The following is a 276810-nucleotide window of genomic DNA, read 5'->3' as shown; positions in this document are numbered from 1 at the left end:
AAACCTTCCAAAATTTGTGAAAATCCAGTTTTCTTTTCAATTTCGCCACACAAATAGTATTTTTTTGGATACGCCATACATTTTATGGTAAAATGTGTGATGTCATTACAAAAGACAACTGGTCTCGCAAAAGACAAGCCCTCATACTCGTCTGTAGATGAAAATATAAAAGAGTTATGATTTTATGCAAAAATAAAATTGATTTGGTCCTTAAGGCCAAAATGGGCTTGGTCTTTAAGCTCTTAACGATGAAGGACGTATATTTACGTCCCCCGCCGGCTCCCGCGATATGCCGCGAGGTCACACGGTGTCCCCGCGTCAAATCGGGTCGGTCCCGGCGGCTATCAACGGCCGGGACCCGCGGCTAATACAGGACATCTCCGATCGCGATGATGCCCTGTATTAACCCTTCAGATGCGGTGATCAAAGCTGACCGTCGCGTCTGAAGTGAAAGTGAAAGTAACCCGGCTGCTCAGTTGGGCTGTTCGGGACCGCCGGGGTGAAATCTTGGTGTCCCGAACAGCTTACGGGAGGGCCCTTACCTGCCTCCTCGGTGTCCGATCGACGAATGACTGCTCCGTGCCTGAGATCTAGGCAGGAGCAGTCAAGCGCCAATAACACTGATCACAGGCGTGTTAATACATGGCAGTGATCAGCATGAGAGATCAGTGTGTGCAGTGTTATAGGTCCCTATGGGACCTATAACACTGCAAAAAAAAAAGTGTTAATAAAGGTCATTAAACCCCTTCCCTAATAAAAGTTTGAATCACCCCCTTTTCCCATAAAAAAAATAACAGTGTAAATAAAAATAAACATATGTGGTGTCGCCGCATGCGTAAATGTCCAAACTATAAAAAAAATATCGTTAATTAAACCGCACGGTCAATGGCGTACGCGCCAAAAAATTACAAAGTCCAAAAAAGCATATTTTTGGTCACTTTTTATACCATTAACCCCTTAAGGACGCAGGACGTAAATGTACGTCCTGGTGAGGTGGTACTTAACGCACCAGGACGTACATTTACGTCCTAAGCATAACCGCGGGCATCGGAGCGATGCCCGTGTCATGCGCGGCTGATCCCGGCTGCTGATCGCAGCCAGGGACCCGCCGGCAATGGCCGACGCCCGCGATCTCGCGGGCGTCCGCCATTAACCCCTCAGGTGCCGGGATCAATACAGATCCCGGCATCTGCGGCAGTTCGCGATTTGAATGAATGATCGGATCGCCCGCAGCGCTGCTGCGGGGATCCGATCATTCATAACGCCGCACGGAGGTCCCCTCTCCTTCCTCCGTCCGGCTCCCGGCGTCTCCTGCTCTGGTCTGAGATCGAGCAGACCAGAGCAGGAGATGACCGATAATACTGATCTGTTCTATGTCCTATACATAGAACAGATCAGTATTAGCAATCATGGTATTGCTATGAATAGTCCCCTATGGGGACTATTCAAGTGTAAAAAAAAATGTAAAAGTAAAAGTAAAAAAAAAGTGAAAAATCCCCTCCCCCAATAAAAAAGTAAAACGTCAGTTTTTTCCTATTTTACCCCCAAAAAGCGTAAATTTTTTTTTTTACAGACATATTTGGTATCGCCGCGTGCGTAAATGTCCGAACTATTAAAATAAAATGTTAATGATCCCGTACGGTGAACGGCGTGAACGAAAAAAAAAAAAAAAGTCCAAAATTCCTACTTTTGTAATACATTTTATAAAAAAAAAATTATAAAAAATTAATTAAAAGTTTTTCATATGCAAATGTGGTATCAAAAAAAAGTACAGATCATGGCGCAAAAAATGAGCCCCCATACCGCTGCTTATACGGAAAAATAAAAAAGTTAGAGGTCATCAAAATAAAGGGATTATAAACGTACTAATTTGGTTAAAAAGTTTGTGATTTTTTTTAAGCGCAACAATAATATAAAAGTATATAATAATGGGTATCATTTTAATCGTATTGACCCTCAGAATAAAGAACACACATCATTTTTACCATAAATTGTACGGCGTGAAAACGAAACCTTTCAAACTTAGCAAAATTGCGTTTTTCGTTTTAATTTCCCCACAAAAATAGTGTTTTTTGGTTGCGCCATACATTTTATGATATAATGAGTGATGTCATTACAAAGGACAACTGGTCGCGCAAAAAACAAGCCCTCATACTAGTCTGTGGATGAAAATATAAAAGAGTTATGATTTTTAGAAGGCGAGGAGGAAAAATTAAAACGTAAAAATTAAATTGTCTGAGTCCTTAAGGCCAAAATGGGCTGAGTCCTTAAGGGGTTAAAAAATTAATAAAAAGTGATCAAAAAGTCTGATCAAAACATGGTACCGATAAAAACTTCAGATCACGGCGCAATAAATGAGTCATCATACCGCCCTGTACGTGGAAAAATAAAAAAGTTATAGGGGTCAGAAGATGACATTTTTAAACGTATAAATTTTCCTGCATGTAGTTATGATTTTTTCCAGAAGTACGACAAAATCAAACCTATATAAGTAGGGTATCATTTTAATCGTATGGACCTACAGAATAATGATAAGGTGTAATTTTTACCGAAATATGCACTGCGTAGAAACGGAAGCCCCCAAAAGTTACAAAATGGTGTTTTTTCTTCGATTTTGTCACACAATGATTTTTTTTTCTGTTTCGCCGTGAATTTTTGGGTAAAATGACTAATGTCACTGCAAAGTAGAATTGGTCATGCAAAAAATAAGCCATAATATGGATTTTTAGGTGGAAAATTTAAAGGGTTATGATTTTTAAAAGGTAAGGAGGAAAAAACGAAAGTGCAAAAACTGAAAAACCCTGCGTCCTTAAGGGGTTAAGGACCAGGCCATTTTTCATTTTTGCACTTTAGTTTTTTCCTCCTCACCTTCTAAAAATCATAACGCTTTAAATTTTCCACCTACAGACCCATATGAGGGCTTGTTTTTTGCACCACCAATTTTACTTTGTAATGACATCAATCATTTCACCACAAAATCTACAGCGAAACCAGAACATTATGTGGGACATAATTGAAAAATAAAAATGCAATTTTGTAAGTTTTGGGGGCTTACATTTCTGCACAGTGCACTTGTCGCTAAAAAATGACACCATATCTTTATTCTGTAGGTCCATACGGTTACAAGGATACCTAATTTATATAGGTTTTATTTTATGTCACTACTTTAAAAAAATTATAACTACATGCACTAAAATTTGTATGTTTAAAATTGTCATCTTCTGACCCCTATAACTTTTATTTTTATTTTGTATGAGGGCTAATTTTTTGCGCCGTGATCTGAAGTTTTTATCGGTACCATTTTTGTTTTGATGGGACTTTTTTTTTATTGCTTTTTATACATTGTTTTTTAGGGTATACAAAATGACCAAAAGTAAGCAATTTTGGACTTTGGATTTTTTTTTACGTATACACCATTGACTGTGCAGTTTAATTAACATTATAGTTTTTAGTTCGGACGTTCGGCGATACCACATATGTTTATGGAGAAAGGGGGGTGATTCAAACTTTTGTTAGGGAAGGGATTAAGTCAAATTTATTGATAGCCGTCGGGACCACCCAGCTATGAGGCGCCCTTGGTCTTTAAGGTGTTAAAAATGTTGAATTATTTGTATCCACAGTCCTATAAAGAACAATGCAGTCACCATGGTAACATAATAAAACAGAAATGACCAAAGTTTTAATTTTAGTTATCACAAAGTTTGCTGCTTTAGTATTTTTCGATCTTTTATTCAGGTGTTTCTATGGTATACTCAGGACTGTATGTACTTAGCTTGGGCTGCCCCAGGAATGGCAGCAGGCAGGTGTCAGTGCATTTGCAGGCACAGTGAGATGAAGGCTTTTGGAGGCGCCTGGTGTCAAGAAGGGCAGCAGAAAAGCCACTTCTCTTCAAGAACATCAAGGAAAGACTGACAATCTGCAGGAATTACATGGATTAGACTGCAGAGGACTGCGATAAAGTTGCCTTTTCTGACTGGGACATCTGGAATAATGATTGTCCTGAGAAGAAAAGTTGAGTACTACCATGTGTCATGCCAATAATAAAGCATCCTGAGACCATGTGTGAGGTTGCTTTTCATCCAAGGGAATGGGCTCACTCACAATTATGGCTAAGAACACTGCCATAAACAAAGAATGGTGTCTAAACATCCTACAATAGCAACTTCTCCCAAAGATCCAGGAGCAATTTGGTGACAAACAATAGTTATTTTTCAGGATGCTGGATTTCACAAGACAAAATTTATAACATTGACATTTTGGGTCCATGGTCAGGAAACTGCCCAGATTTCAATCCCTTTGAGAACCTGTGGTTAAAGTGGTACTCCGCTGCCCCAGCCTTCAGCGAGCGGTGGGGGCCGTGACATGGCTGCCACGCCCCCTCCCATAGGCTTACATTGAGGGGGCGTAACATGATGTCACGAGGGGCGTGGCCATAACGTCAAGACCGCCCGCACCCAGCATTCTAAACAAACACCAGGTGCTGTACAGAGATCGCGGGGAGTCCCGGCGGCAGGACCCCCGCGATCAGACCTCTTATCCCTTTCCTTTGGATAGGGGATAAGATATCTAGGGGCGGAGTACCCCTTTAATCCTAAAAAAGCAGATGGAAAAAACAAAAACACAGATATTGTGATAAACTCCAAGCAATGATTAGGTAAGAATGGGTTACCATCAGTCATGGTTTGGTCTGACTCATCCAACCTGGCAGGGGGAATTGCAGTTGTCAACACTGTAAATATTGAGTCTTTGCCTAAACTTGATGTATTTATTATTAATGGCTTGAAAACTTATAAAATGCTTTTGATTGTTCCATACAACATGACCCTTAGCGGTAATTGATGGAAAAAAAACCTGGTTTCTTATGGTGCCAACCACCTGTAATAAAAACAATAGAATCCATTGTTTCTACTACAGGTGGTTGATGCCATAAGAAACCTGGTTTTTTGGACCATTCTCCGCAGGGGACCATGCTCCGAGGATCCCGGTTTACCGACGCCCCTAACGCAGTACCACCACTACCTTATACATACAAGCCATCATAAATTGTTGTGTCTTATATGCAACAACGAAAGGTGAGCGATTTTCATTTATCTCTCACTGCGTTGACCAGTTTATACGTTATGGAAGCTCTGCTCTTTTTTTCCGGTATCTAGTTCTAACTGAACCATAGAAACATCTAACAATGAAGCAGCAAACTTTGTCAAAACCAAAGTTAGCAAGAAGTAGAGAACACATAAAAGAGATGATGTACACACCGGCCTGACAAAGCACTTCGGCACGAGAACGGTCCGTCGCCATATTGTATACCCCCGCATGTATTTCACCTCGCTCCCCTGTCTGTAAGCCCGTTTTCACTATTCCAGTGAATTAAAGAAGTCCCTGTTTCAAGAACCTGGTGAGTGCTCCGCTTTTGTTCTTTCTACTATATTTGACTGCACTATACCACACAGCGTGTACAGCACCAGACAGGCTACAGGTGTAACTCCAAGGGATAGCGTCTTAACCTCCGGTCAAGTGTCAAGGTTTGAACAGTAGCAGGTAGTTAGGGCCGGGACCACTCCTCTTTCTACATATCTGAGACTACAACGTTTGTTACCCATTCCTGATGAAGAATTGTGTGCACATGCACTCAGAATATGAGGTTGCTCACCTATACCAATGACAAAAAGTTACAGTCTCTGACAGCAGATCTTGATGATGACTATGGCTAAAAGTATACAGGTGTTTATTTACACCGGGTGCAACCTTGTACAGTGATCCCTCAACATACGATGGTAATCCGTTCCAAACGGACCATCGTTTGTTGAAACCATCGCATGTTGAGGGATCATTGCAATGTAAAGTATAGGACAGTGGTCTACAACCTGCGGACCTCCAGATGTTGCAAAACTACAACACCCAGCATGCCCGGACAGCCGTTGGCTGTCCGGGCATGCTGGGTGTTGTAGTTTTGCAACATCTAGAGGTCCGCACCGCTCGTCACCGCTGCCCGGGATGTCACCGTCCATCGCTGTCGCCGCGTCCCCGAGGTGTCCCCGACCCTCCGGTAAGGCCTCTGCTTCCCCGACATCCGCGCGCTCCGTCGCCGCCATCACGTCGCTACGCACGCCGCTCCTATTGGATGACGGGACAGCGTGCGCAGCGACGTGATGACGTCGATGGAGAGCGCCGACGATGCAGAGGATCCCGAAGAGGACACGCCGGAGCCCCAAGGACAGGTAAGTGATCGTCAGCGGACCACACGGGGCACCGTAAACGGCTATCCGGTGGCAGCTGAAGCAGTCTGCGCTGCCGGATAGCCGTTTATGTGATGGCCCCGACATACAAAAGCATCGTATGTTGATGCAACCTTCAACAAGCGATGGTCTCTGAGAGTGATCGTATGCTGAAATTATCGTATGTCGGGGCCATCGTAGGTCGGGGGGTCACTGTATGACATAAGTCTTCATAGTTCTATACTACACAATGGATGCACAACATGGACATAAAGTGACATCTGAAACAATAATGAGATAGCATGGTTATCATACAGTTTATTATAATCATTATCATCCAGAGAAATCAGTTAATGAAATGTAACATGACTACTATCAACTGAATTCTCTGCTCTTCTCAAATGTAAATGAAAAAACGTATCTAAACATGGGTGTCTATCATAGACAATTCATTACAGACATCCCTTTACCACAACCAAGCAGACTCAGACATGTTTCTTAGAAATTAGTATTTTCATCTCAGACTCATAAAAAACATAACATTTACAGCACTGGAATATGTTACATCCAGAGAAACCACAAGACAGGATGGACTTCTATAAACTGAAGGATGGGGAAAAGCCAAAGACCAAACCTAAGGTTACAGACAGGACATTCATAGAAAACCATGAAAATATGTTATAAATAAAAATACTTTTGGTTAGATGTTAGGAATGATTTGCTTGTTTTGCTCTTAGTTCCTTTGATACATATAAATTCTATGATTTTTATGTTTTCTATACAGATATATACTATTGTATGTAAATATATGTACTGTGATCAGCCAAACATTAAAACCAGCCCTGACTGGTTGAGGTCTGCACTCCACAAGATCTTTGAAAGTATCCTGTGGTATCCGGAAGCAAAACGCAGGGGCGGCCATACCATATGTGCAGCCGGTTCAGCCGCACAGGGGCCCTAGCGTGTGAGGGGGCCCGCTGCCCTTTGAAAGGGCAGAGGGCCCCCTCACACAACACACACTGAGCAGCAGCGCTGGGGGAGATGTGCAAGTGGGTCACAAGCTTGTCACCTGCCTCCACTGCATGACTACAACTCCCAGCATGCCTTCACAGTAAGGACATGCTGGGAGTTTTAGTCATGCGGCACGGGCAGGTGATAAGCTTGTCATCCGCCCACCCATCTCCTACCCGCTCGTCCCATCGTGCCTGTGAAAATGAAAGTAAAAAAAGTCACATAAAAATTCTTACCTGCAAATTTTTGGGCGACTTTTTGCACAGCTTCGCTCCCCGACCACATCAACCACCCACCCGCTAGCTATTGCAGGGCTAAAACTCCCAGCATGCCCTTACAGTGAGGACATGCTGAGAGTTGTAGTCCCAACACTTTGCAGGCAGGTGGTAGAGGTGAGTGTTTGCCGGGGAGCGGAGCTGTGCAAAAAGTTGCACAAAAAGTTGCACAAAAAGTTGCACAAAAAGTTGCACAAAAAGTTGCACAAAAAGTCTCACTTGTGACTTTTTGAAAATGCCGACCCCCCTCGTGTGCTTGTGTATATACATATATATTTAGTTAACATATGTATGACAGTTTTTTTTAGGACCATTACTCCACAAAGCAACTAGTGACTGGATAATTCCACTATACTGTTATTAAATAAAATCCACTATATACAAACCAAGATTACCCAACTCCCCCCCCCCCCCTCCCCAATACAGTCACCATATAGAGGTATATACCAGCTGTATACAGATCTGTATACCACATAAGTGACTATATACAGGACTATATAGAGGTATATACAATCTGTATACAAATCTGTATACCATATAAGTGATTACAGTTACATTTAGGGACAATCTTTTCTGATCAGCGGCTCAGACCGCCATGATGTCTTCTTCCAGCCAAAACTTCATCTCTTTAGCATCTGCAGGACAAACATTAGACTCCAGTGCTCTCCATTGCCGATCCCCCTTTGCCATTTCAATTCCCCCTTCTATACCATTCACAATCCCCCACCCCTGTGCCATTTGAATTATCCCCCTCTGATCCCCTTGTACTGTGCCATTTGAATTACCTCACCAATCCCCCTGTGCCATTTCATTAACCCCCCTCCCCTCAGCCATGTCATTAGCCCCCCCCCTCCTCCCCCTGGGCCCATTCGTTTATCCCCTCCTCCCCCCTGTGCCAATTCATTAACAACCCCCTATCTCCCCTCTGTGCCAATTCATTACCCCCCATCTCCCCTCCTCCACTCTGTGCCAATTCATTAACCCCCCCCCCCTCCGCTGCTGCCTTACCTGATCCGGCCTGGTCCCGGCACAGATTGCAGACTTGTCTCAGGCAGTGGTGTTACTAGGGCTGGTGTCACCCCCAACATAACACCGTCCCCGGCGCAGTATTTTTTTTTAGCCATATAAAGAACCCCCACTGCTGTGCCTTGGCCTCCTTATCATTTATCACCCTCCAACTGCTGTGCCTCATCATTCATCAACCCCCCCAGTGCTGCCTCCTCATCATTCATCCCCCCCCCAGTGCTGCCTCCTCATCATTCATCATCCCCCCATTGCTGTGCCTCCTCACCATTTAAACCCCCTCCCCCTGCTGTGCCTCCCTATAATTCCTCTTCCTCCCACTGCTGTGCCTCCTCTTCATTCATCAAATCCCACCCAATGCTGTACCCCCTCATCATTCATCACACCTCAACCTCCCCCTTCTGTGCCTCCTCATCATCCCCCCCTGCTGTGCCTCCTTAACACATTTATCACCCCCCACCATACACTGCTGTACCCTTCATCATACCCCAATCCCCCCGTGCCTCCTCATCATTCATCCAAGCACCCCCTCAACCTTCCCAGCTGCGCCGGCACCCATCCTCCCCCCCCCCCCCCCGATGCAGAACTGTCGGTATGGTCTTCAATTTTCCACCCCCTCTGCTGTGTAGTCTGTGCGCCGATTGGTTCGTCATATTACAGCGTTGGGCCTGGGTTTCCCGCTGTGGAAATCCTGCTTCGAGTTACGCTACCATTGATTTAAATGGGTCCGCAGACAGTCCGCAATAGTTTCAGATTTGTGGACTGTCTGCGGACCCATTCAAATGAATGGTAGCGTAACTCGCAGCTGGTTTCCCGCTGCTAGTAATAGCGTGTGAACGCACCCTAAATCCCTTTATAAATCTCCCTTAATGTGGCAGCCCAGAGGGAACCATAGGAGAGAGGCTTGTGGACTTGCTAAGGCATGTAGTTGGTCATGGTAACAGTGGGCAGAGGGCTTTCCTTCAACAGTGTTTTTTATTAAGATATAAAGATATTACTATGGCAGAGTAAATAACAACATTTTAAAATTTTACAAACAATAAGGCAAGACCTGTCTGACAGATCATTGCGAATGATGCCTAGAAGTTGGAGATGATTAAATGCAATCCAATAGTGTTCCAAGTAAACAGTCGTGTGTATAAAGTGGTCCGAAACTCCTCACATTGTCATGTGCAGTAAGGGAGCCAGACACAAGTGTAACTTTCAAACATCTCAGTTTACCTTGCATGTGATCAGTAGAAGTTATCAAAAATGGAGGCAGAGTACTTATATTTAAGCTGTGGCTGAAGCAGGGTTACCCAGGGTCTATGTCCTTCTAAGGTCCTAGAAGTTTATGCTTCTTTACCCTAGCCCTTTTCACTAGTCCTATGACACTGTATTTGTGCCAGGCTGCAAATTCTTGACTCAGGGTTCATATCGTAGCTAGAGAAAGCTCATAGGTGGGAAAACACATCCACTTGTCTCTTCGGTACTGCAATTCCCATCAGCAGGGTGCAGATCTTGAATGTTCTTGACTTGGAAAACATGATGCACTAGGACTGCCTGAAAGCCCACTCAAAGGGGTATTCCCATCTCATTATTCATGTGTCTATGTGTAGAAAATGGCAGCATAAACAAGTTTGCAATGGACTTCAGACAAGAAAACTTGTCTGGTTCTGTAGAGATCTCTTCTTATCTCCCCTTCTGTTGACAGCTGGTGGTCATGGTTCCTTTCCACCAGCTCTCCATTAGAAACAGCAGTAATGTCCCTCTCTGGCCCTAAAAGCACACTCTGGAGCTTTTAGGGTGGACAGTTGCAGGCATCCTTCAACAGTGTTTGGGAGCAGAAGCAGATGACCTGTTTCTGACCCCAGTCCCACCCACCAGGGAGTGAGAGGTGACAGGAGTAGCACAGAGAGAGGTAATGAGCCAGATAATAAATACCCCTTTAAGTCCTTGTATGTATATGGGGCCCTTGCTTAGTTTCTAACCAAAGGCGGGAACTTTTCTTCCGTCTCTCATGCAATTAGTTTAGGATTAGGTTACAATAGCATCCTTAGCAGAAGCTGACATTGCTGACTACTCCTCTCACATGGAGTGAGGCTGAGGCTAGAAGCTGCTCTCCAACTGCTCACTTTACCCCAAACTGAACTTCCTCCTCCCAATAGAGAGACTATACCAGAGCAAGCTCTTCCCTCCTACCTGGAAAGTTCCTAGCAGTGTGTTTATGTTAACTCTTAGGCCAGGTTCATGTTACAGAATTTCCAACTAGAATTCCACTTCTGAATTTCGGTTGGAAATTCCGCTGCATGATGGTAAAATGCAAGTGAGTAGGCTTTCCGTTAACCTATTCACACTGCTGAATTTTCTGGGTCGAATCTCCATCAGAAAACGATGATCAAATAATTCCAACAGAACATTGAACCTGCCAAATGTTCTGGTGGAATCCACTCCGCAGACATCGCCCTCTATCAAGACGACAATGTCTGTACGGTCCTAGCGCTGACTGATTCAATTGGTGCTGGCCGTACTTAGAATCTCTAGCCAGGACATTTTCCGGCTGTGGATTCTGTAGTGTGCACCTGGCCTTAGTGCGGTCACTTTTGCCTGGTACCATACACTTACTAGTCTACAGCCCAAGTAATTTAGGGCACATGACAAAGAAATGCAGGTGAAATTCAGTTAATTTTATTAGTCACATGTTGACTACTTTCCCTTGCAATTCTTCCTTATGCACTATAGTTTATTGGAAACTACTGATGGACTGGCAGCAGGTGAAATAAGTATTGAACACAGCACCATTTTTTTCTACTAAATAGATTTCCAAAGGTGCTATTGACATGAAATTTTAACCATATGATGGTAACAACCCAAGTAGTCCAAACATACCAAGAAACTAAAACAAATACGCTCAAAAATTAAGCTATGTGTAATAATGTTAAATGACACAGGTTTACACGGCAGTATTTCTGTGGAATTCAGTGTGAGTGGCATTCAGCATTAAAATTTTGTTGCAGGGGGCGTGGCTTGTCACGCTGGCGGCAGGACGTGACAGGCGGCAGGACGAAACAGCATAAAAATGCAGGGGAAACCTCCAGCAGACCCCCAGGCCACCCTGCAACCGATCACCGGCTTCTTTTACCCGGTGCAGGCCTCCTCGGAGAGCGGGGCCTCTGAACTGCCGTGCAATCTTCCCCTGCCTGCGCTGATCTCGCGTGCGCAGCACCGACTGCTCAGGCTGCGCACGCTTCTCCGGCTCCTACGCTTCATACCGGAGCTCCGAGGGACGTGCCCGCCGGGTCTCCGGCTCCCGGCTCGTCACCTCTGCACCACCAATTCAAGATAAGTGCCCCACTTACCTCTGTCAAGGGCAAGCTGCCCACGCTCTCTGTGCCTGGCGCTCCCGCTCAGATGCCATGCTCCCTGGCTGCCCCTGCCCTATACAGCCAGGTGGCCCAGCGCTCAGTCTCCTCGGGCAACTCTCCCTCCACTACAGTACCCGCTCCTGCAGGGCAGATCCCGGTCAGTGCCCTCACTGAAGGGCACGCTCTGCCACCTCCAGCGCAGTGTGCTCCTGAGCCCTCTTATGCTGTAAGGCCGGTGCTGCCTCAGAACATCTTCCCTGCCCAGGACATTGGCAGCCCCTCATACAACCCTGTTGCTGCTGCTGCAGCTGCCACCTCTCCCCCTATACGCTCCCCAGTGACTGACTGGGCCACCCACTCTGCTGACAGTGACCATCCTGACTTTTGGGGTGAGAGCCTGCCCGCCAAGAAAAAGCTGTTCAGAACTCTGCACAAACGGTCGCTGCATATGCGCCAACGGTCCGGCTGCTCTTCCTCTGATGACGCGCAGCTCTCCGCTGATAGCGTTGTGCGACAATCTGCTCATCCACGCACCCCGCTACGCGGGACCCCGAACCCTGAACAGATGGCCTCGCCGGTGCCCCCTTCCCTCCCAACGACGGAGGTGGCAATCAACGTGCTTAAAGACCATCCGGAACTGCAAGCGCTGCTCACATTGCTCCCAACTAAATCTGACCTGCTTGCCCTATCTTCGGACTTGAAAAAGGCCTGGCAGCAGGACCTGCGTCCAGTCCAAAAAGAGGTCCAGTCGCTCCAAAAGAAAGTTGAGGGACTTGAGCGCTTCCGTGATGATGTGGCGGCGCAGGTCCGTGACTTACAAATCTCGGCTGATACCCTCCGGACGCAGCACTTGTCCACCATAGAACACCTGGACGATATTGACAACAGGAACAGACGTAATAACGTCCGCATCAAGGGATTGCCTGAATCAGTGACACCTAATGACATTCCTGGTACCCTGCAGCGTATCTTCAATGAGATCCTTCAGCGCCCACAGGATTCGCCACTGGAGCTCGACAGGGCCCATAGAGCTCTTAAAGCAAAGAACCCCGACCCTTTGAAACCCCGTGACATCATATGCCGGGTTCATCATTACCTCATCAAGGATGAACTTATGCGCAAAGTACGCTCCCTTCCGAATTTGTCATTCAATGGTTCCCCTATCCAGCTGTTCCCAGACCTATCTCTGCGCACCCTGAAATTGCGTGCCGGCCTCAAGCCGCTGCTCCTAGTGCTGCAGAATGCTCAAATTGTTTATCGATGGGGGTGCCCCTTCTCCCTTACGGCTCGACATGGCACAACATCAGCAACCATCCGGCGCCCACAGGATCTGCGAGCCTTTCTTCAAACATTCAAACTGCCTCCTGTTGCTCTGCCACTGTGGGAACAGCTGTTCCAGACACCGTATATGGGCTCTTCTACTTCTTCGAACAGAGTACAGGCACCGCTCCCGCCCCACCTCCACACCGCCGGCTCGCCTTCACCTTATGTTGCATAGTCTTGGTCCTGTTTTTTCCTGCCCGTGTTATGTTCTACATGATAGTATATTTCGTGTTTTGCTTCTGGTTGGCCTGCCACGTGGCCCCCCACTAGGCGTGACGTCGGACTGGCTCCGATGTCCTTTATGGCCCTTATGGCCTTGCCCCATAGACCCCTTGCAGCTGCCGCCCCACAGCTGCTATTCTATTGTTGTCTCCCTACCTTCTGTCCCTCTGACCTTCCTTCTTCTTCTCTCTTCCCTTGCAGGTCTGTCTCGCTTGTCCATCCTACACATTGCGGACCCTCTGGATCTCCTTACCTTCGAGACTGTGGTAAGTCGGATACATACACACATGCCATCTATAGCGACTGACATCTCCCTAGTGACCCTTAATGTTAAGGGTTTTAACATCCCCGAAAAAAGGGCCCAACTGCTTTACTCCCTTCATAAACAACATGCCCAGATTCTCTGTCTCCAGGAGACCCATTTTAAGAGTAATTCCCTCCCAGTCCTACATAAACGCTATTATCCCACATGGATTCATAGCACCAATCCCGAGGCCAAGACGAAGGGGGTTTCCATCACTTTTCATAAGTCCCTGCCAATTACGGTTATAAACTCTGTGACGGACCCCATGGGACGCTTCATCTTTGCGAACTGTGAGATTGTGAACCAAAAACTTACTCTGGCAATGCTATATGCTCCGAATCACGGTCAGGTCCCGTTCCTCCTCAGAACTCTGGATTCGCTTGCTTCCTTCGCCACGGGACCCATCTTCCTATGTGGGGACTTTAATTTGGCACTTGCTCCACTGCTGGACACCTCCACTGGTGCTTCCTCCCTCTCATACAACAAGCTCCGGGTTCTGAGGAGGAAGTTGCACTCCCTACAGCTATGTGATGCCTAGCATGCCTTGCACCCAGACCATAGGGATTATACCTTCTACTCCCACCCGCGCCAAACTTACTCCCGTATCGACTATGTTTTCTGCCCACATTTCCTCCGGCCCTCGGTGAAGAAAGCGGGCATTGGTGTAGTCACCCATTCTGACCACGCACCTGTCAAATTGATCTTTGCCATTCCCTCACTGGCCAAGCCCCATTCCTCTTGGAAGATGAACGATTATCTGCTGTTAGACGGGCTGTGCCACCAGGAGGTTAAAACAGAGATTGCCAACTTCCAACAGGTTCACTTGGGTGATGCCTCTAAGCCCATGGTTAAATGGGAGGCCCTGAAGTGTAAGCATGGAGCTCGGCTGAAGAGGGAATCAGCTGCGAAACACTCTGCCCTCATGTCCCGCCTGCAGTCTTTAGAAACACTTCACAAACGGTCCTTGCTTGAGGCCACCTTGAGGGAGCTGATCCAGGTTCGACACGAACTCTTGGCCCATATTAATGCCAAACATCGCCAATACAAACAAATAACCGGCAGAATCTTTTACAAATGGGGCAACAAGTCTGGAAGGCTCCTAGCTAACGGCCTTCGTGAAAAAAAGGGCCTCCCTCTTCATCCTGGCCATTAAAACTCCGTCGAACACCCTCACTCATCTTACCTCTGAGATATTATTGGCGTTCCGCTCGTATTACTCGGACCTGTATAATCTCCCCCCCCCCCCAAGTCCCGTTCTTCCCCTGCGGGGTCCATTCCCTCGCTGCCTGATTACATCTCCGCTACAGCCCTCCCTACTCTCTCACAGGAGGCCGTTCAGTCTATGGAAGCTCCTTTCACGCGCAAGGAACTGGACCTGGTGATATCATCTCTGCCTGGAGGTAAAAGTCCAGGCCCTGATGGATATACCGCTAAGTTTTACAAAGTGCTCCGCTCAGAGTTGAGTGATCCCCTCCTTGTGGTCCTTAATTCTAACTCACCCTCCAATCCTCCACCCCCGTCATTTCTGTGAGCCTTCATTGCAGTCATCCCAAAAGAGGGCAAGGACCCAGCCTTGTGCCCAAGCTGCCGCCCCATCTCGCTACTCAATCTAGACATGAAGATGTTCGCCAAGCTTATCGCTAACAGACTCTCCACTTATATGGAGGATCTTATCCACCCCGACAAGGTGGGCTTTGTCCGCGGGAGGGAGGCGAGGGACAATACGTTGAGGACTTTCTCGGTGGTCCACTCAGTGCACAAGCGTGGTGTCCCTCTGTTCCTCCTCTCCCTCGACGCGGAGAAGGCCTTCGACAGGATTGACTGGGGTTTCTTGAAGGCTACCCTCGCCCAGATCGGTTTGGGGTCTGCCATGAAGGATCGCATTATGACATTGTACACGAACCCCCAGGCACAGCTCCGCATTAACGGTCACCTGTCCGATCCCTTTCACATCCGTAACAGTACGCGACAGGGCTGCCCGTTGTCCCCCTTGCTATACGTCCTCTGTATGGAGCACCTGCTCAGGGACATCCGACAGAACCCCGACATTAAGGGTCTGGACGCCCATCCGTACCACTACAAATGTGCTGCCTACGTGGATGACCTGCTGCTTTACCTCTCTTCCCCTCTGACCTCTCTACCCTCACTGCTGTTTCACGGCACATAGCAATTACAAATTAAACCCTTCCGAGTGCGAGGCCCTTAATGTCACTTTACCTACGTCACTGGCTCAACACCTCCAAGCCACGTACCCGTTTAAGTGGCAGTCGAAATCCCTGCAGTATCTTGGTATCCAGGTCCCGACCCAACTATCCGACACTTACCGCCTCAACTTTCCCCCCATTCTTCAGACGCTTAAATCAGATCTGGCCAGGTGGGAGAGACGCAATTTCTCTTGGCTGGGCAACATCAACGTTCTCAAGATGAACGTTCTCCCCCGCCACCTGTATCTCTTCTCCACAATCCCTCTGCACGTTCCCAGCTCCCTTTTTCTGTGACACCACTAGACTGTTCACCGGCTTCGTTTGGTCCCACAAACACCCTAGACAAGCCAGACATATCCTGATCTGTAGGAAGCCAGAGGGCGGACTCGCCCTGCCAGATTGCCTCTCGTACTACCTAGCCGCGGTTCTTACGCGTGTGCTGGATGGCTTCCATCACTGGCAGTCCAAACAATGGATACATCTCGAGACCTCTTCCGCTGGTTTGGATCCGAAGTCCCTCCTCTGGCTTCCTGCCCAAGATCTCCCCAAGACTACTGTCTCTGACCTGCCCCCGGTCTTACACTCTATCGTTACTGCCCATAACTCCTACCTGAGAAAGTCCGCCCTGACCCTGCAGCAGATTTTCAGCAGTGAAATTTCCGCTGTGGAAAAACCACCACACACCCCATTCATGTGAGCAGATTTTGGCCAGATTTTCTGCAGCAAATACAATTGACTTTAAAGGGTCTGCAGAATATCTACAAATCGGCCATTATTGCAGATTTTCTGCTGACCCATTGAAGTCAATGGTAGCAAAATCTACTTGAAATCCGCTCGTGTGAACGGACCCTAAGGGTATTTTATATAATTGTAGAATTCAGGAGAGTAACTGGGGAAAGTATATGTTTACGACTTTATACTGATAAAGTAAAGGATACAATGCTGCCATCTGTCAGTGCACCAGGATATAACATCACTAGTGACATGGCTTATAGACACACGGCCAGTGAAAGCAACATCTATTACATTTCTGGAATGTAGTGTACAATACCATATATGTGCAGATCTGTAGCACACAGTAATAAGTAATGTCCAATAGTTTTAAGCAGGTATGGGAAAATGTGCTGCAAAGTTAAGAATTCTTTCAAAAGCAGAAGTGTAAATAGTTTATTTGTATCATATAACAAAAGGCAAAGTGACTGAACAGAAGAGAAAACTAAATTGAATCAATATTTCGTGTGACCTCCCTTTGCCTTCAAAACAGCATTGTTCTTCTAGATACACTTACACAGAGATTTTGTACGCATATTGTCAGGTGTATAATTAAATAGGCACTAAACATGATTTTTAATATATGATTCCTTATGCCAAATAAATAACTTTTGTAATTGGCTTCCCTTAGAAAAAAAATAAATAAAAATGTTTTATGTTAGTTTTTCTGCTGTATACTTCTGAGCACCAGGGGTCTCCCTTCTTGGCCAGAACACATTCCATCTGGTCAAAATCTCAGATTTTGGTCTCCAGCTTGTAATGGAAAGAGGCCAAACTCTGGAAGTGTTTATTTGCACTGAGCTTGATTGACAGCTGCAAAGAGCCTCACTGAAAGCAACTGCACAGACTAAAAGCTGAACAGAGCCTCACTGAAAGATACACAGAGTGGAAGCTGCTGCACCAAACTTAAGATCTATTCATCACCGCGTTGCAACAATGTGAGGGTGGAAGTGATCCCCCAGCTGGCTTCAGTAATGTCATACCTGCTGTGAAACGCCCACTTTCTTCCTGCTGGGAGATTTCACTTTCTCCTGCTGGGAGATTGGGAGATCTTGATGTGAGCAAGAATAAAGGTATGATACACAGCTTTTTACATTTTTTCTAAGGGTGGGAGGGGTGTTAGGAGTAGTTAGGGAACATAGCCTGAGTTAGTTTAGAAAAGTTTATTTAGTGACAGGTACTCTTTAACCAATAACAGGTGAACATGATAATTATTTTCATGCATGTAAAAACACAATCATTAACAGAAACAGCTGTGTTGGGGACTTAAATTGACACTGTCAAGCAGGCGTATCTCAGGGCCCCTGTGCAAATAATGTGCTGTCCCCCCCCCCATACGTCAATTGTTCAGGAACCCCCCCCCTTCATATGTCACTTACTCAGGTGGACCCCCATATGTCACTTGCTTAGGGGGACCCCCACCAATATCAGTTGCTCAGGAGGACACCCATAATATCAGCTGTCAATTATTTATTAAGCCCCCCCCCATATGCCACAGCTCATTCAGGACCCCCACATTAGGTAGCAGTTTCCCCACATTAGGTAGCATAGTTTCCCCTCATTAAGTAGCATAGTTTCCCCACATTAGGTAGCATAGTTTCTTCATATGTCACTTATCAGTTTCCCCACATTAGGTATCACAGATTTCCCACATTAGGTAGCAGTTTCCCCCACATTAGGTAGCATAGTTTCCCCACATTAGGTAGCATAGATTCCCTACATTAAGTAGCATAGTTTCCCCACATTAAGTAGCATAGTTTCCCTACATTAAGTAGCATAGTTTCCCCACATTAGGCAGCATAGATTCCCCACATTAGGTAGCATAGTTTCCCCACATTAGGTAGTAGGTTCCCCACATTAGGTAGCATAGATTCTCCACATTAAATATCAGTTTCCCCACCTTAGGTAGCATAGATTTTCTACATTAGGTAGCAGTTTCCTCACATTAGGTAGCATAGATTCTCACATTAGGTACCATAGTTTCCCCACTTTAGGTAGCATAGATTCCCCACTTTAGGTAGCATAGATTCCCCACATTAGGTAGCAGTTTCCCCACATTAGGTAGCATAGATTCCCCACATTTGGTAGCATAGATTCCCCACATTAGGTAGCATAGCACCCCCAACACACACACACACACACACATAGACACACACAGACACACACATAGACACAGTTACCTGGCCTGCACAGCGCTTCTCCTCTCCGGTGGCAGCTTGACAAGTGACGTCATTGAGGTCCTCCTGCGCGGGTCTGCAGAGGTATGTCACTTGCACGACGTTCCTCGTCAGACCCGGGTCGGCTGGCTGTGTCTAAAGTGGCTGACGCGCTATTATGCGCCACGGCCACTTTAGAACAGTTAGCAGCGCAGTGGTGCTACTCACGCGTATGTCGTGTGAGGGGGCCCACCGCCCTTTCAAAGGAAGTTGGGCCCCTTCACACACTGGGCCCCTGTGCAGCTGAACTGGCTGTACAGGCAATATGTCCGCCCCTGTCTCAGCATATCATGTGTGATACAATTCTCATGTTTGATACTGTTTGCCTGTGCTAATGCATCAAGTCTCATGACAATTAATAGTTCGGAGCTCTAATCCCATGTTGATTCTGATAGACTTAGATATAACAGATATTTATCAGTATCTAATTTATCATGGGATTAGATACCAAAGCACAGCAGCATGCTATCACAGAGGGTAGGCATATATATGCTGGCTTAGCAGCCCACTGTCGATTATCATGAGATTAGATGCATGGCCACATCAGCATTGTATCAAACATGACAGGCTTAGCTACACCATCTAAATAGAAAGTATCACATATGATAGGCTTAGATACACCTTCTTAGCAAACTGTATCACACAACAAGAAATTATACATATACAAGAAATTATACATTCCAAAAATATCATGAGCTTAGATATACTGACTCACTAAGACAGCATCAAACACAACAGTGTGACTTATGCATTATATCATGTTTGATACTCTATTACTGAGCCCATGTATCTAAGCTCATCATTTTCGGTTTTGTTTAGCATGCTCTTCTTCCAACTTTTCTAGCTATCGCTCACGGTCTGAACACTAATGTCTGAACATGTAATTATTATTTTTTTTAAGTGACTGTGCCCATTTAACTTTTTTACACCCAAGAAGGGAACAACTTGATGGGCTCAGTACACATTAGACTCAGTTTGCTGTCTATAGAGGGTGTTATACAGGCGAAAATTGTATTTCATTAATGCAACTTCAAAAGAAAGGAAGCATGAAGTGCTCCAAAATTTCCTGGTAGACGGATGCGTTGACCCTGGACTTAATGAAGCACAGTGGACCAACACCAGCAGATGACATGGATCCCCAAATCATAGTAATTGGGGGGGGGGATTTTGGGTTTTCATGAGCTGTAAGCCATAATCATCACAATTATGACAAATCACATCATGAACTATCTTGCTTTGCATCTAAGGGTGCATTCACACCACGTTTTGTACATACGGGTGCCGGATCCAGTGGGGGAGGGGCAAACCGGGCGCTCCCGTACCCTGGCCGGATCAGCCTGTGACTCCATTTACTTTAACGGGTCGGCTCAGTTTTGACCCGTTTGCGGTTTTGAATCGGACCTAAAACCGTAGTAAACCGTGGATTTAGGTCCGGTCAGGAAACCGCATACGGGTCAAAACTGAGCCGACCGGAGTCACCGTTTGACTCTGGTTGGGTCATTAAAGTAAATGGAGTCACGGGCTGATCCGGCCGGGGTATGGGAGCGCCCGGTTTTCCCCTCCCCCCGCCGGATCCGGCACCCGTATGTACAAGCAGTAGCTGACTTAATCCTGCATAAATTAGTTCAGCTTTCAGGTGCTCTGGTGGGCTGGAAAAGGTGGATACAGTCCTAGGAGAGTCTGAACTAATTTATGCAGGCTAAAGTAAGTAACCACCAAGCTGCGAGGTTCATGACGAATCGAATTTCTGTAACTTCGCTCATCTCTATTATTTGGGATAGATTCACAAATTAAAGCTTTTCTATACCTCAGCACCCGTTTATGTCAGCCCTGGTGGGGTGGTGGTTCCTAGTGGCTTGAGCGATGTACGAGTAAACCACCACCCTCCACCACCAACAGCCATACACCCCATAGGAGTCAGGTCAGGGGTGCTTCAGCCACCACCAGGCTTCTGCCCCATATAAGTTAGCTCAGATGGGGGGCCCTCTGCCACCACCACCAGAAATCTTCCCTCAGCCGAGAGGTCCCTCCACCAACACCAGCCGTGTATGCCATATGAGTCCCTTGGTCGCCACCAGCCGTCTAAACTCATAGGGGGCCCCTCCTTCAACATCAGGTGTCCTCGTCCACCACCAGGCTTGTGTGCCCTTTGAGTCAGCCAGCATTCTCTGGCACCACCAGCCTTCTACCCTCTACTTGGCAGCCCAGGGGTCCTTCCACCACCATTAGATGTCCACTCCGTACTAGTCAGCCTTGAGGTCTCTTCACCAGCCTAAGAGAATTGGTTCATTGGCCACCACCAGCCGTCTAGCCCATACTAGCCCAGAAGGGGGGCCCTCCACTACTAGGAAACTGCCCTGTTTGAGTCAGCTGAGCAGTCTTTCTGACACCAAGCTTGTGAGCCATACGAGTCATCCACCACCCCACCGCCACCACCAGCCGCCCAACCATGTACGAGACAGCTCAGAGGTCCCTCCTCCATCATCAGGTATCCACCCCATATTAGTCAGCCTGGGGGAGGGGAGTCCCTCGGCCACCACCAGGCTTGTGCGCCGTCTGAGTCAGCCACCACCCTTAACCACCACCACGCATCCAGCCTGGGTTCCTTTCTGCCACCACCAGGTGTCTGCCCTATTTGAGTTAGCCCCGGGATGGGGGGCCCTCTGCTGTCACCAGGAACCTGCCATATACAAGTCAGCTGAGGGGTCCCATGCTGTATGAATCAGCCACCTTCTTCTGTCCTCACTGTACCAGTAAGCCATGGAAGGGCCTCTCTGCCAGCACTAGGCATCCACTCAATACTTCCGCCAGAAATCTGCCCCGTACTAGTCAGCCGAGTGGTCTCTCTTCCACTATTAGGCTTGCACACCTAATGAGTTAGTCACCACCCACTCCCACCACCATGTCCTTCAGGTACCACCAGCTGTCCAGCTGACTCAGCCTGGGAGGAGGGTCATTCCTTCACCAGGAATCTGCTCGGTATGAGTCAGTGGAGGGTTCCCAGGGGAAGGGGTGGGATCCCCCGACCACCGCCAGCCGCCCTTTCCATGGGAGTCAGCTGCCCTTTGCTGCCATCGGGAAACTGCCCCTTATGAATCAGTCAAGTGCTCTCTCTACCACCACCAGGCTTGTGAGCCATATGAGTCATCCACAACCCATCCACCAGCCATCCAACCTGTACAAGTCAGTCTGGTGATCCATCAGCAACCTGAAGGCGACCACCCTGTATTTCCTGTTCGAGTCAGCCTAGAGAGAGGGGCCCTCTTCTGCCACCACCAGGGTTCCTTCCTCCACTACCAGGCATCCGCCTCTTACCAGATAGCCTTGGGGCGGAGGATGATGAGGTGGTGGGGGATGACCCTAGGCAACCACCAGATATTCACCCGTCTAAATCAGCCTGAGCAGAGGGTCCCTCCACCACCACCACCAGGCATCCACCCGATAACTAGTCAGCATGGACATTTTTCTTTGGCTACCAACAGCCGTCCTCTCCACCAAGCTTGCGCGCTGTAAGGGGGTTTCTCTGTCACCACTAGACGTCCATCCTGTACTACCAGTATGAGTAGGCCCGGGAAAGGGTTCCTCTGCCGCCACCAGGCGTTCACCCAGTACATTCCGTATGAATTAGCCTGAAGGTTGGGACCAGAATCCCTGTAGGGGTCAGCCAAGAGATCCCTCTGCCACCACCAGGCTTGTGCATCATATGAGTCATCCCCCACCCTCCCCGACACCAGCCTGAAGTTTCCTACGCCTGGGGGGTGGAGAAAGTCCTTGGACACCACCAGCCATCAAACAAGTCAGCCTGGAGCGGGGGGGGGGGGGGGGGGGGGGGCAGGGGTCCTCTGCCACCAGCAGGATATTGGCCTATATGTGTCAGCCAAGGTGTCTCTCCTCCACCACTATGCTTGTCCGCCCTGTACAAGTCAGCCCGTGGGGAGAGTTGGAGGGTTACCCTGCCACCACAGGCATCCACCCCATACTTCCTATATATGTAAGTTTAAACTTAAACTAAAGCAAGTGGTAATTCTTTACCTGTAGTCATCAACACAGATCCTTACCTTTCCACCCTCCACTGTGAATGTAAATAAAAGACATGAACAGTAAAAACTTTTGTGTTTTGTTAGTTTAGTGAGGACAGTTTCATACAAAAGGTAAGACAGGTACATTTCTGTGTCACTATTACAGTCACCGGACTCAAAATGGACAAAAAATTTAGCCCATAATGCTTGTATAAAGCCAGCTTTATAATGTCTACAATTGGGGTTTAGTTAACAATTATACCACATTTTATTTGTAGTCATTGCAGACAGGGCCGGCATTAGGGCATGACAAACTGAGCATTTGCCCAGGACGCCCGTCCTCCAGAGGGCCCCCTGCAGCTGCTATTGTGTTTGTAGCTCTGCAGCCAGCAGCATCCAGGATTTTTTTTTATATCATGTGATATACAGTGGTGTATCTGTCACTATCTGTCACATGGCGCTTACATTTGATATATATATATTTTTTTTTCTTCAAGAAAATGAAGTATTTCTCACAGAAAAGAATTGCAGCAACACATGTTTTGCTATACACATGTTTATTCCCTTTGTGTGTATTGGAACTAAACCAAAAAAGGGAGATAAAAAAGCATATTGGACAAAATGTCACATCAAACTCCAAAAATGGGCTGGACAAAATTATTGGCACCCTTTCAAAATTGTGGAAAAATAAGATTGTTTCAAGCATGTGATGCTCCTTTAAACTCACCTGGGGCAAGTAATAGGTGTGGGAAATATAAAAATCACACCTGAAAACAGATAAAAAGGAGAGAAGTTCACTTAGTCTTTGCATTGTGTGTCTGTGTGTGCCACACTAAGCATGGACAACAGAGAGGAGAAGAGAACTGTCTGAGGACTTTAGAACCAAAATTGTGGAAAAATATCAACAATCTCAAGGTTACAAATCCATCTCCAGAGATTTAGATTTGCCTTTGTCCTCAAAGTGCAACATTATCAAGAAGTTTGCAACCCATGGCACTGTAGCTAATCTCCCTGGGCATGGACAGAAGAGAAAAATTGATGAAAGGTGTCAATGCAGGATAGTCCAGATGGCGGATAAGCAGCCTCAAACAAGTTCCAAAGATATTCAAGCTGTCCTGCAGGCTCAGGGAGCATCAGTGTCAGCGCAAACTATCCGTCGACATTTAAATGAAATGAAATGCTATAGCAGGAGAACCAGGAGGACCCCACTGCTGACACAGATATAAAAAAAAGCAAGACTAAATTTTGCCAAAATGAACTTGAGTAAGCCAAAATCTTTCTGGGAAAACGTCTTGTGGACAGATGAGACCAAGATAGAGCTTTTTGGTAAAGCACATCATTCTACTGTTTACCAAAAATGGAATGAGGTCTACAAAGAAAAGAACACAGTACTTACAGGGAAATATGGTGGAGGTTCAATGATGCTTTGGGGTTGTCTTGCTGCATCTGGCACTGGGTGCCTTGAATGTGTGCAAGGCATCATGAAAGCTGAGGATTATCAATGGATTTTGGGTCGATCTGTACAGCCCAGCCTGGGTTTGCGTCCGAGATCTTGGGTCTTCCAGCAGGACAATGACCCCCAAGCATACGTCAAAAAGCACCCAGAAATGGATGGCAACAAAGCACTGGAGAGTTCTGAAGTGGCCAGCAATGAGTCCAGATCTAAATCCCGTTGAACACCTGTGGAGAGATCTTAAGATTGCTGTTATTGGCGCCCTTCAAATAAGAGAGACCTGGAGCAGTTCGAAAAGGAAGAGTGGTCCAACATTCCGGCTGAGAGGTGTAAGAAGCTTATTGATGGTTATAGGAAGCAACTGATTTCAGTACTTTTTTCCAAAGGGTGTGCAACCAAATATAAAGTTAAAGGGGTGAAAAACTTTTCTTTTTTCTTTTTATTTTTTTTAAATCAACTGGTGCCAGAAATTTAAAAAGATTTGTAAATTACTTCTATTAAAAAATCTTAATCCTTCCAGTATGTATTAGCTGTTGAATACTATGGAGGAAATTATTTTCTTTTTGGAACACAGTGCTCTCTGCTGACATCACAAGCACAGTGCTCTCTGCTGACATCTCTGTACATTTTAGGAACTGTCCAGAGCAGCATATGTTTGCTATGGGGAATTTCTCCTACTCTGGACAGTTCTTAAAAGGGACAGAGATGTCAGCAGAGAGCACTGTGCTTGTGATTAAGCAGAGAGCTCTGTGTTCCAAAAAGAAAATAATTTCCTCTGTAGTATTCAGCAGCTAATAAGTACTTGGAAGATTAAGATTTTTCAATAAAAGTAATTTACAAATCTGTTTAACTTTCTGGCACCAGTTGATTAAATTTTTTTTTTTTTCCACCGGAGTACCCCTTTAACTCCTTGGGGACGGAGCCCATTATGACCCTATAGATGGGAGAATTTTTTGCACATCTGACCACTGTCACTTTAAGCATTAATAACTCGGGGATGCTTTTACTTATAAATTTGATTCCAAGATTGTTTTTTCGTGACATATTCTACTTTATGTTAGTGGTAAATTTTTGTCGATACCTGCATCATTTCTTGCATTTGCATTTTTCTAACTTTGAAGCTCTCTGACTATAAGAAAATAGACACTCCAAATAAATTATATATTGATTCACATATACAATATGTCTACTTTGTTTGCATCATAAAATTTACATGTTTTTACTTTTGGAAGACACCAGAGGGCTTCAAAGTTCAGCAGCAATTTTCCAATTTTTCGCAAAATGTTCTAAATCGGAATTTTTCAGGGACCAGTTCAGGTTTGAAGTGGATTTGAAGGGTCTTCTGGTTAGAAATACTCCATAAATGACCCCATTATGAAAACTGCACCTCTCAAAGTATCCAAAATGACATTCAGTAAGTGTGTTAACCCTTTAGGTGTTTCACAGGAATAGCAGCAAAGTGAAAGAGAAAATTCAAAATCTTCATTTTTTACACTCGCATGTTCTTGTAGACTCAGTTTTTGAATTTTTACAATGGGTAAAAGGAGAAAAATCCTCTCAAAATTTGTAACCCAATTTCGAGTAAGAAAATACCTCATATGTGTATGTAAAGTGTTCGGCGGGCGCAGTAGAGGTCTCAGAAGGTAAGGAACAACAATGGGATTTTGGAGAGTGAGTTTTTCTGAAATGGTTTTTGGGGGGCATGTCACATTTAGGAAGCCCCTATGGTGCCAGGACAGCAACCCCCCCCCCCCAACATCGAACACTATTATGGAAACTACACCCCTCAAGAAACGTAACAAGGGGTACAGTGAGCCTTAACACCCCACAGGTGTTTGACAACTTTTTGTTAAAGTTGGAGGTGTAAATGAAAAAAAAATTTTTTCACTAAAATGCTGGTTTTTCCCCAAATTTTACTTTTTTACTGAGTATGGAAATACCCCATGTTTGGACTTCAAGTGCACTGCGAGTGAACTACAATGCTCAGAAGAGAAGGAGCGCCATTGAGCTTTTAGAGAGATAATTTGTTTGGAATGGAAGTCGGGGGCCATGTGCATTTACAAAGCCCCCCGTGGTGCCAGAACAGTGGACCCCCCACATGTGACCCCATTTTGGAAACTAAACACCTCACGGAATGTAATAAGGGGTGCAGTGAGTATTTACACCCCACTGGCATTTGACAGATCTTTGGAACAGTGGGCTGTGCAAACAAAAACATTACATTTTTCATTTTCACGGACCACTGTTCCAAAAATCTGTCAGACACTTGTGGGGCGTAAATGCTCACTGTCCCCCTTATCACATTACGAGAGGGGTGTAGTTTTCAAAATGGGGTCACATGTGGGTATTTATTTTTTGGGGTTTATGTCAGAACCGCTGTAAAATCAGCCACCCCTGTGCAAATCACCAATTTAGGCCTCAAATGTACATAGTGCGCTCTCACTCCTGAGCCTTGTTGGGCGCCCGCAGAGCATTTTACGCCCCACATATGGGGTATTTCCGTACTCAGGAGAAATTGCGTTACAAATTTTGAGGGTCTTTTTTTCCTTTTACCTCTTGAGAAAATAAAAAGTAAAAGGCAACACCAGCATGTTAGTGTAAAACATTTTTTTTCACACTAACAGGCTGGTGTAGACCCCAACTTTTCCTTTTCATAAGGGGTAAAAGGAGAAAAAGCCCCCAAAATTTGTAGTGTAATTTCTCCCGAGTACGGAGATACCCCATATGTGGCCCTAAACTGTTTCCTTGAAATATGACAGGGCTCCAAAGTGAGAGAGCACATGCGCATTTGAGGACTAAATTAGGGATTGCATAGGGGTGGACATAGGGGTATTATATGCCAGTGATTCCCAAACAGGGTGCCTTTAGCTGTTGCTAAACTCCCAGCATACCTGGACAGTCAGTGGCTGTCCAGAAATGCATGGAGTTGTTGTTTTGCAACAGCTGGAGGCACCGTTTTTGGAAACACTGCCGTACAATACGTTTTTCATTTTTATTGGGGGGGGGGGGGGGGCAGTGTAAGGGGGTGTATATGTAGTATTTTACTCTTTATTATGTGTTAGTGTAGTGTAGTGTTTTAGGGTACATTCGCGCTGGCAGGTTACGGTGAGTTTCCCTCTAGGAATTTGCGCTGCGGTGAAAAATTTGCCGCAGCTCATACTTGAAGCAGGAAACTTACTTTAAACCTGCCTGTGTGAATGTACCCTGCTACAACTCCCAGCATGTACTGACAGACCGTGCATGCTGGGCGTTGTAGTTTTGCAACAGCTGGAGGCACACTGGTTGGAAAACCTTCAGTTAGGTTCTGTTACCTAACTCAGTATTTTCCAACCAGTGTGCCTCCAGCTGTTGCAAAACTACAATTCCCAGCATGTACTGATCACAGAAGGGCATGCTGGGAGATGTAGTTATGCAACAGCTGGAGGTACGCAACTACAACTCCCAGCATGCCGAGACAGCTTTTTGCTGTTTGCGCGTGCTGGGATTTGCAGTTTTGCAACATCTGGAGTGCTACAATTTAGAGACCACTGAACAGTGATCTCCAAACTGTGGACCTCCAGATGTTGCAAAACTACAACTCCCAGCATGCCCAGACAGCAAACAGCTGTCTGGGCATGCTGGGAGTTGTAGTTTTGCAACATCTGGAGGGCTACAGTCTAGAGACCACTATAGTGGTCTCAGACTGTAGCCCTCTAGATGTTGCTAGGCAACTTACCGGCTTCCGTCGCATCCAGGGAGCCATCCTCTTCTGCCGCACACCGCCCGCAGATCTCCGTGGCGGCCACCGATCACCATCGCTCTGCTGCCTCCGGACAGGTAAGTGGACGTCGGCACCCGGTCCTCTTCGTTTTCCCTGTTCTGGCCCGCCTATTGTGGGTGGGCAGGATGGGGAAAACGAAAGTAAAGCCCCCCTGCCCCCGATCTGCTATTGGTGGTCGTGTCTAGACCACCAATAGCAGGGATAGGAGGGGTGGCACCCCTGCCACCTCACTCCTATCGCTTCAGGGGGATCGTGGGCGTCTTAGACAATCGCAATCCCACTCATATTAAGGGTCACCGGGCACCATAGACCCGTATGACCCTGAATCGGCGCAAATCGCAAGTGTGAATTCACTTGCGATTTGCTCCTGTCACCGAAATGGGGGGGTCTAATGACCCCCCTGGGCATTTGCACGGGGTGCCTGCTGATAGATATCAGCAGTCATCCCGGTCCCCACTGGGCGCGCGGCATGGACCGAAAATCCCACAGGCGTATGGATACGCCCTTCATCCTTAACCCCTTAAGGACCAAGGACGTACCGGTACGTCCTTGGTCCTGCTCCCGTGATATAACGCAGGGTTACACGGTAACCCAGCATCATATCACGGTGGGCCCGGCGTCATAGTGAAGCCGGGACCCGCCGCTAATAGCGCGCAGCGCCGATCGTGGCGCCACGCGCTATTGACCCTTTAGCCGCGCGCTCAGAGCTGAGCCACGCGGCTAAAAGTGAAAGTAAAAACTGCCGGTTAGCTCAGTGGGCTGTTCGGGATAGCCGCGGCGAAATCGCGGCATCCCGAACAGCTTACAGGACAGCGGGAGGGTCCCTACCTGCCTCCTCGCTGTCTGATCGCCATATGACTGCTCAGTGCCTGAGATCCAGGCATGAGCAGTCAAGCGGCAGAATTATCGATCACTGGTTTCCTATGAGAAACCAGTGATCAATGATAAAGATCAGTGTGTGCACAAAAATTTGTCGCACAATGATTTTGTTTTCTGTTTCACCGTAGATTTTTGGGCAAAATGACTGACGTCATTACAAAGTAGAATTGGTGGCGCTAAAAATAAGCCATCATATGGATTTTTAGGTGCAAAATTGAAAGAGTTATGATTTTTTAAAGGCAAGGAGCAAAAAACGAAAATGCAAAAACAGAAAAAACCCCGGTCCTTAAGGGGTTAAGTACCAGGACGCAAGTGTGTATGCATACGCCCTTCGTCCCCAACAGGTTAAGGGTGCCAATAATTTTGTCCTGCCCATTTTTGGAGTTTGGTGTGACATTTTGTCCAATTAGCTTTTCTTCCTCCCTTCTTTGGTTTAGTTCCAATACACACAAAGGGAATAAACATGTGTATAGCAAAACGTGTGTTACTGCAATCCTTTTCTGTGAGAAATACATATATACGGTATATATAGCAAAAACAAAAAGAAACATAGTCAGCACAACTACCTAATACACAGGTGCACGCTGCTGTGGCAAATACAGAGTATACAAAAAAGAAGGTTGCAGCAGCACTCTTGGTCAAAAAATGGAGGCTCTTAGCGCACTTAGATAGATAGATATAGACAGTCATGGCCATAAATATTGGCACCCCTGAATTTTTTCTAGAAAATGAAGTATTTCTCACAGAAAAGGATTGCAGTAACACATGTTTTGCTATACACATGCTTATTCCCTTTGTGTATATTGGAACTAAACTAAAAAAGGGAGGAAAAAAAGCAAATTGGACATAATATCACACCAAACTCCAAAAATGGGCTGGACAAAATTATTGGCACCCTTAAAAAATTGTGGAAAAATAAGATTTTTTCAAGCATGTGATGCTCCTGTAAACTCACCTGGGGCAAGTAACAGGAGTGGACAATATAAAAATCACACCTGAAAGAAGATAAAAAGGAGAGAAGTTCACTTAGTCTTGGAGCAGTCCTGGAGCAGTCTGCAAAGGAAGAGTGGCCAAACATTCTGGCTGAGAGGTGTAAGAATCTTATTGATGGTTATAGGAAGCCACTGATTTCAGTTATTTTTTCCAAAGGGTGTACAACCAAATATTAATTTAAAGGGGTACTCCGGTGGAAAACCTTTTTTTTTTTTTTTTTGAAATCAACTGGTGCCAGAAAGTTAAACAGATTTGTAAGTTACTTCTATTAAAGAATCTTAATCCTTCCAGTACTTATTAGCTGCTAAATACTAAAGAGGAAATTATTCTCTTTTTGGAACACAGAGCTCTCTGCTGAATCACGAGCACAGTGCTCTCTGCTGAAATCTCTGTCCATTTTAAGAACTGTACAGAGTAGGAGAAAATCCCCATAGCAAACATATGCTGCTCTGGACAGTTTCTAAAATGGACAGAAATGTCAGAAGAGAGCACTGTGCTTGTGATGACAGCAGAGAGCACTATGTTCCAAAAAGAAAATAATTTCCTCTGTAGTATTCAGCAGATAATACGTACTGGAAGGATTAAGATTTTTTAATAGAAGTAATTTGCAATTCTGTTTAACTTTCTGGCACCAGTTGATTTAAAAAAAAATAAAAAATAAAAAGGTTTTCCGCTGGAGTACCCCTTTAAGGGTGCCAATAATTTTTTCCAGACCATTTTTGGAGTTTGGTGTGACATTATGTCCAATTTGCTTTTTTCCTCCCTTTTTTGGTTTAGTTCCAATACACACAAAGGGTATAAACATGTGTATAGCAAAACACGTGTTACTGCAATCCTTTTCTGTGAGAAATACTTAATTTTCTAGAAAAATTTCAGGGGTGCCAACATTTATGGCCATGACTATATATATCGTTAGCAGTGTTTCCCAATCAGGGTGCCTCTAGCTTTATAGGCTGTTCGGTAATGCTGGGATTTCTAGTTTTGCAATAGCTGGGGGCATCCTGATTTATGCATGTGTGTATATCTATGTTTCACAACCAGGATGCCTCCAGCTGTTGGAATACTACAAATCCCAGCATGCTGAGAGTTTTAGTTTTGCAACAGCTGGATAAACTCTGGTTGGGAAATATAACGTGGGGATCAAAAGTTTGGGCACCCCAGGTAAAAAGTTGTATTAATGTGCATAAAGAAGCCAAGGAAAGATGGAAAAATCTCCAAAAGGCATCAAATTACAGATTAGACATTCTTATAATATGTCTACAAAGGTTAGATTTTATTTCCATCATTTACACTTTCAAAATAACAGAAAACAAAAAAATGGCGTCTGCAAAAGTTTGGGCACCCTGCAGAATTTATAGCATGCACTGCCCCCTTTGCAAAGCTGAGACCTGCCAGTGTCATGGATTGTTCTCATTCATCATCTGGGAACACCAGGTGATGTCAATCTCAAAGGTTTTAAATGCCCAGACTCATCTGACCTTGCCCCAACAATCAGCACCATGGGTTCTTCTAAGCAGTTGTCTAGAAATCTGAAACTGAAAATAGTTGACGCTCACAAAGTGGGAGAAGGCTATAAGAAGAAAGCTAAATATTTTCAGATGTCAATATCCTGTTGGGAATGTAATTAAGAAATGGCAGTCATTGGGAACAGTGGAAGTTAAAGCAAGATCTGGAAGACCAAAAAAAATATCAGACAGAACAGCTCACAGGATTGTGAGAAAAACAATTCAAAACCCACGTTTGACTGCACCATCCCTCCAGAAAGATCTGGCAGACACTGGAGTTGTGGTACACTATTCCACTATAAAGAGATACTTGTACAAATATGGTCTTCATAGAAGAGTCATCAGAAGAAAACCTCTTCTACGTCCTCACCACTATAATCAGCGTTTGAACTTTGCAAGTGAACATATAGAGAACCCTGATGCATTTTGGAAACAAGTTCTGTGGACCGATGAGGTTAAAATTTAACTTTTTGGCCGTAATGAGTAAAGGTACGAAGAAGGGGAAAAGAAATTAATGAAATGAACATCTGTCCAACTGTTAAGCATGGGGGTGGATCAATCATGCTTTGGGGTTGTATTGCAGCCAGTGGCACAGGGAACATCTCACGATGTAGAAGGAAAAATGGATTCAATAAAATTTCAGCAAATTTTGGATGCTAACTGGATGCCATCTGTGAAAAAGCTGAAGTTAAATAGAGAATGGCTTTTACAAATGGATAATGATCCTAAACACACCTCGAAATCCACGGGGGATTACATCAAGAGGCATAAACTGAAGGTTTTGCCATGGCTTTCACAATCTCCTGACCTCAACATAATTGAAAATCTATGGATAGACCTTAAAAGAGCAGTGCGTGACAGACAGCCCAGAAATCTCAAAGAACTGGAAGACTTTTGTAAGGAAGAGTGGGCAAAGATACCTCAAACAAGAATTGAAAGACTCTTGGCTGGCTACAAAAAGTGCTTACAAGCTGTGATACTTGCCAAAGGGGGCAATACACAGGCCCATCACTACAGGGCAGGCAAACCAAGCAATTATTTGGGGCCCCGAGCTGGCCCGGGGTCCCTAGCAGAGCCAGTGCTTGCCCGTCCTGTGGCGATGGGGCAATTCCCCCCATCACTATTAAGGACATCCCTGTGTCCAGAAAGATGTTTTAGGGACACAGGGATGTGGCCCAGCGTTAAGTTTAAAAATGCATGGGCCACCAGGAGATAGCTCACGCCGGGAAGTCACTGACGTCCTGTGCGCGCACCCATAGCAACAGAGGCGCAGAAGCAACAGAGGCGCAGAAGACCGGAGCATCGAGGAGGAGGAAGACGTGCGCTGGACGTCATCTTCGGTGTTTCGACCACCGCTTCTCCGGTCTTGGGAACTAATGCTATGGCCGGCCCGGAGGAGCGGTGGTCGGAGCACTGAAGTGAGGCAGTACACAGGCATACAGCCTCCAGCCATACACTGTGTATGGCTGGAGGCTGTATGTCTGTGGGGAACACTGCCTATCTAATGTGGGGGAACACTGCCAGCCTAATGTGGGGGAACACTGCCAACCTAATGTGGGGGAACACTGCCAGCCTAATGTGGGGGAACACTGCCTACCTAATGTGGGGGGAACACTGCCAACCTAATGTGGGGGGGGTACACTACCAATCTAATGTGGTGGGAACTCTGCTGCACCTAATGTGGGGGGAACTCTGCTGCACCTAATGTGGGGGCCTCGTATCGTTGTTCGCTCACGCCGCACTCCCAGAATTCAAGGGCCGGCGTTACTACATCCTGACGCCTACCCTAGAGCGTGACGTGCGTGAACATCAAGGGGGGGGGGGGGGGGTTCCATGTCCATTTTGCTTGGGGCCCCCTAAATTCCTTCAAACGGCCCTGGCAGTACAAGATATTAACTCTGCAGGGTGCCCAAACTTTTGCATACACCATTTTTATGTTTTCTGTTATTTTGGTCTGACATGTGACCACACCATGTGACCTCTGAAAGGTCCTAAAGCATAACCCAAAGGAATTAACATAGTCGCATGACCGAAGGTCCCTGATGCTATAAAAGTAATTATATTAATATACATTATTAAATATATACACATAAACACGGGAGGAGGAGAGATGAGCTGGGGGGAATGAGCTGGGGGGGGTGGGGAGAGATGAGCTGGTGGGCGGGGGTGCCTCCAGCTGTTGAAAAACTACAACTCCCATCATGGGAGTTGTAGTTTAGAAACAGCAAGACTCCAGCTGTTGCTAAACTGGAGGCTTGCTAAATTACAAATGATGGGGTTTGTAGTTTAGCAACAGCTAGAGGCCCCTTGTTTGGAAACACTGGTTTATGGATGTTTTTCCAAAGGAAGGGGCCCATAAACGTACAAACCAATTCCCGTGTTTTTTTCTTATCATTTCAGATTTCAGATCCGTGTATGCAGAGGACTTCTTCGGATTCGGTGCATTACGTTGATAATTTAAATATTAATAAAAGGGGCTAACGAGGGCTCGTGGGGGAGTGCTTTTTGGAATAAATTTTTTTTTAAAGTGTTGTTGTTATTTTTTATTTCCTTTGCAGGCTTAGTAGTGGAACTCGTCTTATAGACGGAATCCATTACTAAGCCGGGGCTTAGCGTTAGCCACAAAAACACCCCAATTATTACCCCAGTACCCACCGACACAGGGGTGCCGAGGAAGAGCCGGTACCAACAGACTCATAGCGTCAAAAATGGCGCTCCTGTGCCTAGGCGGTAACAGGCTGGTGTTATTTAGGCTTGGGAGGGCCAGTAACAATTGTCCTCGCCCACCCTGGTAACGTCAGGCTGTTGTTGCTTGGTTGGTATCTGGCTGATACTGAATATACAGGGAACCCTATGCTTTCTTTTCTTTTTTTTTTTAAATTAAATAATTTAAAAAAAAACACGTATAGGGTTCCCTCTATTTTCAGTATCAGCCAGATACCAAACAAGCAGCAACAGCCTGACATTACCAGGGTGGGCTAGGACCATTGTTACTGGCCCTCCCCAGCCTAAATAATGCCAGTCTGTTACCACCTAGGCCCAGGAGCGCCATTTTTGATGCTCTGGGCCTGTTGGTACCGGCTCTTCCCGCCAACGCTGTGGCAGTGGGAATCGGGGTAATATTTGGGGGTTAGCGATGTTTTTGGAGCTAATGCTAAGCCCCGGCTTAGTGATGGATTACGTCTATAAGACGGATTCCACTACTAAGCCTGTAAAGTAAATAAACTAAAAAAAAACACAACACGTTCAAAAAACTTTTATTCCAAAAACACTCCCCCACAGCCCTCATTAAACATTTTATTAATATTAAACCCCCAAAAAGTCCACAAGATACATGGATCTGAAATTAGAAGAAAAAACAAACAAAAAAAATGGGTTAGTACATTCAGGGGGAAAAAAGTTGTAAAAAAATAAATATATATTTATAAGTAATTCCACTGGCGCAGCACTCCAATAAAAAGGTGTATTTATTCACACATGCCTCAATACAGCAACGTTTCTGCTCCTATGGAGCCATTTTCAAGCCTGGGCTTGAAAATGGCTCCATAGGAGCAGAAACGTTGCTGTATTGAGACGTGTGAATAAATGCACCTATTTATTGGAGTGCTGCGCCAGTGGAATTACTTATCTAAATGGAACCCTGATCAGGCACCCTTCTTATTCTTGGACAGAGCTGTGCTGCAATTTTTTCTACATATATATATATATATATATATATATATATACATATCTCCCATTTTTTTCACAGCTGCAACTTGAGGTGGGGTGACAAAGTGCTGTTCTGAAGTCATTTATTGGTTTTTGCTTATCTGTGCTAAAAAAATGGTATTCAAAAGTGATTTATTGTTTTTTCTCATGTAAGCCAAATGTTTCAACCTCCTTTGATAGTATGATAAATATGTCACACATAAGCAAAACCAAAAGCAAGAAAAAAGATGACTACAGAACTCGCTTACCAAAGCAAAGATGAAAAATGTCCCCGAAAGTGTTCAATTACTTTTTCTTCCAAGTGCAATGATTTGTACTGTAGTATTGTCTGCTCTCGCTAGATGTCACTATTGTAGAAGATCCAGTGCATTAGGAATGCTTCAGACCCATTCACTTTTTACACATTTTGTTATGTTGTGGTCTTGTTCAAGTTTCAGGTTTCTCCCCATCATTCTGCACTCAATATCCCATAATGACAAAGGGAAAACTGAATGCTATAAATATTTGCTAATTTATTGAAAATAAAAAAACTAAAATGTTGCATTGACATAAGTATTCATACCCTTTACTCTGGACTTAGTTGAAGCACCTTTGGCAGCAATTACAGCCTCCATTCTTCTTGGGGCCATAAGGTTTGCACACCTAGATTTGGGGATTCTTTGCCATTCTTCTCTACAGATTCTCTCAAGCTCTGTCAGGTTGGATGGGGACCATCGGGGACAGCCATTTTAAGTTATCTTCAGAGATGTCTGATTGGGTTTAAGCAGGGCTCTTGCTGGGCTACTCAAGGACATTCACAGAGTTGTTTCTAAGTCGTTCCTGTGTTGTCTTGGCTGTGTGCCTAGAGTCAGGGGCATAGCTAGAAACCACAGGGCCTGATGCAGAATCCCATTGAAAACAACAGGACTCTGCTATAAGCAGATTTCCACAGTGGAATTCCACCAGCAGAATGTTGGAAGGTGAATGTTGGAAGATATACCTTTGGCCCATTCTGAGGTCTGGAGCACTCTGGATCAGGTTTTCATTAAAGGAGTAGTGCGGCGAAAATAGGATAGGGAATAGGATAGGGAATAAGTTATAAATCGCAGGGGGGACGACCGCTGGGACCCCCACGATCTCCTGATTGTGGCCCCTGCAGTTTGCCGGAAGCAGCCATTCTGACCCCTGCAAGAAGACACAGATGACACACCCCCTCCATGTATGTCTATGGGATACATGGAGGGGGGGTGTTGGCCAGCGCTCTGTGCGAGCGTCGGCACTCTCCCTTCAGCAGACTGCCGGGGCCCCGTTCGGGAGATCATGGGGGGGGGGACTTTCGGGAGATAATGGGGGGACCCAGCACTTAGACCCCACGCGATCTATAACTTATCCCCTATCTTTTTGAAAGGGGACACATTATTTTTCACTACAGAAATCCAGGGGTACTCTGTTTTAAACATCTTATCCCCTGTCCAAATGATAGCAGGGGTCCCATAGCCGTCACAACTCCTCTTATAGGCATGGCAGCCCGCATCGCCAGTCATCGGGAACAGGGTGGAGTTCGCTCCGTGCACCGAATGACAGGGGGACCGCAACGGAGATAGGGGATTAGATATTAGATAAGATATTAGATTGCGGGGATCCCGCCGCTGGGGACCCCGGCGATCTAACATCTTATCCCCTATCCATTTTAGGGATAAGATGTTTACTGCGGAGTACCCCTTTAAGAATCTCTTTGTTCTTTGCTCCTTTTAACTTCACCACATCCATTTCTCAGCCACTGAACCCCCCCCCCACATGCTTCCCCCACCATGCTTCACTGTAGGGATGGTATTGGAAGGGTGATTAGCAGTGCCTGGTTTGAGGGAATTAAGGCAAAACATGCAATTTTGGTTTCATCAGACCAGAGAATCGTGTTTTTTTTTTCAAACTCCAGGTGGGCTTTCACGTCTTTTACTGAAGAAACTACAGTGATAGATGGAAATTTTTTGGATAAACTACCATTACCAGACATATTTCTGAATGCAGGCATAAGGTGTTTCATATAAGATGAATGATCTTGGAGGAGGTTTAGACCCATTTACAACAAAGAAAACTATTGGATCAGTGGATTGAAATGAATCCAAAAGGCCTCAATGAGAGTTGATATTTCAATGTTTACCTATAGGTGGTGCTCTAGGACTGTTCCTTGGTAGTTTACTTGGCGTGCAATAAATGTACTCTCCTGTACAAAAAAAAGGAGGCAGCCTAGTCTAAGGACAGCATAACATATTGTGCAGTGAAAAAAGGAAAAAAAAATATTTTCTCTTTGCACTGCCTGCTTTGCAAGGACAGCCAAAGGCAACAGCTGGAGACGCACTGTTTGGAAAACACTGCCCTAGATGAATGCCTTGGTATAATCTCCTAAATGGAAACCGAAAACCATTCTTGCAAAATCTGTGTTCCAAATGCAAATAATGTATGGTGAGTATTCCTAATATTGTAGGGTGTTTTTTTCTCCTGATTTCCTTGTAGATTTTTTACTGGACAATACTAAAGCCAAGCAGGGCTCTGTACACTGAGGACAAGCAGGGCTCTGTGCACTGAGGACAAGCAGGGATTTGCACACTGAGGACAAGCAGGGCTCTGTACACTGAGGACAAGCAGGGCTCTGTACACTGAGGACAAGCAGGGCTCTGTGCACTGAAAACAAGCAGGGATCTGTACATTGAGGACAAGCAGGGCTCTCTGTACACTGAGAACAAGCAGGGCTCTGTTCACAGAGGACAAGTAGGGCTATGTGCACTGAGGACAAGCAGGGCTCTGTACACTGAGGACAGGCAGGGCTCTGTACACTGAGGACAAGCAGGGTTCTGTACACTGAGGACAAGCAGGGCTCTGTACACTGAGGACAAGCAGGGCTCTGTGCAGTGAGGACAAGCACGGATTTACACAGAGGACAAGCAGGGCTCTTTACACTGAGGACAAGCAGGGCTCTGTGCACTGAGGATAAGCAGGGATTTGCACACTGAGGACAAGCAGGGCTCTGTACACTGAGGACCAGCAGGGCTCTGTGCACGGAGGACCAGCAGGGCTCTGTACACTGAGGACAAGCAAGGCTCTGTACTTTGAGGACAAGCAGGGCTCTATACACCGAGGACAAGCAGGGTTCTGTACACTAAGGACAAGCATGGCTCTGTACACTGAGGAGAAGCAGGGTTCTGTACACTGAGGACAAGCAGGGCTCTGTACACTGATGACAAGCAGGGCTCTGTGCACTGAGGAGAAGCAGGGCTCTGTGCACTGAGGACAAGCAGGGCTCTGTGCACTGAGGACAAGAAGGGATTTGCACACTGAGGAAAAGCAGGGCTCTGTACACTTAGAACAAGCAGGGCTCTGTACACTGTGGACAAGCAGGGCTCTGTGCACTGAGAACAAGCAGGGCTCTGAACAATGAGGACAAGCAGGGCTCTGTACATTGAGAACAAGCAGGGCTCTGTACACTGAGGACAAGCAGGGCTCTGTACACTGAGGACAAGCAGGGCTCTGTGCACTGAGAACAAGTAGGGATCTGTACATTGAGGACAAGCAGGGCTCTGTACAATGAGGACGAGCAGGGTTCTGTACACTGAGGACAAGCAGGGCTCTGTGCATTGAGAACAAGAAGGGATCTGTACATTGAGGACAAGCAGGTCTCTGTACACTGAGGACAAGCAGGGCTCTCTGTACACTGAGGGCAAGAAGGGCTCTGTACACAGAGGACAAGCAGGGCTTTGTGCACTGAGGACAAGCAGGGCTCTGTACACTGAGGACAAGCAGGGCTCTGTACACTGAGGACAAGCAGGGCTCTGTGCACTGAAAACAAGCAGGGATCTGTACATTGAGGACAAGCAGGGCTCTCTGTACACTGAGAACAAGCAGGGCTCTGTTCACAGAGGACAAGTAGGGCTATGTGCACTGAGGACAAGCAGGGCTCTGTACACTGAGGACAGGCAGGGCTCTGTACACTGAGGACAAGCAGGGTTCTGTACACTGAGGACAAGCGGGGCTCTGTACACTGAGGACAAGCAGGGCTCTGTGCAGTGAGGACAAGCACGGATTTACACAGAGGACAAGCAGGGCTCTTTACACTGAGGACAAGCAGGGCTCTGTGCACTGAGGATAAGCAGGGATTTGCACACTGAGGACAAGCAGGGCTCTGTACACTGAGGACCAGCAGGGCTCTGTGCACGGAGGACCAGCAGGGCTCTGTACACTGAGGACAAGCAAGGCTCTGTACATTGAGGACAAGCAGGGCTCTATACACCGAGGACAAGCAGGGTTCTGTACACTAAGGACAAGCAGGGCTCTGTACACTGAGGAGAAGCAGGGTTCTGTACACTGAGGACAAGCAGGGCTCTGTACACTGATGACAAGCAGGGCTCTGTGCACTGAGGAGAAGCAGGGCTCTGTGCACTGAGGACAAGCAGGGCTCTGTGCACTGAGGACAAGAAGGGATTTGCACACTGAGGAAAAGCAGGGCTCTGTACACTTAGAACAAGCAGGGCTCTGTACACTGTGGACAAGCAGGGCTCTGTGCACTGAGAACAAGCAGGGCTCTGAACAATGAGGACAAGCAGGGCTCTGTACATTGAGAACAAGCAGGGCTCTGTACACTGAGGACAAGCAGGGCTCTGTACACTGAGGACAAGCAGGGCTCTGTGCACTGAGAACAAGTAGGGATCTGTACATTGAGGACAAGCAGGGCTCTGTACAATGAGGACAAGCAGGGTTCTGTACACTGAGGACAAGCAGGGCTCTGTGCATTGAGAACAAGAAGGGATCTGTACATTGAGGACAAGCAGGTCTCTGTACACTGAGGACAAGCAGGGCTCTCTGTACACTGAGGGCAAGAAGGGCTCTGTACACAGAGGACAAGCAGGGCTTTGTGCACTGAGGACAAGCAGGGCTCTGTACACTGAGGACAAGCAGGGCTCTGTACACTGAGGACAAGCGGGGCTTTGTAAACTGAGGACAAGCGGGGCTCTGTGCAGTGAGGACAAGCACGGATTTGCACACTGAGGACAAGCAGCGCTCTTTATACTGAGGACAAGCAGGGCTCTGTACACTGAGGACAAGCAGGGATTTGCACACTGAGAACAAGCAGGGCTCTGTACACTGAGGACAAGCAGGGCTCTGTGCACTGAGGACAAGCAGGGCTCTGTACACTGAGGACAAGCAGGGCTCTGTACCCTGAGGGCAAGCAGGGCTCTGTACACTGAGGACAAGCAGGGCTCTGTGCACTGAGAACAAGTAGGGATCTGTACATTGAGGACAAGCAGGGCTCTGTACAATGAGGACAAGCAGGGTTCTGTACACTGAGGACAAGCAGGGCTCTGTGCATTGAGAACAAGCAGGGATCTGTACATTGAGGACAAGCAGGACTCTGTACACTGAGCACAAGCAGGGCTCTCTGTACACTGAGGAAAAGAAGGGCTCTGTACACAGAGGACAAGCAGGGCTCTGTGCACTGAGGACAAGCAGGGCTCTGTACACTGAGGACAAGCGGGGCTCTGTACACTGAGGACAAGCAGGGATTTGCACACTGAGGACAAGCAGGGCTCTGTACACTGAGGGCAAGCAGGGCTCTGTGCACTGAGGACAAGCAGGGCTCTGTACACTGAGGACAAGCAGGGCTCTGTACCCTGAGGGCAAGCAGGGCTCTGTACCCTGAGGGCAAGCAGGGCTCTGTAAACTGAGGACAATCAGGGCTCTGTACACTGAGGACAAGCAGGGCTCTGTACACTGAGGACAAGCAGGGCTCTGAACATTGAGGACAAGCAGGGCTCTGTGCACTGAGGACAAGCAGGGCTCTGTGCACTGAGGACAAGCAGGGCTCTGTGCACTGAGGACAAGCAGGGCTCTGTGCACTGAGGACAAGCAGGGCTCTATGCACTGAGGACAAGCAGGGCACTGTGCACTGAGAACAAGCAGGGATTTGAACACTGAGGACAAGCAGGGCTCTGTACACTGAGGACAAGCAGGGCTCTGTACACTGAGGACAAGCAGGGATCTGTACACTGAGGACAAGCAGGGCTCTGTGCACTGAGGACAAGCAGGGCTCTGTACACTTAGAACAAGCAGGGCTCTGTACACTGAGGACAAACAGGCTCTGTGCACTGAGAACAAGCAGGGCTCTGAGCAATGAGGACAAGCAGGGCTCTGTACATTGAGGACAAGCAGGGCTCTGTACAATGAGGACAAGCAGGGATCTGTACACTGAGGACAAGCAGGGCTCTGTACACTGATAACAAGTAGGGATCTGTACAACGTGGACAAGCAGGGCTCTGTACAATGAGGACAAGCAGGGTTCTGTACACTGAGGACAACAGGGCTCTGTGCATTGAGAACAAGCAGGGATCTGTACATTGAGGACAAGCAGGACTCTGTACACTGAGGAGAAGCAGGGCTCTCTGTACACTGAGGACAAGAAGGGCTCTGCACACAGAGGACAAGCAGGGCTATGTGCACTGAGGACAAGCAGGGCTCTGTACACTGAGGACAAGCAGGGCTCTGTACACTGAGGACAAGCGGGGCTTTGTACACTGAGGACAAGCGGGGCTCTGTGCAGTGAGGACAAGCACAGATTTGCACACTGAGGACAAGCAGTGCTCTTTACACTGAGGACAAGCAGGGCTCTGTACACTGAGGACAAGCAGGGATTTGCACACTGAGGACAAGCAGGGCTCTGTACACTAAGGACAAGCAGTGCTCTGTGCACTGAGGACAAGCAGGGCTCTGTTCACAGAGGACAAGCAGGGCTCTGTACACTGAGGACAAGCAGGGCTCTGTACCCTGAGGGCAAGCAGGGCTCTGTACACTGAGGACAATCAGGGCTCTGTACACTGAGGACAATCAGGGCTCTGTACACTGAGGACAAGCAGGGCTCTGTACACTGAGGACAAGCAGGGCTCTGAACATTGAGGACAAGCAGGGCTCTGTGCACTGAGGACAAGCAGGGCTCTGTGCACTTAGAACAAGCAGGGTTCTGTAATCTGAGGACAAGCAGGGCTCTGTGCACTGAGAACAAGCAGGGCTCTGTACAATGAGGACAAGCAGGGCTCTGTAAACTGAGGACAAGCAGGGCTCTGTACACTGAGGACAAGCAGGGCTCTGTACACCGAGGACAAGCAGGGCTCTGTACACAGAGTACAAGCAGGGCTCTGTACACTGAGGACAAGCAAGGATCTGTACACTGAGGACAAGCAGGGCTCTGTACACTGAGGACATGCAGGGTTCTGTACACTGAGGAAAAGTGGGGCTCTGTGAAGTGAGGACAAGCGGGGCTCTGTGCAGTGAGGACAAGCACGAATTTGCACACTGAGGACAAGCAGGGCTCTTAACACTGAGGACAAGCAGGGCTCTGTACACTGAGGACAAGCTGGAATTTGCACACTCAGTACAAGCAGGGCTCTGTACACTGAGGACAAGCAGGGCTCTGTACACTGAGGACAAGCAGGGCTCTGTGCACTGAGGACAAGCAGTGCTCTGTACACTGAGGACAAGCAGGGCTCTGTACTCTGAGGACAAGCAGGGCTCTGTACACTGAGGACAAGCAGGGTTCTGTACACTGAGGACCAGCAGAGCTCTGTACAGTGAGGACAAGCACGGATTTGTACACTGAGGACAAGCAGGGCTCTGTACACTGAGGACAAGCAGGGCTCTTTACACTGAGGACAAGCAGGGCTCTGTACACTGAGGACAAGCAGGAATTTGCCCACTGAGGACAAGCAGGGCTCTGTGCACTGAGGACAAGCAGGGATTTGCACACAGGACAAGCAGGGCTCTGTACACTGAGGACAAGCAGGGCTCTGTACACTTAGAACAAGCAGGGTTCTGTAAACTGAGGACAAGCAGGGCTCTGTACACTTAGAACAAGCAGGGCTCTGTACACTGAGGACAAGCAGGGCTCTGTGCACTGAGAACAAGCAGGGCTCTGTACAATGAGGACAAGCAGGGCTCTGTACACTGAGGACAAGCAGGGCTCTGTACACTGAGGACAAGCAGGGCTCTCTGTACACCGAGGACAAGCAGGGCTCTGTACAGAGAGTACAAGCAAGGCTCTGTACACTGAGGACAAGCAAGGCTCTGTACACTGAGGACAAGCAGGGCTCTGTACACTGAGGACATGCAGGGTTCTGTACACTGAGGAAAAGTGGGGCTCTGTGCAGTGAGGACAAGCGGGACTCTGTGCAGTGAGGACAAGCACGGATTTGCACACTGAGGACAAGCAGGGCTCTTAACACTGAGGACAAGCAGGGCTCTGTACACTGAGGACAAGCAGGAATTTGCACACTCAGGACAAGCAGGGCTCTGTACACTGAGGACAAGCAGGGCTCTGTACACTGAGGACAAGCAGGGCTCTGTGCACTGAGGACAAGCAGGGCTTTGTACACTGAGGACAAGCAGGGCTCTGTACTCTGAGGACAAGCAGGGCTCTGTACACTGAGGACAAGCAGGGCTCTGTACACTGAGGACATGCAGGGCTCTATACACTGAGGACAAGCAGGGTTCTGTACACTGAGGACAAGCAGAGCTCTGTACAGTGAGGACAAGCTCGGATTTGTACACTGAGGACAAGCAGGGCTCTGTACACTGAGGACAAGCAGGGCTCTGTACACTTAGAACAAGCAGGGCTCTGTACACTGAGGACAAGCAGGGCTCTGTGCACTGAGAACAAGCAGGGCTCTGTGCACTGAGGACAAGCAGGGATTTGCACACAGGACAAGCAGGGCTCTGTACACTGAGGACAAGCAGGGCTCTGTACACTTACAACAAGCAGGGTTCTGTAAACTGAGGACAAGCAGGGCTCTGTGCACTGAGAACAAGTGGGGCTCTGTACAATGAGGACAAGCAGGGCTCTGTAAACTGAGGACAAGCAGGGCTCTGTACACTGAGGACAAGCAGGGCTCTGTACACCGAGGACAAGCAGGGCTCTGTACACAGAGTACAAGCAGGGCTCTGTACACTGAGGACAAGCAAGGCTCTGTACACTGAGGACAAGCAGGGCTCTGTACACTGAGGACATGCAGGGTTCTGTACACTGGGGAAAAGTGGGGCTCTGTGCAGTGAGGACAGGCGGGGCTCTGTGCAGTGAGGACAAGCACGAATTTGCACACTGAGGACAAGCAGGGCTCTTAACACTGAGGACAAGCAGGACTCTTAACACTGAGGACAAGCAGGACTCTGTACACTGAGGACAAGCAGGAATTTGCACACTCAGTACAAGCAGGGCTCTGTACACTGAGGACAAGCAGGGCTCTGTACACTGAGGACAAGCAGGGCTCTGTGCACTGAGGACAAGCAGGGCTCTGTACACTGAGGACAAGCAGGGCTCTGTACTCTGAGGACAAGCAGGGCTCTGTACACTGAGGACAAGCAGGGCTCTGTACACTGAGGACAAGCAGGGCTCTTTACACTGAGGACAAGCAGGGCTCTGTACACTGAGAACAAGCAGAGCTCTGTACAGTGAGGACAAGCACGGATTTGTGCACTGAGGACAAGCAGGGCTCTTTACACTGAGGACAAGCAGGGCTCTGTACACTGAGGACAAGCAGGGCTCTGTACTCTGAGGACAAGCAGGGCTCTGTACACTGAGGACAAGCAGAGCTCTGTACAGTGAGGACAAGCAGGGCTCTTTACACTGAGGACAAGCAGGGCTCTTTACACTGAGGACAAGCAGGGCTCTGTACACTGAGGACAAGCAGGAATTTGTACACTGAGGACAAGCAGGGCTCTGTGCACTGAGGACAAGCAGGGCTCTGTGCACTGAGGACAAGCAGGGATTTGCACACAGGACAAGCAGGGCTCTGTACACTGAGGACAAGCAGGGCTCTGTACACTTAGAACAAGCAGGGTTCTGTAAACTGAGGACAAGCAGGGCTCTGTGCACTGAGAACAAGCAAGGCTCTGTACAAACAGGACAAGCAAGGCTCTGTACACAGAGGACAAGCAGGGCTCTCTACACTGAGTACAAGCAGGGCTCTGTACACTGAGGGCAAGCAGGGCTCTGTACAGTGAGAACAAGCAGGGCTCTGTACACTGAGAACAAGCAGAGCTCTGTACACTGAGGACAAGCAGGGCTCTATGCACTGAGGACAAGCAGGGCTCTGTACACTGAGGACAAGCAGGGCTCTGTACACTGACGATACTGTGACATCACTGTGTATTATCCCTGTATTGTGACATCACTGTGTATATTATCCCTGTACTGTTACTTGACTGTGTATTATCCCTGTACTGTGACATCACTGTGTATATTATCCCTGCACTGTGACATTACTGTGTATTATTCCTGTACTGTGACATTACTGTGTACTATTCCTGTACTGTGACATCACTGTGTATATTATCCCTGTACTGTGACATTACTGTGTGTATTATCCCTGTACTGTGACATCACTGTGTATTATACCTGTACTGTGACATTACTGTGTATGATCACTGTACTGTGACATCACTGTGTATTATACCTGTACTGTGATATTACTGTGTATTATCCCTGTATTGTGACATCACTGTGTATATTATCCCTGTACTGTGACATCACTGTGTATTATCCCTGTACTGTGACATCACTGTGTATTATCCCTGTACTATGACAGCTCTGTGTATATTATCCCTGTGCTGTGACATCACTGTGTATATTATCCCTGTACTGTAACATCACTGTGTATTATCCCTGTACTGTGACATCACTGTGTATATTATCCCTGTACTGTGACATTACTGTGTATATTATCACTGTACTGTGACATTACTGTGTATTATCACTGTACTGTGACATCACTGTGTATATTATCCCTGTACTGTGACATCACTGTGTGTATTATCCCTGTGCTGTGACATCACTGTGTGTATTATCCCTGTACTGTGACATCACTGTGTATGTTATCCCTGTACTGTGACATTACTGTGTATATTATCCGTGTACTGTGACATCAATGTGTATCATCCCTGTACTGTGACATCACTGTGTATTATCCCTGTACTGTGACATCACTGTGTATATTATCTCTGTACTGTGACATCACTGTGTATTATCCCTGTACTGTAACATCACTGTGTATTATACCTGTACTGTGACATTACTGTGTATTATCACTGTACTGTGACATCACTGTGTATATTATCCCTGTACTGTGACATTACTGTGTATTATCCCTGCCTTGTGACATCACAGTGTATATTATCCCTGAACTGTGTCATCACTGTGTGTATTATCCCTATACTGTGACATCACTGTGTATTATCCCTGTACTGTGACATTACTGTGTATTATCTCTGTACTGTGACATCACTGTGTATTATCCCTGTACTGTAACATCACTGTGTATTATACCTGTACTGTGACATTACTGTATATTATCCCTGTACTGTGACATCACTGTGTGTATTATCCCTGTGCTGTGACATCACTGTGTGTATTATCCCTGTACTGTGACATCACTGTGTATGTTATCCCTGTACTGTGACATTACTGTGTATATTATCCGTGTACTGTGACATCAATGTGTATCATCCCTGTACTGTGACATCACTGTGTATTATCCCTGTACTGTGACATCACTGTGTATATTATCTCTGTACTGTGACATCACTGTGTATTATCCCTGTACTGTAACATCACTGTGTATTATACCTGTACTGTGACATTACTGTGTATTATCACTGTACTGTGACATCACTGTGTATATTATCCCTGTACTGTGACATTACTGTGTATTATCCCTGCATTGTGACATCACAGTGTATATTATCCCTGAACTGTGTCATCACTGTGTGTATTATCCCTATACTGTGACATCACTGTGTATTATCCCTGTACTGTGACATTACTGTGTATTATCCCAGTACTGTGACATCACTGTGTATATTATCCCTGTACTGTGACATTGCTGTGTATTATCCCTGTACTGTGACATCACTGTGTATATTATCCCTGTACTGTGACATCACTGTGTATTATCCCTGTACTGTGACATTACTGTGCATTATCCCTGTACTGTGACATCACTGTGTATATTATCCCTGTACTGTTTCATCACTGTGTGCATTATCCCTGTGCTGTGACATCCCTGTGTGTTTTATCCCTGTGTTGTGACATTACTGTGTGTATTATCCCTGTACTGGGATATTACTGTGTATTATCCCTTTACTGTGACATCACTGTGTATTATCACTGTACTGTGACATCACTGTTTGTATTATCTCTGTACTGTGACATTACTGTGTGTATTATCCCTGTGCTGTGACATCCCTGTGTGTATTATCCCTGTACTGTGACATCACTGTGTGTATTATCACTGTACTGTGACATCACTGTGTGTATTATCTCTGTACTGTGACATCACTGTGTGTATTATCCCTGTACTGTGACATTACTGTGTATTATCCCTGTACTGTGACATCACTGTGTGTATTATCCCTGTACTGTTACATCACTGTGTATATTATCCCTGTACTGTGACATCACGGTGTATATTATCCCTGTACTGTTACATCACTGAGTGTATTTTCCTTGTACTGTGACATCACTGTGTATTATCCCTGTACTGTGACATTACTGTGTATTATCCCTGTACGGTGACATCACTGTTTATATTATCCCTGTACTGTTTAATCACTGTGTGTATTATCCATGTGCTGTGACATCACTGTGTGTTTTATCCCTGTGCTGTGACATTACTGTGCTTATTATCCCTGTACTGTGACATTACTGTGTTTATTATCCCTGTACTGTGATATTACTGTGTTTATTATCCCTGTACTGTGATATTACTGTTTATTATCCCTGTACTGTGACATCACTGTGTATCATCACTGTACTGTGACATCACTGTTTGTATTATCTCTGTACTAAGATATCACTGTGTATATTATCCCTGCGCTGTGACATCACTGTGTGTATTATCCCTGTACTGTGACATCACTGTGTGTATTATCCCTGTGCTGTGACATCCCTGTGCGTATTATCCCTGTACTGTGACATCAATGTGTATATTTTCCCTGTACTGTGACATCACTGTGTATATTACCCCTGTACTGTGACATCACTGTGTGTATTATCCCTGTACTGTGACATCACTGTGTGTATTATCCCTATACTGTGACATCACTGTGTATATTATCCCTATACTGTGACATCACTGTGTATTATCACTGTACTGTGACATCACTGTGTGTATTATCTCTGTACTGTTACATCACTGAGTGTATTTTCCTTGTACTGTGACATCACTGTGTGTATTATCCCTGTACTGTGACATTACTGTGTATTATCCCTGTACTGTGACATCACTGTGTATATTATCCCTGTACTGTGACATTACTGTGTATTATCCCTGTACTGTGACATCACTGTGTATATTATCCCTGTACTGTTTCATCACTCTGTGTATTATCCCTATACTGTGACATCACTGTGTGCATTTTCCCTGTGCTGTGACATCCCTGTGTGTTTTATCCCTGTGCTGTGACATTACTGTGTGTATTATCCCTGTACTGGGATATTACTGTGTATTATCCCTGTACTGTGACATCACCGTGTATTATCACTGTACTGTGACATCACTGTTTGTATTATCTCTGTACTGTGACATTACTGTGTGTATTATCCCTGTGCTGTGACATCCCTGTGTGTATTATCCCTGTACTGTGACATCACTGTGTGTATTTTCACTGTACTGTGACATCACTGTGTGTATTATCTCTGCACTGTGACATCACTGTGTGTATTATCCCTGTACTATGACATTACTGTGTATTATCCCTGTACTGTGACATCACTGTGTGTATTATCCCTGTACTGTTACATCACTGTGTATATTATCCCTGTACTGTGACATCACTGTGTATATTATCCCTGTACTGTTACATCACTGAGTGTATTTTCCTTGTACTGTGACATCACTGTGTGTATTATCCCTGTACTGTGACATCACTGTGTATTATCCCTGTACTGTGACATTACTGTGTATTATCCCTGTACTGTGACATCACTGTTTATATTATCCCTGTACTGTTTCATCACTGTGTGTATTATCCCTGTGCTGTGACATCACTGTGTGTTTTATCCCTGTGCTGTGACATTACTGTGTTTATTATCCCTGTACTGTGATATTACTGTTTATTATCCCTGTACTGTGACATCACTGTGTATTATCACTGTACTGTGACATCACTGTTTGTATTATCTCTGTACTGTGACATCACTGTGTGTATTATCCCTTTGCTGTGACATCACTGTGCGTATTATCCCTGTACTGTGACATCACTGTGTATATTATCCCTGTACTGTGACATCACTGTGTATATTATCCCTGTACTGTGACATCACTGTGTATATTATCCCTGTACTGTGACATCACTGTGTATATTATCCCTGTACTGTTACATCACTGAGTGTATTTTCCTTGTACTGTGACATCACTGTGTGTATTATCCCTGAACTGTGACATCACTGTGTATATTCTACTGTGACATCGCTGTGTAGATTATCCCTGTGCTGTGACATTACTGTGTATATTATCCCTGTACTGTGACATTACTGTGTGTATTATCCCTGTACTGGGATATTACTGTGTATTATCCCTGTACTGTGACATCACTGTGTATTATCACTGTACTGTGACATCACTGTTTGTATTATCTCTGTACTGTGACATCACTGTGTGTATTATCCCTGTGCTGTGACATCCCTGTGTGTATTATCCCTGTACTGTGACATCACTGTGTGTATTATCACTGTACTGTGACATCACTGTGTGTATTATCTCTGTACTGTGACATCACTGTGTGTATTATCCCTGTACTGTGACATTACTGTGTGTATTATCCCTGTGCTGTGACATCACTGTGTGTATTATCCCTGTACTGTTACATCACTGTGTATATTATCCCTGTGCTGTGACATCACTGTATATATTATCCCTGTGCTGTTACATCACTGAGTGTATTTTCCTTGTACTGTGACATCACTGTGTGTATTATCCCTGTACTGTGACATCACTGTGTATTATCCCTGTACTGTGACATTACTGTGTATTATCCCTGTACTGTAACATCACTGTGTATATTATCCCTGTACTGTTTCATCACTGTGTGTATTATCCCTGTGCTGTGACATCACTGTGTATTTTATCCCTGTGCTGTGACATTACTGTGCTTATTATCCCTGTACTGTGATATTACTGTTTATTATCCCTGTACTGTGACATCACTGTGTATTATCACTGTACTGTGACATCACTGTTTGTATTATCTCTGTACTGTGATATGACTGTGTATATTATCCCTGTGCTGTGACATCCCTCTGTGTATTATCCCTCTACTGTGACATCACTGTGTGTATTATCCCTGTGCTGTGACATCACTGTGAGTATTATCACTGTACTGTGACATCACTGTGCATATTATCCCTGTACTGTGACATCACTGTGTATATTATCCCTGTACTGTGACATCACTGTGTATTATCTCTGTACTGTGACATAGCTGTGCATATTATCCCTGTGCTTTGACATCACTGTGCGTATTATCCCTGTACTGTGACATCACTGTGTGTATTATCTCTGTACTGTGACATCGCTGTGTGTATTATCCCTGTACTTTGACATCACTGTGCGTATTATCCCTGTACTGTGACATCACTGTGTATATTATCCCTGTACTGTGACATCACTGTGTATATCATCCCTGTACTGTTACATCACTAAGTGTATTTTCCTTGTACTGTGACATCACTGTGTGTAATATCCCTGAACTGTGACATCACTGTGTATATTCTACTGTGACATCACTGTGTGGATTATCAAAGTGCTGTGACATTACTGTGTATATTATCCCTGTACTGTGACATTACTGTGTATTATCCCTGTACTGTGACATCACTGTGTGTTTTATCCCTATACTGTGACATCACTGTGTATATTATCCCTGTTCTGTGACATCACTGTGTGTGTTATCTCTGTACTGTGACATCACTATGTGTATTATATCTGTACTGTGACATCACTGTGTACATTATCCTTGTACTGTGACATCACTGTGTGTTTTATCCCTGTACTGTGACATCACTGTGTATATTATCCCTGTACTGTGACATCACTGTGTGTTATCTCTGTACTGTGACATCACTGTGTGTATTATCTCTGTACTGTGACATCACTGTGTATTATCTCTGTACTGTGACATCACTGTGTATATTATCCCTGTACTGTGACATCACTGTGTGTATTATCCCTGTACTGTGACATCACTGTGTGTATTATCCCTATACTGTGAAATCACTGTGTATATTATCCCTATATTGTGACATCACTGTGTATTATCACTGTACTGTGACATCACTGTGTGTATTATCTCTGTACTGTGACATCACTGTGTGTATTATCCCTGTGCTGTGACATCACTGTGCGTATTATCCCTGTACTGTGACATCACTGTGTTAATTATCCCTGTACTGTGACATTACTGTGTATTATCCCTATACTGTGACATCACTGTGTATATTATCCCTGTACAGTTAACACTGACGCCGGATGTAGCTGCTCACAGGAAGATGTTGTGAGGTGACGTCGGCTGGTCTTCTTGGTCCCCTGCGCTGCTCTCTCGTGACAGTGAGCAGCCGGGGGCGGGGCCTGGCAGAGACATAACAGATGTGCTGTGCGCAGAACATGGCCAGCCACAGCAGCCACTTTTTGGAAGTCCCAAAGAGGTTGCAGGGGCTGGACGGATGCAGCGTCCGTCTGGGTGCGGTGGTTGGGGCCAGAGCGAGGCCCCATCAGCTCGAGGCCTTAGGCAGCAGCCTATGTGGTCTGATGCTGGAGCCACCACTGTATCTATCCTAATATACAGCAATGTCTGCATAGCAGATTCTGGCAGAACATTGAGCAGGTTTAATGTTCTGGTGGAATTTTTTTAATCAAAATTTGCTGTCAGAAATTTCAACCAGAAAATTCTGCAGTGTGAATGGGAGAGCACATGGCAAACAATAGTTCAATAGCAAGCCTAATCCACTGTAAATTAGGTTTTTTCTAAGCTAAGGAGAGGGACTTTACTGTTTCCTCCCCTTTCTTCATCCCTTACTATTCCATACGATATTTGCTTCTTTGTTTGGAGGGTGGAGGCCAGCCATGTAGTGCTATATACAGCCACAGCAGTTTATGGTAGTTGCCAATTCATATTACATTGCTATCTATTACTCATTTCTGTATGGAATATATCTCTGTGGTTGTAGGATTCATTTTCTGGTAGTGTAATTAATAATGGTTGTGTCTTACTTTCCTAGAAACTCCATTGTTACTTTCCCTGTACCAATGGGAAAGTGGTACCTTTGTGTGCATATATGACAGTGTGGTGGCCCAGGATGGGAGATGTTGTCCCATACCCTTGCTGCCCTGTCAGGCAGCCTCCTTCAGTGTCCCCAGGGCCCCTTGCACCTGTTTCTCTCCCTGTACATATGTTCTGCAGTGTATTATATTATAAAATGTGTTGTATCTTTAAGAGTTATGTCATGTGATTGTTACCCAGGAGCTACCAGTGACCAGGTGATCCCAAGAGTGACCTATGGGCTCCCTGCTAGTCTCCCCCATACAAGCCCTGGGTGGAGTTAGCTTCTCTCTCTCTCTTGGAGCTTAGAGCTCTTGCTTCCTGCTGAGATCCAGTGCAGTTGTGTGTGTCCAGAGTGTTGGAGACCTCAAAGTCAAGTCCTGCAGTCACCATCAATTCAAGTAAGCTAAAGTCACAGCTTTATGAGTCAAGTCAAGTAAGTCCCTGTCATCTGTCATGTCAGCGTGGTCTGCATTCAATTATCCAGTCCTACTACAAGTCCCAGTAAGCCCTCAAGGTCTCTGCGTCACTGGTCACCTCCCTGGGCCCTGCCTGAACTGTATAGACTTTACCAACTGTCTACCCTCAGTAAAGCTACCGTTGTCTGTAACTTGGCGTTGGAGTCTTTATTGCCCCAGTGCCTAGCCCATGATCCAGCGGTATACCATCAGGTGGTTTTAGGCTAAACCACACCCTGGCATCACGAATACAAGGGGTTAATGCCATGTGCCCCTAGGGTAACATCATCTGCCCTCTTCACACCCTGCTACCATAACACACTTGAATGTATATTTATAGTATTTATATATAACTAGCTGAGTACCCAGCATTGCCCGATTTTTCCTTCCTAATCCTTGTTGTGGAGGATAATCTTTTGACTTCATATCCCGTCCTCATATATTGTTATCATATCCTGTCCTCACATCCCGTCCTCTTATCCCGTCCTCATATCCCGACCTCATATCCCGACCTCCTATCCCGTCCTCCTATCTCAACCTCCTATCTTGACCTCCTATCTCGCCCTCCTATCCCGACCTCATATCCCGATCTCCTATCCCGTCCTCCTATCCCGTCCTCCTATCCCGATCTCCTATCCCGACCTCCTATCCCGACCTCATATCCCGACCCGTAATATGTGTACCAGGTCTTGAAATATCTCCAGCGTACGGAAGTTAAGTGGGAACATACATTTCCCATTGATTTGCTAGGGACTTTAAACATAAACCCCGACCCTAACAAATGGGGGTAGTTAAGGGTTAAATTAACTATCCTATATTTTAAGTGGACATATAAGTAACATCTGACCAAGTATTATCAAAATATCTCCAGCCGTTTGGAAGTTATCCAGTAACATATATTTCCCATAGACTTGTATGGAACTTTAAACAAAAACCCTGACCCTGGCAAATGGGGGTGAGTAAGGGTTAAATCACCTATCCTATGTTTGTTGTTGACATATAAGTAACATGTGTGCCAAGTTTCATGTTAATATCTTTAGCCGTTTGGACGTGATGCTGGAACATACAGATACACATACACAAATACATACATACATACACACACATACACACACACACACACACACACACATACATACACACATTGAGTTTTATATATAGAGATTTTTCTATTTAACCCCTTAAGGACACAGGCCACAGCCAATTTTCCTTTTTACGTTTTAGATTTTTACTCCAAGCCTTTTAGGAGTCATAAATCTTTTATTTTTTCATCTACAGAGGGCTTGTTTTTTGTGCAACCAATTGTACTTTGTAATGACACCTTGACACCTTTCATTTTACCATAAAATGTATGGCAAAATCCCAAAATTATGAATTGTGAAGGAAATTTTAAAAAAGCCACAAATTTGCTACTTTTAGGGTTTTTTGTTTTTACACAGTGCACTTTATAGTAAAAATGATATGTTCTCTTTATTATGTAGATAAGTACAAAAAAAACCAATATCTAATTTATTATGGAATGGGTTTTTATATAGTTGTAAAAATATTTTAGCTCATTGGAACCCTATTATTACGTCATAGGGATCTGAAAAGCCTCCTGATTACCATGATGGATTTAATTAGCATTGATCACAACATCTAAACCTCTATGAAGCAAGCATAGATCCTGCATTCACTTTATAGTCACTTAACACTCCAGGCACTCCAGGGTATGCATTTATGCCCAATGAACTGGAAAAAAAATTTATATTTACATTTCCCCTCCACTTTGCTTTAACCCATTAAGGACACCATCTGTTTTTACTGTAATGACCAAGACCCATTTATCAAACCTGGCATCTCTCTTTAAAGGGGTACTCAGTGGAAAACTTTATTTTTTTTTTAAATCAACTGATGCCAGAAAGTTAAACAGATTTGTAGATTACTTCTATTAAAAGATCTTAATCCTTTCAGTACTTATTAGCATCTGTATACTACAGAGGAAATTCTTTTCTTTTTGGATTTTTTTTCTGTCACGACCACAGTGCTTTCTGCTGACACTCTTTTTTATTATAAAAGTACAAAACACAAAACAAGTTCATTTCACTGTAACAAAATTAACAAAACTGAACATAAAAACAAACTATCCGTCTCAAAATAACAACTTAAACCTTCCTAACCGGCCAGCCCAGATAAACCAAAAATAAATGAATAAATAAATCATTACCTACTATAGTCCAACACACACACACACACATACCTAATGAACATAAATAAAGTTTTCCTCGCTTGGATCAAAAACTAAAAATATCCAAACTAGGAAACATAACCACACTCCCCCCCCCCCCCCCTAAAAACAAAAATGTGGCTAGCTGCCTTAACAAAAATAATATAATACTATAGTAACTGAAAACTGGTCCGACTGCCTTTCTCTCAAAATAATTATGACATTATATAAATAATAATAAAAATAAAATAAAATAAAAAAAATAAAAAATGTAAATAAAAATACAAAAAAATTCCCACTATACATAAAACCATACAGAATATACATACCAAAAAAAAAAAAAAAAAATACATTTATAACACAGAAAAACAACCTATACTAAACTATCCCACCACCCCCTCTGGACATGGGTCAGAGTCCATAGGTCACAGTTTTTGTCCACAACTGACCCATACCAGACCCCCAAAATAGTACCCACTGCAACAGTCCAGTCCTGGGTACACACCACCACCACCCCCCCCCAAAAAAAAGAAACCCCACCCAACCTAAAATACACCCCTACCCACCTAATGTAAACAGAACAATATATACAAAACAATATATACATAGTCTACAACAAAGCAATATTAACAGTACAATACACCAAAACCACAAGGCCCAAGTTTGGTTGCCTGCAAGCCCTTTACAATCCATCCATAGAAAACAAAACAAAAGGCTAAGGTGACATGCATAGCCCCCCACCAGGAAGAAGGATGGCAATCCTGATAAAATTAAATTTAAATTCCTCTCCCTATCAACCTCTAACCCTATCACTATCCCTTCATGAAACTGACCCTATACTCACCCTAAGATATATACACTATCCCTGGCCAAAATAAGGTACTTCACCTTAAGGGCCTAGTACCTAGGGCACATCAAAAGAAAAACCTCTCCATAGGAGAGAAGCCCTACTGGTACCAAGACTGCCATACTCCAAAGACCTGATCTTCCCGAGGTCACCAGTGATGTTCCTACAGACCTCCACCTCGGAGAGGACTTTCTGTTGGGTCGATACTAAGCACCGTGCATTCCATGTGTAGTACCTAACCACTAAACTAACTAAGAATAAAGTGCCCCGGTCTCGGCCACCCAGGGACCTGAATGCCCCATAAGCCCACTCCGGATAGGTAAGGCCGGCAAGTTGACTCCAGTTGATGGAAGCGCCCACCCGGTTGTAAACCCCTATATTAAAGGGACAATGAAGCAGGAAGTGGTCCATGCTTTCCAGCGTGTCCCCGCACTCTTCTCGGGGACATCCCCGGTCATCAGAGTTCCTACACTTCAGGTTGTCCCTTACATATAGCTTCCCCTGAAAGCAGCGCCAGGCCAAGTCCCAAAACTTCTGGGGGATCCTTTTCATGTTCAAAAGATACAACCCCACCCTCAGATCCCGACCTGGGCAGTCCCTGAGCGCCAGAGGCTTCTGGAAGTGGGTCAACAGAACCCGTTTGTCAAGGAACTGCCTTGACTGGGTCCTGATCTCCCACACTCCCAGACCCCACCGGCGTATCGCCTTCAGAGTCGGGGTAGCGTAAGCCGGAAGATATCCATGGGGTGTACGGAGGTCCTTCACTCGCCCTCCTCTCTCCCATTCCTGGAAGAAAGGCCGAAACCATTCCCTGCAGGAGAGTACCCACGGAGAAGCCCTCTCTGACCAGAGGTTTGCGATGTTAGCTTTCAAGAAGGTGTTCGTAAAGAACACCACAGGGTTTACCATAGATAAACCCCCTAGTCTCCTCGTGCGGTACGTAACCTCCCTCTTGACTAGGTTCATCCTGTTCCCCCATAACAGTTGGAAAAACAGGCTGTAGATCCTAGTGTAGTAAGCCTCTGGCAAGATACATACACTGCCCAGATAGATAAACAAGGGGAGCAGGTATGATTTCATCAGGTGTACCCTTTCCCTGAGGGTCATAGACCAACCCTTCCACTGGTCCACCTTCTGAGCGGCATCCTGGAGCTTACCATCCCAGTTTTTGGTGGGATAATCATCTTGGCCGAATGTGATGCCTAAGACTTTTGCTGACTCTTGGGGCCCTGGAAGGGTGTCCGGGAGATCAAACGTGGGGTCTCCCCCTCCCAGCCAGAGACTCTCACACTTATCCCGGTTGATCTTAGACCCGGATGCCTCCGAGTAGCGGTCCACCTCCGACATCACCACATCGACCTCCTCTCTTGAGGAGACGAAAATAGTGACATCGTCAGCGTACGCCACCACTCTCTGGGCGACATCCAGCTCCGCCAGACTCATCCCGACTCCCGCCAACGGCCCACAATCTACCCTCCGGACGAAGGGATCGATTGCGAACACGTATAAAAGCGGGCTAAGAGGACAACCCTGACGGACTCCGGAACCCACCACAAAAGAGCGGCCAGACCACCCGTTCACCAGCGGGAAACTCTCTGCCCCTGCATACAAGATCTTAAGCCAATTAACAAAAGTAGTTGGTAAGCCATATCTCAGGAGGACGGACCATAGGTACTCGTGGTTCACCCGATCAAATGCTTTGGCCTGATCCAAGGACAGCAAGTACCCCTTCCAGAGACCTGCACTACTCCGCTCCACTGCCTCCCTGACACTAAGGACAGCACTTAAGGTGCTTCGGCCTGGAAAAGAGCAGTGCTGAGCCCCCGAAAGGAGCCGGGGTGCAAACTTCACCAGCCGATTAAACAATATCTTAGCCAGAAGCTTCCTGTCCGTATTGAGAAGAGCTATGGGTCTCCAATTCTCAATCCGGCTAGGATCTTTACCCTTTGACAGAAGAATCAGGGCTGACCTCCTCATTGACTTTGGCAGAGTGCCCGAGGAGAGACACTCATTGAATACCTCAGTCAAGAGGGGAGCTAAAGACTCCTTAAAGGTCCTGTACCACTCGGATGTTAAGCCATCCGGACCTGGCGACTTCTTAGGGGCAAGCCCCTCGATCGCCATTCTCACTTCCTCTTCCCTGATTTCTTCTGCCAAAACATCAAGAGAGGGGTCTACCCCTGGCTCAGGAATGGTTTCAGTCAGGAAAACCGACATCCTGTCTCGATCTAGATCTTTCCTTCCCAAGAGGTGCGAGTAGAAGGATCTGACAACCTCCAAGATCCCTGATCTGGACCGATTCAGAGATCCTGTACTATCAATCAGTCCTGAAATGACTTTACTACTCACTGACATCTTACAGTTTCTGTAAGGGTCGGGCGAGCGGTACTTCCCGAAATCCCTCTCAAAAACCAAAGATGTGTGCCTATCGTACTGACACCTCATCAGCAAGGACTTCACTCTGGAGATATCCTCTCGGCTACGTCCAGTCGAGACGAGAAGCTCGAGTTTCCTCCTCAGACCCTGATACAGGCGGTACCTGTTCAGGGACCTGAGGCTCGAGAGCTGGCGGAAGAACCCCGCAACCCGCTTCTTGAATATCTCCCACCACTCTGACTTACTACTACATAGGCCCAGTAAAGGTACCTGGCTCTGAAGAAAATCCTCAAAGGACTGTCTTACTTCCGCTTCCTCCAGGAGGGACGAATTCAGCTTCCAATAACCTTTTCCCATCCGGGGGGTCTCTGAAACATTCAGGGAAAACAAAATCATACAGTGATCGGAGAACTCCACCTCAACCACGGACACTACGGAAGAGACAGCTTCCTCCTTTAAATAAAACCTATCTATCCTAGACCTGCGACTACCTTGATGATAGGTGAAACCCGTGTGGCCTGAGGGGCTCCGGATGTGGGCGTCCTCTAGGCGAGCTTCTCTAGCTATGCTAATCAGTGCCACACTATCGCAAGTCAGCGGACCATTGGAGCCTCTCCTATCTTGGGACCTCGTGACATTATTGAAGTCCCCTCCAAAGATCACTTGCCGACTCGTAAAAAGAAAGGGCTTAATCCTCATAAAGAGATCTTTACGGCCCCGCTTAGTTTGCGGGGCGTAGATGTTAATGAGCCGGAGCTCTTGTCCCTTCATGAAGACATCTAAGATCAGGCACCTCCCCATTTCTAATTCAATAACCCGTCGGCATTCAACAGGAGCGGTAAAAAGGACCGCCACCCCACTATACGGCTCAGCCGCAAGAGACCAGTGGGAGGGACCGCGCCTCCACTCTCTTCTGGCTTTTACCAGAGAGGCTAGATCTGACAACCTGGTCTCCTGTAAAAGGAAAATGTCGGCTTCAACACGGCCGAGAAAATCAAAGGCTGCGAATCTAGCCGTATCTGACTTTATACTGGCACAGTTAATAGATGCCAGCGTCAATGGGGTGAGTGCCGCCATACAGGGTGATTAAATTAGACGGCCACACCCTTTACTTTCTCTTTCCCTTCTTTTTTGCCCCCTCATCCCCCGAAGAAGACGAGAGGGCAGGACCACTCTTGGATCTTTTTTTACACTCCGATTGATCCATATGGTCCCCGTCTCTGTCCGGCTCCGGTCTAGCCCTGCCCTCTGAGGAAGGTGCCTCAACAGGACAGGGCCCAGTTCCCCCCAGAGGCTCCTTCTCCCTAGGCACCCCGTCCTCACCTTCCCCCTCCAAGGAGGGGGAGGAGATGGTATCGAGGACGAGGTATCGGTTTGACAGGTCAATCAGAGGGGGGGCAGTCAGGCTTCCGTTTTGGACCTGGCCCGTAGTACAAGGAACTTCAGAGGGCTCTGACCTCTTCTTTCTCCCTTTCCTTTTGCCTTTATCTTTCTTTTTGGGCCTCACCCCACTTTCCTCATCCACACTTTCATAGTGGGAGGAATCGGAAGGGTCGGCCATATTGCCTTTCTCTCTGTGAAGTCTCCTGATCTCCTCATCCAGCACGTTCTCTTCTAGGGCTTCAGCGGTTACAGGGCCAGCTTCAGGAGCAGGGGCTAAAGCTGCCCCCGTCACCTGGGCACTCTCCAGCTCCCTACTCCTTCTACGATTTTCCTCCCGCCTTAGTTTGGCGGGGCCCTTTTTCCTCCTCACTAGCCCTGTTGCGCCCCCATCCCTGCCCGTACCCTCCCCAGCCGAGGCAACTTCGCAGCTCTCCTCAGCCGGAGCGGCCGCCGCACGGGCGAAGGCGCTAGGACAACGGCTAAAAGGGTGCCCGAGGACACCACACAGGTGGCACCGGATCTGCCTACAGGATGCGGCCAGATGACCCACCCCACCACACAAAGCGCAGACCTGCACAGTACAGGCTGCGCTAAAGTGGGTGGGGCTGCCACACCTGTGACAGACCTTGGGTTGCCCCTGGTAGAAGACCTGGATCCTATCGCGTCCAAGGAAGGCGGCTGACGGAATGTGGGCAACTGTACTCCCTGAACGCTTGAGTTTGACGGAAAACGTCCAGGCCCCGGACCAGATCCCGTGCTCATCCAAGTTTTTCTTGGGCATATCCGTCACATCCCCATACCGACCAAGCCAGGTCATAATGTCATAACAAGAAAGTGACTCGTTACGGGTCAAAACGGTAACTTTCTTGACAGAGTTCTGACGGGAAATCGCCTTGACGGCAAAATCCCGCCAGCCGGGCTCGTTCTTTGCCACTTCGTAGTTTGACCAGAAGAGTTCGAGACCCTCTGGCCGTACGAAACTGACATCAAACTCGGATGAACCGTAGGGGTGAATGAGGGCAAAGATGTCACTTGCCCTGAATTCCATCTGAAGGAGGAGCTCAACCACTTTAGAGCGAGGTGGGCACGCATCCTCGCCCCTCCAAATCAGACGGACCACATTCCTACGGTTACTGTCCTGCCCGGTTGTCGGGAGGGACCAGACCACCTCCCCATTCCGCTCTCGGAAAGCCCCCAAACCGTGCCTCTCTATCCAGAAAGACAGGTCGACCTCACCCCTTCCCTCTACCTGGATCGACCTGTCGCCCCTGCGTAAAGCCTCCAGGAGGCGCTGTTGCAAGTGGCCTCCAGAGCCGGACAGAGATGGGGACCCCCCTGAACCCCCGGCAGTGACATTGGCATAGCTCCTAGAAGCAGCCACTACCGGGGGGGCAGCCAGACCAGACCCAGACCCAGAACCGTCAGTACAGCCACTCACACCACTACTCCCATCTTTATTCCCATTCATACCCGACTTTCCACTCTTACCACTACTAGTCCCACCATCATTCACTCCACTTACACTCCCACATGCACTCCTCTCATCCACAACACTACTACACTCAGCATTCTCACATCCTCCACTCATTACCTGCCTAACAGATTCTGGGCTGGCTGGGACTTGTAGTATAGCTGGTTTAATAATGTTCTTTGCTTTCTTAGCTGTTGCTGGGGTTGACGCCAAGGGCTCCTCCTCCATGGGCGATGTCCCTTCTGGAGTCTGGAGCTGCCCCCCCGGGCGCACCCCAGCTCCGCCCACACTCTCTGACACGCAGGGAATCCCCACCGTGCCAGCTGTGCCCGTCCGCACGGGCTCTGCAGCAGACTCTGACGCCCGGACACTCCCCTCCCTCACAGAGGAGTGCCCCGCAGCGCCCACAGAACATATAGTACTCGGAGGACCGCCCCCTGAGCACCTGGACCCACCATTCTCTGCCAACGGCGCCTGGACACTCCCCCCCCTCACAGGGGAGTGCCCCGCAGCGCCGGTAATGCCCACAGCACTCGGGGAACCGCCCCCCGAGCACGCGGCGGCATAGCTTGCCTCGCCACTTCCCACCATGAGCCCATCCTGCCCCTCCCTACCGGCAGGATGGGTGGGCTTCACATCTATTGCGCCTACAGCCTTTTCAGACGCCATGCTGTACCCCCCTTGCTGGCCCCGGTCCATGACAGGAACGGGGTCTGGCAGTTTGGGGGGCCCAGCAGCCTGAACCAACTTCACAGCTGGCCCAGACTGCTTGAATGAATGAAAAACAAAAGATACCGTTTCCTGAACTTTCTGCTTCTTCCTTTTTTTCACTACATCATTCTTGCCAAGATCTTCACCAAAGGCAAAATCCTCAAAGCGGGTAGGTGACTCCTGCTGCACAATAGCTCTCAGCAAACCCCCACTAGCTGCGTCCTCTTCACAGCTATCCTCCATCTCCCCATCACTGGAAGGTAACGCCACTTGATAGGGCTCTGGGTAGCTATCTTGGGGGGGCTGGGGGTCACATGCACCAGGGGCAGCATCCCCCTCACTCTCCACAGCTTCACCTGACTCTCCATCACCTTCCTCCTCTCCATCTTCCTCCTCACTGCTGTCCTCATGGCTGTCTGCACATGCATGCGGGTTTTTAAATCTTTCATTGTTAGTAAGTTTTTCCTTAAAGAACCCTGCATCCTCAGCAATGTTCCTTCTGGCCTCCTCCACCTCAGCCACCTTTGCCTTAAGAGCCCGCACCTGAGCAGTAAACTTCTGCCTCTTACCTGCAGAGGCATTGTCAGCCTGGTAGCGTGAAAACTTCAGGTCTTCCCTCAGGCTCCTAAGTTTTCTTCCCAACTCTTCATACTCCGCCATCTTGGATTGGATCCGTGACCCATACATCTCCAGAGACTCCCTTGGACCCCGTACCCCCCATTGCTGGGGTTCAGGGGTAGCAGAAGGTCCGCTGTTCTTGGCTGTAGCCTTGCGTCCTTCGGGTTTGGACGGGGGAGCGGGCTCCGCATTTCTGCGGGCCCTGCTGGAACGCCTCACCCCGACCTTGGAACCGGCTGTAGATGCTATCTTCCCCCCTCTCGCCAGCCGGGAACGAGAGGTAGAAGCCCGAGACTCCCTTGGCTCCATGCAGGAAAGCTCTCCCCAGGGGCCTGCCACACCCCTGGGAAGGCAGGTGAAAAACGCTGCTTCTCTCTGTGTGGAAGTCTGGAGCTCAAAGGAGACACACCCGACAACTTCACACACTGAAACTGCTGTGTTCAGAGGATGTGCTTTCTGCTGACACCTCTGTACATGTTAGGAACTATCAAGAGCAGGAGAAAATCCCCATAGCAAACATATGCTGCTCTGGACAGTCCCTAAAATGGACAGAGGAGTCAGCAGAGAGCACTGTGTAAAAAGAATTTCCTCTGCAGTATACAGCTGCTAAGAATTACTGGAAGGATTAAGAATTTTTAATGGAAGTAATTTACAAATCTGTTTAACTTTATGGCACCAGTTGATAAAAAAAAAAAAAAAAAAAAAAAAAAAAAGAAAAAACATTTTTTTAGTGTTCACTGTGTGGTAAAATTTTTTATCTTTCTTGTGTGGGTCGGAACGATTACACTGATACGAAATTTATATTGTTTTTATGCTCTTTTTTCTTTTTAGAACAAAATCTTTTTTTCTGTGTTGTCATATTCTGACAGTCATAACTTTTTTATTTTTCGTCTGACTGCATTGTGTGAGCTTATTTATTGATAAGCTGTAATTTTTATTGGCACCATTTTTACGATTCATGCTACCTTTTGATCATTTTTATTCCACGTTTTTATGCCACATTTTATGTTTTCCACCAAAATTTGCTATTTTTGCATTTTTTGGTTGTAGTTTTTTGTTTTTTTTAAAACAATGTTTACTGTTTTATTGTTTTTGTGACAATACAATAAATATGTCAAGCCTGTTTAACCCCTTAACGACCACAAGCGTATATTTACGGTCGTGGCCGGCTCCCGGTATGTAAAGCGCGCTCAGGAGCTGAGCAGGCTTCGTATCTGTGGGGTCCCTGATGCTATCAGCAACCAGGACCCATGGCTTATACCGAACATTGCCGATCGGGCTAATGTCCGCTATTAACCCTTTAGATGCCGCGATCAAAGTTGATTGCAGCGTGTAGAATGGGGGAATACACTGCCATTTCAGTAGAGCTGTTCGGGACCACTGTGGTAAAATCGCGGCATCCCGAACAGCTGAGAGGACAGTGGGAGGTGCCTTACCATGCTCCATGCTGTCTGATCAACATTTGATTGCTCCAAGCCTGAGATCCAGGCTTGAGCAATCGACCGCTGATAACACTGATCAATCCAATGCTATGGCATAGCATTGATCAGTGTATTCAATCAGTGTAATGCATAACAATGCAAAAAAAAGTGTAAAAAAAAAGTTAATAAATTTGATTTAACCCCTTCCCTAATAAAAATAAATATATTAAAGTTAAGTACAATAAAATGTAAATAAAAATATATATAAACATATGTGAGCCCTCATACCACCCCGTATATGGAAAAATAAAAAAGTTTTAGGGGGTCAGAAGAGGTCAATTTTAAACACACCAATTTTGGTGCATGTAGTTAAAAAAAAAATAAGTAGTAAAATAAAGAAAAACCTATATAAATTGGTTTCCATTGTAACCATATGGACCTACAGAATAAATATAAGGTGTCATTTTTACCGAAAAGTACACTGCGTAGAATCAGAAGCCCCCAAAAGTTCCAAAAATTCTTTCCAATTTTGCCTCACAAATATATTTTTTTCTGGTTTTGCTGTAAATTTGGTGGTAAAATTATTGATTTCATTACAAAGTACAATTGGTGGTACACAAAATAAGCCCTCATATGAGTCTGTAGGTGCAAAATTGAAAGCGTTATGATTTTTAGAAGGTGATGAGTGCAAAAACTGGAAAACCCATAGTCCTTAAGGGGTTAACTTCCTTAACTCCCAACTAGGGATGTAGCTACAGGGGGTGCAAATGTAGAAGTCCCATCTGGGCCCTGTTGCCTATGGGGGTCCCCAAAGTACATCTGCCCTATAAGAGAACAGTATTCTACTTGGTACATGGGGCCCGGTTGCATCGATCAAGGAGGGTCTGGGGCGTGAGGAGAGTGAATAGGTGTGCCAGGCTCTGACACTTGAGCATTTGGGCCCTTCCTCTAGACATTAAGAAATAAAAAGGTGATTTGACAACCAACATCAGCTCCAGGAAAAGTACAGTTAACTTTACATCCTAACAGCTATTCAATGGTGCCTGCAGCTCTTAGCAGCAATTCAAGGTGACAGATTCTCTTTTAATTGGACAACCCCTCAACTGTGCTACGTATATTGTAATTAACACTTTTTTGTCCACTTGTAGCCTGTTTTTGCCCACCATACATAGTCAGAAAAGCCAGTAAAAGATAAAGTGGAAAAGTTATGTAATTTGGGGAACTTCTCTTGACTGTGATGGGAGTTGTGTAGCCCTGCATGCTACATTGTTCATGCTTACATAACTTCTGCTAATTTTGTAACGTCCTCGCTTTGGTTGCCTCTGGCTTTCCGACCGCCACTAGTGGCCACAAACAGGCCAGAGATGGCTGGGAAAGGAGCAACCCCTTCAAGGTCACAGGTGGGGAGTTTGACTGGGGCGGTACACCTGTCAAACCGTAACGCAGGTGTCCTAAGGCGAGCTCGGGGAGGACAGAAACCTCCCGTGGAGCAGAAGGGCACATGAAGGAGCAACCCCTTTAAAGCATAGTTACAGTTACTATATATTGATTTACCAGTTCACTATATATATATATATATATATATATACCTTGGTCCCTCAACATACGATGGTAATCCGTTCCAAATGGACCATCGTTTGTTGAAACCATCATATGTTGAGGGATCCGTGCAATGTAAAGTATAGGACAGTGGTCTACAACCTGCGGACCTCCAGATGTTGCAAAACTACAACACCCAGCATGCCCGGACAGCCGTTGGCTGTACGGGCATGCTGGGAGTTGTAGTTTTGCAACATCTGGAGGTCCGCAGGTTGTAGACCACTGTTAGAGGAAGTTGTACTCACGTGTCCCTGCCGCTCCGGACCGTCACCACTCGTCACCGCTGCCCTGGATGTAGCCATCCATCGCTGTCGCCGCGTCCCCGGGGTGTCCCCGACGCTCCGGCAAGGCCTCTGCTTCCACGGCATCCTCGCTCTCCGTCGCCGCCATCACGTTGCTACGCATGCCGCTCCTATTGGATGACGGGACGGCGTGCGCAGCGACGACGTCGATGGAAAGTGCTGATGATGCAGAGGATCCCGAAGAGGACGCGCTGTCCTCAGCACCTCAGCATCGTCACCTCAGCACACGGGGCACCGTAAACGGCTATCCGGTGGCAGCTGAAGCAGTCAGCGCTGCCGCATAGCCGTTTATGCGATGGGCCCGACATACAAGAGCATCGTATGTTGATACTGCCTTCAACATGCGATGGCCTCTGAGAGGCCATCGTATGTTGAAATGATCGTATGTCGGGGCCATCGTAGGTCGGGGGGGGGGTCACTGTATATCCTAGTTTTTCATTTTAATAATGAACAAGCAGACACATATAGTGTAAAATATTTATTGAATACAACACACCTAACATGCAGCCTCACATGATACAGGGTAAGCCACGGTTCTTTCTTTGTACAGCATGTACTGATAACTATGTGTACAACACCAAGGGACATTTAATTACAGTAGATTAAAGAGAAATAAAGCAACAAGGTTACTTCTATTTATACAAAAACAAATAAATATTACTCAAATATTATGCTGTGTGTCACGTGTAAGGTCCCTCATGAAAGGGATCTAATGCACAATATAGAAGTGTCAGCGTAGAAAATAATAGACTGCAGTTCGAAGGTCACTGTCACTTATGCACAAGTCATTTATTAACAATCCCCTGAAGAACAATGGAACGGTTGTATTCTCCAGCACAATGTAAATATAGTAACAGCTATAATAGACTACAATTGTTTGTGGCAGAAATATATATATATATATAATATATATATATATATATATATATATATATATATATATATATATATATATTGCTTTTTAATACAGATTGGACTGTGGGGTCCCAACGTATCCCAGACAAGTATATACCAACTGCACATGAACTGCCCATATGCGTATATACTATACAGGAAGCAGTAGCAGAGTTGACTGCATTATATATATATATATATATATATATATATATATATATATATGAGAAGGCCTGACTCACTGACTCATCAATGCCCAGCCTAAACCTGTGGACATAGAAATCTGAATTTTTTCATAGGTGTTGTTTTTAAGATGTAGACGAGGAATAAGAAAGGATTTTTCGAAATTCAACCTTAAAGGGGTTGAAAGTTTGTATGGAAGTCCATCATTTTTGAAGCTAGAAGCATGAAACTTTGTTTTTAGGCTAACAATTAGAGATAATTTTTTCTAAAATTCCACCCCTGAAGGGGTGAAACAGGGGTTCAAAGTTTGTATGAATTAACCCCTTGCCGCAGAACGTGGGGTATACCTGGCGCTGCGGCACGGGAGGGTTATGAAGCGAGCTATCAGCTGCCAGGACCCGTGGCTAATGCCAGACATCGCCGTTCCGACAGATGTCCGGCATTAACTCTTTAGATGTCTAGGGGCGGAGTACCCCTTTAAGCCTTATTATTGATGCAAATAAATACAGAAGATTGTTGGCTGCCCATTTGGCAAGGTGCAGTAACCTTCTGTTGCAGAACATAAAATAGATTGTGTATACTCACAGGAAGAGTTGGGGAACATTCATATGTAGTTTATATATTGCAGATGTTACACATACATATTCCCTATAGAAAATGTGCAGCATTTACAGTAGCAACAACATGGATAAGATTTAGGAAGTGTGCAGAAAAAATCCACACAGTTCCTGCACCAAACATTGACCTGCGGTGAAGATTAGAAATCCGCAACATGTCAATTTACCAATAAGCTGCAGATTTTCCTGACTGAATTTAAAGGGGGAACGACTGATATGAGAAAGGTGGATGTGTAACGTATGACTCTAGTAGGAAGGGGAAGAGTAGAGAAAAAGAAGAGAAGAAATTAATTAATTTTTTTATTTTCTCTGTCTGAGGAGCATGTGGTTATATTATTATAAGTAGAATTATTCTGTGGTTATAAAGAAAGGGGGGCAAAGGGGAGGAGGGAAAAGGGGGGGAAATAAATGGGGGGATATATATATATATATAATATATAAGGATACGCAGCTAAAATGCATATATAAATTGTATGCAGAGTTTTTCTGTAAGGATCAATGGCTACTATGTAAAACTTTGCTTTGTCAAATTGAAAGTTATAAATAAAGATAAAAAAAAGTCAGTGAAAAAAAAAAGTCAGTATACCTGCAATAAATCTACAGTGCTATAGGTTCAAGTCGGGAATCTGCAAGTCCACAATAGCAGGTTTCAAATCCATTGACCATTTTTTTCAACTTACACAATTTGCACCAAAATCCACAGCAGCAAATCCACAACAAAATCCACATGGCTTGGTGTAGGTTTTTTTGCTGAGGATTTTGGTGCCAGGAGACTGCAGAAAGTCCACAGAGTTCATACAATGTGTGGCCGTACCCTTGGGGTGTACATAGTCTTTTTTTCCGTCAGAGCTGTGACCATGCTCTTCATCCTTTGATATCTTTGTTTATACACGGTTCCTATAGTTATCCAGGGAGATTTAGACTTAAACAGCTCCTTCACCCTGCATAAGACAACAAAATATATTTAAAAATATTACAATATATTGGGCTGCCCACATTTTGACAAACGAAACCAGAAAATACCAGGGAAATGCATTTGTACTGATAATACCATTAAACTTGAATATTCTGGTTACATGGACCGTGCTATTAATGTTTTATCATATGTAACCAGTATTCTTTTCTACTACAGTAGCAATTCCTAAAAAACAAAAACAAAAAAAAAAAATAGTAACTAGTGCCTGAACTTACATGTGTACTCCCCTGGAAAACATTTTTTTTTCAATCAACTGGTGCCAGAAAATTAAACAGATTTGTAAATTACTTCTATTTAAAAATCTTAATCCTTTCAGTACATAAGCTGCTGTATGTTCTTTTCTTTTTGAATTTCCTTCCTGTCTGACCACAGTACTCTCTGTTGACACCTCTGTCCATTTTAGGAACTGTCCGGAGCAGGAGAGGTTTGCTATGGGGATTTGCTCCTACTCTGGACAATTCCGAAATTGGACAGAGGTGTCAGCAGAGAACACTGTGGTCAGACAGAAAGAAAATTCAGTAGCATACAGCAGTTGATTTTTAAATAGAAGTAATTTACAAATCTGTTTAACTTTCTGGCACCAGTTGATTTAAAAAAAAAAAAAAAAAAAGTGTTTTCCAGGGGTGTACACCTTTAATCTGGCCATGTTTTAAGACCCTACTGAACTATGGAAGATCTTTTCCAAACAGGAAAAGGCAGGTAATGTTTGGAAAATCCCTTATATGAAGACTCATTGCCCAGTGTACATCCCGCTGTACATCCTGCTGTACACTCTAGCTAGGATTTCAGTCAATCCTTTCTCTTTCCACTACACCTTCTTAAATATAACCCTGCCCTTTACACACACAAGAGTCTCCCAAATACCGGGAGGGTGATAGAATTAGCTGAAATCTAGCTGTACCTGTACAGCAGGAAAATACATTTTGTGACAGTATATACACTAGATGGAAAGTGGGGCAAGGAAGACAACAGAACAGACAGTTTGCATCAAAGGCAAAAGGAAACCACAAAAGGAAGTAAAGTCTCTTTATTTACCAATATATATAATCCATTCATGTATTTTAAATAGATTTAATTGAAAAAATGCTTTAACAAATGAAAGCTGACCTCTGTTTGGTTGCTATAGGCAGCAAAGACAGTTTTTCTATTTATACAGTGTTGCATGCATTGTGGGACTGTCTTAAAGCTTACTTTAATGTATAGAAATGATGCTGTACATTAAACCTACCCCACAACATGAAGAACACTTGCAGTCTCCAAAAAATGTCCCAATAAGACCATTGATGGCTTGAATGGCGCAGAGAACAGCCTGAACTGCACTCATTATTAGAAGCAAGCTAAACAGCGTCAGGTTCCAAGGGACTATGTCTTTTGGTGCTTCACATGTACTCCACATATTGGGGTGCCCTAGGTAATTTCTATAAAACAAGATTAAAATAGTTAACAGTTAAATAGTTACTCATTATCCAGACAAGAAAGTCGCTTTCCAAAACCTGTGAAATGGTTCACACCTTAAAAGAGTTTGTCCTAGGGGACATTATGGACAGTTTCAGAGAAGACGGTGACTAAGGGAGTGATGTTTCCTGTCTTTGCTTAATACATGTATGCAGTCAAACTGTACTTGTACAACTGTACATTTATATGACTCTATAGTAGCTGCAGAAAAAGAGGGCAGAAGAACTAATTTAATATTCTAAGGCAGCCGGATCCAGCTGGAGAATTAGAAAACTGGTCGCCCCCGTATATATTCCTGCTGTAACCGTGCCATACACCATTCATTTTAATGAGCTAGATGGAGTCAGCTGGTGACTCAGGTCGGCTCATTTTTGGACTGCAATTGGTTCTTTGCTGTACTGTAAACCACCATCTGCTGCACTTTTCAGTCTGGTAAAAAAATATGAATACTGACTGAATGGCCTGACCGGAGTCACTAGCTGGACCTGTCCGGCTCATTGAAATGAATGGGGCATGGGTCCGGCAGGGATACGGCAGCAACCAATTTTCAAATTCTCCCCCCGGATCTGGCTGCCATATGCCCCAAAAGTGATGTGAATACAGCCGAGTATAGATTTACGAGAAAATTATACAAAAATTAGTGGTTTTTACAATATGTATAAAAGGTAAATAGAGGAGACCATTATAGTCTTTTTGCAAGTATATGTGTTTAATTACATTTGGTATTTCTTTTGAACTTATCTCAACAATTTGCCCTACTGAGGCTCAATCCTCCTATGAGTAGAGCTGCAGGGTAAAGCACAAAGTAGGTACAAGACTGGAATGAAGAACAGCATTGTACACCTTGATAGTAACGCCTCCTCCCCTGCGCTGTGTATCTGCAGAAAGGAGCTCCATTCTGCAGCAGAGGAGGCATTACTGTGAGGATCCAGGCCAACGTCAATGTGCACCAGTTGCTTGGGAATACCCCACAGTGCAACAAGCTTAACATTTGTATATACAGAAGACTGGAAATTACAAAAAAGATCAGAAGCACGGAGCAAAGAGCTGTAAGTATACATTTCTTCAGTGTCAACCACACTACAAGCTTCCAACAGGTTAGTGTGGGTGGCACTGGTGACAGATACCCTTTAAGAACACAATAGCATTTTTGGTTACTGCACTTTTTGAATAAACATGTCCGTGATGATATTCAGGAGGACCAGGTAGGGAACCGTTAGTAAATTCTGCTCAAAAGATGTGCATATTAGGGATCTATGATCGTATGTACTTACCCCCCTTCAAATGCATATGTCCAGTTTCCATTGCCTACATCACACTTTGGACCATTGTGTATTCCAACTATTGAGATGATAAAGCTGTAGCCAGCTCCAACAAACCCAATGGCAGCAAACAGTATAGAAGAAAGCATCTTCAAAAGCAAAACAATAAAGAGGAATTGTAAGAAACAACAAAATAAGTCTTATATCCTTATCTCATTGAGAACTGTACACATAGATCTTCCATCACTATGATGGCTTGGATCATATAGTTCTGTAAAACTTTGTTGGGAACGCCATCTCTAAACTGGATTTTATGATAGATTTTCACTTCTCATGTATTAATGTATGTTGTCCCTCTTTAGTGAGAAGACCAAATATCTAGGAAACCATTTTCACAGCAGTTTTAGGTGGTTGTCTTTAAGAGGTTGTCTCCTGTAATCTACATGTTGTCTCCAAGTCAATTCTAATTTCCATTGCATAGATGACAATCTTAGATGTCCATACTATGCACATAATGTGAAAGCAAGACTAAAATGCAATGTTAAGACAGTTAAAGGAATTATAACAGCAAGAGATGGAATAAGGGAGGATCCCTACTCCTGACTTTCTCAAAGAATTTTGATTTGGGATCATAGCAATATATTCAGGCCAATGCTATAAGCAGCTTTCCCTCCCCTTATGTTACAGCTCTCGACCCTGCAGAACTCAAGTGTTTACAGTGTATGAGAATATAACACAATAATATATATATATATATATATATATATATATATATATATAAATAGTATATAAAAAAATCATCAAGTTACATTGTTGGATTTATAACACAGTTTTATTTTCTACAATACTTTGAAACAAGATTTTCTTACCGCAAATCTCTTTCCACATTTCTCATTTCCACAACATCCACAACAGTCATTATTCTTCAACCCAAGAAATACAAGAGCTGGGAATACCATCTAAAATAATTGATTTGATATTAATTATATATAAGAGTGACATGAACCTTGTACAAAGTGTAAGAAAGCAAAACCATTCTTTAAAGTAAAATTTTTAGGGTACGTTCCCACCTGGCGTATTTTGCTGCGTATTTGCTGCTGAGTGTTTTACTACCCATTGACTTCAATGGGAAATAAAATACGCAGTAGCAAATACGCAGCAAAATACACCAGGTGGGAATGTACCCTCAAAGTGAATTGTTTTTCATGTGGTTGAACAAAATTGTTAGTCTATAATGGTAACACTAAACTACATTTTTTTTTTTATAAGAAGGGGATGCATCACCTATATATTGTTTTTTTTTTTTTTTATAATAAATCCAAATACTGAATCATGTTCTTTTTTTTTTTTTGCAAAAAAAAAAAATTCTGAATGCATTTTTTTCCCTGAGCTTCTTTTAACAGCATTTAGTGATATGCTTTACAGCAGGACCCATGGACCATAGACAACAATGAGTAGGATCTGTCTCATTCAGATCAATTGGAGACTCTACATTCTATAGGGAGGGGGGTGCTGGTCTCTGCTGTGAATGGTGGTGGATCCAGTGTTAACATACACTGGTGTCACCTTTCACTGTACTTCTTTGTGTGCTTAGAAGAAAGGCATTACTGGGAAATGATCTGTACAGGACAGAAGTCTCTGCTAAGTTTTTTAGGTCAAGTGGCCTACAAAACCTGATTTAAATTATAGGTAATTTTCTGATGACATTTTCCCTTTAATTATGTGAAGTATTGTATAATGGAGGAACTAGAAAGAAAGGCACTGCGGCAATTTGGCACTGCGGCAATTTTTAATTTTTTTAATTTTTTTGCTGCCGTACTGACTTTTTTTTTTGCAGCAAAATTGCAGAGTTAGGCGCTAAAACCGGCAATTTTTCTGCCAAATTGTAAATCCAGAAAATACTGGAGGAAGCATCTTACATAATATTCCATGATTATTAGTGCCCTTACAAGCAATAACTATGTAAATTAAATATGTCCAGGGGTTAAATGTGGGTGCAGGTGCAGTGATCTTGAGAAAATATATATATTATTAATTAACATTTTCCAATAATAATTATTTATTTTCAATAGTTGATTAAATAACACTCCCCCCCCCCCCCCCCCCACCAGAAAAAAATAAATAAAGAAAACCATTTATACTCTAGCAAATAGCTGGTGTGAAATTTTTGATGTAAAATGGACTCTCACACCTTTGAAAATATCATGTAAAACATAAAACCTACATAACAACGCCACTTTTGCACGACTGGCGTGACTAGTGTAAACCTTGGACCATTCTCATATAAAACAATTTGAATATCTGTTGCAAACTTTTTGACTTGAAGAGTTTTGAATATGGCCCCCTGTATGTTTAAAATTAGCCCATTCAGGATGCAGGGCATATGGGTTCGCCCTTGCGTCCTGGTAGTTAAGGACGCAGGGCATACCTGTATGCTCTGGTCCCGTTACCGCTGTTTTAAACATGCTCACAAGCTGAACGTGCTTCATGCAATGTGGGTCCTGAATGCTATCAGCAGCCACGACCCAGGGTTAATGTCAGACATCGCCGATCGGCCGATGCCCAACATTAACCCTTTAGATGCCACGATCAAAGTTGATTGCATTGTCTAAAATGGTAAAAAGACGATCCTGGCAGCTCAGCAAAGCTGATCGGGTCCATCACAGTGAAATTGCGATGTCCCGATCAGCTGAGAGGAAAGAAGGAGGGCCGTTACCTGCCTCCCCGCCATCTGATTTGTGCTTTGATGATCCCAGCCAGGCTCTGCAGGCTGGAGCAGTAGAGCACCGATAACACTGATCAATGCTGTTCTGTGGAGCAACATTGATCAGTGTATGCAATCTAAAGATTGTATGGTATAGCCCCCTATGGGGACTAAAAAAAAGTAAAAAAAGTAAAAAGTGTAAAAACAAAAAGTTAATAAATTTGAATAAGCTCCTCCCCTAATAAAAGTTTAAATCACCCCCCCTTCCATTTTTTTAAATAAAATAACGCAATCACAAATAAACATAATCATAGGTGGTATTGCCGCGTGGTCAATGGCGTACATGTAAAAAAATACCAAAGTCCAAAATTGTGCATTTTTCATCACTTCATATACCATAAAAAATTTATAATAAGTGATCAAAAGGTTCCATCAAAACAAAAATGGTACCGATAAAAGCTACAGACCATGGTGCAAAAAAATTGCCCTATATAGCTCTGTATGCACAAAAATAAAAAAGTTATAGGGGTCAGCATATCACAATTTTAAGCATACTAATTTTGGTGCATGTAGTTATTATTTTTTTTAAAGGGGTAAAATAAAATAAAACCTACAAAACTTGGGTATCCGTGTAACTGTATGGACCTACACAATAAAGATAAGGTGTCATTTTTACCTAAAAGTTCACTGCGTAGAAACAGAAGCTCCCAAAAGTTACAAAATGGCAGATTTTTTTTTTCACCCCACAAATATGTTTGTTTTTTGTTCCGCCGCAGATTACGTTATTAAATGATTGATGTCATTACAAAGTACAATTGGTGATACAAAACCAAGCCCTTATATGGGTCTGTAGGTGCAACATTTAAAGCGTTATGATTTTTAGAAGGGGAGGAGGAAAAAACTAAAGTGCAAATCTGAAAATTGGCCGGGTCCTTAAAGGGGTACTCTGGTGGAAATTATTTTTTTTTAAATCAACTGGTGCCAGAAAGTTAAACAGATTTGTAACTTACTTCTATGAAAAAAAATCTTAATCCTTCTAGTACTTATTAGCTGCTGAATACTACAGAGGAAATTCTTTTCTTTGTGGAACACAGAGCTCTCTGCTGACATCATGACCACAGTGCTCTCTGCGGACATCTTTGTCCATTTTAGGAACTGTCCAGAGCAGCATATGTTTGCTATGGGGATTTTCTTCTACTCTGGACAGTTCTTAAAATAGACAGAGATGTCAGCAGAGAGCACTGTGGTCATGATGTCAGCAGAGAGCTCTGTGTTCCAAAAAGAAAATAATTTCCTCTGTAGTATTCTGCAGCTAATAAGTACTAGAAGGATTAAGATTTTTTAATAGAAGTAATTTACAAATCTGTTTAACTTTCTGGCACCAGTTGATTTAAAAAAAAAAAAAAAAAGTTTTCCACCAGAGTACCCCTTTAACCCCTTCCCGACCTATGACATACCTGTACGTCATGGGTGGCAAGGTGTTCCCGACCCATGACATACAGGTACGTCATGAACATTACTGCCGCTACTCGCGGCATCCCGCAGCGCCCGGAAAGATGGTGGCTATTACTGATAGCCAGCCATCTTACCGTGCGACCACGGGGGGTTTCGTCCCCCACCCCCCCCCCAGCGATCGCTGCTGTCAGCTGGTCAAATCTGACTAGCTGATAGCAGCGTTTCGCTATGAAAATACTTAGCAGCGCGGTGTGTGAGTCCCGATCACGGGGATCGGGACACACACCGCTCTGCTAAGTGTCCCTGACCCGTCCCCCGGCATCACTTACCCGTCGGAGCGGTGTCCCGAGCGGTCCCGGCGTCTTCCATGCGGTCCTGGCTGCGCTGCGTCCCGGAGGTGAGTTTCCGGCAGCAGTGCGGCATCTTCATTGGCAGCAGTGAGATCGCCGTAAAGCGATCTCACTGCTGCCTCTGAGAGTTTCAAAACTGCAACTCCCAGCATGCCCAGACAGCCTTTGGCTTTCTGGGCATGCTGGGAGTTGTAGTTTTGCAACATCTGGAGGTCCACAGCTTGGAGACCACTGTATAATGGTCTCCAATCTGTGCTCTTCCAGATGTTGCAAAACTACAAATCTCAGCATGCTCAGTCTGTCCAGGCATGCTGGGAGTTGTAGTTCTCTAACATCTGGAAGAGCACAGATTGGAGACCATTATACAGTGGTTTCCAAACTGTGGACCTCCAGATGTTGCAAAACTACAACTCCCAGCATGCCCAGACTGCCCAAGCATGCTGGAAGTTGTAGTTCGGCAACATCTGATCCTTCAGATATTGCCGAACTACAACTTGCAGCATGCCTGGGCAGTCTGGGCATGCTGGGAGTTGTAGTTTTGCAACAACTGGAGGCACACTAGTTGGGAAACATTGTCCGTTTCCTACCTCAGTGCCTCCAGCTGTTGCAATTGTTGCAAAACTATAACTCCCAGCATGCACTGACAGACCATGCATGCTGGGAGCTGTAGTTTTGCAACAGCTGGAGGCACACTGGTTTGGAAACACTTGAAAGTTTATTACTTAACTTAGTGTTTCCAAACCAGTGTTCCTCCAGCTGTTGCAAAACTACAACTCCCAGCATGCACGGACAGCCAAAGGGCATGCTCGGAGTTTGCAACAGCTGGATGTTTGCCCCCTCCCCCCAATGTGAATGTACAGGGTACACTCACATGGGCGGAGGTTTACAGTGAGTGCTGCAAGTTTGAGATGGCGCAAATTTTGCGCTGCAGCTCAAACTTCCAGCGGCAAACTTGCTGTAAACCTCTGCACATGTGACTGTACCCTAAAAACACTACACTACACTAACACAAACCTAAAATAAAAAGTAAAAAACACTACATATACACATACCCCTACACAGCCCCCCTCCCCCCAAAAAATGAAAAACGTCTGGTACGCTACTGTTTCCAAAACGGAGCCTCCAGCTGTTGCAAAATAATAACTCCCAGTATTGCCGGACAGCCATTGACTGTCCAGGCATGCTGAGAGTTTTGCAACAGCTGGAGGCACCCTGTTTGGGAATCACTGGCGTAGAATACCCCTATGTCCACCCCTATGCAAATCCTTAATTCAGGCCTCAAATGCGCATGGCGCTCTCTCACTTTGGAGCCCTGTCGTATTTCAGGGCAACAGTTTTGGGACATATATGGGGTATCGCCGTACTCGGGAGAAATTGCCTTACAAATTTTGGGGGGCTTTTTCTTCTTTAACCCCTTATGAAAAGGTGAAGTTGGGGTCTACACCAGCATGTTAGTGTAAAAAAAAAAATTTTTTTACACTGACATGCTGGTGTTGCCCTATACTTTTCATTTTCACAAGAGGTAAAAGGAAAAAAGACCCTCTAAATTTGTAATGCAATTTCTCCCGAGTACGGAGATACCCCATATGTGGGCACAAAGTGCTCTGGGGGCGCACAACAAGGCCCAGAAGGGAGAGTGCACCATGTACATTTGAGGCGATTTGCACAGGGGTGGCTGATTGTTACAGCAGTTCTGACAAACGCAAAACAATAAATATCCATATGTGACCCCATTTTGGAAACTACACCCCTCACGGAATGTATTAAGGGGTGCAGTGAGCATTTACACCCCACTGGTGTATGACAGATTTTTGAAACAGTGGTCTGTGAAAATGAAAAATAAAATTTTTGATTTGCACAGTCCACTGTTTCAAATATCTGTCAAATGCCAGTGGGGTGTAAATGCTCACTGCACCCCTTATTAAATTCCATGAGGGGTATAGTTTCCAAAATGGGGTCACATGTGGGGGGGTCCACTGTTCTGGCACCATAGGGGCTTCCTAAATGGGACATGCCCCCCAAAAACCCTTTCAGAAAAACTCACTCTCCAAAATCCCATTGTCGCTCCTTCCCTTCTGAGCCCTCTACTGCGCCCGCCGAACACTTTACATACGCATATGAGGTATTTCCTTACTCGAGAGAAATTGGGTTACCAATTTTAGGGTGATTTCTCTCCTTTTACCCCTTGTAAAAATTCAAAAATTGGGTCTACAAGAAAATACGAGTGTAAAAAATGAAGATTTAGAATTTTCTCCTTCACTTTGCTGCTATTCCTGTGAAACACCTAAAGGGTTAAAACACTTACTGAATGTCATTTTGAATACTTTGGGGGGTGCAGTTTTTATAATGGGGTCATTTATGGGGTATTTCTAATATGAAGACCCTTAAAATCCACTTCCAACCTGAACTGGGCCCTGAAAAATTACGATTTTGAAAATCTTGAGAAAAATTGGAAAATTGCTGCGGAACTTTGAAGCCTCTGGTGTCTTCCAAAAGTAAAAACATGTCAATTTTTTTATGCAAACACAAAGTAGACATATTGTATATGTGAATCAATATGTAATTTATTTGGAATATCCATTTTCCTTTCAAGCAGAGACTTTCAAAGTTAGAAAAATGCAAAATTTTCTAAATTTTCATGAATTTTTTAGATTTTTAACCAAGAAAGGATACAAATATCAGTGAAATTTTAGCGATAACATAAAGTAGAATATGTCACGAAAAAACAATCTCGGAATCAGAATGAAAGGTAAAAGCATTCCAGAGTTATTAATGTTTAAAGTGACAGTGGTCAGATTTTCAAAAAATGCCCAGGTCATGAAGGTGAAAATGGGCTGGGTCATGAAGGGGTTAAGGACGTATTTGCACTTTAGGTGCTGGAGCCGGCGCCGGGAGCTCGTGATGTCATGGCCCCACCCCCTCAATGCAAGTCTATGTTGTATAGGTTGTCATGCCCCCTTCCATAGACTTGAATTGAGGGGGCGGGGCATGAAGTCATGAGGGGGCGCGGGCTATGATGTCACGAGCTCACGCAGCGGAGTACCCCTTTAATTCATGTGGTGGAAACTGTGTACCTGCACCAAATTTATTACATAGCACAGGGCATGTGATAAATCTGGTGCTGATCACATTTCACTTCGGTACTCCACTTTGTATCGTGATTTCTCAGTGTCTTTTTGGGCGAATTTTTAACCTATGCAACAAATGTGTGACATTTTAATAATGCTGTCCACAGTCAGTTTTGTAAGCCCACTGAGGACTTGTGTAGATTAGCGCCTCAGTTAGCGCAGTTGCACCAAACAATGTGACAATCTGAAAAATCCTGATAAATTCCTGACCACTGCCTGATATCAACTGAAATCACCACTTGGTATGTTCTTTTTAAAAAAACCTTCAAAAGCAAAAGTCACAATGAAAAGTCTCTTAACAGCATCTAAGACAAACTGTGTGACAAAACCCCACAAAACCAGGGTAAATCCAATGATAACTTCCCCCAATTGTTATCCTGATTGCATCACAACTAGAAACAAAGTCTGGAACATGGGATGAAGCTGGTCATTTCAATACCACTGGGCTATTATTTCGCATACACCCCATATGGGACCCACATACACCCCAAACTATGCAGTGACACCCTACCACGTCTTGACAGTTTTTAGAGCAACACAAATCCTAAAGTTTATGAATAGCAATATAAGCTTCATGACTAAGATAAAATGAGTGCTACCAGTGATGGGAGAATAGGAGTGTTGTAGTTATTTTGTGTAGCCCCCATAGAATAGGGCAATGCTGTTTTGCTCAAGCTACTTCTGAAGGATCTAGCTCAAGCTAAATCACAGCTAAAGCCTCAAGTTTGGTCATGTTTCTTAAGTAAATAATTTCTTATTGGCCATTGTGGAGAACAAAGGAAAGGGACCCCCTTTTGGAGGTAGATTTTCTTTCAAGTCATTGTCTGACTCTGATAAGAAGCCTTAGGATATGACTGAGGATGTAAGCCAGGCCAGACAACTCTCCAGAAGTAGAGGATTTTTGGGCTTAATGATTGATGACCTATCCTGATGATTCAGCATTAATTACTGATTGGTAGTGCGAATTGGTAGTAGTGCTTCTCTCACCAGAACTAGCTTTGCTGTCTGACCAAAGTAGACTTAGCACTACTAAGAGAGGAAATACTAAGCAAAATGATTTACAAGGAGCAAGACCTAAAGATAAAAAACCGACAGAAGAGAAAAAGAAAAATCCTCCTGAAATAAAAGGTGAAGCAAAGACAAGAAGTGCTAAGATGCTCCAAGAAGATAAAGGAGGTGAACTGGTTATAAACATATCTCCTGTTGAACGGTCCGCATATCAGAAAGAGGTTGTGAATAAAGGGTTGGGATTTGTACCAACTTTTGAGAAAGATAAATTTGACTTTAAGGTAGAATTTTTCAAGTTATGTCGTTTACTGCGTCTTAAAATGTTTTTTGCTGATGTAAATAGTGGTAAACAGAGACAAGGGGATACATGTGATTTACCTGTGAAATTAAGAAAAGTGAGTCAGTTCGATCCCATTGTGAACGGTCCTCTACTCGAGAGCTTTCAAAAAGCCGTGATTACTGAGGTCTGTGGACAATGGAATACGAACCAGAGTAAAAGAAGGGGAAATCTTTCGGTCCCTCAGAGACAGGAACTCATGGAATTAAAAAATGATGATAGGATAGTAGTGAAGAAAGCGGATAAGGGGGGATCTACGGTTATCTGGGATAAAAATCTGTACCTAGATGAAGCTAACAAACAACTTAGCGATGATAAAGTGTATATTAAATTAAAAGGGGATCCTGTAACACAATTTAGTCAAGAGATCAGAGTTATATTAGAAGATGCCCTCCTAAATGGCCTTATTGATGCCACTACGAAACAAGCATTAACGAATGAGTTCCCTAGAGCACCAGTCTTGTACCTCCTCCCTAAGGTGCACAAGGATATGAAAAAAACAGGATGTCCCATAGTCTCGTGGGTAGATTCTATCCTGTGCCCCTTAGCTATCTATGTAAATAGCTATCTTCAGAGATTAGTAAAAAAAACTAGAGAACTGTTTGAGTGACACAAATGAATTCTTAGACTGTATTGAGGATCTTAAGGTTACTGATGATATGTGGTTATGCACCCTGGATATTAAAAGCTTATACACGAATATTCCCACCGATGAAGCAATGTGTATTACCAGAGAAAAATTGTCCAAAAATTCCACACTGGACAATTCTAAGATTACGTTTTTGCTGGATCTACTGGAGATGATATTGACTAGGAACTATTTTCGATTGGGTGATGATTTCTTTTTGCAGATACAGGGGACCTCGATGGGGTCCCTGGTCGCATCTAGTGTAGCTAATATTTTTATGGCTAAATTTTAAGAACGCTTCGTCCCGTCACTGACCACAAGCTCCTACGTTGAGAAGTGGGTACGTTACGTGGACGATGTGTTCCTAGCATGGTAAGGCTCATATGAGCAGCTAATGGAGTTTACAACTTAATGAATGCCATCCCTTGATTGAGTTCACAGTCGATGCCCATCTCCAGCGGATCCATTATTTAGATGTGGAAGTGTACAAAGAAGGCACACATTTAAGTACCACATTGTTTAAGAAAGAAGCAGACAGGAATAATTTGCTACTAAAACAAAGTCAACATGCACCCCAAACATTTAAAGGGATTCCCCGTGGACAATTCATCAGGACTAGACGCATTTGCAGTAGTCTTGATGAATATGTCAAAAATAAGGAAATACTGATTAAAAAATGTACAGATCGGGGTTATGAAGAAGAATGTGTGAGAAAAATTGCTGACGAGGTGCAGGAGATTCCAAGAGAGAAACTGAGAATTAAAAAAACAAAGATAAAGAAAAAAGATGACAACGTGACATTTATATCTACGTTTGATGTCATGCCCAATTAATTAAGAAAACTATAAATAAGTACTGGGGGATACTCCGTGCTGATCTGAAGCATGGAAGGCTATTCGGGAGACCCCCAAGATTTATTTATAGAAAGGGAAAAGCGTTGGCAAATTATTTAGTAAGAGCTGACATAAAGAAAAAGAAGGTAGCGAAACAAACTTTCCTGCAAACAAAAAAGAAGGGAACTTTTCCCTGTTTGAACTGTCAGAATTGTAACAGCATAATTAAATGTGATTTCATCAGTCATCCATTACAAGGGCATAAATATCCCGTTAAAGGATATTTTAATTGCAACTCTAAACAGGTGATATACCTGTTGAAATGCCTGTGTGGACGTATATATGTTGGCCAAACAATGCGAAACATCAAATGCCGGATTAGCGAACATCGGGCGCTGATCCGTAAAATGTCAACCTGTACACTAGTAAATGAAAAAGAAGTGGAAAAAAGAAATATGGGGAGACAGGAGTGGCGAAACATTTTTTTGAACAGGCACATCAACCATGTGAACTAAGATGGATGGTAATAGAGGAAATAGAGGATACTACCGAAATAGAGATTAAAAAGAAATGATTACAGAGGGAAGTGTATTGGATAGAGACATTGAATTCTTTAATACCGAATGGTATGAATGAAATTTGTAATTATACAGCATTTCTGTGATCTTTAAAAATCTTAATATATTACTGTGATTTTAGATATATAGTTTTTACTATTGTAATATGTATTAAAATATTTACCTTCTCGTTACAGAGAGTACCTCTCGCGAGAATTGATGACTATGTATTTTGGTGGTGGGTGCACGGTAGGGATACTTGAGAAAGGGGGCGTGACCTCCGAAATGTCTGAAGTGTCCGGCGCTCACTCAGTGGTTTCCCTTTGTGAGAGGAAGGTGTCTGTCCTCTAAACTCTGCATGCCCGAGGAAGGGTGAAGATTGGTCGGAGTTAACACGGACTATCGCGAATATCAGTGAGCACTTCTGGTGACTATTTTTTGTAATTTGTATATGCCTATTGCCTGAAGGCAGCTACTAAAGAAAAAAGCTATTTTATACTGCAAAAAACGCCTTGTGGTTTCTTTATTTGTATATTGAAATATCTCCAGCCATACGGAAGTTATGTGGAACATACATTTCACATTGATTTGCATGGGACTTTAAACAAAAACCCTGACCCTCACAAATGGGGGTAGTTAAGGGTAAAATTAACTATCCTATATTTTAAGTGAACAGTGGAATATGAAAAACAAAAAGAGGGACAATGCGCCCGTCTCTGTGCCGTTACTCCCAACCAACAGGGGGATAAGGTGCTCACAGAAAAAAATGTGCTCACCTGGTGATGTTATGCTGAGAGCATAACATCTATAGTCGCTTCAGGAGCCCAACTGGTGTGGGTCAATGGTCACGTTGTGCTGCCTGGATCCTCCCGTCTGGCAGGACGGTCTACGTAAAGCGTTCAGTGAAGTGAAGAAACGATCCTGTTACGGCGCTCACCCGTGGGGCAGAATGGATGTCACAAGCCGATAGTAAGTAAAAGCATACTTTATTTTCAACGTAAAATGGGACTACGCGTTGCGAAGGGACACGCTCCCCTCTTCCTCAGGTCCAAACCTTATAAGACTAGTAGGCCAGGTGGCAATTTATAGACGGGAAAAACGGCAGTTGGTGTCATTTAAACATAATCATTAAAAAAGCTTACATACACAATCCAAGTGAAGAAATACAAATCAAAAAGGCGTAGCATACATAAAATGTGTACATAAATAAAGAATAGTTAAGCAATAAAAACTAAAAATACAGTAGACCTGAGTACTTAGAATCAGGCAGGGGTAGTAGATACCTGCAGGCATCAACAATCTCAGTATCAAAACAACAAAAACAGATGAACAGCCACAAAGCTAAGCAGCTATATGTCGGGCATATTTTAAGTGGAAATTTAAGTAACGTGACCAAGTATTATCGAAATATCTTCAGCCGTTTGGAAGTTATGCAGTAACATATATTTCACATAGACTTGTATAGGACTTTAAACAAAAACTCCAACCCTGGCAAATGGGGGTGAGTTAGGGTTAAATTACCTATCCTATGTTTGTTGTTGACATATAAGTAACATGTGCCAAGTTTCATGTTAATATCTTTAGCCATTTGGACGTGATGCATGAACATACACACATACATACATACACACATACACACACACACACACACACACATTGAGTTTTATACATATAGACTAGCTGAGTACCCGGCATTGCCTGGTTTTTCCTTCCTAATCCTTGTTGGGGAGGAAAATAAACAAAGGAGGAAGCTTTTGACTTCATATCCCGTCCTCATATATTGTTGCCATATCCCGACCTCCTATCCTGACCTCCTATCCCGTCCTCCTATCCCGACCTTCTATCCCTTCTTCCTATCCCTTCCTCCTATCCCATCCTATCTCGACCTCCTATCCTGACCTCCTATCCCGTCCTCCTATTCCTTCCTCCTATCCCTTCCTCCTATCCCGTCCTATCTCAACCTCCTATCCCGAAGTATTATCTAAATATCTCCAGCCATTTGGAAGTTATGCTGTAACATATTTCCCATAGACTTGTATGGGACTTCAAACAAAAACCCCGCCCCTGGCAAATGGGGGTGAGTAAGGGTTAAATCACCTATCCTATGTTTGTTGCTGACATATAAGTAACATGTGTGTCAAGTTTCATGTTAATATATTTAGCTGTTTGGATGTGATGCTGGAACATACACACACACACATATATACACACATACACATGGGCCCTCATTTACTACGAGTGTTGTGTAGGTTTCTTTGTGGGTTTTAATTCCCTACAATTTATTTTCCACGGTATTTACTAAGGTCTCCCTACATTTTCCACTTTCCCTACACTTTGCTTTTTTTTTTTTTTACAGATGCTCTGATCTGTAGGGTTTTCCTCAGCTCAAATCCACCACATTTTATGTGGAAACCTTAGTAAATATGTTGGGTTCTTGTGAAAATGTCGGGAACACGCCCCTTTTCCGGGTTTTCTCAGAAAAATGGAGAGTTAGTCGTTTTTTTTTTTTCAATTCTGGCGCACATTCTGGCGCAAAGTCTGGCACAGACAGAATTTCTGGCACAATGCGACAGAATCTGGCGCACAACCTGACAAAACATGTTGGGTTTGCAATAGTAAATTTATATATATAGATGTGTTTCTTCCATGTTGATGTTGGTAGCTAATTTTTGCCAGGGTCTTGTACTTTTCACTGAATATCTATAGGTTACAAAATCTGTTCTGGGTCCAAAGGCACATTGACCACTGTATGGTAACTCTGGCTTACACTTGTGTAATAAAACAAGCCATTATGCAAGTTGTGGTAGCAATTTAGATATTTAATTTCAGCTATTTTATATGAACCATCATACACCTCGTGTTAAAGGTTTGTACTGAAAACTATGTACTGCTCAAAGTTATTTAGGTGACTGTTCTCAACATATAGGCAAGGTCAATACCCTCAGGAATATGTACAGAAGAGGTCATTACTACTCCGTAGAATGACCTGAATATTTGTACTCAGATCCTCTTTGTGATGTAATGTAACATTAGGATGAATCCTGTTGTTGGTGTGTACGGGGCAGCCATTAGGTATGTTGCAGTTGCTGTAGTTACACATTAGGCTGGGTTCACATCAGCATTTTTCATTATAGAAATGAGCAACGGAGATGAAAGAAAAGAAATAGATCCCATTCATGTCAATAGACTTTTTAAAATCTCTGCTGTACTCTGTTATTGTTCATTGCGTTAAATTTGATTAGATTTTTGAGCAGAGAAAAGACGGATATGCAGGATTTCTTTTCTGTCATAAATAACAGATGTAGTCATTTAACATTGAAGTCTATGGTGACGCAAGTAACTCTGTTCTACTCTGTTATTTCTGGACACTAATGGAGATAAACTGATGTTTGAACAGATAATACCGGATGTTAACAGTCCATTATTTTATATGCAACTTTTACAACATATTTTACCATTTTACTTCTGTTAACATCAGTTTCACATCCATTATGAGTGATCTCCATTATGTGTCAATAACCAACATTTCATAACGGATTTGAACAACACTGAAGTGAACATAGCCCAACCCTCATAAGGGTGCGTTCCCACAGGGCGTATACGCAGCGTATTTGACGCTGCGCAAAATTTATGGCAGCAGCGGGAAATAAGCTGCGTATTCCTTGCTCACTATACACACAGGGCTTTCCGGCGGCAGCCCTATGTGTGTAGTGAGTTTTAGAGGCGGAGCCGATTGCCGGCGTGTCTGTGACACGCGGCTCCGCCTCCAAAACTCACTACACACACTACCGTCTTACCCAAATGCACCACTGTAGCCAAGCTGTACCTCCTACAGTCGAAGGACATTATGACAGAACGTCTGGTGGCCCAACAGCGTGCAGGTCAAGTGGCTGAAGGATCCAGTGTGAACCCTCCAGAGCCCTGGTGGGCACAATTCCAAGATGAAGACGACACTACCCCAAGGGACCAAGTCAATGGAATCATCAATGTCGCCAAGAGCAGCCCACCTATCAAGGAAAGACCCCATCCTGTCCTGCCAGGCATATATCAGACTGTCAAAAGGATGCTGGCTGACATGAAAGAGGCAGACGTGATCCAAGAGAGTCAGAGCTCCTGGACGGCGTCACTTCTCCTGGTCAAGAAGAAAGATGGAACCATCCGCTTCTGTGTCGACTACAGGAAAATGAATCCTGTCACGCACAAGGACACCTACCCGTTGCCAAGGAGTCACTCACAGCTCTTGAGTCTACTGCTTAATTTTCCTACCCGGGACTTAACCAGTGAATACTAGCAATTACCCATGGCCGTTGAGGAGCGGGAAAAGACCGCCTTCGTGACACCCATGGGACTGTTTGAGTTTAAAAGTATGCCGTTTGTGCTGTGCAATGCCCCTGCTACATTCCAGCATCTGATGGAGAGGTGCCTGGGCCATCTGATTTTTCAAAGTCTCCTATTGTACCTGGACGATGTCATTGTGTATTCCAAGTCTTACCAGGAACACCTCAACCACCTGTCAGACATCATTCAAGTCCTAATCAAGCATGGATTGAAGATTAAACCATCAAAGTGTAATTTGCTCAAACCTCAAGTCCCTTACTTGGGTCATGTTGTCAGCGCAGAGGGAGCCCAGCCCAATCCTGAAAAGGTGGAAGTTGTCAAGAGCTGGCCAATCCAAGCTCTTAAACTATTGCTAAAGAAACCACCCTTCTTGGCGTATCCAGACTACAGTCAGCCGTTCCGGCTATATACTGATGCCAGTTTCGAGGGTCTGGGAGCTGCCCTGTCCCAAGTCCAGGAAGGACAAGAGCAAGTAATTGCCTATGCCAGTCACAACCTGCGAGGAGCGGAGAAGAAAGATGCCCATTACAGCTCATTTAAGTTGGAACTTTTTGCCCTGGTGTGGGCCGTGAACGAAAAGTTCAAGGATTATTTGGCTGCCACGCCATTTACCGTCTACATGGATAATAACCCATTGGCCCACCTGAAGACTGCCAAGTTGGGTGCCATCGAGCAGCGTTGGGCTTCAAGATTAGCCAATTACAGTTTCACCATTAAGTACAGAAGCGGCAAGTTGAATGTCAATGCTGACGTACTGTCTAGGATAACCCCCGGTGAAGGACCCCCTGTCGAAGACGTGCGGGATGCCGTGGAGATGCTCCCATTTTATCAATGGTTCGTGAACCAGAAAGTTGTGACCACCCTGATGGATGGTGAACCCAGGTCCAAAAAGGTTAAAGAAGACCTGTACACCTGGAAGACTCTTCAAGATGAAAGTTGAGTCATTGGGGGATCTGTTGGACTACCTTCTGGCGAAAAAGGTACCAACCCGTCTACGCCGGGCCCAGTGTAACCACGAGCTGAAACGACTGCTTGTGCACAAAGGACTGTTGTACCAAAATTCTTTGGATCCGGTCTCTAGGGATCGACTTCATCAGATTCTGGTTCCCTGAACAGATGCGGCGATGGTCCTCAACGCATACCATGATCAGTTAGGACACTTTGGAGTCCACAAGACCGAAACTACTGTCAGGCGAGGATTCTATTGGATCGGAATACGTAGAGACATTGAGAAATGGTGTAGTGAATGTGCTGTCTGTAACATCACCACGAACGTGCGCAAGGATCCAAGAGCACCCCTCCATTTCATCCAGAGTGAATGGCTTAACAAGTTGGTCGTGCTAGACCATGTCGAGTTGTCTCCTACTCGGTCCGGATACACTTATGCTCTCACCATGGTGGATCACTACTCTAAATGGGTTGTCATTGTTCCTGTTAAAGACCTCACAGCCAAGACAGCAGCCCAGATGTTTTACTCCAACTGGGTGCAAACCCTTGGTTGTCCGGAGTCTGTACTAATGGACGGTGGAGAGGCCTTTGAGGCCCAACTCTTCCAAGAGCTGTGTCAATTCCATGCCTGCCAAATACTCTGGACTACTGCTTACCACTCCCAGGGGAACAGGCTCTGAGCGCATCAATCAAGTCTTTATCCACATGTTGTGAGCAGCCTCTATGTCAAGACAGGAAGAGTGGCCCCGACTGCTGCCCGAACTATTGGAGATCTAAAATAACACAGCCCACTGTTCTACGGGGTACACCCCTTTCTATTTGACGATGGGGTGACATGGGCAGCTGCCTAAAGACCGAACATTTGGGCTCCAAGCCCCATTCAACAACTCTCCGCAAGCCTCCCTGGAATGAGTTTCTAACCACCACAGAAGAATCCGAGAGGCCAAAGAAATTGTCAGAAAAAAGATGGGCAAGGCCCAGCAGAGACAACAGGAAGACTACAATCGTCATGCCTCTGCCAAACCACTTCAATTGGGTGATAAAGTCTGGCTGCGGAAGTTACCAAGGGCCCACAAGTTAGACTCTATCTGGGAGACAGAACCGTACACTGTGACGGCCATACCCTATCTGGAATCTGATGTATCCGAAGTGCAAAAGCCTGGGTACAAGCCGCAATAAACCGGATAAAGTTATGTCTGAAAGAAGATCTACTAGCGCTCCCAGCGCCACCTCCTCCAGCTGTTAGACTGGTGATGGAGTACGTCCTAGGCGAGGGAATCCACCCATCTATGGATTTCCCTATGTTTTCTCCAACTCAGCCTGCGATCTTCTGTGTCTCACCAGCACCTGAGCTGGTTCAAACCACACTAGTCTCCACACCAGTCCCAGTCTTGTCACCGTTGGCTACAGCCTATATGCCAGTCTCCCGAGGACCAACTCTGTCACAAGCCTCTGTCACAAGCAACTCTGTCACACATAGTCAGTCAACACACATGTAAATATCTTAGTTAGGACTGTAACATAATTTGTAGTCTTAGTCCACAAGTCTTAAATGTATGTATATATGTCTAACATTTCTTCCTGTCCATGTGTCCACTCTACTGGCCAGAGGGTTTCCCTAAAGTATAAGTTAAACACAAGTAGGGATAGAATATGGTATGTACAAGTAACTTTGTTGTACAGTATAAAATTGCCTATTGAGTTCTGGGGAGAAGGATCTAGTGCAGATGGACCCAGAAGACAAGGCATTGGGTAGATAGCCTCTGGCAGGCCAATCCACAACTTATGTATATTAATGTTCTGAATGTGTTAACAAAGCAGTTACAAGGTCTGTTAATCCCACATGGTTATTGCCCTAAAACACAGGAGCCTGTCTGGACATTTTCTGCAAAATGCTACATGGACTTATTTCTATTTTGTTTGCCACAATCAGTGAAGGACATTTTGTACTTATGCCCCAGGAACTGTCACTAGGTCCCAGTGGCCACTTCTAGTCATCTGCCCTCCAGGACTGGGCGGCCGTTACGCCCCCTCCCATAGAAATGAATGGAGGGGGCGTGGTGTGATGTCACGTCCCCATCTCGGAAGCCCGGCGGTTTCCGAAACTGCAGATAAAGCTACACATAGAATGCGGGCTGCTGCAGGGAGATCGCGGGGGTCCCAGTGGCGGGCCCCCCGCGATCAGACATCTTATCCCCTATCCTTTCGATAGGGGATAAGATGTTTTTGCCAGGAAAACCCCTTTAAGAGGTGGAGTTTGTGGTGGCCCAGTAAGGAAGGTGTTACCCTGTACCCTTTCTGCCCTGTCAGGCAGCCTCTCTACAGTGTCCCCTGGGCCCCCTTGCATATCCCCCCCCCATGTAAATATGTTTCGAATGTATTATACCATGTAATGTGTTCAGAAAGCGTTGTCACTTTAAGACTGTTCACCATGTGACTTGTCATGTGATTATTACCCAGGAGGTTCCAGTAACCAGGTGATCCCTGGGGTGACCTATGGGCTCCCTGCTAGTCTCCCCCATATAAGCCCTGGGTGGAGCTAGCTCTCTCTCTTTCCTTACAAGTCTTTGCTGAGGTCAAGTTGAGTCCTAGAGAGTGTCCAGAGTCATTGGAGGTCTCAAGTCATGTCTGCAGCCACAGTCAATTGCAATTAAGCTACAGTCATGGCTTTGTCAGTCATCAGTGAAGTCAAGTCAGTCCCTGTCAGCAACTGTCAAGTCAGTGTGGCCTGCATTAAATTGTCTAGTCCTACAAGCCCTTAAGGTCTCTGAGTCACTGGTCACCTCCATAGGCCCTGGCTGAACTGTATAGACTTTACCATATGTCTACCCTCAGTAAACCTACCGTTATCCATAACTTGGCATCGGAGTCATTATTGCCCCCTTGCCTAGTCCAGGATCTAGCGGTATACCTTCGGGTGGTAACGAGGATAAACCACGCCCTGGCGTCATGAATACAAGGGGTGCCATCTGCCCCTAGGGTAGCAACATCTGCTCTCATCGCACCCTGTTACCACATATATATTTATATACACTAGCTTTTGCCCGCGGCTTCGCGTTAAATTTGGGGTAACATAGATCTACTTTTTACGATCATATAGTAATGAGGCCGCTCTGGGTAAAGTCTACAGGCTTCCAAACAACCCGAATTCTTTCCACTTTGTTCGCCGCGTCTAAAGAGTTAATGCCAGACATCTGCCGGAATGGCAATGTCCAGCATTAGCCACGGGTCCTGGCAGCTGACAGCAGCCGGGACTGTGCTGGTATGATGTGAGCTCAGCTCCTTTGCTTGCTTCATAACCCTCCTGTGCCGCAGCGCCGCCGGCGTTCTGCGGCAAGGAGTTAATTCATACAAACTTTGAACCCCGTTTCACCCGTTCAGGGGTGGAATTTTAGAAAATGTTGAAACACGTGTTTCTTTATCTCTAATTGTTAGCCTATAAACAAAGTTTCATGCTTCTAGCTTCAAAAATAAAAGACTTCCATACAAACTTTCACCCCCTTAATGGTTGAATTTTGAAAAATCTGTTCCATCTAGACAACCCAGATAGAAGTCTTCCCAGCAAGTAACTGATCACTGCCAGTCCAGCGTCTCTAACCATTTGCAATAGGTGTTAATAAGAAAGATCTGTGTGGCTGCTCATTTCCCTGAAGCAGGCACTGTAGGGGGAATCTATTACATGTCACTTATTCAAATGTGAGTCCTACTGAGTGGAAGATGCTCTTTGCAGTGTTCTCAACATGAGGTAGCACTGTTAAACAGAAACTATTGAAGACTTTTCCCCCCCTTATCAGACTTCACCCCGTCCCTCTCTATTCCAGGTCTCCTGCATTGATCTCTAACTCCAAATTCTCTGAAAAATTCTCTACAATTTTTTTGCGTGCTTTATTTAATCTTTTTATTTTCTGTTATTAACATGTCACACATCTTACAATTAAAAACATCAAATAACAATAGCAAAATTACCAGATCAACCCCCCCCCCCTCCCCTTGACCCTTTTGTGCTCCTGGGGAGAAAGAAAAAAAGGGGGTGGTAGGGTGGGGGGGACCGTGTAGTATATTTACTCCAAGATCTGTTGTATTTAAACATCCTCCTTTTCATACCTTGCGCACTGAAAAAAATCATACTGTCTGTTTTTTTCCACTAAATTTTTACACAACTCCATAAAATATAGGTCTCTGGGAAAATAATATAATTTGTGCAAAATCTGGAATTGAGTTAATTTAAAGTTAGCATTAACAGATAAATATTTGCTATTTTTAAATATTGAAACATTCTATTTATTGTGTATCTGTCTTAATTCTTAATTATTTTCTCATCAAATAAGACACTTACAGGGAAGTTTTTTTATTTTTTTCAATGCTAGTTCTTAAAGTACAAATTACATCTTGGTCAGATTTCCAATGTAAATCAATTGGGGTTTAGATTCCAGGTGGATTTTAGGCAGATTTTAAGGGGGAATCCACATGTATGAAATCAGCCTCAAATCACTCAGTGTGAATAAACCCTAAAACTGATTATCAGTTCACTATGAGATAGGATTACTGCTGTCGCCCATTCATGTCTATGGAGAGAGAAGGGGGGGGGGGGGGTGAAGCTTCAAAGAGGCAGACACACACACACAAAGATGCTGCTGCTTATAAGGAGCTACTACTTCTCCACAGAGCTACATTCACTTTAACATTGCTTATTACTGATGAATAAAGTAATTTATGCTACTGCTACTTCTGAGTGTGTGTAGAAGTAAGCAGGATCTCTTCCCTATGTGTCCAGTGTATGGGAGACATCATAGCAATTAGTCTATACCCACTTTTCAGCTACTGGGCCTTAGATATAGAGCCTGCAGACAAATAAGTCCTATAACAGAAATTCACCCAGAATGATGAAGCATGTAGGCTATTTATTAACATTTAACTTAGTTACAACCTTTTCTCTACATGCCAAATGTTTACTTTAACTGAGTAAGCCGTATTAGAAGGTCAGGTCTAGGTTTAAAGGGGAACTCCAGTGGAGAAAAATGTGTTCAAATTAACTGGTGCCACACTGCTCTCTGCTGACACCTCTGTCCATGTCAGGAACTGTCCAGAGTAGGAGAGGTTTTCTATGGGGATATGCTTCTAATCTGGACAGTTCCTGACATGGACAGAGGTGGCAGCAGAGAGCACTGTTGTCAGACTGGAAAGAACTTCACAATTTTCTCTGTAGTATATCTGGAGCACACAGCAGCTGATTAGTCCTGGAAGGCTTCAGATTTTGAAATAGAAGTAATTTACAAATCGGTTTATCTTCCTGGCACCAGTTGATTGGGAAACATTTGTTTTCCACTTGTTTCCACCGGAGTTCCCCTTTAAGCTACTTCGTCTCTAAGGACTGTTTAAACAAAGCTCTGTGGAATGAGAGACTGTAGACCTGGAGTATTGATCCATATTTATATAAAGTATATTCAGAATTTTTGTTTTGGAAAGTGACCATTAACTCCAATGAAGACTTTTGGGGACAGGTTTATTATTAATATCACAATCATTATTATTTTTTTTACAATAATTTTTATTAAGTTGAAGGTTATCAGTTAAAGGTTAAAACATTGTACATTAAAGGTTAAAACATTAAAGGTTAAAAACCATGTGTTTTTATCGGTCGGGGTCTCAGTGTTAAGATTCCTACTGATCATTAGAAAGAGCTGGGAGAGGCATTCTGCTGAGCGCTTCTCCCCTGGTTCACTGCAGAGGCCAGGTCCCATTCTAAGTCTACAGAGTCCTTTTCCTGAACACCCGAATCTCAATCAATTAAAGGGGTACTCTGGTGCTTAAACATCTTATCCCCTTTCCAAAGGATAGGGGATAAGATGCCTGATCGCGGGAGTCCCGCAGCTAAGGACCCCCGGGATCATGCACGCGGCACCCCCTTTGTAATCAGTGCCGGAGCGTGTTCGCTCCGGGTCTGATTATGGTTGACCCCGGGGGGGCGGCGTGTGATGTCACGCCTCCGCCCCCGTGTGATGTCACGCTCCGCCCCTCAATGCAAGCCTACGGGAGGGGGCGTGATAGACATCACGCCCCCTCCCGTCGGCTTGCATTGAGGGGCGGAGCGTGGCGTCACACGGGGGCGGAGGCGTGATGTCACACGCCGCCGGCCCTGCAGTCGCCGGTAATCAGTCCCGGAGCGAACACGCTCCGGGCTCTGATTACAAAGGGGGTGCCCAGCTGTGGGACTCCCGCGATCAGGCATCTTATCCCCTATCCTTTGGATAGGGGATAAGATGTTTAAGCACCGGAGAACCCCTTTAAAGCTTTTGACATATCTCTGTGATCACCATTTATGCATACAGATGTATTGTCAAGGTCAAGATTCAGTCTAAAGCTGCACATAAGTCCATACATAAACAGGGAGACAAACCTTATAGTTCGGCACTGGGGTATAAGTAAAGCTGCACATACACTAAAGATTATTGTTAGGCAAAAAGGCCAGTTTAGACTATTTTCAGCTGCCTATCGGTGTCTTTTTGTGAGAATGAGCAAGATTGATGCTGACCCCTGGCAAATATGTGTCAAAAAGTTTAATGTTCTTTTTTTATTTTTTTGATTGTTGTCTGGGGCTGTGATTGTTTTTCACCTCGATTGACAGCTTGTTGGAAAATATCTTAAATCTCTAATGTATAGAAGCTCTGCTTTTGAAAACACAAGCATTCACCTAACCTAAAAAGATAAAAACTAATAAAGGGCTGATTCAGTCCAATGTATTCCTTAAATGCAATGTGGGCAATGACTTTTGCTGTTCTCTCAGGTAGTAACATAGAGGGGAGTATTCTAATATAATTGACGAATACCATAAATATTGTGCAATACCACAAACCAGTCTCCAGCCTTCTATATTTCATAGCTAAAATTCATAAAGTATGATTAGGTTTATGTACACTAAATAATAAAAAAATATGATAAATAATATAAATTTACAGCTTTGAAATTCTTTATGCCTTAGAGCTTAGTGCATAGATAAAACCTGTGTTGCTTTTGATGTGGAAACTGTATCAAAGGCCACACATTTTTTAATTTAAAAACTATCTTTCATTCATTTTAATGGGTAATGGGAAAATAACTCTGGTTTTTGAAAATGTGTCTAATTCTTCTCATTAAAATCAGCACAGTCAAACTTGGAAAGCTGCATTGCTGTGAAATTTTTAGCACGTCTGTAGGTTGTGTTAACACGCACTTGATATGCACCATTAAGGTAAATACAGATTTCAGTATCTTAAGAAATATTACTCACCAGAACCCCAGATCCTAGTATTCCACCGAAATACCAGACTTCATCGGAAATATGCCCATTGTTTTCTGCAACCTTCCCTCCTGGAAAAAACAGCAGGGTGTTCGCAAGAATACATAGAATAGATAAAGGAATTAAGGCAATGCCTAGGCACTTTGCACAGCCCCCAGAACACATAATGGCAATGTCTAAATGTTCTGTCCGTTAGTGGAGTGTCTGGTGTGTGCCGGGTTGATAATCCCACTTCGGTGCTGTGCCTCTACACAGCTGGGCTGATGCTCCCCTTGCTGTGATCTCACAGAGACCTAGTCATTTATATGACCACAGTCAATGGAATCCCATAAATGAAATTACGCATGTAACAACCCTTAATTTTGCCATGACAACTAATATTCTCTGTTAATATTCTACTTGAAAGAACAGGAAACTTTCATTGATCTGCCTTTCCCACCCTGATACAGATATTGGACTACCTCCCATGTTGCAGCCCAAATTTGCAACATACATAACCTTTTCTTACCTTTATAAATCATTAACTATTGGATGGAAATTGTGAGGGATTATCCTTTCACTCCTAAATTATGGTGAAATCGTCTCAGCATTGACGCAATAAACTAATGTTACACTCTCTAAAACGTTGATGTTGACTTCTAGTCAGTTATATGTCCAAGTGGCAAGCAATTGATGGCACGATGACCATATTACAAAATATCTGCCATTAGTATCATCTTCTTTGTAAAAAGTTATTTTTATTGAAATTTTTTCTAAATAACAATAACGTATTTATAACAAGATTAAATATTCATATAATTAGAAAAGAAATATAAGGCAGAGCGCAACAGACAGCCAATATGGCCGCTCACCTGGGTTGGTTGTGGGGCAGCCATAACACCGTGCAGAGCCAATCAATCCCACTTCAGGGAGACCATGTAATCCAAAGGGAATACTGTAGTGCCGAGTCACAACCAATATACCACACACAGGCCATGTAAGGGGTCAGAGATAAAAAATATATATGATAAAAATATTCACCAAAAGTGTGTCTCAAGGCGCTCAATGAATCTTATATTCAAATAGATGCAATAAAATTTGCTTTATTTAGTCCAAAGTACAAACGCGTTTTCGGAGTGAACCTCCTTCCTCAGGAACAAGGACGGATGTCGACTCCAAAAACATCGTAAATAAAGCAAATTTTATTGCATCTATTTGAATAAAAGATTAATTGAGTGCCTTGAGACACACTTTTGGTGAAAATTTTTATCATATATAAGATTAGATATTAGTAGTTACTTATCTATACAATCTCCAATGTAATTTTTCATCAGGATTACAATTACATATTGTAACAGAATTGGGAAGTTGATTGTAACATGTAATTTATTTAGCAGATATTTGATTGCATAGTAATCTTAGTAAGTTCAGATTGATTCATTATTAATCAACAGTAAGTTAGGATATATTGTGTTTAGGTATAGTTAATAGTTTAAACACCGGATATTAAAGAAATGTGGTAGTCCTCCTTGCCTCTCAGTTTCTGTTCTGCTTTCCTTTCTGCGACTTCACATTGTACAAAGTATCTTAAAAAACTAATTGATTTATGGTTAGCTCATATATCATAATATCACAGTGCACACAGTATGTTTAGAACATCACACCTTAAAACATAAGGGAGAGCAAGTTGGATTGGTGTTTCACTTCATCGGAAAGAGATATCTTTCTAAGACAAACTTTATTAGGAGATTACCCTGAGCGATACCCTCAATGTGAGGGATTACCGTGCGTTCGTTGTAGGAAAATTTAGTCTCCAATTGGTTCAATTTTGTAAGCATTTCTCACACCTTCTGTTTTGCGAGGCAAAAATCTGCTCATCAAGATAGGTAGTAGATACTGCATCGATGACTTCAGTTATCACGGACGGATCTACCTTTTTCCACTTCCTCGCTATTATTGATCTTGTTGCAATTATCATATGGCTTATTGAAACACGTAAGTATCATATGCTTTGATATATGTCAACGAGTGATAAAGCAAAGGCATAGCACCATAAAAATACTTCTGCACCTTTCACAAACTGAAAGTTATTAAATACCGTATTTATAACACACACTGGCGTATAACACGCACCCCCATTTTAACAGGGACATTTAAGAATAAAAAAATAAAATGTAAAATAAATGACTTGGACTAAATGCCACATCCTCCCCCCAACTTCGTTTTCTTCTGCACCTCAGTTTGGTCCTGTCCCCTCCAGTGCCACATCATTCCTTCCCTTTTATCAGTCCCTGTGCCACATTTACCCCTCTCATCGCCACCCCCCATGTCTCATCATCCCCCCATGTCTCATCATTTCCCCCTGTCATAGACCACCACTAGCCATACAGACATTAGGCATTTAGTGCCTCCCCACCATCATTTCCCCCTGTCTCATCATCCCCCACCCTGTCTCATCATCCCCCACCCTGTCTCATCATGTCCCCCATCATTCCCCCTCATCATCCCCACACCCTGTCTCATCATTTCCCCATCATTCCCCCCTCATCATCCCCACACCCTGTCTCATCATGTCCCCCCATCATTCCCCCTCATCATTTCCCTGTCTCATCATCCCCCACCCTGTCATCATGCCCCCATCATTCCCCCCCTCATCATTTCCCCCTGTCTCATCATCCTCCACCTTGTCTCATCATCCCCCCACCCTGTCTCATCATGCCCCCCCCCCCCCATCATTTCCCTCTGTCTCATCATCCCCCACCCTGTCTCATCATTCCCCCCTCATCATTTCCCCCTGTCTCATCATGTCCCCCATCATTCCCCCTCATCATCCCCCCACCCTGTCTCATCATGTCCCCCATCATTCCCCTCCCCCCCTCATCATTTCCCTGTCTCATCATCCCCCCATCATGTTCCTCCTACAGTGGTCTTCAACCTGCGGACCTCCAGATGTTGCAAAACTACAACTCCCAGAATGCCCGGACAGCCAACTGCTGTCCGGGCATGCTGGGAGTTGTAGTTTTGCAACATCTGGAGGTCCGCAGGTTGAAGACCACTCTTCCCTTTTCCTTACTTGTCTGCACTTTGGCAGGTCAGGTCAGGCGGCGGGTCTTGCGGGCTGCGGGGTCAGGGAAGCAGATGAGTGACGTCCTCTCCCGGCTTCTTCACTGACCCCGCAAGACCCGCCGCCTGACCTGACCTGCCGAAGCGCAGCCAGGTAAGGAAAATAACAAAACTATGAAAAGCAGGGGAAAAGGGGGAATGATGAGGGAGGGGGGAGGTACGGAAAATTAAAAGTAAAACTCAGTGGATAGTGCGGGAGATGCTGATTAAAAGGCCAGGCAGATCCGGACATGGTAGGGCTCATTTTAATTAGCGTCTCCCGCACTATCCACAGGTACTGTACAAGTGACAGTTTTCCAGAGCGGGGAGGAGACGCCGCTGGTCACTGATTTAAAGTGGCCGCGGCCGTGCTGTTAATACTTAATAAGAAACCGCTGCTGCAGCCGCTTTAAATCAGTGACCAGAAGACTTATCGGCGTATAACACGCAGGCAGACTATTTGTCTTAAATTTAAGTTTTAAAAGTGCGTGTTATACGCCGATAAATACGGTAGTTAATTATGCAATGCCATTTTGTCTTTACAAAAAAGAAAACAAAAACACAAATCATGACTAAATAATTTGACTCAAAAATACCTGTCGTTTAAAGGAGAAGTATTATACTTAAAAACGTATCCACTATCCAAAGGTTAGGAGATACATTTTAGATTGCGGGGAGTCCAACCCCCCCCCCCCTTTTTTCGTGCACAGCACCCCGGCTCTCCCGGGGAAGGGGGCAAGTCAACCCCTGCACGAAGTGGTGCACCAGGTCTCACTCCTGAGACCATCTGTGATCGCTAGTTATAAGCCAGGGAAGCAAGCAGTGAGCTCAACTCTTTATCTGGCCTTCAAATCAGGTTTGATTGATTAAGGTATTGACCACTGGAGAGTGGGCAGCTTATAACAAGTGATCACATCGGGTCTCAGAAGTGAAACCCAGATCTATCAAAACTTTTAACATGTATGGACAACATATCGAAAGTTTTTTCTAACGGCAGTGATTCTTTAAAGGTTTTTTTTTTTTTGGGGGGGGGGGGATTTGGGAGTAAGAATTATTCACTATAGTTTGTGTTGTTTTGGCCTTCTTTTCACTTTTAAACCTCCTGGTGCACATTATTTGTTATCATCAATAACTTCCAGTTGTGGGGAATATTAGAGCCCTTAAAATACACTATAATTAGAAAGGGGGATCTGAGCCCCTCATTCTTGAGGAGTTTCAATGAAGAAGTGAACAACATTTATCACTTATCCAATGTGATAAGTGTTTTTTTTTTATAGAAAAACCCTTTATAGGGATATTCCAGGACCTTTCTATTGATTATCTATCCTTTGGATGAGCCATCCATATCATATGTCTGACTCCTTGCAATAGTTTTTCCTAAATAATAATGGAAAGATCAGAGAGAGAGAGATATAATGAAGACCAGTGGCATATATCTATCTATATATATATATATATATATATATATATATATATATATATATATATATATATATGTTAGATGCAGATGAAGTCAGGCTGCTCACCACTCTCGCGTTTGCTGCACTATCTCGTGCTACGGACATCGGTACCGCTCCCGGCTTAGTAGAAATCACACAGGAAAAAACGTCCGGCACGTTTTTTCCTGTGTGATATATATATATATGTATATATATATAAAACTCAACGTGTATGTGTGTATGTATGTTCCACAAAAACTTCCAAATGGCTAAAGATATTAACATGAAACTTGCCACACATGTTACTTATATGTCAACAACAAACATAGGATAGGTGATTTAACCCTTACTCACCCCCAATTGCCAGGGGCGGGGTTTATGTTTAAAGTCCTATACAAGTCTATGGAAAATATGTTACTGCATAACTTCCAAACGGCTGGAGATATTAACATGAAACTTGGCTCACATGTTACTTATATGTCAACAACAAACATAGGATAGGTGATTTAACCCTTACTCACCCCCAATTGCCAGGGGCGGGGTATATGTTTAAAGTCCCATACAAGTCAATGGGAAATATATGTTACTGCATAACTTCCAAACGGCTGGAGATATTTCGATAATACTTGGTCACATGTTACTTATATGTCCACTTAAAATATAGGATAGTTAACTTAACCCTTAAAGGGTAGCTCCCACCATCCTATTTTTTTTTTTGCTAGCCTGTTCCCCCCCCCCCCCCCCCCGCTACGACACTGGCCCATTCCCTCCTCCCCCCCCCTGCCCCGCATACCCCATTCCCTCATTACACTTGCAGTTACTGCAGAGTCCGGCAGCGGGCGTGCAGGGACAGCAGCGGCAACGAGGCGGCGGCAGTGACGTGCAGGAGGAGTGGCCTCCCAGCAAGTGGCCGGGGAGCCAATACGCTCGCTCCCGCCTGTCTGATTGACTGGCAGGGAGCGAGTGCAGCCACTCCAAAATCAGTCCTTTTTCAGTGGCCGGTTTTTAAATGTAAATTAAACCTTTTTAATGAAAAAAAAATAATAATAAAAGTATATTAGAGATATGTTGTAGTACATAAGTACTACAACATATCAAAATATAAAGTTGGTGACAGTGCCCATTTAACTACCCACATTTGTGAGGGTGGGGGTTTTTGTTTAAAGTCCCATGCAAATCAATGGGAAATGTATGTTCCCAAATTACTTCCATACGGCTGGAGATATTTCAATACCTGGTACACATATTACGGGTCAGGATATGAGGACGGGATGGGAGGTTGGGATAGGAGGTCAGAATAGGAGGACGGGATATGAGGACGAGATATGAGGTTGGGATAGGAGGTCGGGTAGGAGGTCGGGATAAAAGGAAGGGATATGAGGACGGGATATGAGGTCTGGATAGGAGGTCGAGACAGGAGGTCGGGATAGGAGGTCGAGATATGAGGACGGGAAAGGAGGTCGGGATAGGAGGACGGGATAGGAGGTTGAGATAGGAGGTCGAGATATGAGGTTGAGATAGGAGGACGGGAAAGGAGGACGGGAAAGCAGGATGGGATAGGAGGACAGGATAGGTGGTCGAGATAGGAGCTCGAGATAGGAGACCGAGATTGGAGGACGGGATAGGAGGTCGGGATAGGAGGTCGAGATAGGAGGTCGAGATATGAGGATGGGAAAGGAGGACGGGAAAGCAGGATGGGAAAGGAGGTCGGGATAGGAGGTTGGGATAGGAGGTCGAGATAGGAGCTCGAGATAGCAGACCGAGATTGGAGGATGGGATAGGAGGTCGGGATAGGAGGTCGAGATAGGAGGACCGAATATGAGGACTGGATATGAGGTCGGGATAGGAGGACAGGATAGGAGGACGGGATATGAGGACGAGATATGAGGTCGGGATAGGAGGTCAGGTAGGAGGTCGGGATAGGAGGACGGGATAGGAGGACGGGATAGGAGGTCGAGATAGGAGGACGGGATAGGAGGTCGAGATAGGAGGTCGAGATATGAGGACGGGAAAGGAGGTCGGGATAGGAGGTCGAGATAGGAGGATGGGATAGGAGGTCGGGATAGGAGGTCGGGATAGGAGGTCGGGATAGGAGGTCAAGATAGGAGGTCAAGATAGGAGGATTGGATAGGAGGTCGAGATATGAGGACGGGAAAGGAGGATGAGATAGGAGGTCAGAAAAGGAGGTTGGGATAGGAGGTCTGGATAGGAGGTCTGGATAGGAGGACGGAATAGGAGGTCGAGATAGGAGGACGGGATAGGAGGTCGGGATAGGAGGTCGGGATAGGAGGTCGGGATAGGAGGATGGGATAGGAGGTCGGGATAGGAGGACGAGATAGGAGGTCGGGATAGGAGGTCGGGATAGGAGGTCGAGATAGGAGGTCGAGATAAGGTTTATATACCGATAGCATACCACCTCCACCATATACCCCCCAAGGGCTACCACACCAGCATGCCTGGACAGTCTGGGCATGCTTGGAGTTGTAGTTTTACAACATCTGGAGGGCTACAGTTTTACAACATCTGGAGGGCTACACTACTTAGCAGTCTCCAAACTGTTCTTCCCCAGTTGTTGTATAACTACAACTCCTAGCATGCCCAGACTGTCCAGGCATGCTGGGAGTTGTAGTTCTGCAACATCTGAAGGGCCAGATATTGCAGAACTACACCGCCCAGCATCCCTGACTGTCTGGGCATGCTGGGAATTGTAGTTTTGCAACAGCTGTAGGCACATTGGTTGAGAAACACTGAGTTAGAGTCTGTTTCCTAACTCAGTAATTCCAACCCGTGTGCCTCCAGCTGTTGCAAAATTACAACTCCCAGAATGCACTGACAGACTGTACATGCTGGGAGTTGTATTTTTGCAACAGATGGAGGCACACGGGTTGGAATCACTGAGCTAGAGACTGTTTCCTAACTCAGTGGTTCCCCAGCGGGCCTACAGTTGTTGCAAAACTACAACTCCCTGCATGTACGGTCTGTCTTTGTGCATTCTGGGAGTTGTAGTTTTGCAACAGCTGAAGGTTTGGGATGTCCCCCCCCCCCCCCCATGTGAATGTAAAGGGTACATTCACACGGGCGGGTTTACAGTGGGTTTCCTTCTACAAGTTTGAGCTGCGTCCAATTTTCCGCCGCAGTTCAAACTCCCAGCGGAAAATTCACTGTGAATGTACCCTAAAAACACTACACAACACTACACTGGCACAAAACAAAAAGTAAAACTGCCCCCCCTTTTTTTTTCAAATTAAATTTTATTTATTTTTGCTAAATAAAAGAAAAACAAGCACATTCAAATACAAGTAACGGAATCAAGCACAAACAGGTTGTGCATAAACAGTATGATCATGGGACACATTCAGTTTACAAACCGATAATGTTGGACAGAACATATGGTGACATCTGGGGCAATAATGCTACATGAATGGGTTGGTAGGGCCAGAGGTATTGTCAGCAGGCAAAAGACTCAGAAGTCTCACATAGCAACTCTGGTATGCAGTGAGAGGGAAACAAGTGTGTGTCCGTAGGCAATCAAAATAGAAATACTATCAGTATAATAAAAGGAGGACGTCCATAAGGGAAATAGCAATATAACTATCCGTGGTCGCGGTCCTGGTGCATCCTCTGATAACCAATAACAAAGAACAAATCAGATATCAGCTTATAAGCAACTAAGAGTGAGAATGAGAGGTCAGGGTGGAAAGAAAGGTTAAAGGGGGCAAGGCGGGGGTAAGGAGAGACACTAGAGAAGAAAGAGAGAGATGGAGGGAAAGAGAAGGGGAAGTATAATTAGAGGGTAAGAAAGCCAGGAAGATAGTTCCAAGACAGGGTACTCACCACAGCAGACGGCAAAGGTCCGGACTCCCACAACACCCAGGCGAAGCCAGACATCGATAGCATGTGAGTGAGGCAAGGGCAATAAGGGGGTCCAGAAGGCCAAAGCGGGGTTGTACACAGCTTGGGGAGGATGTGCAGGGGTCAGATCAGGGGCGGCGTGGATAGTTTCAAATTCCCTGGAGGATACAAAAGAACTCCACGGAAACCAGGTTGCAGTGTAATTTTGTTATACGGCGTGGCATGTCGGCTGACAGTTTCTCCATCCTGTGTAGTCGTGTCACTTTCTGAAGCCAGGACGAGATAGAGGGAGGGGAGGAGGACTTCCACAATCTGGGGATTACATCTCTAGCTGCTAGCAATAAGAAGAAAATCAAACGTGAAGAGCCTCCAGACAAGGTAGGGGGCAGGAGGGAGAGGAGGACAACCTCTGGCGTGAGTGGCAGGCGGAGTGATAAGAGCAATGGTATCCAGTATCTTAGACCAGAAAACAGACAGCGAGGGGCAAGTCAGCCAAATGTGTAGCATTGTACCTCGAGAAGACGAGCAACGCCAGCATATGTCTGAGGAGCCCAGGTAGACTGAAGCAAGTAGAGCGGGGACTCTGTACCAGCGCGTGAGAATTTTATAATTAATCTCATGTGCCCTCCCCTTAGACTTTTATCTTTGGGGTCATCTGAAGGCAATTGTCTATGCTGTGAATATACGAGATGTGCAGCACCTGAAACTACTGTGTGTTTTTTTTTTTTTTTTACTGTTCTGACATCATGGGGGCTTCCTAAATGCGACATGCCCCCCAAAAACCATTTCAGCAAAATCCCCAAAATCCCATTGTCGCTCCTTCCCTTCTGAGCCCTCTAGTGCACCAACAGAGCACTTTACATCCACATTTGAGGTATTTCCTTACTCGAGAGAAAATGAATTACAAGTTTTTGAGGCCTTTTTACCCTTGTAAAAATGAAAACAATAGGGCTACAATAACACGTTAGTGTAAAAAATTTAGATTTAGATTTTTCTCCTCCATTTTGCTGCTATTCCTGTGAAACACCTAAAGGGTTAACAAACTTTTTGAATGTCATTTTGAATACTTTGAGGGGTTCAGTTTTCATAATGCGGTCCATCATAGGGGATTTCCAACATAAAAACCCTCAAATTCCCTTCTAAACTTAACTGGTCCCTGAAAAATTCAGATTTTGAAATTTTTGTGAAAAATTGGAAAATTGCAGCTATACTTTGAAGCCCTCTGATGTCTTCAAAAAGAAAAAACATGTCAACTTTATGATGCAAACATAAAGTAGAAATATTGTATATGTGAATCAATATGTAATTTATTTGACATGCCCCTTTTCCTTTCAAACAGAGAGCTGCAAAGTTAGAAAAATGCAAAATTTTCAAATTTTTCCTGACATTTTGGAAATTTTCACCAAGAAATGATGCAAGTATCGACGAAAATTTACCACTAACATAAAATAGAATTATTCATGCATAAAGTGATAGAGGTCAGATTTGAAAAAAAACACTCCCGTCCTTAGGGTCATAATGGGTTCCGTCTCCAAGGGGTTAAACCAAGACCACGTTTGTCAATTAGGTAATGCCTTTTCCACACTGTTTGCAGGACAGCAAGACTTAGCAGCGGACAGAAGGGAGCCAGAAGAGGGGACAGGGGAAGCAGCTGGCAAACTTTGAACATCTTCTTTTGCTTTGCACTGATACCCTCTCTGATTGAATACCGAACATTAGAGTAATCTGCCACATACCGGAATATGGGAGGGAGCAGTACCCTTTGCTATATGTAAACTTTGCCATTTATGACATGATATGGGATGTTTTATCATGTTGTGAAGTCAGCACACATGTACACTACAAAAATAAACACTTTCCCAGTATTTTATATATTTTTTTCTTTGAAAGGAAGGTTTACTATTTTAGAATCTATTTGCACTCATAATATCCTGCACATATTTGATGTGTAGCATTTGAAGCTGCACATTTTATGATGCAGATTTTAATGTAAACTAAATTACTGAACACAACTTCAAAACTGCAGCTTTAAATCCTGCACACCAAATATGCACAGGGTACTGTACGCATGAATACACCCTTTGGGTTGGATCACACGTAGCAGCAATCTGCAGGGATCTGCGGGTCTCGCATGCATGGGCAGTTTACTCACAGACATGTCGCCACTCCCTGGGACCTGAGCTCGGCCGAGAGCGGCTGCGATGTCAGTAAGTAAACTGTGCATGCGCGCACAACTCACAGATTCCTGTGTGTCTGCTCGTAGCGGAAGATTGCTGCTACGAGCAGACAATATATATCACACGGGCACAGCAGGAGGCTGACTCTAGGGATGGTTGTCAGCGCATCTGCAGTGTCAATTATGCTGCAAATGCATTACATGGGACCCTTAAAGAGGACCTTTGGTCCCTTTTAAAAAACATGTCAGTGTATTCATTAGATAGCTTAGGGGGCTGATTAGCTGATCACATAACTTTTATAGCATTGTAGCCGCTCTGATGAATGGGGCATACATCTGAATAAAATATGTGATGTGTTTGCCTGTGTTTAATTGGTGCGGTGACTATAATGGGGGCAAGAATATTTCCTGTCCAGGGACATGTATTCAGCACTGGGTGAGTAACCATAGGTCCTCTTTAAAGGAGAAGGGATATGGGATAAATTGCTGATCGGGGGGGGGGGGGGGGGTCTGCTGGGATCTCCGGGAAGGGACCACAGCTCTCTCTGTGAGGAGCGCATGTCATCTACTGGTAGATGGCACGCCCTACATTCGTTTCTATGAGAGCGCCGATGATGCTCAAGGGCTATACTGGTCTTTTCAGCATTTCAGTTTATTTTTGCCACATTACTCACATTACTGATTGTTTTCTAATAAAAAGGAACATTTATTGATGCATCATCTCTTTAATGTAAAGTGCAGACAACTGTACTAGTTCGGCTACTTGGCTTTGAAAACATAAATGTTTACCTCGAGAGACCTATTTTGGTAGATATTAGTCCTTTTTCAAGAATTTTTCCACTCAATACATACTTGGACATCCATGTACAAATGTAGTGTTGAAGTATAATAAAAAAATAAAATATAACCTCCCTGTAAATGCATTTTTATGGTTAAAAAAATTGGGCTCCACATTCAAACAACTTGACTACCAGGTACAGTGATGTAGGTGACATTTAAAGGGGTATTCCAGGCCAAAACTTTTTTTTATATATCAACTGGCTCCGGAAAGTTAAACAGATTTGTAAATGACTTCTATTAAAAAATCTTAATCCTTCCAATAGTTATTAGCTTCTGAAGTTCTGATGTTTTCTGTCTAACTGCTCTCTGATGACTCATGTCCCGGGAGCTGTGCAGTTCCTATGGTGATATTCTCCCATCATGCACAGCTCCTGGGACGTGACATCATCATTGAGCAGTTAGACAGAAAACTTCAGAAGCTAATAACTATTGGAAGGATTAAGATTTTTTAATAGAAGTAATTTACAAATCTGTTTAACTTTCCGGAGCCAGTTGATATATATAAAAAAAGGTTTTGCCTGGAATACCCCTTTAAATTAATAGTCACATTATTTGTCAACACCAAAAGGCACCAGTAGAGGTGATTAATATAATTAGTAAATATTGTTTTTATAAAGCAAGCTATTATTCACACCATCTAAGCCAAGGCCTCGCATATAAAACTATTGTCAATGGAAAGTGTCATTGTTCAGCTGGCTATACATGACATTGTTGGTCATACTGTTCTTTTGGTTGATACCAAAATTTTGACAACTATGAACAGTTACATATCTACAGATGAAGGAAAAATTTAGTTTTTACATTGTACCATAAAGTAGATACAGACCAAATAAATCCATTCGACAAAATGTATTGTATGGTACCTATACATTTGCTGTGCTATGTGGTGACACGCCATAGGTTCCCATGCACCTTCTATAGCTCTTGGCTCATTGTTAATGGAGAGTAAAAGAAAAGTGGACTTGGATTGGAAGCAGCTAATCTCCATGCTGGCTGAACACCCAACATGTAAGACAACCCCTTTTACACATGATTTAAAGAAATAGACAAGTGTCATATAACATCTCTTACTATATTCTTCTGTATATTTGACACAATTGATTATACAACTGTGCTTTAATAGTTTTTTACTTTTTTTTTTTTTTTTTTTACAAAAGAAGATATGGTCAAAGTAATCCGAACTCTTCATTTATCTTCCTCTTTGTGGGTAGTCTTTATTTTGGACGGTACTTGGACTATAAAAAAAAAACCTCATCTGGAGTTAAACAGGTCCATCATTCTGCAAACAAGAACAGATAAAATTTATTTATTAAATTTGCTTGTAAAATAACTGAAAAATCATTGTTTGTTTGTTTTATCCACAATAGTAGCCGCTATCTATGCATTTTGGTTAAAAGCAACCAATAAACTTAAGTTTTCTGGTTGCACAGCATATAGCCAACGAAGGGACAGGACATAGAGTACATTTTCTAGACTTTTTAGTTGCCACTGAAGCTAATTGGCTGGTATTTTTGCATGGGTACTATGGAACTACAGTATAGTGGATAGAGCAATGTCACATTACATACACTATATGAGCAGGAATCTTATATGTTAAACTCAATAATAAATATGCACACACACACATGACTTTCTGTGTTTCTTATGGCCTTATAAATAGTTTACATGCTTTTTTTTATTTTTTTTAATTATAACTAGAAAATGACAGTTTTCTTTAATTGGTGTTTTTAGCTATGAAAAAAATGCTATTTTTTACATATGACTGTACACTCTTTTGCGCTATGTCCAATAGATGCATGTCACCGCAACATTGGTAACATCAAGCAGCTTTGGATATTGCGTGTGGGCATAGTTTCGCTCACAAATGAAAATCTGGACAAGTACCAGCCCCCTCCCTTTTCAGGATGGTATACTTCTGAGACAACCGAGAAGCGGAAGTGAACTGCAGGGAACAGAACAGGTAGGACCTTTTCTCTGGATGGCCATATTAAGGGTAGGGTCATGGGTTTTTCTCATTTCTGGTGCAAAGAGACAGAATTCTGGCGCAATGAGACACATTCCATTGCACAACCCGACAAAACATGTTGGGTGTACAATAGTAAATCAGGGCCAATGGATCCACAGCATATTTTACACTGTGGATCCGCCGATGATGACCCTAGTGTGCCTCCTGCTGTGCCTGCTCGTAGCATCAACCCGCCAATACAAGCAGACCTGTGAGTTCCCAGTGCGCAAATGCAGTGTACTTTCACACATTGCGGTCGCTCCCCCTGCTCCCTGAACTAGGCTGAGAGAGTCCGCAATGTCTGAGTACACTGTGCATCCATGCAGGTCCTGTTTGCTTGCAGAGGCAGATTGCTGCTACGAGCAAGCACAGCAGGAGGCACACTAAGTTAAGTCATTGGCAGATCTGCCGCATAAAATATACTACAGATCCGTTACGTGTGACCCTACCCTAAAGTTGTACAGAAACACTCAGGTTGTACTACTGAGATAAAGGCACTGCATGTGCATCATAAATGTTCGTAGGGTAGAATATGTCAGTAATACAAGCATGCCACAATGTCTTTTCTTTTGGATTCATATGGAATCAGTCAAGTAAAATTTCTATATGCTAACATAATACTATCTTTAGGACTAGATATCAATATCTCATTGGTTGGTATGTGACTCCTGATAACCCTTATCACTCAGCTCTAAGCATCACATCCTCTTCAATGTTTACGAGGCACAGTGATATCTATATATATAAAACTCAATATGTGTGTGTATGTATGTGTGTATGTTCCAGCATCACGTCCAAACGGCTAAAGATATTGACATGAAACTTGGCACATATGTTAATTATATGTTTAAAGTACCATACAAGTCAATGGGAAATATATGTTACTGCATAACTTCCAAACGGCTGGAGATATTTCGATAATACATGGTCACATGTTACTTATATGTGCCAAGATATTGACATGAAACTTGGCACATATGTTCATTATATGTTTAAAGTACCATACAAGTCAATGGGAAATATATGTTACTGCATAACTTCCAAACAGCTGGAGATATTTCGATAATACTTGGTCACATGTTACTTATATGTCCACTTAAAATATAGGATAGTTAATTTAACCCTTAACTACCCCCATTTGTGAGGGTCGGGGTTTTTGTTTAAAGTCCCATGCAAATCAATGGGAAATTTATGTTCCCACATAACTTCCATACGGCTGGAGATATTTCAATAACTGGTACACATATTACGGGTCGGGATAGGAGGTCAACATAGGAGGTCGGGATAGGAGGATGCAATAGGAGGACCGGGATAGGAGGACCGGGATAGGAGGACCGGGATAGGAGGTCGGGATATGAGGTCGGGATAGGAGGACGGGATAGGAGGACTGTATAGGAGGTCGGGATAGGAGCTGGAGATAGGAGGTCGGGATAGGAGGTCGGGATAGGAGGTCGGGATAGGAGGTCAAGATAGGAGGACGGGATAGGAGGTCGTGATAGGAGGACGGAATAGGAGGTCGAGATAGAAGGACGGGATAGGAGGACGGAATAGGAGGACGGGATAGGAGGTTGGGATAGGAGGACGGGATAGGAGGACGGAAAAGGAGGACGGGAAAGGAGGACAGGAAAGGAGGTCGAGATATGAGAACGGGAAAGGAGGATGGGAAAGGAGGACGGGATAGGAGGACGGGAAAGGAGGACGGGATAGGAGGTCGGGATATGATGAGGGGATAGGAGGTCGGGATATGACAACAATATATGAGGAAGGGATATGAAGTCAAAAGCTTCCTCCTTTGTTTATTTTCCTCCCCAACAAGGATTAGGAAGGAAAAACCGGGCAAAGCCGGATACTCAGCTAGTATATATATATATATATATATATTTTTTTTTTTTTTTGTAATAGCTGTGGCTGGCAAGGAAGCTCTGCCCTATTATTGAGTAAGATCCTCACCAATATGATATTGACACCCTATCCGGAAAACATCTCAGAAGGGTGTGGATGTGTAGTAGAGCCCCCTAGATGTCTATGGGTGCCATGTAAGGATCCTGTATTTAGGATGTATGTATGTAAGTTGTTCAGAGCTGCAATATGCTCATGTACATGTGGCCTCGTTGAAATCTAAATTTGGTTTTCAATAGCAGCCAAGGACACCTTGCACGACTGAAACAACTTGGAAGATAAAAGATACACATTTGTTCTTAGTGTAGTTGTAATTTCCCTTCTCTACATAAACATAAGGCTATATTCACATTGCTGTTGTGCTCCATCCGGTGCTTGGACCGTTTGGCTCACAACAGGTCACCACCAGGTCCCGACGGATCCCATTCACTTGAATGGAGTCCGTTGGAGATTTGGTAGTTTATCGGATTTAAGAGGGGGGAAAATATTGCATGCACTATATTTTTCTCTGCTAAACTTGATGGAATTGTCAATAGAGCTCCACATATCGGAACCCGATGACAATGTGAAAGAGGCCCAAGCTGAACCAAGCTGGCCACAAGCTTGAGTTTGACGACAAAAAGCATGGTCCTATGTTTGTGGCCAAAAATAGGCCTCCCAATATTGCATTCAAGTATAAATGTTTATTTTTGGACATGTCCTTTATATCTGTTGAAATGGTTATCAGGTAAAAACTTACACTGTCACAGCATCCACAGCACTTGCAGTCCCCACAGATTGTCCCAATGAGACCATTGATGGCTTGAATTGCACAGAGAACAGCTTGCACTAAGCCCAATATCAGGAGAATGGAGAAGAGGGTCAAATTCCAGGTGATAATAACTTCAGTGTTAAATTCCTTTTCATTGAAGCTGTATATTTTGCATTCCTTCCATAATGTATGGTTTTTTAAATAATCTCTAAAAAAAAAAATTATCATTTATTTACATTTACATATAAAAGTTGCATTTTAGTTAGGTGATAGATTGCTGATTGGTGGTGGTCCAACTGTTAGGACATCCACTGATAATGTGAGTGAAGTATCTTGTTCCCAAGGTCAATGGGGTGGGGGGAGAGTACATGCTCAGCCTCTGTTCCATCTACTCTCTATGGGATATCCCATTTACCTAAGGAAAGATTGAACTATGTTTTCATGATCGTGGGGTCCCAGCAGTCGGACCACCAACAATCCCATGCAAAGGTGATAACTTTCAATCTTGGGACAACAACACAATACAATGCAAAGCATCTTATTAATAGTGGTGAGCGAAATTCCCAAAACTAATATCACAATGTTTTACCATCAAATTTGTTTTGGATTCGAACAATTAAGATTTAGTCCTAAACTCCGAGCCAGGTGCAGAATGCCTAGCCCACGGAGTGTAAAGAGTTAAAGGGAAACTATATGCAAGTTTGACTATTCAAACTTGCTGATATTGGCTAACAGAGCACTGTACTTTGTTCACAATGAGTCATTGTTCTGTAAAATTTTGTTTTATAAATATGCAAATTAGTGTGTCTGGTGCACTGCGGGCGTTCCATTACTCTTAGGCCAGATTCACCCCACAGAATTTCCAGCCGGAATCATAAGGGGGCATTAGGACCGTGCAGACTGCATTGCATTTCTAAGCAGATCCGCCAAAAGAATGTGTGTACATAAACATTCTTTTAGCGGATCAGCTCAGAAATGCAATGCAGTCTATGAGGACGGCAATGCAGTTTGTATGGTCCTAGGTCAGCCCTCCAGATCTCAGACGGAAATTCTGCCTGGAATTTCCATGTTGTGAACCCAGCCTAAGGTGCACCTATCCACTCACCACTTACTGTAAAACACCTACTAATAAACAATTATCCTTTGCAGGGAGGTAACTGACAGCAACTCTGCGCTTGAGGCTGTTAGTTACGTCACTGCAAATAATGAATATTCATAAGTAGGAGTTTTATAGTAGCCGGCGGGCCAATTGGTGCACCAAAGGATAATGGAATGCCCCCCAGTGTACCAAACAACAATAAAAATTAATAATATTTAAAAAACAATAAGTCAGTAATTGGCCAGTGGAATACTGGTAAATATGCAGCAAAAAGGAGGCATTCCATTATGGAGGCATGTTAATGCATTGCTGCAGATTTACCAGTATGCCACTAGCCATTTACTGCCCTACCTAATTGTTTTTTTTTGTTTTTTTTTTTAATATTATTAATTTTTATTGCCCAAAACTACATACAGGTAACCCAGTGGTAATATTTAATGGCCATATTTTTGGTTTAGAAAATTTACAAATAAAACAGCCTAAATAAATTCCTAGTATCACTAGTCTCTCTTTCTTTTTTTTAGAATAATTTAAAAGCAATGAATACACATACCCATTACTAAAAGCATACTCCCAACCATCAATTTCATTTGTGTTTCCTGTAAAACATATTGGCCCCTTATTTATAGCAACTGCAGAAATAATAAAATTGTATCCAGCTCCAACAAATCCAACAGCAGCAAAAAGGATGGAAGAAAACATCTGCAACAAAAAGCAACAATAGAGATTACTTACAATATCCGTCTAATATGTTAAGTGAGTCATTGACTAGCCATAATGGGGTAGGCCTTGTGTGGTTCTGAACTTAAAGGGGAACTATCACCAGGAGAGAGACCACGTACTTTTATTTAAAAATAAAGAGTTGTATCCCCCAACCCCCCCCCCCCACCCCTTCACCCAAAATTTTTCTAAATATATTAAAGGGGTACCCTGAAGGGAATTTTTTTTTTAAATCAACTGGAGCCACAAAGTTATACAGATTTGTAAATTACTTCTATTTAAAAATTGCATTTCTTACAGTACATATCAGCTGCTGTATGCTCCACAGGAAGTTGTATTTCTTTCTGGAGTTCTTTTCAGTCTGACCACAGCGCTCTCTGCTGACACCTCTGTGCATATGAGGAACTGCCCAGAGCAGGATAGGTTTGCTATGGGGATTTGCTTGTACTCTGTACAGTTCCTGATATGGACAGAGGTGTCAGCAGAGAGCACTGTGGTCAGACAGAAAATAACTTCCTCTGTAGTATACAGCAGCTGAAAAATACTGGAAGGATTAAGAATTTACAAATCTGTTTAACTTTCTGGCCCCAGTCAGTTTAAAAAAATTTGTTTTCCACTGGAGTACCCCTTTAACTAAAGATACATTTACATTGGCGGATTTCCAGAGTAGGTTTTACCATTGTGGATTTTTCAGCAGCATATTTCATAGCTACACATGAGCTTCAGTAGAAAGCCCACAGAAAACCTGCCCTTGTTAATGTATAGGGGTCATACAAAGCACATATGCAGTGTACTTCACGCTGTTAGAAATCCACTGGCCAACAGAAAATAGCTTGCACATTTTCCTATGTGCAGACACACAGGGCTTCCCTGCCACAGCCTTGTGTGTGCAGTAAGGTTTGGGGGTGGTCGCAGCGTACCAACATGACTGTGAAGCATGGGCCTGCATCCAACCATTACTGCACACACAGGGCTGCAGCAGGGACGTCCTGTGTGTCTGCTTATTGAAAACTGTGCAGCGTAAATACTCTGTGTATGCACTATGGGTGACCCTACTCTAATAAGTGTTTTTACTTATTCAGAGTTGTATTAAGATTTTCCAAAAAGAACAAAAAAAAGGGGGAAATAAAGTAACCAAAAAAAGGGAGGGGAAGGGGGAGGGGGGGGGGTGTAACCACAAAAATAATGGTTCCATCAAGAAAGACATAAGGCATCTCAGTAATCAATACAAGAATACTGATATAATAAGAGTAAATATGTAAACAAGTCTTCTGCAGTAATAAAGAACAGACTAATGAGGAAAAAATAAAAAAAGCAAATATTACAGGACCCTAATAAGAGTTTTAATGGTGCATTCATATTATGCAAATGACTCACTGGAGTCAGCAAATGCATCCTCAGGCTGCTCCCATTATGCCCAGTCACACTGTAAAATTCCCTTAAATCCCCATAAGAAAATCGAAGACATCTTCATTATTACTGCAATATCTTATGGCTATGAATAAAGGTTAATGTTGTATTATAGCTTAATAAGTCAAGACTAGGAAAGTTGGATTACAACAGTGGATTAATAGTTTTTTATTGCTTAGTCCAGGCAGTATTAATATGGCATTTAACATTAAAATGCTGAATAAAATCATAGAAAAACAATATATATAGAATCTCAATATTTCTCCATTTATTTACATGCTTCCCATACCAATATTTCATAAATCAATGATAACACTTACAGCAAATCTCTTCCCACAGCTTTCATTGCCACAGCATCCACAGCAGTCATTATTCTTCATTCCCAGAAACACTAGAGCTGGAAAAATCATCTACATCAATAGAAGAAGAAAAATGTGTTCCTTATTATTACGCATTCTGACCTCCTGTGTATCTTAGTTTAAATAATTCAGAGAATAATTCAGCCAAACTAAATGTATTTTTTTACCTACCCAAATGTGATGTCCCAGTACGGGATGATGTGGCCCCATACTGTCCTCCTGCCCTGTCAGGCAGAGTCCCTGCATGCGCCCAGGGCTTCTCTGCGGCATTCTAGGGATCAACCGATTATTGGATTGGCCGATATTATCGGCCGATATTCACGATTTTTTTAGTTATCGGTATCGGCATCTAACCTTGCGTCTTGCCTGCGACACCCGAGCCTGGAGAACGGTGCTATTGGCTGATTTTTTGCATTTCTCACAAAGCCACGGCAGCCCTGCAAGAGAACCACAGTGGCAGCCTGGGAGAGGTGCTTTGAACTCCAGTGTGGAGCTGCTGCGCTTAGACGTGAGGTCACATCACCATGGGGGTGACGTGACCTCACGTCTAAGCGCAGCAGTGCCACGTCAGAGTTCACTGTGCCACCGATCAGTGCACCCACCGCCCTGCTCTCTCTCTCATACAGGGCTCTACTTGTCCTCAGGTACAGAACTCTGCTTGTCCTCAGTGTACAGAGCCCGGCTTGTCTTCAGTGTACAGGGCCCTGCTTTTCCTCAGTGTACAGAGCCCTGCTTGTCTTCAGTGTACAGAGCCCTGCTTGTCCTCAGTGTACAGAGCACTGCTTGTTCTCAGTGTACAGATCCCTGCTTGTCCTCAGTGCACAGAGCCCTGATTGTCCTCAATGTACAGAGCCCTAGTTGTCCTCAGTGTACAGAGCCCTGCTTGTCCTAAGTGTAAAGAGCTCTGCTTGTCCTCAGTGTACAGAGCTCTGCTTGTCCTCAGTGTACAGAGCCCTGCTTGTCCTCAGTGTACAGAGCCCTGCTTGTCCTCAGTGTACAGAGCCCTGCTTGTCCTCAGTGTACAGAGCACTGCTTGTTCTCAGTGTACAGATCCCTGCTTGTCCTCAGTGTACAGAGCCCTAGTTGTCCTCAGTGTACAGAGCCCTGCTTGTCCTCAGTGTACAGAGCCCTGCTTGTCCTCAGTGTACAGAGCCCTGCTTGTCCTCAGTGTACAGAGTCCTGCTTGTCCTCAGTGTGCAGAGCCCAGCTTGTCCTCAGTGTACAGAGCCCTGCTTGTCCTTAGTGCACAGAGCCCTGCTTGTCCTCACTGCACGGAGCCCTGCTTGCCCTCAGTGTAAAGAGCTCTGCTTGTCCTCAGTGTACAGAGCTCTGCTTGTCCTCAGTGTACAGAGCCCTGCTTGTCCTCAGTGTACAGAGCCCTGCTTGTCCTCAGTGTACAGAGCCCTGCTTGTCCTCAGTGTACAGAGCACTGCTTGTTCTCAGTGTACAGATCCCTGCTTGTCCTTGGTGTACAGAGCCCTGCTTGTCCTAGGTGTACAGAGCACTGCTTGTCCTCAGTGTACATACCCCTGCTTTAAAATGCCCAAAAATTAAAATGCACAAAATATCGGTTATCGGCCTGAAAGTTCACAGGTTATCGGTATCAGTATTGGCTCTAAAAAATCTATATCGGTTGATCCCTACGGCATACCCCCATTATGTATATAGGTTTGCCTAATGTAATGGACTGTTTCTTTAATGTTTGTACCACATGATTGTTACCCAGAGGGCTCCAGTGATCAGATGACCCCCCAAGTGACCAATGGGCTCCTTGCACAGCCCCCCCATATAACAAGGGAAGGGGCTGCAATTGCTCTCTTAGACACATTGCTACTTCTGCTGAGGTCCAGTGCAGTCAAGTTGTTCCAGTGTCTGTGTCGAGAGCATTGGAGGCCTAAAGTCCTGCAGCCACAAGTCGTTCATCAGTAAGTCAAATCATCTTATTGTCAGACACTTTCTCTGTCAAGTCAAGTCCATCTGTAGTCACCGTGGCCTGCACTAAAGTCTGTCTAACTACTGCAAGCCCCATCAAGCCTGCGAGGTCCCCCTGTGTCACTGGTCACCTCCCTGGGATATTTTGCTTTACTGAAACACTATATCACCTGTCTTTCCTCAGTAAAGCTGCAGTTATTCTTAATCTGGTGTTGGTGTCTTCATTGCCCCTGCCTAACCCAGGATCAGCGGTATTACCTTTGGGTGGTTAAGGCTAAACCACACCATGGCATCACAAAGGGGTTAATACCATCTGCCCCATGGGCCATAACATCTGCCCTGCATCTACCCTGCACCTCACACCCCGACACCACACAAAAACAAAGGAACCCAAACATTCTTGGGCTAATTTCACTTTGTGTTGTTTATTTTATATTTATTGCTGCCCTTAGAAGAGCAGAATAGCATAGTCTGCTACATGACTCTATCCATTAAAAAAGAACCAAAATAGGCCAAACCATTATAAAGGGCCTTTTACATGGGGCGATTATTGGCCGAACAGGACAAATATTGTCCCATGTAAGAGACCCAGTGATCAGCTGACGAACAACAAACAACTGCTCATTAGTCAGCTGATTGCTGTGCTTGTACAGTCCTCTAAATCTTTATTGGTTGATCACACATTTACCCGTGTAAACAGGGGATGTGCAGCCAACAAAAAGAAAAGTAAAAGGCCACACAATTAATGAATTAAAGAGGACCTGTGGTCTACCCCAAAAAAAAAAAATAGATTGCATTATCATTAAGTAATTAATTATAGCTCACGGAGCCCTCATTATGCAACTTTTTACAGTGTCTTGATACACCATCCCATTCCTGAGATATGGGGGTTTATAGTTTGACAACTTAGGGAATCATTAAAGGGGTATTTTGCCCCTAGACATCGTATCCCCAATCCAAAGAATAAGGGATAAGATGTCTGATGGCAGGGGTACAGCTGCTAGGAACCCTTCCTTGCTAGCCTCGCTCGCGGGGGAGATGGGATGGGTGGACGTCTGGAGGATGCTCTATGGTGATAGAACAGCATACTCCTGTTACAATGGAACTCACAAGACGGCATCCCAGATTGCTTTGTGCTTGGGGAATCACGCCGCTACCTCACTATGTAAGAAAATGGTTTATGAACCGACATCTTTATCAGATCACTCTCCAGTGTTTGTGAGTTTACAGTTTGAGTCTGGGGTCCCTAAAAATAGGGGTTTCCCTAGAATTAATCCCTTTTGGTTATCTGTAATTGACAAGGATGAAAGTATTTCTGCCGAAGTGGTCTTCTTTTGGGAAAGGAACATAAATACTGCAAGGGTCTAGGTGGTATGGGATACCCTTAAAGCATACATTAGAGGGGTCCTGTGGAAAGAAATCTGTGTTTAAAAAAGGGGATTCAGGCAGGAAGAAAATGACCTGAGAGCCAAAGTAAATAAAATGGAAGACGAATATGCTGCCGGATCACCAAATATCACATGAAAATCTTAAAGGAGATATCCAGTACTGAAAAACTTATCCCCTATCCTAAGGGGATAAGCAATCTCTGGCTCTGCCACAGCGCAGTATTGAGGGGGCGTTTCTGTTTCCACTTCGTGCGTTGGTCGACACCAGCTATCTGGCCAGCGAGCCTGGGCCCCATCCAGGAGATTGGAAGGGGGGGCACAGCGGTCATATCCCCCAAAATCGGAACCTTATCTCATATCCTTAGGATAGGGGATACGTTTTTCAGCACTGGACTATCCCTTTAGCAAAGTACAGAAAGAGTTGGCAGACTTTATTGCTGAAAAAGCTCAGAATGCCAATTTCTTTCAGGGACAGAAACAATATGTATTGGGGGAAAACCCACTAAATTATTAGCACATATAATTAAAAATAACAAACAAAAAATAAATATAGACAGAACTAAATGCCCGGATAGGCATGAATCAACGGAGATCAGGCAGCAATTTATTAACTTTTTTAAGAGGTTATACACATCAGAAAATTTTAATTTAATTAATGAACTGGATGATTTTTTTCTTATATTGACCTCACAAAATACCAATATATAGGAAGGAAAATTGGGTAGGAAGGTAGGAATGGAAGAGGTGCGGGAGGTGATAAACAATTTACCATTAAATTCTACAACACCAGGCCTGGACGGCATTCCCTTTGAGTTCTATAGAAGGTTCGCCCATGTATTAACCCCTATTTTCCACCAAGTCATCACTAAATCATGTGAGACAGGCCTTTTACTACAATCAATGCTAGAGGCTAACATAGTCTTAGCAGGAACGTGTGGGAACTGAGTTCCTGCACTTTATTCACAGCAGGAACACCGTTCTCATTAGCAGTACCAGCCCTTAAGTGGACATTGTAGGTGAGTTCCCACACTTTTTTTCCAGGACTTGACCCCTGATATGGACCCTTCCTTAGTCAAGTCCTACAGACCGATATCTCTGCTGAATGTGGATCTGAACTAAAATATACTCCAAAATTCTCACTAAGAGACTAAAGGGATTGATAAAGGGTCTTATTAACAAAGAACAAACAAGATTTATACCCAAGAGATCCATTTTTGAAAATACTCATAGAATATTTGCAGGGGTGCAAATTGGGGAGGCTTAAATATACAGTCCTATGTTTACATGAGAAAGATGGAGAGTTGAGCTTACCCAATTTTAAGTTGTATTTTATTGCTAGAATTCTCACAGGCACCAATAGTTCACTACTGTTTAAAATGTACACATTATAACTATATCGATATCTTCTCCTTATTGGAGTCAGGTTACCCTAATATGATAAATGGGAAGGGATTCACATTTATGGAGATTTTTAGTAAAGCATGTTTATGGTTAAAAAAAACTTACTCAGGGTTGATAGTTCACTTCATTGTACACCTATATGGAACAATTAGAATCTGAAAGAGTCTGATAAGATTGGGCAAGAAGGGTTTTGTAAAAGAAGGGGTTTGATTTGTATAAATAATTTATATAAAGACGCTGTTATGAGAGAATCTGTTATGAGAGAATATAGTGAGTTGCAGAAGGAATTTAAATTAGGGATAGAGCACAATCTGTGGTTGATACAGTTGGCACAGGCGGATAACGCAATTGCTAACCGAAACATATTACAAGTCATGGAAAACACTTTTATTGACTGCTTTATTAAGGGGGGAACAGTGGATAAGTGCATGGTCTATATTTAAAAAATCCCTTAAGGGAGTGGTAGGTAGGGAGGGAAGTAATAGAGTTAAAAAGAAGAGGGAAAGAGTAGGAATATAATTAGAAACGGATCAGTGTATAGAAGCATTTAAAAATATTAATAAGGTTATAACTAACACAAACTTTTGAATAATTCAATACGTGTGTTTACGTGATCTGCATTTCATGCCCAAGAAGCTAATAAGGTTTAAATACAGGTATGGCTCTATATGCCCGAGATGCAACTTAGAGGATGCCAACTTCTATCATATGATATGGGCATGTCAAGTAATCCAGAGATATTGGGAGAAAATATTTGCTGAGCTAGAGAAGAAAATTATCATAATAGACGCAGGGACACTCACATTCCAGGAAGCAATCCTGGGTTCGAATACACTCAACTTTACAGTGGGCATTTTGCAGAACAAGTTATTCTTGAGCACTAAAGTTATTATCTTGAGGAACTGGTTCTCAGAAAAAGAACCAAGCTTTGAAGCATGGGTAAACTTGGTTAAGAAAATTAAAAGATACAAAATCATAGAGGGGAGAAGTTCTAGAAGGAAACTACTTCGGCAGAAAAAACCTTGGAAAAATGGTCTAGTTGATCTTTTCCTTTTTTTTCTTTTCTTTTTTGTTTAAGTTTTTTTCCATCCTGTGGGGGAAGGGAGGGACTAGGGGAGGAGTTGGGATTATAATTATTTAACACATTGTGTGTATGGAATATTTATGTTGCGATCAATTAAAAATAAAAAAATTTCCACCCACAATTACTTATTTTTTGTTGCACTGTACATTTTATGGTAAAATGAAAGGTATCAATACAAAGTACAATTGGTAGCATTAAGAAAACAAACCCTTATATGGGTCTGTGAATAAAATAGTTATGCCTCTTAAAAGGCGAAGAGAAAAAGCAAAAATGCTAAATTTAATTTGATTGTGTCCTTAAAGGGCTACTCCGCCCTAGACAGCTGGACTACAGCCATCACGCCCCTCCCATAGCCATAAATGAATGGGGCGTGACATCAGGACCATGGCCTCCCGAGGTCAGTATTCTGCTGGTTGGAGATCACAAAGGGTCCCAGCGGCTAGACCCCTGTTCAATCAGATATCTAATCCCTTATACTTTGAATAGGGGATAAGATGTCTTGGGGTGGAGTACTCCTTTAAGGCCAAAATGGGCCATGTCCTTAAATGTTAAAATTAAATTCATGCCCATCTGACTCATTTCCTATATTGTCAGACAAACTATAAACTATCTTGAGAACAGAAGGTCATATCAAGAAACTGTTAAAAAGTGTTTGATCAGGGCAAACTATTCTGTTTAATGACACTAAAATCTAATCTTTTGGGCGGTTTACCACAGGTCCTCACAAATGAGTGCAAAGCCAGAAATGGATTTGAAAAAAGAAGAAGTCTCAGTCTTTCCTTTATACATGTGCTTCTTTTATTATCTGTTCCTGGCTTTGCATTTAATATTTGCAATTTAAAACCTGAACTTGTGAACACACCCTAAAATGCTCATTGAACGAGAGTTTTTGTGCTAGATTGCCACTTGTATCGGGCATTGGTCTGCCCATATAAAAAGACCAGAAGTCAATCAGATCAATCATGGCTACTGTGAGCATGTCAATGTTGCCCAAAGCAAGCAGGCAAAAAAAAAGATGCAACACATTTCACGAACACCAAAGTCACACTGCAAATGTGTTTACATTATGCCAAAGGTATAGATTTAGTATACACACCTGTTAAAGTCTACAGGAACATAGGCGCTAGAGATGGGCAAATAAAAATAAAAAATTCGATCAGGCCGATTCGCCGAATTTTCAGAAAAAATTTGGTTTGATAGGAATATATTTGCGGCAAATCTCTATTAAAAACGGCTATTTAAGGGCTACAGAGAGCCTCAATAGGGGTGTAGAACACTTAGCTATGTCCTAGCACGCATAGGGAGTGTGCTTTATTCAGTATGACATGCAAATTACAGGCATCACTATCAGAATCACTATCACTTCCTTGCCCCATGTCCTCACATGTGTAGCCACCATTTTAGCCCCCCGCCCGCACAAAATTTAGTGAATTAAGTGATTTGTTACCATGAAGTGTGAGGGAATTCGTGTTTGTTCAGAATCAAATTTTTCATGAAATTCGGAAGGAATTCCACTTTGCCAGCTTTGATTCGCCCATCTCTTATAGGAGCATATGTATTGAGAAAATGTATTTGCTTACATGCTGATAATTCAACACAAACATGATGTGAATTGTGCCCCTGCTATGCTTATATCTGTGTCTGAACGCAGAACAAGAATTTTCCAGCAAATTTTATAATGTTGTATGAAAAAACTAACACTACACACAGTACAATATTTAATGTCAAAACAATGGACGCTCACGCATAACCCAATGAGCCTGAGTTTAGGTTAATGTGGTCTGCTTGGCACCATTGGTGTCTGTCATATGACAGACTCAGCATTACATCACAGTCTATAAACTATCACATAACCTATCACACTATATCAACTAAAACCATTAAACAGATGTAAACCCTAGAGGTGTTAAAGGGGTTGTGAGCTGCCCTGACTTTCGGAGCTCCGCTCACAGCGTCCGGAAGTTAATTGCTCCGAACGCTGTGTGCGGGCTTCCGTGTTCGTGGCCGCCGGGCGTGACGTCACGCCCGGCCCCTCGTGACGTCTCGCCCGCCCCCTCGTGACGTCATGCCTGCCCCCTCTACCAAAGTCTATGGGAAGGGGGTGTGACAGCGGTTGCGCCCCCTTCCCATAGACTTTCGTAGAGGGGGCGGGCGAGACGTCACGAGGGGGCGGGCGAGACATCACGAGTGGCCGGGCGTGACGTCACGCCCGGCGGCCGCGAACACGGAAGCCCACACACAGCGTTCGGAGTAATGAACTTCCGGACGCTGTGAGCGGAGCTCCGAAAGTCAGGGCAGCGCGCAACCCCTTTAAAGAGCAGGTTATTAGGATGTATCCATATAATGCACTAGTATTATATGACAGATAATAACCCGTAAAGAATATGGTTATTTTTGTCGCGATACAGAAATGTTATTTATTTTTTAATATTTGGTCTCACTAAGGCACATTTACTCCTGCAAATAGGTCACAATTTACATGTAAATCTGGAACATTTTATTCTGAGAGCAATAACATTTATCTGTTTTACTTCACTCTGCTGTCTCAGGCTTTTTTTATGTTTTAAGATCTTTAAGACTTTTCATGGCTATATATATATATATATATATATATATATATATATACTGGATACATTAATATATGAAACATGTAAATATGTAATAATTTCTCTCTCTCTCTATCTTGATATAGATTATTAGATTTAGATTGTTAAAATATTTTAATGTATTTTATCCTGTACATAAGCTTTAGGCAGGTGTGGAAAAAACGCTGCAAAGTATGAATGATTTAAATAAATATAAAAGTTTTAATTTTGTCAGCAAAATGTAAAGTGAATGAACAGAAGAGAATAAATGAAATCAATATTTGGTGTGACCTCCCTTTGCATAACAACAACATTAATTCTTCTCGGTGCACTTGCACACAGATTTTAGAAGTTGTTCCACACATCTTAAAGAACTAAGCACAGATCTGTATGTGTAGGCTTCTTTAGATTCTTCTGGATCTTCATGTAATCCCTGACAAACTCTGTGATATTGAGAACAGGGCTCTATGGGAGCCATTTCTTCAATTTTATGACTCTTCTTTACACTGAGAATCATTGACTATATCTTTGGGGTTATTTTCCTGCTTCAGAATTACATTTTGGAGCCAATCCGATGCCTCCCTGATGGAAGGAATCTAATTTTTCAGATTTCTTTTCCACACTTGATTTAAGCTTTTGTCCAGTACTGTATGATTACATTTAACCAAGGTTGGCAACCATCCAAAAATGAACAGATAGTAAAAATAGGAGACTTCTACTACATTCATTTCCAGGTTCCTATTGTTTCAGTCAAAATATTAGTTGTACTTCATTTTGGAAAGATCTCCAGCAAAAATAAAGACTAACAAGGAGTGGGCACAAATACACTTAGCAACCAACATTGTTGTAGGTATGAAACATCTACCACCCCCTCTGTCCATTATCGGTTATATCATCTTTTTATGGAAGTGATAAAATGTACCTTTCTTGGAAACAAAAGTATCTTGCACTCTGAAATGCTCAGCAGAATAAATATTTAACAGTTTCCTGAATGCTCAGATCATGGTGGACATCATAGGACCATACGATGACTTCTAGAAGTCACATTGACTATACTCACCAGAACACCAGAACCCAAGAGTCCACCAAGATAAAAGACTTCTGTTGTGATATGATCATTCTTCTCTGCAACTTTTCCAGCTGGGAAAAAAAGCAAAATGTTTGCCAAAACAGACAGAATAGCGAGAGGGATTAGGGTAATACCCAAGCACTTTGCACATTTTCCTGAGCACATCTTCAAAATACAAGTTGGTAATCAGCTCCTCAACTGGTTCAGTGTTGGCCGATGAAAATTCAATGTAACGTAATCCCTGGGAGGTAGTGCTATTGTCAGTGGTTTTACGGTGACCTCCCAATTTATATGGTGCATATCCCATGAATAAAACTCTATGACATAATGTTCAAGGTAATAATTTGTCATGACAACTAATAACCCGGTTAATATTCTACTCAAACACACAGGACACTGGCACTGGAGTTCCTTGTTCACAAGATAAATATATGATAATGTTATCTCCAGAGCTCAATTGTAATGCTAGTGCTGATTCAACAAAGACATCATTTTGGAATTGATTGACGGACGGATGTATGAAAAGGCTTGTAAACATTTCACAAATTCTTAAGTGAAACTTTAGTACCTCGATAAAAATATAAAAACAGTATAGAAACTGAGAAAAACTAAAGGAAACAGTAATGTCTTTTTTAGAAAAAAAAATACTCCAATTATTATAGCTGGGTCCTTACACGTTCACAAATAGTTTACCAAAATGTTGGTAGCCAACATCTGTTTTTTAAACAATACAGGCAAATGTGACTGCATGACTGGAGACTTACCAAGCATTTTTGATTTTGGTCCCTGGAAATCATCATCACCAGACAGTTTGTATTAAAATGTTAGATTTATTGTAAAGAGATAGCAGTTCTGAGTCCAGCAATATATTCTTTTTTACTTTTGTCTTTATTTCCTACTTTATTTCATTAAGCCTTTATTTCCTACTTTATAATATCAAAATTCATGTTTTAATAATTTTCTAAAGCAACCCACTAAGATTGATGAATTCAAGTGAATTTGAAAAAATATTATTGAATTTCATCCAACAGAATGGCATACAAAGGTTGGCCACAGTTCTTAGTTATTTGTCAACCGAATGATTTATTAATTTCATCTAGCCCATAAATACTTTAGTGATGAACATTTTGTATCTCCTAATCATTAGCTACATTGGTAATTTAATAGGAATCTGTCAGCTCTATTTGGAAAAGGGAGTTACTCCTAAGGGGATATTCCAATTCCCACCCAACACTTGGAATGCAGGCACAGCCTTTGGATCAAACAATGGGTTCTCTTTTGTAAAAACAGATATGTGCTGTTTCTGAAGGCTGGACTTAAGTAAGGATACTGAAGAGTGAGTATCCTTGAGATATTTCCCAGACGTGAAGATAAGGTAATTAAAGAATGAAGGGAGATTATAACCAGCCAATAAATCGTAAATGTGAACAGATCATCATATAAAGTCACCAGCAGAGCAGCCTCACTCCAACATACTTTAGAATTCAATATACAGAAAATGATGGCATACAGACCAACCATGGAATCTCCCTGTCTCAGGGGCTGCAGAGGAAGTACAGCTAGGTTCTTCAAAACTTTCTGGAACCTAGCCAGGAAAACATGCAATGATGATACAACTCTGACACTTCGCTCCATTTAGGTCAATGACCAGGCAACAGCTTTCCAAGGGAGACACATGATCATGTTGGCCATTTTGGCACAATCTGAGCATAATTGCCAGGAACACAATGCAAAGTGTACACTGGTTGAAAAAAAAAAAAAACAACAGGCCTTATGTTCCCTGTCATAATAAAAACAAGGTATAGGAGGAGGAAGAATAGTTGCAGTGGTGGAAACACAGAGTGAGGAGTTACATTGATCATTTCTTGCCAAAGGGAACTTTTTAGAACAAGTTCATAAAAGGCAACAAGGTAGAAATGGCAGCAAGGATGGAATCCATCGCTAGGTAATATTGTTACAAGTAACATATGGATTGTGCAAAGTTAATTAATTAGCCATTATCTGTGTTTTTCTTGAAAGGATATGCAATAAATAAATAAATAAATTAAATAATTAATAAAATGGTGCTATTGTTTTTCCTACTTTTACTATGGAGTAAAACATATTATCCCTAATTTGCATGTTGGTACAAAATTAGTGATGCCAAATAGGTAAAGGTTTTCTTTCTTTATGTTACAGTACTTTTGCACAATAAAAATACATTTTACGGAAAGTGTCATGTTTGTGTTGCTACATCCCAAAAGCTTTTTTTGAGGTGCATAGAATTTGTTTACTGAATTGTCTTCGGGGGTAGTGGGAAAAAAAAACAGCAATTCTACACTAGTTTTAAGTTTCTTTTAAAATGTTTAGCATTTTTCATAATGCAAATTATTAAAGTGATATTCTGACAGGATTGGTGGTAATTGCGAGGTTGTAGGGGGCTCGAGCACTGGGCTCGAGCACTGAGTGTCACTCCAGTTTCTTTGTTTTTAATCAAAATGGGGTTGGCACGGTTTATGGAATTAATTAAAGTTGTAGTTCCCTTTAGTGTTTTATTGCTCTGTCTGTTATGATTGAGACACAATCATATATTTATAATTTCTATATTTATACATTTTTACTGTGAACTCCATTTGCCTCATTTTGACACACTGGGAATACCCACTCAGCAAATCAGTAACCGATATGGGTCATTGCTGTGGACATTTCCTTCGTCCGGTAGTAGAATCTTTTATTTTCATATAGCCCTTAAGGACACAGCCTATTTTGGCCTTAAGAACACAGACAATATCATTTTTTGCATTTTGGTGTATGCATTGCACTGATCAAAGCTATCCTACATTTGTGATTATGCGCCAGCCCAGCAAGGAAAGAGTTAACTTACACTGCTGGGCATATAGTGTTTATAGTATATAGCTGTATATAGTGTATACAGAAGAGGACATCCACTTACCTCTCTCACTCCTGTCACTGCCGGTGTGAGGTGTAAAACTGTGTCATATGCAATTTTGCGTTGGCCCCTCATCTCATCTGTCCAGAAATTTCCAAACATACAGCGAGGGGAGGGGGAAGGTGGAGCTGTGCAGGACGCAGTTCTGCACCTCCCTCAGCCCTGTACAGACTTCCCTCCTCGCCCCTCCCTCAGGAGGAAGGACGTAGATTCTGACAGCCCCGCTCCTGGACGTAGATTTTGTCAGCTGTGAAAATCTACATTCAGGGGAAGCCCTCTCCTCCTGAGGGAGGTGCACAGCCCCGCTCATACAGCCCCCTGGATGTAGATTTTCACAGCTGTCAAAATCTACATCCAGGATTGGGGGAGGGAGGTGCAGAACTGGGGATGATTTCCATAAGTTTTTTTGGGGAAATGCAGGTTTGCATGGGCTTAGCTAAGGCAGAGCAGGGGCAGAGAGGAGGTACATATAGTATAACTCCCTTCTCGCAGCCCATGCAAACCTACGTTCAGAGAACGCAGGCGGTGCTGAGAAGGGGAGATGAGGAGGGAGTCATATGTACCTCCTATCTCCCCCTGCTCTGCCTTAGCTCTGCCCGTGCAAACCTGCGTTGTCTGAAGGCAGGTGAAGCAGAAGGAGGGGAGATGAGGGAGGCATGTATGTCGTCTCTCCCTCTGCTCTGTCTTCGCTCTGCCCTCCCCCCAGCTCTAGCTTCGGAAATCTTCGGAGAGCTGAGGGGAGGAGCAAAAGCAATTTTGCATGGGGCGCAAGTTTGCACCTCACACCAGGTCTGTGTAGCTCTCTCTGCCCCTAGTGATGACATCATTAGGGGGTGGAGCTACAGACGGGAGCCAGGCTGTTAAGTGTGAGGCTCTGTTCACATTGTACGTTTTGTATAATGTGAATAGACCCTTCTGCCAGTGTCTTCCCAGACAGGGAAACTCCAGCTTTTGCTAAACTACAACTCCCAGCATGCCCAGACAGCCAAAGGCTGGAGTTATAGTTTTGCAATAATTGGAGGCTCTCTATTTGGGAAGACATTGCACTATGGGTGCTCTCCCCAGTGTAGAGCACCAAAAATGTCCCAACATTTTTTGTGTTTCTTTTTTCTTCTAGTTTCAGATCTGTAAATGCAGAGGATTACGGTGGATTCGGTGGACTAGTGCGGATTAACTTGATTTTTTTTTCTTTTAATAAAATGGCTAACGAGGGCTGTGGGGGAGTGCTTTTTAAAATAAAATAATTTTTCCAATGTGTTGTGTTTAAAAAAAATAAATTTAATCTATTACTAAGCCTGGGCTTAGTGTTAGCCCCCAAAACAGCTAGCGCTAACCTCCAATTATTTCTGCGGTACCCACCGCCACAGGGGGAAACCTATGCATTTTTTAACCACATAAATAAATAATTAAATAAAAAGAAACGCATAGAGTTCTCCGTATTTTTTTTCTGAGCCAGAAATCAACCAAACAGCAACAGTCTGATGTTACCAGGGTGGGAAAGAATATTGTTACTGGCCCTCCCAAGCCTAAATGCCCCCCCCCCACCCCACCTACCTACCACCCCCCCACCTGCCTACCCCAATAAAGCCTGACAGTGCCATCATATAGGTAACCCCCCCCCCCCCCCACCAGGCCCCTCATACCTAACCACCCCACCCACGTTCCTACCTAATTACTACATCCTTAAAGGGGTATCTCAGGTTAGGAAAATGTATCCTTTATCCAAAGAATAGGGGATAAAAGTTTAATTGGGTAAAAGGTTGAGGGTTGTGGGACACATTTTCCTTACCCGCAGTACCCTTTAGGGCCTAACCCAATGTTTCCCAACCCAGGTGTCTCCAGCTGTTGCAAAACTACAACTCCCAGCATGCCTGGACAGCCTTTGGCTGTCCAGACATGCTGGGAGTTGTAGTTTGCAACAGCTGGAGGCACCCTGGTTGGGAAAACCCCTTAAAGTAGATGTGTCCAGATCTTTTTTCAGCCATTATGCCCTGGCTGATATGATATAAAACAAACTGGACTTACCTGGCCTCGCTCTTTTGGTGTCCCAGCATCGCCACTCCAGTCCTCTGCTGCTGTCTTCCTCCTGGTTGCCCATGGTCACTGCATCAAACTGCAGCTCAGCTAATCACCAGCCTAGGGCAGCAATAGGCTGAGCGACAGTGTGATGCATTGAACCCTGGCACTGGTCTTCATCCTGGTGCTGAGGCTTTATGCATCACATTGTCACTTTACTTATTACCAAACTTGGCGGCACATCGCTGTGACCAGTGATTAGCTGTGACATGTTGACCAGGGGCAACCAGGAAGGAAACTGCAGCAGAGGACTGGAGCGGTGATACCGAGGCACCAAGGAAGCTATGACAGGTGAGTGCCGTTTGTTTTTTTTAGATTCTGGCAGCCCAGGCATAATGGAAGAAAAGTATTTTGAGCCACCACTTGTACTTTGTAATGACATCACTCATTGTACCACAAAATCTACAGTGAAACAAAAAAATAAATAAATAAAATTATATATATATATATATATATATATATATATATATATATATATGTAAATTATTTGAAGGGAGAAAAAAAACACTTTTTGGTAAAAAAAATATAACACCTTATCTTTATTCTATAGATCCATATGATTACAACACTACCCAATTTATATTGGTTTTGTTCTATTTTACTACTTTTAAAAAATTACAACTTTTTGTATGAAAACCAGTGTGCCTAAAATTGTCCTCTTCTGACCCCTATTTTTTTTTTTATCATATTTTATTGAGATTTTAATTTAAAGTACATTTCAAGTATTACATATCAACATACAAACATACAACCTACTAACTAGAGGGAAAAGGGGGGAACGGGAGGGCACAATTACTCATTCTCATTTACTTACCAAACTGATCCAAACAAACCAGCGTACTCACATTCGCACCTGTTTTCATACTCCCTTCTGTCCCATTCTCTCTCATTTCCAAATATATTCTATATCAGTAACATGTTTGAAAGCATCACTTTAAACTGCTCTAAACCGCTCTTATCTCTATTATTTCCTTTACCCAATTATCCCATATTCTTAATTTCGTATCTAATAACATTTTATCCAGTCTTAGCCTTTCCATTATGCATACATGGCTTAATGAATTTGGGATTTCTGTTATATTAGGGACGTTCGAAGACTTGCAATTTTTTGCTATTGCTGATCGTACTACAGAGAGTAAATGAAAGATTATTATTTTATCTTTATATTGGAGTTCCTCCAGACCAATGTTTAGGAGGGCGATCTCTGGGCCCCATCCTATTTGTTTCCCTAAAATTCTATTCGACAAATTGCTAACTTTTTCCCAAAGTTGTTGTATCAATTGGCAGTTCCACCAGATATGTATAAGTGTCCCCTGTTCCTGCCTGCATCTCCAGCATATTCCCCGTTCTCGTTTTGGTATATTTTTGCCAGACGGGTTGGGGTAAGGTACCAACGGTACATATGTTTTCAAGAGCTTTCCAAGTGTGACACACAATGTGTCAGGCTAGATGGCAAAGTATATAATTTATATAGCTAGATCTTTTTCCCACTTTGCCTGGAACTTAGGTCTGTTGTCCTGTAGGATGGATATGCTAGCTGAATATGCTTTCAAAATAGCACCTTTACCCCCTTAGATAGGAAAAAATACCTTTCGAACGTTGTTTTTTTTTCGTTTTTTGTAATTCTTCTTTATGTGGTGCCAAGAGGTGGCGAATCTGCAAATATTTATAGAAATCATGTGGGGGCAATGTATATTTTTGCGAGATGTGTTCAAATGTTAATAAATGACCCTTATTGCATATATGTCCTATAGTTATGATTCCCTTTTTAATCCAAAGCGAAAGATCTATATCTGGCAGTAAGTTATGTATAGATATTGTTGGGATATTATCATACCTGTTATTGTTTATTATATTTTTAGGTCTCCATACTTACTTTGGCTGTTGGGCTCATGGTTGGTATTGTTTTTTTTATTAATCATGATTTGGCATAAGACTGTGTTTAGAGATATTGAACTTGTTAAGTATGCTTCTATACTTATCAGTTTTGCTGTGGTGTCATCGTGCCACCATCTTTGTACCTGAGTTAGATGGTCTGCGTAATAATAGTCCCTGATGTTTGGGCATCCTAGGCCTCCCTGGCTTATATTTCTATATAATATTTCGGAAGAGATTCTGGCAGTACTATTTTTCCAAATATATTTTAAAAGTATGGCTTGCAATTTTTTAATAGAAGCCAGAGGAATCTTAAGGGGGAGGTTACGGAACAAATACAATATTTTGGGTAATAATACCATCTTAACAACTCCTATCCGCCCCACCCAAGAAATAGGCAGTTTAGAATTTTTTTTTATATCTGCGTGAAGTTTAGTACTCAGTAGCTTTATGTTAGTAGTCACTGACTGTTTTGGAGAAGCAGTTAATTTTATGCCTAGATATGTAAGCGATTCTTCTGCCCATGTGAAGGGGAACTTGGTGATCAATTCAGCTCTTGTGGTCATATCAAAAAACAGCGGTAGAACTGTTGACTTTGATATGTTTAATTTATAATAACTTATTTTAGAAAATTGATCTAATATGGACATTAAGGGGGCTAATGAGTGGCTGGGTTCAGAAATTGATAGGAGAATGTCATCTGCAAAGAGTCCTATCTTGTGAGTGGTGGTGTCTGCTTTTATACCCTTAATTTCTAGACACTCTCGGATTGTTTGTGCCAGGGGTTCTATTATCAAGACGAAAAGGATAGACGACAAGGGGCATCCCTGCCGAGTACAGTTTGAGATGTAAAAAGGATTTTGACCCCCCCCCCAATGCACACCCTGGCGTAAGGGCAGGAATACAGGGCCAAAATGGCAGAGATTAATTTAGTTGGTATCTTGAATTTTCTAGGACCTGCTCCATATACCCCCAGTGTACCCGATCGAATGTCTTCTCCGCATCCAGGGATAGGAGCAGAGAAGGCACTCGATCGGCCACTGCCTTTGCGATGACATTTAAAAAGCGTCTAGTCCCATCAAGGGTTTACCTCCCTTGGACAAAACCCACTTGGTCTGAGTCTATTAGGTCCTGGAGCACCTTCTTTGTTTATATTGCTAGTGTTGAGTATATGGTTGAATAGGTCTACTAGATGTGGAAGTAATGTTTTAATATGTGTTTTGTAAAATTCATTGATTATACCGTCTTGGCCCGGTGCTTTAGAAGCTTTCAGTTGCTGTACACATTTTTCCACTTCTGCTGTAAAAGGAGAGGTTATAGCACTACTTCTCTCCTCAGATAAAATTGGTAGAGATACTTTATTTAAGAAGGCATTTATTGTCTTTATAGAAGGCTGGGGTACCTCTTTATTGTCTTTTAAATTGTGCAATTCCTGATAGTAGTTTGCAAAGCCATTCGCTATGCTCTGAGGGTCTTGTGCCCTTTCTCCTGATGATAAATCTAAGTATTGTATTTTATTCTGGGGGTTTCTTAATTTAAGTTGTCGAGCGAACAAGGAGCCCGGCCTATTTAATTTCATATTTTTAATAGCCAAGTCGAATTTATATAGATCTAAATTGTGAAGTTCTGCCGTAATGGCTGATATAGATGATGCTGTTTCCGAGGTATAGTTTATTTTATTCTGCCTATGTAGGGCTGCAAATTTTTTTGGGAGTTCAAATTTTTTTATATTGAGTGTGTTTCCTATGGTGTGCTGTCTGTGCTATAAGCTGCCCTCGCAGCAAGGCTTTAACCCCTTAAGACGCAGGACGTAAATGTACGTCCTGGTGATGTGGTACTTAACGCACCAGGGCATACATTTACGTCCTGAGCATAACCTCGGGCATCGGAGCGATACCGGCATCATGCGCGGCAGGTCCCGGCTGTGGATCGCAGCCAGGGACCCGCCGGTAATGGCGGACACCCGCGATCAATACAGATCACGGCATCTGCAGCATCGCGATCACTTAACAGGATGATCGGATCGCCCGCAGCGCTGCCGCGGCGATCCGATCATCCTGCACGGCAGATGGAGGTCCCCTGGCTCCGCTGTCTTCCGGGAGTCTTCTGCTCTGATCTGCCTTCCCGCAGACCAGAGCAGAAGATGACCGATAACCCTGATCAGTGCTGTGTCCTATACATAGCACTGAACAGGATTAGCAATCGAATGGTTGTTATAAATAGTCCCCTATGGGGACTATAAGAGTGTAAAAATAAAAGTAAAAAAAGTAAAAAAAAGTAAAAAAAAATGTGAAAACCCCCCTCCCCCAATAAAAACGTAAATTGTCCCATTTTCCCTCTTTTACCCCCAAAAGTGTAAAAAAAATATTTTATATACATATTTGGTATCGCCGCGTGCATAAATATTCGTACTATTAAAATAAAATGTAAATGATCCCGTACGGTGAACGGCGTGAACGTAAAAAAATAAAAAAGTCCAAAATAGCTGCTTTTTTTATAACATTTTATTCCAAAAAAAAATTTATAAAAAATGTAATAAAAGTTTTGTATAAGCAAATATAATATTAATAAAAAAGTACAGATCACGGTGCAAAAAATGAGCCCTCATACCGCCGCTTATACGGAAAAATGAAAAAGTTATAGGTCTTCAAAATAGGGGGATTTTAAACGTACTAATTTGGTTAAAAAGTTTGCGATTATTCTTAAGCGCAACAGTAATAGAAAAGTGTATAATCATGGGTATCATTTTAATCGTATTGATCCAGAGAATAAAAAACACATGTCATTTTTACCATAAATTGTACGGCGTGAAAACAAAACCTTCCAAAATTTGCAAAATTGCGGTTTTCTTTTTAATTTCCCCACACAAATAGTATTCTTTTGGTTGTGCCATACATTTTATGGTAAAGTGAGTGATGGCATTACAACGGACAACTGGTTGCGCAAAAAACAAGCCCTCATACTAGTCTGTGGATGAAAATATAAAAGATTTATGATTTTTTGAAGGGAAGGAGGAAAAAACGAAAGCGTAAAAATAAAATTGTCTGAGTCCTTAAGGTCCAAATGGGCTGAGTCCTTAAGGGGTTAAAGGCACACCATAGGGTTGACTCTGTAGATACTGATCCTTTATTGATCTAAATAAGATGAGATTCAAGGAGTTAATTGCTCCTTTAGCTCAAAATTTCTAATAATATGAGAATTGGCACGCCACTGGCGTTGTGCTGGTACTCCAAGGGAATCTCTGATTGTCAGTACCACGGGTGCGTGGTCCGACCATGATATAGTTTTAATTTCAGATGATATTGATGCCTTCAACAGTGGGTTAGTTACGAGGAAGTAATCTATTGGGCTATAAGTTTTGTGGGGGGGCTGAGAAAAAGGTATAATCGGACTCTGTAGGATATTGCACCCTCCATATGTCATAGAGATTAAAGTGTTCGTGCTACTGCTGTTGGTTCTGTGTGTTGTGTCTTGGAGGTAGAATCAATTGATGGCCATATAATATAGTTGAAATCTCCCATGGCAACCACTTTTTCATGGGGAGAAAAAGCCGCTTTACTTAAAACTTTACGCTGGCAACACCACCTCCCACGTCACTCTCCTCATCACTCCTTGCCTGCCTAGCGGAGGAAATGACAGATGTCTCCTCCACTTCTTGGCTGGACAGAATCTAGGCCCTTGAGACTTTAATAGGAACAAAATAGTACACCACTTAGATGTACGTATGTGGTATGTACTTTAGAGGGCAGACAAGTGTGCTACAGTACACTTAGAAAAGTATTTGTGTACAACACCAGTCGGTGAGTACTTTTGCCTGGCCTTTTCCAGTATCTAGACCCTTGAGACTTTAACAGGAACAAAATAGTACACCACTTAGATGTACATATGTGCTAGCATTTATGAGGGGAGAAAAATGTGCTACAGTACGCTTAAAAAGTATTTGTGTATAACACCAGCCGGTGAGTACTTTTTCCTGGCTTTTCACAGCATCTAGGACCCAGAAACTTTAACAGGAACAAAATAGTACTCCACTTAGATGTACGTATGTGGTATGCACTTATGAGGGCAGAAAAATGTGCTACAGTACGTTTTAAAAAGTATTTGTGTACAACACCAGCCCGTGAGTACTTTTTCCTGGCCTTTCACAGGAACAAAATAGTACACCACTGAGATGTAAGTATGTGCTATGCACTTATGAGGGGAGAAAAATGCGCTATAGTACGCTTAAAAAAGTATTTGTGTATAATACCAGCCGGTGAGTACTTTTTCCTGGACTTTCACAGAATCTAGACCCTTGAGACTTTAACAGGAACAAAATAGTACACCACTGAGATGTACATATGTGATATGCACTTATGAGGGCAGAAAAATGCGCTACAGTACGCTTAAAAAAATATTTGTGCACAACACCAGCAGTACACACCAGTGCTGCTGGCCACAGTAGATGTGTACTACACCCAAAATTGCACTCTCTCAATCTCACTCCCTTCCCTATCAGTGCTTCTAGGCAGGATTTGTGCTTGAGCTGAATCGCTGCTGTTCTTCTGTGCAACACACTGATCTCTCTAATAGAATGCTGTAGACAGTGACTGGGAGGTAAATTGCTGCATTAAGAATGTTTTCAGTGAAAAACACTCTGCTCTCTGTCCCTCTCTCAGTGCAGCAGAACGCTGACTTGACTAGGAGGTGAATCGCTGCTGGAAAAATCTTTTCTGTGCAACACACAGCACTGTCTGTTTCTATCTATCTCTCTGCAGTGTAAGGCTGAAGTGACTGGCCGCAATATGGCTAGCGATTATAAAGGGCTGTGACATTACAGGGGTGACCGGCTGCTGATAGGCTGCATCCTCCATGTGATTCAGGGTCATCCCACCTACCCTTGCTCCCGCCTTCCCAGGATTTCTTGCCCCATGTCCTCACATGTGGATCCGCCATTTTAGATGCCCTGGAGCCTGGGCCACACTAAATGGAGTTTAATTAAGTGATTCACGCGATAGAATCGCCGCAATATTCGCATTTGTTGCGAACTGAATTTTTCCTGAAATTCATAACGAATTTGGATTTGTCAGATTTGATTCGCCCATCCCTAGTGTTGACCACTGTCCGTGCGGTGGATGAATCCGTGCACTGGGCAAGAGATTGTGGGGTCCCAGCTGTCGGACCCCCTGTGACCAGTCACTTATCATTTATCCTGTGGAGAGGGGATAAGTGGTTCTATGTAAATAGAATTTGATAAAATCACACACAAACATTTGCAGTACATAAAAATACTGTAAATCCTTAGGCTTTGTTCATACTTCGGACATTCCTGAGACTGCGGGCACAAGCATAATGCTAGGACCACACAGGAATGCGCTGTCTCATAGACGGCTGTGCGAAGTCTGCAGAAAGCATGAACAGGTTCATTTTTTTCTGCGGACATGGAATTCTGAATTTCTGTGCTGGAAACATCTGGCACATAAACTCCGCCATGTGCACAGCACAGCAGAATTCCTCTGAATTCAACTGGACTCTGCTGCAGTAGAATCTCTGTGCCAAATTCTGCATTGGAATACTGCAATGCCGTGGTGTGAACATAGCTGTAAACTCTTCTGCCCTATCTGATACTGGGCTGTTGCACGGAATTCTGCACAAAAATTCTGCATGAATTTAAAGCCAATACAGTTTAATGGGATTCTGCTATCCCTTCAACAATATTACATCGTCATATCTATGCAACAATTTTTCAAATTTTTTACAAAACAGTAAAGACATCAAAAAGAAACATAGGTAAAGAATGTACTGCAGGCTCCAAGTCCACATGTCATGGGCTTCCGTACACCAAGTTCCGTAGCATGGATAGTCAGTTTTCTTGATGGTAATCCCATTCACAAAGCATAATTTCTGCTGCGGGAAGTCCATTGAATTGAATTGGCTATAAATTCACGCAGATTTTTCATGCAGAATTCTGTGCAGAAATTCTGCCATCCTAAGAGCTCGTTCACTCGAGCAGAGTTTGAAAAGGGCAGGGTCTCCAAGCACTACCTGCAGCAGATTTTTTTAAATCTACGGCAGACCCTACTGTGAGTTTGAAAAGAAATCTGCTCGTGTGGACGAGCCCTTAGGCTGGGATCACACAGCTGAAAATGTGGAGAATCCGGCGGGAACTAGGGCCGCTCAGAAATACGCATCTCCGATCGGAATCCGCAAAATTTCTGCGGACGCCGAAATCGGGATTTCTGAGGCAGAAACATCTGCTGCGGAAATGTGCACAGTGCAGCAGAATCCCTTTAAAATCAATGGGACTGTTCTGCAGTGGAATGTCTGTGCGAAATTCTGCATCGCCATTCCGTCGCGTGAACATAGCCTTAAAAGAGTACTCTGGCTCGCACTTTTTTCCTTTTATCCCATCCGGGCTGCAAAATAAAAGAAAACACACTTTCTCTTACCTGCCAATGAACCCCCGAAGCTCCGGTACAGGTGTTTGGTCCCCGGGCTGATTCTTCTTACTTCCTGTTAGCCCGGCACGTCACACGGAGCTTCAGCCTGTCACCGGCCGAGGCGGGACATCGCTGCGGCCGGTGATAGGCTGAAGCTCTGTGTGACGTGCCGGGCTAACAGGAAGTAAGAAGAATACAGCCCGGGGACTGAACACCTGTACCGGAGCTCCTGGGGCTCGTTGGCAGGTAAGAGAAAGTGTGTTTTCTTTTATTTTGCAGCCTGGACGGGATAAAAGGAAAAATGTACGCGCCGGAGTACTCCTTTAATCCACTGAACATTCCAAAGCATTTTTTTAAATCACAGCTTCATGTCCTCTAGTGAAACCAAATAAAGATACACGGGCGGGGAGGGGGATTTATTAAGTCTTATAGAACTGGAACAGTGGAGAAGTTGCCTATAGCAACCAATCAAATAAATGTTTTAAAAAGTTTTAAACAACCCCTGTAAAATTGAAGTGTGACCATTTTGTTGCTTTGGGCAACTGACAAATTTTGATAAAGTTTGATACATCTCCCCACACCGTGACAAAGTTTATTTCCTAAAAAAGTCTATTCAAAAACAAATCTTTTTTTCTATAAAATGTGTTTTATTGTTTAACGATGTACGCCCTCCGGCTTTCCGGTCACCGCCGTGCACAGGCCCCCTCATAACGGTAATCGCTCTGATTCTGACCGGTGTATCAGAGCTTTTCCAGGCCAATTGGGTCTGCGGTGATCCAGAAAAATGCAGTGATCGGTGCTGTCTGAGACAGCACCAATCACTGTGAAGTGTAGGAGTGAGCCGCTCCTTCATCTACATCTGCGATTGGTTGGTTGGGACCAACCGACGAATCGCAGCTGGGGGCAGGGGGATTTGAAGTCCCGCATCCCCACTCCGCTAGTCCAAGCAGAAAGGGGGCACATGTGCGCCACCACTTATCTCAAGATGCCTGCGACGATGGAGGTGCGGGCAGTGCTGGTGAGTGACCAGCATGCCCTGCTCATCAACATCTGGTCCTCCAGAAGTTGAAGAACTACAACTTCACGCATGCCTTGACTCTCTGGGCATGCTGCGAGTTGTAGATTTGAAACATCTGTAGGGGCACAGTTTGGAGACCACAACACAGTAGTCTTCGAACTGTTCCCCTCAAGTCTTTGCGAAACTACAACTCCCAGCATGCAAAGACTGTGCATGCTGGGAGTTGTAGTTTTGCAACAGCTGAAGACACACTGGTGGAGAAACACTGAGTAAGTCTGTTACCTAACTTAGGGTTTCCCCACCAGTGTGCCTCCAGCTGTGGAAAAACTACCGGCATGTACGGTGCGGACAGTAAGTGCATGCTGGGAGTTGTAGTTTTGCAAAGGCTGGAGGTTTATATTCCCTCATCTGATCCACCACGTTAATGTATGTCATGAGCCGGAAAGGGGTTAAAACCCACACCTCAGGCCTATTTGTGTCAGAAAAAGTGATCTATGTATAAATAAGATTTTAAGAACCACATTTTGGGCCTGCATACATTGGCATAATCCACACCCATGTACAGCACCGCACCACTCTCTGCTAGCTGCAGCCCTGAAGTTCCCAGTGAGTTCAATAGGAGCTTCCGTGCAGAACCAAAAGATAATGGGGGATATTTATCAAAACTTGTGCAGAGGAAGACTGGTGTAGTTGCCCATAGCAACCAATCAGATTTCATCTTTCATTTTTCACAGGCCTCTTTAAAAGTGAAAGAAGCCATCTGATTGGTTTCCATGGGCAACTGCACCACTTTTCCTCTACACAGGTTTTGATAAATTACCCTCAATAGGAGCAGGATTTCAAAATCTACCACCACATGTTTTTTGCTGCAAATATCAGCATGGTTTCTATAGTAACAACCTGCCCCTATTTCCCATGTGAACATGCCCTTACCTTGCTGGTATTGTAATCTACTGCAGATTTTTTGTGTGAATTTCTGTATGAAATCTCTAGTGAATCATTCTAGAGAGTATTTTCCCCTCAAAGTAAAGTATTGTAAAGTTTTCCTGCACCATGTACAGTGGTCCCTCAACATACGATGGTAATCCGTTCCAAACGGACCATCGTTTGTTGAAACCATCGTATGTTGATGGATCCGTGCAATGTAAAGTATAGGACAGTGGTCTACAACCTGCGGACCTCCAGATGTTGCAAAACTACAACACCCAGCATGCCCGGACAGCCGTTGGCTGTCCGGGCATGCTGGGTGTTGTAGTTTTGCAACATCTGGAGGTCCGCAGGTTGCAGACCACTGTTAGAGAAAGTTGTACTCACCTGTCCCCACTGCTCCGGACCGTCACCGCTGCCCGGGATGTCACCGTCCATCTCTGTTGCCACGTCCACGAGGTGTCCCCGACACTCCGGCAAGGCCTCTGCTTCCCCCGCAACCGCGCTCTCCGTCACCACCATCACGTCGCTACGCACGCCGCTCCTATTGGATGACGGGACGGCGTGCGCAGCGACGTGATGACGTCGATGGAGAGCGCCGACGATGCAGAGGATCCCGAAGAGGACGCGCCAGAGCCCCGAGGACAGGTGTGTGACCATCACTGGAGCTCACGGGGCACCGTGAACAGCTATCCAGCGACAGCTGAAGCAGTCTGCGCTGCCGGCTAGCCGTTTATGCGATGGCCCCGACATAAAAAAGCATCGTATGTTGATGCTGCCTTCAATATGCGATGGCCTCTGAGAGGCCATCGTATGTGGAGGGGTCACTATACTAGTATACAATGGGGGAGATTTATCAAAACCTGTGCAAAGGAAAAGTTGTACAGTTGCCCATAGCAACCAATCAGATCGTTTCTTTAATTTTTTTTAGAGGCCTTTTACAAAAATGCAAGGAAGCAATCTGATTGGTTGTAACTGGTTAACTTTTCCTCTGCAGAGGTTTTGATACATTTCCTCCGTTGTGTGTATCAGATGTATGGAGACTACATAGCCCTGAGTGCTCTCCCCCACACAGCAGACTCCTCTGGATCCACTGATCACATGTTATTTATAAGGGATCTAGAAGAACTTCCTGTCTCCAGCAGCTGCAGCCTCTGAAGAATCAAAGTTCACTATACAGCACATGTGACCTGTACACAACACCACTCCGGTAAGTAGCCCCGACTCCACAGTACATGTAGCAGAGCTGAGTGTGTGGCCGGTCATGAGCATGTACAGAACTAAGTGCCTGATAGATGATGTTCATGTAGCAGGGCTGAGTGTGTGACCGGTCATGTACATATAGCAGCGTGTGATGATTGCTGATGTATATGTAACAAAGCTGAGTGCATGAGGGATCATTTATGTACAGAGCTAAGTGTGTGATGGGTCATGTTCATGTAGCAGAGCTCAGTGCGCGACAGGCCATGTACATTGTAGCAGAAGGCTGTGGCCTTTCAGTATTTAGGGTCACGTGTCAGCAGGAGGAACCCCTGAAGCCCCCAGACTCCTCACTCCTAACATCGCTCCTCCAGGATCTGCCGGGAGTAGTAACATCACCATGTGATCAGTGGGTGGGGGGAGTGGGAATCATGTGACCAGGGACATTAGAAAGGAGTCATTCTGCAGGAGGCGTATGTGTGCTGAGGTCACATGGCCAGAACGTCAAACACAGAACAGTTTTTACAAGAACCTAAAAAAACAACTAAGCACACTCTTAGCTCTGCTACATGTACATGAGCCATCACACGCTCAGCACTGCTACATGCATGTGACCTGCCATATACCCAGTTCTTTACATGTACATGACCCATCACACGCTCAGCTCTGCTACATGCATGTGACCTGCCATATACCCAGTTCTGTACATGTACATGAGCCATCACACGCTCAGCTATGCTACATGTATGTGACCTGCCATATACCCAGTTCTGTACATGTACATGAGCCATCACACGCTCAGCTATGCTACATGTATGTGACCTGCCATATACCCAGTTCTGTACATGTACATGACCCATCACACGCTCAGCTCTGCTACATGTATGTGACCTGCCATATACCCAGTTCTGTACATGTACATGACCCATCACACGCTCAGCTCTGCTACATGTATGTGACCTGCCATATACCCAGTTCTGTACATGTACATGAGCCATCACACGCTCAGCTCTGCTACATGCATGTGACCTGCCATATACCCAGTTCTGTACATGAGCCATCACACGCTCAGCTCTGCTACATGTATGTGACCTGCCATATACCCAGTTCTGTACATGTACATGACCCATCACACGCTCAGCTCTGCTACATGTATGTGACCTGCCATATACCCAGTTCTGTACATGTAGATGAGCCATCACACGCTCAGCTCTGCTACATGCATGTGACCTGCCATATACCCAGTTCTGTACATGTACATGAGCCATCACACGCTCAGCTCTGCTACATGTATGTGACCTGCCATATACCCAGTTCTGTACATGTACATGAGCCATCACACGCTCAGCTCTGCTACATGTATGTGACCTGCCATATACCCAGTTCTGTACATGTACATGACCCATCACACGCTCAGCTCTGCTACATGCATGTGACCTGCCATATACCCAGTTCTGTACATGTACATGATCCGTCATGCACCCAGCTCTGCTACATGTATATGACCTATAACACACTCCTCTCTGTACATGTACATAAGCGGTCATGACCTCAGCTCTGCTAAATCTGCATGACCTGTCACACACTTAGCTCTGCTACATGTACATGACCTGTCACATACTCAGCTCTGCTACATTTACATGATCTGTAACACACTCATCTTTGTACATGTACATAAGTGGTAACGCACTCAGCTCTACTACATGTACAAGGCTTTTCACACACTTAGCTTTGCCACATATAAATGACTTGTCACATACTCACCTCTGTACATGTCATGCATTTAGCTTTACCACCCCCCAATGTTATACACTGCCCCCCTATGTGTTATTATTCGCTGCCCCCCGTAAGTGTATACAGCCACTATTATTATTTACCATACAGTGACAGCTGTGATCACATGATCAGAAGTGACTTGCGTAAGACTTTTTGATGGCTCCACAAGACCAGCTCAGAGCGCGCTTATAGCCACAACGTTACAGTATTTCCTCGACGGGGAATAAAAGGGGCCACTTCATAAGGGAGCAAAAAGCTGTACCAAATGGCAGCTGATGTGTAGCCACATATGGGTCTCAACTGACTGCAGTTTTATTTAGATACTTCACCAGTACGATGGAAAAACAAGCAAAACCATAGATGGCAATCCATTTTAGAGTGGATTCTGTTTAACCCCTTAAGGACCAAGGGTTTTTCAGTTTTTGCACTGTAATTTTTTCCTCATCACCTTCTAAAAATCATAACACTTTCAATTTTGCACCTACAGACTCATATGGGGGCTTATTTTTTGCGCCACCAATTGTACTTTGTAATGACATCAATCATTTCACCACAAATATAACTTTATTATTTTCGGTTTACGCGGTAGGATGAGGCCTCATTTTTTGCGCCACAATCTGAAGTTTTTATAGGTACTATGATTGTTTTTCATCACTTTTTATACATTTTTTTAGGGTATGCAAAGTGACCAAAACTATGCAATTTTGGACTTTGGATTTTTTTTTTTACATGTACGCTATTGACCGTGCAGTTTAATTAACCTTATATTTTTATAGTTCGGACATTTATGCACGTGGCGATACCACATACGTTTATTTTTATTATGTTTATATATTTTTATATGGAATTTGGGAAAAGGGGGATGATTTGAACTTTTAATAAGGAAGGGGTTAATGTGTGTGTTTTTAAACTTTTTTTTTTTACACTTTTAGCCCACTTAGAAGACTTTTAGGAGGAATCCTTTGATTCCTCATACAGATCAATGTGGTTCCATAGAACTACATTGATCTGTGTGCTCTGTGCTTGATGATAAAGCCTGGTCCTGCAAGGCTTTATCAGTGCGAGAGCGGGGACCAGCAAGGAAGGAGAAGTAAACCCTCTGGCTACCTCAGAAGTGGATTGCCTCCCGCGATCACGCGGGGGGGGGGGGGGGAGTGAGGTAGGGGGAGGGTTGGCAATCCACCCCACTGACCACCAGGGAGCAGTTAAAGGTACCTTTAGACGCCGCTGTCAGCTTTGACAGCGGCGATCTAAAGGGTTAATAGTCGGCCACGGCGATCGCTGCATGTCAGCTATCAACGCTGGCCCTCAGCTACAAGAATCAGCTGGAGGCCGGCCGGTATGGTGCGGGCTCGAGTCGGGAGCCCATGCATACCTGCTTAACGGCACATGGTCGAGTATACACGTCCATGGTCGTTAAAGGGGTGGTGCGCTGCCCTGCCTTTCGGAGCTCCGCTCGCAGCGTCCGGAAGTTCATTATTCCGAACGCTGTGTGCGGGCATCCGTGTCCGGAGCTCCGAAAGGCAGGGCAGCGCACAACCCCTTTAAGGGTCAAATGCTATGTTCCCATGGCAGAATCTCGTGGAAAAATTCTGCTAGGAAATTCAGCAAAAATTTACTTCATATTGAGGGAGATTTCTCAAAACCTGTGTAGAGGAAGAGTGGAGCGGTTGCCTATGGTAACCAATCAGATTGCTTCTTTCATTTTTCAAAGGCCTTTTTTTTTTAAAAGAAAGAAGCGATCTGATTGGTTGCTATGGGCAACTGCACCAATCTTCTATACATGTTTGGATAAATCTCCTCCATTGTGTTCAAGGGGGATTCCACTGTCCCATTCACACAGCTGAATTTCCACAGCAGAAATTCTACTTTCCGTATTGTGCAAAAACATTGAATATATCTTTAAAATTTTCAGTATTCCTGGTGAAATCCCATTGAATTCAATTTGAATGTAGGCAGACTTATGTGTATTGAGCTCAGGTTTTTGATAATTTCCATATATGTGTCATGAATAAATGTTCTTAGAATCACTCATTCATTCAATAAGGTGTCACAGTTATTACCACATGAATGAGTAAGGGTATGTTCACACAGCGGAATATCTGTGTGGATTTCCGCCTGAATATTCTGCATGGACATTCCGCTGTGCAGATGAGATCGGGAGAAGTCCACAGAGCGGCCGTGACTTGATGCATGTGAGCAAGCAGTGTGCAGCAGCAGCGCGCTATGATGACGGAACGGGAGTAGAGCAATGACGTAATCGGCTGGGAGCGTAGTATTGGTCGGCATAATCATATGAATGTGTTGCTGAGGGTATGTAGAAGACTTGCACTGATGGGTCCGGGAGGATACTCCGTGGTTCGGGAATTGAGAATTGGTCAAGGTAACAGGAAATGATGATGACATCACTAAGACCTATGTTATAATAGGATGTGAATACATTGGGGGAGATTTATCAAAACCTGTGCAGAGGAAAAGTTACCCAGTTGCAACCAATCGGATTGCTTCTTTAATTTTGCAGAGGCCTTGTTAATAATGAAAGAAGTGATCTGATTGGTTTCTATCTTCAACTGGGAACTTTTCCTCTGCACAGTTTTTGATAAATCTTCCCCATCTATATACTTATGTTACCGCTGCGTTATGAATGAAAAGCATTCTAGCAGCCGCCGCCGGCCCGATGCTGCTGATAGAAATACTTTTAATTCATAGCGCAGCGCCGGCATATGTATAAAGAAGCGCTGTGGGGGGAAGATAACGCTATATGTCTGCACCCCCCAGGTCTTCTATATACATATACCCCTGCAGCGCTATGAATGAGAAGTATTTCTATTTGCAGCGCATAGTGCCAGCAGATGTCTGCCCCCCCTCCCCTGCAGCGCTATATATCTTGCCCCCCACAGCGCTTTTAATATACATATGGCCCCCTGCTACTCCCAATGTTCATTTTTAAATCTCCCGATGAGAGCCCTGAATGGCTCCTCAGCACCGGCCATTTTGGGCTCCCCGCAGGGAATTTAAAAATGAAAGTTAAAACACACGATACATCGCAGGGTTGCGGAGCATGCCATCCGTTCCCCTGCTTAATAACTTCTGATTGCATCGGGTCTCAGAAGTGAAACCCGGTGCGATCAATCCCTCAGCCCCTGTACTACAACCCCCATCATGGGACAGACTCTGTTCCATGATGGGGGTAGTAGTACAAACACTAATGTAGCCTCCCCAGCTGTCTGCAGACTCCCACAGCCGGGGAATTACTACTCCCATCATGAAAACAAGTCTGTTCCATGATGGGAGTAGTAGTAGTACTGCAGGAGTCTGCTGATCTGACCTCTTCTGAGCATGCTCAGAAGTAATAACGGATATTATAAACTGGGTGCAAACGGATGACATAAAGGCTAATAAAAAAATCCCATAGACTTGAATGGGATTGTTTAACGTCCGTTTAACATGGGTTTTCTGATGGACGTTTGTAACTTATGAATTTTTATAGTGTGAAAGCAGCCTTAAAGGGGCTTTGGTTTGATCATTTATGAGGGCACTGTGTGTGACATTGTGCCGCTGGCATTAGTAGGGGCTATTTGCCGGAGCTTGCTCTGGCAGATTATTTTAAAAAGTACCTGTCACCAAATAAACTGTTCTAAACTAACTTAGGCTATGGTCCCTAACTACTCCTAACACCCCTTAAAAAAAAATTCAGAGCTTTAAAAAAAAAGCTGTGTATCTTACTTTTCTTCTTGCTCACATAGTGCAATTTCCCAGCAGGAGAAAGTGGGCATTTCCCAGCATGCATGACATCACTGAAGTCTGCTGGGGGACCACTTCCGCCCTCACATGGTTGTAGTGCTGTGATAAGTAGAAGACCTCAGGCTCTGTGCATGTTTCAGTCTGTGTTGCAATCAGTGAGGCTCTCCTGCAGCTTTCAGTCTGTGCAGCTTTCTGTGAGAATCTGTGGAGCTTTCACTTTCTGTGCAGCTGTCAATCATCCTCAGTTTATTCTCTTGCCACTTCCTGAGTTTATTCTCTTGCCAGGCCTGGAGGAGACCAAACTCACTGTATTAACTGTGGCAGGGAACAGAGCCACCTAGTGGCTGTTTTTTTTATATATACTGTAACATTTTAAACATATTTATGTTGATTATTTTAAAAGCAAGTGAATGGGAAAGTGTCTGCTAATTACACAACGAGGCCTGGAGGGGTTAATGGCGGACATCCGTGCGATCAAGGATGTCGGCCATTACGGACGGGTCCCCAGCTGCTACTAGCAGCCGGAATCTGCCGTGTATGACGCGAGCACCGCTAAGATGCTCGTGGTCATACACAGGACTAAAAAGAACGTCCTGATGCAGGAAGTCCCGCCAAACCAGGACGTACATTTACATCCGTGGTCGTTAAGGGGTTAAGTGCATAGTTAATGACAGCATTGATCACTTAAAAACGTATATACAGTACAGATCAAAAGTTTGGACACACCTTCTCATTCAGAGTTTTCTTTATTTTCATTAATATGACAATTGTAGATTCACACTGAAGGCATCAAAACTATGAATTATCACATATGGAATTATAGACATAACAAAAAAAGTGTGAAACAGCTGGAAATATGTCATATTCTAGGTTCTTCAAAGTAGCCACCTTTTGCTTTGATTATAAGTGCTAAGCATCTCTGGGAACTCCTTCAAGACTGTTGGAAGACCATTTCAGGTGACTACCTCCTGAAGCTCATCAAGAGAATGCCAAGAGTGTACAAAGCAGTAAGCAGAGCAAAAGGTGGCTAGAACCTAGAATATGACATATTTTCACACTTTTTTGTTATGTCTGTAATTCCACATGTGATAATTCATAGTTTTGATGCCTTCAGTGTGAATCTACAATTGTCATATTAATGAAAATAAAGAAAACTCTGAATGAGAAGGTGTTTCCAAACTTTTGGTCTGTACTGTATATTCCTTGTATTTCCATTCCCACCACATTCAACTAGACTTTACTGTTTGCTGCCCATATACTCTGGAATATCAACTTCCAAACATCTCATTGTTATCTCTGCTATTAAAATACATTTAGGATTATTTCCTACTTCTCTCGTATAGAACTATCCCCTAAGGCTAGGTTCAGACTACGGAATTTCTGACAGAAATTCAGTCGTAAAATTTCCGTCAGAAATTCCGCTTGCTAAAATGTCTAGTGTAGTGAATGGTTTTCCGTTCACAAATTCACACTTCGGAATTTGTGAAGTGGAAAATCCGCTTAGTAAATCCGCTTAGAAATTTCCGCCTGAAGAAAGGCGGTGCTCTTTCTTCAGGCGGAATTCCTCACTGAACACATTGCAGTCTATAGGAGACTGCAGTCTCCGCGCGGTCCTAGCGCCGACTTATTCAGTCGGCGCAGGCGGAACTCAGAATCTCCGGGCGGAAATTTTCTGCCCGGAGATTCCGTAGTCTGAACCTAGCCTAACAGTCACTCCTGTCCTACACAGATCCTTAGTGTAAGTCAGTGTTTTCTAACCAATGTGCCTCCAGCTATTGCAAAACTACAACTCCCAGCATGCCTGGATAGCCAAAGTTGCTGGTTGTTGTAGTTTTGTAACAGCTGGAAGCACCCTGGTTGGAAAACACTAGTGTAAGCCTTAAAGGGGTACTCCGCTGCTCAGCATTTTGAACAAACTGTTCCAAAGCTGGAGCTGGTGCCGGGAGCTTGTGACATCTTAGCCCTGCCCCCTCATGACGTCACACCCGCCCCCTCAATGCAAGTCTATGGGAGGGGGTGGGGCGTGATGTCATGAGGGGGCGGCGTTATGAAGCCACGAGCTCCCGGCTCCAGCGTTCCAAACAGTTTGTTCCAAACACTGAGCTGTGGAGTACCCCTTTAAAAATCAATAGTGAGAACACAGCCTTGCAATGTATGTTTTTTTTCTGATTAGGATTCCTTTATAGAATATGCTACTACCCTTTACATAAGTGATTAGTAAGGCTGTGTTCACATCAGTGTTACAGAGATTACTTCGGGAACATGTTATAGAAGCTGATAAAGGAGCTGGATGCAGTGTGGGACCCTGGACATCAACGGCTCCCGACAGGTCCTATTGACTTTGAATAAAGTCCGTAGAGTTTCCATTTGATCTCCGTTCATGTTCAGATTTTGGCCTCATGGCTAATTAGATGCTTTGCACAGTAAGGCTATGTTCACACGGGACAATTTCTGCACAGAGAATCTCCGTGCGGACATTCCCCTGAATGCAGAACGTCGGCATAACATGGCTCGGGAATGTGTTGTCTCATAGACGGCAATGCTTTCTGAGCAGAGTCCGCAGACATGTCTATTCTTTCTGTGAACACCTAAATTAGAATTTCCACCCAAGATGCCGCTGACGTGGAAATTCTGTTATGTGCGCAGTGCAGCAGAATCCTATTAAACCCTTAAAGGATCACTCTCATTAAAACTAATTTTTTCTATTGCACTCCTTATGGTAAATAAAAAATATTTCTAATATACTTTGTTTAAAAATGTTTTTTATTTGTGCTTAAAAAAGCTCAAGAGCACATTTTCCCCCATCTTATACACAGACTTTGGGCTGAAGCCCAAACACAGGAAGTGCATCTTGAAGTGCTGAGGGGGGTGTGTCCAGCCTCATCCAATCATAGCTTCTCTCACACTTAACTGCCATATGCTGTTGCTTGGACACCCCCCTCAGCACTCCAGGCTACACTTCCTGTGTTTGGGCTTCGGTCCAAAGTCTGTGTATAAGATGTGGGAAAATGTGCTCTTGAGCTTTTTTAAGCACAAATAAAACAAAAATATTTTTTTATTTACCATAAGGAGTGAAATAGCAAATTTTTTTTTTTTAATGAGAGTGACCCATTTAAGGTTTTTCTGTTTTTGCACTTTCGTTTTTTCCTCATCACGTTCAAGAAATCAGAACGCTTTCAATTTTGCACCTACAGACTCATATGAGTGCTTATTTTTGTGCCACCAATTGTACTTTGCAATGACATCAATGATTTCACCACACAATTTACAGCGAGCCCAGAAAAAAAAATATTTGTGGGGCAAAATTGGAAAAAAAAGCTTCAGGTTCTACGCAGTGCACTTTTCATGACACCTGATATGTATTCTGTAGGTCCATACATGATACCCTACTTATATAGGTTTGATTTTGTCGTACTTCTGGAAAAATCATAACTACATGCACGAAAATTAATATGTTTAAAATTGTCATTTTCTGACCCCTATAACTTTTCAATTTTTCCACATAGGGGCAGTATGAGGGCTAAATTTTTTGCGCCATGATCTGAATTTTTTTATCGGTGCCATTTTTGTTTTGATCAGACCTTTTGATCACTTTTTATTCCTTTTTTTTTTATGGTATAAAAAGTGACCATAAATACGCTATTTTGGACTTTGGAGCTTTTTTGCACGTACGCCATTGACCGTGCGGTTTAATTAATGATATATTTTTATAGTTCTGACATTTATTTACGTGGCAATACCACTTTTTTTTTCTTTTAAATGTGGTATTGCCACGTAAGTAAATGTCCGAACTATAGAAATACCGTATTTATCGGGGTATACCACGCACCGGCCTATAACACGCACCCTCATTTTACCAAGGATATTTGGGTAAAAAAAGTTTTTTTACCCAAATATCCATGGTAAAATGAGGGTGCGTGTGTCCGCGTGTATACCCCGATACACCCCCAGGAAAGGCAGGGGGAGAGAGGCCGTCGCTGCCCGCTTCTCTCCCCCTGCCTTTCCTGGGGTCTAAAGCCCTGCTGCCGGCCCTTCTCTCCCCCTGGCTATCGGCGTCGCTGCCCGTTCTGTCCCCCTGACTATCAGTGCCGGCGCCCCATTGCCGGTGCCGATAGCCAGGGGGAGAGAAGCGGCGCCGACAGCCAGGGGGGGAGAGAAGGGACAGCGGCACCCATTGCCGGCGCCGCTGCCCCGTTGCCTCCCCCCATCCCCGGTGGCATAATTACCTGTTGCCGGGGTCGGGTCCGCGCTGCTGCAGGCCTCCGGCGTGCGTCCCCTGACGTCATGCGCCGCGCCGTGCAGCGCATAGCAACAACGAAGGGGACGCACGCCAGAGGCCTGCAGCAGCGCGGACCCGACCCAGGCAACAGGTAATTATGCCACCGGGGATGGGGGGAGGCAACGGGGCAGCGGGGTGCCGCTGCCCCTTCTCTCCCCCTGGCTGTCGGCGCCGCTTCTCTCCCCATGGCTATCTGCGCCGGCAATGGGGCGCCGGCACCGATAGTCAGGGGGACAAAACGGGCAGCGGCGCCGATAGCCAGGGGGAGAGAAGGGCCGGCAGCAGGGCTCTAGACCCCAGGAAAGGCAGGGGGAGAGAAGCGGGCAGCGACGGCCTCTCTCCCCCTGCCTTTCCTGGGGGTGTATCGGCGTATAACACGCACATAGACTTTAGGCTAAAAAAACAATAAATACGGTATATTGTTGGTGATTCAAACTATTATTGGGGTTAAATCATCTTTATTAACTTTTTTTTCACTTTTTGTTTTGCAATGTTATAGCCCAAATAGGGACTATAACATGCATTACACTGATCTCTCACACTGATCAATGCTATGCCATAACATAGCATTGATCAGTGTTATCACCGCTTGACTTCTCCTGCCTGGATTTCAGGCACGGAGCAGTCATTCGGTGATTGGATGCTGAGGAGGTAGGTAAGGGACCCTTCTCATGTGACCTAGCTGATCGGGAGTGCATTTTTGTAACGCCTCGATCTAAGTCTACAGGGTTAATAGCGCTCGTCACCCCGATCGATGACGCCCATTATTAGCCATGGGTCCCGGCCATTGTTAGAGGCCGGGCCCGACCTGCTATGATGCGGGGTCACGCCGTGACCCCGCATTATAGAAGGGGAGCAGCCGCAGGGAGTATAGCTACGCTTTGTGTCCTTAAGGGGTTAAAGGAGTATTCCATGAAAAATATATATCAACTGGCTCCAGAAAGTTAAACAGATTTGTAAATTACTTCTATTTAAAAAATCTTAATCCTACCAGTACTTATCAGCTGCTGAAGTTGAGTTGTTCTTTTCTGTCTGACAACAGTGCTCTCTGCTGACACCTCTGTCTGTCTCAGGAACTGTCCAGAGCAGAAGATGTTTGCTATGGGGATTTGCTCCTACTCTGTACAGTTCCTGAGACAGACAGAAGTGTCAGCAGAGAGCACTGTTGTCAGACAGAAAATAACAACTCAACTTCAGCAGCTGAAATGTACTGGTAGGATTAAGATTTTTTTAATAGAAGTTATTTAAAAATATGTTTAAAGGAAATCTTTCACCAGTGTCACCTGCACTAATCTGTCGGTGCAGGTGACACTGATGACAACGGTACTTACCTTGTCCCGTTCCGTGGCAGGGATCTCCGGTAATCTCCTCGGTTAACTCTGTTCTGGACACCCGGCTTGGGGCACGGGCGGAGCTTACTGACGTCACTGCTACTGCGAGACCCAGCAGAGAGCAGCAGCGGCTTGGGGCATTGGTGGAGCTTAGTGACGTCACCGCTGCTGCTCCTTGCTGGGTCCCGATTTGAGAGAACAGCAGCAGTGATGTCACTAAGCTCCGCGCATGCCCCAAGCCGGGTGCCCGGAGCGGAGATAACGGAGGAGATTACCGAAGATCCCCGCCACGGAACGGGACAAGGTGAGTACCGTTGTGATAAGTGTCTCCTGGGCTATCTGACGGTACCGACAGGTTACTGCAGGTGGCACAGGTGACCTATTTCCTTTAACTTTTTGGAGCCATTTGATTTGAAAACTAATTTTTTTTTCATGGAATACCCCTTTAAAATCAATGGGACTCTGCTGCTGTGGAACCTCCGTGTGAACATATGCTTATAGCTGTATTAGTCTTCCAGTGTTCGCCTATTGGTAGCTGTGCCATTCCTTTACACTTTCACATTTATACATTATAAAGTGAAATAAGTCAGCATTTTCTACAGTTTTTTAAAGGATCTTGTCACAACAAAAATGTCACATTGATTTTCTGGGCATCACTTTTTGACCCTCAAACATCTGATTGATCTACCATAAATAATACAAAGATTTTCTTAAAGTGGATCCAAGTAAAAATATTTAATAAAGCTGATTTGTCACCAGGCTATATAAGATCAGATACACCCTTGGTTCTCCCAGGCTTAGTGAAAGGCAGGTAACCCAGCGCGTTTTCTCTCTATTTAGCATTGCTAGATTTTCATTGTACTGGGAAGGAGCTGATCATTGACAAATTCAGGTACCTGCATGTTATGTGTGTAATGGCGAGGTGTTTTATGTATTTTGGTGCCTTTTTAATGGCATATTGTATTTTCCCTTTCAGATTGTAGCGTGACAAGATAACCAGCGATGACCAGCTTGTTGGAATTCATTTCCAGAAGATCACCTATTGTCTGTACTGGAGGATGTGTAGCGACCAATCAACCACTTGCTACACAAATTGGCTTAGGTATTCCCTTCATCATTGTATTTCTTTTGGCTATTAAAAAAAAAATAATAATAAATAAATATATATATATATATATATATATATATATGATTTTTTTTTTTCGGGATTCTTCCCTTTATCAAGTTCAAAGCAAATCTAAGCTCACCAGTAGAAGACACAGGTTACATCTCACAAATATGCAGGAGTTAAGACAATAGATGTGGAGAATTCACACTAAGATGGGCCATAAATTGTCCTGTTATGGAACATAGACTAAATAGATAAGAATGAGAAAAAGGGGGAGGGAGGGGGGAGCAGGGGAGAGACTGGTAATTAGCAGGACATAGTGAGATGTAAAAGAGAACACAGTGCAGATTATAAGAGAATGCAGTACAGCACATGTTATAAGAAACTTTGATAATGTGGATTTGAGCTTCTTATCTCATTAAGTCCCCTGTTTTTCGAGTCAAAAAAACGTATCATTTTGGCTTCAAATATCTTTCTCTCTTGTGTGTTTTTGAAGTTCCCTCTCAGTATCTTGATTGTAAGGTCATGTATGGAGTGGCCTGATTGGGTAAAATGGTGTCCAACTGGGGTGCAGTAGTCATTTTCTTTATGGCGGATGGAATGTCTGTGTAGATTCATCCTTTCGTTGAGTTTCTGGCTGGTATCACCAATGTAGCATCCCATGTCACACTTGGTGCATTGTATCATGTAGACCACATTTGGGGATGTGCAGTATAGTCCCCTAATGTTATATGTCTTGTTGTGGGTGGCTTCCATCTTGGTGCAGATATGTTGGCAGAGTTTGCAGCGTGGTTTGTTGCAGGGTTTGGTCCCATTCTCTGTGTCTGTTCTTTCTGTAGGTAATTTTTGGCTGACTAGCTTTTGTTTTAAATTGTGTGGTTGTCTGAAGGCTAAGATGGGAGGTTCAGGGACGATTTCTTTTAGCATCTCATCTTCCGCCAATATCAGCTGTAGGTCCTTGATCATTTTTCGTATTTCTTCAAGGGCCGGATTGTATGTGGCTACCAGTGGTGTGCATGGTGATGGTTGTATCTCTCTGTATTGTAGCAGGTGTTCCCATGGTGTTTGAAGGGCGGAGTGTATTTTCCTATTGATTGTCCTAGGTTTGTATCATTTTTGTTTGAATTTCTCAGTGTTTGTAGGTGCAGGTCTCTGTCATCAGGGTTGGAGCAGATGCGATGGTACCTGGTAGCTTGGCTGTATGTGATGCCTTTCTTTGTGTGTGATGGATGGAAACTGGATTTATGTAGATAGCTGGATCGGACTGTGGGTTTTCTGTATACAGACGTTTGTATTGTGTTCCTGTTTATTGTGACAGTAGTGTCCAGGAAGTTCACACTTTCTGTAGAGAAGTCCATTTGGAGTTTGATAGATGGATTGAATGTGTTAAAGGCATCATGAAACTTTCTGAGTTTTTCTTTTCCTTCTGTCCAAATGATGAAAATATCATCAATGCAACAATAGTATCTGTAGGGTTTGTGAAGTTGTGTGTCTAGAAATCGTTGTTCAAGGTCAGCCATGAATAGGTTGGCATATTGTGGTGCCATCTTGGTCCCCATTGCAGTGCCCATCATTTGTAGATATATGTCACTGTTGAAGCTGAAGTAGCTGTATGTTAGGATGAATTCTATTAGTTTAGTGATGACTCCAGGGCTGTATTTCCGGTTGTGGGTTTGGGATGAGAGGAACAGGGAGCAGGCATCAATCCCATCTCTGTGTGGGATGTTGCTTTATAGGGATTCTACATCCATAGTTACTAATATGGAGTTGGCAGGCAAGTTTGTAATCTGATTGAGTTTGTTAAGGAAGTCAGTGGTGTCCTGTATGAAGCATGACAAAGGGCTTTAATAGGTTTTCTACTAAGCCAGAGATCTGTTCTATTAATGTGTCCATACCGGTTATTATTGGTCTGCCTGGGTTCCCAGTTTTGTGGATTTTTGGAAGCATGTAGAATGTCCCTGTTATGGGATTTGTGGGTATGAGTGTCTCTAATCCTTTCTGTGACTCTTTTGGGAAGGATTCAATCAATTTCCTCAATTCCAGAGTGTATTCTTTGGTGGGGTCTTCTGTCAGTTTCTTGTAGTATGTAGTGTCTGACAATTGTCTGTTTCCCTCTTTTATGTAATCCTCAGTGTTCATTATCACCACTGCTCCTCCCTTGTCTGCTGGTTTGATTGTTATGGTTTGATTATTCTTTAAGTTTTTGATGGCGTCTGTTTCTAGTTTTGAGAGATTGTACTTGGTTTTATATTGGTGTTTTTTGACCAGGGATGCTGTTCTTAATCTGAAACTTGCAATGTAGCTGTCCAGTTTGCTGTTGCGTCCTGGTGATGGAGTAAAATCAGAATAATTTTTCTTGATATTGTAATCCAGGGTTGTTGTAGTACTGTCCTCTTTCTTATGGAAGTACTCTTTTAGTTGCAGTCTCCTAAAGAATACTTCCAAGTCTGAGTATAGTTTGATGTCATCCAGTTTAGTGCTTGGACATGGGATGCTACATTGGTGAAACCAGACGGAAACTCAACGAAAGGATGAATCTACACAGACTTTCCATCAACCGCCATAAAGAAAATGACTACTGCACCCCAGTTGGACACCATTTTACCCAATCAGGCCACTCCATATATGACCTTACAGTCAAGATACTGAGAGGGAACTTCAAAAACACACAAAAGAGAAAGACATTTGAAGCCAAAATGATACTGTTTTTGACTCGAAAAACAGGGGACTTAATGTGGATTTGAGCTTCTTATCTCATTATCAAAGTTTCTTATAACATGTGCTGTACTGCATTCTCTTATAATCTGCACTGTGTTCTCTTTTACATCTCACTATGTCCTGCTAATTATCAGTCTCTCCCCTGCACCCCCCTCCCTCCTTCTTTTTTTCATTCTTATCTATGTAGTCTATGTTCCCATAACAGGACAATTTATGGCCCATCTTAGTGTGAATTCTCCACATCTATTGTCTTAACCCCTGCATATTTGTGAGATGTAACCTGTGTCTTCTACTTGTGAGTTTAAATTTGCTTTGGACTTGATAAAGGGAGGAATCCCGAAAGCTTCTCTACAAAATGCTGTTAGTCCAATAAAAAGGGTATTACAAGATACTGCAACATTTTATGATTTGCATATATATATATATATATATATATATATATATATATATATGTGTATATATATATATATATATATATATATATATATATATATATATATATCTATCTATATCTATCTAGGTCAAAAACTTACCATAGACAAGAATAACCATTGTGAGTGTGCCTGTTTACACATGCTTTCTGACAACAGCAATCTCAAGTCTATGGCCATCTTAGGAAAGCTGAGTTAGGGCTCGTTCACATCACGTTTTCCGCAATACGGGACCGCATGCGGCAGGGGAGAACTAAAAACTAGCGCTCCCGTATTGAGCTGTATGTGGTCCCGTATGTAATTCATTTCAATGAGCCGGCCGGAGTGAAACGTTCGGACCGGTCGGCTCATTTTTCCCCTGTATGCGCTTTTACAACCGTACCTAAAACTGGGGTCAAATTTTAGAACAGGTCACTATTCACACTAATGAAAATCTTAATAGAAAATGCTTTCTTCAGAGAGAAATTTCTTGGATTACAGAGCTTGAAACATTAATGCCGAAAGGTATGAATGAACATTGCAGTTTTAATGTATTTTTGTAAGACCCATTATCCTGAATTTATAATGAAGTTATATATGCATTTTTGAAAAAACTTTTGTAAGGCTATCTAATTAATTGCAGCTGTGGTACTCTTACTTAGACGTTCGTGTTCCCAGCAGTCAATGCGCATGAATAAGGGGGTCCACCCCTGAAACGTTGTGCCATGACTGGTGAAATCACTGAAAACGCTGCTTTAATTCTGTCCTGTGAGACGAACCTTTATGCAATAAGAAATGATGCAATAAAATCGGAAGAATATTTCCAAGGAAATCGTGAGTCATGTATTCTATGTATAGTCACTTGCCCTTTGAAGCTTATTTGGTGTGCTGCTAGCATTCTATTGCCCTACAATATGTGTACAACCCAGTGTGCTTTATAGAGCTTACTGGAGCTCTTATAGAGTTGGTTATTCATTTGGATTGTAATGCCTTACTAGGAACTCAATTGTTGTTGTTTCTAAGTGTACTCCGGTGGAAAACATTTAATTTTATTTTTTTAAATCAACTGGTGCCAGAAAGTTCAACAGAACAGATTTGTAAATTACTTCTATTAAAAAATCTCAATCCTTCCAGCACTTACGAGCTGCTGTATACTCTCGGTGTTCTCTGCTGACACCTCTGTCCATGTCAGAAACTGCCGAGAACAGCAATCCCCATAGTAAACCTATCCTGCACTGAACAGTTCCTGAAACGAATAGAGGTAAAAAGGTAGATTTTGCACCACCTCTTTTAGCACAAACTGCCCTCAAAGTCTCATTAGTGTGATCTTAAAATTCCTTAAGGGTGCATTCACACTGCGGAATCTCCGCTCGCAGAAATCCATCTGGCGGCCCGACGAAAATACTTCGCGGTAGGACCGCGCGGCACTGCGCCGTCACCATTGACAGCTATGCAGTGCTCGCGGAACTCCGCACAAAGAATGAACATGTTCATTCTCTGTGCGAAACAATTTCAGTGGTGGAATTGTACCGCGGAAGACCCATTCACACTTATGGTACTGTTCACTGCGCGGAATTCCACTCACGCAATTCCGTAGTGTGAACGTACTCTAAGACTGCTAGAGACTCTAGTTTAGTAGTGGTAAGTGTGAAGTAAGCCCAGTGGTCCAATTACAGCTGCACTAACCTAAATATACCGATAGGTAGTAGCCTGGGTATACAGGGAGGTAGTGCAGCTCATGAAAATTGATATACTTCTTGCCAGAAGAAATAGATTCAGAAACAGATTCAGCAGTTCAGGAGATATTCATATGTATAATGCTTTCTCCTGCCCAATTACTCACCCCCCTTTATCCCTTCTTCCTCAGCATATCCTTGAAGAGGGTGGAATTATCTGATGGAGATGGTGGATTTACAATGGCAGCAACCTCCCAGTGTAGTTAAAGAGGGCCTGTGACCAAAAATAAAACTTACCTTTTTTATACATCATTTAAAATCTCAGGGGAACTGTGGAGTTAAAAAAAAAAAAAAAGATTTTTTAAAACTAACATGCTGGGGGAATTGGGATTTCTGCGGCAGAAAAATCTGCCAATTAAATTCTGCCATGTGCACAAAAAAAGCATCAGTGTGCTGGGCTGCAGAAATCTGTCTTAGCCGCCATCAAATTGATAAAGTACTCCCTGAAAAAACCTAAAGTCCATTTCAGTGAGGACTGTGGGTCAATTTGGATTCCTGGGCAGCCACCAAACCCAGAAATCCGAGGCTCATAACTAGAGCTGAGCGAATTTTTGAAAAATTCGGCCGATTTGCTGAATTTTCACAAACAACTTGTTTTGTTCCAAATTTATTAGCGGCAAATCGCTATTAAAAACGGCTATTTCTGGCCTACAGAGAGGCTCAATTGGGGTGTAGAACACTTTGCCTTGTCCTAACACGCATGGGAGTGTGCTGTGTTAGTGAAATAATACTGTTATTCAGTATGACATGCAAAATACAGGCATCACTATTAGAATCACTGCCGTAGAGCATCTGGATGTGGCAGTTTTTTTATGTAATTTTTATTTAATTTAATTTGAATTTATTTAAATGTTTGATTACTCATTCTGGTGAGCATCGACCTTTCGGTCCTCCGCAAGGCGAGATACCACCTGTTCCAGCCCCTGCCTCTCAGCACCCCCCTGACTGTAAAAGTGCGGATGTTTCATTTAATCAGTTATGGTTCATTGTTATCGCTCCAAGCTTTTTAATTGGATTTTTGTGAAAATTCCACAGGTAATATGACGTCAACGACCATAGGGCCTCAATCTTGAAAAGATTACATCGATTTTTTCAAATTTAAATTTAAGATTGATATTAGATTCCCAAGTTTAATGTACCAGCATTTACTTGAACCACTGTATGACCACAAAACCCAATCTAACATGGAGTCACATGGCAGCACAATGACAGAGCCTAGAGGTGGCAGCAGCATGAGGAGACCATAATCTGGCAGAATGACACAGCCTGGAGTTGGCGGCAGCATGAGGAGACCATAGGGCCTCACAATCCCTAAGATTAAAATATGAATTTTTACATTTAAATTAAAGATTTATGGTAGCTAGTGCTACCATAAAATTTTTTAGGTAATGTCCCAGGCCCAGCAGCATCAGTAAACCCTATAGTGGCTGAATGGCACAGCCTGGAGTTGGCAGCAGATGACGAGAACATATAGTAGCTGAATGGCACAGCCTGGAGTTGGCAGCAGCATGAGTAGAACATATAGTGGCTGAATGGCACAGCCTGGAGTTGGCAACAGATGAGGAGACCATAAAGTGGCTGACTGGCACAGCCTGAAGGTGGCGGCAGCATGAGTAGAATATATAGTGGCTAAATGATGCAGCGTGAAGGTGGTGGCAGCATGAGGAGACGATTTAGTGGCTGAATGGCGCAGCATGAGAAGAATATGTAGTGGCTAAATGGCACAGCCTGGAGTTGGCGGCAGTATGAGGAGAACATATAGTGGCTGAATGGCACAGCGTGGAGGTGGCGGCAGCATGAGGAGAGCTTATAGTGGCTTAATGGCACAGCCTGCAGTTGGCGGCAGCATGAGTAGAACATATAGTGGCTGAATGGCACAGCCTGGAGTTGGCAGCAGCATGAGGAGACCATATAGTGGTTGAATGGCACGGCCTGGAGTTGGTGGCAGCATGAGGAGACCATGTAGTGGCTGAATGGCACAGCCTGGAGTTGGCAGCAGCATGAGTAGAACATATAGTGGCTGAATGGCACAGCCTGGAGGTGCCTGAAGCATGAGGAGACCATATGGTGGCAGAATGAGACAGCCTGGAGGTGGCAGCAGCAGCATTAGGAGTCCTGAAAGTTTCCCGGTGACAGAGTGGTGCGGTGGGTGGCAATACCATTACCCAGTGACGAAGGTGGGTGAAAAAAGCTCTGATGCGGAGGAATGTTTGTAACTGGGGAGCAGCACCTTAAATCTGTTTGTTACTATCCATATTTGGCTGATGAATGCCTGATTCATCTTCACAAAGGTCACCACATTTTTCGTGGACAGCCGAGTTCTCCTTGGGTTGACTATGGCCCCCGTCGCACTAAACACCCGCTCTGATGGTACACTACTGGCCAAGCAGGACACCTTTTCCAGGGCAAACTCTGCTAGTTGCGGCCACAAATCAAGTTTGGCTGCCCAGAAGTCCAGCAGATCTTCAAGGTGTGATGGCATGGTAATGTCAAGGTATGCCAGCATCTGCTGGTTCAGGTCCGGCTCCAGGTCTGCTGATGAGTTGCTTCACTATGCAGTGGGTGTTAAAAAAAAAGGTCCCTATTTTGTGCCAGAAACGAGGGTCCAATAAGGTAGAGAGCCAGAAGTCATCCCACTGCCGAAAGGTGACAGTTAGGCGGTCACTACACAAGCAACTGTGCATGCATCGTGCCATTTGTGCAAGTGAATCGGAGGGACTCTCTGCCTCCATCTCCACTGCATACTGCTGTGGTGTGTCTGGGTCCTCTGTCTCGCCTTCGTCATAACCCTCTGGCTGCGCCTGCTCCTCCTCTCCTGTCAGATTAATAGAAAAACCGCCCCTTCTGCAAAACCTAAAATGTGCTCCACAGTTCCCCTCCCCCCCTCCTCCAGTTCAGCCTCCACAGGGCTCATGTGGCCGTGAGATGTAGGCACCACGTCTACAGTGCCCTGACCAGCCATCGTTTCCAACACTTATTGTAGGAAATGAAGCAGTGGAATGATGTTGTTCATCCCGTAATCCTGGCGAATAATGTGGCTTCCTCAAAGGACCTGAGCCAATGGCAGGTGTCGCGTATGAGCTGCCACTGATTGACATTGAAGTTACACAGGGGAGTACCCCTATCCGCTTGGATCATCAAGAAATTGGTGATGGCTTTTCTCTGTTCGTATAGTCGGTCCAACATATGGAGGGTGGAATTCCAACGTGTGGCAACGGTGCAAATCCGACTATGTTGGGGGATACCATTCTGATGCTGCAGCTCAAGGAGGGTGTGCTTTGCGGTGTACGAGTGGCTGATGTGCATGCAAAGTTTCCTTCCCATTGTTAGGATGGCTTGCAAATGGAGGGAACACTTCAGGAACAGCTTGAAACTAGATTGAACATGTGTGCCATGCAGGGCGCATGGCTCAGCCTTCCTTGTCGCAGCGCAGAATGTTCTTCCCTTGTCGGTCACCATGCTCCGATTTCTTTATGAATGACTTTTAGCAGTTTCTCCTCTGTGTGACTCCGTTCGCCAAGGCAAACCATGCAAACCATGTTACACCACCTTGTCCTGCACACATGGTATGCTGAAGGGGCACTTAGACTTGTCCATGCAGTGGAGGCTGAGGACATGGTGGAGGAAGAGGAGGATGAGTCGAACACTGTCACAGGACCAACGGCCTGAGAGTGTGGAGGCGGAAGCGGTGTGACCTTTCCAAGTTGGTGTTGTGGCTGTGCAGGAACCACATTCACCCAGTGGGCCGTAAGGGACATGTATTGTCTCTGGCCATAGTTACAACTACAGACATTGGTGCTGCTGTGCACTTTGATACACACCGACAGGCTCAAGGACTTCTCTTCCACAAAATTGTGCAGGGTTGGGTACTGCCTTCTTCGCAAAGAAATTTATGGCTTGGGACTCTCCACCTCGGCTCTGCACCTTTCAGAGAACTAATGGCTTGTGCAGAGTCCACCACTTGAAAAGATAGGTACTGCAGCACCAGCAACTTGGACCGGAGCTCATTCAGCTTCTGCGCATGTTGGATGAGTGGGCACATACTGTTGTCTCTTGGATATGGCTTTGGTGATGCAGAATGACTGACTAAAAGTAGGAGGAGCTGGAGCATCTGGAGCGACAGAAGGAGGGTAAGGCACACAGCTCCTTTCGGTTGAGGTGGTGGAGCCTTGGCTGGCTGAAACATGGAGCGGCATGCCACTGGGTGATGCAGCAGACTGGACCACCACATCGGAGCCATGGTTGTCCCAGGCCACTTCATGGTGATGTTGTATATGTTGACACAGGGCAGTGGTGCCAACATTGGGACTCTGGCTACGCTTCACCTCCTGCTGACATATCTTACATGTGGCCATGTTACCCCCCCTCCGGATGCTTGACAAAAAACTGCCACACCGGAGTAGCTGAATTTCCCCCCCAACAGTCCACACTGACTGACTGCTACTGCCGCTGACTCCGGGAACCCCTGCTCCCTTACCTCCTGGGCAGGTAGGCTGCCGCGAAGCATGTGGTCTACCCTAGGCACATTTGGCTCCAGACTTCCCATAGCTGCCACCCTGCTGACTCCCAATCATGCTACCAACTTGCTGGTTCAGCTGCTGCCTCTCGGGCAATCTGCCACCCTCTTCTCCTGATGATGAGGAAGCCCCTTCTGCACCCGGCTCCCAAGTGCGATCGTCTTCATCATCATCAAGTTGTGTCTGCACGTCACTGATGTCCTCCTCAAGTTCCTCAACAGTGTCTGTTTCAGGAGCCTGAACGCTCGCAACACCACCTTCTACGCCACTCTCCTCATCACTACTTGCCCGCCTAGTGGAGGAAGTGTCGGATGTCTCCTCCAAATCTTGGCTGGGCAGTAGCTGCTGACTGTCCTCTAGTTGATTGTCCTCACTGTATAGTGGGGCTTAGCCCATAGCATACAATACTTCTCTGCGTGAGGGAACAGCATAGGTCAGAGGCAGTTTGAGGACAGGGACTGCTCCTGGGCCATGCCAACTGAGGGTTGAGTCTGAGGACTGTTGACTGGGGGTATCGGATGTCACTTGGGATGAAGTGGATGACCAAGCTAACCAATCAATGATGGCTGCTGGGTTGCTGGTCGAGGTACAACCACTAGCTGACATCGGAAGCTCAGACCTCTCACTGCGACTCCTGCTGCCACGTGCCCCTACTCTGCTGCAACCTCTGTCTCCACCTGATTCATTTAGTCCTCTGCCACTCCTCTGTGCATGGCCTGGCACTTCTCTGCCTGAAATATTTGTAGAACAGTAGTGTGCATATATATTTAATTTTTTTTTACAGCAATACGTCCCTATACAGCTGCAACAGAAACTTGCAGAACACTCAATGTGTGTATATACTGTAGATCCCTATAACAGACCACTATATGCTTGAAACAGAAAACACGTGCAACAGCGGAGTGCATCTATATTTTACTTTTTTCATAGAGAAATACTCCCCTATACGGCTGCAACAGCCGGAACACTCAATATGTGTGTGTATATTTCTCTATATATCTCTGCTTTTACACTAACAGGCCACTATATGTTTGAAACAGAAAACACATACAACAGCAGAGTGCGTATAAATTTCCCTTTTTTTTATATGCCCCAGTACGGTTGCACCAGCAAAACGGCCAGGAAATGCCCGTCTTCAGCAATGGCTGCCGAATATATAATGCTGTGACATCACAGGGTTTGCTGGCTGTTGATAAGCTGCATGCCAGCATGTGATTCAGGGTGATCCCACCTTCCCAGACTTACTTGCCCTATGTCCTCACACGTGTAGCCGCCATTTTAGCCCCCTGGCCCGCACAAAATGTAGTGAATGAAGCAATTCGTTGCTACGAAGTGTGAGGACATTCGGATTCGTTCAGAATGGAATTTTTCATGAAATACGGAACTAATTCAACTTCCTCAACTTCGATTCACCCATCTCTAATTTTGACTGCAGAAATTTGAGCACTAAGACATTCATATGATTGGGTGCATCAGTTGGGAACATTTCTATACACATATAGGTTTTAAAGCAAATACTAAAACTACTTCCTTTTCATTACTGCCCGCGTTTTGTTTGTGTCATAAGTTTGACAATGATGTGTTTGAGACACTTTTCATTAGTTTATATTTGAATATTATAATTTGGAAAATGATGAATTTAGATTCTGAGTTGACTATATTGTGCATTACTGGGTCTGGAATGTAAAAGTTCAGCTCCTCTGTAGTTTTTTACTGCTAATTTCTGTGTACACAAGTACAAGTCACCTAGCTCAACATTAAAGGTCACAGTAATGGGAATGTTTTAAAGGTCAGTATCAGGAGAGTGAATTACATGACAAATAGATAAATACGATAAACTGACTGTTCAACAGGTGGCTTATAGCTAAACCATGTGATATATTCATAGTCTGATTGTGTACTCAAATTATGGTTTTTGCATTATTCTCAGTTATTCACAATATAGGTGTTCACTGAATTTTTAGGCTGATATTTTTTAGGCTCAATTTAGGCTGTTATTAAGATTTTCAAAGGGGGAGATATTCCTTGCTTTGAAAATATGAAAACATGTGAGAGTTCATTTTCGTGCCAAATTTGGTTTTTTTGTCGGGTTTGGGGCAAAATTGTAAATCACAGAAAATTCTGGCGAAAGCATTTCATGTAATATTCCATGATTACTAGTGCCCCATACAAGAAATAACTATATTAATAAAACATGTCCAGGAGTTCATGCGAGTGCAGGTTCAGTGACCATGCAGAAATAAAAAAAATGATTAACATTTGCCAACAATTAATATTGGCACAAATATGAACTCACATATTTTCAAGGAAGCATAAGAGACCTTTGAAAATGTGTCCACTTTCTCATTCTCACGCTATTGCTGCTATAACAGAGCTCTGTTGCCTTTGAAAACATGAGGTCACGAGCCTGCTCGGCCAATCAATGGCTGTAGTGGGACATCACTGTGGACACTGATTGGATCATTGCATCACCAAACCCGGAGGCATCAGACAGCGGGGCAGAGAAGAGCTACATTATAGTGGCATGGGAATGAGAAAGGTGAGAGTGGTTTTGTCTTTTTACTTGACTCCTTCCGGACTAGTGTTTAAAAATAACTTTATGTTACGCTCATAAAAAACAACTTCAGACATGTCAAAATGTTCTTTGGTTTTTTTTCCCCAGCCTGCCGGGAGATTTGACCTTTTCTCTGTATAGACTTCTCTGCAGTGAAAAGGTTGAATCTGCGGGCCAGCCAGATGGGGAGTGGAGCGTAATGCCTCCCGCTTCCCCAGATTATAAATCCCCATTCCAGTAGAGTGATAAACAACTTTTGACCTGCCAAAAGTTTTTTTTCATGACCGTAACAATTTTGCTTCAAACCTAGCCTTTTTATTCATTGACAGTAAACAGTAGTGATCTATATAGACCTTTACATACTGACCCCTGAACCCCCCCCCCCCCACCGACTGGGATCTGTGCTGGCACAGCGAGGAGAGGTTCAAGTGGCAGAATAGGTGATAAGACCCCCCCCCCCATCCCACGCCCCCAACACCCTTCACCTAACCCATCACCCTACAAAAATTGCCTCACCAATTTTTATTAGTTCTCAGCCCAGGCAGTGGGTGGCAGCTGTGGCACTGGTGGAGCAGGAAACAAGCACAGTACGTGGCTCCTGCTCCACCAATGAGGTACAGAAGCAGATTAGACTAGGGGGAGAGGAATTATCTTTCCCTCTGCTCTTCTAGAGTGGCTCAAAGTGACAGCACATACTGATGATGCACATGAACACAGGTGTTGGGCAGATAGTTGTTGAAGTTTCCCACCTCCCAAAAAGGTGCTGCCCTTAGTGCCTGGTGGCAAATATGGCCACCTGTATTTCAGGTTACTAGTGGATGTGCTGCAAGGAAGACTATATAAATGTTGTCCAAATAGTGCTGCTATGAGGGTGAGATGCTCTGCAATGGAGAGATGTGCTACAAAGGACAGCACCTGTGTTATAATGTGATGTGATAGGCTACAAAATGTAGGATGAGCTGCAATGGAATGGAGCCAAGCACAGGCCAGCTGCTTTTAAAATAATACTGTAAGTGGCATAAATATCCACTAATATTCTTTTATAATTAGAATTTTACCAAAATGTATAGAAATCAGAGTTTTATACTAAAGGACAAGGACTATATCACAGAATTATTGTAGTGCAGTCTAATTGATTCTTACTTGAAAAAAGTGCCCTGCCAGCTGCTGGATAATTTTTTTGCATAGGAAAATTTCACACCTTTTATAATTGTATGTCCTACCATGGAACCCAACAAAAATTTGATAGTGTGAACAAAGCCTAAGGGAATGTTTACTTTGGGTGGGTTTTTTGAATATGCAATAGGTTCACTTAAAATTGATCGGCCTGCTCTAAGAATAAAGTATATTACATCTAGCATTAGTTACATTACAAGTTGTAAGTATGAATCTGTATCGATATTGCTTTCTGCCTTGTGTGTAATAAAATAAAGCTCACAATTGAAGAGAAATGATGACATCGGCAACTCACCGTTTCAGCTGGCGTACTTTTCTTTATTGAAGCATACGCACAATAACATATTGAAGCATACTCACAATAACCGAGCTCCTGTTTCGCACCCACAGCGTGCTTCCTCCGGCCTATGGCCGGAGGAAGCACGCTGTGGGTGCGAAACAGGAGCTCGGTCGCTTATCATTGTCCCCCCACCACCCTTTTCCTTCGTATAACTGTTATTGTGAGTATGCTTCAATAAAGAAAAGTACGCCAGCTGAAACGGTGAGTTGCCGATGTCATCATTTCTCTTCAATTGTGATATGAAAATTCTGCAGTATCTGAGCACCACCAACAGCGTTGAGCTACACCATAAGTTTCCTAACACTCAAGTTGCCTGAATAAACGCAGTGCCGTGTTAATTCTTTGTGTGAACTAATAAAATAAAGCTATTTGATACAAAGCAGCAATGCAGACATGTACAGTGATTTTATTATATATCTATTTGATTTTACAATGGTCCCAGCAGGACTGGAAACAGACCAATATATTGCATCCTTATTTCAAAGCATGAAATAAGTGATTTGTCTGTTGCATCTGTCCATTTTCATAATAAATACATTTGTTCCTGTAACATTAAAATGAAGTTTTGTTGCTTTATTTGCAGATATTCTGAAGAGAGGTGGGAATGCCGCTGATGCTGCAGTAGCTGTAGCAGCTGCCCTCAATGTCACTGAACCCAGTAGCACAGGACTCGGTGGGGATTGCTTCTGTTTGTTTTATAAAGCAGAAACGAAGAAAGTCTATGGACTGAATGGCAGGTATTGGTAGTTCAACATGTTTGCATAAAATCAGTTTCAACCAGATCCACGTGCACAATTTTGAACAGGAGATTTTCAGCCATTTCCTATATATAAATAAACTATGCAGTGTGTATAGGGTAATGTCTTTACCTGCAGTTATCTGCAAATCACAAGGGGTTAATAGTATGTGAAAAAGGTACAACTTGTACTGTACATATATATCAAACTGCTTTATTTGTCCTTCTACAATCATAAAATACTATGTATCACAGTTCCATCACTATGCAATTGGCATCAATAAATAACTTTTTTCAGTCTTTTTTGTAAGAAGGGTTGGCAATAAACTTAGCAAAGGGTGTGTAAGGTGTAACCAGTAGGGACCCCCAGCAATTAGCTGTAATTGGTGGGGAAACCTAGCAGCAAGGTTATATTTCTTCCATCACCACCACAAGTGAATAAAAAACAACTAGACAGTGGGATGGCTTGGTTATCTGTATAATACACCAACCATCATGTCTGGCCTTCTGTAGTGAGATATGCTTCTTGTAGTTGTAGTTTATTTTAATTGATGAATGTCGGAATGTCCTTTATTGTGAAATCCCATCTATTACCTTCCCAAAAAGGGCTAATAAATATGGTTTATTATACAAGTCAACCTCTGTCCACACAGGACAGAACTGCTTCAGGTTTTACTTGTGGTGTTTTAACAGGAAAGGGCATGAGATTTTATAACCCTTATTCACAGGCTATGGACATTTTATGCACAGACTTGTATATCTGCAGCATGCTTCTACTATTCCGGATTTTCACCCAGCATGAGTAAAATCCATGGGAAAAAGCTGCAGAATCTGTATGTGCATCTATACATCTATACATGTGGATTTGTAGCGAGATCCATAGTGGAAAATTTCTGCCATGTGTGTGAACTTACTTTAAAGATATATATATATATATATATATATATATATATATATATATATGTATAAACAGCACATTTTAACACAATCCACTGTTACACCTTCAATTCTCACCCTGCAAAATGTGAATATGGGAAAGTGGTAACTACAGTAGCCAGGAAAATCTGCACAGTTCTAAGTTGTCAGAGTGACATCTTACATTGCCTATGATCTAGTATCCCCTAGATATGAGTTTTTCCCCCTAACTAATAATGGGGGATACTCTGACTTAGTTTACCTGATTTAATTAAGATTATTTTTCTTTCTTTGTATAAGGAGCTAGAAAAATAAATGATGTAATAGGCACTGATATGAAAAAGAATCCAATAACTATAAAGGTGATGCTTAAGTTGCCGTACTCAACCCTTGTTTGTATTTCATGTAGAGTGTATGACAATAATAAAAGGGAGTTCTCTTCATCCCTTTCTGTCTGAGCAGCACTACTTCAGAACACCCCATTGGTTTAGATCTAGAAGAAATGAACCACTTTTTCTGACCGTAACATCAGATTTTGGCGGCAGATCACCCCAATGAGATCACCCTCTGCAAGATGGTTGGGGACTGTTTAATTAATCAAACAGGGTTCAGCCTCTTTAAGCAAATGTTATTTTGTAATTCTGTTTTCAAATTGCTGGTGTTTGGCGGTATATTTATTGTGACACTGCTGCTTTGTAGGTCCTAAAAAGCAGAACATCTGCTTGGACTTTGTATGTTTCCTTCACAATCATCTAGGTTGGTGCTTTAATCTCCTGTCACTGTATATGTGATGTAATATTGGCTATAGATTAATATCTCCAGTGTTCCGCACCTGCTGTTACACTTACGTTTTATTGTAAGACTATATTGATTAAAAATTAACTACCTGACTCTCATCCCATATAATTCTATGAAACTAAAAGGGATGCCAAAGCACATTAGTCCTTTTCAGTAAGTCATGTTTTTTGGGCCATTTTTAACACCTTTAAAGGAGTACACTGATTTCCTGTAAAAAAACAACAACATATACTACAAATGCATATAACATTGCTTAACTGTTTGTTCGCCCCAGGTCTTACATCACCAAACATCCATTTGTTTTTTGGATATGTAAACGCACAACATTCTTTGCTAAATGTCCCAATAAAGATATATAGATATGTATATAACATGGAGATGGTGATGTGGGCTGTAGAGGCTGCTCAGGGGGGCCGCGCTAGGATCAAGAGACAAAATCCACCCAAACCTCCTAAGACAGCAAAGGGAGATATGGCATCTCAGGAGAGATGGAGAAGCCGAGGGGCTGCTGAGACAATACCACTTAAATAGTTATAGGATAGCTGAATATAAATGCCCATTCAATAAATATTAACAACCGAACGTCTGAGGACTATCTAGTGTGATATGATTTCAGAGCAAAATAATAATTATATTCATTCCTGATTTCCTCATGCTTTTGTGACTTTAGACTACTACTTCCCCAGTTTGACAGTGGAGGAAGTTGTAGTCTGAGACGCACTATGCAAAGTCATCATACAATGTAATTCATTTGCATTGTATCTAAAAGTGCATAAAGAACAGCAACATTCGTCATGAAAGGGCCTTACTGTCAGTCAGTGGCGTCGCTAGGGGGGGGGGGGGGGGGCAGAGGGGGCCATGGCCCCCCCTAGATCAGGCCGTGCCCCCCCTTGTGCTACCCCAATTTAAAATAGTCGGGTCGGCAACCACTCATGGCACGCGGGGCTCCGGGCGACGAGGTGCTCACTCTGCTAATGGGGATCCAGGACACTTGTCCCGGATCCCCAGGCGAGCCAGCGCCGCTTTCAGCTGTGTGCACACACAGCTAAGCCTCCTCTCAGTGTGAGCCGCAGGACCTGCCGCTTCACTGAGAGGAGACCTGTGAACTCTTTCCCCACGCAGTGCAGGCGCCGATGACGTCACTCATCGGCGCCTGCACTATAGCGGGAGAAGAACGCAGCCCCCTGTGCTGCTGAGGAGAGCCTGCCTCTAGGTGAGTAAAAGGTTTATTTTTAATTTTTTAATCATCATGGGGGGGGGGGTTGATGATGTGGAGGAGGGGGGGTGGGGGGGGGGTTGATGATGTGGAGGAGGGGGGGTGGGGGGGGGGGTTGATGATGTGGAGGAGGGGGGGTGGGGGGGGGGTTGATGATGTGGAGGAGGGGGGGTGGGGGGGGGTTGATGATGTGGAGGAGGGGGGGTGGGGGGGGGGGTCGATGATGTGGGGGGGGTCGATGATGTGGAGGAGGGGTGGGGGGGGGGGTCGATGATGTGGAGGAGGGGTGGGGGGGGGGTCGATGATGTGGAGGAGGTGAGGGGGGGGTCGATGATGTGGAGGAGGGGTGGGGGGGGGGGGTCGATGATGTGGAGGAGGGGTGGGGGGGGGGGTCGATGATGTGGAGGAGGGGTGGGGGGGGGTCGATGATGTGGAGGAGGGGTGGGGGGGGGGTCGATGATGTGGAGGAGGGGTGGGGGGGGGGTCGATGATGTGGAGGAGGGGTGAGGGGGGGGGGTCGATGATGTGGAGGAGGGGTGAGGGGGGGGGTCGATGATGTGGAGGAGGTGAGGGGGGGGGTCGATGATGTGGAGGAGGTGAGGGGGGGGTCGATGATGTGGAGGAGGTGAGGGGGGGGGTCGATGATGTGGAGGAGGTGAGGGGGGGGGGTCGATGATGTGGAGGAGGTGAGGGGGGGGGGGTGATGATGTGGAGGAGGTGAGGGGGGGGGGGGTCGATGATGTGGAGGAGGTGAGGGGGGGGGTGATGATGTGGAGGAGGTGAGGGGGGGGGTGATGATGTGGAGGAGGTGAGGGGGGTTAGGATGTGCAGGTGAGAGGGGGATGATGATGTGGAGGAGGAGAGGGGGGTTGTGTACAGGTGAGAGGGGGGTGATGATGTGGAGGAGGTGAGGGGGGTTGTGTGTAGGTGAGAGGGGGGTGATGATGTGGAGGAGGAGAGGGGGGTGATGATGTGGAGGAGGAGAGGGGGGTGATGATGTGGAGGAGGAGAGGGGGGTGATGATGTGGAGGAGGAGAGGGGGGTGATGATGTGGAGGAGGAGAGGGGGGTGATGATGTGGAGGAGGAGAGGGGGGTGATGATGTGGAGGAGGTGAGAGGGGTGTAGGTGAGAGGGGGGTGATGATGTGGAGGAGGAGAGGGGGTGATGATGTGGAGGAGGAGAGGGGGGTGATGATGTGGAGGAGGAGAGGGGGGTGATGATGTGGAGGAGGTGAGAGGGGTGTAGGTGAGAGGGGGGGTGATGATGTGGAGGAGGAGAGGGGGGTGATGATGTGGAGGAGGAGAGGGGGGTGATGATGTGGAGGAGGAGAGGGGGGGTGATGATGTGGAGGAGGTGAGAGGGGTGTAGGTGAGAGGGGGGTGATGATGTGGAGGAGGAGAGGGGGGTGATGATGTGGAGGAGGTGAGGGGGGTGTAGGTGAGAGGGGGGGCGATGATGTAGAGGAGGTGAGGGGGGTCTTGTGTAGGTGAGAGAGGGTGATGATGTGGAGGAGGAGAGGGGGGTGATGATGTGGAGGAGGAGAGGGGGGTGATGATGTGCAGGTGAGAGGGGGGTGATGATGTGGAGGAGGAGAGGGGGGTGATGATGTGGAGGAGGAGAGGGGGGTGATGATGTGGAGGAGGTGAGGGGGGTGTACTTGAGAGGAGGGTGATGATGTGGAGGAGGAGAGGGGGGGTGATGATGTGGAGGAGGAGAGGGGGGTGATGATGTGGAGGAGGTGAGGGGGGTGTAGGTGAGAGGGGGGTGATGATGTGAAGGAGCACTAGCTACTTCCCTACCTGGCTACCTACCCAATTACCTGCTTGGCTACTTCCCTACCTGGCAACCTACCTAGTTACCTGCCTGGCTATTTCCCTACCTTGAAACCTACCTAATTACCTGCCTGGCTACTTCCCTATCTGGCTTCCAACCTTATTACTGGCTACCTACCCACCTACTTAGCCTCCTGGTTACTTACCTACATAGCTACTTACCTACATAGCAACCTAATTACCTAGCTAGCTAGCTACCCAGCTACCTACCTACATACATAGCTACCCACTTACCTACCTGGCTACCTACTTAGCTACCTTGCTACCTACCTATGAACCTCCTTATCTACATAGCTACCTACCTACCTAATTGGCTGCCTACCAACCTAGCTAGTCACCTATATCCAAGGACAATCTCAGCACACCAAAGTATAAAGTGCAGTTCAGTGGAGTTTATTCCATTCTAAACAGAGTTACAGAGCAGGCTACGATTCGTCGCTTCTAGTGCTTGGCATATTGCTCTTTAAGCAAATGTTATTTTGTAATTCTGTTTTCAAATTGCTGGTGTTTGGCGGTATATTTATTGTGACACTGCTGCTTTGTAGGTCCTAAAAAGCAGAACATCTGCTTGGACTTTGTATGTTTCCTTCACAATCATCTAGGTTGGTGCTTTAATCTCCTGTCACTGTATATGTGATGTAATATTGGCTATAGATTAATATCTCCAGTGTTCCGCACCTGCTGTTACACTTACGTTTTATTGTAAGACTATATTGATTAAAAATTAACTACCTGACTCTCATCCCATATAATTCTATGAAACTAAAAGGGATGCCAAAGCACATTAGTCCTTTTCAGTAAGTCATGTTTTTTGGGCCATTTTTAACACCTTTAAAGGAGTACACTGATTTCCTGTAAAAAAACAACAACATATACTACAAATGCATATAACATTGCTTAACTGTTTGTTCGCCCCAGGTCTTACATCACCAAACATCCATTTGTTTTTTGGATATGTAAACGCACAACATTCTTTGCTAAATGTCCCAATAAAGATATATAGATATGTATATAACATGGAGATGGTGATGTGGGCTGTAGAGGCTGCTCAGGGGGGCCGCGCTAGGATCAAGAGACAAAATCCACCCAAACCTCCTAAGACAGCAAAGGGAGATATGGCATCTCAGGAGAGATGGAGAAGCCGAGGGGCTGCTGAGACAATACCACTTAAATAGTTATAGGATAGCTGAATATAAATGCCCATTCAATAAATATTAACAACCGAACGTCTGAGGACTATCTAGTGTGATATGATTTCAGAGCAAAATAATAATTATATTCATTCCTGATTTCCTCATGCTTTTGTGACTTTAGACTACTACTTCCCCAGTTTGACAGTGGAGGAAGTTGTAGTCTGAGACGCACTATGCAAAGTCATCATACAATGTAATTCATTTGCATTGTATCTAAAAGTGCATAAAGAACAGCAACATTCGTCATGAAAGGGCCTTACTGTCAGTCAGTGGCGTCGCTAGGGGGGGGGGGGGGGGCAGAGGGGGCCATGGCCCCCCCTAGATCAGGCCGTGCCCCCCCTTGTGCTACCCCAATTTAAAATAGTCGGGTCGGCAACCACTCATGGCACGCGGGGCTCCGGGCGACGAGGTGCTCACTCTGCTAATGGGGATCCAGGACACTTGTCCCGGATCCCCAGGCGAGCCAGCGCCGCTTTCAGCTGTGTGCACACACAGCTAAGCCTCCTCTCAGTGTGAGCCGCAGGACCTGCCGCTTCACTGAGAGGAGACCTGTGAACTCTTTCCCCACGCAGTGCAGGCGCCGATGACGTCACTCATCGGCGCCTGCACTATAGCGGGAGAAGAACGCAGCCCCCTGTGCTGCTGAGGAGAGCCTGCCTATAGGTGAGTAAAAGGTTTATTTTTAATTTTTTAATCATCATGGGGGGGGGGGGGTTGATGATGTGGAGGAGGGGGGGTGGGGGGGGGTTGATGATGTGGAGGAGGGGGGGGTGGGGGGGGGTTGATGATGTGGAGGAGGGGGGGTGGGGGGGGTTGATGATGTGGAGGAGGGGGGAGGGGGGGGGTCGATGATGTGGGGGGGGGTCGATGATGTGGAGGAGGGGTGGGGGGGGGTCGATGATGTGGAGGAGGTGAGGGGGGGTCGATGATGTGGAGGAGGGGTGGGGGTGGGGTCGATGATGTGGAGGAGGGGTGGGGGGGGGGGTCGATGATGTGGAGGAGGGGTGGGGGGGGGGGTCGATGATGTGGAGGAGGGGTGGGGGGGGGTCGATGATGTGGAGGAGGGGTGGGGGGGGGTCGATGATGTGGAGGAGGGGTGGGGGGGGGGTCGATGATGTGGAGGAGGGGTGGGGGGGGGGTCGATGATGTGGAGGAGGGGTGGGGGGGGGGTCGATGATGTGGAGGAGGTGAGGGGGGGGGGGTGATGATGTGGAGGAGGTGAGGGGGGGGGTCGATGATGTGGAGGAGGTGAGGGGGGGGTGATGATGTGGAGGAGGTGAGGGGGGGGGTGATGATGTGGAGGAGGTGAGGGGGGTTAGGATGTGGAGGAGGTGAGGGGGGTTAGGATGTGCAGGTGAGAGGGGGATGATGATGTGGAGGAGGAGAGGGGGGTTGTGTACAGGTGAGAGGGGGGTGATGATGTGGAGGAGGAGAGGGGGGCGATGATGTGGAGGAGGTGAGGGGGGTTGTGTGTAGGTGAGAGGGGGGTGATGATGTGGAGGAGGAGAGGGGGGTGATGATGTGGAGGAGGAGAGGGGGGTGATGATGTGGAGGAGGAGAGGGGGGTGATGATGTGGAGGAGGAGAGGGGGGTGATGATGTGGAGGAGGAGAGGGGGGTGATGATGTGGAGGAGGAGAGGGGGGTGATGATGTGGAGGAGGTGAGAGGGGTGTAGGTGAGAGGGGGGTGATGATGTGGAGGAGGAGAGGGGTGATGATGTGGAGGAGGAGAGGGGGGTGATGATGTGGAGGAGGAGAGGGGGGTGATGATGTGGAGGAGGTGAGAGGGGTGTAGGTGAGAGGGGGGTGATGATGTGGAGGAGGAGAGGGGGGTGATGATGTGGAGGAGGAGAGGGGGGTGATGATGTGGAGGAGGAGAGGGGGGTGATGATGTGGAGGAGGTGAGAGGGGTGTAGGTGAGAGGGGGGTGATGATGTGGAGGAGGAGAGGGGGGTGATGATGTGGAGGAGGTGAGGGGGGTGTAGGTGAGAGGGGGGCGATGATGTAGAGGAGGTGAGGGGGGTCTTGTGTAGGTGAGAGAGGGTGATGATGTGGAGGAGGAGAGGGGGGTGATGATGTGGAGGAGGAGAGGGGGGTGATGATGTGCAGGTGAGAGGGGGGTGATGATGTGGAGGAGGAGAGGGGGGTGATGATGTGGAGGAGGAGAGGGGGGTGATGATGTGGAGGAGGTGAGGGGGTGTACTTGAGAGGAGGGTGATGATGTGGAGGAGGAGAGGGGGGGTGATGATGTGGAGGAGGAGAGGGGGGTGATGATGTGGAGGAGGTGAGGGGGGTGTAGGTGAGAGGGGGGTGATGATGTGAAGGAGCACTAGCTACTTCCCTACCTGGCTACCTACCCAATTACCTGCTTGGCTACTTCCCTACCTGGCAACCTACCTAGTTACCTGCCTGGCTATTTCCCTACCTTGAAACCTACCTAATTACCTGCCTGGCTACTTCCCTATCTGGCTTCCAACCTTATTACTGGCTACCTACCCACCTACTTAGCCTCCTGGTTACTTACCTACATAGCTACTTACCTACATAGCAACCTAATTACCTAGCTAGCTAGCTACCCAGCTACCTACCTACATACATAGCTACCCACTTACCTACCTGGCTACCTACTTAGCTACCTTGCTACCTACCTATGAACCTCCTTATCTACATAGCTACCTACCTACCTAATTGGCTGCCTACCAACCTAGCTAGTCACCTATATCCAAGGACAATCTCAGCACACCAAAGTATAAAGTGCAGTTCAGTGGAGTTTATTCCATTCTAAACAGAGTTACAGAGCAGGCTACGATTCGTCGCTTCTAGTGCTTGGCAAAGGTGAAGACAGGTCACTGAAACGTTGCTTGCTCTGTAACACTGTTTGGAATGGAATAAACTCCACTGAATTCTGCACTTCTGGGGAGGGCACTGGAAAAAATGCAGAAACTAAGATGTTTGTCTTGCAGATGCTGCAGTGATGGGTTTTGGCTGGAAGAAGTCGTCATGGTGGTCTGAGCCAGATGGAGAACAGAAGGAAAGAGGATGACGCCGACCATAAAAGATGTGAATTGTGAGTCAGTTAATGTAACTGTATTTATATTATTGTGCAACACGACTGGGGTCTGTATTATGCAGGGGGATGGGGTCTATTATGCAGGAATCTGATTCTGGGGTCTGTATTATAGTGGGGTCTGATTATGGGGTCTGTTTTGTGGTAAGTGGTGATGATTCAGGGGTCTGTATTGTGATAAGGTAAGGTAAATTAAACATGTTCTGCATGGTGTGTGTGTGTGTGTGTGTGTGTGTATATGTGTGTGTATGTATATATACATATATATATATATATATATATATATATATATATATATATATATATATATATACACATACACACACGTTTTAAAATTGCCCCCCCCACTTTTGTCACTGGCCCCCCATGTGCCCCCCCTAAATATGAATGCTGGAGACGCCACTGCTGTTAGTCATACAATCTATTATACAATTGACCAAAGGATCCCAAATTTAAATTCCACTGTGGATAAAATAAATAAAATAAAAAATAAAATAAAAAAGTAACAAAATAAATAAATACATTTAAATGTTTATTTTTAGGAATACAAAAAATAAATAAATAAATAAATAAAAAAAACTTTACAGAATTAGTATCCCTGCACCAATAAAGACCTTTCTTATAAAATTGATTTGCTGTGTTTTTGCTCCTTTCACCTCCAAGAAAAGTAATACATTTAATCAGGAAGCCCTATATGTCCTAAAATGGTACCATTGGACCCTGCAAAAATAAATCCTTAAGCTATATTGACAGAAAAATATAAATGTTATGGCTTTTGTAATGTGGAAACACAGGAGAAATTATGTTTGTTTTTTTTATATTTCATTTTATAAAGTGTTTTAAAATAAAAAAAAGTTTAATATCAGTCTGGTATCGATGTAATTATGCTGACCTGCAGGCCAGCAAAATAAAAACTGAAAAATGATGGCTCTTTGTATGCAGAGAGGAAACAATGAAAAAAGAGTTTTTACATCTGACAAAGTATTGAGACCCTTTGCTATTGCACTTGAAATTTAGTGTCAAATCAAATAGTTTTATTGAAAAAAAAGAACAGTACATAACAAGCATATAAAGACCCTTGCAGAGGAATGCACAATAAAAACATATTATGATCAGAGGGTAAAAAAGAAATCCACAGTCCTGAGCACCAAACATGGGAAATGGGGGAGAGGAGTGGTAGAGGAAGGATAAAAGAAACAAGGTCCAGAGATTAGGGAGAAGGCAATCAAAATAGTGCAGGTATGGTATACTATACATCATTATACAGTCATAGATGAAGATAAGAGGAGACATCACTAGTATGCGGGGAATCCAGCCACTGTTGCCACACCTTTTATAGGTTGATCCATGGAGTCAGCCCTGAGGGCAGAGAGTTTCTCTGATAGCATAGTGGAGTTAACACGCTCAACAACCATCGAGAAGGATAGTCAGCGACTGCCATCTCGATGCAACATGAATACGAGCGGAATGCAAGATGAATTGGCCCAGTTTAAACTGGGCAAATTTCATGGCTGGTAGCCTGTCCCCCAGTAGGCACACCTCAGGACAAAAAGGAAAATGCAATCCCATAACAGAGGAAATTAGGTCAACAACCCGTCTCCAGAAGGCGGCCACCAGAGGACAAGTCCACCAAACATGACCCATAGAGCCATCTGTCTGGCAGCCTCGAAAACACAAGGGGGTGATAGAAGGGTAAATCAAGGGCAGTTTAGTCTGGACATAAGTCCTATGGAGAACCTTAAGGGCTGTCTCTGCAAGGAAAAACTGCCAACTGCCTTTAGACAGCTGCATACAGTAGGCCTGCCAGCGGATAATAGAATGATCAAAGCCCAGTTCAGCCTCCTTCCCATTGTGTCATAAAGGGCAACTTCACAGAAGGGTCAGGGCTATTAATAGCAGAGTACACCATGGACAAGGATCCAGGAATAGAGTATAGAGGGCCAAGGCTTCAAAAGGTGTGGCAGTAAGAGAAGGTGTAATGGCTGACAACGACTTCAGATAGGAAAAGTCCTGAGAAGTCCGCAAGGACTCAGAGGTCAGTTGGGAGAATTTGGAGAGAAATTAGCGTCAGATTGAGACATTAGCGTCTTCCCATTAGCGTCTTCCAATCATGGATGGTGGGGAGCTTGGAAGAGGACCACCAGCAGAAGTCTCCAGGATTCAGGCAAGGCAGGAAAGCAGGGTTAGAGAGAAGAAGAAGAGCAGGAGACTGTAAGGATTGCAAGGAGTGCTTAAAGCGAGTGGAACACCAGATAAGCAAAGAGTAGTGGCAGGGGAAAGATAGGAGGTCAATGGGGTAGTCAACCACATGAGCGCCCGAAGCGAGCAAGGGGAAACTAGACTATTTTCCAGCGACACCTATTACGGATATCCCGAATGGGCATTGCACAGAAGCAATTGGGCCACTCGGGCAGCTTTGTAGTATTTATTGAAGTTGGGAACCGATAGGCTCGAAAGAGATTTGTGAAAGTACATGATAGACCGAGAGATGCGAGGTTGGAGACCTCAGACTGAAAGATTCGAGATCAGCCAGATGGAGAGGAATAGGGAGGGTACAGAGGAGGTAGAGGAGACGAGGTAAAAGTACCATCTTCACCAAATGAACACGACCAAGCCAGAAAATATGGGGTAGATCCCACCTAGCCATGTCTGCCCTTAGCTTAGTAAGTAGAGGGGGATAGTTCAGTCTGTAAAGATCAGAAAGAGAGGGAGGTGAATCCCAAGATAGGGAATAGACTGAGAAGGAGGAGGGAGGTCAAAATTAAGGGAGATCAACTTCTGGGTGAGCGCAGGAGTGCAACAGTATAGGACTTCAGACTTAGAACGGTTTATCTTCAGGCCAGAGACTAGAGAAAAGCGGTCTAGGAGGAAGAAAAGATGAGGAAGAGAAGAAGTCAGAGGAGAGGTAAGAGTAAGAAGAAGATCATCAGCAAAGAGGTTAACTTTATAAGAAGAAGAGGCAATCTGAACTCCCTTAACACCTGGGTGAGCTCGAATAAGGGAGGCCAGGGGCTCCATATCAAGCACAAACAGCGCTGGGAAAAGGGGGCAGCCTTGCCATGTACCCTGCTCAGCTCTTGCAATTTGGCTCTGAGGGTCTCCCATTTTTCTTAATCATCTTTGAGATGTTTCTGCACCTTGATTGTAGTCACCTGTGGTAAATGTTTTTGATTGGACATGGTGTAGAAAGACACAGCCCTATCTATATAGGGCTATCTACATCCAACAGCCAAGTCATGGGGGGAAAAGAACTGACTGCAAAGCTCAGAGACAGGAATGAGTGGAGACACAGTTTTGGAGAAGGGTACAGAAAAAAATCTGATGCACTGGAAATTCCCAATAACACAGTGGCCTCCATAATAGAAAAAATTTGGAACAACCAGGGCTCTTCCTAAAACTGTCTGCCCCAACAAACTACGTATCAGGGGTGAAGGGTCTTCATCAGACCTTTGTCTGGTCTGATAGAACCACGATTTTGGCCTCAACCTTTTTGGCCTCCATTTTAACATTGTATCTTAAGAGAACCAGGCAATGCTCATAACCTGTCCAATATGATCCCCACAGCGAAGCATGGTGGTGGCAGAATCATACCTGGGGGTGTTTTCAATAGCTGGGACAGGGAAACTGATCAGGATTAAGTGACAACTCTGTGAATGTCCTTGAGTGACCTAACAAGAGCCCTGACATGAACTCAATTGCACATCTCTGGAGAGACCTAAAAATGGCTTCCATCGACGGTTCCCATCCAACCTGACAGACCTTGAGAGGATCTGCAAAGAAGAATGGAAGAAAATCCCCAAATCAAAGGTGCTTCAGCTAAGTACTGAGTAAAGGGTCTGAATACTTATGTCAATGCAATACTTTAGTTGTGTTTAGTGCAAAATTATGGGGGACACTTGATTTTTTTCAAATTTTTGCATAAGGCCTTATCGAAATGTGAAAAAAAAGTTCAAAGGGTCTGAAGGCTTTCCAGATACATTGTACTGTGTATTGTTTTTTGCAGTGGCAGATGTCCAGCAGCATTGAGTTTGGGATTATTGAAACAACAAGGGTTTGATGAAGAAAACCCCCTGCCTCCTACACACGCTCACAATGTCACTGTGCCAGGGGCGGCTGCTGCTTGGGTTGACACAATTTCTCTCTTTGGGAGTAAAAAAGTAATCTTCATCTTTGATTTTATATGAAATATAAAAATGTAGATACATGGATTTGCTTTGACAATACCAGCTAAATTTAAAGAGCCCTTTTGTATTCTTTTGATAACATGTACAGGATACAAACATGGAATTTGGAATTGTCTACAGCCTCAATGGTGATGAGAATATGGCTCCCTCATTTCACAGAATGACATCCTTTTGCTATTAATCTTTCTTACTATAATCTGCAGAGTGATTCCAAAGGTGGAGTGTTGCTGTAACCCAATTAATAGCCAACTATTTTCCTCTTGGATGTTATTTTCAAAATATCTCTAAGAAGGACCGATACCCCCCAAAAATCAGCTATGCCTGCTCCATTTACAGAGGGAAATTGTATTGTAAAAAGACAGAAAAAGTTGAACCAAGTTACTATCCCCCCTCCCTGCTATAAATGGTCATAATACATGTCATTTTATTGCGGTTGGGAAGAAACTGAAGCAAAGAAAGTGTGAGTTTTTTTGTCACTATTCAGAAGGGCACTTTGGCAGTACTAATTGGACAACCTTGAACTATCCATGCAGCTCTCTGGTTGGCACTGCATATTCTTACTCCCTGCTCACACATTTTATGAAAGCAATCTGCTGGCCTGGTAATGTGGAGAGGGAACTTGCAAACTGTTAGGTAGAGCTCTCTGGAACTATAAACAAGGCGTTCCGGCTGGCACATTTAATATAGGCCCCTATGGTTGTGTTACTTGAGGCACTTTGTCTTGCTCTGTTAATAAGGACACTCTGGTAATGTTTATGGTGAAGTTTTGCCTCTTGTTTTAATATAAACGTCCAGCATGGAGGATGGGGGTGATTAACAAAAACATTTTTTAGACACTAGGAGGGAGCTGCATTTAAAACCTCACTGTGAATACTGCAAGTAAGCATCTATTAAAAACAAACTGCAAACAAATTAATATTTTTCTTTTTCTTGTGTCATGCGTAGATGAGCCTAGGGGAAATTCTGCAACCAGCCATTGAACTAGCTGAATCTGGATTTCCTGTGTCTGAAGTGAGTGCTTTTGAATGGAAGACCACAGCCCATAAGCTCCAGTCTCCAAGTAACAAATTTGGGGCTGAGCTTCTTATCAATGGACAATCTCCACAACATGGGCAGCTTTTCAGAAATCCATCACTGGCAAACACTTTTAAGGTACAAGCCAATATATTTATAGTCCATCTTCCACTTTTTTTTATCTATGAAAAATAATCCTGTATTTTTGCTAAAATGATCCATTGCATCTCTATGCTACAGTACAATCCATCCATCATCTAGTTGTGACATTTGCTATCTCCAGCATAGACCAAACCTCTGGTGAGGACAGTAATTTCAAAGAACAAGCGATTTTGTGGTCCTTAGAACCTATTTAAAATACAACCAAACACTGGATGTATTCTTATGCTCCTGGGACTGCCAGTGTCTGGATGTATTTTAAATAGATTGCATATAGATTTTCCTACCTGATTAAGGAGCCTTGTAACCTTTGCGAGGGTTAATATTCTCAAGGGCTCTAACACATGAAGGTTTTTACAAATATTTTATCCTGGTTATGTATTTTATTTTTGGAAGATATTAGGGTTCTGCTGACATATGTATTATGGCTTTAGTTTGTAACGGAAGCGACAACACTACAACGCCGCCTGGATTAATTAATTCATGGTTTCTCAAAAGAGTTTTCAAATGGAGAATGAACATGACTATAACCCCTCACTGGCACCAATATATACAACTGTATAGGATACCCATAATATTATTTAAATAAAAATAATAGTACCTTTTTAAATAAACATAGTAGTACCATACCATAGCTTCAGTTGGAAAGTATGACTGAACACAGAGCCATTGGCTCACTGTCCCATTACATCCTTTTGTAGGCCACAGGCTGCTTTATGCCTGTGGCCTACAAGATATCAGGCCAGTCAAGGACTTGAGCTTTCCAGTACAGGCACATGATATCACTGCACCACACTGCCTGCTCTGGGATGCTTATAGTAGGGAGAGGAGCCAGCCATGGGAATGAAGGAGAAAGGTGAGTTTATTTTTTTCAATATTTAATTGGCCTATCTACTATATTGTGGCACAAAGGGGGACCTAATCAATTATGTGGGGCACAAGGGGGGAAATAATAGTATGGTACACAAGGGGGCCTAACTACAGTATGGGGACACATAGAGGGACATATCTATTATGTGGGGGCACAAGGTGAGACCTAACTACTGTGTTGGGGCACAAAAGATGGTCTAGAGGTGAGGAGTCTAAGGTGGGGTTAGAAAGCCAATGAACCTAAAATGTTTGTCCCGCAGTTTTGCAAAAGCAAGTCATAGCGGTCTGGATCAGATTAGAAACACTGAAAAAGTGAATAACTCTGATAAGAGAAGACATACCTGTGAATCACTGCATGTAACTGCATTGTGCACACATCATAGCCTCCAGAGTGGGTATTCAGCTGTGTAGAGCTGGTGTCTACCACAATATGGTCACTGTGTGTGTGGGGGGAGGAAGCCACAACACAGTGCCAGAGCTATCACAAAACAGACAAAAAGGCTGCCCAATGTGGCTAATTAACTTATAATGAAGTCTGCTGACTTCCATTCATCTAGAATAACACGGAGGGTGATTGTAGAGTAATTTTGAGAACATGTATTCCTTGATGCTAGTAGCAATGGTGGGACAGATGAGTGTGTTTTTAAGTGCATATATTATCCACTTATTTCTCATCGGCTCAGCTCTTTGTATCTGTGGCTGGCTTGTCAACAAAAATATTCAGGAGATAATTTACGTCATTGATTGCTCAACTGCGTTATTCTTAGCTCTACCTTGTGATCTGTTAATAAGCACTTCCTTGTGTTTTCCTTTGGGATATCCACATTCTTTATTTAGAGTTGTGAAAGCAGAATTACGTATTAAGACAAATAATCGCTCAAGCCAGAAAAAAAAAACAAAAACATAAGAACAGCCATGAACCCAAATCTTCTTTACTTTTTCATTTCTAATATAGTTCTGTAATAGAATACAAAAAAGTGTAGGATAAGAAATTTTTTGTAATTTTTTCCTTCACTTGTAAGGATAGGGCCATAAATATTAGATTGGTGGGACCCAACTCTTAATATCTTCAGTATGTTGGTTAAAGGGAATGAGGCTTCAGAGAATGCCATGTCCCCTTCATGGTTTACCAGGCAGAGCTTCTATTAGTAGAGAATGTGTCTTGGATTACATCTTACTACAACTTTGTCTCAATCGAGTAAAGGAAACTGAACAATAATAATAGGTACAGCTGCTACTAAAATGTGTGCCTGGTAAACAATGAAGGGGACACAGTGGTGCATTAGACTGCTCGACAACAAGGTACCAAAAGAGGGACTCCCACCAATTTGATATTAATGGGCTTTCCCAAGGATATGCCTCCAGTTCTCAAGTCCCAGGTAACCACCTTGATATCATGTATTATCAACACTCACAGAAGGGCTAGAAGGGCCCTAAGAAATGGTGACTTCAGATTATGCCATAAAAATGCAATGAATTTGTCCAAATCAACTCTTTAGGATACCTTGACTTTTGTATTTAGAAAGACCATTTTACACCCGTGAACACATTTTTCTGTATCTTGTATAAGCAGGAATAAGGAAGCACTTAAAGAGTATTCCAGCCCTTGAAAATGTATCCCTATGTACCCAACCTCTAGGACCCCCTGCAATCTCCAGAATGGGGTCCCAACTTTCCCGACTGCATGAGGGGTGGGTTGGCATATGCTCTATGCATTGCCTATAGGAGCGCCGGGGATACCAGAGTACAGCGTTGCCACACATGCAAGCTGCCAAACTCTAACACGATACGGTAGTTAATGCCGTGGTTTATGTCCCTGGTGTTTACTATGGCATTGTAATGTGGTATGCAGGGTGATCATGTGGATACTTAGCTTGCAAGGTATCAAGTTTCTGATTTCAGAAGTAGTAGAGCTGTGATTTATAGTTGTTGATGGATAATGAGTTGTAGTGTCACATGGCAGGAACGGTGTAATCTATGTTGAGATATGTAGTCCCACAAACCACTACTTCAATAAAGCCAGAATTTGTACCAATTGAATGTGCCATGGGAAATTAATACCTAAAGCAAGGGTTTATATATATACCAACTTGTTCTTTACTTGGGAAGCAGATTCAATAAAGAAGAATGCAAATAATAATGGTAACTTGTCACTGTCACAGTCCCAGTGTTATTGGTAGCCTTGTGATTTGGTAGTATTAGACTTTTAGTCCTCCTGAGATGTAAGCTGATTATCTCCCTTTGTGGTTCGTGTAAGACTCAGAGGCTTATGACATTTCTGGCCTTGCATGTTTTCGACTGCACTCTAAAATGAGACCTTACTTGGCTTGACTTGTGACTAAGACCCCTTTTACACTGCCATTGCTCCCCATCAAGAACGGCTGTTAAAGTTTTTTTTTTTTTTTGTGTGACTTTAATGGCCGTTCTCATGACTGGGCACAATGGGCAACAATTTACTATTACTCTGCTTAATTCTGCTTTACTATACTTCTGCGCTCCCTCTGAAGGCCTGAGAGCTGCAGGATGTGATGTTCTCTGACCATGTTGTAACTGAACATGTGCTTAACCCCTTAAGGACGCAGGACGTACTCAAACGGCCCCTTTTCCGAGTCCTTAAGGACTCAGGACGTTTGAGTACGTCCTGTCAAATCCCGGCCCCCCGCCGCTAGCTGGAGGGGAGCCGGGGCCGGATGCCTGCTGAAATCATTCAGCAGGCATCGGGGCATATCGCCCCAATTCAGTCCAGCGATCTGCGGCAGATTCCGGGTCAATCGGGTCTCCAGTGACCCGGTGACCCGGAATTACAGGCTGTTCGGGGCCGTCTCCGACGGCCCCGAACAGCCAGAGCCTGCAGGGGTGAGGTGGCACTGGTGCCACCTCACGATCGCCCTGATTTGTCGGCCGGCCAACCAATCAGGGCGCCTGCTGCGGGTGTCACTCCCGCAACCCGCTCCGCCCCTCTTCCGGAGGACGTGAGCGGGTGCGGGACGTGCACCCCAGGTGCTGGGGACCCCGATCCCCGGCGTCAATGTTGGGATCGGGGCCCCAGGAGCGACGGCCGCGGCGGCGACGACGAGGGACTGACCTGTGCGGCTGGATCGTTGGAGGTGAGTGACAGCCTCCTGCTGTTGCTTAGCAACAGCTCCCAGCATGCAAAAAGGGCATGCTGGGACTTGTAGTTTTGCAACAGCTGGAGGCACATTTTTTCTATGGAAAAGTGTACCTTCAGCTGTTGTGTAACTACAACTCCCAGCTTGCACAAACAGCTAAAATGCATGCTGGGAGTTGTAGTAGTGCATCTGCTGGTTGCATAACTACAACTCCCAGCATGCCCGTTGGCTGTCGGTGACTGCTGGGAGTTGTAGTTTTGCAACATCTGAAGGCACACTGAGTTATGTAGCAAACCAGTGTGTCTCCATCTGTTGCATAACTACAGTCCCCAGCATCCCCATCCAAAGTAGTATGCCTCCAGCTGTTGCATAACTACAAGACCCAGCATGCCCTTCCGCAGTCCGTACATGCTGGGGGTTGTAGCTTTTGCAACAACTGAAGGCACACTGGTTGCAAAACACTGAGTTTGTTACCAAACTCAGTGTTTCACAACCAGTGTGCCTCCAGCTGTTGCAAAACTACAACTCCCAGCATGCACTGATAGACCGTACATGCTGGGAGTTGTAGTTTTGCAACAGCTGGATGTTTCTTCCCCCCCCCCCCCCAATGTGAACGTACAGGGTACACTCACATGGGCGGAGGATTACAGTAAGTATCCGGCTGCAAGTTTGAGCTGCGGCAAATTTTCTGCCGCAGCTCAAACTGCCAGCGAGAAACTACTGTGAACCCCCGCCCGTGCGACTGTACCCTAAAAACACTACACTACACTAACACACAATAAAATAAAAAGTAAAAAACATTACATATACACATACCCCTACACAGCCCCCCTCCCCAATAAAAATGAAAAACGTCTGGTACGCCACTGTTTCCAAAACGGAGCCTCCAGCTGTTGCAAAACAACTACTCCCAGTATTGCCAGATAGCCACTGACTGTCTAGGCATGCTGGGAGTTTTACAACAGCTGGAGACACCCTGTTTGGGAATCACTGGCGTAGAATACCCCTATGTCCACCCCTATGCAAGTCCCTAATTTAGGCCTCAAATGCGCATGGCGCTGTCACTTTGGAGCCCTCTAGTATTTCAAGGCAACAGTTAAGGGTCACATATGGGGTATCGCCGTACTCGAGAGAAATTGTGTTACAAATTTTGGGGGGTATTTTCTGCTTTTACCCTTTTTAAAAATGTAAAATTTTTGGGAAAAGAGGCATTTTAGGTAAAAAAAAATTTTTTTTTACATATGCAAAAGTCGTGAAACACCTGTGGGGTATTAAGGTTCACTTAACCCCTTGTTACGTTCCCCGAGGGGTCTAGTTTCCAAAATGGTATGCCATGTGTTTGTTTTTTTTGCTGTTCTGGCACCATAGGGGCTTCCTAAATGCGGCATGCCCCCAGAGCAAAATTTGCTTTCAAAAAGCCAAATGTGACTCCTTCTCTTCTGAGACCTGTAGTGCGCCAGCAGAGCACTTTTCACCCCCATATGGGGTGTTTTCTGAATCGGGAGAAATTGGGCTTCAAATTTTGGTGGGTATTTTCTGCTTTAACCCTTTGTAAAAAATTTAAATTTTTTGGGAAACCAAGCATTTTAGGTACATTTTTTTTTTTACATATGCAAAAGTTGTCAAACCCCTGTGGGGTATTAAGGTTCACTTTACCCCTTGTTATGTTCCCCAAGGGGTCTAGTTTCCAAAATGGTATGCCATGTGTTTTTTTTTGCTGTCTTGGCACCATAGGGGCTTCCTAAATGCGGCATGCCCCCATAGCAAAATTTCCTTCAAAAAAGCCAAATGTGACTCCTTCTCTTCTGAGACCTGTAGTGCGCCAGCAGAGCACTTTTCACCCCCATATGGGGTGTTTTCTGAATCGGGAGAAATTGGGCTTCAAATTTTGGGGGGTATTTTCTGCTTTAACCCTTTGTAAAAATGTAAATTTTTTGGGAAACCAAGCATTTTAGGTACATTTTTTTTTTTACATATGCAAAAGTTGTGAAACCCCTGTGGGGTATTAAGGTTCGCTTTACCCCTTGTTACGTTCCCCAAGGGGTCTAGTTTCCAAAATGGTATGCCATGTGTTTTTTTTTGCTGTCCTGGCACCATAGGGGCTTCCTAAATGCGGCATGCCCCCAGAGCAAAATTTCCTTCAAAAAAGCCAAATGTGACTCCTTCTCTTCTGAGACCTGTTGTGCGCCAGCAGAGCACTTTTCACCCCCATATGGGGTGTTTTATGAATCGGGAGAAATTGGGCTTCAAATTTTGGGGGGTATTTTCGGCTATTACCCTTTTTAAAAATGTAAAACTTTTGGGAAACCAAGCATTTTAGGGAATTTTTTTTTTTTTTTACATATGCAAAAGTCGTGAATCACCTGTGGGGTATTAAGGTTTACTTTACCCCTTGTTATGTTCCCCGAGGGGTCTAGTTTACAAAATGGTATGCCATGTGTTTTTTTTTGCTGTTCTGGCACCATAGGGGCTTCCTAAATGTGACATGCCCCCCAAAAACCATTTGTCGCTCCTTCCCTTCTGAGCCCTCTACTACGCCCGCCGAACACTTTACATAGACATATGAGGTATGTCCTTACTCGAGAAAAATTGGGTTTGAAATACAAGTAAAAATTTTCTCCTTTTTACCCCTTGCAAAAATTCAAAAATTGGGTCTACAAAAACATGCGAGTGTAAAAAATGAAGATTGTAAATTTTCTCCTTCACTTTGCTGCTATTCCTGTGAAACACCTAAAGGGTTAAAACGCTGACTGAATGTCATTTTGAATACTTTGGGGGGTGCAGTTTTTATAATGGGGTCTTTTATGGGGTATTTCTAATATGAAGACCCTTCAAATCCACTTCAAACCTGAACTGGTCCCTGAAAAAAAGCGAGTTTCAAAATTTTGTGAAAAATTGGAAAATTGCTGCTGAACTTTGAAGCCCTCTGGTGTCTTCCAAAAGTAAAAACTCATAAATTTTATGATGCAAACATAAAGTAGACATATTGCATATGTGAATAAAAAAATTTTTTTTTTGAATATCCATTTTCCTTACAAGCAGAGAGCTTCAAAGTTAGAAAATGCAAAATTTTCAAATTTTTCATCAAATTTTGGGATTTTTCACCAAGAAAGGATGCAAGTTACCACAAAATTTTACCACTATGTTAAAGTAGAATATGTCACGAAAAAACAATCTCGGAATCAGATTGATAACTAAAAGCATTCCAGAGTTATTAATGTTTAAAGTGACAGTGGTCAGAATTGCAAAAAATGTCCTTAAGGTGAAAAAGGGCTCAGTCCTTAAGGGGTTAAGAATCCTCCCCTATCCCTGAAGATTGGAGTGGAGACAGGAATGATTGGCTGAGGGGTGGACATGTGACAAATTACCAGATCTTTTACAGGGCAGATAAGGCATTTGGGTAGGGAATATTAACCACTTACACCTAAATCAGCTCAATGCATGCAGATCAATATAAGACATAGAAAAACATATTTGCATTTAAAAAGACAAACTTGAAAGAAAGCTGGAGACTTTTGGGGCTACAGCCACCTGAACAGTGTCCAGAGTAGCAAAAGTTGACACCACTCTGGGACACCACAATAACCTTAACTGATAACATCATGTTTACACCATAGTGTAGTCTACTAGCACAAGGTCTGGTAGTATCTAGTTATTTGTCTAGCACCACTGACTTGTACCTTTTTGCGCAGGATTTTGCTTTTGTTAAAAAAGCTTTTGGTTAAGTTGCAAGTTCCTGAGTAAAAATTAGTAGTTTCTGTAACCCTGCATATGTGGTCATTATCACCCCAGCGCTTGGCCCAGGAAGCTACTACCCTTGGATCGTGGAAGTCAACGCTACCCTTTTGTCATGAAAGTTATTGCCACACCATACACTTACTAAAACAAGACATCTTATTTTTTCTCTCACACAGTTTGCTAAATCTGGGCCATAGTACCTTCAATAGCTATTAAAAAGAATGGGAAACCTAAATTAGGCATTTACAGTTCTGCTACTTTGACTAGGGAAATTCCCAGGGACATTAAAATGTTAATAGAATGGTATGCAGAAATCTCTTCCTGGAGATGACATACATTGACAGCTTAACCTTTCTATAGACATGTATTCATATTACAACTACTTTGTGCAGCACATATGAATGAATCACTTGAAAGTTACTTTGCCCCAGGCTCCATAGAGATATGTAACTGTACATACATTTAATTTACTTTTCTATTTATCATTTATATTTTGTGAATAAATCATAGCGTCTGTCAATATAACCAATAACTTCTTGGAAAATCCGGATGAATCAGTGACCTGCTACATTTTATTATTGTTCCTATGAAACCTAAATGTAATAAAAGTCCTTTGTGGTCATATGAGTGAATAAGGTATTATCAGATTATCTCTGCCATACAAACTGTAATGTACGTGCTCAGGTAATCTTAAGAAGGCGTCCTTTATCTCAAGATTACAAAAGTGGAATTTATGACGGATGTAGGGTACAACGTGATAAGGGTCTATTCAAAATGTGTACATTAAAGGTTATTTTAATATGTATACACCGGATAGATGCTTCTAATGTTCGTGGGTGTATAGGTACAAAGTGGCAACCATTACCATATACAGATTTTCTTTTACCAGATGCCTTTGTATGGACTAGCATTCTCAATTACACTATTCCATACACTGAAAAAGAAGGCTATACAGTGGTCCCTCAAGTTACAATATTTAAGGAAATCAGTCATCAGAATCACCCGCACTAAACCTGTTACACAGGCTTGTAGTGCGCGTGATCCTGATTAAAACGCTTCTTACGTGGTCAAAAATGGTTCAGCTGTTCTTCAGATATCTATATCTTTAGTTTTCTGTTATTCCCTGGCTTGGGACTCAGTGGGAGGTCTTATCATCTCGGACTCGGCTATACGTAATTCTAGCTGGGCAGAGCGGCTGCCCGGCCCATGAATATTCATGAACTTATCCTCGTAGTCTAATTCCTTTTTCTAGGTCTGGTGGGGAGGGCCGCGCATGCGCCGCGTTCCTTACACCCGGAAGCGGGGCTACATGAGTGAAAAGCCTGGGGGGAACGCCACTTCCGGGTGTACGTAATGCGGCACATGCGCGGCCCTCCCCACCAGACCTAGAAAAAGGAGTTAGACTACGAGGATAAGTTCATGAATATTCATGAGCCAGGTAGACGCTCCACCCATCTAGAATGACGTATAGCCGAGTCCGAGATGATAAGACCTCCCACTGAATCCCAAGCCAGGGAAAAACAGAAATCTAAAGATATAGATATCTGAAGAACAGCTGAACCATTTTTAACCAGGTAAGAAGCGTTTTAATCAGGATCACCCGCACTACAAGCTGACAGATTTCCTTTAATTGGTTCAAGGACGACCATTGTATGTTGAAACCATTGTATGTTGAGACCATAACTCTATGGAAACCTGGTAATTGGTTCTGAAGTCACAAAAATGTCATCCAAAAATAGGAAAAAGTAAGGATTAAACAAAAATAAGCAGATAACTAATATAGATAAAGCAAATCCTTACATATAAAAGTAATAAAGAGCTGCTGGGAGCTGTAAATCACTGTCTATGTAGAGGACAGGAGATTCTTCAGGGTCCTGTACAGTAAACACAATGTTCTAAAAAAGTAACATGGAGCTGCCCTTACCTGGTGTCCAAAGGAGCAGCTAACCCTGGTACAGGTAAAGTGTACAGGACATGTAATACCTCCCTGTACTGTAGGGGGCATTACCAGACACCAGTCAGTGCATGCACTTCAGTAATACGGGGGTTTTACCAGTGAATGCTCATTCTGATTGGTCAGTTCTTCCAGCCATTGATATGTTTCACAGATCTGGACTGTCTGTACATTGTATGTTGAGTCTGGTTTCAAGTTACAAAGGTCCAGAAAAGATCATTGTATGTTGAAATTATTTTATGTTGATGCCATTGTAAGTTGAGGGATCACTGTACTAGCCCATTAGAGGCCAAATTGTCTACTTTAAGTGAATGAGACCCTGTAAAAATCTTTGGTGTGTATGCTGGGACCTTTCGTGTCACACACAAATAAAAAGAGATATGGCAGACACAGGATGAATACACCCTAAGCAGATTATAACTGAAGTATTACAGTCTGTGTATAGGAAACACCTCATCTTCTGGTATCTGTATGTAAGACGAGGTTTACAGGGAAGAAGATTTGTATGTCATTTAATTAACATATGATCGCTGGTAGATAATGGACTGCTATCTGTGTCTATTAAGAAGCCTAGTATTTGCCACACATTGAAAGAGGTGTTCTTTGTATTCACTGTTGCACAGTGCTTTGTTTATGTATATCAGTAGTTTGGCATATTTCTGTATATCGAACACACCTGTTAATAAACACTTCCTGTTTTCTATGAAACTACTTCCCACTGTTAGGGCCCTTTTACACAGGCCACAGAAATGAGTGGCTGTAGATTCCCTCGTTCCTAATACTTGGTCCGTGTAAAAGTGCCAGCATTTCGCCCAAGAAAAAGAAAACGCTTTTTGGTAGGCTGATTGGATATTTTGTGCTAGCCTTTCAATCATTGTGTAAATGTGGGATGTGCGGCTGGCAAGTTAAAATCTCAACTAGATCGGTGCTTATTATAGGGACCTGCCCAACCTGTGTAAAATGGCCTTTACTTCTCCTGATCATGTATAAACAACTGTAAGACTAGGTTTACACTACGGAATTTCTGCCTGCAATTCTGCTTTAAAATTACAGGCAGGAATTCCGCTTACTAAAATTGTATAGTGAAAAAATTCTCACTTTGGAATTTGTGAACGGAATATCTGCTTGAAAATTTCCGCCTGAAGAATGGCGTTGCTCGTGGAACACATTGCAGTCTATTGGGGACTGCAATGTCTGCGCTGGCCGCACTTGTGAACCTAGCCTTAGGGTCTATTCACACAGCAGAATATTTGCTTGCGTAATTCCACCTCAAATTAAAGACCATAGACTTATATGGGATTCCGCACTCCCGTTCACACTCCCGAATTTCCTCTTGCAGAATTCTGCAATCGGAAATTCAGAAGTGTGAATGGGAGTGCGGAATCTGATAGAAGTCTATGGGCTTTATTTTGAGGCAGAATTCCGCAAGCGGAAATTCTGCTGTGTGAACAGACCCTTACCATGCTCCTCAATAAGATGTGTCTCTACAAACTCGGACATTGGCAGCACTGACTGGACTTAGCCAGACTGTTTAGGGACACCCTGTTGACTGGTCAAATTACTCATAAATTTCCAGGAGGAATAACAGAGGGAAGTTACAATACAGAGTGGAACAACTTGTTATACATCAGCTACAGCATATGAAAAAGATTATTTTGATACATTTTTATTAATTAAATGTTATGGTACATATATCAGATACATAATACTCAAGGTTTGCCTTATACTGAATACACAACTAGGCCAGTTTTCTTTTTCATTATAGACACTGTCTAAACATGGTAAGAAAGGTTTCTATGAAGGACGGATTGCCCAAGCCATTGTCCAGGTTGTACAAAGTAATGGTGGGCTTTTGGATCATACTGACTTGTCCAGTCACGTGACAGAGGAAATACAACCAATTTCTACAACTTACAAGGTAAATATATAAGCAATTATGACATAGTATTGAGGTAAAGATGCTAAATTAAAAATCCAGGGGTAAGCCGGGTATTCCTGTCCAGAGAAAAAAAATATCATCCGGGTGCAAAAGAATTTACTTAAAGCTGCTGTTGCAATTCTGATGGCTTCTAGTCTCTGCTGCTTACCACTGCTTCCTGTCATGCATTGACCCCACAGGAACTGCCCACTTTGCCAGTCACGAGCTGCATCGGTGACCACTGAATGGACAGTTCCTACAGAGTTGACATGTCACAGGACATAAACTAACACCAAAAAAAAAAAAAAAGAAAAAGAGAAAAACCAACCTACTATAACAAGCAAGTGGGAGTGCACCAACTAAATGGGAACGCCGAAAATGTGTATCAAATAGTGCACACAAAAACCTGAAATCATTATAAATCCATATGCTTTATTAGATACAAAAAGTTAAAAATATACATAGAAAAGTGCAGAATACATAAAAAGGGCACTGAATCACCATGGAAGGGTAGGTATGAGTCATAAAGCAGAAAAATATATAAATAAATAAAAGGCAATGCGGGTTGTAAATGCAAGGAAACCTCAGTATAAGACTATGACAAATATAAGTCAATGAAGAAAAAGACAGGGCCCAATGCCTAATCAAGAATGCCAGACCATACCTACCTACCCCAACGATCGTTTCGCTTCTAAAGTGCTTCCTCAGGGGGTGCTTCCTCCACCCCCTGAGGAAGCACTTTAGAAGCGAAACGATCGTTGGGGTAGGTAGGTATGGTCTGGCATTCTTGATTAGGCATTGGGCCCTGTCTTTTTCTTCATTGACTTATATTTGTCATAGTCTTATACTGAGGTTTCCTTGCATTTACAACCCGCATTGCCTTTTATTTATTTATATATTTTTCTGCTTTATGACTCATACCTACCCTTCCATGGTGATTCAGTGCCCTTTTTATGTATTCTGCACTTTTCTATGTATATTTTTAACTTTTTGTATCTAATAAAGCATATGGATTTATAATGATTTCAGGTTTTTGTGTGCACTATTTGATACACATTTTCGGCGTTCCCATTTCACAGGACATAGTCACGAGCTGCATCGGTGACCACTGAATGGACAGTTCCTACAGAGTTGACATGTCACAGGACATAGTCACGAGCTGCATCGGTGACTACTGAATGGACAGTTCCTACAGAGTTGACATGTCACAGGACATAGTCACGTGGAAAAGAGATAAAAGAGACAGGGAGAGGATAGCGCCTCGCGTAATTCAGTGGGATAATCCCGGTCCGCAACCCCAGTATTAGTGGTACTCACCTGGGGTATAGCTTGATATGTGCATATCTCCCCTCCGTATGGGGTCAGATGGTCTCTGGCTGCAGCCTGCAGGGTCCAGCCGGGTCCTCGATGAGAGATCGGCAATAAACTTGTGGAGTGATGCAAAAATTGCAAAAAAAATTGGTCTGCAGTGGCGCTGCCTTGTAGAGAACGGAATGAAGTTTCAGTCTTATAATTTAAAATCTCATTTATTGAAACATAAACTGAGATGTGGAAATGCAAAACGCGTTTCGAGGGTAAGTTCCCTCTTTCTCAATTGCAAGGAATAATATTATAAGGTACATACAGTCAGGCGCCATTTATATAAGGAAAAAAGGCGCAAAAAAACAAAAACTCTGTACTGCCCACAAAGGGGCGTTTTCAATAAAATTCACATTCACTGTTAAAAATGCATATGATCAGTTTTCTACACATATTATACAAAGACATATAAAAAAAACAATGCAAGTATAAAAAACATGTGATTGCGCAGAATTATGTTAATATTCTATATATCTGTAGTCTTTTATGAGCGAGCGTTGTATTACAGTGTATAAGTCCAGAAAACAGGGTTGTACTTTGGGATAACCAAGACGAGGCTTGGAGCCGGATGTATACGTCATATCTAGCGCTGGTACGCTGGTTCATTCACAAAACACAGCGACCAATCATCATAGAGCCGCACATGACGTCAAAATAGTTAGTAGCCAATAGAGCACGTTATCGGCTGGGGAAATGTACGTCGTAAAGGTCGCTTCGTATGTGATAAATACGCCGACCAATCACTATAAAGTGCAGAGCGAGGTGGCCAATCAAAATCACTTGTATTCTGTCAATGGATGGTACAAGATTCAGATTTCAAAAAACGGCTGCTAAGCCAATCAGATCTTTTGCCGGATTGTTTGGTATTATCTGGTAAGGTGCTCGTATGTGTACGTAGCTACTTTTTGGTATACGCCATCAGTGACAGGCCGGTATCTGTGTAGCTTTTCAATGGTATTTGTGAAGGTCCCCGCTGTGAGTTTCGTAGGTCCAGTGACTGCTCTCTGTCCTGCTCCCGCCGCGGTGACCAATAGGAGTGGATCCCGATATGAACTTGGTCGTGGGACCCGAGGGGACTTCCTTCCTTCCTTCCTTTTTTCCCCTCGGGTCCCACGACCAAGTTCATATCGGGATCCACTCCTATTGGTCACCGCGGCGGGAGCAGGACAGAGAGCAGTCACTGGACCTACGAAACTCACAGCGGGGACCTTCACAAATACCATTGAAAAGCTACACAGATACCGGCCTGTCACTGATGGCGTATACCAAAAAGTAGCTACGTACACATACGAGCACCTTACCAAATAATACCAAACAATCCGGCAAAAGATCTGATTGGCTTAGCAGCCGTTTTTTGAAATCTGAATCTTGTACCATCCATTGACAGAATACAAGTGATTCTGATTGGCCACCTCGCTCTGCACTTTATAGTGATTGGTCGGCGTATTTATCACATACGAAGCGACCTTTACAACGTACATTTCCCCAGCCGATAACGTGCTCTATTGGCTACTAACTATTTTGACGTCATGTACGGCTCTATGATGATTGGTCGCTGTGTTTTGTGAATGAACCAGCGTACCAGCGCTAGATATGACGTATACATCCGGCTCCAAGCCTCATCTTGGTTATCCCAAAGTCCAACCCTGTTTTCTGGACTTATACACTGTAATACAACGCTCGCTCATAAAAGACTACAGATATATAGAATATAAACATAATTCTGCGCAATCACATGTTTTTTATACTTGCATTGTTTTTTTTTATATGTCTTTGTATAATATGTGTAGAAAACTGATCATATGCATTTTTAACAGTGAATGTGAATTTTATTGAAAACGCCCCTTTGTGGGCAGTACAGAGTTTTTGTTTTTTTTGCGCCTTTTTTCCTTATATAAATGGCGCCTGACTGTATGTACCTTATAATATTATTCCTTGCAATTGAGAAAGAGGGAATTTACCCTCGAAACGCGTTTTGCATTTCCACATCTCAGTTTATGTTTCAATAAATGAGATTTTAAATTATAAGACTGAAACTTCATTCCGTTCTCTACAAGGCAGCGCCACTGCAGACCAATTTTTTTTGCAATTTTTGCATCACTCCACAAGGACATAGTCACGAGCTGCATCGGTGACCACTGAATGGACAGTTCCTACAGAGTTGACATGTCCCCCCCCCCCCCAAGACAGTGCAATACAATACACAGGTTCTCCAGAAACTCATCTCTGATATGGGGGTCCCCCGTCCTCTCTCCTTTTCAATGAGATGGCTGCTGCCTACAGGTAGACAATAAATATACAGACGGTTGTGCATGGACCACCTTTCTTGATTCACTTCTAGGAAGATCTGAAAATTGCCGGGCAAGAGTACTCTACATACCTTATAATATTACAACCTATGGTTACTAAATTTCTGGAGACATTCAAATTGAAATATTTGGAGATGGGACGGAATTTTTCTCTTGGTATGGGGCAATTGACCCCTACCTCATAAAGGTTTTTTGCATTCCCCTGGATCAACATCGTAGGGTTATAGGTTGAACCTGTTAGACTCTTGTGGTTTTTTTCAACACCATCAACTATGTAATTTATTAATTTTGAGGGTAAGTGAGGGGTCCAGTAGTCAGATTTCCACTGACCAACAAGTGATGACCTCATCCTAGTGATAGTGATATGCCGTCACTTGTCTTGCAATAGTGCACCTATCAAAGAGGCCTAGACATACACCTACGTAACTGTTGGTTATTTACAGTTGTCTAATCTCTGGTGTTAATCCCTAATAAATATAATTTACTATTGAAATATAAATAATCTGATAGTCTGCCAGCAATACTTAATAGTAGCCAGATCCATCCTTGGCATTGAGCCAAATGAGACCGACACACCCAGCTTGATTGTTCTGGGAACAGAAAGCTATGGGAATGGATGCCAGTGCAACATAGCAGCATCATTATATCCCTGAAGAATAAGTCAAGGCTAGAAGGGACCAGTATATAAGACAAGTAAAAGACGCTAATTACAGTTTTAAAACAAAAATAGAGAAACAGAAACATAGCCGCACATCCACAATGATTACTGTTTTCCATTAGGTGCAAGTGGGCTGAGTCACAGTATCGCCTACATCTACGAAACAAATGGATTAGTCAACAGTCACACCTATAAAATGTAATATATAAAACTGGGACATGTCACAGAGCAAGTAATGTCATGGCATTACACTTCTTCTAATGTTGCACGTTGTGTTTCTAGTAGCAGACGGGATACATACAGAAAATTTTTGCTTTGTACTTTTTTAAGTTCCACTTTAGATCTCTTTAGCAAAGTCTGAACAAATAATTACATACAATTGAACAATTACTTCTATTGGGTGATAACTCAAATAATAGGGAATTTGTAAAAGAATCAAGTACAAGTATTAAACCATTGCAGCAAGTAACCTGCTGTATTGTTATCTTCAGAAGAGGTCATCCACTCTTGGGCAGTGAACCATTCAGAGCCTGGGTGCATTCATCCTAGTTTTCTAAATAAAAGAACGTAGCTTGCATTCTGAACAACCAGAGAGCACAACCATTGACACTAATTGTCACAGTAAAATTTAGAATAAGCTTTTGGACATAAGGCCGCAAACAGGCTGCAGCACAAGTGATAATACTGTATGTTACCATGCCCAAACGTTTCATTTCTGTAAGCAGTACTGCGCTACTGGCCTTAAAGGGGTTATCCACCATAAGGTGATTTTAGTATGTAGCTGCCAGACAGTATTGGACAGGTTTAGGAAGGACCCATGTTTGTCTTCGAGTTTAAAGGCTATATTGTGAGATTACTATAAAGCTGTGGCTATCTTTTTGTGAACTGGCTATTTCTTGTTGGAGTTGCCTCTCTCCAACTAAAAATCCCATAATTCCTTGTGTGTAAGTGTGAGGTCATTTTTCTCCCTCCCACACATAAGACATCCCACCCATTGAAGCACACCTGTGCTGTCTTCAATGCAATAGACCCATGTTTTCTAACCAAGGTTTCTCCAGTTGTTGCAAAACTAATATTTCATGTAGAATGATCTACCTTACCATTGGGAAAATCTGAGACGACTCTCATTTTGTATGCTGTTAAAAATAAACATTGAGGCAAAGATCGCATAAAAACTGCGAGACCACCATGAAACACAGGTACAGACACTATATTATGAACTACATTAACTTTACAGCCCCCTGTTGCATAGTCAATTAAAATAAAAATCCTGGAAAACCCGTTTAGGTAGTAACCTAATCCAGCAAATGGCATGTGGTACTGCATGGGGAAGCAGCAATATGTACTCAGGATATACTGAAAACCATTCTAATTTATTAAACGTCGAAAAAAAAAATTATTTTATAAGCTGGGCCGATTACGGCTACACTTTCAGAGATTAAATGCCTGGGGTAGACCATGCTGACACATTATTGCACTAAATGGTGACTATTTATAAAATAAAAAAAGGCAATTCTTATATTGTTATCTCCAGACCTTTATCCTGTATCTCTTGTCTGATAAGTATAAATATTCAGGAAGACTACAATAAAGATAAACTATCGATGGCGAAGAAATGTTGTTAATAAAAACGCTTTGTTGAAAAAAGATAAGTGATCATAAAAAGAATGCCGTACTCATAATATGACATCAGAAATAATAAAAAAATGTTTTACACAGTAACTTTAGGTGATTTCTGTAGATTCCACATTACAAATACACAGCAAATTAGAGTACAATATACCTGAATGGGGATTTTTAAACCCATCTATGTGTATCGATCTATCTCCAGAATGTGAGTGATGATGTGTTTTTTTTTTTCTTTGTGGATTTGCACAGTGTACTTTACCCCTTTTAGTGTATAGAGGTAAAAAAAAAAATGCTGTTCCTGGAAAATGAAAAACTCAGGGTAAATATTTTTGTCAAATAATGACACTATCCAATCTTCTTTTTGTAGCAATAATATGTTTTAGTAATTAGAATAACATAGTTACATAGCTACATAGTTCATAAGGTTGAAGAAAGACCATAAAAAGAGTCCAAGTTCAACATATATCCCTAATGTGTCCCCATTGTGTTGAATTAGAGGAAGGCAAAAAACCCTTATGAGACTGATGCCAATTGCTCCATACTAAGGGGGAAAATTCCCTCTCTGCTACAAATATGGCCATGAGAACAAAATTCTTGGATCAATGTTCTGTATCTATAAATCTATTATCGATAACCTATAATGTTATTACCCCCCAGAAATGCATCCAGGGCACTTTTGAACTCTTTTATTGAATTCACCATGACCACTTTCTCTGGAAGAGAGTTCTATAGTCTCACTGCTCTTACAGTAAGAAAAAAACCTTAAGGCTAGGTTTCCAAAAATTACGCCAACCTGTTACCGCCTAGGCCCAGGAGCGCCACTTTTGATGCTCCAGCCCTATTGGTACTGGCTCTTCCCGCCACCCCTATGGGGGTGGGTACCGGGGTTATAATTGGGGGTTAGCGCTAGCTGTTTTTGTTTTAAGCCCCGGCTTAGTAATGGATTCTGTCTATTAGACAGCTTCCACTCCTAAGCCTGAAAATTCAAAAATAAAAAAAAAACACAACACATTGGAAAAATTGTTTTATTTAAAAAAACACTCCCCCACAGCCCTCGTTAACCATTTTATTAAAATAAAAAAATCCAGTTCATCCACCGTAATCCATCAAATCCGCTTTAATTCTCTGCATATACACGGATCTGAAACGAGCAGAAAAAAAACACAAAAAAATGGGTTAAGAGATTTTTGGCACTCTCCGCAAGGGAGAGCACTCATAATGCAATGTCTTCCCAAACAGGGAGCCTCCAATTGGTGGAAAACTACAACTCTCAGCATTGGCTGTCTGGGCATGCTGGGACTTGTAGTTTGGCAACAGAGGGAGTCTCCCTGTCTGGGAAGACACTGGAAGAAGGGTCTGTTCACATTATACAAAACGGACAATGTGAACAGAGCTTCAGACTAGCCTGAATCCCGTCTGTAGCTCCACCCCCTACACATCATCACTAGGGGGCAGAGCTACACGAACCCGGCGGGGACAGGAACGAGGGAGGTAAGGGGATCTTGTCTTCTGTATACACTATATACCGCTATCTATAGATAGCTGTATATAGTGTATACCGCCCAGAGGGGCAATAGGAGCAGGGATTCCTGACAGTCTGGTGAACGGATTCCCGGCTCCTGGATAGTATACACGGGTACACTATGCCCCCCTGTATACTATACAGCCGGGGGAGGTGAGTAGTGATACTATACATCACTCATCTCCTTACACTCTGTGGACCTCCTTACACTCTGTGGCGCTCTGCATCCAACCCACGGAGTGGTATCCTGAAGACTGTGAGAAAACTGCCACAGGGGACAAAATTGGCTGTTTCCACACACCAGAAAAAACGCCTGAAAAAACTGCCAAAACACAGGAAAAAGCTGTGGCAGTTTTTCTGGCGTTTTTTTTAGATGTAAAAAAAAAAAAAAGTGGAAACCTAGCCCTACTGTGCTGATGTAAAAAATAAATAAATAAATTCTCCTCTAGACGTAGAGCATTCCCCCTTGTTACATTCCTGGGTTTAAATAGATCATGGGAGAGATCTCTGTACGGTCCCCTGATATATTTATACATACAGTGGTCCCTCAAGTTACAATATTAATTGGTTCCAGGACAACCATTTTATGTTGAGACCATAATGCTATAGAAACCTGGTAATTGGTTCTGAAAATGTGATCCAAAAATAGGAAAAAGTGAGGATTAAACAAAAATAAGTAGATAACTAATGCAGATAAAGCAATTCCTTACATAAAAAAGTAAGAAAAAGCAGCTGGGAGCTGTAACTCTTTTTATTATAAAAATGAAAAACAAATCTGATACAAAACATAAAACAAAAACAAGCTTAACCAGCTATAACAAACATAACATAAATAAAATTACAAAAACAAAATCTGCCTAACCGGCCAGCCCAAATTTACTAAAATATACTTTTACTTTTTTCACATACCAAAAAACTAAATATCACACTCAAACACGCATTCCAAAAAGAACATAAAAATAGCCCAACTTGGCTTATAAAAATATATAAAACATAAAATAAGCACGACTTGGCTATAAAACAAAAGAAAAGGAACCTAAAGGTAGCACAACTTGGCTGTAACTCAAAAATGACCCTTACCCAGTGGAAAAAAAAAAAAAAAAAAGTAAAAAAAATATTTCAGCACAACTTGCTAATAAATAACACTGTGCCTCACAGCCAGAGATCCACCGGTGAAAGAAGGGCAGGGAAAAGCAGCGCGGAGACGCGGCCGGAGAGAGGGCCCAAAGAGCCCAGCCCCACGCACCGCCCCAGCACGGCCGCAAGGCCCGCGAAGCACGCCCAGCACGGCAAGGAGCCGAGGACGGCCAGAGAGGATCTGCGCGCGGCCCAGAAACCAGCGAGAGCCGGACCCAAAAAGAGCAAGCCACAACCGAAGAAAAGGACAACACCGCCGAAAAGCGAGGCCGCGAAGCCGGAGGCGAGGAGAACAGAGACACCGGAGGGGAGCAGCCCCCCCAAGGAGGAAAAAATAAAATATAAAATTTTATACACAAACATGTATACATGCATATACGCAAGCATACACATACATATACATACATATATATATATACATACATACACATGAATATACACATAAACGCACACATATACATACACATAAACACATATGACACTACTTAACTACTGGCCCGACTGCACTATACACTATATAATATAAAACAATATAAATACAAAACCCAATATATACAAAACACAATATATACAAAACTTACTGAAAATACACAAAAATATACTACAGAAAACAACGGAAAACACCTACACTAAAACTGTCCCCTCACCCACACCACCCCTCCTGTACATGGGTCAGAGTCCATACCGTCCATACAGTTCTCAAAGTCCAGTCCTTAACTGACCCATGTCAGGACCCCAAAACACCACAAAACCACCACCCACAAATACACCCTCCCCACCTAACACTCCTCCCAACCAACTTATATACAAACTTATACATTCTGAACCACCACCCCCTTTAGGCCCAAGTTTGGTTGCCTGTAAGCCCTTCATACCATGTAAATTGAAAACAAAACAAAAAGCTAATGTGCACATGCATCAGCCCACCACCAGGGGGAAGGATGGCAGACCTGATACATAAATCATTTTATACTCTTTCCCTAACTCCCCCTACAATTCTCCCTAATTCTATCCCTACAATAAATCTGACCCTACCCTCACCCTATCTCTACCCCTATAACACTGCCCCTAACCAAAAATAAAAGGTACTCTACCCAAAAGGTTTAGTACCTAGGGCACATGAAATGAGAAACCTCTCCACAGGAGAGAAGCCCTACTGGTACCAGGACTGCCATACTCCAAAGACCTGATCTTCCCGAGGTCACCAGTGATGTTCCTACAGACCTCCACCTCGGAGAGGATTTTCTGTTGGGTCGACACTAAGCACCGTGCGTTCCACGTGTAGTACCTAACCACTAAACTGACTAAAAATAAAGTGCCCCGATCTCGGCCACCCAGGTTCCTGAATGCCCCATAAGCCCACTCCGGATAGGCAAGGCCGGCAAGTTGACTCCAGCCGATGGAAGCGCCCACCCTGTTGTAGACCCCTATGTTAAAGGGACAATGAAGCAGGAAGTGGTCCATGCTTTCCAGCGTCTCCCCGCACTCTTCTCGGGGACATCCCCGGTCATCAGAGTTCCTGTACTTCAGGTTGTCCTTTACACATAGCTTCCCCTGAAAGCAGCGCCAGGCCAAGTCCCAAAACTTCTGGGGGATCCTTTTCATGTTTAAAAGATACAACCCCTCCCTCAGATCCCGACCTGGGCAGTCCCTGAGCGCCAGAGGCTTCTGGAAGTGGGTCAACAGAACCCGTTTGTCAAGGAACTGCCTTGACTGGGTCCTGATCTCCCACACTCCCAGACCCCACCGACGTATCGCCTTCAGAGTCGGGGTAGCGTAAGCCGGAAGATATCCATGGGGCGTACGGAGGTCCTTCACTTGCCCTCCTGTCTCCCATTCCTGGAAGAAAGGCCGAAACCACTCCTTGCAGGAGAGTACCCACGGAGGAGCCCTCTCTTTCCAGAGGTTTGCAATGTTGGCTTTCAAGAAGGTGTTCGTTAAGAACACCACGGGGTTTACCATAGATAAACCCCCTAGTCTCCTCGTGCGGTACGTAACCTCCCTCTTGACTAGGTTCAACCTGTTCCCCCATAACAGTTGGAAAAACAGGCTGTAGACCCTAGTGTAGTAAGCCTCTGGTAAGATACATACACTGCCCAGATAGATAAACAAGGGGAGCAGGTACGATTTGATCAGGTGTACCCTTTCCCTGAGGGTCATAGACCAACCCTTCCACTGGTTCACCCTCTGAGTGGCATCCTGGAGCTTACCGTCCCAGTTTTTGGTGGGATAATCATCCTGGCCGAATGTGATGCCCAGAATTTTTGCTGACTCTTGGAGCCCTGGAAGGGTGTCAGGGAGATCAAACGTGGGATCTCCCCCTCCCAGCCAGAGACTTTCACACTTATCCCGGTTGATCTTGGACCCGGATGCCTCCGAGTAGCGGTCCACCTCTGACATCACCACATCGACCTCCTCCCGTGAGAAGACGAAAATAGTGACGTCATCAGCGTACGCCACTACTCTCTGGGCGACATCCGGCTCCGCCAGAGTCATCCCTGTTACGCCGAGCGCTCCGGGTCCCCGCTCCTCCCCGGAGCGCTCGCCACATCCTCGCTACTGCAGCGCCCCGGTCAGATCCACTGACCGGGTGCGCTGCGATACCGCCTCCAGCCGGGATGCGATTCGCGATGCGGGTGGCGCCCGCTCGCGATGCGCACCCCGGCTCCCGTACCTGACTCGCTCTCCCCCGCTCTCCCTAGGGCGCGCGCGCGCCAGGTCTCTGCGATTTAAAGGGCCACTGCGCCACTGATTGGCGCAGTTGTTCTAATTAGTGTGTTCACCTGTGCACTCCCTATGTATACCTCACTTCCCCTGCACTCCCTCGCCGGATCTTGTTGCCATTGTGCCAGTGAAAGCGTTTCCTTGTGTGTTCCTAGCCTGTGTTCCAGACCTCCTGCCGTTGCCCCTGACTACGATCCTTGCTGCCTGCCCCGACCTTCTGCTACGTCCGACCTTGCTCTTGTCTACTCCCTTGTACCGCGCCTATCTTCAGCAGTCAGAGAGGTTGAGCCGTTGCTAGTGGATACGACCTGGTTACTACCGCCGCTGCAAGACCATCCCGCTTTGCGGCGGGCTCTGGTGAATACCAGTAGTAACTTAGAACCGGTCCACTAGCACGGTCCACGCCAATCCCTCTCTGGCACAGAGGATCCACCTCCTGCCAGCCGAATCGTGACAGTAGATCCGGCCATGGATCCCGCTGAAGTTCCACTGCCAGTTGTCGCCGACCTCACCACGGTGGTCGCCCAGCAGTCGCAACAGATAGCGCAACAAGGCCACCAGCTGTCTCAACTGACCGTGATGCTACAGCAGCTACTACCACAGCTTCAACAATCATCTCCTCCGCCTGCTCCTGCACCTCCTCCGCAGCGAGTGGCCGCTTCCGGCCTACGACTATCCTTGCTGGATAAATTTGATGGGGACTCTAAGTTTTGCCGTGGCTTTCTTTCACAATGTTCCCTGCACTTGGAGATGATGTCGGACCAGTTTCCTACTGAAAGGTCTAAGGTGGCTTTCGTAGTCAGCCTTCTGTCTGGGAAAGCTCTGTCATGGGCCACACCGCTCTGGGACCGCAATGACCCCGTCACTGCCTCTGTACACTCCTTCTTCTTGGAAATTCGAAGTGTCTTTGAGGAACCTGCCCGAGCCTCTTCTGCTGAGACTGCCCTGCTGAACCTGGTCCAGGGTAATTTTTCCGTTGGCGAGTACGCCATACAATTCCGTACTCTTGCTTCCGAATTATCCTGGAATAATGAGGCCCTCTGCGCGACCTTTAAAAAAGGCCTATCCAGCAACATTAAAGATGTTCTGGCCGCACGAGAAATTCCTGCTAACCTGCATGAACTCATTCATCTAGCCACTCGCATTGACATGCGTTTTTCCGAAAGGCGTCAGGAGCTCCGCCAGGATATGGACTTTGTTCGCACGAGGCGTTTTTTCTCCCCGGCTCCTCTCTCCTCTGGTCCTCTGCAATCCGTTCCTGTGCCTTCCGCCGTGGAGGCTATGCAAGTTGACCGGTCTCGCTTGACACCTCAAGAGAGGACACGACGCCGCATGGAGAATCTTTGCCTGTACTGTGCCGGTACCGAACACTTCCTGAAGGATTGTCCTATCCGTCCTCCCCGCCTGGAAAGACGTACGCTGACTCCGCACAAAGGTGAGACAGTTCTTGATGTCAACTCTGCTTCTCCACGCCTTACTGTGCCTGTGCGGATATCTGCCTCTACCTTCTCCTTCTCTACCATGGCCTTCTTGGATTCCGGATCTGCAGGAAATTTTATTTTGGCCTCTCTCATCAACAGGTTCAACATCCCGGTGACCAGTCTCGCCAGACCCCTCTACATCAATTGTGTTAACAATGAAAGATTGGACTGTACCGTACGTTACCGCACGGAGCCCCTCCTAATGTGCATCGGACCTCATGACGAAAAAATTGAGTTTTTGGTCCTCTCCAATTGCACTTCCGAAATTCTCCTTGGACTACCGTGGCTTCAACGCCATTCCCCAACCCTTGATTGGTCCACAGGAGAGATCAAGAGCTAGGGTACTTCTTGTTTCAAGGACTGTCTTAAACCGGTTCCCAGTACTCCCTGCCGTGACCCTGTGGTTCCCCCTGTAACCGGTCTCCCTAAGGCTTATATGGACTATGCTGACGTATTTTGCAAAAAACAAGCTGAGACTTTACCTCCTCACAGGCCTTATGACTGTCCTATTGACCTCCTCCCGGGCACTACTCCACCCCGGGCAGAATTTATCCTCTGTCCGCCCCAGAGACTCTTGCTATGTCTGAATACATCCAGGAAAATTTAAAAAAGGGGTTTATCCGCAAATCCTCCTCTCCTGCGGAGCTGGATTTTTCTTTGTGTCCAAAAAAGATGGCTCCCTACGTCCTTGCATTGATTACCGCGGACTTAATAAAATCACGGTAAAGAACCGCTACCCCCTACCTCTTATCTCAGAACTCTTTGATCGCCTTCAAGGTGCCCACATCTTTACCAAACTGGACTTAAGAGGTGCTTATAATCTCATCCGCATCAGGGAGGGGGACGAATGGAAAACTGCATTTAACACTAGAGATGGACACTTTGAGTATCTGGTCATGCCCTTTGGCCTGTGCAACGCCCCTGCCGTCTTCCAAGACTTTGTTAATGAAATTTTTCGTGATCTCTTATATTCCTGTGTTGTTGTGTATCTGGACGATATTCTGATTTTTTCTGCCAACTTAGAGGAACACCGCCAGCATGTCCGCATGGTTCTTCAGAGACTTCGAGACAATCAACTTTATGCCAAAATGGAGAAATGTCTGTTTGAATGTCAATCTCTTCCTTTCCTAGGATACTTGGTTTCTGGCCAGGGACTACAAATGGACCCAGATAAACTCTCTGCTGTCTTAGATTGGCCACGCCCCTCCGGACTCCGTGCTATCCAACGTTTTTTGGGGTTCGCCAATTATTACAGACAATTTATTCCTCATTTTTCCACTATTGTGGCACCTATCGTGGCTTTAACCAAGAAGAATGTCAATCCTAAGTCCTGGTCTCCTCAAGCGGAAGACGCATTTAAACGGCTCAAGTCTGCCTTTTCTTCTGCTCCCGTGCTCTCCAGACCTGACCCATCTAAACCCTTCCTATTGGAGGTTGATGCCTCCTCAGTGGGAGCTGGAGCGGACCTTCTACAAAAAAATTCTTCCGGGCATGCTGTTACTTGTGGTTTTTTTTCTAGGACCTTCTCTCCGGCGGAGAGGAACTACTCCATCGGGGATCGAGAACTACTGGCCATTAAATTGGCACTTGAGGAATGGAGGCATCTGCTGGAGGGATCAAAATTTCCAGTTATCATTTACACCGACCACAAGAATCTCTCCTATCTCCAGTCTGCCCAACGGCTGAATCCTCGCCAGGCCAGGTGGTCTTTGTTCTTTGCCCGTTTTAACTTTGAAATTCAATTTCGCCCTGCCGACAAGAACATTAGGGCCGATGCTCTCTCTCGTTCCTCGGATGCTTCGGAAGTAGAGGTCTCTCCGCAACACATCATTCCTCCTGACTGTCTGATCTCCACTTCTCCAGCCTCCATCAGGCAAACTCCTCCAGGGAAGACCTTCGTTTCTCCACGCCAACGTCTCGGGATTCTCAAATGGGGTCACTCCTCCCACCTCGCTGGCCATGCGGGCATCAAAAAGTCTTTGCAACTCATCTCTCGCTTCTATTGGTGGCCGACTCTGGAGACGGATGTTGTTGATTTTGTGCGGGCCTGTACTGTCTGTGCCCAGGATAAGACTCCTCGCCAGAAGCCTGCTGGTCTCCTTCATCCTCTGCCTGTCCCCGAACAGCCTTGGTCTCTGATTGGTATGGACTTTATTACAGACTTACCCCCATCCCGTGGCAACACTGTTGTTTGGGTGGTCGTTGATCGATTTTCCAAGATGGCACATTTTATTCCTCTTCCTGGTCTTCCTTCAGCGCCTCAGTTGGCAAAACAATTTTTTGTACACATTTTTCGTCTTCACGGTTTGCCCACGCAGATCGTCTCGGATAGAGGCGTCCAATTCGTGTCAAAATTCTGGAGGGCTCTCTGTAAACAACTCAAGATTAAATTAAACTTCTCTTCTGCTTATCATCCTCAATCCAATGGGCAAGTAGAAAGAATTAACCAGGTCCTGGGTGACTATTTACGGCATTTTGTTTCCTCCCGCCAGGATGACTGGGCAGATCTTCTACCATGGGCCGAATTCTCGTACAACTTCAGAGTCTCTGAATCTTCTTCTAAATCCCCATTTTTCGTGGTGTACGGCCGTCACCCTCTTCCCCCCTCCCTACTCCCTTGCCCTCTGGTTTGCCCGCTGTGGATGAAGTGACTCGTGATCTTTCCACCATATGAAAAGAGACCCAAAATTCTCTTTTACAGGCTTCATCTCGCATGAAAAAGTTTGCCGATAAGAAAAGAAGAGCTCCCCACATTTTTTCTCCCAGAGACAAGGTATGGCTCTCCGCTAAATATGTCCGCTTCCGTGTCCCCAGCTACAAACTGGGACCACGCTATCTTGGTCCTTTCAAAATCTTGTGCCAAATTAATCCTGTCTCTTACAAACTTCTTCTTTCTCCTTCTCTTCGTATTCCTAATGCCTTTCATGTCTCTCTTCTTAAACCACTCATCATCAACCGTTTCTCTCCCAAACTTGTTTCTCCCACTCCTGTTTCCGGTTCCTCTGACATCTTCTCCGTAAAGGAGATACTGGCCTCCAAGACGGTCAGAGGGAAAAAAAATTTTTGGGTCGATTGGGAGGGCTGTGGTCCTGAAGAGAGATCCTGGGAACCTGAGGACAACATCCTAGACAAAAGTCTGGTCCTCAGGTTCTCAGGCTCCAAGAAGAGGGGGAGACCCAAGGGGGGGGGTACTGTTACGCCGAGCGCTCCGGGTCCCCGCTCCTCCCCGGAGCGCTCGCCACATCCTCGCTACTGCAGCGCCCCGGTCAGATCCACTGACTGGGTGCGCTGCGATACCGCCTCCAGCTGGGATGCGATTCGCGATGCGGGTGGCGCCCGCTCGCGATGCGCACCCCGGCTCCCGTACCTGTCTCGCTCTCCGTCGGTCCTGTCCCGGCGCGCGCGGCCTTGCTCCCTAGGGCGCGCGCGCGCCGGGTCTCTGCGATTTAAAGGGCCACTGCGCCACTGATTGGCGCAGTTGTTCTAATTAGTGTGTTCACCTGTGCACTCCCTATGTATACCTCACTTCCCCTGCACTCCCTCGCCGGATCTTGTTGCCATTGTGCCAGTGAAAGCGTTTCCTTGTGTGTTCCTAGCCTGTGTTCCAGACCTCCTGCCGTTGCCCCTGACTACGATCCTTGCTGCCTGCCCCGACCTTCTGCTACGTCCGACCTTGCTCTTGTCTACTCCCTTGTACCGCGCCTATCTTCAGCAGTCAGAGAGGTTGAGCCGTTGCTAGTGGATACGACCTGGTTACTACCGCCGCTGCAAGACCATCCCGCTTTGCGGCGGGCTCTGGTGAATACCAGTAGTAACTTAGAACCGGTCCACAATCCCTCTCTGGCACAGAGGATCCACCTCCTGCCAGCCGAATCGTGACAATCCCGACTCCCGCCAACGGCCCACAATCTACCCTCCGGACGAAGGGATCGATTGCGAACACGTATAACAGCGGGCTCAAAGGACAACCCTGACGGACTCCGGACCCCACCTCAAAAGAGCGGCCAGACCAACTGTTCACCAGCGGGAAACTCTCTGCCCCTGCATATAAGGTGACAAGCCAATTCACAAAAGTACTCGGTAAGCCATATCTCAGGAGGACGGACCAGAGGTACTCGTGGTTCACCCGATCAAATGCTTTGGCCTGATCCAAGGACAGCATGTACCCCTTCCAGAGACCCGCACTACTCCGCTCCACTGCCTCCCTGACACTGAGGACAGCACTTAAGGTGCTTCGGCCCGGAACAGAGCAGTGCTGGGCCCCCGAAAGGAGCCGGGGTGCAAATTTCACCAACCGATTAAACAGTATCTTGGCCAGAAGCTTCCTGTCCGTATTGAGAAGAGCTATGGGCCTCCAATTCTCAATCCGGCTAGGATCTTTACCCTTTGACAGAAGAATCAGGGCTGACCTCCTCATTGACTTTGGTAGAGTGCCCGAGGAGAGACACTCATTGAATACCTCAGTCAAGAGGGGAGCTAAAGACTCCTTAAAGGTCCTGTACCACTCGGATGTTAAGCCATCCGGACCTGGCGACTTCTTGGGGGCGAGCCCCTCGATCGCCAGTCTCACTTCCTCTTCCCTGATTTCTTCTGCCAAAACATCAAGAGAGGGGTCTACCCCTGGCTCAGGAATAGTTTCAGCCAGGAAAGCCGACATCCCGTCTCGATCTAGATCCTTCCTTCCCAAGAGGTGCGAGTAGAAGGATCTGACGACCTCCAGGATCCCTGATCTGGACCGATTCAGAGATCCCGTACTATCAATCAGTCCTGAGACCACTTTACTACTCACTGACATCTTACAGTTCTTGTAAGGGTCGGGCGAGCGGTACCTCCCGTAATCCCTCTCAAAAACCAAAGATGCGTGCCTATCGTACTGACACCCCATCAGCAAGGATTTCACTCTGGAGATATCCTCCCGGCTACCTCCAGTCGAGACAAGGAGCTCGAGTTTCCTCCTCAGACCCCGATACAGGCGGTACCTATTCAGGGACCTGAGGCTCGAGAGCTGGCGGAAGAACCCTGCAACCCGCTTCTTGAATATCTCCCACCACTCTGACTTACTACTACAAAAGTCCAGTAAAGGTACCTGACTCTGAAGAAAATCCTCAAAGGACTGTCTTATCTCCGCTTCCTCCAGGAGGGACGAATTCAGCTTCCAATAACCTTTACCCATCCGGGGGGTCTCTGAAACATTCAAGGAAAACAAAATCATACAGTGATCGGAAAATTCCACCTCAACCACGGACACTGCGGAAGAGACGGCTTCCTCCTTTAAATAAAACCTGTCTATCCTAGACCTGCAGCTACCTCGATGATAGGTGAAACCCACGTGGCCTGAGGGGCTCCGGATGTGGGCGTCCTCTAGGCGAGCTTCCCTAACTATATTATTGAGGGCCACGCTATCGTAAGCCAGCGGACCATTGGAACCTCTCCTATCTTGGGACCTCGTGACATTATTGAAGTCCCCTCCAAAAATCACTTGCCGGCTAGTAAAAAGGAAGGGCTTAATCCTCATAAAGAGATCTTTGCGGCCCCACTTGGTTTGTGGGGCGTAGATGTTAATGAGCCGGAGCTCTTGCCCCTTCATGAGGACATCTAAGATCAGGCACCTCCCCATTTCTAACTCAATAACCCGTCGGCATTCAACCGGAGCGGTAAAAAGGACCGCCACCCCACTATACGGCTCAGCCGCAAGAGACCAGTGGGAGTGCCCGCGCCTCCACTCTCTTCTGGCTTTTACCAGGGAGGCTAGATCTGACAACCTGGTCTCTTGCAGATACAAAATGTCGGCTTCAACACGGCCGAGAAAATCAAAGGCTGCGAATCTAGCCGTATCCGACTTTATGCTGGCACAGTTAATGGATGCCAGCGTCAATGGGGTGAGTGCCGCCATCATGGGTGATTAAGTTAGATGGCCTCACCTTTATTTCTTCTTCCCCTTCTTCTTCGTGCCCTCATCCCCAGAAGAAGAAGAAAGGGCAGGACCGCTTTTACCCCTTTTTTTGGACTCACTCTGGTCCATATGGTCCCCGTCTCCGTCCGACCCCGGTCTAGCCCTGCCCTCCGAGGAAGGTGCCTCAACAGGACAGGGCCCAGTTCCCCCCAGAGGCTCTCTCTCCCTAGGCACCTCGCCCTCACCTTCCCCCTCCAAGGAGGGGGAGGAGATGGTATCAAGGACGAGGTACCGGTTTGACAGGTCAACCAGAGGGGGGGCAGTCAGGCTTCCGCTTTGGACCCGGCCCGCAGTACGAGGGAGAGAGGGCTTGGACCTCTTCTTTCTCCCTTTCCTTTTGCCCTTTTCTTTCTTTTTGGCCTTCTCTACACTCTCCTCATCCACACTTTCATAGTGGGAGGAATCGGAAGAGTCGGCCATATTGCCCTTCTCTTCGCCCAGTCTCCTGACCTCCTCATCCAGCACGTCCTCCTCCAGGGCTTCAGTAATTTCAGGGCCAGCTTCAGGAGCAGGGGCCGGAGCTACCCCCGTCACTTGGGCACTCTCCTGCTCCCTACTCCTCCTCCGATTTTCCTCCCGCCTTAGTTTGGCGGGGCCCTTCCTCCTCACTAGCCCTGGTGCGCCCCCATCCCTGCTCGTACCCTCTCCAGCCGAGGCAACTTCACAGCTCTCCCCAGCCGGAGCGGCCGCCGCACGGGCGAAGGCGCTAGGACAACGGCTGAAAGGGTGCCCGAGGACACCACACAGATGGCAGCGGATCTGCCTACAGGATGCGGCCAGATGACCCACCCCACCACACAAAGCACAGACCTGTACAGTACAGGCTGCGCTAAAATGGGTGGGGCTACCGCACCTGTGACAGACCTTAGGCTGCCCCTGGTAGAAGACCTGGATCCTGTCACGTCCAAGGAAGGCGGCTGACGGAATGTGGGCAACCGTACTCCCTGAACGCCTGAGTTTGACGGAAAACGTCCAGGCCCCGGACCAGATCCCGTGCTCATCAATGTTTTTCTTGGGCATGTCCGTCACATCCCCATACCGACCGAGCCAGGTCATGATGTCGTAACAAGAAAGTGACTCGTTACGGGTCAAAACGGTCACCTTCTTGACTGAGTTCTGACGGGAAATTGCCTTTACGGCAAAATCCCGCCAGCCGGGCTCGTTCTTCGCCACCTCGTAGTTTGACCAGAAGAGTTCGAGACCCTCTGGCCGAACGAAACTGACGTCAAACTCGGACATACTGTAGGGGTGGATCAGGGCAAAGATGTCACTCGCCCTGAATTCCATCTGGAGGAGGAGCTCAACCACTTTAGCGCGAGGTGGGCACGCATCCTCACCCCTCCAAATCAGACGGACCACATTCCTGCGGTTATTGTCCTGCCCGGTTGTCGGGAGGGACCAGACCACCTCCCCATTCTGCTCTCGGAAAGCCCCCAAACCGTGCCTCTCTATCCAGAAAGACAGGTCGACCTCACCCCTTCCCTCTACCTGGATCGACCTGTCTCCCCTACGCAGAGCCTCCAGGAGGCGCTGTTGCAAGTAACCCCCGGGGACGGACGGAGACGGGGACCCCCCTGGACCCCCGGCAGCGACATTAGCATAGCTCCTAGGAGCAGTCACTGCCGGGGGGGCAGCCGGGCCAGACCCAGACCCAGAACCACCATTCACACCTTCACTCACACCACCACTCACATCATCCTTTTTTCCATTCATACCACTACTCCCGCCAACATTCACTCCACTGACACTCCTCTCATCCACAACACTACTACACTCAGCATTCTCACTCATACCCTGCCTAACTGATTCTGGGCTGGCTGGGATTTGTAGTACCGCTGGCTTAATTACAGTCTTTTTTTCCGGCTTGGCTGCTGCTGCTGATGATGATGATGGCTCCTCCTTCTGAATGATCAATGGTGCCTCCTGAGTCTGGGGCTGCCCCACCGAGCGCACCCCAGCTCCTCCCACGGCGCCATTGCCGGACACTGATCCCGACACCGGGACACTCCCCCCCCCTCACAGGGGAGTGCCCTGCAGTGCCCGCAGAACACACTGTACTCGGGGGACCGCCCCCCGAGCACACAGACACAACGCTCTCTGGCGCCCGGACACTCCCCCCCCCTCACAGGGGAGTGCCCCGCGGCGCCAGTAGTGCCCACAGTACTCGGGGAACCGCCCCCCGAGCACACGGCAGCATAACTTGCCTCTGGCACTTGGACACGCCCCCTGCCACCCTGGGGCGGTCCTGCAGTGCCAGAGCTGCCCGGCATGAGCCCATCCTGCCCTTCCCTACCGACAGGATGGGTGGGCTTCACAACTATTGCGCCCTTAGCCGTTGCTGACGCCTTACTGTACTCCCCGTGCTGGCCCCGCTCCACCACAGGAACGGGGTCTGGCAGCTTTGCAGCTGGCCCAGACTGCTGGAAGGGGACAAATACATATTGTAGCGTCTCCATTGTCTTCCTTTTCTTGGACCTCTGATGGACCACCACATCTTCACACTCCTCGTCCCCAAAGGTGAAATTCTGGAGGTGGGCTGGGGACTCCTGCATCACAATTGCCCTCAGCAGACCCCCAGCCTCACCCTCCACGTCATCCTCCTCACTTTCACTTGGTGGTAGTGCCACCTGTCCAGCCTCAATGTAGCTGTCCTGGGTGTCACATGGAGCAGCTACAACCTCCACACTCTCCTCCATCTTCTCCTCTTCCTCCTTTACCTCCTCACCACCATCCTCACTATCTTCGCCGCCACTACTCTCCCCATCATCCACCTCCACCTTACCTGGGGATTTCGTGGCGGCAAACCGATTGCTGTTGATCAGCTTCTCCTTGAAGAGACCGCTCCCCTCCAGTATCTCCGCTCTCCTCGCCTCCAGCTTCACAATCTCGCCCTTCAGCGATGTTATCCTCTTCTTCAGTTCTGGCTTTCTCTTTCTGGATCCTGTACTCATCAGACTCTGGGTCGCACGCAGATCCTCTCTGGCCATCCTCAGCTCCTTGCCGCGCTGCTCGTACTCCGCAAACCTTGCGGCCATGCGGGAGCAGTACGTGGAACTGGACTCGCCGGGCCCACTCTCCGTCCACATCTCCACACTGCTTTTCCGTGCCTTTCTTCCACCAGTGGATCTCTGGCTGGCACCCGTAGCCTGGGTAGCAGAGCCTGCATTGCTGCAGACTCTGCCCGATCTTCTCCAGGCCGGAACAATGGCTGTCGAAGTTTTCACTCCACTTCCCGCCAGCCTGGAACGGGGAGTGGAGCCACGAGGCTCCATTGCAGGAGCTTCTTCCCCAGGAATCTGCCACAAACCTGGGGAAGGCTTGTTGGAAATCTCTGCTTGGCTCTGCTCTGCTGGAAGTCTCAGGAGACACACCCGCACACACCCTGCTGGGAGCTGTAATCACTGTCTATGTAGAGGACAGGTGCTTCTTCAGGGTCCTGTACAGTACACAATGTCCTAAAAAAGTAAAATGGTGCCGACCTTACTTGGTGTCCAACGGAGCAGCTAACTGTGGCACAGGTAAAGAGTAGTACAGAACATGTAATACCTCCCTGTACTGTAGGGAGGCGCTACCAGACAGTCATTCAGTGCATACACTTCAGTAATACAGGTGTTGTACCAGTGAATACGCATTCTAATTGGTCAGTTCTTCCAGCCATGTTCTTCCATCCAGACATGTTTCGCAGATCTGGACTGTCCGTAGCATTGTATGTTGAGTCTGGTTTCAAGTTACAATAGTCCAGAAAGGACCATTGTATGTTGAAACCATTGTATGTTGAGGCCATTGTAAGTTGAGGGATCACTGTAGTTATTAGGTCTACCCTAAGCCTTCTTTTTTCTAAACTAAATAACCCTAATACTGATAATCTTTCTGGGTACTGTAGTCCTCACATTCCCCATATTACCCTGGTTGCCCGTCTTTGAACCCTCTCCAGCTCCACTAAATCTTTCTTGTACACTGGTGCCCAGTACTGTACACAGTATTCCATGTGTGGTCTGACTAATGATTTGTACAGTGGTAGAATTATTTCCTTGTCGTGGGCATCAATGCCCCTTTTGATGCACCCCATGATTTTATTTGCCTTGGTAGCAGATGCCCGACACTGGTTAAGTTTACTGTTAACAAAACCGAAGTCCTTTTCCATATCAGTCGTCCCCAGTAAGATAAGGTTGAAAAAAGACCAGAGTTCATCAAGTTCAACCTGTATCCCTAATGAGTCCCTACTGAGTTGATCCAGAGGAAGGCAAAAAAGCCTCATACTAGAGGTAAAAATTCCTTCCCGACTCCAAATATGGCAGTCATAATAAATCTCTGGATCAACCTTCTGTCCCTATAAATCTAGTATCCATAACCAGCAATGTTCTTACTTTCCAAAAATGAATCCAGACTCCTTTTAAATTCTTTTACAGAGTTCACCATGACCACCTCCTCTGGCAGAGAATTCCACAGTCTCACTGCTCTTACAGTAAAGAATCCCTGTCTGTGCTGGTGTAGAAACCTTCTTTCCTCTAAACGTAGAGGATTCCCCCTTGTTATAGATACAGTCCTGGGTATAAAGAGATCATGGTAGAGATCTCTGTACAGTCCCCTGATATATTTATACATAGTTATTAGGTCGCCCCTAAGCCTTCTTTTTTCTAAACTAAATAACCCTAATTCTGGTAATCTTTCTGGGTACTGTAGTCCTTCCATTCCCTGTATTAACCTGGCTGCCCGTCTTTGAACCCTCTCCAGCTCCACTATATCTTTCTGGTACACTGGTGCCCAGTACTGTACACAGTATTATATGTGTGGTCTGACTAGTGATTTGTACAGGTAGAATTATTTCCTTGTCATTCGGCATCTAAGCCCCTATTGATGCCCCATGATTTTATTTGCCTTGGCAGCAGCTGCCCGACACTGGTCACTACAGCTAAATTTAAGACTCCTAAATCCTTTTCCATGTCAGTCGTCCCAAGTGTTCTCCCATTTAATACATAATCCCAGCCTGGATTTTTCTTCCACATGTGCATAACCTTACATTTATCAGTGTTGAACCTCATCTGCCACTTCTCAGCCCAAACCTCCAATCTATCCAGATCCATTTGTAACAGTGCACTGTCCTCTATAGTGTTTACTGCTTTACAGAGTTTAGTATCATCTGCCACTTCCCAGCCCAAGCCTTTAACCTATCCAGATCCATGTGTTTTTTCCCATTTAATACAAATTCCCATGCTGTATATAACCATACACTTATCTGTGTTCAACCTCATAATATTGACCTCCTGCTTTTTTTCATTATATTATACTAGGGAGTAAAAGTTTGGGAAATACCACCCAACAGTCAAGGAATCACTGTTCTAATGGCATTAAATATGTTGGAAAGTTTCTCTGTCAAAGGTAAGTGAAAGGACAATGCTGTTTTTAGTTAAAATGTCCCTGTCATAAAAAAAAAAAGTTTTTTTTACTTTTGTCATAGAGACATGACAAACGTTTTGAATAGTCAGGGTCTCAGTGCTAAGATCCCTAGTGATCATTAGAATGAGCAAGGAGTGTGTGGTTATGTGCTTCACTCTCCTGCTTGCTGCAATATCAGTCCAGTTGCACTAGGCGGCTCAATTTTCGGGTACGTTCACACGTACATAATCTGCTGTGGGTTTTATGCTGAAGAAATACTGCAACCTGCAGACCATTGAAGTCAATGGGTAGCAATAAAATCTGCTGCAGATTTTCTGTTACATATTTTTCTCTACGGAATTTCTTGCCACTTATTTTGCATGTGTTAAAGTACCTATAGAGCCAATCTAGTGAAAATGAATGGATATCAAAGGGAGCAGAAGAATGAAGCGCATAACTACTCTCTTCTCCCCACTCGTTGGAGATCTGCTGAGATCCCGATCAATAAAAATTTGGACATGTCTCTGTGTTAGAAGTTTTTTTTTTTTTTTTCATATGTAGAAAAATCAGTAGTATGGATGGTAAGTGGTATGATGTGGTTACTTCCAGCCTTCTTTTTCTGTTGGCAATGGCAGTTCAGTCTGGGTGTCTAACCACTGCAGTCTTTTTAATGACATTGGCACATACCTACCTATTAAGTAGAATATCTTTGATGCCTCCAACCTTCAGCTTGAGGCACAGTTGGCAAAGAAACTGATGGCAAAACTGAGTCAAATAGGTTTTGCAATTGTGATTTTTGGCACTGTGGTCAAAAACTGAATTTTCACTTTATAGTAGAATAAAAACATAATAGGGAGATTTATCAAAACCTGTGCAGAGGAAAAATTGCCCAGTTGCCTATAGCACCAATCAGAGCCCTTCTTTCATTTTGCAGAGGGCTTGTTAAAAATGAAAGAAGCAATCTGATTGGTTGCTATCGACAACTAGGCAACTTTTCCTCTCCCCCAATATGACTGCATTGTATGAATACAGTCTAATATCTTGTATACATTTCTCAATACTTATTGCAGTTATCGCAGTCGCAACTAGACCAATTTTTCTTTTAACAAGCCTATCAGGCATTGACCACATATTACACATGATTAGTGATCTATAAAGTTTTTAATGTTTTTATTAAAATTTGACAGATCCTTTTGCCTAGATTACTGGTTGGTTGGACCCCAGAAGGCATATTTTCTTATACTGGAACATTGCCAAGAATTAATGTGATATACATACATACATACATTTTCACTTTTCTACAACATGGTCTTCTCTTTTATTCAAATACGAAGAGAGAAGATAGCTGGCACTACCACATGTTAACCGTACGATGCGGGGTTCAGCAGGTACACGGAAGCTCGCTTCAAACAGGGTCCGGACGGTGCTCACAGCAGACAAACAGCAGTAGAGGTGATTAACTCAGGTGTAAGAACAAAACGTCCGCGGCACACGTCATGGATCCAAACTTTATTAGCAGCTTCTGCAGAACACAGGCGTAGCCTGTGTTCTGCCGAAGCTGCTAATAAAGTTTGGATCCATGACGTGTGCCGCGGACGTCTTATCTTTTATTACTTAAAGGGCAATATTTTCTTAAAGAAAATATTGGGGTTTGGTAAATATGATATCCAGATTGAACCTTCGGTTTTTCAATGCATTTTCACTAGAAAGCTTGAAAAATTATAAATATGCAATGATAAATACGGTATTCCCTAATGTGTCAGATTGGTGTGTCATTTTTATACATATACCCGTCCCTGATCATTATATAATTTGTTATATTCCAGAAATGGGGCATAATAGTGCAGATTATGTACATACTGTAAGTGAGGTTCTGAAGCACAGCACAGCAGATTGCCACTGGTTCTGTGCAGACAGTGCAGTTGTTCCAGTGCCCACCGAGGAACTGCTTAGTAAGGCGTACTCTGCAAAGCAAGTGCAGCATATTGATATAAAGAGGTAAGTGTTGAATGATGTGTAGCTAATAGCTTTCATGAACATATTTAATAGTGATACCTAACACCTATTGTCACTGTTATGTGGCCAGTTTACTACTGCAATATAAATCAAATGCAGGAAGAGGAAATGTCAGCCGAAAAGGGAATCATGGAGGATAATGCTAGCAAGTTCACATTTAATTTAGCTAAGTGATGCATAATCATACCGGTATACCGACCAGCACTACGGTGGGGGGTGCGACGCGGTGCGGTGGGTCGGGGGGGGGGGGGGGGCGGTCGTGGTGCGGTGGGTCAGGGGGGTGGGGGCGTTTGCGGGGCGGTGAGGGCGGTGCGGGGGGCTGGCCATTATCGGCTTGCCGATACGATAATGCCCAATTGCCAATACCCAATTGCCGATACGATAATGCCCAAAATCGTGATTATCGGCCGATAATATCGGCCATACCGATAATCGGTCGATCCCTTATTTTGACCACTTATGAAGTAAAGCCTAGTTATTACTGCAATATAAATCAAATGCAGGAAGAGGAAATGTCAGCCGAAAAGGGAATCATGGAGGATAATGCTAGCAAGTTCACATTTAATTTAGCTAAGTGATGCATAATCATAGTGAAAATTGTAATTGGGATTATACTATTTGTCATAGAAGGCCTTCAGAGATTAAAACTTTTAAAAATGGTAACAGGGGCTTGGAATGGAATAGCCTTGAACCAGCCTAGGAAAGTTATTTTTACATAAATTAGAAGTATATAAGGATTACCTGGTTGGTCTTCCTGCTATGTTAAGTGTGTGGGATTACTATTTTATAATTTTATACCAAGCAAAGGAACACAAGAATGAAGCACTCACCAGGTCAGGAGTGAAATCGCCAGCTTCTTTATTTCATTTCAAGTTGCAACAAGATGGTATGTGCAGGGGAGAGCGGACAGGTGTTGCAGGTGGGGGAAGAGGAATGGGCATTTGCCCATTCCTCTTCCCCCACCTGCAACACCTGTCCGCTCTCCCCTGCACGTACCATCTCGCTGCAACTTGAAATTAAATAAGAAAGCTGGCGATTTCACTCCTAACCTGGTGAGTGCTTCATTCTTGTGTTCCTTTGCTTGGTATATATCTATCATCTGCTTTATGTGAGCACCGGGAAGGTCGCAATGCTGGATAAGCCTACCGGAATCAGTATATAGTGGTGTAGCAGTGCCGGGCATAATCTGCTGTGGACTGTGTATTTTATAATTTTATTTTCTACTTTTAATGTATTAGGATACTCTTGTATGCTAAAACATTATATTCTTTGTCCCTTTGGAAGCAAGCAAACCAAGCAGACAGCCTTGGGGTCTTTTTTAGGTCCCCAGAGCTGACTATGGAGTTTTTCTCTTGTGTCTGATTGGGTTACTGGGTAACCCGGGGACCAAATCAGAGGGGAAATACCGTTAGACCACAGCGATCAAAGGGTTAAATGGACAGTTCGTCCAAGCCTGCTCGTGCTCCAGAGGGCAACTGGAGCACTACTGATTATACCTCTAGCTATGCAGCCAAGCATTCCCCCAACTTTCCCTACTGCCTGGCTGCTAAACTATTTTAAGGCTGTCAGAAATCCCTACCCCTAAGGCTATGTTTACACAGTGGAATTTCCGTGTGAAATGCCGCATGGAGATTCAGCAGCAGATGACCATTGAATTCCCGCAGTGGATGTTTCTGCTGTGGAAATCCCGATTCCTGGAGTCCGCAGAAAAAAATGGACCAGTCTATTCTTACTACGGCCTGCACACGGAAATGCATTGCCGTCTATGAGACCGCACATTACCGAGCGGGCCTAGCGCCTGCATATTCTCCCACCGCTCTGCTGTCGGGGCAATGTCTTCCCTGAAATTTTCTGTGCGAACATTGCTCGTGTGAACATAGCTCAAATCTTTCTCTTCAGAAGTCTTTACAAACACAGAACTGCTACTACAATACAACACATTGAACTACAGTTTCCATAATTTTGACTAGGGATCGACTGTTATCGTTTTTTTAGGGCCGATACCGATAATCGGTGGAGGTTAGGGCCGATAGCCAATAATTTATACCGATATTCCGGTATAAGTTATCGGCTATTTATCCCCCCTCGACACCGGTGCAGATCATTGATTTAAAGCGGGCACTTTAAATCAATGCACTGCAGTGGCTTTTGCGGTGCCATAGGCCGCCGCCGCCACCCGCTTCTCTCCCCCTACCTGTCAGGGTGGTCCGGGCCATCCATCCTTCCTTCCTGTAGTGTCCGGCGGCATTCCGGGTGGAGGGTGAACCGGTCCGGGCTGTCCTTCTTCTCCGGGGGTCCTCTTCTTCACTCCGGGCAGGCTCCGGCCTAGTACGCTGCATAGACGCCGCTGCGCAGTGACGCCCGTGCGCAGCGACGCACCTGACGTCACGGCATGGCGGCGTCTATGCAGCGTACTAGGCCGGAGCCTGCCCAGAGTGGAGAAGATGACCCCCGGAGAAGGACAGCCCGGACCGGTTCACCCTCCACCCGGAATGCCGCCGGACACTACAGGAAGGAAGGATGGATGGCCCGGACCACCCCCATTACGGGTAAGTTTAATTTTTTTTATTGACTCGGAGGGTGGGGGAGGGGCCCGACCGGTATAGCGGTATGGGCAAAAATCCATACCGGTATACCGACCAGCACTACGGTGGGGGGTGCGACGCGGTGCGGTGGGTCGGGGGGGGGGGCGGTCGCAGTGCGGTGGGTCGGGGGGGCGGTCGCAGTGCGGTGGGTCGGGGGGGCGGTCGTGGTGCGGTGGGTCAGGGGGGGGGCGTTTGCGGGGCGGTGGGGGCGGTGCGGGGGGCTGGCCATTATCGGCTTGCCGATACGATAATGCCCAATTGCCAATACCCAATTGCCGATACGATAATGCCCAAAATCGTGATTATCGGCCGATAATATCGGCCATACCGATAATCGGTCGATCCCTTATTTTGACCACTTATGAAGTAAAGCCTAGTTATTCTCCATATCACAGAAGCCCTCAGTAACATCAACCATGTTGCACACTGTTGTGTTATTGGCAAACAAGTAAATCTAAGCTACTATAACTACAACCTATGTCATTTAGAAACCTTTTATAAGGTATAGCTGTTTATAGAGCCTTATATTTTATAACTCTTTAGCATCTGTTGGATGTTTTTGTACAGTTGTATTAATTATTTGGAATTCCCTGTAAAACAAGAATGATGGTCATACCAGTAATACTGTGAATATTTGCCTTGGAGTAGTTTATTAACTTGGTCTGATATTAATAGTGGCCATAGCTGTGTGAGTTAATTTTTTTTGCCTTACTTCGAACTAAGAGAAGAATATTGTAGCAGAGTAAGAATATTCTGTTTTTAAATACAGTAATGTACTTCACAATCCATTTTATAGGGATATTTATTTATTAATAGAGATTTTTGAACCTTGACTATGTATAAATGGGGTCGCTAGGCGCTAGGAGCAAATCTGTCAAGTGTTACCCTAAAGTAAATTGTTGGTATAACTGCTGCCTGTAGGGTTGTAAAGTGTCATAGAAAGAGGATGACCTCATGACCACAGCAGGGTGCCGGTGATGCTGGTACCAGTGTGTGTAAGACTGCTTTGTGTACTTTAGATAAACCTGTTTACTTAACTTGCTGGCTGCTCCATGGATATTACCTGGCCATAAAAGCATTGTAGACTTTGGAACCTCCACATTTTTTGTCAGTCTACCCTATATTATTGGGATGAGCCAAAAGATGAGACAGCAGTGCCATCTAGGAAACCTCTAAGCACAGGAAACACATCTTTGAAATTGTATTATTTGTTTGTATTTTTGCACTTGTCCCCGACTTGTTCATGATAAATAAGTTGAAGGGGTTGTCGTGAAATTTTTTTTTCTAGCACAGTGGTCCCTCAACATACGATGGTAATCCATTCCAAACGGACCATCGTTTGTTGAAACCATCGCATGTTGAGGGATCCGTGCAATGTAAAGTATAGGACAGTGGTCTACAACCTGCGGACCTCCAGATGTTGCAAAACGACAACACCCAGCATGCCCTGACAGCCGTTGGCTGTCCGGGCATGCTGGGTGTTGTAGTTTTGCAACATCTGGAGGTCAGCAGGTTGAAGACCACTGTTAGAGGAAGTTGTACTCACCTGTCCCCGCCGCTCTGGACCGTCACCGCTCGTCACCGCTGCACGGGATGTCTCCGTCCATCGCTGTCGCCGCGTCCCCGAGGTATCCCCGACGCTCTGGCAAGGCCTCTGCTTCCCCGGCATCCGCGCTCTCCGTCACCGCCATCACGTCGCTACGCACGCCGCTCCTATTGGATGACGGGATGACGTGCGCAGCAACATCGATGGAGAGCGCCGACCATGCAGGGGATCCCGAAGAGGACGCGCCGGAGCCCCGATGATAGGTGAGAGACATCACCGGAGCTCACGGGGCACTGTAAACGGTTATCTGGCAGCAGCTGAAGCAGTCTGTGCTGCCGGATAGCCGTTTATGTGATGGCCCCGACATGCAAAAGCATTGTATATTGATGCTGCCTTCAACATGCGATGGCCTCTGAGAGGCCATCGCATGTTGAAATTATCGTATGTCGGGGCCATCGTAGGTCGAGGGGTCACTGTACTATCAGCAGCCTGTTTGGGAAAACAATAAAAATGTTAACTCCCCTTCCTTATTCCCTCATATGCTTCAGTATCATGGCGCCCTGTCTGCAGCCTATGACACTGCTTTCCCTGAAGCTGTAGTCAGGAAAAGTGACAGTGGCATACAGCCAGCTCCGGGGAAGCAGACTTTCAGGTGAGACCGGGCGCAGACCGATTGCCCTTATACCAGAGGCTATGAGGAAAAGTGTGTTAACATTTTTTTTAACATAATATGGAAAGCGGAGCACTCAACATATGTAGAATCGAACTTGATGCAGTCGACATTATCGTGATTACTACTGGGTGCTCAGCGCTAATAGATACATGTCATCAACATCTGTTTCAGCATAAGAAGGAAAGCGGACACTCAGCATATGTAAAATTGTAGAAAAACTTCTTCTTTAATTGCATAATAGAAGATTCAAACATGGAGCAGTACACGGGAGGTGGACAAGTGCATGGAGAAGGGGGTGTTCTCGTTGAAGGTTCGTTTCCCGCTGCCCCATAATCTGTGGCAGCGGTACGCAATCTAGGAGTGAGCTGGCTTTTGAATGAGGGACATTGTAGATATTTCACTTCATGTGATTTCCAGCATAGATGTTGTATCTGATTTTCCAAAAAATCCTGTTACCAAACCAGCTTCTACTATCAGGGCCAAGGACAGCACTGGATGAAGTTCAGATGTCCCATGGTGAAGGAAACATAGGTTCTCAATGAGGGGTTTTCTCTCTGTTGCTATATACCACATATGGGAAATCTAAAACCAGTCAATGGATGTGGTTTAGGACAAGCTGGACTATAAAGTTAGGCAAAAACCTGCTCCTTTTAAATTTACATATTTCACCACTTGGTGTGAAATCCAAAAAGATATGAAGCAAAATACATTCTTATTCTCTCCTAGCATCCTATAGGGTTAGTCGAGAGGAGATAGCAGTATCCTATGTGTCCCTTGGGTTATGTAGTTATTATCTAAAGTGGGACTAGTTATCCACACCTAGACATCTTATACCCTATCCAAAGGATAGGGGTTAAGATGTTTGATCGTGGGGGTCCAGCCTCTGGGACCCTCTGCGATCACTGTGCAGGCATAGCCATTACGCCCCCTCCCATAGACATGAATGAGGGAGTGACGTGACATCACAACCACAGCCGCCCATACCCAGTGCGTGCACAGTGATCGCGAGGGGTCCCAGTGGCTGGACCCCCATGGTCAGATATCTTCAGGGTCAAGTCCTGGGAAAAAAGTGTTGGAACTTACCCAATATTTCACTCAAGGGCTTGTCCTGCAGGAATTCTACTAATGAGAACGGTGTTTCTGCTCTGGAAAAAGTGCAGCAACTCAGTTCCCACAGACTTAAGCCCTGGAAATCTAATCCCCTATCATTTGGTGGTCCCCTTTAATGGCAAAGATATACAGTTGGCCTCTCCTTATTCATCTTTGATCATTCAGCTATTGGGTTTGGAAGTAGCCTATTTTACTTGGTTATTCATGTCATTCTATACACAGTAATTCTCACAAATGGATTCCTCTTCTCCCCAATCAAACATTAAGGTGATGTTCATTTGATATGTCATCCTCATCATCATATTGTGATGAAACCTTCCATATTAAAATTTGTGTTTTTATATTGTATACCTCTCTTTCATTTAGAGCCTCAGGAGATAATAAACATGGAAATCCTTTTGACATGGGAAGTGACACGGTTTACTTCACTGTGGTGGACAGACATGGCAACGCCTGTTCATTTATTAATAGCAATTACATGGATTTTGGCACAGGACTTGTACCAGAAGGTTGTGGCTTCACTTTGCAGGTTAGTTAATAAATATATAATGTGTGCATATATATTAGGGGTGTGAATCGCCAAGAATTGGCGATACGATTCAATTGCGATACCAGTGTGGTGATTCGATATCCCGATATATCGAGATACCGTCTAGGTGACAATACATCGCGATATATCCCGATTCTGTCTTTTACACTTTTATTAAAACTTTATTTATTTTTTATACACTTTATTAGACTTTTAGGAGGAATCATTAGATTCCTCAGACAGATGAATAGAGTTCTATTGAACTCCATTGATCTGCGATCCATTGATAGAGCCTGGTCCAGCCAGGCTCTGTCATTGACAGAGCCGGGACAGCAGGAAGCAGAGGTAAGTCCTCCGGCTACCTGCACAGTGGATCGCCCGCCCGCGATCACGCTTCGGGGGGGGGGGGCGATCCACCCCACTAGCCCACCAGGGAGCATTCACAGATCCCTTTAGATGTCGCTGTCAAAGGATCTAAAGGGTTAATAGCCAGCCGCGCCGCATGCTGGCTATTAGCGGCGGCCCCCGGCTACTGAGAACAGCCGGGGACTGCAGACTATGGAGCAGGCACGAGTCCGGAGCCCGCTCCATACATACTGCAGAGCACCGCATGCTGAATATTAGCAGCGGTGATGCATCAGCGGCCCCCGGCTACTGAAATCAGCCGGGGGCCGCAGAATACAGAGCAGGCACGAGTCGGAGCCCGCTCCATACACCCAGAGCGTCGCTGCCTCAGATCCGGCCTGCCCGGCTCCACAAATGTGGAATTTGTATCTCCTGACGCCCGGGACATGCTGTTCCGGGCATCAGGAGATACAAATTCAACATGCCTGAAAGGATCGATTCAAAAATATTTTCAGTATCGCCAACTATGTATATCAACAACATACATAGGATAGGTAATTTAACCCTTACTCACCCCCATTTGCCAGGGTTGGGGTATTTGTTTAAAGTCCCATACAAGTCTATGGAAAATATATGTTACTGCATAACTTCCAAACAGCTGGAGATATTTTGATAATACTTGGTACACTTATTACTTATATGTTAAATAAAAATATATGATAGTTAAATGAACCCTTACCTACACCCTTATATAAAAGATGGGTTTTTGTTTCAAATCCCATGCAAGTATATGGGACATAAAAGTACCTTACTCCACAAGCTCCGCTCTGCATCTCCTGGTAAATCTCCTGGTAAATGTGTCAATCAGGCTTGAAAGCCACACCCCATCTCACAAAGGCACGCCCACTGTTTAAGCCCCACCCCTTTTATCATCTACCGTTTATGCGCATTGGTCTGGCTTGGAAATCACACCCAGTCCCACAAAGCCACTTCCCCTTCTATTTTCAGCTAAATTCTATTTTAAGTCAAAAGCTTCCTCCTTTGTTGATTTTCCTCCCCAACAAGAATTAGGAAGGGAAAAACGGGCAACGCCGGGTACTCAGCTAGTATATGTGTGTGTGTGTGTGTATATATATATATATATATATATATATATATATATATATATATATTCCTTTATCTGTTTGCTTCTGGAAAAAAAAGCTTCTATATCTAAAGTCTTTTTTCTTTCTGAAAGATATATAACTTTCCCTGTAATATGACCCTAAATTGAGCACTGACTAGTAAACAAGAAAAACAACAAAATTGTTTCCCAATTATATACTATATAAGTCCTTGCCCTTACTTTCTCATTCTCACAAAAAAAGTTTTCAAAACTCAATAATGATTCTGCCCTATTAAGAGTCATCCTCAAAAATCAGACCAGTCTTCTCAACAATGGGATATTTGCATATGTTGTATTCCTCCCTTTTATGTCATATTTTAAACATAAAAAACATCCAAGTAAGAAGCAGGCCTTAAAGGGGTACTCCACTACTTTAAAACATATCTCTTATCTGAGGGATAGGTGATAAGTGTCTGATCGCAGGAACTCAGGCCTCTGGGACCCCCTTGCAATCTTTGGAACAGGGTCCCATCTCTTCCTATGCACATAGTGGCTGTTAGCGGCAAGGAGGTAGTAGATCTGCTTAGCTTGTGTGAATGATGGCTTGGGCAGTGTCACGGAGCGGAGTCTAAGGTGCCGCTGGTTTTCACCAGAGCCCGCCGCAAAGCGGGATGGACTTGCTGCAGCAGGCGGCACCCAGGTCACTACCCCTGACACGACTCATCCACACAGGCTGCTGAGGATAAAACATGGTACAGGAGGAATATTGCAACTTGTAGTCAGGATAGCAGAAGGTCAAGGCTGGCAGCACAGTAGCGAGAAAAGCAACGTAGCAAGAGGTCAGTAGGCAGGCTTCACAGGAGCAAGGTCAGGTCATGGAGCAGGTAGGTCAGGAACACGGTAAGGCAAGACACAATAAACACTTTCACTAGTGCGCTGGGCACACATAGATCCGGAAAGAGGTAGAGGGAGATGCACATACTTATAGAGAAGGGACAGGTGCAAACACTATTTAAGGGCGCACTGGCCCTTTAAATCTCAGATCTCCGGCGTGCGCGCCCTAGGAGGTGGGGACACGCATGCCGGCGGTGTCAGAACATGGAGCGAAACAGAAGAGGAGGTGAGGAGGAGGTGAGTGACGACCCGAGATTCTCTTCAGGCTCCCAGGACCTTTCCTCAGGAACAAAGCCCTTCCAGTGTACCAAAAAATAACCTCTCCCTCTTATGATCTTCATCGCCAGAATCTCCTTCACTTCAACTTCTTCTTAACTGCTTGAGATTTCATACGAGAGGAAGCGTGAAGCAAAGAACAACGGGTCTCCAGAAGAAGCTGGACGAGGCAGAGGAGGACGAAGATGATGACCATAGACAACAAAGAATGGTGAAGTCCTCGTAGACCTAGAATCCTTGTGATTATAAGAAAATTCTTTCCAAGGTAAAAGGTCGACCCAATTGTCCTGCCGAGTTGAGAAAAAAATTACGGAGATAATCTCCCAGGATTTGATTAACTCTCTCTATCTGGCTGTTGGCTCTGACATTCTTGTCCGCATGACGGAAATGAATGAAGAAATTGAACCTTGAAAGAAAGAGTGACCATCTAGCCTGCCGGGGATTCAGGCGCTGAGCAGTTTGAAGGTATAAGAGATTTTTATGATCCCTATAGATGTAGGAGAACCCTCCAAAAGATATTACCATTCCTCTAATGCCAGCGTAATAGCGAGAAGTTCCCGGTATCCAATTGAATAATTCCTCTCTGCAGGCGAAAAGGTATTGGAGAAGAAGCCACAGGTTACAGTCTTGCCCTTGGAGGATTTTTGAGTCAGGATGGTGCCAGTTCCTACAGAGGATGCCTCTACCTCTAGATAGAAGGGTTTCTCAGGATCAGGTCTAGAGAGAACTGTGCTTAGGCGAAGGCAGATTTTAGTCGAGAGAAGGCCTCATTGGCCTCAGGAGTCGAATTCTTGGGATTACAGTTTTTTTTGTGAAAGCTACAATCGGGGCGACCACAGAAGAAAAATTAGGAATGAACTGACGATAGTAATTAGCAAACCCCAAGAAACGCTTAATGGCCCATAGACCAGTAGGTCTTGGCCACTCCAAAACTGCAGACAACTCGCCAGGATCCATCTGAAGACCTTGACCAGAGACAATGTAACCAAGAAAAGGAAGACTTGAACTCTTGAATAGGCACTTCTCAAGTTTGGCATACAGACGATTATTTCTAAGGCACTGGAGAACCTGCCGGACATAAGAACGATGATCCTCCAAGTTGGATGAGAAGATCAGTAAGATATACCACAACACATGTGTGAAGCAAATTCCCATTGCGTTGACGGAATCTTTCCTGCAGCGTTAGGCAAGACCAATCCACCTGTATTGCCTCTTTGGCAGGAGACATAGGAGAGGGTAGAGGTGGACACTCGAACACTGTTGCCAGACGAGGAAATCGCCGAATGCAGACAGGTTCTCTTTCCAGACTAAGTTCTTTCTGCTTCTCGGCAAAACGCACATCAATTTGAGTGGCCAAATGGATAAGCTCACTCAGGGTAGATGGAGGATCTCGTGCTGCAAGAGCATCCTTGATTCTACAGTCCTTTTTTGACAGTCCTTTTTTGAAGGTAGCACACAAGGTCTCATCGTTCCAAGCCAGTTCAGAAGCAAGAGTGCGGAATTGAACCACGTAGTCGCCTATTGAGGAGTTCCCTTGACTGAGATTCAGAAGTGCCGCCTAGACCGAGGAGGCCCGTGCAGGTTCTTCAAAGACATTGTGAAATTCAGAGAGAAAAATCTGCAGGTTAGAAGACACCGGATCATTACGATCCCAGAGAGGAGTAGCTCAGGCCAGGGCTTTACCGTACAATAGACTGACCATAAGTACCACTTTAGCTTGCTCCGTCGGAAACTGATCAGCCATGAGCTCCAAATGCATAGAGCATTGAGTCACGAAGCCTCTACACAACTTAGGCTCTCCTTCATACTTCGACGGCAAGGGTAACAAAGCTTGGATCCGGAAGGAGCTGTAGGCACAGGAGGAAACGCAGGAGTAGCTTGCGGCTGCTGTTGCTGTTGCTGCTGGGCGGCTAGAAGCTGTTGCATCATGGCAGATAGTTGATTGAGTGGTTGCGCCTGACGCACTATCTGTTGCGACTGTTGAGCCATGACTGTGGAGAAATACATAACATCAGGCAGAGGCACCCCAGCGGTATCCATGGCCGGATCTTACCGTTAGCGGCAAGGAGGTAGTAGATCCGCTGAGCCTGTGTGAATGATGGCTTGGGCCGTGTCAGAGAGCAGAGTCTAAGGTGCCGCAGGTTTTCACCAGAGCCCACCGCAAAGCGGGATGAACTTGCTGCGGCAGGCGGCACCCAGGTCACTACCCCTGACACGACTCATCCACACAGGCTGCTGAGGAGAAAATGTGATACAGGAGGAATATGGCAACTTGTAGTCAGGATAGCAGAAGTTCATGGCTGGCAGCACAGTAGTGAGAACAGGGACATAGCAATAGGTCAGTAGGCAGGCGGCACAGGAGCGGGGTCAGGTCATGGAGCAGGTAGGTCAGGAACACTGTAAGGCTAGACACAATTAAACACTTTCACTAGTACACTGGGCACACAAAGATTCGGCAAGAGGTAGAGGGAGCTGCACATACTTATAGAGAAGGGACAGGTGCAAACACTATTTAAGTCACGTCACGTGCGCGCATCCTAGGGGGCGGGGACACACGCGCGACGGCAGTGTGTGAACACTTAGGAAACAGAAGGAGGAGGTGAGTAATAGGCCGAGATTCGCATGCTGGTGCTGGATGTGGATTCCGGGCCCGCCGGAGGACAGAGGAAGAGAGCTCGTTGTAACAGTAGCATGTTGGCACATGCTCCATTTACTGTCTATGAGTGCCCCAGAGATGCCCAAGTATAGGAGTTAATTTTTAAAGTCTTAGCATACCCCTTTTAAAAAGGGGTTATCTAGAAAAACTTTTTTTTTTTTTTAACAGTGCCACACTTGTCCATAGGTTGTGCCTAGCATTGTAACCATGCTTTTCCTCATCCTAGACAACTTTTTTAAGTGAGTCAGTCAAGCTAAGAACTCTTGAGACAGATGATCTTGCCATAATATGTTGAGATACAAATAGAGATTTGACATTCTGGCAAAGTACATGAGAAATCTGATGGCAGATTGTGCCTAAAGAACTAAGTTCTGAAAGTCCTTCCAGGTATCCAGGCAATATGATTCTGAAGCAGATATCATGACAATTAAATCATAGTTTATCTATTATCTAAATAACTCGTAGAGCAAATGAGTTCATACAAGTTAAGGGCTGTATGCTCTATTTAGACAAAATATTTTTGTTATGGAAACGTGATAATAAGACTGTGATGTAAATTAAAGAAAATGTAATAATAACATTACATAAGTGTACAGTACATTCAGCACTGAATAATAGTCAGGCAGACTTTGTGATGTTTTCATTAAATAAAGGTGGTTACCATATGACATTATGTACTGTAAATGTACTCACGTACTGAAAATTATGGCTCTATATCCAGGAACTTTATCTGCAGCAATTTTCTAATATTCCGTATATACTAGAGTATAAGCCGAGTTTTTCAGCACGATTTTTCATGCTGAAAACGCCCCCTTTGGCTTATACTTGAGTGAACATTAAAAAAAAAAAAAAAAAACTTCAAGCATAACTCTGGGGGGTGGGTGGTCCGGGCCATCCATCTTTGCCCATCTATGCTGCAGGGACCGTCTGGTGGGGAGGGTGAGCCAGTCTGGGACATCCATCTTCACCGGGAGGCCCCCGGACTTTTGACGCAGCATTGACGGCGCGCAGGGACGTCTGGGGCGTCCCTGCGCACGGATGTCTGCTGCGCATGGACGTCCCTGCGTGACAGCATCAATGTGGTATGCGGATGGTCCCTGCAGCTACTAGGCAACAAGAAAGGACCAAGAGAGCAACAACTGAAGAGGTGAGTAGACAACAAAAGGGGAGTCTGCATTATGACAGGGGGGGTTGACAGAGGGTGATGATGACGGGGTGGTGATAACAGGGGGATCTGGATGATGATCAGGGGGGTGGGGTCTAATTGATGACAGGGGGATGATGACGGGGGGGAAGATGACAGGGGGGATGATGACGGGGGGTCTAATTGATGACAGGGGGGATGATGACAGGTAAGGGAGGGGGATGATGGATGATGACAGGGGGGATGATGTATTTCCCACCCTAGGATTATACTCGAGTCAATAAATTTTCCTAGGTTTTTGGAGTGAAATTAGGGGCCTTAGCTTATATTCGGGTTGTCTTAAACTCGGGTATATACGGTACTTTTACTATAGCAATATCTCCCTTTTATGAGCAAGAGCAACAAAATAGGTAAACTGGGGGAATTGTATTTCACTGTGGCTTCCCAGTAACCCATCAGCTAGCATAATTTATAGACAACACCCTGTCTATTCTACAGTGCTATAGTGCATATTAAGATTCATGGATTAATGTTAGGATATGTTCAGACATGGCAAAATCCAGGTTTTTAAAGCCTTAAGGCATAAATCTGCAGCCATTCTGCAACAATCCACAAAATAACCTGTGCCTATTTTTCTGCATCATGTTAGTTCTTTTTTTTAAATGTATTTATTTATATAACCTACATATTCTGCAGTGAGTTATCCACCTTGCTGCCTATTTTTGATGTAAAGCCCATTAACGTTAAAGGGGTTGTCTAGAAAAAGAAATCTATGGTGTCAAAAAGTATAATAAAACAACTCACTAATATAATGGTATTAACCATACTGCAAGTTTACTAAATACATATTATGGACCCTTATAAAATATAATGTTTATTAAATATCATTAAAGGGGTACTCCGGTGAAAACCTTTTTTCTTTTAAATCAACTGGTGGCAGAAAGTTAAACATATTTGTAAATGACTTCTATTAAAAAATCTTAATCCTTCCTGTACTTATTAGCTGCTGAATACTACAGAGGAAATTATTTTCTTTTTGGAATGCTCTCTGATGACATCACGAGCACAGTTCTCTCTGCTGACGTTACTATAATAATAATAACGCTTTATTTATTGTTGTCCTTAGTGGGATTTGAACCCAAGTCCCCAGCACTGCAAGGCAGCAGTGCTTACCACTGAGCCACCATGCTGCCCTTAGCATTCATTTGCTATGCATGGTTGCTAAAATGGACAGAAATGTCAGCAGAGAGCACTGTGCTCGTGAATCAGTGTTCCAAAAAGAAAGGAATTTCCTCTGTAGCATTCAGCAGCTAATAAGTACTGGAAGGATTAAGATTTTTTTAATAGAAGTAATTTACAAATATGTTTAACTTTCTGCCACCAGTTGATTTAAAAGAAAAAAGGTTTTCACCGGAGTACCCCTTTAAAAGATTCACTATCATAACACTCTAATTAACAACACAACATATGAGAGGTATATGATACTCAAATTATAGGTGGGATAACATAAACACATACATGTGCAAATGGGACACTATTAGATCAGCATCTCAGATGCATGTATTCAGTCAAATATTAGCATACAACAAAGATATATATGCCAAAATTCACTCACTTTCTGAAGCTGATGTATTCTTTCCAGGGCAATACACAGAGGTGGTGTGGAATAAATTGTATATTATACCACCCAAAAAAAAAAAAAAATTACAAGAAAAATCCTGTCCCTGATATTAAAGGGGTATTCCAGGCAAAAACTTTTTTATATCATCTGGCTCCAGAAAGTCAAACAGATTTGTAAATTACTTCTATTAAAAAATCTTAATCCTTCCAATAGTTATTAGCTTCTGAAGTTTAGTTGCTGTTTTCTGTCTAACTACTTTCTGATGACTCACGTCCCGGGAGCTGTCCAGCTCCTATGGGGATATTCTCCCATCATGCACAGCTCCCGGGACGTGACTTCATCATTGAGCAGTTAGACAGAAAACTTCTCAGGAGGTTTTATGAAATCATAAAGTTACTGCGTATAGCGGTGGAAACCGTATCGAGATACCAATAGTTTGTCCACACTCTACACATGCAGGGGTACAGGTATATCAGATACGTGGGCAGTGTTTATAATGTAACCCATGCCCTATATTTTTGTAAGTTTTATTAGACATACTTCCCATACTGCACAGATCTTCCATTATCAACTGAGCTGTCAGGCTTGTAGCTGTGACATTCCGTCACACTCTCTGAAAGCTCCACCCATCCCCTCATGTTTGCTTAGGACAAGACCATTGATGTGAAAAGGGGAGTTTATATTTCTACTTACTAGACTGTAAGGAAGCAGAAAGCCTTTATCAGATAAGGCAACAGTGAGCCTGTTCTGACTGAAACTACTATGACTGAGAAAAGCTTTCTTCTGTCTTAAAGTCTAATGAGCAGTAATACGAGTGCACCCTCTTCACACCAATGACCTTGTCCTGAGCAAACAGGAGGGGGCTCTGTGTTACGTACAAAGGAAATAATAAAGCTGATATGGAGAGATATAAGCAGTATGGTTAATAACATTGGGGCATATTCATCAAAACCTATCCAGAGTAGAAGTTGCTGATTTGCCCAATGCAACCAATCAGATTGCTTCTTTCATTTTTGAAAAAGCTCTGAAAAATGAAAGAATGATCTGATTGGTTGCTATGGGCAACTCAGCAACTTTTCCTCTGGACAAATTTTGGTAAATCTCCCCCATTATATAAGTATATTGCTTTATTATACTTTTTGACACCATACACAGGCTGTTTCTTTCGCTGGACAACCCCTTTAACTGTACTGTCATTTTGTGCAGATTGTTTGTGGAGAATTTTCATCATATCTGCAGTGTCAAATCTACTGCATTCTTCCGAACAGTTGGCTGTGACACTAAGGGATCACCATGTAAATACTAGTGCCTTCAGAAAATACATTTTTAGTCAATAGGAAAAAGAACAAATGGTCCGGAATGAATTTTTACATTTCTAAAATAAGTATTCTAAAGCCATGGACTAATTTTACTGGAAATAATGTCTGTTTTACTGTATGTATTTACAGTAAATTTCTCCATGAGAACCTGACATGTGAATTAGTTGAGACCTTTCTTTGCTGACCTCTAATTTTCTAAGAAAGTCCTGTAGGAATATTGACATAAATTACATAAGCATTTTAAATAAGCATAAACTGGAACTAAAGGAGGGCCTGATAACATTCAGCTCCTCTATCTTGTGATGTCACTGAACACTCCCTGAAATAACATACCCATATACTCATGTGACTCTCTTGTTCATACTGAAACTTTTTATATTCATTTTATTAAAGGGGTAATCAGACCATTAAATTCTTTTTTTATTTTATTTAAAAAAGTTCAAAATGTTGTACGAAGTTTCTACAGGTCTGTGCTTCTTAGTCCCTTTTGACACAGACATATGACTACTGCTGCTAGTAAACAAGCACTGCATCATGATGGTATGGTCAGTTTGCCCAACTCGTCTCCCTCTCGACCTATGTGTAAGGCTTCTTTCACACTGTGCGTGAGGCTCTGTTACAAGGACGTTAAGGGCTCTTTTTTTTTCCACTTTTGGTGCCATTAACGTCCATAATTGTAACGGAGCCTGACAGGAGTCATAACGGGCAAAGAGGATCCTATTCATTAGAATGGGATTCCTCTAATGTCCGTTATAACTCCTGTTATTCCGCCGGAAGATAGCAAGAGAAAAAGATGTTGCACGCACAAATTTTTCTCCCGCTATCTTCTTATGGCCGGTACACTGTTGGGCACAAACCTCAGCGTGAAAGGAGCCTAATTTAAGATAAAATGAGCCCCACAGAAAGAAGTCACAGGGTGATCTAGCGATCGTGGATGCCAGCAAAACATTGAATAAATATTTAGGTATCTGCGAATATGCAAATGGAAATATGCATCAACCAAGCAGCTGCATGCAAGCCTTGCATCACTAAGCCCAATGCCAAAGGTCAGATTGAGTGGTAGAACTTGGATCAGTGGAGTCACAAATCACACTTTTCTATCTGACACTCTGATGGATGGTTCTGGGTTTGCCGAATGCCAGCAGATACATATCCTCAACATATCTCCAACATATCCCCAACATATCCTCAATATATCCCCACACCTTGTTTGAATAGTTATTGTGTCATTTTCTGTCTTATACTTGTCTTTGTTTGTACCCCATAATTGTAAGCGCTGCAGAATCTGTAGGCCCTATATAAATAAAATAAATAATAGTTACCTGTCTGACTACATTGTGTCCATTGTAAAGATTTATAGAGGGGGGGACAATGCTATTGTTGCTATATATGAGAGAGTCCAAGTAAGACCGGCACTACTGAACCCCAATGTAACAAATGTACTGAGCTAGGAAATCATGCAGTCCGGAACTCTGGATTGCAGCCAAGCGGTGCTCTGAGTGAAAGCAGACCATACAAGGTGAAGATAAGAAAGGAAACACTCGGCAACTCACCAACGCTGCAACAACTTCTCTTTATTCCAAGAGGCAGGTCATGACACACATTATGGCATGGGAGGGCAGGAGTAGAGGCAGGGGGTGCCATTCCACAAGAACCCCCTGCCTCTACTCCTGCCCTCCCATGCCATAATGTGTGTCATGACCTGCCTCCTGGAATAAAGAGAAGTTGTTGTCGCAGCGTTGGGGAGTTGCTGAGTCTTCTTTTCTTATCTTCACCAAAATGCTATTGTTGTTTTTCAATAGTTGGCCTAAAACCCCAAGTTTAGGGAAATCTTAATGTCTTGGCATGCTTAAAGCAAACCAAGACATTTTGGACAATCGTACACTTTTTTCTTACTGTGTGCGAATAGTTTGGGTTCAAACCTTTTCTGTTCCAGCATGACTGTACCTTAGTGCACAAAGCGAGGTCAATAAAGGCACGATTGGGTAAGTTTAGTGCTGAAGGACTTGATTGGCCAAAGCCCTGCCCTTGAATCCATCCAATACTTTTGGGATGAACACTTCTTGGATGAATAGGCAAAAATTCCCACAGACACGCTACAAAATCTTGTAGAAAGTCTTTCCAGAAGAATGGAAGCTTTTATAAATGCAAAGGGGAGGACAAGCTCCATGTTGATGCCTATGGATTTAGAATGAATAAATAAATAAAACAAACTCCTTTCTCTGCTCTTTGCTAGTGAAGGTTTCCACCCAGGGCTGGACACAGAAATCCTGCGCCACTCATGGCCTCTTGTAGGCTGCAAGCCTGTGGCTTACCTGAGGAAGTGAGGTGGCAAGGACCCAGTGATTCCTTTCTCTGTCACAGCCTTCAACTACATGCACAACTTATATGGCTCTCACTTGCCCTGGTGATCCAGGGTAAGGGCCCGGAATTCTCTAATGTTATTATCCTGGCCTTGCTCCTAATGTAGTTTTACATTTAATAGTTTATTGCAGTTACAGCAATGGAAATTATAGCATAAAAAATATAAAAATGATTGTATACTTTTTATTTCAAATATGAATTACATTTATTTTTAATATCTCAGAACCGAGGGAACAATTTTTCACTTTCTAATGGACACCCCAATTGTTTGGGGCCCGGGAAGCGTCCTTTTCACACGATTATTCCAGCCATAGCCACTAATGCCGCCACTGAAGACTTGCTGTGCAGCTTTGGTGTTATGGGGGGCTTCATGCAGCCGCAAGGACATGTGCAGGTAAATATGGTTACTTGAATTTGATCAGATTTACTCACTAACCTTTAAACACACTGAATTAGGTTTAATGGGTTATAGTAGTCTATTGAGAATGAAGGGGAAAGGAGCTGCAGAATGAGAGAGAGAACCAAACGCAGAACTGCCTGAAAGCTCCCCCAATCTCACCACAGTGCTGGATTTGTAATTTACAGTGCTCAGTACTGCTCTTTTATATCCTCCATGCTGCCACTGCTTCTGAGGATGTGCAATAGAGATATATGTGATGAAGCCTGCAGAGCAGAATTCTGGTAAAAAAAAAAAATGTTATATTGAAAGGATATAGTGGGAGATTTATAAAAACCTGTCTAGAGGAAAAATTGACTAGTTGCCCTTAGCAACCAATCAGATTACTTCTTTCATTTTTCATAGGCCTTGATAAGAATGAAAAAAGCGATCTGATTGGTTGCTATGGGCAACTGGTCAACTTTGCCTCTCCACAGGTTTTGATAAATCACCCCCATAATATGCAGAAATTGTGCTACTTGCCATTAGTGTTGAGCGCACATATTTGAAATGCAAATTTTTACCACGAATATTGGTATTTCAAGATTTCAAGAAAATGTAGAATATAGTGATATATACAGTAACCCCCCGACCTACGATGGCCCCGACATATGATAAAATCGACATACGATGGCCTCTCAGAGGCCATCGCATGTCGATGTCAGCATCGACATACGATGCTTTTATATGTCGGGGCCATCGCATTAACTGCTATCCGACAGCGCAAAATGCTTAAGCTACTGTCAGATAGCAGTGTAATGTGCCCCAGCAGGTTCACTTACCTATTCCCGATGCTTCGGGTCCACTACGCGATCCTCCGGTGTCTTGCGCATCTTCTCCAGGGTCCGGGCCTTGCTTTTCGGCGTCGTTATTACGTCACTACGCACGCCGCGCCGGCGCAGCAGCGTAATAACGTCACCGGAAAGCGAGGCCCGGACCCTGCAGAAGATGCGCAAGACACCGGAGGATCACGAAGAACACACCGGAGCAGCAGGACAGCATCGGGAGCCCCTGGAACAGCATCGGGAAAGGTGAGGACCTGGTCCGGAGCGGCGGGGACAGGTGAGTATAACTTCCTATACTTTACATTGCACGGATCCCTCAACATACGATGGATTCGACAAACGATGGGTCGTTTGGAACGAATTACCATCGTATGTTGAGGGACCACTGTATTTGTAATGACTAATATTAATTTTTTCATGCTAATTTTTATGCAAATTTATGCGAATATCGGCACTTCCAGACTGGACACTGATCACTTCCTTCTTTAACCTGTTAAGGACCCATGTCGTACCGGTACATCATGGGACCCTGGTAGTTAAGGACCCATGACGTACATGTACGTCCGTGGGAATTTCGGTCCCCGCGACGTATCGGGCGGGGACTGGACCGGGGTGACTGCTGATATCGATCAGCATGCACCCCGCGCAAATGCCCAGGGGGGTCATCAGACCCCCCCATGTCGGCAGTCATCGCAAATCACCGGTGAATTCACACCGGCGATTTGTGCAATTCCGGGTCATACAGGTCTATGGTGACCCAGAAAATAAGAGGGATTGGGGTTGTCCAAGACACCCACGATACCCCTGAAGGGATAGGAGTGAGGTGGTAGGGGTGCCACCCCTCCTATCCCTGCTATTGGTCGCCTTGAAGCGACGACCAATAGCAGATCGGGGGTTAACTTTCGGTTTCCCTGTTCTGCCCACTCACTGTAGGCTGGGCAGAACGGGGAAATCGAGGAGGAGTGGCACCGGACGGAGTCCACTTACCCATCGGCGGCAGCGGAGGCGACGATCAGCGGCGCTGACCGGCGGCAGCAGAGGACGGCGATGCAGCTCCCTGTATCCTATGGAAGCCGGAGAGTTGCCTAGCAACATCTGGAGGGCTACAGTTTGAGACCACTATACAATGGTCTCTAAACTGTAGCCCTCCAGATATTGCAAAACTACAACTCCCAGCATGCCCAGACAGCTGTTTGCTGTTTGGGCATGCTGGGATTTGCAGATTTGCAACAGCTGGAGGGCTACAGTTTGGAGATCACTGTGCAGTGGTCTCTAAACTGTAACCCTCTAGATCTTGCAAAACTGCAAATCCCAGCATGCCCAAACTGCAACCAGCTGTCTCGACATGCTGAGAGTTATAATTGCATACCTCTACTGTTGCATAACTACATCTCCCAGCATGCCCTTCAGCGATCAGTACATGCTGGGAGTTGTAGTTTTGCAACAGCTGGAGGCACACTGGTTGGAAAATACTGAGTTAGGTAACAGAACCTAACTGAAGGTTTTCCAACCAGTGTGCCTTCAGCTGTTGCAAAAGTACAACTCCCAGCATGCAAGGTCTGTCAGTACATGCTGGGAGTTGTAGTTTTGAAACAGCTGGAGGTTCGCCCCCTCCCCCATGTGAATGTACAGGGTATACTCACACGGGCGGGTTTACAGTGAGTTTTCTGCTTCAAGTTTGAGCTGTGGCAAATTTTTCTCCACAGCGCAAACTCATAGCGGGAAACTCTCCGTAACCCGCCAGTGCGAATGTACCCTAAAAACACTACATTACACTACCACAAAATAAAGAGTAAAACACTACATATACACCCCCCTTACACTGTCCCCCCCCCAATAAAAATGAAAAACGTATCGTATGGCAGTGTTTCCAAAACAAAGCCTCCAGCACTTGCAAAATAACAATTCCCAGCATTTCCAGACAGCCACTGACTGTCTAGGCATGCTAGGAGTTTAGCAACAGCTGGAGGCACCCTGTTTGGGAATCACTGGCATAGAATACCCCTATGTCCACCCCTATGCAATCCCTAACTTAGTCCTGAAATGCACATGGCGCTCTCTATTTTAGAGCCCTGTCGTATTTCAAGGAAACAGTTTAGGGCCACATATGGGGTATTTCCGTACTCGGGAGAAATTGCACTACAAACTTTGGGGGGCCTTTTCTCCCTTTACCCCTTATTAAAAGGTAAAGTTGGGGTCTTCAGCAGCCTGTTAGTGTAAATAAAAAAATAATAATTACACTAACATGCTGGTGTTGCCCCATACTTTTTATTTTCACAAGCGGTAAAAGGAAAAAAAGACCCCCAAAATTTGTAACACAATTTCTCCTGAGTACGGAAATACCCTATATGTGGGCGTAAAGTGCTCTGCGGATGCACAACAAGGCTCAGGAGTGTGAGCGCACTATGTACATTTGAGGCCTAAATTCGTGATTTGCACAGGGGTGGCTGGTTTTACAGCGGTTCTGACAGAAACGCAAAAAAATAAATACCCACATGTGACCCCATTTTGGAAACTACACCCCTCACGGAATGTAACAAGGGGTATAGTGAGCCTTAACACCCCACAGATGTTTGACAAATTTTCGTTAAAGTTGGATGGTAAAATGAAAAAAAAAATTTTTCACTAAAATGTTGGTGTTACCCTAAATTTTTCATTTTGACAAGGGGAAATAGGAAAAAAGCCCCTCCAACATTTGTGACCCCATTTCTTCTGAGTAAGAACATACCCCATATGTGGATGTAAAGTGCTCTGCGGGTGCACTACAATGCTCAGAAGAGAAGGAGCGCCATTGGGCTTTTGATGAGAAAATTTGTCCGGAATTGAAGGCCACGTGTGTTTACAAAGTCCCCATGGTGCCAGAACAATGGTCCCCCCCACATGTGACCCCATTTTGGAAACTATACCCCTCACGCTATGTAATAAGGGGTGCAGTGAGCATTTACGTCCCACAGGTGTCTGAGAGATTTTTGGAACAGTGGTCCGTGAAAATGAAAAATTTTAATTTTCATTTGCACAGCCCACTGTTCCAAAGATCTGTCAAATGCTAGTGGGGTGTAAATACTCATTATACCCCTTATTAAATTCTGTGAGGGGTGTAGTTTGCAAAATGGGGTCACATGTGTGGGGGGGGGGGGGTCCACTGTTCTGGCACCATGGGGGCTTTGTAAACACACATGGCCCCTGACTTCCATTCCAAACAAATTCATTCTCCAAAAGCTCAATGGCGCTCCTTCTCTTCTGAACATTGTAGTTCGCCAGCAGAGCACTTGACGTTCACACATGGGGTATTTCCATACTCAGAAGAAATGGGGTTACAAATTCTGGAGGTCATTTTCTCATATTACCCCTTGTAAAAATATTAAATTTGGGGGAAAACCAACATTTTAGTGAAAAATGAAAAAAAAAATGTCATTTACACATCCAACTTCAACAAAAAGTCGTGAAACACCTGTGAGGTGTTAAGGCTCACTGTACCCCTTGTTACGTTCCTTGAGGGATGTAGTTTTCAAAATAGTATGCCATGTGTTTTTTTTATTTTAATTTTTTTTTGCTGTGCTGGAACCATAGGGGATTCCTAAATATGACATGCCCCCCAAAAACCATTTCAGCAAAATTTGCTTTCAAAAGCCAAATGTGACTCCTTCTCTTCTGAGCATTGTAGTTCGCCTGCAGAGCATTTTACGTCCTAACATGGGGTATTTCCATACTCCGAAGAGATGGGGTTACAAATGTTGGGGGGCATTTTCTGCCATAACTTTTTGTAAAAATGGTAAATTTGGGGAAAAAAACTGCACTTTAGTGAAAAAATATTTTTTTTCATTTACACATCCGAATTTAACGAAAAGTCGTCAAACGCCTGTGGGGTGTTATGGCTCACTGGACCCCTTTTTACGTGCCTTGAGGGGTGTAGTTTCCAAAATAGTATGCCATGTGGGGATTCTCTGCTGTTCTGGCACCATAGGGGCTTCCTAAATGGGACATGCCCCCCAAAAACCATTTCAGCAAAATTCACTCTCCAAAATCCCATTGTTGCTCCTTCCCTTCTGAGCCCTCTACTGCGCCCGCCGAACACTAGACATACACGTATGAGGTATTTCCTTACTCAAGAGAAATTGGGTTACAAATTTTGGGGGACTTTTTCTCCTATTACCCCTTGCAAATTACCCCTTGCAGAAATTCCAAAAATAGGTCTACAAGAGTGTAAAAAATGAAGATTTTGAATTTTCTCCTTCACTTTGCTGCTATTCCTGTGAAACACCTAAATGGTTAACACACTTACTGAATGTCATTTTGAATACTTTGAGGGGTACAGTTTTTATAATGGGGTCATTTTTTGGTTATTTTTAATATGAAGGCCCTTCAAATCCACTTTAAAACTGAACTGGTCCCTGAAAAATTCAGAGTTTGAAAATTTTGTGAAAAATTGGAAAATTGCTGCTGAACTTTGAAGCCCTCTGATGTCTTCCAAAAGTAAAAACATGTCAACTTTATGATGCCAACATAAAGTAGACATATTGGGGGATATTTATCAAAGTTGTCTATGTCCCGCATCAATATAGACCAAACTACAGAGTGTTTGGCTGGTCTATTGTGCGCCTAATTTATCAAATGGCGCACAGCTCTTGATAAATTCTGTGCACAGACTGCATGATCTATGCTTTAGTCTATATTTAAACCTGCTCCAACATGGTCTGACATTTTCAGCCTATGCGACTTGTCGCTGAAAAGTCGCTTTTGATAAATTCAGCACCAATGCATTTTTCAATGCATTTCAGTCTAAAATAGACTAGCATGCATCATGTTCTAAAAATCCTTTAGAGCAAAAGTCGCAGAAAAGCCGCACATATTTAGACTGCGACTTTCTGTACGACAAATTTAGACAAGAAAAACCAGTCTAAATCCTTTGATAAATCTCCCCCATTGTATATGTGAATCAATATATAATTTATTCGTTATGTCTATTTTCCTTACAAGCAGAGAGCTTCAAAGTTAGAAAAATGCTAAATTTTCAATTTTTTCATAAAATTTGTGAATTTTTGAAATGATGCAAATATCGACAAAAATTTACCACTAACATAAAGTAGAATATGTCACGAAAAAACAGTCTCTGAATCAGAATGAAAGGTAAAAGCATCCCAGAGTTATTAATGCTTAAAGTGACAGTGGTCAGATATGCAAAAAATGGCCGGGTCCTACACTGAAAATTGGCTGGGTCCTTAAGGGGTTAAGGTGAGAATTTTATTACGAACTTTCGCATGTAAAAAAAAAAAAAAGAACGAACATAGCAAATATGTGAATTTCACGAACATAGGATGAATATTCTTCCATATATTCACGAAATATTGCGAATTCGATTATGGCCCCTGCCACTCATCACTAATCGCCATTTACACTTACATCACAGCTTATCCTGATAAATTACCTCCAATGAAGGGTACACATTAACCTCTTAAGGACCCAGGACGTACGGGGACGTCCACGCACCCTGGGCTTTAAGGACAAAGGACGTCCCCGTACGTCCTGGCGTTTTCCGGTCTCTGCCGCTTGCCGGGCAGAGATCGGAACTGGATGCCTGCTGAAATCCTTCAGCAGGCATCCAGGGCAAACGTCGAGGGGGGCCATGTAGGCCCCCCATGTCGGCGATCGCCGCAAATCGCAAGGGAAATCGCCCTTGCGATCTGCAGCGATACCGGGCTGATCGGGTCTCTGGGACCCGACCGCCCGGTAATTTCGCATGATCCCGGCTGTCACAGACAGCCAGGACCATGCTAACGTATAGGAGCGAGGTGGCAAACCTGCCACCTCCTCCTATTCCCTGCGATCTGTCGGTTAGTTAACCGACCAATCGCAGGAGGGGGGGCGGTTACTTCCTCCCGTCCTGCCCGGCCCCTTGAAGTACGGAGAGGACGGGAGGAAGACCGGAGGACGCGGCGGGGGACGGGGGAGTGCTGGGGACCGGCCCCGGTACTTACCTCGTCCCTGAAGACCCGGATCCCTGCGAGGAAGATGGCGGCGGCGACAGGTGAGTAGATCTTCAGCCGCGGTCGGGCCCTTTACAGCAATGCACGTCGCCGTAAAGCGACATGCATTGCTGTAATAGGACCCTGTAAACTACAACTCCCAGCATGCCCAGACAGCCCTTGGCGTCTGGGCATGCTGGGAGTTGCAGTTTTGCAACATCTGGAGGTCCACAGTTTTTGGACCACTGTGCCCTTCCAGATGTTGCAAAACTACACATCCTCAGCATGCCCTTACTGTCCAGGCATGCTGGGAGTTGTAGTGCTGTAACATCTGGCCCTTCAGATGTTGCAGAACTACAACTCCCAGCATGCCTGGACAGTTTTGGCATACTGGGAGTTCTAGTTTTGCAACATCTGGAAGGGCACAGATTGGGAGCCACTGTATTAGTGGTCTGCAAACTGTAGTCCTCCAGATGTTGCAAAACTACAACTCCAAGCATGCTGGGAGTTGTAGTTCGGCAACATCTGGCTCTAAAGATGTTGCCGAACTACTACTCCCAGCATGCCTGAGAATGTTTGGGAGTTGTGGTTTTGCAACAGCTGGAGGCACACAGGTCGGGAAACATTGTTTCCTAACTCAGTGTTTCCCAACCCGTGTGCCTCCAGCTGTTGCAAAACCACAACTCCCAAACATTCTCAGGCATGCTGGGAGTAGTAGTTTTGCAACAGCTGGAGGTTCCCCCCCCCCTTGTGAATGTACAGGGTACATTCACATGGGCAGGGGCTTACAGTGAGTATCGGGCTGCAAGTTTGCAATGCAGCAAATTTTGCGCGGCAGCTCAAACTCGCTGTAATCCCCCGCCCGTGTGACTGTACCCTAAAAACACTACACTACACTAACACAAAATAAAATAAAAAGTAAAAAACACTACATATACACATACCCCTACACAGCCCCCCTCCCTCCCCAATAAAAATGAAAAACGCCTGGTACGCCACTCTTTCCAAAATGGAGCCTCCAGCTGTTGCAAAACAACAACTCCCAGTATTGCTGGACAGCCGTTGACTGTCCAGGCATGCTGGGAGTTTTGCAACAGCTGGAGGCACCCTGTTTGGGAATCACTGGCGTAGAATACCCCTATGTCCGCCCCTATGCAAATCCCTAATTCAGGCCTCAAATGCACATGGCACTCTCACTTTGGAGCCCTGTCGTATTTCAAGGCAACAGTTTAGGGTCACATATGGGGTATCACCGTACTCGGGAGAAATTGACTAACAAATCTTGAGGGTCGTTTTCTCCTTTCACCCCTTATGAAAAGGTGAAGTTGGGGTCTACACCAGCATGTTAGTGTAAAAAAATAAACTTTTTACACTAACATGCTGGTGTTGCCCTATACTTTTCATTTTGACAAGAGGTAAAGGGCAAAAAAGCCCCCCAAAATTTGTAACGCAATTTCTCCCGAGTACGGAGATACCCCATATGTGAGCGCAAAGTGCTCTGGGGCGCACAACAAGGCCCAGAAGGGAGAGTGCGCCATGTACATTTGAGGTGATTTGCACAGGGGGGGCTGATTGTTACAGCGGTTTTGACAAACGCAAAAAAAAAACCCACATGTGACCCCATTTCGGAAACTACACCCCTCACGGAATGTAATGAGGGGTGCAGTGAGAATTTACACCCCACTGGTGTCTGACAGATGTTTGGAAGAGTGGGCTGTGCAAATAAAAAATGTTGTACAGCACACTGATCCAAAGATATGACAGACACCAGTGGGGGGTAAATGCTCACTGTACCCCTTGTTACGTTCCTCAAGGGGTCTAGTTTCCAAAATGGTATGCCATGTGGGGGTTATTTTGCTGTCCTGGCACCATATGGGCTTCCTAAATGCGACATGCCCCCCGAGCAAAATTTGCTCTCAAAAAGCCAAATAGGACTCCTTCTCTTCTGAGCATTGTAGTTCCCCCGTAGTGCACTTCAGGTCAACTTATGGGGTACCTCCATACTCAGAAGAGATGTGGTTACAAATTTTGGGGGGTATTTTCTGCTATTAACCCTTGCAAAAATGTGAAATTTGGGGGGGAAACACACCTTTTAATGATTTTTTTTGTTTTTTTTTTAACGTATGCAAAAGTCGTGAAACCCCTGTGGGGTATTAAGGCTCACTTTATTTCTTGTTACGTTCCACAAGGGGTCTAGTTTCCAAAATGGTATGGCATGTGTTTTTTTTTTGCTGTCCTGGCACCATAGGGGCTTCCTAAATGCGACATGCCCCCGAGCAAAATTTGCTCTCAAAAAGCCAAATATGACTCCTTCTCTTCTGAGCATTGTAGTTCACCCATAGTACACCTCAGGTCAACTTATGGGGTACCTTCATGCTCAGAAGAGATGGGGTTACAATGTATGGGGGGTATTTTCTGCTATTAACCCTTGCAAAAATGTGAAATTTGGGGGGAAACACACATTTTAGGGAAATTTTATTTTTATTTTTTTACATATGCAAAAGTCGTGAAACTCCTGTGGGGTATTAAGGCTCACTTTATTCCTTGTTACGTACCTCAAGGGGTCTAGTTTCCAAAATGGTATGCCATGTGGGGGATTTTTGCTGTTCTGGCACCATAGGGGCTTCCTAAATGCAACATGCCCCCCAAAAACCATTTAAAAAAAAATCCCCTTGTCGCTCCTTCGCTTCTGAGCCCTCTACTGCGCCCGCCGAACACTTTACATAGACATATGAGGTATGTGCTTACTCGAGAGAAATTGGGCTACAAATATAAGTATACATTTTCTCCTTTTTCCCCTTGTAAAAATTCAAAAATTGGGTCTACAAGAACATGCGAGTGTAAAAAATGAAGATTGTGAATTTTCTCCTTCACTTTGCTGTTATTCCTGTGAAACACCTAAAGGGTTAAAACGCGGACTGAATGTCATTTTGAATACTTTGGGGGTGCAGTTTTTATAATGGGGTCATTTGTGGGGTATTTCTAATATGAATACCCTTCAAATCCACTTCAAACCTGAACTGGTCCATGAAAAATTGTGAGTTTGGAAATTTTGTGAAAAATTGGAAAATTGCTGCTGAACTTTGAAGCCCTCTGGTGTCTTCCAAAAGTAAAAACACGTAAATTTTATGATGCAAACATAAAATAGACATATTGTATATGTGAATAAAAAGAAAATTATTTAGAATATCCATTTTCCTTACAAGCAGAGAGCTTCAAAGTTAGAAAAATGCAAAATTTTCAAATTTTTCATAAAATTTTGAGATTTTTCACCAAGAAAGGATGCAAGATACCACAAAATTTTACCACTATGTTAAAGTAGAATATGTCACGAAAATCAATCTCGGAATCAGAATGATAACTAAAAGCATTCCAGGGTTATTAATGTTTAAAGTGACAGTGGTCAGAATTGCAAAAAATGGCCGGGTCCTGAGGTGTAAAATGGCTGGATCCTTAAGGGGTTAAAGGGGTACTCCGGTGAAAAACTTTTATTTATTTTTTTAAATCAACTGGTGCCAGAAAGTTAAACAGATTTGTAAATTACTTCTATTAAAAAATCATAATCCTTCCTGTAATTATTAGCTGCTGAATACTACAGTGGAATTTTTTTTCCATTTGAAACACAGAGCTGTTTGCTGAATCACGAGCACAGTGCTCTCTGCTGACATCTCTGTCCATTTTAGGAACTGTGCAGTTTAGAAGAAAATCCCCATAGCAAACATATGCTGCTCTGGACAGTTCCTAAAATGGACAGAGATGTCAGCAGAGAGCACTCGCTCATGATGTCAGCAGACAGCTCTGTGTTTCAAAAGGAAAAGAATTTCCACTGTAGTATTCAGCAGCTAATAAGTACAGGAAGGATTAAGATTTTTTAATAGAAGTAATTTACAAATCTGTTTAACTTTCTGGCACCAGGTGATTTAAAAAAAAAAATGTACCCCTTTAAGCATTGGTATCATTTGAATAGAAAATCATTACACACATAATACTAGTAGAATTATCAGCTCTGAATAACATATGAATCCTTGCAATCAGAAACCTTCGAGCCACCCAGGATCAGCCAAATGTATGCACTGGGAAATCCCCTAACCCATATGCCAAATGTATCCATAGGTTTCACCGGGTCTGTCCTGCTGGCCTCCTCTAAACTGGTATGCATAGGCATACCTTTTTTTTATTTTTTTACTGTGTAAGAAAGTATAGTAGACAATTCTCCCCTATGCAGGGGTCCTTCTATAAAAAGTAAACTAAGGCTTGGTTCACACTGCCGCAATGCTCCGTCCCGTTAAGGATCCGTTAGGCTCTTTTTTTTTTTTTGTGCTTAAAGACCCTGAACAAGTTAAAGCACAGCAGCCACTAACGGGTCCCAATGGATCCCATTGACTTTGCTATGGGGTCCATCGGGTGTCCGTTATTTTGGAGGAGATTAGCAGAGAAAAATCCCGGACATGCAGTAATTTTTCTCCCGCTAAACTGTCATTGAACAACAGAACTCCCACTGACGATGCTCAGCAGTAGTGTGAAAGAAGCCTTAGTAGAATGTATAATATATATATTTTTTATTACTTTGGGAAACATTTACCACTGGCAAAGTTGACGTCACTTTCTTTGCTTTTTGTCAGTATACCTGACTCTGTATTTATTACCGGAGTTTACAAATGCGATACTACCAATAGTATATACGTACTTGAGTAAATGCCTGCATTCCGTGCTCCATACTGTTAAAATGTTACCTTGAGCTTAGGGGGTAGTTCCATGATTCATTTCCAAAATGATGCTTACAGGACACACCTATAAATAATGCAACCGCACCTCGGTGTGACAGTGAGATGGTTGTGTTTGTATAATGCTTAATAGTTCCTTGCAACACAAATATAGATCATAATGAGAAAAATCATGAAAGATAAGCTTAAAAGATATGCGTTGGTTGCAAAAACTAAGTAACTATTTTAGAATTATTAGCAAGTCCATTGGATTGAGAAACTAAGTAGATTTTGTGTATTTTGTTGCTAACTTCTAAATATTCTAATCTACAATATAAAAAAAAAATATATATATATATATATACTTTTTGAAGTAAATATGTTTATTCTATCAATTGTTTCATATAGTAGTAGTCAAGTAATTGTTGGGTCTTAATAGTGGGGGTCCCAGAAATAGGGCCCACTGACTTTTTTGGATAAATGTTGATTGTGGGAAAACCCTGTTCATGGTAGGGACAGCCATATATACAGTACAACCAATGACTTGTACACACTCAGCCTACACAAGACTTTATCATATTTACAAATCCTGGATGGACCAGCTGAGCTTTAGGATCTGCACATATACAGACTACCAGCAAATGTTAATGACATGTGCATTCACTTTCCTACATTTTCTACAATCTGCTGATTGTGCCTGAAAACTGGCAGTAGATCAGAATTGCTACAGGATGAATTGTCCAAGACCATTTTTGTATACACAAAATTATTGACCACAACTAACTCAGCACTTTGCATTGTTAAAGGTTCTTTTAAACATGGTAGAATTTGGAATGAATCCCCAACAAGCAGTGGATGCCCCTCGATTCTATGTCGAATATGTTGAGAAAGGTAAAGTGCTCATATTGCTTTTGGAATAATGCACTGTGATTTGCTACTAAAGGGAGTTTGTCACTAACCCATGTGCTAGTGAAGCTTATATGGGCTGTCAATCAGTCATCTAACCCAGACAGAAGGTCCCTGAGAGTTCAAAACCATTCTCATAACCATTAAAACCAACCATATTTTTTGTTTGAAAAGACAGGAATTACGTATATAGTTTTGTTTCAACTAGCTCCAGAAAGTTATAACTATTTGTAAATGAGTTATTTTAAAATATCTTAATCCTTCCAGTACTTATCAATTGCTGTATACTGCAGAGGAAGTTGAGTTGTTCTTTTCTGTCTGACCACAGTGCTCTCTACTGACACCTCTGTCCATGTCCGGAACTGTCCAGAGCAGGAACAAATCCCCATAGCAAACCTATCCTGCTCTGGACAGTTCCTGACATGGACAGAGGTGTCAGCAGAGAGCACTGTGGTCAGACTGAAAAAAACTGCTCAACATCTGATAAGTACTGGAAGGATTAAGATTTTTTAATAGAAGTAATTTACAAATCTGTTTATTTTTCTGGCACCAGTTGATTTGAAAAAAATAGTTTTCCATTGGAGTACTCCTTTAATACAAGACTGTCCACTAACCAAGAGCAGTGTTCATATTAGACAGTGCACTGACCCATAGAAACATTTACACTAGGCGATCCATTTTCCAATAGCAGTTCCATTTACCAATAGTAATGTTTATACTATTTTGTGCTTTGGCCGACAGCAGTGTGCACACTAGACTGTAGCGTAACCACAGCATTTTTGCTCTGGTTATCAACAGTTGATATAAGAGGGAGCAAATGAGCTTACTGCATAGACATTGGCCTCAGTAATAATACGCTAAATTCCTAAAGTCCTTCTAGAATCACGTAAATCACTAGTCGAGGAAAACCATGTACCTTGTGCATATATGATATAAATGCCCTTAAATGATAATTAATCAACAACTAACACTATCGAAATCATTAATTAGGCCTAAATGATAAAAAATGAATCTTTATTAGAACATAAACACATAAAGACAAATAGATTTCACTGACAGTACAGCATTGTGTCTCTTGATCCGATAAAAAGCACAGATCACGGATCAGGTAGGGAAGGGGTAAAGGATACAGGTGAGCCCCTACTCCTTAGAAAACCCTACCTAGTCTAAACCCTTGCCCTCACTAAATAAGTGTGGACAGGGTTAGGATGGTATCAATATTCCATTAGAGATACAACATGAATGAAATAGATTTAATATGGCATCTCGTGCTCCCTTTCCAACGCGTTTCTCCCTAGGGTTCATCAGGGATTGCCGATGATGTACCGTGGTGAAGTAAAATCAAAAAATTATAGAGATAAATATAAAGCACAGTTGAGTAAGTCAAAACTGATTGTGATAACAGTCGGACGTCTGAGCTGAGTTCATTCAATATATATAATATATGTGGAATGATGAATCCCTTTTGTTATAATTATGAAGCTGGCCCAATCCAGAATACGGCCAAATTAAGGTGGATATAACTCTGTATTAGCCACACAATGGCACATCAAGAGTAGTGAGGTAGTCCCAGCATTGTTTAGACAGGGCTGTATTGATACGATTTAAATGACCTCCAAGAACCAGTTTAATTCATGGTCTGAATGCACATTTAGAGATTGATGCACTCTAGTACACCAAAGATTATTAGTCCATCCAGTGAGATTCTAATAATGGGGTTTGGATGACCCCAGAGACAAGTTTACTTTAAGACCAGGACTCCTAATTAGAAATCAATGCACTCCTAGATCTAAAATCGGTCCATCATCGTAAGTACATTAGCGCTTCCCTTTTTATGTGATGGTTGCCCGAATGACGTATCAAAGATGTGACAACAATAGGGGGAAGATGGACGGTAAAGTCCCCGTCCTTCGGATCAGTGGCCTTCCCGGATCTGGCAGCTCAGACGCGTGGACCCACGATGCCATAGAATCAGCCATAGACAGGCTGCATGTTGTGTTTTATGTCTGTCTGCTCAGGCAAACGTTTGAATTTTATTATTGCGATGGTGACCCATTTAGTCGCCAATATAAAAAGAGACTTTTACATCTCTTTTGCATACATTTCTCAGTTTGGTTTAAAAACTGTTGCAAAAACCAAAACAACACTGAGAAAAAATGTAGGATTTCTGCCTAAGAGTCAGGTAAACATTAACACCCCATTGGGTCATTTTTTTTTTACTTTGGAACAGTTTGAAGCAGGTTATACACTTGAGAAGTAAAACTATCTCATGTGTATGGGGAACTCCTAACTAATCACCCTCCAGATGGCAGGGGACAGAGGGAGGAAGCATTTTGGATTTCATAGTGCCTGATACATTATTCCCAACGGAGAAAAGCCAAGGGTGTCTGGAAGTGCCTTATTATCCTCTTCCTATTGAAACAATCTTGTGTCAGGCCAAGCATGAATGTATATGGTTGGGTGGGGATAAATAGCAGCCACCTGAACACTCAAATGTATGGCTAGCTTCTAGGCAACTTACACATATTCTAATTTTAAGATCTGTCTGATGACCAAATGCCTTTAATCATTTTGTATAATTAGAAATTTAATTTAGTTGACAGTAAAACCAATTGGCACAACAAGGCAGTCTTGGAATTCACGCACAACTAGAAAGACAGTTAAACTTATAAATACAATTCAACAAATGTAAATACCTATATGTATATTTGACTTTTTTTGCTCATATTTAGATCAGAAATGGCACCTGTATCTTGAGGACGGCTTTCCAGGCAAAATTGTTGAAGACTTAAAATCAAGAGGTCACCTTGTGCACTGGCCTATTAGTGGCTATGAGAGAAAACGTTTTGGACGTGGACAAATTATTACTAAAGGGGATTGGTGGAGATTGAATGAAATCTTCTCTGAAAGCAACCATGTGTGGTGGGCTGGGTCTGATCCCAGAGGGGATGGCTGTGCTATGGGTTATTGCAGGGTAAATGACTGCTGCTAGGTACAACCAATACTCTACTCTTTGCTTTAAGTATACTGGATGATTCAAAAGGGATGGTGCAAAAGTAAAGGCCTTTAGTAATATCAGAGGTAAATGGGCAGTGGCTGAAAGTCAAAACAAAACTGGTTCAGTTGACCATAGCAATCGAGTATATCACAGATTTCATTTTCAAGAGCTGCAATTAAAATAGGCTTACTTAGTGTGACCTAAGATGGTGAGATCAGAGCAAGAAAACATCTGCATTGTAAGCCATATGGATTACATATTTTTCAGGAGATGAATTTAGAATAAAAACTGAAACACTCAAAACTTTTGCATTGACTTGCAGGGCCATTCGGAAGAAAACAAAATTACTGACAGGCTAGTGTTCAGCGATGAGGCTTCCTATTACCTCAGTGGGAAGGTGAATCGCCGCAACATCAGAATTTGGAGCTAAGAAATACCATGTGCCCTTATCGAGCACATGAACGACTCACCCAAGTCCCAAGTAAATAAAGTCTGTACAATGTGTAGGTGAAAAGTGGAGGATACTGGCTATGGCCACTCCAACTTGGACATCTTAAAGGAATAGCTTAAGGACAGATTGAGAATGATCTATCCACTTCCAAATTTCTGTTTGGATGTTCATATTTACCTGAATAAACCAACCAGAAAGTTGTGTTGATCGCCCAGAAAAAACTATTCACCAATGTTGCACTGGCTTCCACGATCGCCAGATCTAACAACCTGCAACATCTTTCTGTGGCGCTACATCAAGGATTTAGTGTATGTTCCCCATCCACAGAATCTGAATGACCTAGGACAATGCATTACTGAAAAACTACAGTCTATATTCGAAGATGTGCTGGCTGCGTCTGACAGAACTGGACTAATGCCTAGACATCTGCCGTGTAACCAGTGGAAATGACTTTGAATATCTGTGGGGTATAGATACAACTAGAATAGATGTTGTGCCTTTTTTATGTTAATAGATTTGTGCCATGTTCTCCCAGTTATGATGAATACCAAGATTATAATTTTGTACCATTATAATTTTGTTCTTTTTTTAATCCCCCAGTGTACTATAATTTACTTGATAACTAAACATTTAAAAAAGACTTCAAAGAGAGTTTGTTAATATTTTCAAAAATATTCAATAAATGTGAGAAATCCTATTGTGGTGTGTTGTTTACATTTTTATTTTATTTACATGAGCCCAAATTTTTTTTACATACTACAAAGATAACATTTTTAAAATTATGACATATATCAAAACTATTGCAGACAGGATGTGAAATTACTTTGAACAGCAACCTGGCTGGACTGGCCCACCAGAATACCAGGAAAAAGCCCCCCACTCTGAAGTGCCCATCAATGAGTGGAAGGCAGAGGCTAAAGCTGCTTCACCTTTGGCTTCCATTTATTTGAGCGCTGCTTACTTCCCTGTTCTTTAGTGCATGTACATACAGTGTAGGAGGTACATGTAGCTGTGCAGAAGTCCCTTCTCAAGTTGATACCGTACAGATATGAAGGCCGCTTAATGACATATCCATTATCCCAGGGCCAGCACCAGGGTCTAGTGACACTAGCCCTGTGAACTTCATATGCGGTCTTCATGTCTGTATGACATTGCCTGGGGTAGGGGCAATTGTCCAGTAGCTACAGCTACTTCCTCGGGCCGGGTTCAGGCTGAAGTGGTTGTAACACTTTAAAATTATCCTTTTATAATACACTCAGGAAAAGGGTTATTAAAAAGTAAAAAAAAATAAAAAATCTCCCTTTTCTACTCGCTCCCGCACTGCACTCAGAATCACAGACCTGCGGTTTTCACTGTATAATGATTCCATCACATTTGTAATGTCACAATTAGATGAACAGCCAAGTGACATCACCAAACCTAATGCAGGAGTCCTGTGATCCTGATGTAATTTTTTTTTTAACTAACACCCTCCCCAAGCACATACATAGAAAAAAAATCACCTTTAAAGGGGTGCTCCAGTTATTAAAAACGTGTCCTCTATTCACAGGATAGCGGATAAGTGGGGGGGTCTAACCACTGGTCTAACCCTTATGATCTCCAAAACAGGGCCTTGCTCTTCCTGAGAGTGCACTGGTCCCCTCCATCCAAAACATACTTATCTTGGCAGTGGCAACCAACTGAGCCATTCATCAATTGAGATGGGACACAGCTGTGGCCAGCGATTAGCTGAGCAGGCCATCACTGTCAAGATGAGTAAGTCTTAGGTGGGGGCAGAGCACTCAACAGGGATAACCTCTTTAAAGTCATACTGTGATACTATAATACATTTATTAACAAATGTTCCTCTCTCTGTGCCTTTACATAATACAGCCCCTCCCCCCCTTGACACTATATAGTACAGGCTTCCCTCTCTTTGCCACCATAAAGTAAAGCCCCCCTTCTGTGCCTCAATATAGTACGTGCCCCCCTTTTTCCCCAAATGAATACATGCCCCTATTAAGCACATGGGGTGTACAGATCCGCTCTTGATATCTTAACGCACCAAGGCATAAATGTATGCCCTGGAGGGTAAGGGGAGTTTAAAGGGAGCACAGGAACTGAGCTCACTTTATAGTGGTAAGTGTCGGATACTATCAGTAGCCGAACGCTCACCGATAATGATAGTGATCCTGCTGTTGCCGATCAATGCCAATCACAGTGTCTAAACGAATGAGTGCTCTGACCTGACTAGCTCAGGGGGCTCATTGAACCAATAGCATAGCATTAAACAGTAAATGCAATCTCATGATTGCATGCAAAAGTCTCCTATGAGAACTTAAAGAGTGTAAAATAAAATTGTTTCTAAAATTAAATAAAGACCCCCCTATTAACCTCTTGGGGCCACAGGGCATGTGCATACGCCCTGCATCCCTCGATCCTTAAGGACTCAGGGCATACCTGTACGTCCTGATCCAGTTTAACGGGTTTAAACCGTTCTCACCGGCTGAGAACGGGTTAAACCCGGTGGGTCCCGGTTGCCACGGGCAGCCAGGACCCAAGTCTAATGCCAGGCAGGGCCGATCGGGCCGATGCCTGGCATTAACCCTTTAGCCGCCGCGATCAAAGTTGATCGCGGCATCTAGAGCGAAAGTAAAAGAAACCCGGCAGCTCAGCGGAGCTGATCGGGACTCTCGTGATGTCCCGATCAGCTTACCGAATGACGGGAGAGTCCTCACCTGCCTTTCCATCGTCCGATCGGCAATCAACTGCTCCATGCCTGGCATAGCATTGAACAATGTATGCAATCAGAAGATTGCATGTTGGGCAAAACAAAAAAAGTATACTTTTTTTTTTTTTATAAAGGTTCATTAACCCCTTCCCTATCAAAAGTTTAAATCAACCCCGGTTTTCCCATTTTTTTAAATAAAATAATGTAATAAAGAATAAAAATAATCATATGAGGTACTGCCGCGTGCGTAAATGTCCGAACTATTAAAATATAAAATATATAGAAAAATTGGGGCTCAGAGTCGTGAATATTGGATACAAATAATTTATTGATAGTAAGATAATTAAAATTATAATATTTGTGTCCTTTGACCCACAGGGCCCTTGTCAGCAGAAATACACTGATAAATATTAAATAAATAATCAATGCATAAAATATGGCAATTAATAATTAAAAACTTATAAAATACATGAAAATAAAATAAAATGCCTCGTACGCGGAAAAATAAAAAAGTTATTGTGGTCAGAAGAAGACAATTTTAAACGTATACATTTTCCTGCATGTAGTTAGGATTTTTTCCAGAAGTCTGCCGTAGATTTTTGGGTAAAATGACTGATGTCATTACAAAGTAGAATTGGTGGTGCAAAAAATAAGCCATCATATGGATTTTTACGTGCAATATTGAAAGGGTTATGATTTTAAAAAGGTAAGGAGGAAAAAACTAAATTACAAAAACGGAAAAACGCTCAGTCCTTAATGGGTTTAAGAGTAGGGTTTTCTTCCCAGAAAATGTACATGATTTTCAGAGTGGTTTTCAGAAAAGATGAGTGATTTTGGATGAAATTTAGGGAACACGCCCCTTTTCCCAAAAACATCACCCATTTTGTAGGCTTTTTATTTTCACTCTGAGTGATTCAGATTCTGTCAGGTTTTTCCCACATTTTTCTGCCACACAGAGTCAGAATCCTGTTAGTAAATGAGGGCCAAGGTGTCATTTTTACTTTAAAGAAGAAGTCTCATGCCCAATCAGTATCTGCAGGATAGGGGATAAGTTTTAGATCACGAGGGGTCTGAGTGCTGTGGCCCCCTGTGATCATCTGTATGGAGCTCCAGCTCTCCTACAGAGTGGTGTGTCCTGATTCCCCCCGCCAAAACGGGGGCCGCCACGCCCCCTCCGTATATCTATCGGAGAGCCGAGGATAACCGAAAAGCTCTCCCATAGAGATATCTGGAGGGGGCGTGGCAGCACCCACTTCAGGCAGGGGTCGTGAAGCGCCACACTGTGGGAGAGCCGGGGCTCCGTACAGCGGGATGGCCACAGTGCTCAGACCCACCGTGATCTAAAACGTAGTTTTTCTGTACTATACGGGCATGAGACTTCTCTTTTAAAGTCCACTGAGTAAAATCAAACCCCCAAAAAAGTTGCCCAATTGCTGTTTTAATACCAATTCCCTCCCCCCCCCCCCCGCAAATAATATGTCCTCAAAGGGTTAAAGGGGTATTCCAGGATTTTTTTTTACTTGACTATGCTACAGGGGCTGTAAAGTTAGTGTAGTTCATAATATAGTGTCTGTACCTGTGTATGACGGTTTTCTCACAATTCTTCTGTGATTATCGCCCCAATATTTATTTTTAACAGCATATAAAATTACTCATGTCTTGGGATTACCCAGGTTGCAATGCATCAAGACCTAACATCAGTAGTCAGGTGATCAGAGGGAGTCTGTCCTGCTTCAATTTTGCAACAACTGTAGGCCCCCTGGTTAGAAAACACTGTGTTTCAATGGGTGGGGTGGCTGATGTGTGGGAGGAAGGAAAGTGACTTCAAACTTTTAAGCATGGAACTGTGGGATGTGTAGTTTAGAGAACAAAATCAAACAGGAAATACCCAGTTCTGGAAGGTAAGCACTAAAATCCCCTTATGGTAGATAACCCCTTTAAGAAGGTATACAAAGGAGTGCAATCAGGGCACCATAAGCTATATAATCATAGTAACATTTTTTTTTGGGGGGTGGCCACAGGTCTTTTTCAAATGGATGGGACGAGAGAAACCTTATCCCAGCCGTTACACCCAATCACATCATGCAAGCACAGCACCAACCAGAAGACTACAATAAGGAGAGAAAGCTGAGTGACTATGGCAGAAAGCAGAATAACTCGGCAGAAGAGGACATTTCAAGGACTTCTGTTACATACATTAATTCCTATTATAGAGCTAAAATTTTACTACATGTTACAGTACAAACATATAATACTACAAGTAAACAAAGAGAAGCTAACAAAGTTACAAAATATATGTACTTTGGGAAGCTTTTCCCTAACTTAGAATGGCGTTTAGAAAAGATAATTCCTCTTTTCTCAATTTATCGTTTCCTAGACTTGTAATCTACCAGCTGGAAAATTATTGTTACATACAACTATACAACTACTCTCGTGAGTGTAACATTCTCAACCTATTGATGATACTCCTCATTGATGTACCAACATTTTGTCCTTTTGAAATGATGTTTACGATTGCTTCACTGTTCTATATATGTTATATTTCTATGTTTTGAAAAATTCTGAAAAATTATAAATAAACAGTTATAAAAAAAAGAATGGCGTTTAGAATTGAAGTTGCATCCAATCACATATGGGAGTACAAGGTACCACACCTGTTGAAGATGGAATAGTTAAACGCAGACATAACTTTTCCTGCTGAACATGAATACTCCTATTAATACTTGTAATTATACTTCTGAGGCTTTTACCTCAATGACTCAACATGGAATACACATCCATAAATCACATGCTTACACAATGTGCATTCTGGCTTTATTGATGTCATGACGTGAACAGCACACAATTACTATTCCATGTCACAACATAGGTATAGAAATAATAACACACTGGCCAAATTGGATTCTCAGTACTTTCTGCTGAAAGAACTAATCAGCAGGTATCGGTATTAAAGATTACACATGATGACGAGATGGACGGACAAGGATCATGTGACAGTAAATTAAATTAAGGCTCCTAAAAACCCAATATTAATTTGGTCTGGAACAATCATTGTATGTAGAAACCATTGTATGTTGACGTAATCACTCTATGGAAAACCAGTAACTGGTTCCAAAGCCCCCAACCTCCAGGTTGATTTCAGTGCAGTTTGCGCCTTGTGGCAGTCGCCGTCTTGTCTGCCATCCTGGACTGTGCAGTAGCATGGTGTCTCACTTTCCTAAGTAGGAAAGGGCTGGGGGATGCAGGAACCTGGGGCACCTCACTTGGGACAGATTTGGTCTGTGATTCCAGTTGCTCCCTCTGACTATTAAAAATAAGGATGTAGTTTATTTGCATTATGTTGTGCTCATTGTACCTTTGTTTTATTTTGGGTTGCTTCTGATATGAAGGACACCATACACCCTACCCCACATTAAATTATTGCTCTCCAACAGCAGATGACTTAAAAACCGCCTCTGCAGAAATAACATTCATATTTTGGACCTGCTTGAAAAAGTGGAATGGTTGGATACAGTTGCTTTTCTGGAAGCTTTACTCAAGGATCTCTTGCCAATGACTACCTTTTCTCCATTCTTTACAGTAGAGAGGGCTCATAGGGTACCAGCCAGTCCTAACCCACCAGGAAGACCACCCAGGCCTTTCATTGCTTAATTGTTACATTCTGTGACACAGATGCCATCTTAAGGGTGGTCTGTGAAAAGGGCAAAGTGCACTTTAGTGACTGCAGAGTCTCCTTCTATCCTGACTTTTCGTGGAGCATTGTAAACAACGTGTCCAATTCACGGAAGTTTGGGCAAAGCTTCATGCCAAGGGATACTCCATGGTACCCCGTGCTGTATACTGCAATCCTTATAGCTACCTTTTTAAGCCAGGGTGGGATACAGGGGTGGCTAGCTGGTTGGCTACGTTTCCAAAGTTAGTTAAGGGTCTAGGCCTGCACTTAAGTTCTGTTGTAGTGTCAGACAGGGAGTTTCTTATGGGGATTGTTTTATGTCTGTGCACTGTTACTGTTTTCTGTGCAATAGTCTATTGCCAATTGTCTATCTTTTATTATGGGTACTTATAAGTAAGAATGTTAGAGGCTTTCATTTCTAATTTGAAAGAGCTCTATGTTTTGATTTTGTTAAAAAGCATTCACCACGTTATTAGCTTGCAGGAAACTCACAATATGGGGAAAAAGGTCCTTGCCCTTAAGGGGCATGGATAACTAAAGAGGGGGGTCATGCCTTCCATTCTAATTATATGAGGGGGTTTTGATCCTAATTTTGAAATCTCTTCTGATTACTCAAGTGGAAGGCCACCATTTTGGCTGTTAGGTTATTCCACACTGTTCTGTGCATTCTTTCTGCTTTAACATGATAGCTGTTTATGTGGCGGCCACTGGGTGTTAGGAGGCGTACCTGGTTCACTTCGTGACGCCAGGGCACCATTCATCTGATCCATGGTCCGAAGGTGGGAGGCAGTCTTCCTGAGCCAGACACGATGAGTAAATAATCATACCGACGTCAGGTTATGGTTAACTGCCTTTACTGAGCTTGTGAAGTTGGTATAACACAAACAGCTGGCCTAAGTGTGAGAGTTCAGCATACCCCTTGGGAGCCCTGTTGCTGTTATGAGACTTGTGGTGCTTTTCATCGGATGGAATTGTAGACTGTAGTTTGAGATTCTGGTTCCAAGGCACTTTAGACTATTCTGCAGGGGCATATAACCCTCTTACGAGTGACACTTGTAGGATGACCAGTGAATTAATTGGAAGCTGGAGTAGGTCTCTACTTAGGACACATGATACACAGCACACCTGAGCTTAGCTGTTGCTCAGAAGTCTCACTAGGTTAGAAACTCACTGTGCACTAACTCCATTTCTGTACTTCACAGAGGGAGACTTTTGGGGTCTCATTGTCTCACATGGTCACATAAGGTTCACTGCTCACATTTTTAATAGCACAGTAACATGTTAAACATACATACATGGAAACATAATACAATTAGTTTAGGAAAAATATATTATTTTTATATTACATTATTCACATAATTGATATAACAATAGGACCCTAGTGGGCCCAATACTGCCAAGCTGCCCAAGACAGTCCAAAACCACGGGACAGCCACTTGTGCTGGAACACCACATGTATGTGCCTCCTGCTTTGCTTTATCCCATTTGGGACTGGTCACTGACAAATTGTCCAATTTTTCTTCCAATCCTGTTTGTTTTCTGGGAGATTTCAGTTCCTGATGCTGTTGACGATTGTACCAGTGGTGTGGATCCCACCTTATCTCATCTGGCGTTTTGTTGCTTGATCCTGGGTCTCATGGATGTCTGGAGGTGGAAGTTTCTGACTGACACTCTGTACTCCAACTACTCCTCGGTACACAAAAGTTTTTTAGGATCAACAGTGTTTGACACTTCTGATCTTCTGCCTAAGAGATGTTGCCTACACTAATAGGGTAATCTGAGACCACTCTGCTCTTGTTCTTAGTCTCTGTTCTCAGTCTCCCTCTTATGAGCTGCTGGTTGCCCCCTGAGGATATTTCTGAAGCTCTTAGTTCTTCCTATAGATTACTGAGAGCTCAATGCAGAACACCTTAATCTAATAATCTAATAGGATGTATACAAATCCACGGTAAGGGGGGGATTTTATTGTTCCAGTTACAGAAAAAAAAACTGATCGATAGGGATGCAGCACTCTTGAATCTGGAAATAAAAATGGTAAATTTCTGGCTTACTTGTCTAGGGATTTTCTGTGGGTAGAGGCACACAACAGGGCTTCCCCCTTTTCACACTATTTACTATTGCGGTTGACCTCGTGGCAATGACTGTTTAAGGTTCATCTGCTATAAGTGGCATTCCTCTCCCTTTATGCAGATGACAACTGGTGTATCTGAGGGATACATTTCAATTCAATTGTCTTCCCTGTTAACACTTACCTTCCCCTTAATTTGGATCCCCTACTAAGGCCTAGCCCCATTTCCCCTTGTCTCTGGTGGGTAAGGTAAACATCTCCAAAATGATATACTGGATTTTTTATCCCTTTTTTACATTTCACCAGTCATACTCCCCAAAAGTTTTTTACATGTTTGGATGGAGTGTTAAGAAACCTATATTGGCAGTTTCCGCTAAATTTTCTGAGGTGGAGAAGCTTCTGAGCAACACGAACCTATCGAAGCCACTTACCAAGGCTACTCACTATTTGCTAATACCCTTTTGAAGTGGTGGAGGAGGGGCCTAGTCTTACTCTTGACCAATGGAAGAAAGTAAAGAAAACATATTATACGACTGTTCCAGGGATGTATTGATTTAATCTAGGTTTGTCCTTTGATGCTCAGCAGAGGTAGGTACCTTTCTTCATGCAGTATGGGTAAGAGTTGCTCGTTTCTAGCTGGCGATCCTGCAGCATCATGCAGCATTACTTGGGCTCATTAATAATGTTGTTACCAATGTGTGGATGAGTGTGTGTGTGTGTGTGAGTCTATAGTCTTTTTGTCATGGGAACTTGTGTCGCACACATGGTTAATGTGTTTGGTTGCTTTGACTGCTCTTTGTCTATGGTGCTACTAAATTATCCTACTTTCATTGATTGTATGTTTTCTTTCTACACTAGGGGACTGCTCCTGATATAACAAATTTATTCTGTTAAAGAACATAATCATTTGATTTTTGTAGTTCTTTTATTTGTATTGTATTGTACACATTTAACATTGCAAAAATAAAGCCTAAAATGTCATGTTATTTTATTTTTTCTTTAATGGGAAAAAGGGGCGTTTTTTTAAATTTTTATAAGGAGAAGGGCTTTTTTTTCTATTAAAAATATATTTTTATTTTATTTAAACATTTTGAAAAGGAGGTGATTACAATTTTCATTAGGGAAGGGGTTAAATGGGCACTTTCGTTAAACATGATTTTTATTATTTGATTCCTTATGCCAAATAAATAACTTTTACAATTGGCTTCCATAACAAAACAAAAAAACGATATGTTAGTTTTTCTGCTGTATACTTCTAGCCACCAGGGGTCTCTCTTCTTGGCCAGAACACATTCCGTCTGGTCAAAATCTCAGATTTTGGTCTCCTGCTTGTAATGGCAGGAGACCAAACTCAGGAAGTGTTTCTCTGCACTGAGTTTGATTGACAGCTGCAAAGAGCCTTACTGAAAACAACTGCACAGACTAAAAGCTGAACAGAGCCTCACTGAAAGATACACAGACTGAAAGCTGCTGCACAGAGCTTGAGATCTTCTATTCATCCCAGCACTGCAATGATGTGAGAGCGGAAGTGGTCCCCCAGCAGGCTTCAATGATGTCATGCCTGCTGCGAAACACCCACTTTCCCCTGCTGAGAGATGGCACTATGTGAGCAAGAATAAAGTTAATATACACAGCATTTTAAAGCTCTGAAATTTTTTTAAGGGTCGGAGGGGTATTAGAAGTAGTTAGGGAACATAACCTGAATTAGGCTGGGTTCACACTACGTTTTCTCCCATACGGGAGACACGGCAGGGGAGAGCTAAAAGCTCGCGCTCCCGTATGTCACCGTATGCGCTCCCCTATGTCATTCATTTCAATGAGCCGACCGGAGTGAAACGTTCGGTCCGGTCGGCTAATTTTTGCGCCGTATGCGCTTTTACAACCGGACCTAAAACCGTGGTTGACCACAGTTTTAGGTCCGGTTGTAAAAGCGCATACGGCGCAAAAATGAGCCGACCGGACCGAACGTTTCACTCCGGTCGGCTCATTGAAATGAATGACATACGGGAGCGCATACGGTGACATACGGGAGCGCGAGCTTTTAGCTCCCCCCTGCCGTATGCGCTCCCGTATGGGAGAAAACGTAGTGTGAACCCAGCCTTAGTTAAGAAAAGTTTATTTGGTGACAAGTGCTCTTTAATACACATTTATTATTATTAATATTTTTTACACATTATTTTCACAATTTCTTTGTCCCCATAGGGGACTGTTTCATACAATCTGTAAATTGCATACATTGATCAATGATATGCCATAGCATAGCATTGATCAGTGTTATCTGCGCTCCTTTACTATTGCCTGCCATGGCTGGCAGCAGTATAGGAGAAACGATCGGATGGCACGGAGCACGGTAAGGGACCTCCAGCCATCCTCTCAACTGATCAGGACACGGCAATTTCACCAATGTGGTCCCAATCAGCATCCCTGAGCTAACCGGCAGTTAACCTCAGGACTTTTAGATGCTGCAATCAACTTTGATTGCAGCATCCAAAGGGTTAATGCCAGACCACCATAATCAGTGTCCTGGATTTGATGCCCACTCAGCTGCTGAGTGCGCTGCATAGTTTGGGTAGCGTGCAAAGTGCACCTCCATGATACCTGCCAGCGGGTGTCCCGCCGGCAGTTATAGAATTATGTATCGGGGACATTTGCATGACTACATGTGCAAATGTCCAGTATCGGTCCAGATACTGATACCAGTATTGCTATCAGGACATCCCTGTAGATATATATAGTATAATAACATGGAGGTTCTGACTTCTGGGACCTCCATTGCTCCATTGGTCAAGAGAACCGAGGTCCTCAAGTACCCTGTATATTTGAAGCAGTAGTATACCTGCATAACCAATGCACCATTTACTGTCTATGAGACCGATACTGATAGCGAGCATTGTACAGTATTTTGCCATTGCTGTCAATGCAATTGGTGGTCAATGGAACAGTGGTCAGGCAGGCATACTATAGCTTCTTTCACACAGGGCACTCTTGAACCCATATTCTCTTGCTGGCCACCGTAAGTTGAACACATCATATGTTGTTACATCCTATACTACATTACTGTTATAAGGCAGTCTAGCAGTAGTATAAGATCTATTTACAAGGGCCACTGATAAGGAACAACATTTGTATGTATGTTTATAGAGCGAATCAACTGATGCTTTAAAGGTAAAATTAATATCACTATAAAACATGACCCAGTTTTTTACCATTTAACCATGTAGACACATCAACGTGTTCTACCAAAGCTTTTGATGATAGGGATTTAACTTATGAATCCCCGTTTAATTGTTTGCCTTGGGCAACTAGAAGTAAAAGCTCTGCCACAATGAGTGACAATACTCCTATTTGCAGCTTCATGACGTTAAAAGAGACTGACATAACTATTGTTATTTTCATTGCAATTACATTTTACCTTGTACATCGAAGAAAAAAGAAGACAAGCGCACTCGCCACGTTTCATGCTTCATGTGTGCTGTTTATTGGAATCCATCCGATAACAGAGACAAAGTGCAGGGGGACAACAGAGGAGGGAGGTGTTCACGGGCTACGGAACCGTCTCGTGCTACATGTACTTTGTAAAGGCCCAGGTGTGCTACGCAGCAGTGCCAGGTAGCTTTTCTTCATTTATACACATTTTACCTTGTGGTCTCAGTTATTGCTGTTGGAACAAAATCTTTGCAAATTAAAAAATTCACAGTGAATGGCAATATTTCACGAAGGAATGATGGTTTGGTACCTTGCAGGAGGACAGGGCAAATAGAAAAAAGAGAAACCATACTCAACCTTCAACTCCCTACCGGCCCAGCATCACTGCCACTTCTAAATATCTAACAGTAGTGCTGCAATGACTTCCTTTTTGCATGTAAATGCTGAGGCCAGTGATTGGCAGTGGGACTCATTCAGTGTACAGGGACCTTATTGCCATGGACTCCAAAGTGAAACTGAGGGGTGACAATAGTTCTTCATCTTGCTTCCTCCCGATTTGCTAATTTTATCCATTTATTTCGTTTTCTTATTTTTTATTTTACAAATCTGGAAACTCCCTTTAAACCAGTACACACTAATAAGATGTTATGGTTCCCAATTTTTTTTTTTAGATAGAATAGCGAGTTAGTACATTACTTCTTGGTGTGTTTCAGGCCTTCCTTAAAATAGGGGGCAGGTCAGGGCAGGCAGCATGGTAGCGAGAACAGGGACGTAGAAAGAGGTCAGTAGGCAGGTGACACAGGAGCAAGGTCAGGTCACGGAGCAGGTAGGTCAGGAACACGGTAAGGCAAGACACAATAAACGCTTTCACTAGGGCACTGGGCACACAAAGATCTGGCAAGAGGTAGAGGGAGGTGCACATACTTATAGAGAAGGGACAGGTGCAAACACTAATTAAGGGCACACTGGCCCTTTAAATCTCAGAGCTCCAGCGCACGACTGCCCTAGGAGGTGGGAACACACTTTATGCATTATTTATGAGAGCGGTAGAGATACCCAAGTACAGAGTTTGTCTCCGGCACTCCTATAGAGAATGCATGCCAAATTCCCACAATCTCTTTTGATGTTGTTAGTTTGGGCCATTATGCTTGTGTAAAATAAGGTGGGGGGGGGGGTTCAATAATTTTGGACTTGGAGCATTTGTGTAATGTGTGCGCATATATCTATTCATTATTTGCAATTTAAAAAATTAGCAATAAAAAAAAAATTTTAAACATCTGTCAGCACCGTACTTTCAACAAGTGTGATTAGCTAGGCATTTTCCACTGGATGTGCATGCAGAGGTAATGAATTTATCATGTGCAAAATTCTCATAAAAACACAGAAACATATCGCAAACCCACAAAAATTTGCAAAGCTACACTACCCCAAGCAGAGCTCTAAAAAAGGCTTTCCTATACAGCCTTCTCTAGTGTACTTGCGCGTAATTCACCACGCATCATGCAAACTTTTAATAAATGTCCCCCCAACTCCACGAAATTCAACACAAAAAAAGCTGAGAAAAACAACTACACACAAGGACACACAAGGACCAATAATAACTCTCCCCCTAAGTCTATTCTGCACAAATTCTCTGCTGTTCAATCATTGATCTTTTTGTATTTCTGTGTTAAAGGAAAGTGTCATCTAAAAAAGACAAAGGGGTGCACAATATGTTGCATGTGTGCCTTTGCACTTTTTTTTGCAACTTTTGTGGGTATGCAGAATGTACCACACAGACTTACCTAAACAGATTTCAGTTTTCTGAAGTCGCAAACCCCTCCAAAAAGTAGCAAACCTAAGCCAGTTCGGAGCTGTCTAAAATTAAACTAAAGTTTATTTATACAGCGCCAACAGATTCCATGGTACTTTACAATTTTGGAGTACAAATAAAGACAAGTATCAGACATTACAATATTACACACTAAACCAGTGGTTCTTAACCTTGTTGGAGGTACTGAACCCCACCAGTTTCATATGCGCATTCACCGAATCCCTCTTAATTGGAAACATTTTATATGATTTTTTCAAATTCAAAACATAGGAGGTATATATTTAAGTATATATTTATACATAGGAGCACAAAATGAACAAAACCATTAAAGAACAAAACCATTAAGACACATTAGGCGCAGGCAGTGTTCCCCCACACATTAGGCGCAGGCAGTGTTCCCCCACACATTAGGCGCAGGCAGTGTTCCCCCACACATTAGGCGCAGGCAGTGTTCTCCACACACATTAGGCGCAGGCAGTGTTCCCCCACATTAAGCAGCAAGTGTTCCCCCACGTCCCGGCGGCCCCTGCGTTTTTAAACTTAACACGGGGCCGCAGGAAGTTAATAGTGATGGGGGAATTGCCCCGTTGCTACAGGACAGGCAAACCAAGCAATGCTTGGGGCCCCGAGCTGGCTGGGGGGCCCCATGCAGAGCCGGTGCTTGCCCGTCCTGTAGCGACGGGGCAATTCCCCCCCATCACAGGGGCCGGATTAACAATAGTGCTCTTGGAACTAGTGCTCCGGGCCCCAGGCACCCAGACAAACAAGAGGGACCCCAAATGTCTGTCATTTTGTAAAAAATAAACTCATTTGCAGCTTTGGAGTTCGTCTCACCTCACCACATTCATGCTCCCCCCACCCCATTGCACTTGGTATGTTCCCTCAGCCCAGACTCTTCTCTCAGCCTTCAGCCGTCTGAGCAGGAGGAGGGGGAGGTGAGAGCTGTGTGGAAAGGAAAGCACCGCAGAGGCTGTACAACATGGGGCCTGACTAAAGTAGGTGTCCCTGCATGTATATATATATATATGTGTGTATAAGCATGTGTGTGTGGATATATATGTGTGTGTACATATGTGTATGCCTATGTACTGTGCCTGTGTGTGTGTTACTACTGTGGATGACTATATGTACAGTGCATGTGTGTATCTATATCAGTGTTTCCCAACCAGGGTGCCTCCAGTTGGGTGCCAAAGGCTGTCTGGGCATGCTGGGAGTTGTAGTTTTGCAACCTCTGTAGGCATCTTGGTTGGGAAACACTGATCTATTCTATCTGTGTGTATGAAGCATGCATGTACAGTATGTGATGTGTACAGTATCTGTGTGTATATGAAGCATACATGTACAGTATGTAATGTGTACAGTGTGTTGTGTATGAAGCATGCATGTACAGTATGTTATGTGTACATTATCTGTGTGTGTATGAAGCATACATGTACAGTATGTAATGTGTACAGTGTGTTGTGTGTGTATGAAGCATGCATGTACAGTATGTAATGTGTACAGTGTGTGTGTGTATGAAGCATGCATGTACAGTATGTAATGTGTACAATATCTGTGTGTGTATGAAGCATGCATGTACAGTATGTAATGTGTACAGTATGTTGTGTGTGTATGAAGCATGCATGTAAAGTATGTAATGTGTACAGTATGTGTGTGTGTGTGTGTGTGTGTGTGTATGAAGCATGCATGTACAGTATGTAAAGTGTTTTACAATCTTTTTATTGGGCTTTTTCAAAACATAAACATAACAGACATTTATAACATAGAGTTAACCCCTTCAGGACCAAGCCAATTTTGGCCTTAAGGACCGGAGCGTTTTTTGCACATCTGACCAGTGTCACTTTAAACATTAATAACTCTGGGATGCTTTTAGTTATCATTTTGATTCCGAGATTGTTTTTTCGTGACATATTCTACTTTAACATAGTGGTAAATTTTTGTCGATACTTGCATCCTTTCTTGGTGAAAAATCCGTAAATTTGATGAAAAATTTGAAAATTTAGCATTTTTCTAACTTTGAAGCTTTCTGCTTGTAAGGAAAATGGATATTACAAATACATTTTTTTTTGGTTCACATATACAATATGTCTACTTTATGTTTGCATCATAAAATTGATGAGTTTTTACTTTTGGAAGACACCAGAGGGCTTCAAAGTTCAGCAGCAATTTTCCGATTTTTCACAAAATTTTCAAACTCGATATTTTTCAGGGACCAGTTCAGGTTTGAAGTGGATTTGAAGGGTCTTCATATTAGAAATACCCCATAAATGACCCCATTATAAAAACTACACCCCCCAAAGTATTCAAAATGACATTCAGTAAGTGTATTAACCCTTTAGGTGTTTCACAGGAATAGCAGCAAAGTGAAGGAGAAAATTCACAATCTTCATTTTTTACACTCGCATTTTCTTGTAGACCCAATTTTTGCATTTTTACAAGGGGTAAAAGGAGAAAATTTTGACTTGTGTTTGTAGCCCAATTTCTCTCGAGTAAGCACATACCTCATATGTCTATGTAAATTGCTCGGCGGGCGCAGTAGAGGGCTCAGAATGGAAGGAGCGACAAGGGGATTTTGGAGAGTACGTTTTTCGAGAGTACGAGAGTATGGTTTTTGGGGGGCATGTTGCATTTAGGAAGCCCTTATGGTGCCAGAACAGCTAAAACCCCCCACATGGCATGCCATTTTGGAAACTAGACCCCTCGGGGAATGTAACATGGGATAAAGTGAGCCTTTATACCCCACAGGTGTTTTACTCAAATGTAAAAAAAAAATTATAATTTTTACCTAAAATGTTTGTTTTCCCAAAAATTTTACATTTTTAAAAAGGGTAAAAGCAGAAAATACCCCCCAAAATGTGTAACACAATCTCTCCCGAGTACGGAGATACCCCATATGTGACCCTTAACTGTTGCCTTGAAATACGACAGGGCTCCAAAGTGAGAGCGCCATGCGCATTTGAGGCCTAAATTAGGGATTGCATAGGGGTGGACATAGGGGTATTCTACGCCAGTGATTCCCAAACAGGGTGCCTCCAGCTGTTGCAAAACTCCCAGCATGCCTGGACATTCAATGGCTGTCCGACAATACTGGGAGTTGTTGTTTTGCAACAGCTGGAGGCTCCGTTTTGGAAACAGTGGTGTACCAGACGCTTTCATTTTTATTGGGGAGGGGAGGGGGGCTATGTAGGGGTATATGTATATGTAGTGTTTTTTACTTTTTATTTTATTTTGTGTTAGTGTAGTGTAGTGTTTTTAGGGTACAGTCGCACGGACGGGGGTTCACAGTAATTTCTCGCTGGCAGTTTGAGCTGCGGCAGAAAATTTGGCGCAGCTCAAACTTGCAGCCAGATACTTGCTGTAAACCTCCGCCCATGTGAGTGTACCCTGTACATTCACATGGGGGGGGGGGGGAAACATCCAGCTGTTGCAAAACTACAACTCCCAGCATGCGCTGACAGACTGTACATGCTGAGAGCTTTAGTTTTGCAACAGCTGTAGGCACACTGGTTATGTATCACTGAGTTTGTGACCTTACTCAGTGTTTCAAAACCAGTGTGCCTCCAGCTGTTGCAAAACTACAACTCCCAGCATGTACGGTGCATGGTGTAAGGTGACTGCTGGGAGTTGGAGTTTGCAACAGCTGGAGGCACACCGGTCGTGAAACACTGAGTTAGGTAAAAAAAAACTCAGAGTTTCACAACCAGTGTGCCTTCAGCTGTTGCAAAACTACAACTCTTAGCAGTCACCGACAGCCAACGGGCATGCTGGGAGTTGTAGTTATGCAACCAGCAGATGCACCACTACAACTCCCAGCATGCACTTTAGCTGTTTGTGCAAGCTGGGAGTTGTAGTTATACAACAGCTGAAGGTACACTTTTCCATAGAAAAAAATGTGCCTCCAACTGTTGCAAAACCATAAGTCCCAGCATGCCCATAAGGGAATGCTGGGAGTTGTGGTGGTCTGCCTCCTGCTGTTGCATAACTACAGCTCCCAGCATGCCCTTTTTGCATGCTGGGAGCTGTTGCTAAGCACCAGTGCCACCTCACCCCTGCAGGCTCTGGCTGTTCGGGGCCGTCAGAGACGGCCCCGATCAGCCAGTAATTCCGGGTCACCGGGTCACTGGAGACCCGATTGACCGGGAATCGCCGCAGATCGCGGCAATCTCCGACTTGGGGGGACATAATGACCCCCCTGGGCGATATGCCGGGATGCCTGCTGAACGATTTCAGCAGGCATCCGGCTCTGGTCCCCAACCGGCTAGCAGTGGGGACCGGAATTCCCACGGGCGTATGAATACGCCCTCGGTCCTTAAAGACTCTGAATGCAGGCGTATCCATACGCCCTATGTCCTGAAGAGGTTAAACAGTCATGACATCTCTTACATGGGGGGATCCGTCACATAATACAATATGCATGCATATTACAAGGATGTGTACAGTATGTTGTGTGTGTATGAAGCATGCATGTACAGTATGTAATGTGTACAGTGTGTTGTGTGTGTATGAAGCATGCATGCACAGTATGTAATGTGTACAGTATGTGTGTGTGTGTATGAAGCATGCATGTACAGTATGTAATGTGTACAGTATGTGTGTATGGAGCATGCATGTGCAGTATGTAATGTGTACAGTGTGTTGTGTGTGTATGAAGCATGCATGTACAGTATGTAATGTGTACAGTGTGTGTGTGTGTGTATGAAGCATGCATGTACAGTATGTAATGTGTACAGTATCTGTGTATGTATGAAGCATGCATGTACAGTATGTAATGTGTACAGTATGTGTGTGTATGAAACATGCATGTACAATATGTAATGTGTACAGTATGTATGTGTGTATGAAGCATGCATGTACAGTATGTAATGTGTACAGTGTGTGTGTATGAAGCATGTATGTACAGTATGTAATGTGTACAGTGTGTGTGTATGAAGCATGCATGTACAGTATGTAATGTGCACAGTATGTTGTGTGTGTATGAAGCATGCATGTACAGTATGTAATGTGTACAGTATCTGTGTGTATGAAGCATGCATGTACAGTATGTAATGTGTACAGTACATTGTGTGTGTATGAAGCATGCATATACAGTATGCAATGTGTACAGTATGTGTATGTATGAAGCATGCATGTACAATATGTAATGCGTACAGTATGTTGTGTGTGTATAAAGCATGCATGTACAGTATGTAATGTGTACAGAATGTTGTGTGTGTATGAAGCATGCATGTACAGTATGTAATGTGTACAGTGTGTTTTGTGTGTATATAATGCATGTAATGGCGGATCCAGGGGGGGGGGATCTGGCAATTGCCCCCCCCAGATTAATTTCCCCATCACTATTAAGGACATCCCTATTATGGACATCTCATGCCCCTGTTAACCCTCTGCGGCCCTCGCAGGGACCGCCGGGAGGTATCGCACTCCGGGACGTCACTGACGTCGCGTGCGCCCATTGGAAAGCAACGCGGAGGAGTGACCAGCGGCACATCAGCTTCAGTGCTCCGACCACCGCTCCTCCAGTCCCGGGACCTACTGCTATGGTGCCTGGACCAAAGGAGCAGTGGTTGTAGCACTGAAGTAGGGCAGTAAACAGGCATACAGCCTCCAGCCATACACTGTATGGCTGGAGGTTGTATGTCTGTGGGGGAACACACTACACCTAATGTGGGGGGACTATACTGCACCTAATGTCGGGAAACTATAGCCTAATGTGGGGAGAACTATACTGCACCTAATGTGGAGAACTATACTGCACCTAATGTGGGGAACTATACTGCACCTAATGTGGGGTAAACTATACTGCCAACCTAATGTGGAGAACTATACTGCACCTAATGTGGAGAACTATACTGCACCTAATGTGGGGAACTATACTGCACCTAATGTGGGGAACTATACTGCTCTTAATGTGGGGAGAACTATACTGCACCTAATATGGGGAACTATACTGCACCTAATGTGGGGAACTATACTGCACCTAATGTGGGGGAACTACAGCCTTATGTGGGTGAACTGTACTGCACCTAATGTGGGGAACTATACTGCCTAATGTGGGGAACTATACTGCACCTAATGTGGGGGACTATACTGCACCTAATGTGGGGAGCTATACTGCACCTAATGTTTGGGGACTATACAGCACCTAATGTGGGGGAACTACAGCCTAATGTGGGGGAACTGTACAGCACCTAATGTGGGGAACTATACTGCCTAATGTGGGGGAACTATACTGCACCTAATGTGGGGGACTATACTGCACCTAATGTGGGGGAACTATACTGCACCTAATGTGGGGGAACACTGCCAGCCTAATGTGGGGAGAACTCTGCTGCGCCTAATGTGGGGGGAACTCTGCTGCACCTAATGTGGGGGGAACTCTGCTGCACCTAATGTGGGGGGGAACTCTGCCGCACCTAACGTGGGGGGGAACCCTGCCGCACCTAACGTGGGGGGAACTCTGCCACACCTAACGGGGGGGGAACTCTGCCACACCTAACGTGGGCGGGTACTCTGCCGCACCTAACGTGGGGGGAACTCTGCCGCACCTAACGTGGGGGGGAAGTCTGCCGCACCTAACGTGGGGGGGAACCCTGCCGCACCTAACGTGGGGGGAACTCTGCCACACCTAACAGGGGGGGGAACTCTGCCGCACCTAACGTGGGGGGGTACTCTGCCGCACCTAACGTGGGGGGAACTCTGCCGCACCTAACGTGGGGGGGAACTCTGCCGCACCTAACATGGGGGGGAACTCTGCCGCACCTAACGTGGGGGGAACTCTTCCGCACCAAATGTGGGGGGAACTGTGCCGCACCTAACGTGGGGGCCTCGTATCGACGTTCGCTTACGTCGCGCTCCCAGAATTCAAGGGCCGAAGTTACTACGTCCTGACGCCGGCCCTTGAGCGTGACGTGCGTGAACATCAAGGGGGGGGGGGGGGCTCCAGGTCCATTTTGCTTGGGGCCCCCAAATTCCTTCAAACGGCCCTGAGGATGGGCAAACACCGGCTCTGCTCGGGGCCCCAAGCAATTGCTTGGTTTGCCTGTCCTGTTGCAAGGGGCCTGGAGTCGGGTGTGTGTCTTGACCTCCACCGAACCCGCGAGACTGACTCACCGAACCCATGGGGTTCAATCGAACCCAGATTAAGAACCACTGCACTAAACATTCAGACAGGAGGAATGAGGACCCTGCTTGTGAGAGCCTACAGACTACGAGGAGTGGGATTTAGACAAAAGTCATAAAGTGCTTTTTTTGATACAATGGTCCAGCCGTATTTTATAAATAGGAAAGGTTACATACAAAAGGGTCAACTAATCATTAGCTAATCTCCAAATGTCTAAAGTGCATAGAGAGTAGGGGTAGCCCTCCAAATATGGAGCTTTTGATATTTCCAAGGCCCAGGGGTATCAAAAGGGGCAAAGTGGTAGTAGTGGAGGCCAATTAGGGAATGTTATAGGCCTGCCTGAAGAGATGTGTCTTTAGGGCACGTTTAAAACTGTGGATGTTGGGGTTAATTCTGAGGGTTCAAGGTATCACGTTCCAGAGAACTAGTGCAGTAAGAGCAAAGTATATGGAGAAGATGGGGTTTACAATAGCTTAGAGATCAGCCTCTGCACTGGTCACAGAGCATGCCTAGAACCTGCCTAGAAAACACTCCCATTCTAGTGAACAGGGTTTGGTCTAGATCATTGTGTCTAAGTCCATGGGGCTTCCTGTAAAGCATCTCATTAAAGGGTACCTCTCATCAAAAAAAACTTTTGATATATTATAGATTAATGTATGCAGAATAACTTTACAATTGCATGTTATTAAAAAATATGCTTCTTTCTATTTAATTTTCCACTTTGAAGAAATGACCACTAGGGGTCTCCCTACCAGTCCTGGCAGCAAGCATTTCAGACTCATGCTGGAGTCCTAAACACTACGAGCTGCCAGTCTGCTTTGTTCACAAAGGAGAACACTCGGAGCTGCCAGCCTGCATTGTTCACAGCCTGTTTGGCTGTGAACAAAACAGGCTGGCAGCTCTGAGTGTTTAGGACTCCAGCATGAGTCAGAAATGCTTGCTGACAGGACTGATCGGGAAAAATACAATAGAAAGAAGCATATTTTTCATTAACATGCTATTAGAAAGTTATTCAACATTCATTAATCTAAAATATATCAAAAGTTTATTTGATGTGAGGTACCCTTTAAATGCTAAAAGAAATATCTCAGGCATCATGGCTTCTCTTATACTGTATGTCCAAAAAATGAACTAAAAAATAATTGTAAAATAGAAAACAATTAAAAGAAAGGAATATATTTTGGTTTTTCTTTCAATATCTGGATTTCAGTAAAAAAAATCTAGATGATGCATTCAATTTCATGCAGAAAGCCAGAGGCTAGGAAATGTATGTATTCATACGTATCTTATCTAGGGAATGAAGGTAACCCTATAGGAGAACACTTAGTAGTACTTTGATAGCAATCACATTTCTGTTCCTTCAATGTCAATGCCATATACCCTCAGCTAGTCTAGTGCAAAGAATAGAATAAAATATAGTGATCAGCCCTTGGATCAAAGCTGCTTGTAGATCCTAAAAAATGCAGATAATGCTTATGAGCAAATGTATCGTAGGGCGGTCTCCAAAGATATGAAAGCTTGCTCAACATTCATCAATACACATATATTCAATGTAGTCCACAACCGGTAAAGGCAATGAAAGCAAAGAACCTGTAATCTCTGGGTAAATTACAGAGAACATTAGTAAGTCTACAAACACATCACATGAGAATGAATTGCATTGAAAATGACTTAATAGAAATGTGACGTCATAGTTTTGGCTCAGGTAGGTTGTACTTGTATGTAATGTGTTTTACAATCTTTTTATTGGGTTTTTCAAAACATAAACATAACAGACATTTATAACATAGAGTTAAACAGTCATGACATCTCTTACATGGTGGGATCCGTCACATAATACAATATACATGCATATTACAAGGATGTGTACAGTATGTTGTGTGTGTATGAAGCATGCATGTACAGTATGTAATGTGTACAGTGTGTTGTGTGTGTATGAAGCATGCATGTACAGTATATAATGTGTACAGTGTGTGTGCGTGTATGAAGCATGCATGTACAGTATGTAATGTGTACAGTATGTGTGTGTATGAAGCATGCATGTACAGTATGTAATGTGTACAATATGTGTGTGTATGAAGCATACATGTACAGTTTGTAATGTGTACAGTGTGTTGTGTGTGTATGAAGCATGCATGTACAGTATGTAATGTGTACTGTGTGTGTGTGTGTGTGTGTATGAAGCATGCATGTACAGTATGTAATGTGTACAGTATCTGTGTATGTATGAAGCATTCATGTACAGTATGTAATGTGTACAGTATGTGTGTGTGTGTATGAAACATACATGTACAGTATGTAATGTATACAGTATGCATGTGTGAATGAAGCATGCATGTACAGTATGTAATGTGTACAGTGTGTGTGTGTGTGTGTGTGTGTGTGTGTATGAAGCATGCATGTACAGTATGTAATGTGTACAGTATGTTGTGTGGGTATGAAGCATGCATGTACAGTATGTAATGTGTACAGTGTGTGTGTGTGTATGAAGCATGCATGTACAGTATGTAATGTGTACAGTATGTTGTGTGTGTATGAAGCATGCATGTACATTATGTAATGTGTACAGTGTGTGTGTGTATGAAGCATGCATTTACAGTATGTAA

The 276810-nt window shown here is 44.1% G+C and overlaps 3 protein-coding genes and 1 long non-coding RNA gene across 8 annotated transcripts; 2 read left to right on the top strand and 2 right to left on the bottom strand.

Annotated features, from left to right (window-relative positions):
- Positions 1 to 68096: 68096 nt before the first annotated feature.
- On the bottom strand, positions 68097 to 95095 carry LOC130361629 (transmembrane 4 L6 family member 4-like). The gene is made up of 5 exons (XM_056564864.1): positions 94886 to 95095; positions 72202 to 72291; positions 71345 to 71481; positions 69844 to 70033; positions 68097 to 68580 (listed from the first exon to the last, which is right to left on the bottom strand). Exons 1-5 carry the CDS (start codon positions 95057 to 95059, stop codon positions 68563 to 68565), a joined length of 609 nt encoding a protein of 202 aa, XP_056420839.1. The 5' UTR covers positions 95060 to 95095; the 3' UTR covers positions 68097 to 68562.
- On the top strand, positions 70835 to 82821 carry LOC130361630 (uncharacterized). Its single transcript, XR_008891088.1, has 2 exons — positions 70835 to 71119; positions 82530 to 82821. It is a non-coding gene; the product is annotated as an uncharacterized LOC130361630 (long non-coding RNA).
- Positions 95096 to 106782: 11687 nt separating the features above from the next.
- Positions 106783 to 140132, bottom strand: LOC130361627 (transmembrane 4 L6 family member 4-like). 3 transcript variants are annotated; one of them, XM_056564860.1, is made up of 5 exons: positions 139616 to 140132; positions 114487 to 114576; positions 112590 to 112738; positions 110926 to 111145; positions 106783 to 107561 (listed from the first exon to the last, which is right to left on the bottom strand). In XM_056564860.1, exons 1-5 carry the CDS (start codon positions 139886 to 139888, stop codon positions 107544 to 107546), a joined length of 750 nt encoding a protein of 249 aa, XP_056420835.1. In that variant the 5' UTR covers positions 139889 to 140132; the 3' UTR covers positions 106783 to 107543. The 3 variants fall into 3 exon arrangements, with proteins under 3 accessions (XP_056420835.1, XP_056420837.1, XP_056420838.1); XM_056564862.1 differs by lacking the exon at positions 139616 to 140132 and adding an exon at positions 123976 to 124527; XM_056564863.1 differs by lacking the exon at positions 139616 to 140132 and adding an exon at positions 114697 to 114919.
- On the top strand, positions 138278 to 254083 carry LOC130361626 (glutathione hydrolase-like YwrD proenzyme). Of its 3 annotated transcripts, none has more exons than XM_056564859.1 (12): positions 138278 to 138301; positions 152535 to 152660; positions 166701 to 166854; positions 179878 to 180031; positions 181004 to 181210; positions 192669 to 192821; positions 216885 to 216972; positions 218796 to 218967; positions 225266 to 225428; positions 237376 to 237546; positions 249846 to 249930; positions 252678 to 254083. In XM_056564859.1, the coding sequence occupies exons 2-12, from the start codon at positions 152561 to 152563 to the stop codon at positions 252935 to 252937; spliced, it is 1707 nt and encodes a 568-aa protein (XP_056420834.1). In that variant the 5' UTR covers positions 138278 to 138301; positions 152535 to 152560; the 3' UTR covers positions 252938 to 254083. The 3 variants fall into 3 exon arrangements, with proteins under 3 accessions (XP_056420834.1, XP_056420833.1, XP_056420832.1); XM_056564858.1 differs by lacking the exon at positions 138278 to 138301 and adding an exon at positions 139125 to 139241; XM_056564857.1 differs by lacking the exon at positions 138278 to 138301 and adding an exon at positions 140259 to 140438.
- Positions 254084 to 276810: the final 22727 nt, after the last annotated feature.

Source organism: Hyla sarda, chromosome 3 (assembly GCF_029499605.1).
Source record: "Hyla sarda isolate aHylSar1 chromosome 3, aHylSar1.hap1, whole genome shotgun sequence".
Lineage (NCBI taxonomy): Eukaryota > Metazoa > Chordata > Amphibia > Anura > Hylidae > Hyla > Hyla sarda.
Note: the sequence above shows the minus strand (reverse complement) of the source record. Positions and strands in the feature narration are given on the sequence as shown.

Bases quoted from the DNA above. Each gene is read 5' to 3' on its own strand.
- LOC130361629 (XM_056564864.1), bottom strand. From the start codon at position 95,059: ATGTGTTCTGGGGGCTGTGCAAAGTGCCTAGGCATTGCCTTAATTCCT. The intron at 71,482-72,201 runs GTAAGAAAATCT...TTGCTTTTGAAG, and splicing joins AATGTGGAAAGAGATTTGCG to ATGCTTTCTTCTATACTGTT. The intron at 70,034-71,344 runs GTAAGTACATAC...CTTGTTTTATAG, and splicing joins ACATATGCATTTGAAGGGGG to AAATTACCTAGGGCACCCCA.
- LOC130361626 (XM_056564859.1), top strand. From the start codon at position 152,561: ATGACCAGCTTGTTGGAATTCATTTCCAGAAGATCACCTATTGTCTGT. The intron at 180,032-181,003 runs GTAATCTTCATC...TGTCATGCGTAG, and splicing joins CTCTCTTTGGGAGTAAAAAA to ATGAGCCTAGGGGAAATTCT. The intron at 192,822-216,884 runs GTAAATATATAA...ATATTATACTAG, and splicing joins CAATTTCTACAACTTACAAG to GGAGTAAAAGTTTGGGAAAT.
- LOC130361627 (XM_056564860.1), bottom strand. From the start codon at position 139,888: ATGGTCACACACCTGTCCTCGGGGCTCTGGCGCGTCCTCTTCGGGATC. The intron at 114,577-139,615 runs GTGAGTACAACT...CTATTGATGTAG, and splicing joins GTCCGGAGCAGTGGGGACAG to ATGATTTTTCCAGCTCTAGT. The intron at 112,739-114,486 runs GTAAGTGTTATC...TTTTTGTTGCAG, and splicing joins GCTGTGGGAAGAGATTTGCT to ATGTTTTCTTCCATCCTTTT.